At 46.6% G+C, this 276,837-nt stretch overlaps 4 protein-coding genes and 1 pseudogene across 7 annotated transcripts in view; 3 read left to right on the forward strand and 2 right to left on the reverse strand.

Moving 5' to 3' along the window:
* The window catches only part of LOC142578845 (lysosome membrane protein 2-like), a 68,141-nt gene extending 66,730 nt beyond the window's left edge, over window positions 1–1,411 (reverse strand). The window contains exon 1 of the mRNA XM_075688479.1: window positions 887–1,411. Within this exon, the coding sequence (XP_075544594.1) occupies window positions 887–1,009 (123 nt within the window). The 5' untranslated portion in view covers window positions 1,010–1,411. The remainder of the gene's footprint in view (window positions 1–886) is intronic.
* Window positions 1,412–46,915: 45,504 nt separating this feature from the next.
* On the forward strand, window positions 46,916–79,355 carry LOC142578848 (STAGA complex 65 subunit gamma-like). The gene is made up of 9 exons (XM_075688484.1): window positions 46,916–47,298; window positions 47,410–47,536; window positions 47,827–47,930; window positions 51,122–51,222; window positions 53,094–53,215; window positions 62,147–62,331; window positions 64,847–65,095; window positions 67,881–68,027; window positions 78,379–79,355. Exons 1-9 carry the CDS (start codon window positions 47,132–47,134, stop codon window positions 78,389–78,391), a joined length of 1,215 nt encoding a protein of 404 aa, XP_075544599.1. The 5' UTR covers window positions 46,916–47,131; the 3' UTR covers window positions 78,392–79,355.
* A 2,598-nt stretch (window positions 79,356–81,953) lies between these two features.
* Window positions 81,954–221,690, forward strand: Ndf (Nucleosome-destabilizing factor). 3 transcript variants are annotated; one of them, XR_012827325.1, is made up of 15 exons: window positions 81,954–82,031; window positions 82,136–82,172; window positions 82,668–82,750; window positions 83,604–83,733; window positions 101,200–101,298; window positions 105,634–105,777; window positions 110,713–110,940; window positions 116,657–116,830; window positions 177,307–177,417; window positions 178,981–179,082; window positions 182,952–183,114; window positions 190,709–190,888; window positions 195,485–195,609; window positions 217,009–217,284; window positions 220,926–221,690. XR_012827325.1 is itself a non-coding variant. In XM_075688482.1 (14 exons), exons 1-14 carry the CDS (start codon window positions 81,997–81,999, stop codon window positions 217,081–217,083), a joined length of 1,686 nt encoding a protein of 561 aa, XP_075544597.1. In that variant the 5' UTR covers window positions 81,954–81,996; the 3' UTR covers window positions 217,084–218,408. The 3 variants fall into 3 exon arrangements, 2 of the variants coding, with proteins under 2 accessions (XP_075544597.1, XP_075544598.1); XM_075688482.1 differs by lacking the exon at window positions 220,926–221,690 and having other exon boundaries at window positions 217,009–218,408; XM_075688483.1 differs by lacking the exons at window positions 101,200–101,298; window positions 220,926–221,690 and having other exon boundaries at window positions 217,009–218,408.
* Window positions 121,658–122,776, forward strand: LOC142578849 (uncharacterized; annotated as a pseudogene).
* Window positions 125,194–139,343, reverse strand: LOC142578846 (uncharacterized). Of its 2 annotated transcripts, XM_075688481.1 has the most exons (4): window positions 139,113–139,343; window positions 136,491–138,449; window positions 133,966–134,037; window positions 125,194–125,420 (listed from the first exon to the last, which is right to left on the reverse strand). In XM_075688481.1, exons 2-4 carry the CDS (start codon window positions 138,435–138,437, stop codon window positions 125,331–125,333), a joined length of 2,109 nt encoding a protein of 702 aa, XP_075544596.1. In that variant the 5' UTR covers window positions 138,438–138,449; window positions 139,113–139,343; the 3' UTR covers window positions 125,194–125,330. The 2 variants fall into 2 exon arrangements, with proteins under 2 accessions (XP_075544596.1, XP_075544595.1); XM_075688480.1 differs by lacking the exons at window positions 125,194–125,420; window positions 133,966–134,037 and adding an exon at window positions 134,885–136,336 and having other exon boundaries at window positions 139,113–139,341.
* Window positions 221,691–276,837: the final 55,147 nt, after the last annotated feature.

Genomic DNA, 276,837 nt, shown 5'->3' on the forward strand with positions numbered 1-276,837 from the left:
AATTAGATTAAATGTGTCATTGAGAAAATTGTAGAGCGACATAAAAAACTCCCGATACAGCTTTCTGTTGCTCAATACCTGCTACATAAAGTGTTTTTACGAGCGTGAAAGAAGCCCGCGAATACACGCAAAGTGCCTCGATCGGTCAGTCTCGAGGCAAGTTAGTTGGGACACCTTGTATACAAAATGACATTGGGCTGTTACCGTTAACAGACAAAGGAGGATGTCAAGTTTCTCATTATTTCTTTATTATTATTATTTTATTGATATTTTTGTCACGATGGAAACAATAACACAGTAGCTGACGCTTCTGGTGGAGCTACACAGGCCAAGAGCAAGACCAAGAGCCAATTCTCCCAGCCGCGGTACTAGCGATGAAAGGAACAATTCCTTCATGTAAAATAAATAGCGCTGTCTGTTTAATTAAGATGATGTCCGTTAACATTCGGTCAATAGCGCTAAAAGCTTTTCTACCATTTTATGAAGGACTGCATTACCTAGCCGTTGTTTCATTCGAACTTCTCATTAGAAGGACTTCGCTAAGATTGGCAATCTACTGAGAGAGACCCACGACCGTTGGGCGATCACTGTTCACGCCATTAGAAACCTTGAGGCCTTAATGCTGAGTAATTCATTCTTGCGGTTTCAATGCTGATCAAAGCAAATGAGATCACTTTACAGTTAGTGCAAACGCACATACCGTTGATGTCGAACTTTTCATCAAGTAAAACTGTTTTGCACCTTCTAGAAGGAGATTAATCCGTTGTAATTCGTACAATTTACTGAGGAAAATGCGAGCTGGTGATATACGTTAACATTGCCTGTTCCGTATCCAGTGCCAGTTCCCGTCACCCTCTTCGCACGCTTGCGCACGGGCGTTGCTCACCTGAGCGACCTTGCCCCGCATGATGGTGGGGAAGTAGATGTGTCCCAGCACTCCGACGAGCAGGACGACGCCGCAGATGGCCGAGAAGGTGGCCAGGCAGATCTTGTTCTTGGTCGACGACATGGCTGGCGCAGATCTTCCGCCGTTTCAGTCACCACCGATCGGCGCGGCGTCCCGGCACCGCTCACGCCTCGCACGCACACCACGCGTTGCCCGCTCGCACAGAAGAACCGCAGGCACTCGGCGGCACCGTTGCTGGCTCTCGCCGCGGCGTGGGTCCGGACGGGGAAAGCGGAGATCTGCTCCGAGACTTCTCTTCCGCCGGCGGCTCTGCACCAGGCCGGCGCTTCCAGCACGAGGAAGAAGACAGGCACGCGCGGTTGAGGCGATGACGCTGGATAGCGGTGTGCGGCGTCGTCGGGGGGTCTCGCCGCGGTCTGTGACGCGCCTTCCCTTCCCTCACCTGCGGTCGGCTACTGGCCCGCGCCCGGCTGCAGCAGCGGCTGATATGTCAAAAACGGCGCGGCTTCCCGCTCAAGGATGGCTTAAGTACGACAGCCTCCTCGCCACTCTCGGTAGCAGCCCTCCGTCGACGTGCCCTTTCCACGATTGCCCCTCTTCCGCCCTCGCTCTCCGCCACCTTCGAACGCGGCGACGACTCTCACCACCCCGCCGCAACAAGCAGCAGCAGCAGCAGCCCTTGCTGCTGGCTCTCACCCTTCTCCTCCTCGCCTGTTGTTTATGCATTGCCGTAGTCAGAACTGCATGCACGTTCGTCTCCAGCCGAAGACGGAAGATGCCCTGCTGCAAGAATTGATCACCTGTACTGTGGGTATACGTTCGCACCCTTTATGCAGTGCCCTACTTACGACGTTTGTGCACTGTTTCATCTTTTTCTTCTTTTGTATAGTAATATCAGCAGCTCCTGGCTTTAACCACTTTCGAGTGTGCAGAGCTCGCGCCTGTCATGTGTTGCGTGGCTTCTATTACGCTTCTTTATTCCTTGCTCCATATCTTTCCTTGGTTTGATGCGCTGGCCTTCACCCACTTTACGTGGCCATTATCGCGGGTCTATATACTCACTAGCGTCAGCGGCGCGCAACACGCAAGATCAGCGCATAATCATAAGCGCCAGCCACACTTTGTCTGGCCTTTTATTAGCTTGACATTTGGCGTGCTATAGGCGCGGGAGTAGAAGACCGATTCGCTTACATTCTCCTGATGTGACGAGGTACTTGGCGAAAGTCGCAGTCGCTTTTCCATTTTCCTCTCGATTGTCTCTTTGGAATGTTTGTGCGGTGAAGCGGTTCTTATGTGCCGCCAGCACAATCGCTCCACTAAACACCGGTCACTTCTGTTGAGAAATTTCTCGATGTGCTCACGTGTCATCTCTCGCGCCAAAAGCTGTATAGCAACACTACACGACAGAAGCGCTTGCGGTGCGCTCGGAAGAAGCGCGCTTATTCACAATACTGGGCACAAAGAAGAAAAAAAAGAAGGAAATAAATATAGAAATAAAGGAGGAGGAAGCGCAGCGGTGACTGCAAGTGTCATTACCTGAAGAAACATGAGGATGAAGTTTGACGTAGTAGTTCTGCGGAAACCCGCAAGGTGGAGAGAAGTAATGAATAAAGGGAAAATCAGACATCCACCCGTTCGTAGCAATTGCTATAAAGGAAACCCATACAGGTTCCTCGAAAGAAAAGCTTCATATAGTTGAAGAAAAATTCGTCCTGGTCCGGAACTCGGACCAGGACCAGGACGAATTTTTCTTCAACTATGAGGCTTTTCTTTCGAGGAACCCGTATGGGTTTCCTTTGTAGCAATTGATACGAACGGGTGGATGTCTGATTTTCCCTTTATTCATGAGGATGAAGCTTTTAGGCATCCTATAATTTTAGTGATTTACGAATATGTTTGCTTGGCCTACGCTTCCTGTTTTTATTCCCGACAGGTTGCGAGTTCCGATACGTAAACAAGGCATGACCCATTGCTCCCTCGAAGTTTAAATGTAAGCGGTTATCACACATCAGAGTTGCTAACGATCACTGTATTTTATCGCAGCGAATGTGTAAAAATGTGAATTCGCTCTGTCATCATGCTTGTCGCAACTAACGCGGTGGAGACAGCAGTACCAGACCATTACATGTTGGGTCGTGCGCCTTGATATACATGGAGCGATACTAAGTTTATATGAGGGCACAAAGTGGGGTACACCACAGTTCTCTATACAAACTAGTAATCCGGGATTTGCTACACCAGCGGATGTCTTCCGATAGACATCTTTTGGCGTTTGCTGTAGTGTGACTTCATGCTCAGATTCGTCTCGATGTCACGTGTATAACCAAGTCTAAGTCTAACGATTTATAGCATCTCACGGTGCCGATTAAATGAAGCTGGGCCAAGAAGCGGATAAGCAAGCCGAAATAAGTGCGGGGCTAGTCTAAATATCGATCAAGACAAGCAGAAACCAAACTTAGCACATGATGGAGTGCTCTAGCTGGTTGCCCATAACGAAAACTTGCTGTGCAGTGAAGAGACGGAATAAGAGACACAAAAGCGTGCTGTGGTGCGTCCTTTATTTCTCCGTGTTCTAAGAGCGATGAAGATTTTCTAAATTAAGCCTAAAGTTTCGTCGGAAAATGTGTTGTTGTTGTTGTCGTCGTCGTCGTCGTCGCTGTCGTCGTCGTCGTCGTTGTTGTTGTGCTTCTTTTTCAGAAAATTAAATGTGTAAATTAAATTTGTTACTTTTTAATTCTTCTTCTAATTGGTACCTGAGTTGCGCAGTAGTAACTCCGGAGCTGAAATGATTCTGCAATCATTCAACCTTTTCAAACACGCGGAATGGAATGGGAATGAAATTATGGCATCATTCTGGCAGATTATGGCATATTTTGGCTCTGAGCTTATTTACTGCGACAGCAGCATTTTCCTTGAAGATCACCACCTATAGATCTTGCTTACCTGCTTTTCTTCAAATAATTGCACTCACCTACTACGGACATGTGGTGTAAGATTGTTTTGTACTTGACATTACTTAAGTTAATAATAATTCGGAAGATTACAGGCAACCACGCCCTGAAAAGATAAAATATCACGCAACATACCTTATGTAATACCCTGATCTGAGGGCATTTAGGGCTATTGCTAAATAAATTTAAAAAAAATGAATTTTTTTACATTGTTCAGACTTCAAAATAAGCTTCTATATCTTTATTTATTTTGTTATATTTAATTATTTTTGTCGCTGGGCGCAAGTGGTATTAGGAAACACTTATAGAGAAAGTATTTCAGTTACTGGAATAGAAGGAATGGAATGAACCAGCTCAGCCACTCCAGGAATAGGAAGGGTCCAACTCTCACCATTCTGAGGAGTTGAGCGGAGTGGATTTACTGGGATTCCACTCTACAGAAGGAAATGGAAAAGGAAAAAAAAATTGTGAGCAGTAGGGATTTATTTATTTATTTGCAAGGTGGCTACTGGCTTTAGAATATAAAATCGAAGCCCCTTTCTTAAAGAAAGATGGTTGAAAGCGAAGCTTTCCCCCAATGCAAACTGAATCAAAGTTCAAATCCAACAACCACCCAAAGAACCCAAGAAATGCTGAGCGACCCGATGCTATGCATGTGTGATTTGATTGCTGGTTTAGGATTTCATTTTTTCAACGTTGAAGTTGAATGAATACACATTTCGTTAAGTTGCACAGCCTTTGTTTTAGGTCATGTAGCCGTTGCCGAAGCCCGGGATCGGCCTCACGGGCACGAGCGCGCTCGCGCCTACGTTCGCGCACGGCAGCCTCCTGTGCCGGGCGCTGCACCCGCGGCCTACCCGTGGTGACAGGCCGGGAATACATGGCGTGACGAGCGTAATGCAATGCAGATATATACAGCTCGTCTGGGTACCGTGGCGCTCAACCACCTTTTGAAGACGGGGGGGCTTTGATTTCTTTCTTCTTCCAGATCCTAAGACGAGCCCGTGTTCACGCGCACTTGCTGTCTTCGATAAGCAGGGAAGCTCAGTTAATCGCGACAGGGGTGGTGTCATCCCCAGCAGACGCAACTTTCGCTTCCAGTGAACTTTGTGCGCATGCGCTACTCTTGCTGTGCTCGTCTCTTCGCGCCATTGTCAGGCACTGACCGGCCGACCAGTCAACGCTGGCGCGGTATTGCGAATGTAAGCTGTGGTGTTCTATGCAGATGTTTAAGTTGGCTTTCCTGCAGTGCGTTTTCGGCGCTCACGGACAAGCTTCGCTTTAATAAAGGGCTCCAGTCTGCAACTATGAGTTGAAAGAAGCTTCCTTTAGTATTGCTATGCAGTTATATGGACACTCCAGGCCGCGCGCGCCCTATCCTGTAAGCGATCTGCTGTTGCTACAGAGTCTAGACGGGCCGTGGGATCGTAGCATCGTGGGCACTCTGTTCTCGCCGATTAGTTAGCGTTGAAGCGAGAAGCAGCACGAAGGTAAATTCGACCGCTGCTGCTACCGTTTTTTCTTCCACCGGCGTTTTGACAGCGAGTTTTGACAGCGTTTTGACACTGCCTCTTTCAATGAGTCCTATCCAGCCGTTCATGCGTTATCATCACTAAGAATTGGTTTTCTCAATTTTCTTCGGTAATCTCCCTCGTCTTATTGTCAAGACATCTGTGAGCAGCGACACTGAAATCTCGCTCGACGTGCGCCCTGTAGAGAAGGGATATGTTGTAACGTAGCGACACCTTGCTCACAAATAGAATCTGCTAATACACCAGCATGGATATATTTAAGATCAAAGCTTCGCTGTGGAGCTGCCACGCTTTTGTATCGACTGCGGTTGGGCGCAGCTTTTACCCAAGCTTATGCGTTCCGCATAGCGATGGCCGACGCCGCAACCTGTGACCACTACGACCATTGAAGAATCGATTGGTCATATTTTGTGCCACTGCCCGCAGTACAGTCCACAGAGGGAATCCCTTCGCCCCGAACTCCACCAGCTGGACGACCGACCACTATCGGAAGAACGAATTCTACACCATCGACAGGACCTAACGTCAAAGAAGAAGTTCCTGCAAGCGCTACTGCGCTTCTTGCAACCTACTGGACTTTGTGAACGTCTATAACTGGAACGCCCTTTGTGTGTGTGACTCTGTGTGTGCGTTTTTTCTTTCTTTTTTAACCCTTTCTTCTCTGTTTAATCCTTTCGCTCTTATCGCCTATGAAGGCAGCGCGCTTTTGAAGATGGAGAAAGAGATCTAATAGAGAAAAAAATCTCAGAGGTCAGACTTCCAGGAGAGGTGTGCAACTCTGCAAGCTTGTCATGTTTAGGTGGTCGAGGAGTTGCTGCAGGACGCTGATTGTGGGAACAAGGCAGCGCATGAACGCACATGTTTTCATCCCTTTGGACACTGAGCTCCAGCCAAATCTAACTGGTTACATATAATTAGTTACTGGAAAAATAATTGAATTACAGCGAACGTTACCGTGTTAACAAACTAATCGTTAAATTACAAGATTACCAATAAACGTAAATGATTACTAGTAAACAGTTGCATGTAATTCGTTCCGTCCAAGTCTGATATTTCGGAACATTCTTCTTGTTTTCTCTGGAAGGGGGCTGGGGGATGACAAACCCGTTGTTTAATTATTTCAGTGACCGTGTTTCAGAGCATTTAAAACGCATCCAAAACGTAAGCTGACGAAAGTGCTTGGCTCTCCCAGTCACAGCGTCAATGGACATGCTACAAGCGCTTTTAGAAGTGCGGTTAGTATTTCAGAATAGTACACTTTCACTGCCACAATTCCAACATGTTAAGAATGTCTAAAAGCAGAAAATGAGGGAAATCCTCTCAACCATAACCGAATAAAACTGATCAAAGGTGGTTCTTTTTCGCTGCCATCCAACAGCCATAACAGGATAAAAATGGTTATGAAAATATTCGTTGAAATATATGTGCTGAATGGAACAGTGAAATGCCTCGGGACGGTAAAAGAGGAAACTAAGCCTACGGCACAGAATCCTCGCCTTTCACAAATTAATTTTAGATCAATCCACTCAGCCATGACTACAAAGCCTTTCAAACTGGTGATTACGTACGTCAGAAAAGATAAGGGCAATACACAAAATCACGATGTTGGCTGCAAAATAACTAAATACATTTGGTATAAGACACTACCAAAGGGTCATATCTTGTAACTTGTTTGTTAACATGCCACATTATATCGCTGAGTCCCACACTATAGTTGTTTTAATTGTTCCTTATTTGTATTCGTCAAGAATTCCTGGATTTGGAACGGCATAAAAGGTTGACTTCTTCCGTATTATCGACTGCATAGAAATCCCTGACTTTTAGATTTTAAAGTGCAAAATGCGATATCCATAATTATAACGTTATGCATATATTACGTGCACCTGCCTCATAATAAAGCACGCAGAACTTATTCACATACGCACGAAAACATATTTCACGCTCCGACAGGCAGTAGTGACAATTTATACCACAACGACGTTTTAAGGACAAATAACATAAGTCAGGCAACAATCTGGGCGGTTCCTCTGCGAAATAAAAGTGTTCAACATATCTGTCTGCATATCTGTCGTCGTCGTCGTCGTCGTCGTCGTCGTCGTTGTTGTTGTTGTTGTTTTCGTCGTCGTTGATAACCAAAAAGGAGGGAAGGAAGGAAGGAAATCAACTTTATTCAGGTCCTGCAGGCCACGAGAGCTTCGGGCTCTCATGGAGTGGGCGTCTCCCACGACGGAACCGGGAGGTTGAGTTTCCTGGCGGCGTCGTGGACCTGCTGGACGGCCCAGAGTTGGGGAGCGAGTTCTTCGCTCCGGATTGCCTCTTCAAACTTGCGCTTGTCCTGTTCGTAGTTTACGTGAGCTTGCGAGCACGGCCAGAGTAAATGATAAACGTTAAGGGATGTATTGCAATTGGTGCAATAAGACTTGTCGTAGAGCTCAGGCATGTAATGGTGTAATCTGTTTTGAGTGGGGTATGTGTCTGTTTGTAGCATTCTGAGTGTAACTGCTTGAGCTCGAGTGAGCGTGCGGTGTGGCGTGCTATATTGTCTGCGTTGTAGGTAGTAGTGTTTAGTGACTTCGTTGTATGTAGTGGGCGCGTCCTTATTCTCCGAGTGGTCGGGTGAAGCCGCGCGGTCTGTAAGCGCGCGCGCAGCCTCGTGTGCCGCCTCGTTAAGGTTGGGGACGTCGCCGAGCTTTGGTCCTAAGTGTGCCGGGAACCAGTATATGAAGTGTTTCTTAATCTCTTTCTTTGAAACAATTTTGAGAGCCTGTGCGCAGACCGTGCCCTTCTGGAAAGCTCTGATAGCGGCTATGGAGTCGCTGTAGATATGGGAAAGATTGTCGTCGGTGAGCGCAACAGCGATCGCAACCTGTTCGGCCTGTTCAGGCTTCCTTGCAATTACCGTGGCTGCATATCTTGTGGATCCACGGCCGTCCACAACCGCCACTGCGAAAGCTTTGTTTCCCATGTATGCCGCCGCGTCCACAAAAGCTGAGCGTTCACGGTTCGCCAAGGCTTGGTTAAGAAGGAATTGTCCTCTCGCTTGTCGTCTGCCCCTGTTGTTTTCGGGGTGTACGTTTCTGGGTATAGGGCGGACCGTGATCCTGGCGCGTATGTCCCGTGGGAGGTCCGCAAAGTCTTTTTCTATGTGTCCTTGTGCAAAGCCTAGCTTCTCTAGGATCGTGCGCCCCGGAGGGGTCGTCGAAAGCCTAGCAAGCTGGGCGCGCTGCTGGGCTTCGGCAATTTCTTCCAGGGTGTTGTGCATGCCCAGGTGCCCCAGCTTCTCGTTGCTGGTGCTGGTTGGAATGCCGAGGGCTTGCTTGGTGACCTTTCTGATTTGGGCATTCAGTCTGTCTCTTTCGGATCGTGTCCAATTGAGCATTGCCGCAACGTATGCGAAGTGACAGGTGACGAACGCGTGTATGAGTTTGATGAGGTTATGTTCCTTGAGGCCCCTGTGTCTATTGGCAATTCTTCTGATGAGTCCAATAGCGTTGTTGGTTTTGGTGATGAGCTTCTGAACCGTAGAGGCATTGACGTCTTTAGTCTCTACGATCATACCCAGGACTCTGATTTTGTCGACGCACGGTATGGCGTGTCCCGAAGTGGTTCGTACGATAATTTCTTGATTATAGTCGAAGTCTGACGAGTATGGCCTGCGGCCTTTCTGCGTGGGTCTGCGTACGAGCAGCTCCGACTTGGTAGGCGAGCATCTGAGTCCTGTGGGAATGAGAAATTCTTCTATGGCGTTCACTGCTTCTTGCAAGATGTCTTGCACCATGCCCGGGGTTCCTTTGGACACCCACATGGTGATGTCATCTGCGTATATGGTATGCTCGAGCCCGTGGATCTGCCCTAGTTTCTCAGCAAGTCCCGCCATGGCAAGGTTGAAAAGCATAGGGGAGATGACCGAGCCTTGGGGGGTGCCCCTGCTCCCCAGCGAGAGTGTCTCCGTGGAGAGGTCGGCAAATCGGAGCGTAGCCGTCCTGTTATCCAAGAATGACTTGACGTACGAGTGGAACCTAGCTCCGAGGTTGAGTTCGGAAATGGTGTCCACAATGTATTGGTGAGAGAGGTTATCGAACGCTTTCTCTAGATCCAACCCAAGAATGGCCTTTAGCGTTTCTAATGGGGTCATCAATGATTTGGTGCTTGATTAAAATCATGGTGTCTTGAGTTGATAGACCGGGTCTAAATCCGATGAGGGTGTGTGGTAACAGCCCCTTGGTTTCGAGGAATCTGGAGATTCTGTTTTGAATGGCGTGTTCCGCCGCCTTACCCACGCACGACGTCAGTGATATGGGTCTGAGGTTCTCGACGCCCGAGGGCTTGTTGGGCTTTGGAATGAGAACCGTGGTGGCGTTCTTCCATTCCGGTGGGACCCTGCCGGAAGCCCAGACCTGATTGATTTGATCCGCTAGGAACTGGACGGAGTCTTCGTCCAAGTTACGAAGGGCCTTGTTACTAATACCGTCCGGACCTGGGGCCGATGTGCCATTCAAGTTTTGAAGGACGGTCCTGATTTCTTCCAGGGTGAAGGGTTCATCGAGGTCGGGGTTGTCCGCTCCCGTGTACGGGGAACCGGATGCCTCGGCCTCGTTTTCCTCGCTGCTCGAGAGTGGCATGTATCTTTCGGCAAGTCTTGCCATAAATTCCTGCTCGTTGGAGTTTTTGAGTTCATGTTTAGCTATCTTGTCAGCCGCCTTGGTCTGGGAGCTCCTGGTTTGACCTTTGTTAAGAAGGTGTTTGAGTAGGTTCCAAGTTTTTCCGTATGTCACGCTGCCATCGGCCCTTGCACATACTTCGTCCCATTGTTGGTTGGAGAGAACTACACAGTGGTGCTCAATGTCCTTGTTCTCCTCCGAAGGCATAAACAGTTTTTCTCTACTTCCACATATGATGGACGGGTGGATTTCGCAGCATTTCGGGGACTGCGGACAGAATTCGCACCACGCTGGTTGAGAACACAGTGAGTTTCACAGATCTCTTATTATTATAATTATTATTATTATTATTATTATTATTATTATTATTATTATTATTATTATTATTATTATTATTATTATTATTATTATTATTATTATTATTATTATTATTATTATTATTATTATTATTATTATTATTCAGTCGCACACTGCTGTCACCAGCAATGAAGTGCAGAAACGCTGCTTGTTAAATAGGCCGTTCTTAAGTTAAGTCTGGCGACAAGTATTTCGAATCCTACGGCCGACTATATTATAGGAGACGTTATTATATCTCTGCTTGAATTGCAGCTGTCCCTTTTCTTTTATTATTCCAATTACGTTTTTCTTCATTTAATCATGTACGCTAAATTCCGGTTATACGGTACATCCCACGGAGAAAGAAGCATAATTCTTGCTCCGTGGCATAACGCACCACGATCGCTCACTGGCTACGGCGTTCTCCTGCTAAGCACGTGGTCAAGGGTACGCACGCACGTACGGCGTGCGTAAGCGTGCGTGAGTGTGTGTTTGCGCTCGCGCTTCCGTGTATAACTGCTACGGAAATAATAAAAGAAGAAGCAACGAGGCCAACACAAAGAGGAAATGAAAAAGAGGACATCTGCTATGCAGAAACGCCCATGTACCTTGCATTGGGCGGACGTTAAAGGGGCCCAGGCGGTCAAAATTGATCCGGAGCCAGTCAAACCAGGTCAATTTAATCGTGGTTTTGGCACGTCAAATCCTAGAATTTAAAGCTTCTTTTTAATCTGCTAAATAAACAAATCGAAATCCGCTTACAGCGAGTTCGAAAGACGACCTCCTCTTGATGGTATCGGCAGACATGTCAGGCCACCATTTCACTTTCTCTCTTCAAAAGCGCTCTGGCGACACAGCCGAGACTCCAGGCCTGATCAAAACACGGCTCAGTTTACGCGAACACGCCCTTATCACAGCTATAGCTCGCGCCTCTGTGTTTGATAGCTTCAGCCTCGTTAGCTGGTGTCACCTTCTATGCCTCGCATATTTGCCCCCATATATCTCTGTCTATAAGAGGCTTCGCGTGGCTTCTTCAGAGCATCTCTCGAGCGCTGCTATGAGGTCCAAGTTAAGCTAAAACGATAGCAGTACAGTTTTAACTGTCGTCATCGCGCTTTTTTCCAGTGGAATAAGAAAATATTTTACTGCCATAAAAGCGTACGGCGATTCCGTGGCCGTTAAAACTCGATAACTAACAAAATACCTTTGACTGTTATACATTTCCGCGTCGTTGCATCACGGCGACATCTTATCCAGCTGCACCCAACTTGGACGTATGTACTCGCTTAGGCTTGTACAGCGGCAGCATCCGTGATCACCTCGTGCGCAGTATTCCTTCCACTTTTGGCAAGGCTGCGTGTGAGCGCGTCTCTTGCTCCCTTCCCTGCTTAACCGGCTTGCGAGGGCACAATTGCGCGTGCGCGAATGCTCAGCTGTGAGCGCGGGCCAGCGCTTCCAACATCCTGGCAAGCTATAGGCAAGCGGAGCGCTCAGCGACTCGACGAGAGGCCGAACGCGTGTTTAAGGAACGCAAAAAACCACAAGTGTTTGAGTAACAGTATTTTGGATCGAAAACTGATGAACATTTTGTGCATATCTACAGTAATCCTTTGTCCGTATCCACTAAAGCTCTGACGCTATAATTGCCCGTAAGAGAAAATTTCAGCTAGTCTTGGTGCTGGATATACTATTAACGAAGGCAGCAGGCCTTTGGCAAGAACAACTTACGAACGAAAGGCTTCGGGAATATAGGGCCCTGATTTTTACTATTGGGGCATGTCGTAGGCGATCCCATGCTAACGAAAGCGTAGCTAGGAATTAAGTTATTTCGGGGATTAGAAAGGGGGCCTCGCACTTGGCACCGGGGCAGAGTGTCAAGCAGGTGATATAGCACGTGTCGTTGTCTTTTTGTTGTTTATTTGTTTGCGATCTATCTAGGAATACAGAAATTTCTGAGAAGGGGGTGTTGAGAGGGGGAGAAAGCTTGCTCACTCACTCACTCACTCACTCACTCACTCACTCACTCACTCACTCACTCACTCACTCACTCACTCACTCACTCACTCACTCTTAGAGAGAGAGAGAGAGAGAGAAAGGGATGCATAAAAAGGCAGGGAGGTTAACCAGAGGCAGTTCCGGTTGGCTACCATGCACGCGGGGAAGAGTGAAAGGAGATAAAAAGAGTTCAAAAGGAAAGTCTAAAGGTCATAAAGGATATGTGTTAGATCATACAGTCGGACACTGCCTAGAATATGCTTCATGCTGCTCCGACCGCTCAGCTAGCACATATCTTCGACGCCCCTCCTCTGTGGCTGAACAGGTCGTGTCTTTACGTGTCCTCGAACACACAAGTGTCGTGACATGAGAGCGGCCTTTTACAGTACATTCCAGAGAGGCCCGCCTCTTCTTTCGCGCGTCTTTTTGCGGGGAGGAATTTACGTTAACTGTGTCCTCTGCCAGGCCACGAGGGCAGTGAGAATTGGCACAAGTACTAAGTGTAAACAACGTGTGATTATTTAATATACTTTGGCGACGCCTCCAGGACACCAAAGGGGCAACAGGGACGCCAAAGTTTGAACCCAGACTGTTACGTCGGAGGCCCAAACCTACGTACCGCGTGGGTTTCAGTTTTGGTACCCTCGCTGTCCTTTGGTGCCCTGGATATCCTGTGTCGCCCAATTTATACTAATCTCAGGTGCTCTTCTTATTATTTTTATTTTATCATGCTCAATCATTTTATAGGAACTAAGCACACAGTAAACGCAAATTCTTTCACGCATAAATAAGTGCGAAGGGAAAAGGAGACGCGCGCAGAGAGAAGGAGCCCCGTGCTACGCGCCGCTCTGCGTTCTATATATAGGAAACGTGAAGACGCGAGTGAGAGAACCTGAGCAGAGCGCAGAAAAAAAAAAAAGAAGTTCGGCTGAAAAATTGCATTATGACTTAGGTTACGTCCACTGATGTGCCCTACAACTTTCGCCGTATATTAGTGGTATCAAATGGCTTTAGGTAACATTGGTCTCATGTTTTCATTCACCACATGACCTAGGCCTTATTCAAGTTATTTCCAGCAGCATACTGTCGTGGCTCTGGCACGACATATCTTTGAGACCAAGAGCTAACGAGAAGGGAAGGTTGACAAAAGAAAGGAAGAAAGAAAAAAGGAGCACCAGTCGGTCCCTTTCTGTCCCGTCATGAGGGCACTTGAGCAACGCTGGTTACTATAACGCATACAATTGCCACCTGAAAGCATGTCGCAAGAAAAAAAAAAGATATCGCAAAGCCTTCCGAGTCATCGCGCTCAGTCAACGTCTTCCGAAATTTTCATTTTTTTCATCGGCGCAAAGAAGCCATACCGGCCATACTATGGGGCGTCACCATTTGGATCTAAACTAGGGCGGGAAACTTCGAAAAAGAAACGCCGGCTGCAACAACATCACTTACGAATGCAAGTCGGGCTATTTTCGCACTGTTTTGCTGTTTCAGCTCGCATGCACCAGGGGCGGCTTGCACGAACATTTAATAAAGAAAATAATAACGAATTTAAGGTCGCTTTCTAGTGGGGACTAGGAGTTGTCTAGAAAGCGTTTAAGAACGCGTTCTTAAATTCCTTATAATTTTCGTTATTAAATGTCCGTGCAGCCGACCCAGATTTTACTTTCGCTGTGAAACGGGCACGCACAGAGAAAATATTACACGTACAACAGCCGCGAACAATGAACCGTGCTGGATTCTTTGGCATGAAGGGATGTTTTCTCGGGGTATTTCATAGTTTGCGGAAAAGGGCGGTGCCTCGGGGATGGTAGATTACTCGGAATATTGCGTCATATAACTATTTAAACCAGCACAAGAAGACAGGGTGGATAATATCCCCTCTATCATAGTACCGTCATCGAAAGTGGTCATCCAAGGTTGGCACCGGTTAGCACATAGTACATATATACGTGCTGCGAGAAAGAAACCACTTACGTTTTCGGAAGGCGACATTCGTGCCCTCACGTTTACAGCAGCTTGCAGCTCTCCTCGAGACACCCTTGACAAACGCATCCGTGAAAAAACAAATATTAGTCCTCTCTCCGGAGGCACATTGACAACGACAAAAGACATAAATGGCGTCTAATTGGTGTTATATAAAAGTGATTCACTCTACCTCGCCTTAAGCAGAGAATGAATACGTATATACGAAATAGAGCAACGACCGAGAGAGAATTAAGAGGGGTTCGAAACGGTGCGCCCGGCAAAGAATTTTGACACACAATCACGGCAATCGCGCGCCTTTGACTTGCGAAACCCGTCGGGCACGCCCAACCACGCATTCAAGTTGGTTCTTTCGGTGGCGCGAGACCGCGTGCTCATTTGAGCGTCGTTATATACACACGCGCGCGCATGTAATTGGCCGGCGGCACTTTGCCCTGCGACGCGCGCGACGCTGATGGCATCGGCGCAACAAGTGGCGCGAGGTCGTCCAAGGCTGATCTTGTCTCGACGACGCCGAACGGGCTTCCGCCTTGTCCCCGGCGGAGGCTCGCGTTCAACGCCCCCTCTGCGTCACTAAAACCGCGCAGCACAGCGAAGGCTCCGGCGTGCGCTAGTGAACCTGAAAAGTGGTCGCATCAGTGTACTTCCGCGTGGTGCGTAAAAGGTGCTACCCGTCGTGGTTGCTTAGTAGCCATGGCGTTGGGCTGCTAAGCACGAGGTCGCGGGGTCGATTCCCGGCCACGGCAGCCGCATTCCGATGGAAGCCAAATGCGAAAACACCCGTGCACTTTGATTTAGGTGCACCTTAAAGAACCCCTGGTGCTCCAAATGATTCCACAGTCCCCACACTATGCTATGCCTCATAATCAAATCGTGGTTTTGGCACGTAAAACCCCATAATTTGATAAATAACGCCGTGGAAAGACAGACAGAAAGAAAGAAAGACAAAATAAAATATTTGATTTCACACCGTGATTTAGTTTCGTCGATAGAGCAAAACAAAGATAGCTTGCTCAGACCCGTGGACCCGCTGGTGTGAGCCTTCCTATTTGTTTTTATTACTTTCATTGTGTTGCAAAAGGGGATTGTAGGTGCTATATATGGTATTTACATGGTATGCTGTGTAGTACATATTCCTTATCAAAAAGTTCCTATCTAAATAGATGAAAAAGCAAAAATCGTTCTGCTGTGCATCCACTGCACCAAGTTTGATGAGGTTTGTTGCATTTAAAAAAATAAAGATGAAATGTACGGGCTGTACGAAGCAGATATGTAATTTAGCTATATATGCCATCAATCTCTCTTACAAAGATGCTTAATATCGTAAAACTGGAAAGAAAAATGAACCAACAAGTTCACAACATTGTAACTCCGCAATAAAAAAAAACGACCACAGTTTTGTAAACTGCGCCTCGGTGAGATTTATGTAAAGTGGACAAAAGTTCGGTATTTACACCGCTCTGCTATATGTATAACTATAGTTTGCGAGTAGGACTTTTTGCAGAGCCCTCGTAAACGTTGCAATAATTTCACTATCGCTGTAAAATCATAGATAGCAAGTTTAATTTCTTCATATGTTCTAATAGACACAGTTTACGGAACTGCGATATCTGTATTTAGCGCAAAGTTACGTATTTGTAAACTTCGCGCTTCAATTTTTTTTTTGAAACTTGCAAATCTCCGGCAATGTATGTAAAAAAAAAAAAAGAGGCCCTAAATTAAACTCTGCCTCATGCACTCGGTAGAATTACCCTATTTTTTCTATTAAATCTAGCAAGCCTCATTAAGATCGTATAAGCATTTGTCTAGTGAGGAAACTTCTGCGATTGCGGTAGGGCGTCCTCTTAAGTTTATGTAGAGAATAGTGCCTTGGGGGTGGCCACGCAAGTAGCGCGACACGGAGTAAATAGTTCACGCGGGTGGCATCCTGGCCTTTGTCGTTGCTTCGCGTTTACTCTGCTCAAATAAGGTGCTTTGACTAAGGACACGTGCGGCGTATACGGTTTACTGACTCATGGTATGTCACGCAATGCATAAGGAAGGTGCGCTGCTCGTCAACAGAAAAGTGGACTCGCAGCAGACGCGAACCCATATGTGTCTTGAGCCTGCTGCTACACAGAACGACTAATCGAGACACATGCGAGTAAGAGCTCACAACAGCTGGGCTATGTAAGAAAGATTCATCCGAAAGCGTGAAAACGTGGAATATCGCTAATGGGTACGTCATCGCTACGTTATCGACCCGCGCACGATCTCGGAGAAGCGGATGAGTCGACGATGTCGTCGAACGTGCGCCGCAGGTCCTGGCCTTATTGTAGGCAACGGCTTTTGGAAGGATTTCGAGTTGTTCTATAATGGCATCCCCTTTAACCCTCCTCCCTCTGCTGTCCTTTCGTTCCTTTCTTAAGATACCGTACGCTGAAATATCAGTATAACACAAAGCAAGGCCACCGTTCTCAACTCAATGAGTAAAGTCGTTGCTGTGCTGAAGTGTATTCAATTGTTGACACCCATTACACGCGTGAAACACATTTATATGCAATCATTTGACTTCCAGGACCGCAGTTACAAATTCTCTAGTAGTGGTTCTGCAACAATATCACTGCGGCTTTCATATAACGTGCACAAAGGGTGATTCATTTGTATTGTCTATGGGGTAGTATTCTTCACTCCGTCCCGTTTTCTGGTGAGCTGGATTTTTTTTCCTGCTGCTTTGTTCATCATCAGTATACACTGACTTGCTGTTCGTATTCGGGGCACGGCTTCACGTGCCAAGCACTTTGCCAGCAATACATTCGAGCGTCTTCTCTCGCCCTGACTCTACCATTTGTGGGGAATTTCCTGTGACATATACGTAGTGCCCGATGAGTGACGGGTCTAGCAAGACTGTCGGTTACGAAGAGATACCAATCTGACGCAAGGCTTCGTATAAACCCTAAAGGACCCCAAAAGACAAGAGACAGTTAGTAACACCCGCCTCTCTCTCTCTCTCTCTCTCTCTCTCTCTCTCTCTATATATATATATATATATATATATATATATATATATATATATATATATATATATAGAGAGAGAGAGAGAGAGAGAGAGAGGCGGGTGTTACTAACTGTCTCTGAGAGAGAGAGAGAGAGAGAGAGAGAGAGAGAGAGAGAGAGAGAGAGAGAGAGAGAGAGGGGGGGGGGGATAGACTACATCGAATTCTAGTGGAACAGTATTCTCTGCCTAGCAACTCTGGATACATTAGCCTGAGCCATAACGGCTCAAATACGGGCCCATACTTTGCAATCCGTGACACGGCACTAGATAATTCGGCGACAAATTCAAGAGAAAGTTTGGCGTTAATTTTCTGTAGTAATAAACCTTCTTACGCCAAATAAAAGAAAATAGAGTTTTGAAACAATACCTTGCCAAAATAGTACTCCTCTTCAGTGTTCTTTTAAATATGGCTAGAGGAAAAACCCAGCGCTAATGATGCTAGGAGCATTTGGAATCGGACCGAAATAAAACATGATGAGTGAGAGAAGGAGTGGCATCCAGTTTGTAGCAGTGCATTATTCCCGCGACTAATGAGGGGCTATCTAGAGATAGGCTCAGTTTTGGAGCTAACTTTACGAGGATCTTCATGCTCCCGCAGGCAGTCCCGCAAAAGTCGCTAGCTATTCTTTTAATATCTGCAACGTAGCATTCTCACAAAGTAAAGGTAGGAAGCTTTCCCGTATACTGCCAGCTGGCATTCTCTTACCGCTGCACCGTTCCGATATAGCGTCTGAGCTTAGTAAAGTCAGAAACTCAGCAGAAATTCAGTTGTAATATTCAACAGCTATACGTATAGCAAGACATGGTTAGAGACTTCGTTAAGCTACTGTTGAAGCAGCCTTTTGTTCCTGTCCAAGCATTTCCCTCTTTGCTTTGTAATGGCGAAGAAATGTGAAATAAAGTCATTTCAATCCCAAAATTGCTTAGTTGACTTCTGGTCACTTATGACGACTTTCACTGTTATACATAGCGAAAAATCGAACAACCAAGCAAAATATATATTCGATCACTGGAATTAGTTCTTCTTGTTAATTATGTTTTAAGGGACGCAGTGGCACAGATATGAACAAAACAGAACATAGTGACTATTTCAATGCTAAAATATACGGTTATCTAGAAACTGCGTATTCTGCTTGAAAAAAAAAAGAAATACACAGATGCCACGTACTCTGAGAATCGATGTCATGCGAAGTATCTTGCAGTTAGCTGGCTATCCGGAATCCCTTGGAGTTCCGCAGGCGTTACCAGGTGGCCCAACGTGTTTGTGTAATTAGAGCCCATATGTGTGACGCGAGCGTGTATATGACGACAACAGCAGGACGGCGATGACGGTGATGACGATCGTATGATGGCGACAGCTTGGTTTCTAGTTCGATCGTTGGACGCGAGTTTGCAATATGTCGACTGTTGGGTTCTGCGTAGGCACTGGACGTAAGCGAGAGAATCGCGGATTGTGACGTCATTTTATACTGTCGTACGTATGCTTATGTCCGTGTCGTGTGTCCATGTTAAAACTTCCGCTAGGCGGAAAGGACCGGGGAAATGTTGGAACATTTCCCTGCTTCATGCTGAGAAACATGCTGAGATTGGAGCGAGAAAAAAAAAAAGAACGGTGCAGTCCACACGCATCGCAATGCGATTTTCAACGCAGCGTATCACAGTGCCAGCTACGACGAGGGAAGAAACTGACACGTGACGCACGCGCCAGGCATCTCGTGGAGCTAGTTGGCCACGTGATACACGTGCCGCGCTTGTCTGTTTGCGACGACCAAACCTGGTGAGAGGACCTTTAAGATGTTTCGCATTAAAGCGACAAACAGACGACGCTGCAAGAGAATTGCCATCGGAGCGAAGTACCTTGTCGAATGTGAAATTACAGGCTGGGAAAATATCGCGTAAGCCACAGAGCGTACTAAAGCTCTGCTCTAAAGCTCGACACAACTGGCGAGAAAAGAAGCCGACGAGAACACCAAAGTAGAGTGGCGGTAAACCGTGGCGCTCTTCAGCGGCTGCTCCTCTCGTACCGCTGAACGGCTCTATAGCGCGCCCCGCGGCAGGCGCCCTCGGCCGTTGCCTTGCGCCCGTACTCGGCGTGTTTCCGTGTCGTGTTCGCGCCCGCCGACAGCCTCTGGCTCGCAGCGGGCGGTTTTGTTGTGCGCGTGAATCGCCGAGTACTTTGTGACCCTTGTTATGATCTTGGCTGTAACGGCGCAGCTCGACGCAGTCGGTTTCCGCTCACTGACGTTAGCGACGCGTAGACGTATAAAAGGGCTTGCGTCACAGACTCCTGCATTTAGTCAGTCTCTTGACCCGCTGACTTCCTGTCGATGCTGCTAATCGCTTCAGAACACGCGCGCGTGCTGTAATCTGAAGGAAACGGAAGCATCTATTAATTCGCGAGAGCGTCCCCATTATAATTTATTACGTTCTTCACGCCTCTCCCCCTCCTTCTCCTCCACTTGATCTTTTTTTCTTCTTTTTTGTCTATTTGCTTGTTCTACGAACGCCCCCCGAATAGAAAAAAAAAAGGAATTCCTGTCAATAACTTCCACGTGGGTACTTTGAATTTCGTGTTAAGCCCCAAGGTCTGGTGTAGCTCCTCTGCGGCTGTCGGCAGGCATGATGGGCGCCAACCAACGATAAAGAGGGTTTGTCGTATCGTCGACGGGCTGGTTGATTTACACTTTCTCGTGGCGTTTGTTTGTTTTCCATAATGTTTTGCGCCTTTCTAAATAGCAAGATGGCTGGTCAGTACTGCCCACCTCTATTGGGTGTTAAAGGGTCGTTCTCCAAGCCAGCCATAGCGCAAGCTTGCGCTATAATAGCTGGAAACAATCCGCGTCAGCATTTTGAATAGGGTTTGAATTTCTTTTTCCGGACTTCGGCTATAGGGTTAGAAAAAATTCGCGCTCGTGGAGGAAAACAGCACTAGAAAGAGCACCATACTAAAGCAAACAAGACACTGTGTTTGTTCATATTCTAGCCTTTTATCGCGATGTTTCTTATTCAAAAAGGTGACCCCTTCATTTTCTTCGTCTTCTAATTTGACAGCGCCGCTTCTATAAGTAACCAGTACGCTCGTGCAGGTCGACACCTGAACAGAGTTTAACTATCGCTGTTGGAAAGTTTTCCGATAACAATTTCCAGTCAGTTCCGCTGCGAAGGTTGGGTGAAAGAGCAGAAGACCCGAGCACCCCATCGCCTTTCTACCGGAAAAGCAACGAGGATTTTGGCTAGGGCTTTCTTTGAGACTTTCTTTCTCTCCTGAGGCAAGCTGAATGGCTCTGTCAACACGGATGGGGATGACGTTTTCCCCTCACGTTTTTAGCAGAACCACTTACCGTGGTTGGGAGCTGGACGCCATGCGCCGGGTTCGCCCGTCAAGGTCAACGGACGCCGAGACGCCGTGGCGCGCGGTCTCCCGAAGGGTAACTGGTCGGCACGTGACCAGGAAGGAGTGGTGACCTTCGCCCTGAGGCGAAAGGTCGGACTCCACGGGAGCGACCGAACCGGGCAAGGTGGCGCTTTCGTGGTCTTCTTCGTCCCCTCTTTTTCAAGAGTCGGGGGAGAGCAAGGAAGCACAAGAAGAAGGGTTCGAAAACCGACGACCGCTTTTCTTCCGAGATCGGTTCGGTGGTCGTCGGAATAGATAACGATCGGGTCGCGCAAAAGAAAGAAAGAAACAAAGAAAGAGTGACAAAGAGCTGAGCGCTGCTGTAAGGGTAAGAAGAGGAATCCAGCTGAGGCGAGCGGGCAGAAAGGTACAGAGAGCATTCTGAAGATATTGCTGCTAATATCATGCGGGTAGTTAAGTACAGTGGGGTGAGTAGGAAGTTCCTATTTGTGTTCGTATATGGAAAGGGAACGCGTCGTTATTCTGGAGAGAAGTTTGTTATGGATGAGTCTTTGGGGGCTTATGTCAACAAGAGAGGACTGATAAAGGGCAGCATGCCTCTCTTGAGAACCGTAGACATGACAAGCATCCATGCAAATTGCATCTTGTTCCTAATCGTGGGATGCCAAGTGGAGTGAGAGGTGCGTTCTGAGACCTGATGCAACACGAATCAACATGTATATGCCTGTATGCATAGCGTTTTCGAGTAATACAAGCTTGACATGAAAGAGCGCGATATCCGTTGATGCGGGCCCTGTGGGCTACCACTGCACTTCTGTCTGCATCGTCAGCGTATTACTTTGTTGTAACGTGTATGTAAATTTTGAAGAGCGTGGGTTAACTATTGGTGATAAATAAAAAAAAAACAGGACAAACCATCGTTTTCTGCCTGTTTAGAGGCAATATATAAAACGCTTACGAAGTTTCTTAGCAGCCTTGGGTTACCCAAAGCTAACAGCAGTTTTATATTTAGAGAGAAGCGGGAAATTCTCATGGGTAATGTAACTGCACGCTGGGGGACTATGCAATACTTTATTGAGGGTTCGGATGCTTGTTTTGAGCTTGTTCATTATTGAAACGTACGCTGTTCCGTATGTTGTAAATGTGATTTCAATGAATGCACGTATGCACTGGTCGGTTTTCTTTACTGAGCGCTTGTAGCCTCTGTCTTACGGGGGTAGGAGCCATTGCTGATGATGATAGAGGCTTGTCTTGAGGTTCTTCTTTATTGAAACGCACGCTGTTCTGTACGTTGTACGCGCGATTCCAATGAATGCATACACTGTTCGCTTCACTTTGCTGAGTACTTGTAGCCTCTTGCTTACGGGGGGGGGGGGGGGGGGGGATGAGACATCGCGTTTTTGCTTGCTTAGGGGGTATGAGTCATTGCTGATGATGATAATTTTTGCTCACGGGCAGGACACGAAAAATGCCGACCACCGAGAGGCAAGCAGCTTCTCTGCAATAATAAGGCATCCGTTGACCTAACGTGAACGAAAGTGGCGCCGCTTATTTAGTATAACCGCGTTTACATGAATACGATAACGAGGCAGTGCATCGCATTTCACGCATGTCACATACGTGCAAACGGCGGTAATGAGTTCGGAAGCGAATTAACACAGCGCTGACGCTGCTCTGCTTTGCGAACGGTATAGCTGTGGCATTGAGAGGAATTTTACCCAACTACGTTACATTCAAAGAAGGCTGGCTGATTTGTCTAGTTGATAGCCCTATTTCATTAACTTTATTGCAAAAGCGTATATACTGAGAACAATAAAACGAGGCGGCAACAGCCAAGGACGAAAGGCACGACATGTCAGGGATGGACGCACAAGTGTTCTAAATGGAGATAGCAACGTACGTCGACAAAGGCTTATGAGATATATAGGAAAGTCACCTCATCTCCTGCCTGCGAATCATGCCCCATTGTCTTTTTTTTTCCTTTCTTAAAAAGTGCAGAGAACAAAATTAAGAAGGGATCGCCAAACTCGTCTCAATTTATTGATTTTGCTAATATCTTTTTTTCTTAATGTATTAATAATACTTGGCAACGGTGATTTGTAGAAATCAGTTCGTCACACGATTTGCGAGCAGCACTTTATGCCATTGCAGGTTCCTGTGTCCGAGTTAGCTTGTTTAAATAGCATGTTTATTTCAAAGGGAGACAAATAGATACTATTGCTTTTGTTAATCATTTCTAAAAGACGAAAAATGTCTAATTTTGGGCTTCCAGAAAAAAAAAAACCCGAATTTTCTCCAGTTCTCGTGCCATACAAAGAAGAAAGGAAAAAGAACGGAAGAAAAGAAAAGAAACACGTTTTCTCCCCGGTTTCTCTCTTTAAATATAATACCTTATATATATATATATATATATATATATATATATATATATATATATATATATATATATATATATATATATATATATATATATATATACGGAGGAAAAAGTGCAATATGAAGATATTGGAGACCTTTTTTATACAGTTGGTTATTTATTTTCTATATCTTCTGCTGTATGGGTGCACGTTGTTGCTAAATATCCAAATAATTAATTCAAAGTGGCTTTGGTACTCAACAATCTAAACATTCTGGAGAAAGAAAGTTCTGAATTCGACAAAATTTTAGGTGGGCTTTATGTTCAGAGCTTAATTACACACTGAGGTGGTACATGCAAAAAATGCAGGACGTAATAAATTTCATAGAGGAACATCTAGAGCAACATCTAGAGGAACTGAAATACGGTATCTATTGTTTTGGACTTCTTAGAACTGAAGCAATGTGAGCCTGTTGCATGTAAAAACGCCGTTCTTCTGACAGTAGCGACGCAAAGCGTACGTCTCTGCGTATAAATAAAAAAGAAAGTCTTCATACTTGGAGGCCCCGGTATTCTTTTGATCAGTTTTAGTACGTTCTGACCCTGGCCTCTATATTATAAGGCTCTGTACAGATAGGTAAAGAGTGCATTATCTAATATCTCGTTATACAGCTTTTTCTTCTTGAATGCAAAAAGTTATTCAGGCGAGAATCGTACACTGATAAAACGTACATTTTGCACCACTTCCTTAAAATAACCTCTAACCCTCCAGGCATACTCTGCGTGCAAAGAATAAATTCTGGCAGCTGTCGTGCATGCCTTACATGACACACTGTTTGTAAGAAAGCGTCATTATTGCCCAAAGAAAACCTATTTACTAACTGTTTAACAGAAAAATGATCCAGTCCCAGTGCCTCCGTTCATTACTTGCAGGAATAAGTTGATGCGACTGCATCTCTCCCACCCTGACCCCCAAGCAAAAACTGCAAAAATCCTGTGCAATTTTTGCAAGCTTACTCTAATACGTACGTTGAATAATTTGCATCACATGCCGCGGCCTGGCAACGAAAAATGAATTGCGCCCGGTGGTCCTTGCAAATATGGATAGGTGATTAGAATTCCATGCGTCTGCTTTATGGCCCAAAAATTTTATTAGTTCTTGCCAGTAGTCGTCGCTTTGTTTGTACACTTCGAGGTGCGCACTTAAGCATTTTGAGGGTTTCGTGCTTCATTTTACATTGGTGAAGATGGCAGGCGCCGGTGGCCACACCCCCTGCTACATGCCGACACACATGCCCCAGCTTGCGTGGCTTACCGTGATATTACTAACTTCTTTAACCGCATGGACAGAATTTAAAACGCATTATTTGTCTATGCGACAAACGGCTACGTCGTCTGCGAACGCTAAGATCGAGTTTCACCTGCGACGATTGCAACGAAAATTCGCGAATGCACACGTTTCAATAATTGACCAACACAGCGTTTCTACATAAATACTAACTTACTGGTATTTAATAGCAATTTTTACCGGTAATTCTTACTGCGACACTCTCTCGGTTTTCCACATTCCGCATCCGGACACTGCGCATTATTGCCGCCATTACGAAGCCACCCCCGCAAGTGTCCTTTAGAATTGGGAATGCCTGTGTAACACACAGCCGGCAAACATTTTCACGGTGCGGTCCAACCTCGGCAGTCTGCTCAGGACTGCCTGTGAGCTATGCCCGGCTGCCACGTCGCCGTTGAGCCCTGTAAGCGAAGTTTGCACCACAATCTGCTCCCCTCGAGAGAACCACCGCTTCTGATGGGGAGCTGCACGGAAACCATGCTCGTTACAAGATCTCATGCTTCACCACGCGACAAGGACTTCTGCAGCAGCAACTTTTTACACCTGCGTTACCTAGGGGACAACATAGATGTACACACGTGTCGGGAAGCAACAACGGGAAAAGAGAAAGTAGGCGACAAAGAGAAAAGGGTGGAAGGGGAAAGGACAAAACTGCACGGTGGCTTATTCTTTTCACGGAACAAATCCGCAAGAACGTATCACAGTGGACCTGACCGCTTGGCGGAACAGGTCTGCGTGTACGCAGCCTTAAAGCAGCCTGCTTGTGTTGAATAAATGAATTGTGCCTGTAGCGATAAGGGCTTGTTGGTGTGGCACCTCTTATTTTGTTGCAGCGCAAGCAGAATGACAAGGACCTCAGAAAGACTCGTTTTACACACACGCAGCATCAACTGTGCCTTTCAGTTGTCCTTGTCGTTCAGCATGCGCAACAACAAAATGGGAGACGCCGTACCAACAAGCCCCTATGGCTACCCTCATCGACTTCATTCCCCGTTCAACGGGCTCTAAATAATAATAATAAATAAAAAATTCGCTGTGTGTCAAATGTGCATTTCTGTTGGCCCTGTCGTACAGCTTGCATGCGCTACAACAAAATAGGAGGTGCCTGTAACAGCCAGGTTGGTTAATATTGTGCTCTCTTGCTAAAGGTTTTGTATTTTCCTTCTAAGCGTTTGAAATAATCCGTACAAGATACTCTGAAATATATTTAAAAATACTCACCTTTAATAGTATTTCCAAGATGCTAATATACTCACAAAAGTAATTAAGATAGAATAACTTCAGTATATAAGATACGTACATCTGTCAAAATTGAGTGAGTTGTAAGCGCCTCCCCAGTGCAGTCGAAAAACGAATTCCAAGTTGCGTTCGTCTGCGCTGCGGTCTCTAGCAAGGAGGATGGGCTAACGTAGCCTGCCCCCCTCGAAGTGAGTGGGCTTCTTCGGTTATCCCTCCCTGACAGTCCCGGACTGCCCTAAGCAGTGCTTTCTGCCTATATGCAGCGTCTCGAGCAGTTCTGGACCCTCCGGGACGACAAATCGAAGAGGCCGACTGACGTCCTAAACTTCACGGCTACGACGTTACCTTTTCGTAGTAAAGTGCCCTGTGTACGTGTTGTTGTTCTTCGCCTGGTCCCTTGTGTTCTCTGGCGCTGTTTTACTATGGATATGAACCAACTAACCCAACACTACGCCTTGGCCAGTTACCTGTTCGCTTCAGGCGTGTACAGTATGGCAAAGCATGACCTTCGTGATCTATTTTTATTAATCGCTGGAGGTGTTATGAGGACACCTAAAACCCCGGTTACGCAGGTGCCGCTTTAGCAACCGCAGACCAATGAATAAAGACATGTTGTTACTGCCATTTTTTTTTCATTGTAATATATCATTTGAAGGTTACGCGAAAGGTCATGTTTGTGGTTGGGGGGAGCATATAGAGAGCGGGCCCTTGTGGAACGTATACTGTAAATAACCTTTTCGCGACAGCTTCCTCGAAGTAACTAAAGCCGATCTAGAATTCCATGCCTTAGAGTGTCATGCTTTTGCGTATGTATCATGTTTGTCATATATTGTCGTCGTAATGTCAGTATATAATTAAATTTGATAATGAACTTTTTATTTACTGCAGTTAGCGTGTATGTTTATATTGAAAACTCAGAGGCGGTGCCATTTGGTGACTATTCCATTTTGTACAATATTAGTAACGCGCCTGTGTCCCGAGATATGCACGTCTGAAATTTCAGACCAAGCCGTCTAATTACGCATGCTAGGCCCCTCCCTAGTGTGACGCAGCTGTTGCGTATGACGCTCCGTCTGACAACAATGTGGGGTGTGTTGCGTTTCGCCTGCAACGCGCGGTTTTGCCGGCGCGACTGCGGCGGGGCGGCAGACATTTTGGCCCGTTCGGCGTCGCCGCAACGCTCCCCGCCAGGCGTTTCCAGGCGTTTCCAGGCATGTTCCGATGCCACGTGTCTTCATGTGCGTGTGTGAGTGTATGTGCCATTGTGCCCGAACGGCGGCGATGCGACAGCAGGGGGTCACCCTCTCCTTCCAGTCATTGTGCCCGACCAGAGGCGCTCCGAGAGCCGAAGTTACCTTCTCCTCCCAGTCTTTGTGCCCGACCGGCGGCAGTGTGCGTCACCTTAGCCCATTGTACAATCACGTGCTCGTCTATTGAGGGGTTCCTTCTTGCCCTCAACTGCGAGAGTATAAAAACAGCTGCCCCCGGACGCCAAAGAGGAGGGCTCCGATTTCTTCTGTTGAGTAAAGTGCTCTCCCGTCTCTCTACTTCGGTCAACCTGACCGCCAACTCTTTGCAATGTTAAAATAAACAAGTTGTTTTGTTGTTACCAGTCGACTCATGCTTTGCCGGGACCTTCGGATGCTTCCAGTTGTACCCCAGGCCGCCAGGCCAACGCTACCCTTGGGGCTTGCGACCCAGGTACAACCACGGGCGTCAGCGCCGAGTTCCCAACAACCGATGCCATCGGTGGGAACCAAACATCTGGTTGCCAGCGGTGGGATCGCCTCCGACTCCAAATAACTGTCTGCCAGCGGTGAGATCGCGACAACGGAGGCGAGCAGCGAAGAGATGCAGTTGACGGTATGCTGAGCAGCTCAACGACGATCCGGGAGCAGTGCAACGAGCCCTGTGTGATGACTGGTTGCCTGCAGCGGAACGACTGCGCTGGACTCTTGGCTGCGAGGTTTGGTGAGTGCGGGACTTTCTTCTTCTGAGCTTTGCCAGGCTTTTGTTAGTGTTAGAAACAGAGCTGGTAATTGTGGTTGTCGTTGCTGCCGGGTTAGTTGCGGCAAGACAATAGTAAGCAGTAGAGAAAGCAGCATTCAGAGCAGCCATGGATTTGAAGTCGTTGCGCAAACCGAAATTGTTGGAGCTTGCAAGAGAGTTGGGTCTGGATGTCTCGGACAAACTCAGAAAACCAGAACTGCTAAAGGCTATTCTTGAGTTAGAGGCTGAGGATGACGAGCTGTCGGAATGCCTTGAGACTATTGAGGAGAGGTCAAAAAGACAGGAGCGCGAACTTAAAGAGCAAAAAGAGAAACAGGAGCGCGAACTTAAAGAGCAGAAAGAAAAAGAAGAGCGCGAACATGCTTTGGAAATGAAGCGTCTTGAGGTAGAGATGGAACGCGCTCGTAATGGAAGTCAGGCACACGGTGCAGGAGAACGCGTATTGTTCAAAATGACTGACCTGATGCGGCCGTTTAAGCTTGGAGAGGACATTGGTTTGTTCCTGGTTAACTTTGAGCGAACGTGCGAGAAGCAGGGGTTCTCTCGGGAAACGTGGCCACAGCGCTTGCTCACTTTGTTACCCGGCGAGGCGGCCGACGTAGTCGCTCGCTTGGATAGAGAGGAGGCAGAGGATTTCGACAAAGTGAAATCGAGTCTGCTAAAAAAGTACAGGCTGTCAGCGGAGGCGTTCCGTCGGAAGTTTCGGGAAAATGAGAAAGGCAAAAGTGAGTCATATACGGAGTTTGCGTACAGGCTTATGTCAAACATGCAGGAGTGGCTCAAAGAAGAGAAAGCGTTTGGTGACCACGATAAAGTTCTGCAGTGCTTCGGGCTAGAACAGTTTTATAGTCGGTTACCGGAGAACGTGCGACACTGGGTCTTGGATAGGCCAGACGTTTGTACGGTGGCTAAAGCCGCTGAGCTAGCCGAGGAGTTTGTGACGCGTCGGGCTCGCGGAGCTAAGGACGGTCAAAAGGGTGAATTTGGCTCGAAGTTTGAGAGGCCGAAGTTCACGCCCATGAGATTAAAGGGGGACACGCGTAGTGAGGATGCGAGTGAAAGCAGTCCGACCAAACGTAAAGAGACGGCGGCAGCCAAACGCAGAAAGCGGTTCGAGATGAGGCAAGCGCGCGTTTGTTATACGTGCCAGAAGCCGGGTCACTTTTCGGCGCAGTGTCCAAAAACAACACCAAAAGTTGTGTTTTTTTCAATAGGCAGCACTGACGAGAACATGAAGCTTCTCGAGCCTTACATGCGAGACCTCCTCGTGAACGGGAAAGAGTGCCGAGTGCTTCGAGATTCCGCAGCTACGATGGATGTAGTTCACCCGTCTTATGTAGAACCCCATATGTTCACGGGCGAGTGCGCATGGATCAAGCAAGCCGTGGAAGCTCATAGCGTGTGTCTGCCAGTAGCAAAGGTGCTTATTGAAGGACCTTTCGGAGCGCTTGAGACGGAGGCGGCAGTGTCATCTATGCTGCCCCCCCAGTACCCGTACCTATTTTCGAACAGGTCCGATCACCTCCTGCGCGAGAAGGGGCTTTTGTTTGGTGAAGCTAGTGTTCAGGCCTTAACCAGATCGAAGGTTCGGGAGCTCGCTGCAAAGGCGGTAGTTGCGGGGCCAACGTTATCAAACAACGAAAAAGGGTCAGAGGCGCAGCAAGCTGATATTCAGAGCACGCCCGAACTGAATAAACTTGAGTCTGTAACGTTAAAGGCACCAGATACCGGAGAGGAAAATCCCGATGCGGGAAAGTTAGAAGAGCTATCTACTGATTTGCTCATCGCGCCTACGTCAGACGGACTTAATAGGTTGCTAAAAGTCAGCCGGTCGGCTTTGATAGCCGAGCAAAAAAAGGATGGCAGCCTGGAAAACGTGCGCTGCAATGTCAAAGAAGGTATCGCCAGGAAAACTGCGCGTTTTGTGGAAAGAGGTGGAGTCCTGTACCGGAAGTATCTAGACCGCAGAGGAGTGGAGTTCGATCAGCTGATCGTGCCTCAATGCTATCGTCAGGATCTGTTGCGCTTGACGCATGGGGGTTCGTGGTCCGGACACCTAGGAGTTAAGAAAACTAAGGACCGTCTCTTGCAAGAGTACTATTGGCCAGGGTGTTTTCGGGACGCAGACCACTTCGTGAGGTCATGTGACACCTGTCAGCGGGTGGGCAAACCAGGGGACAAATCGAGGGCGCCGTTGAAATTGGTACCTATCATTACGGAGCCTTTTAGACGGCTCGTTATTGATACAGTGGGACCTCTGCCGGTAACAGCCACGGGGTACAGACACATTTTGACTGTGATCTGCCCAGCGACAAAGTTCCCTGAAGCAGTGCCGCTTAAAGAACTCAGCTCAGTTGAGATAGTCAATGCACTACTGTCCATATTTGCGCGAGTTGGTTTTCCTGCGGAAATCCAATCAGATCAGGGCACAGTGTTTACTAGCGCTTTGACGACAACTTTTCTCGAAAGGTGTGGGGTAAAGCTGCTACACAGCTCAGTGTACCACCCACAGTCGAATTCCGTTGAGAAGCTCCACTCCGTCATGAAGCGCGTGTTGAGAGCCTTGTGTTTTGAACATCAAACTGACTGGGAGCTGTGTCTGCCTGGGGTGATGTTTGCTTTAAGGACCGCGCCGCATGCGGCTACGGGGTTTTCGCCAGCTGAACTGGTGTACGGTCGCTCGCTTCGATCTCCGCTTCGCATGCTTCGAGAATCATGGGAAGGCAGGGGCGACGACCCAGTCGTGGTGGAGTACGTGCTTAAGCTCCTCGAACGCTTAAGAAGGGCACAGGAGTTGTCAGGTGAAGCAATGGCAAAGGCCCAGCAGAGGGCCAAGGTTTATTATGATCGGACAGCCAGGGCCCGTCGTTTTGAGGTGGGCGATGAGGTCATGATATTGCGCACATCGCTAAACAACAAACTAGACGTGCAGTGGGAGGGCCCAGCACGAATTGTTCAGAAACTGTCGGACGTTAACTACGTGGTAAGTCTGCCAGGAAAGCGGAAAGCACAGCAAGTTTACCACTGTAATCTGCTCAAACCTTATAGACAAAGGGAAGCAGTGGTGTGCATGATGGTAAACGTTCCTGAAGAGCTTCCGGTCGAGCTTCCGGGACTAGGCTCAGTGACGAACAGGGAAGACACCGGTCAAGTCATTAGTGACCTTATCAGTAAAGCACCGCTGTCGCCTGAGCAGAAAACCGAACTACACCAGCTACTACAAGAGTTTCAAGGTCTGTTCTCTGAGAGGCCTGGTAGGACTTCTGTCCTTACTCATGATATAGAACTTACCTCCCCAGAGCCAGTACGATCCAAGGCGTATCGGGTGTCACCCCGCCAGAGCGATATTATGGAGGCTGAGGTAAAGAAAATGCTACAGCTCGGTGTTATTGAGGCAGGTGAGAGTGATTGTACCTCCCCTTTGATTTTAGTTGAGGTACCGGGCAAGGAACCTCGTCCTTGCGTCGACTACCGCAGGCTTAATTCCATCACTAAGGATCAAATTTATCCGATCCCTAACATCGAGGAGCGCCTTGAGAAAGTTAGTAGCGCTCAGTTTATTTCCACCCTAGATCTTGTCAGGGGTTATTGGCAGGTTCCACTTACAGAAGAGGCTAGTAGGTATGCGGCGTTCATTTCACCAATGGGAACATTCCGTCCTAAAGTGTTGAGTTTTGGTTTGAAGAACGCGCCATACTGTTTTTCAAGCCTCATGGATAAAGTGTTGCGGGGACAGCAAGAATTCGCTTTACCGTATCTAGACGACGTAGCGATATTCTCCGCATCCTGGTCTGAGCATATGGCACACTTGCGGGCAGTGCTAACCCGCCTGCGCGAAGCGGGCTTGACAGTAAAGGCTCCTAAGTGCCAGTTAGCACAGGCCGAGGTTGTCTACCTCGGTCACGTGATTGGTCAGGGTCGTCGCCGCCCCTCTGAAATAAAAGTGGCCGCTGTGCGAGACTTTCCGCAACCGCGCACAAAGACCGATATTCGGTCGTTCTTAGGTGTCGCCGGCTACTATCAGAGGTACATCCCCAGGTACTCTGATATCGCGGCTCCCCTGACGGATGCTCTAAGAAAGTCAGAGCCTCAAACAGTCGTCTGGGACGAGACAAAGGAAAGAGCTTTCAGCGCCCTAAAGAGTGCCCTAACAAACCAGCCTGTGCTACGATCGCCAGACTATACAAAAGGGTTCATTGTTCAGTGCGATGCTAGTGAGCGAGGCATGGGCGTTGTACTGTGCCAACGGGAAAAGGGAGAAGTAGAACACCCCGTCCTGTATGCTAGTCGTAAGCTGACCAGTCGTGAGCAGGCGTATAGCGCCACCGAGAAAGAGTGTGCGTGTCTCGTGTGGGCCGTTCAGAAATTGTCATGCTATCTAGCCGGCTCGAGGTTTATCATTGAGACGGATCACTGCCCTCTCCAATGGCTGCAGACCATCTCTCCCAAAAATGGCCGCCTCCTGCGCTGGAGCCTCGCTTTACAACAATATTCCTTTGAGGTGCGTTACAAAAAGGGGAGTCTCAACGGTAACGCCGATGGCTTAAGTCGAAGCCCCTAACGTAGGAATCAGCCTCAAAATTGTTTGTTACTGATGTTTTTCTTCCTGAGGCAGGATTGTTTAACATATTGCTTTTGTTTAGTGTTTCAAAGTGATGATATGCTTTCTAGTGCAATTTTCCAATTTGTGGACGCGTTCTGAGTGATGCTAGACTACTGTAAGGAACTAGGCAGTGGTATAAAAAGGGGAAAGAGCCTGGCAGGGCTTAGTGAGGGTTGTGCCGTGCTTGCTGACTGAGCGGTTGAGTTTCAGCGTAGTTCTAACGCTTGCCGGGAACGAGAACAAAAATGTGAACTCTCCCGAAGTCACTTTGCAGTGTCCTGTGCGAACCTGAACGAGAGAACGAGGCCTTCTCTGTGCGCTGCGCTCAAGAAACGCCGAGGGACGCCCGACTTCGGTTATGAGCATCATCGAGCGACATCCCTCCGGACAGCGGATGCAGTCCCCTGTCCATCGGGATCTCCTTCCCCCGGCGGGGCGGTCTGTTGCGTTTCGCCTGCAACGCGCGGTTTTGCCGGCGCGACTGCGGCGGGGCGGCAGACATTTTGGCCCGTTCGGCGTCGCCGCAACGCTCCCCGCCAGGCGTTTCCAGGCGTTTCCAGGCATGTTCCGATGCCACGTGTCTTCATGTGCGTGTGTGAGTGTATGTGCCATTGTGCCCGAACGGCGGCGATGCGACAGCAGGGGGTCACCCTCTCCTTGCAGTCATTGTGCCCGACCAGAGGCGCTCCGAGAGCCGAAGTTACCTTCTCCTCCCAGTCTTTGTGCCCGACCGGCGGCAGTGTGCGTCACCTTAGCCCATTGTACAATCACGTGCTCGTCTATTGAGGGGTTCCTTCTTGCCCTCAACTGCGAGAGTATAAAAACAGCTGCCCCCGGACGCCAAAGAGGAGGGCTCCGATTTCTTCTGTTGAGTAAAGTGCTCTCCCGTCTCTCTACTTCGGTCAACCTGACCGCCAACTCTTTGCAATGTTAAAATAAACAAGTTGTTTTGTTGTTACCAGTCGACTCATGCTTTGCCGGGACCTTCGGATGCTTCCAGTTGTACCCCAGGCCGCCAGGCCAACGCTACCCTTGGGGCTTGCGACCCAGGTACAACCACGGGCGTCAGCGCCGAGTTCCCAGCAACCGATCGCACCAGCGGTGCGACCACAACAACTCGCGCCAGCGGTGCGATCCAAATAGGTGATAGGTGACGGTGATTACTTTTCGTTCTCGGCCAGCGTTTCCGTTCTTGGCCAGCGAAACCGAAGAGTGACTGTATAGGCGACGTGAGATGAGCCCTGTTTCTATGAGCAACTACTAGTAGAGTGGGTGGCAAGACGCCGTGCCGCTTAAGGCTTCTTATGCGCTTAGGTGCAGCGATACTGCTCTGCTTTTTTTTTTTTTACATATAATAATGGGAGCTTCGTTTGCGGCATGGTTGAAATTAATGCCATCTCACAACATAAAACGACAGCGTCAGCTGCCATACAGCACATTATTAACCACTAACGTATCCAAAGCGCCTTGCACATGCGTAAAGAGAACTTACGACCCTTCATTGTCAGCGCTTAGTAAACGCGGGTTAATGAACCGTATTCTATATGTCACCTTTTTAAAATTATAACGCATCTACCAATCCTCATGACAGAGCATGAAATTGTGTCCACGTAGTCAAATTCATATTTCTTTACTTACACACAGGTCCGATTCCGGCATTACTTCGAAAGTGGGAATAAAAGAACAAGAAAAAACAAGTACAGTGTAAATACATGGCCTACATACAATCAAAACATACAAAGATTCTAGAAATTAGCTTCAAATATAGCATTGCTTAAACAATATTAGTTTCGAGTGATATGAAATCTTACTCAGAATTATGACAAATTGTCAAGAAACCAACGGTTTGCTTGCCTTCCACCACAACACACCACATCAACCGCTCTCGCGTCGAGTCGACAACTCTGCGCAGCATTTCCGGGTCGATGCTTCTACACGCGGTAACAATTCTCATCTTCATATCGTTGACATCGGTGGGCTCAACTGCGTAAACGCGATCTTTCACGTGGCCCCACAAAAAGAAGTCCAGTGGAGAGAGATCAGGGGATCTCGGCGGCCAAAACTTCTCTCCTTCGTGTCCAATCCACTGCTGTGGAAAGTTACAGTTTAACCAGTTCTTTGCAGTGGAGGAGAAATGTAATGGGGCCCCGTCATGCTGGAACGAAACTTGCCGAAGTTTGTTGAGATGGAGACTCTAGGCAAATTTATCGACGACACCAGCAAGAATTTCGTGCGCATAATTATTTCCCCCGAGATTCCCTAGGCGTGCCAGCATGCGTTTTTCCCTAGGCGTGCCGGCATTGAGGAGTGGGGTCGAGTTTGTATACGCTAGCTGCCGACGTGGAGAAATAGGGGAAGCAGCCGGCACTGAAAGCTCCATTTGGCGACCGCTGTGTCGGAGTGACTGCCTCGCACCTGCGGCGCTCGTGCTAAGTCATGAAGTCATGTCGTATCAATGCTTTCTCGCGGCTTACGGCGATGCACCTTGGAAATAACGTCACAGATGTTTCCGTGGGAGCAGTAGGGACCGTAGCAGAGACCGGGCCGCATATATTGAAAATCTAGAAGTCAGAGCGCCTTAGCGACCGCGGTTGAGCGCAAGTGGCTGAAATGCCGCCGGTGACGCTGGGTGCCCCTGCAACCGCTATGAGAACACGGCACGCTACCCTGACGCCTCTTACGCCAACCTAACGTTAACCTAACCAAACGTGACCGAGACGAAAATACAATAACCCTCACGGCGTAACCGCTGTGAGAATACGCCGTGCCACCCCAACGCCTTTTACGCTAACAAAATCTAATCTTACCTAGTGTTAACCTAGCCTAACGTGGCCGAGACGCAAAGACAAAAATCCGCACGGCGTAACCACCACGCAACTCCAACGCCTTTCGCGCTAACCTAACCTAAGGCAACCTAAACCTAACCTAAACATAAGCTAACCTAACCTAACGTGGGCGAGGCGCAAAAATAATCCTCACGACATCACATCAGGCGATGGCGTTGAACCGTGATTGGTAAGGCCCTGTGCGTTTATTTCACTAAAAGGGGACCACTAAAAAATGCTCCTCAAAAGTCGCGGACAGCAGCGTACGAAAAGCCTACCAAGATCAAAGATATACTGCACCAGGAGAGCAGGCATGGCATCCACTATACGGCCTCTACTAGCTGTTAATTCCCCTCGGAAATATTAGTGATGTTTTTTTTTTTTTAAGGTAGAGCGCCGTAAGGGGTAAGAAGGGTTTAATTCGGCATGACTGACTCAGCACCAGTGCCACAGGCGCAAGAAAGTCTTTCCGACGTACCTTCAGCGACAGCGATCACCGAATGGGGCATCCGTGCCCACTGCTTCACCGCGCGGGCAGCCAGCGTCGGAGCGTAAACTAACTCGATCCCGTACCGCACTGCCGGCATGCCTAGGGGACAAACACGCGCTAAAGAAACCTCCTTCGTAGTGCCTAGGCAGAGTCATATGTTGAAGGAGCAAAAGTCCCCAGATTTTATCTCTCGTGCCCGCGCTTGCTCGCGGCTGCGCACAAATGTCGGGCGATCCCTCAAATTACCGTCTCGTGAAATCGCCCTACCTCACGCTCACCCAACGATGTCCGCCCTCCGTCACCCTCGCCCTCCCAGACATTCTGAACACGGTGTAAGAATATTATGATTTTCTTACACCGTGATTCCGAACCTATAAAAATTTTGGAGGACGCTTAAGCTTCGCCTTTTAGAGGAAGCTTTAGCTCGAGTGCTCCTATCTAAATAGATGTAAAAGGAGAATTCGTTTTTCTCAGCAACCACTGCACCAAATTTGACGAGTTTTGTTGCATTTAAGATAAAAACCTAAAATCGAGTGACTGTTAGTCTCAAATTTTTTATTTAGGTCGTGATTTTTTTACTAAAATTTGCAATGAAAAATTTTCAGAAAACAGGGGAAGAGGTGGCCATTGCCGACCCCGGGTGCCAAACGGTGTTGTGTGATTCGCGAAGTGCAGTGCGGAATTATGCCAAGGGCAAAGTGTGTGGTGAGGCTGTGCGCGTTCTGTGCTCGGCTCACCTGACACGAGAGAATAGGTATGTTAAAATCAAGTGGTTCCCGGCGCACGCGGGCAACGATGCGTCGGAGAAGCACGATAACCACAACGAGACGGAACACGCAGTGACGCGAGCGCTTACCAACCGCGCCGCTGCAACCGACCGTCCAATGTAGTGTAGTGCCAAGGACCGCATGACGACGTTCAACGAACTTACACAGTTTCACCGCCTGTGTCGAAGAACTTTCCCACCCACGCAACCGGGGCTGAGTCTAGCGGAGGCGGTGCTGTTCAGACAATTGCAAACTGGTTCCTTACCCACCTCAGTGTTAATGAATCATCTGTGTCCGAAAGTATACGTGAGTGATGTGTGCCACGTGTGCCAGCGGGAGAGGGCCACCCTGACGCACATCCTATGGTATTGCACCAAGTTCCCCGACGAAGCTTCGACAATTATCTCGCGGCTGCGGCGGAATGCTACGATCACGAAATCCAAACCTGGGCTATCCAGCAGGTCTCGGCGGCTCTTGGAAGACAAACTCCGAGCGAAACCGACGGAACGTTGTCCCTCAGGGCGACCGACCGCGGGAGTAACACGCGCTGGTGTTGAGTAGAGACCACCCGCTGAGAAGACGTCAGGGCCCGCGTCGCGGCGCCATTTAGTCATGGTGTCGTTCTGCAGGCGACTAAATAAAGTTCTCTCTCTCTCTCTCTCTCTCTCTCTCTCTCTCTCTCTCTCTCTCATAAAACGACACTATCAAGTTTACAACTCGGTAACTCAGCAATGAAAAATATTACAATTCTGTGAATTGCATCTCATAGTACATTTAAAGCGGACAAAAATTATGTTACACATTAATCTAAAAAAATGGTAATGTACTAATACAGCTTTTGCAGAACCCTTGTGCACAACGTGACAAATCCACGTAATATATAAATTGACATATCGAATTTATCCGCATTGAATGATCTAATGGATGCCGTTTACAGAACCGCGATATCTGTTCTTGGCGGAGAGCTATTAATTTGTAAACTTCCTGCTTCTTTTTTTTTTTTTTGGAGCTTTCGAATTTTTAAAATTCTTTCAACTAAATTCAGGTCCGATATTCCGCTTCCAATAGTCACTACAATGCGACTTTCTCTCTCAAATGCAACAAATTTTATTAAAATCAGTGCAGGGGTTATCTCAGAAAAGCGTTTCTGCGTTTTACATGTATTTGGCCGCATCGTAGTTGGGCCCGAGCTAAAGCTTCCTCTTAAAGGACCCCTGAGACGGTTCGGACAAATTTGTAGACGCGTAGGGTACAGCTTAAGTAGAACACTCGCACCACAATTTAAGTGAAGCATTACGTATTAATGGAGCTACAAGCGATTACAAGTTACCCTTCTCCCTAGCCATGCTTTTCCTCCTCAACTCGTTCACCGAGCCATCGAGGCTAACCTCCGCCTTCCCTGGTTCTGCGTCACAATGCGACGTCACATCGTCCCCTTCCGGTTGTTTTGGAGCCCGCCCCCGCCCGCGCGAAACCTCTCCGCTAGCCGCTTGGCCGTCGACCCTAGGCGAGAGCTATCGAAGCAGCGTGCGTTGCGAGCATTCTGTCGCAGAGCCGAACGTGTCTGGTATTCCGTTAACCACGCACTAGCGGAACGTTTCGACGGAACAATGGAAGCATAAACTCGAGCTGATGAAGGAACTGATGAAGCGTAGGCGTACGTGAGCTGCCTGATTTACCTCCACGGTCCAGCCACCCGTTGTAGCAGAGCTTAACCAGCCAAAGAAAGAGCTAATATTGCTCTGACCAAGTGTAAAACATTTTAAACATTTACAAAAACAACGTGTTAACGATTACACTCCTGCGAAAAATTTACACCAGCAACAAAGAATACATTTTGTTACTGCTATTGTGTCTGGTTGAGCGCTATGCCACCACGTGGCCGCATCGTGCAGACCATTCACATTTGCGCTTTTGTTCATCCTATGAAATGACACTCAAGGGGACACGGCCAGGCCCTGTCCCCTTTGCACTTGCGTTTACCGTAATATCGGACTAGCGAAACGCTATTGCGTTAGTAACCTTCCGGTGTAAAGTGACGGCCGCAATCGCGCAAGTCCAGGCGCCGATCGGATAATGGCAGTCCGATGCACTGCAGCCAGTTCGCTCGTTTACTGGCTTGCAGAGGGAAACGATGTCGCAGCTTGACATATTGCCGGTCGCTACGCTTGCAGTCCACAACGCAACAGAGTCGAATCATAGCGCTTGCGAAAAGACAGACCGACACAGACGGCGGAGCTCTCGTCAAAGACGGAGCACGTTGTGACACAAGCAGACGACACTTGCTGTGTGCCGGAAGTGCTTAAGGGTACTGCAGAATTGTTCTTGTGCATTCCCTTTATGTTACTTTCTTTTTATAAAAAAATTAACTAACATTCCAACTATTACGAACATCGTTTGGTTACCATAAAGTTGGAAAAATTAGCGATCACGCGCCCTGGTCAGCCAATCGGATAGCTCGCCCCACTGACGTCATATGGGGGATTTGCGTCATATGGGTAGGGGCGGCTTAAAATTCCGCCGCGCAGTGTGCTGCGATCGGCAGCGATGTGCATTTTTAAAACCTTATAGTAAGTTACACGCTTTACGCGGAGCACTTAGATGCGTCAATTAATGATCAGAAGGACCTACTCTAACGACTCAGTACGTTTGTAGAAAATCGTCAAAATCGTTTCAGGGTCCCTTTAAGAGTGGAACGCGATAGCATTCAAAAACCCTCGCTGCTTCTCACGCTTCCCAGCAACTGGAGCGTATGTATCATCATCATCATCATCATCATCATCAGCCTGGTTACGCCTACTGCAGGGCAAAGGCCTCTCCCATACTTCTCAAACAACCCCGGTCATGTACTAAATGTGGCCATGCAACTTCTTAATCTCATCCGCCCACCTAACTTTCTGCCGCCCCCTGCTACGCTTCCCTTCCCTTTGGATCCAGTCCGTAACCCTTAATGACCATCGGTTATCTTCCCTCCTCATTACATGTCCTGCCCATGCCCATTTCTTTTTCTTGATTTCAACTAAGATGTCATTAACTCGCGTTTGTTCCCTCACCCAATCTGCTCTTTTCTTATCCCTTAACGTTACACCTATCATTCTTCTTTCCATAGCTCGTTGCGTCGTCCTCAATTTGAGTAGAACCCTTTTCGTAAGCCTCCAGGTTTCTGCCCCGTAGGTGAGTACTGGTAAGACACAGCTATTATACACTTTTCTCTTGAGGGATAACGGCAACCTACTGTTCATGATCTGAAAATGCCTGCCAAACGCACCCCAGCCCATTCTTATTCTTCTGATTATTTCCGTCTCATGATCCGGATCCGCCGTCACTACCTGGCCTAAGTAGATGTATTCCCTTATGTCTACCGGTAAACGATGGGCGCGGACGCTATGGGCCTGACGGGCTGCTGCAGGCGGCGCTGCGGAAACGCTAATAGGAAACGCTTGTCAACAGAGCCCTCTATGCCGCGCTTTTAGGTTTCGGGTAGTACAAAACGCGATGGCCTGCTGGTGAATGCATGGCTCCGCGGTATATCTGGTCGTCTCAGCTGCGCCTAGGTGGGAATTTTGCAGAATTTCTTGGTGGGAGGCTTTGTAGCATGCCTTCCGTCGCCATGGAAGCAAAGCGCTGTGCCGAATGCGTGCACTGTGCACGAGAAGTCGCAGACGCCATTTCGGTGCACTGCCGCTTTCACGCGTCTGCTGATCAAGTCGCGCTATGCGAAGCTGCAATTGCAGACTGCTGCAATATGTGTCTATTCGCTTAAACCCGTGCACCAACTTAGAACCGTTGCCCAATAACAATAAATTAGTTATTTCATCATCATCATCACCCCCATCAGCCTATATTATATCCACTGCAGGACGAAGGCCTCTCCCTGCGAACTCCAATTACCCCTGTCCTGCGCCAACCGATTCCAACTAGCGCCCGCGAATTTCCTAGTTTCATCGCTCCACCTAGTCTTCTGCCGTCCTCGAGTGCGCTTCCCTTCTCTTGGTACCCATTCTGTAACGCCAATGGTCCAACAGTTATCTAACCGGCGCATTACATGACCTGCCCACCTCCATTTCTTTCTCTTAAGGTAAATTAAAATATCGGCTATACCCGTATGCTCTCTGATCCAAACCGCTCTCTTTCTGTCTCTTAACGTTATGCCTAGCAATCTTCCTTCCATCGCTCTTTGCGCGGTCCTTAACTTGTTCTGAAGCATCTTTGTCAGTCTCCAAGTCTCTGCCCCATATGTAAAATGCGCTGATCGGCACCTTCTTTTTCGATGATAATGGTAAGCTTCGAGTCAGGAGCTGACAATGTCTGCCGTATGCGATCCAACCCATTTTTATTCTTCTATGAATTTCCTTCTCATGATCAGGGTCCCCTGCAATTAATCAGCCCAGGTAAACGTACTCCTTCACAGACTCTATAGACGTTGACTGGCGATCTTGAACTCTTGTTCCCTTGCCTGGCTATTCATCATAATCTTGGTATTCAGCATATTAATCTTCAGCCCCACTCTTACACTCTCTCTGTTAAGGTCCTCAATCATTTGTCGTAACTCGTCGTGTAATTAGTTATCTAATGAAACTAATATAATAATCTGCTGGCTTTAGCACTGTAACTACGCTTGAGCGGCTCTGGTGTGTGTTGACGCTGAGATTGCCGGCACCATGCATGCTTATGCTGCAAAAGTGCATTTCCAGACATGGCAATGAGTAAATACTATGGTTGACTGACGCGCAGTAGCTCCTATTTTTTTTTTTTTTTTAGGAAGAAGAACGATGCCGCAGCAACAATTTCGTTTGTTGTCATTAATTTCTTTAAAGTAACATGTAATGTGACAACGGCTGTTTAAACACCACTTTTTACATACAGTTCCTATCTTATTGCGGCAACTGACTGTGCTACCTCAGTCGATCAATTTTATTTCGCTTGTTCTTTCAGCGACGCGTTTTGAACAGTTTCAACCGCTCTATATGAACTTTCGCCTAATTAGGTGGGCCGCTTCCTCATAGGACATTGCTATAGGTCCTGTAAGTTCCTGTGCGTGGCAGCTTTCTAATAAAAATAATTATCCGCATGCACCTTTAGAGACGACTGCATTTTTCATGGTTAAAGGGTCAAAGGCGACCTGGGCGTTTTGACGGTTGGCTGGAGGCATAAACTCCAGCTTATGAAGCAACTTTAGCGCAGACGTGCGTGAGCGGCCTGATCGGTCTTCACAGTCCAGCCACCTGTTGGCGCAGAGCTTAACCAGCCAAACAAAGCGCTAATACTGCTCTAACCAAGTGTAAAACAACGTATCAGCGATTTCACTCCTGCGAAAAATTTACACCAGCAGCAAAGAATACATTTCGTTACTGCTACTGTTCGTGGTTGAGCTCTGTGCCACCAGGTGGCTGCACCGTGCAGACCATTCACATTTGCGTTTCTGCTCATCCCGTGAAACGACACGGTCGAACGGCCAGGCCCTGTCCCCTTGCGCTTGCGTTTACCCTAATACCGGACTCGCGAAAGGCTATTGCGTTAGTAATCTTTCGGTGTAAAGTGACGGCCGCAAACGCGCAAATCCTGCCGCCGATCGGATAGCGGCAGTCCGATACGCCGCAGCCAGTCCGTTCGTCTGCTGTCTTTCAGAGGGACACGATGTCGCAGCTTGCCAGACGCTATGTTTGCAGTCCACAGCGCAACAACTCTGTAAAGTAGCGACACTCTCCTCCTCCGCCTTCACTCCTCCTCGTTTCTCCTCTCTTTCACGCTCCCTCCTCGACCGTGGCGCCGCCTGCACCGCTCGAACGTAGTAGACGAGCTTTCGCAGAGTGAATGCACGCATAGCAAGGCGGTGCGCTTTAGGCGTTCGCGTTAGCTTTCTAGCTCTGAGTAACTTCGTGTACAGCAAATAATTTCTGTACGGACGGTCATACAAATTCAGTGTCGGCAGCTTTTTTTTTTTCCTGTTTTGATAATTATTTTTTAAAGAAGTATCTGAACGAGAGCTAACGCTGTGCCATGACGACTCCGAATGTATTGCGTGCGCTACAATTAGGTACACAACATTTGTCCAGTGAGTGTCGCAAGATGCGGTTGCCAATGGTTGTAAATAAACTTGTGCGATCGAATGCAAACATCCTGACCTTCAGCAAGCCCTCATTAGCCTAAATAATCCACGCCGTCCTTACCATGTGAATTCGCGGCGCGTATCAGCTATGACGTACAAAGGCCCACAGAGGGCACGAACGATCGCTGCTCTGAAGGTTCGAAAGAGCATCACAAGCTGCAGTGCCACCAACGTGCGTGCTTGCCAATCTCCTAAGCACGAGCAAAGGCTCAGAGGTGGGCGATGGTGATATTATGTTTCTCGTGCCTCAAAGTCGACAGATATGCGCGCGGCCGATCATCGAGTGGGGATTCCGCGTATATAGAGAATTAAATCAGTTTTTTTAGTATTCGTTCGCGAAGCGGTAACAGTACTTCATTCAGGCTCAAACAAGTGCATTATTTTTTCAGGTTAGTGACTCATCATGAACATTTCATCCTGTTTTAGCTCGTCCGTTCCCGAAGTGACTCCCTTGTCGCGAACCGAGTTGCACTAAGGTGCATGCATTGAGGATGGTTGCGCTCACTCCGAAATAACATTTGCGAGATATGACTAGTGAAGTGGTGACCGCGCAAAGAATTGCCGCGCTATATGACGTGGCCGAAATTGCGGTATGTGAAATGATGCAGTAGTTCAATTGAGGCACCATATGTTGTCTCATTACGTGTGTCTCAAAGACATAGTGGTCGAATGAGCTAATATAGTTGAATGAACGGATAAGCGAACGACGACGACTAAACCAGCCAGTGAACGAGCGGGTGACCGCACGTTTTCTTTGCGAGTGCTCCACCGCCGCTTCTTAACCTACACACACTTTAAAGCTTACACGAATTAACCCGTACGTCTCAAAGACTTATGACGCTGTCGTTCGGCGATGAACGTGGTTTCGCGAGAGCACGCACACTTTTCCTTTGTATCGCAAATCCACCGGGCGACCGCCAATGACGAACACGAACAAAAGAGGCAAACAAAGCTATTCACTCTGAAGAAGGCTAGTTAGTAACCACAAAATGCAGCGGGTTGCTTTCCTAAGATGAGTTTTCACGCTCGAGCCTCAAATTTTGTCAAAAGGAATTCGCTGATTTCTAAAGGTTTCGTAATCACGTTTTCGCACGCAGCCTCGCGTCCCCGCGAATTAAAGCATGTTGGCGTACAATATGATTAAGCGCACCAAATACGGCCGTACTACTTATATAAACAAAGTACACGTCACGTAGGACAATACTATGAGAGACTCGCAACTACCTCGTATAGTCGTGCGGAGAATATTGGTCTGAAGTTATCCCTCTCAATTCGATAAATCCATGCATTTCTTCCTAACCCGTAGCGCTTACCGGACGGTATCGAGAAGAGCTTCTTGTCTTTGCTGAAACTATTTTGGCATACGAAGGCGCGGCAGGTTATGGTAATACAAATTGATGTGAAGCGACGTCGCACTTGCCACAAAAGTTCAAGGCGTTCGCAAACCAAAACAACACGGAACAGCAGCGGCGCCATCACGCGCTCCTTGCTACTCCGTAGACGCTTCTCAAGCGAAAATGGCGCAGAAGCGCGACTGTAAACGAACGAAGCCGGCGCGATGGGCCCACGTGATGTCATTAGGCCAACGGCGACGCGACGTCGGCCTCGATCAGAGCGCGCGAGGAGGAGGCAGCATTCTTCAAAGCGTGGCGCTACTTTACGAAGTTTAAGGGGTTTTATTCAAAATTCCAGCGCGTCAGCCCCATGCACGAACGCGGGCTTTCTGGTTGAAACTCGGCCTCTTGCTTAAAACATGTGGGTAACAGCGCAAACAGACGACCACAAGAACGGATACATATACACACAAGCGCTGACACGTACACACAGAGCTTGTGTGCACGTGTCTCCCTTCTTGTGGTCTTCTGTTTGCACTGTAACTCATATGTTTCAAGATTAACCAACTCGCCCAAACAGAAGTATTGATGAAGTTCAACTCTTGTTATGGCCGCGATGGATGGATGGGTGAATGTCGTGAGCGTCCCCTTTGGAACGGGGAGGTGGGATGTGCCACCAAGCTCTTGTCGTTTTATTGCCTAATGCCCTACCTATGTTAAAGAAGAAAAGAAGAAAGGAAAAAAGAACCCACGAAAGATTCCCATAACCAAAGTTTCTGAACCCCTGTTGTGAACTTTGTTTTTGTACACCTCCGTTGTTTGTCGTTTCCATACTTTTATTCCACGAATCTTCCAATCGCCTATGACTAGGCTCTATTGCGGACATGTTTACCTTCCTGCTGCTCTCGCTGAACCCAAGGGCTTCAAGAAGGCCAGTGATTCCTAAATCGACCGTTGGGCAGATATCTTCACATTCTAATAAAACATGCTCCACCGTTTGTCTTGTATCCTCAACAGTGGCGCGTAGCCACTATGGGGGATTGGCCGAGAAGCAGGAGGTTTTCCGTATGCTTAGAAGTAAAGCGAAACTATACTTGAATAGTGGAGCGTTGGACGATAGAACTGTAATTTAGAAGTGTAATAAAAATTGTTAAAAATTCTGATAAAATAAGTTAACGTAATGAAATGAAATAATAGAAATTCCCTAGCTTTACCGCAGCCAAGCACACGCTCCTTCGTTCCTATATATCGCTTTATAAGTGTATGTTCTAAGGCATCTTGATCTCGCTTCGAAAAGTAATGAGCTTCCCTTTGAGTTATCGTAAATTGTTTCTTTCCTGATTTTGTTTTTCACTCTTAAGTAGTTACTCATGGTAGGTTTTTCCTTTCCATTGCCGCCACCCATGAGATTATCTCAGCCTCTCTGACTTTCCGCTTGACGTTCTTTGTTGCCCTACAGGACTTGCTGGTAAGCTTCCTAGTTCTTTACCTCCACGATGCGGCGGAGACGAGCGCCAGCTGGAGGTATTGCAAAGAACCGGGCGCGCCACTCCGTGGCCTCCGAGATACCCACGAGCCGGCGTGCGCAAATGGCGAACGCCGCGGTCGGTCTGTGAATTGTGGAAACGCTGGAAAAGGGGTTTCCTTGAGCTTTCGCGTAACAGAATTATGTTTTCTCGTACAGCCAAATTACAATCCGAAAGATATCATTTCTGTATGTTGTGTGTATGTTGTAGTTTAAGATTTTCCCACGTATTTTAGCTTGAGAAATCTAATTAGTCTTCTAAATTTCTTGCGTTACGTGGATGGTCTGGGTATGGGTGGTTCGATGATGATGATGATGAAAAACTTTATTTATCCCTCTTTAAAGGGAAGGGGGCAATGGAATAGAGGGTGGGGGAGGAACTACTTGAAGTACCGAAGCGACGTCCGTCGGACGCCGATGCTGGTTCTGCTGCGGCATGGGTTCCTTAACGAAACTCGCGGACAACGTTGGAGGGAAAGCTACGGGCGTGTGACTGCTGCACATATGGTACGGCGCCAAGTAGCCCACAAGCGTTTGCCAGTGCTTTTGCTTGCTCGGAACAGACGCTGAATGGACACTGCTTCACGTGCGACAGTTTCGCGTTTGCCCAGTCGCGGAAGGGATAAGCCACAAAATAAGTATACTTTTAGATTCAGTGGTGTGTTTTAACTTCTTTAACTGTTGCTAATAAGGTGTTCAAGTTTTCTTTTCCTGAGCCTAAACTAAAGTGGATGAAAACTCGGGACTCCTATCAGAAGTGCTCTCACTTGTGCGCGCTTTGCCTCTGTAGCTTTCCCTTCACTGCCACGTACGATAGTCATATCGAATTTCTCTAGCAATGCCCCAGTCCTCACCTCACCTCACCTTTGTGAGAGTGAGGGCAGACGAGGTTTAGGTTGCCCTCCTGAATACTCGTGAGGGCATGATACAGAACGTGTAAGGTCGCATATAGGAGCGAGACCTAGTGAGGTTTTGACACTTGCTGAGACCTACTCGAAATTGGCTGTAAAAAAATAATAGTCTCTAAAACATGGTAGCTGTGACGTATTTTTGGCACATGCAATCGGCAAAAGCGTAGCCTTTAAGATTCTCTTCTTACTTTTTTAACTCAGAGTCAACCGTTGCCAGGGCGTGAATCTGCTGAATTCCCCCTGCAAAATTATTTAGGGGTGCTCAACTCGGACTTTCATTTATTGCAAAAATGAAAATTTAAAAATATTTTGTCAGCACGCTTTTAAAGAAAAACGAACATGGCGTCAAAAACACGTTCATGATTATTTTTTTATTATTTTTTCCCCGGCTCTGCAAACTCTGTTGGCGAATGCAGTCAGCAAAAGCATAGCCTTCGAGATTAATTTTTCTTACTCGAAGGAAGCCGTTGCTGGCATAGAGTTTATCACTATAGTGAGAAACTCTATGGTTGCTGGGGCGGGAATCTGGGCACAAAAAAAAGCACAGATTATTACCTTGATGAAAAACTATAAGAATTGAAATATAAATTAAACCAGCGTTGATTAAGCACGCAGCTATTTGGATGGTTTTGGTGCATTTGGCACCGCAGGTGCGAACACTGGTGTGTGGCGGAAGTGGCGGTCTGGTGAAACGGGTGAAACTCGGTACACTAAATACTCCGAACGCGTTGCTTTGGTTGTGCTGGTTGAGCTTATCGCGTTCTGAAGACCTCAAAGGCGGCATCTGATGATGCTTGACTCTTGCGCACAGCTGTTTGTTGTTTTTAGGCTTCACGTTTGACAGCTCGCTCTTCGCTATGGCGGCCGATGCGCAGCATAAACGATGGGGTGAGCTACCACCACTGATCACAGAAACAGAATCTGGAATTGCTGCCATTGAACGGGAGCAGATCACCAAACCCCGTCCAGTGCCAATTCAGGGAGCTGCACTATATCAGCCGGGAGCACGCAGCCTACATTACCAGTACGTGTTGTACGAGCTTGCCTTTGTATTCTGATAGCTTTGCTTCCGTTGACTTGATCCTGTAACTTTTGTCTCCTGATTTGACTCACGCTTTTCTTCTATTTCTTTCAGAGCCGAGCGGAGTGTCCAAGAGTACGGTGCCATTGACCCAATAACAGTGCACACCATCGCATTGATCCAACATGCGAAGAAAGTTCAGTCATGCATCACGAATCTTCAGCAGCAGGACAGAGACATCGTGAGTTCTGTTCTTTTTTTTTCCCCTCTACTTCTGAAGGCATTACTACATACCCCGAACTACGATACATAGTACGCGGAGCACGATCGTGCAAACAGACGGATGACAACGGGCAATTTCTGCGCGAGGTACTGAATTGAAAAAACGCTGCTCACTTTTGGTGGAAGTTCTATCTTTAACGAAAAAGGGGGAAAAAAAAGTTGCGCATTGTTTGCCAGTGCTGTGGCTAAAATTTGGTGACCATGTGTTGCGAGTGTTTTAATGCTTCTCTTTTTTCCTGCAAAACTCAGAAGCCGCTGGAAGCCGAGTACTTGCCACCTATACCAGAAGGACCTAGTATCCCAGGCCTGACAAGCCCAGGCAACAGCAATCGCCTCGAAATGAAGTCAGAGAAGTAAGTATTCCACTTTTGATGCTGACATTCAGGACATGATTTACATACAAGGTGCTTTCTTCTTTAAAACCCTTTGTTGAAAGATTTGTTCAGTGCCAGACACATTCCATAACTGTCATGCAAGGTGTTACAGGTCCCCTTTAACGTAGGTTCGTGTGACGGCGGAATCACTGATTCAGTGCATAGACAGTGTAACATGGCTCAATAGCACTACACTGTGAAAGAAGCAGCTTTCTGTGGTGCCCTTGCTCAAGGCATGACTGGTCGCTGTCAAGCCACATCATGCTTGGTTCATGGTTTGCATGGTTGATTTTGTTCAGCTTTTGAATCCACCTTTGGCAAACAGGGGGTGCAGCTTCAGCAATGCAAGCTGCACATTTGTGGCTCCATGCATATCCTACTGCTTAGCTAAGCAAAGCGGCAGGATATGCCAGTAGTGCTTTTCATGGAGTGCTGACACAGCGAATCAATAACATTTTGTATCTTACAGGGAGACCATAGAAGTCAGGGTACTCAATCGGAAACCTACACGCATACAAAAGCACTCATGTGCACCGCCGTGCACTGAGGGATGTCATGGTCTGGCCTTTCCACTCGTTGCAACGATGGCAGTGCCACATGTAAGCCAGACATTTCTTGTGTGGTAAAACACATAGAATACAGTGCGAACATCTATATAATATGAAGACTGTGATGTTAAGCATTAAGTATGGCTCACTTAGTGAGATCTGACTTATGTACAGTGATCTGCAGTAGTGTGTTGAGCATCTGTCCCTATAGTCGGATACCACTTAAAAAAACAGCAGCTGGCAACCAAGGCACAAGGACCATGCGGCATTGTGTTGCTCCCCTAGCCAATAACAGAAGCATTTTCAAAATGGTGGCGTACTTCATACCTCCGGAGCGTCTGCTGTTCTGAAGAGCCTTTTCATCGGTGGAAGCGATGAAGTGTGCAACAGATATGGACAAAGTGTGTGGAGTCTGAGCATTTCACTCTTCAAAAGTCCACGGTACATTTCATTTCACTGCTAAGTCCATTTTACTCATAAAACTTCAATGCCAACTGAAGTAAAACTTGACAGTAAATAGTTGCAGCAAAGCATGTGTTTTATTTCAATTCAATAAAGAATTAAGCTTTCACCGTTCCACTGTAATAGATGAGTGAAAACGTATACAAATACACAGTTATTATTTTTGTGGAAGTACGAACTATTTGCAGCCTCGCGGAGGAACAGTGGCTGGCGGTTATGAGGGCTTGGGCGGGGCTTCACCACAGACTTGAAACCGGACTGTGAGAGTGCTCTAGAGTGCCTCAGGCCGACCAGTCTAATGTACCATACGTTTAATTTTCTCATAGATAAACAAGTTGACTTAGTCCCCATTACTTTGCCTTGTCGGCAAGGGGATGATAAAGAGTTTGTCCTAAATGCATTTTGTAATGCAGTACATGTTACTACCAGTTCTTGGACAGTGCTCAGTGATTAAAACACGATCCTCTGAGTGCATGGCTGCTTGTACCTCTTAGGCCAACTCTGGCTGCTGGGGTCACCGAGCTGATGTGTCGTGGTATACGATAAAAGCGAGAGCCTTTGTTATGCATTGTGACTGCATTGGATCCCACAGAAATCACCCAGTGTTCACTAGTGGCACAAAAAAGCAGCCAAAGCCACGCTGTATGAGTATCATGTGTCATTTGCTGAACACTTTACATAATTCGTATGCTGCACTGATATCTGTGTTGCCTTTTTCACTCTAACGGTGCATGCACTTGGTAGGCCACATTTTAGCTGACATGCCTGGCTAGTGACCTTTACATTTTCAGGTTGTACACTCCTTTTATTGAGTTCTCTTGTATGACATATCATTGCAAATTTGTATTCGGTGGAGTGTTAAACGCAAGTTCGATGCCACCTTATATTTACTATATATATAATATTTATAATAATAGATATAATATATATTAATATATTTATTTAATTATATATTTAATATATATAATATATGTTAAGTAGTTGGCATCAAGTTCAAATCCCAGAAATTTTTGTTGAGCTGTGATGCTTTTTTTCTGGCGCATGCATTGTACCCTTTGTCTATCCCTGTTTTTCGCACTTCCCTTGCAGTATGTTGCCCAACAGGGCTGAATTTCCACCCTTTTTGGTTGCTCAGTGGTTATGGTGTTGGGCTGCTGAGCACGAGATCGCGGGATCGAATCCCGGCCACGGCGGCCGCATCTCTATGGGGGTGAAATGCGAAAACACTCGTGTACTTAGATTTAGGTGCACATTAAAGAACCCCAGGTGGTCAAAATTTCCAGAGTCCTCCACTACGGCGTGCCTCATAATCAGAAAGTGGTTTTGCCTTTTGCCACGTAAAACCCTTTTTTTTTTTCACCCTTTTCAAGTGTATTTCTTTCTGAGAAACCAGTATGGGTTTCCTTCTTAGCTTTGTGCTTCAGTGGGGGGGATAACAATTTTCCTTTTCACAAACTTTCCTCCATGTTGCAGGTTTCCACAGAACTGATTTCCTATATTCAGTAGCCCATTGCTTCAAGTTGTCTATTAATCCGCCCTCGCTCTGCAATGTGCTAGCCTCCTAGTTAGCTCAGATGTTAGAGCGACTGCCCCCGTAAGGTGTTGGTCCTGGGTTCGAATCCTAGACCAGGATGAATTTTTCTCCAACTGTAAACCTTCCTGTATGAAAAACCCATCACGGCTTCTATTGTAGCTTCATGCTACAGTAGGATAGATGACTATTTTTCCTTTTAATCTCTGCGTAGTATTTTTTTTATCTGAAACAAAACAAAAGGAGAGTATTGATGGCCTCTGCAAATGTAATACCTCAATCCCTGCACAGAATTCTTGCTTCCATTTCGAGATATCTTTTTTTTTGCATGTTTCACTTAGCAAGCCCTCATTTCCTTTATTTGCCTGAATGTCAAGGAATCAATGATAGTGCAGAGTTGGTGATCCTCGTGCTAGCAGTGGTTCTCTCCGTAGTCTCAGTGGCATATGATGGCCACTGAGTCTACGGACATCAGCCATTTATCTGCTTCTATGACGACTCGCATTACCACGTTCCAATGGTTTAATGTGATCCCTCACATTCACCGCTCGGGTTGGGTGCCCAAATGAAATCTTGCCTTCTTTGGTTGTGTCCTCCATTGTGCCTTGCGTGCTGTTCTCTTTGTGCAGAAAATGCTCCTGGAAACCACCACCTCAGCTAGGGGATCATGCAACCCGTGTTATTCTTCGCAGAGCAGTCACTGCCATCTGCGCACAAGCTGGGTTTGACAGTAAGCTCATGCTATTTGCTTGATTTAGTGTATGCAATGCTTCCATTGTGGGGGTGTCTTGTTTCTTTCTTTCTTTCTGCAATAAATAATTAACCATGAGGGAATGATTTTTGCAAAAATAATTCACCCCTCAAAGGGTTAATGGTGGTGATGCTCTTCAAGACTGCTCCCAAGACATATCTTTGTGTATTCATGCTGGTAAAGTCTCCAAGCTTTTAGAAGGTTCCTTGAGTTATGTTATAGTTCTGACTTGTATGTTGGCAATTTTCTTTAAGAAGCTTGCAACATCACTGCGATTTTGCAGCTCTTTTCGTGTCAATTATGGCTACACAGCATTCACTGAGTGATTACTGCAAGACAGTTGACACTGTGCATACTGTTGTACTGTCTGTTGAACAATCAATATGCTTGAATGATGCCTAATTTTTGTCGTTTCTTTATTTCAAGCCTTATTCAGAATAACTTGTGCCACTTCACTAGTGGTGATTTATGGTGAATTCCATTAGAGGGGGGCCGGTCATGAGAACCACTTGCATTCCCAAGAGATTGCTCAGTCTTTACAAATTCAAGTCTGTGGGAGGATAACAAAATGCTTCATGCCATATCGCAACCTAAAAATAGCTATCCACAGGTGAGCAAACAGCTCTGCTTTGACGGAAAATATAAAATCCACCTGTATACCCTCTTATAGGAGGTCGGGGAAGTGCACAGATATGCCAGCATTGGGGGGCAATGAAGATAAAAATTGCATGTGCATGAGCATGGTGCCGCTGAACAGTTCTTAAAGAGCAAATGAGTCGGACGCCTTTTCCTGGTACCACATCTTCACATATTGTTAGGATGAAAAGAACAGCACAATCATTGTTGCTGTTTGTTGGCGAAAGAGCTCTGGTGTAGTCAAGTGCCACAAGAATTCAACAACACTTCACAAGACTTAGTGTTGTTGTTAGAGACATCATTAACAAGTTCAGTGCCTACTACACTTTCGTTAATATAAAACAAGCACTCGCTTAAGTATCAAAAAAATATAGTTCAGGGCTGATACAGCGCTCATGTTCACAATGAAGAGCAAGGCAAGAGGGTTCGATTATTTATGTGCTAAGTGATGCAAAGTGCGAGTGTGTATCTCAGGGAGATAACTTTGTGTCCAGTTTATAGCGTGCGTTGGCGATTGAATCCACAACGACTGTAGGCCAAGATGGGAAGATGGCTGCTTTTCTCTTGTGATTATACCAACAGAATGTTAATCAATTAATGCAATGCTCTGCAGAGGTATTTGAGCTAGCTTGTCTTCCCTGGCATCATTCTTATTCTCTTCAGTACTTCTTCTAGTTTCCACTGTTGCCTAATGAGATTTTGTAGAACCTAAGACTACGTTTCCACACTCTCATGCTAAAAAATTTGCTGTCTTTGTAAATTGCAAGTAAATTAATATGGCTATTAAGGGTCAGCTTTCTAGTTTCTGCTCGAATGACCTGTCACTAAATTGCAGCGAATTGGCATTGTACAGTCTCGCCTTGTGTGGTGGAAATTTCTGTGCATGCTGATTTATATATACACCCACACTTTTTTTTTTTTTGCTTGTGGACAAAAAAAATGGTAGTAGTAATTGGGCTCAATTTTATTGCCATTGTGGTGAGGCAGTCTATTATATTTAATAACAGGTGAAATAATGCCCACTTAAGAGTTAACTATCATGAAAACATTGGTTCGTGTTGTGTGCCAGTGAAGAGAGAAACTTTGACAGGCAGGCATAAAGGCTGTCTCTGACTTGCTGATGCAAACTAAAGGAAAATTGGGATAAAGTGTCACAGGAGACAGATAGAAATAGAGTAAATTGATGATACATATTATGTTCTCATTTTTCCCAGCTACTTGGAACTCTGTGCTGGAGGTTCTGACAGACGTCTGCAGTGACATTTATCGTCGCATCTGCTGGCAGCTACGTACAGTCGTTGACCGAGAGGCACTTACTGGTCAGACCGGCTTTATGGTAAGAATGAACTACTCGCTACAGATGCTCTCTTTAGTTTTTCCCCCTCTTTAATTCCCCCCTCCTCCTTTTTGATATCTGTATTTCAGGTTTCTGCAGTATCTCTAAATTTCTACCCAGGTCCTTCCAAGCGAAAGTCGGCATTCACCTAAAAGTAGTTATTAAGGATACCAATTTTTCATCATCTAAAGTGCTTTTTTTATAAGTAATATACATGAACATTGTAGCTCTCTGTTACATTCGTGTGGATGTGGCATTTCTTTTCCATAAAACATCCTCCACCTTTTGGATTTTCATCGAACTCAATTGCTTATTCATTGTTTCTGCTCTTTGAGCTGTAAGGTAATTTGCGCTCACCCTGCCTACTGCTAACTTCCTTAAAGGGCCCATCACCAGGTCTGGCCATTTTGAACTGACAAGCGTAGAGCATACATTGCGTGATAACAATCGTGTCTGCAAAGTATTACATCGCTCCACGCCATGGAAAGATCTGAAATTTAAATCCTAATGCCATTTCCTTCTTCACTCGCGGCCGCCACGCTCCAAGCCGGACGGTGACGTAATTGTGCCCCTGCGCCTACGTAATCGTGTCCGCAGTGTGATGTCGCTCGTGGTGACATGTGACTTCGAGAATTATTCAAGACATCTGTTATCTGTGCAGTCTGTTGCTTGAATTGACAAATTGAAGTTTAGAGAAATAACAAAATGCACAAACGAAATGTCTGCGTGTTTTTTGTTTTACTTTGCACCGAAGCAAGAGAGATGTACTTCCGCTTCGTCTGCTTGTTCCCACGGTCGTGCGGTCATGTGTGCAGGTATCGAAACTAAGCCATTTCCTACCGTGTTCCAGCGCATGATCACGCTCTACGATCCACTTGTTCTGCCTCAGTATTTCTGTAGCACCGAATTATACCACTAGTCATGTTTCCTTGTGCACAGTGCGCAAAATCATGCACTACATGAACGAGATAACAGCTTGTGCGCCGCATGGTCAGCGGAAATGCGTAGCGGAAAAAAAAGAAGAACGAGCAGAAAAGAATGAAGGTGGTGCCTGTGATGCATGCGTCACGTGATCCTCGAGGTCTGGTAGGGGTGAACGCAGGGAACGAATTTCGCTTGTGAAGTCTAGACGAGGCGAGAGGAGAGAGCGTCTTGCTTGGCAGTGGAGCCCGCCTGCTGAAATCATGGGTTTGCGGCACTGAAATATGTCTATCTTGGCTATTATCTCGGCTGCATTGAAAAATTTTCGCGGCAGAACACTCCCTAGAGGGCACGTAACAACTTCCAGCGTATAACCAAAATTTGCTATGGGGCCTGGTGAGGGTCCATTAAAGCTGAGTAAAAGTGACTGCCCTGGAAATGTCATAGAGCCAGGTTTAATTCCCACACCTGGTAAATTTTTCTTTGACTAGGAAGCTTTCTTTCTGAGCAATTTGTATGTGTTTCCTATGTATCTTCATGCTACTTTCACATGGATGCTAATTGACCCTTGCATGAAACTTGCCCCATCCTGCAGGTACCTGCAGAGCTCGTGTGGTGCTTATCTGTGTTCTGTGTCATGCTTTGGATTAGCACATGCACTGCCTAATTTTGCGTGCACCTTCCCCTCATTTTTCATTAATATAGTTAATATAATTTGTCATGCATCAAAACACTCCATAATCCAAGGCAGCATTGATTGAAAGCCATTGGAGCACAGCTAATGCTGGTTGTACAGAGCAGTTTACTGTTAATGTAGACACATAAGTGCCTGATGCTAGTGAATTCCCTTGCGTTGCAAGCTTGGAAGCATCTGGCTCTGTAGCAGCATAATCGTTACTGGTGTCACTGGTAATGCACTGCATATCTTTACCGTGCATCAACACTGCTTCTGCCAGCAGTTGTATCTGTAGCCCTTCCAAAGGCAGTCCATGTGCTCACAGGCTTTCTTTAACAATGTACCATGTTGTACAGTCTCCTGAATCTTTAATAACATTGTGCAAGCATTGACTTCACAGCATGTCAGTGCTTTAAAACGGCAAGAAGTTGCAAGATTGGTGGCACAGTGAACTTCCATTAATTTGATCCTGACTAGAGGTCCCTGTTAGTGCCCCTCGATTCATAAAACTTGCTCCATCTTGTGCGTATCTGCAGGACTACTATGGAGCCTGAAATTTTTTGTTATTTCGATCATAAAATTGACCTTGGCGGTATGATTTGAAATGGACCAGTCAGCCCTAGGAAGATTTTCTTGCAACAATCAATGTCTAATTATGGTATTTATCCAGTTGTAACTTGCGGCTTATTTTCTTTTCTTTTTTTCCCAGGAAAAGTTAGTTGAAACTTGCCTGCACTGTGTAGTCGAATATGAAACAAAAACAGCCTTTGCAGCGCATATGCTTTACCGCATAATAGCAATGTACAGTGGCAAAGCTGACTTAAGGCAACTAGCTGCCATTGTGCAACTCTTGCCAAAAAGATGGGTGTTTTACAGCATTAGCTGTTATGGGCTCATTCCCATAGCCGTTTCAGTTGGCGATAGTGTCTGCCGCCGGTGTTCGTAGCAGCTATTGCCGGGAATGAGGAAAAAGAAGAACCCAGTTCGCGCCAGTATTTAACCCAGGTCCGTTGCATGGGAGTCAGCTACTCTACCACTTAGTCAAGCCAGCGCTTGCTAGCATGCAGCAGAAGAATGGCCTATAGATGCGTCCTAGCGCGCAAGGAGACATGCAATGTGACATGCATGCCGTGTAGTGTCGACACGTGCACATTTTGCATTTTGCAGTTGTATATTATTACACCACATAGAACGCCATGTAACAGATGCACTGGTAGTGGTACAAGGCAGTTAAAGAAGGTTTGAGGAAGGAAAAAAAAGTTTAAGGAGATGTATACAAGAATGCTAGAAAAAATATATATTGTGTACCTGATTAATCAAGCTGTCTAGGTGACCATGTCACCACCGTGCTTCAAGAAGAATGCCAATAAATCATGCTAATCATTAGCATCGTATTGTGCTACTTGCCTTGTGATGTGAGATGCGCTCTGCATGGCATCTATATGCGCACCCTTTGCATTGCAGTTGCATATTACACTAGGTGGCACACCATGTAGCAGTTGCATAGGTAGTGGTACAATTTGTATAGAGAAGTCTTGAGGAAGAAAAAGATTACGGAGATGTATAAATAATGATGTACTGAAAGACATGTATGGCATACCTGAATGATTCAAGCAGGCTAGGTGACTGTCACAGTCCCATTTCAAATGGAATGCGATTAAATCATTAAAACGGGTAGCTGTTGCTTGTAGCAGTTGCATGCTGCATCCAGCTGGACCTGATTAACTCAAGCAGGCTAGGTGACTATTTGTCACCACCCCGTTTCGAAGGGGATGCAAATGAACCATAAGTATCATCATCACCAACAGCAGCAACATACCGTGCCATGGGTCAAGGGATGTGACATGTGTGCCGCATAGTCTGGACGCCTGTGTTTACGCTTCAGTACACATTATGATGCCTCCTCGCAAGGTACGATTTGCGTAGAGCTATCCGCCCGGCTGCAACCAGGCAACATCGGGCTCAGCAGGCCACTGTGCAGAGGGCAACATAAGCTGCAGCACAAGCCACAACTCGCCATTCATGCCAGGCAGACATTTCTGATAGTTCTCATGAAAACAATACGAAGAGACTTCATTGCGAAGACCCTGTAGTGTGTAATGCCAAAAATGAAGCACCTATAGAGATGCTCCTCCAGTTTACGCTATGACTGTGCTGCGTGTGCCGCTCAGGCCTATGGGTATGTTTGTTGGGCATTTTTCTTGCTAAAAAGTTGTGTGCGTATTAGATTTGTACTTTGTTTAGCATCTTTAATATTATTTTACGCTAGTTTTTTTACTTTGGACACACAGAAAGTAGGCATGCATATGATTCGGGTTCGTGTTACATTCAGGCAAATAGTGCCAAATGAATCAGTGGTGTGTTTTGGTACTTTTTCTGCATCTTGTTTAGGTAATTTGACTTGCTGGATAACTTGATCAATTTCATTGGTCCTATGAGGAGCGAATCAACGGAAGTCAACTGTAGTACATACAAGTGCGTAAAGCACTTTACAGGGCAAGCGCTGTCTGCTAGACTGTTCCTTTCAGAAGGAAGCATGCCTAGCCAGTGCTATGTGCGCATTCCTGTTCACAAAGAACCGATGCAAGAACACGTGTACGACTGAAATGTGTGGTGTGCAATGTGTTTTTCATTTTTCTTTCGTATTACTGGACTGCGCATGCACCAGGAAATTAAGATTAAAATACAGTAATCCCTCGTTATAATAAAATTGCTTTACTTAAAATATTGCTTCACTTGAAATTTCTTCCGGTCCTGACCCAAACGGATGTATTTTAAGCCACATTACTCAAAGCGCATGAAGATCTTGACCCGCTTACAGCGGTAGCGAGCGGAAGGTGACCCTTCTGTGCCTGCAGTGTCAAATTAATACTGCCAACAAATTAGCCTCATGCAGGCACAGAACAGGCCACAAAAGTACCAAACCCATGACCGATGACCGCCTTGTAACGGATACCAAGCGAGTGCCGAGTGTTCCCAGCTGTTCACTGCGGAGCGCAAGGAAGCTGTTAAATTCTATGGTGCAGCGTGCCTGAACCGGGAATCTTGGTCGCACTTGCATCGCTGGTATTCTCCAGGATAGAATCCACACGAAAATAAAGTTTTCCTCCCGCTTTGCGATGCCAGGAAACCGCAGTCTCTTGAACGTCGAAAAGTGGCAGACTTGTGGGGGCAGACTTGCGCCATAGAATTCCATGGTGTGCGCTCGATGAGCAAAGCTTTACCACTCTAAAGAGCACTTCTGGCACTGAAACGTGACGAAAAGCATAAAGGAAGTGTCCCTCCGATTATAAGTGCCATGTTTGACCCGAAGAGCTACGTTAACAAATCGGGAAGACAATTTTGGGGAAACCGGTCTAGAAATTTGCTCACTGCTTGCCATAACCAGCCTGCATCGCAATAAAACACCGCCCCTAGCTTCGTTGCACTTTTGACAGTGCAAATCGACCGATAACTAACTTCCAAAAACAAGAAAAATCCAAGCGTTGCCGCCAGCGAGTCAGTCTGTCAACTTGGTGTTTCCCCGGCGATTTTTCATACTCGATTCACGCCATTTGACTTTAGACAAATGGTCTAAATGCGTGGCAGTGTCATTGAATTTTGTTCCTAGACATTTGTCAGTAGCGTGAACACCAACGCTCGAACCATAGAATCAGCACAGTGTTGTTGACAATGGTGCACCGAAAGCCTCGTTTTGCAAACTTCATGGCTGCACACCTCAGGAAAAAATTGACCAGTGATCATGCAAAGCCCCTACTGCCAAACCATTCAGTTTTCACGATCGCATTGCGTACCCACAATGAGCGGCTAATCATTTTTTGAGCACAACAAACACAACCTCAGGCTCGAGCGCTTTCCAGCACGTGGCACTTTCCAGCATGATACTTTCGTAGTCTTCCGTGACCTCTGCACCCCCCATGTAAAAGTGGCCACTGCCTTCCCCTCCTCATTTGCTCTCCAGCCTGCAAGCCATTTGGACGCCGGTCATTCCTCTCACTCACTTTCATGTCAACTCCTTGCCTCCTCGCTGTCAGTTTCAAAGTCGCTGCTTCTCCAAAGCTGCCTTCTTCTGTCCTCCCCAGCACAATCTTCGACCAATGGGTGCGCTTCCACAGTTGCTGCTTCTTTGTCTCCACAACTTTGATCACCTGTCTTCCGCTTGACGTGAATCCGACGCTAAGCCCACCATCGCAACCATCACCAGCGCGCACTGACGATGACTGGACTTGCAACAATCTGTACGAGGATGTTTATAACATTTCTGGCCAAGAGGTAGAAGGTGACTTCGAGACATTTGCGTTGGCTGATGCTGCTGCACCCGTGGTCACCACAATGACGGATGCGGAGATAATTGACACTGTTGGTGACCCCAACGACTACGAAGAGCAGGCGGACGAAGAGCCACGGGAAGTGCCAACTACGGTTCAGTTGGGGAGTACCAACGCCTGCTGCGAAATAAGGTTGAATGCATGGGCGGCAGGCAACCACGGCCTCATGCAACGCTAGGTCAAATTAGAGCAGGGGTTGCTCGCGCCCAGTAGAAACTTGAAACAGCCAAACTCACTGCCTTTTTTTGCACCCGAATAATGTTTTGCTTCACTGAATACATTGTATTTTGACTACCTCGCAGTTGTGGTGCAATTAAAGCTCGACTGCTTGAGCTTTTCTCGAGTGGTCACTTATATCGAATTACCGCTTAGAATGAATTGTTTTGCCATCCCGCTGACTTCATTATAATGAGGGGTTACTGTAAATAGTGAAGAAATTTATCAGCATGTGCAAAGTATTGTCATAATGAAAGGTTAAGCAATAATTGCAGATGCTTGTTGCTGCTTGGTGTGGCTATTTGTGGTGGTGCATGATGGGACCTCGCGGATAACAAAAGCAGTGTATGTGCACTCCAGAAGTCGTCAGCGTAGCAGATGGTGCTCGCAATGGAGACTGCTTCGTGTGCTTATCATAATATCGTCAATCTTGCCAGTTCTCACTGTTATCAGGCCTTGATATGCCGTGCGGTTGGTGCTTTCTTAACATTAATTAAAATTCGTAGCCTGTACCTGCTATTCTGTAGAAGCAGTAATGTCTTCTACATCACATAAACAGCAGTGTAAATGGAACCCCTTGTCCCTTTTTTCCTACAATCTTGTCGAAAACCTCGCTTAAATGTGTCAGCATTTGTATGGCAGTTAAGAATGTAACAACAAAAAGCCATTCATTATCTACTAACAACGAAGCTGAAGAGTGATCAGGAACAAATTTGTCATGGGTGTGGTCAGCTTCCTACTGAAAATTTTAAACCTGTTGCCAAACATTAGTAATATGTTTCATGTCACCATTAACAAAATAGTCATCTCCTCTCATGCCGGTGCATTGATGGCTGTTATTGTTGGACTGTGTGGACAAAATAGTGGATATACTAGCATGCAGTGGTGAGAGGTCACTAAGGTTCTTCCAAACTAAGGTAACTTGCTCCATTGAAATGCTGGCTTTTTATTTCTGTGAAGGAATTCAACAGGTTTGGTAGCTGTTTTATCTGTTTATTGAGAAAGAAAGAGAAAGAAATGGGTTTCACAAGAAGGGAGGCTTCAGTTTGCTGCCCTGTACTAGGGAAAGGGAATAATAGATGTGTGAAAGAGAAACAAATAAAGGGAAGACAGGGAGTTAACCAAAAAATTGTCTGATTTGTTACCCTGCATATGGAAAATGGGCAAATGGATTTAGAAAGGGAGAAAGATAAGTATCAAAATAAAAGTCGGTGCACAAAATTGAGGTGGCACACATCACCATCGCAGCGTATCTCACAGGCCCATAGACAGCAGGAAGTGAACTGGTGCTCTGGCTGCCTTTAGCACACATTTCTGTGGTCTCCACTGTCCATGTATCTTTGCTCTGACAGTGCCCAACTGTCAAACGTCTCTTAACGTGGTAGCATGCAGCATTACTGGGCAGAACAAAATGCATCTACAGAACAGAAAAACTCGCTGAACTGTTGCAGATGCAAACACTACTCACTTGTTAAAATGAATCACATTAGTACATGCACTTCCATCTGATTTGACAACTGGTGAGGCTAGTATTCTGTTCTTGAAACTTGTTGATCCATAATTGGCAACTCGTCAGCCAAAGTGTTTCGGAGCAGGGGCAACACAATATGACTTGCTTAAAAATTGATGTACACGAAAATGCAGGCCATCTCTTTGAACAGTCAGGTCAGTACATTTTCAAATGAAAAACAATATTTAAATATTCAAACACTGCTAGAATTTGCTTATTTTCAGAGTGCAGATATTAAAGGGCCCGAAACCACTTTTTAACGAAGTGTAGAAAGGCATTTGAAGTGAATACAGGCTATTTCAGAAATACTTTGCTGCAAGAAGTACTTCAATGCATTCAGCAGAAGCAGAGTTATTGGCAACCAAACACGGCCTCCGCTGTGCTCTCATTTTTTCTTCAATGCCTTGCATTGCGAAGGCTGTGGCGCAGTGAGGCGTGCCCACAACACTCCACCTTTTAAATGTCACCGTGGCATGCAGTTAAATTTCATTTTGGATGTTAACGTAGATGCCATGACTTCCGCCTTTGGTGCCTATAACGCGCTAAACATAAACCAAACGCGGTTGTCCTCAGTGAGCCGCAGTGCGCTTAGCCAGTGGACTTGTGGCAGCGCCCCACGGTGCTTGCGATATCTGCGCCATGTAGCCAAACACAGCTTGACGTCAGCTATCGGCCAATAGCAGCCGTCTAAGGGAATGACAAAAAAGTGCGTCTAGACAAAAGTGAGGACAGGGCTTTCTGTTGAAAAAAGACCATTTGAGGGAAAGGTGATTTCGCGATCCACTTGCAAACTCCACGCACTTCACACGACAGCAAAACATGGCTGAGATGTTCACAGCAGCATATGGTACCCACGGACTATGTTATTTAAGCAAGCCTGAGGGGTGATTCAGGGCTCCTTTAAAATACAGAGATGTTTCCTCTATAGGCATGTATGATGTTGGGTCCATTAAATAAGCTGAAATAACTATCCCTTGGGCATAGTTATTATGCTCATTATCAACAATTTCAAAGTATCCATGTTCACGCCTTTTGATTTTAGTGAAATGGCTGTGAAACGGAAAACACCCCTTGTGGTATCTGTGCTGGAAAAGTTCAGTTAAGGATTTTAAATTCCACTGGCTCAGAAATTCTAACTGGTGGAGCGATCGCACAAGTCGTCACTCAACCTTATACCTATTGCTCATCCGATTTCCCACTGAGATTGTTTCCCTATCTGATGCATGGGCAGTTTTTACTGTACATTAATTTGTGATGTCTATCTTCATGCAATACCACAGGATGCTATGGACCATGCCTTGCACGAGTCAGGCTTGGAAGGACTTCAGTCATTGGTGCAGTTCTTCGACGAACGCATTGTTGGCTACAATCGACACATGCTGAGGACCTGTCGCAAGTTACACCAAACCTACCATAAAGTCAAGCTACCACAAAGCTGTTCATCTGATGACACCAAAAATATCAAGTCAGTGCTGCATAGATATGCTGTTCCTACTGTAATGCGTTCAAAAGTTTAGCGAACGTAAATTTTAGATATTGGACCTTGTGTATGCATGTGTGCATGTGTGAATACAGTAGAACCTTGTTAATGTGATCCCGTTACGTACGGTTTTCCAGCGCCAACGTTCGCGATCGAGAACACACAAAAAAATGACCCAATAGAGTTACACAAATTTTTACCGGTTCATACATTACCCAGAAAACATGCTTTCTTTGGCACTAACATTCAGTACATCACCAAACTGCGATGGTATGGTACGTTTTCTGGCTGCTGGATCCCATGTAAACAAGGAAATGCACAAGGCGCATGCAATTGAGAACAGGGTGTCTCACATAACTTGAACTAAGGATTTTTAAAAAAGTGGTTAGCACCAGCTGAATGAAACCAACGGCACATGGTTTGCCACCATGGGGCAAACCATGTGCTTCATGGTTTTAGAGAATTTTACAGTGAAGCTGTTGAGGGCTACTTTCCCCACTATCATGCCTGCGTGTTCAAAAAAAATCCCGAAGATAGTGCAGTGCCAGGATGACCCGCGGCGGAAGTGGAGCAGGCGTTAAGCACTTCCCATACGTGGGCCAGTCCTAAAGATAGTGCAGTGCCGGCCCAGCCTGCAGCTGAGGTGCAGTTTGCCATTAAGGGGCCCACATACACAGCTTCGCTGGTCATCCTTTTTCACAGATTGGAAGGGCACTGAGCCAGTTTTTATATTCCGTTTAATTAGTTAATTAACTAAGATTAGATATGCAAAATTTTTTATTTTCGCTTTAGGGTCAAGTGCGTTTCGTTGCGTTGTCAAGGGGGTTCAGAAATGACCGATCCAATTTTTAATGGCAACGTACATGCTGCGTGGTGATTTATTTTGGCTAAAGAAAGCCCACGAAATTTGAAATAAAACCATGTGACTGTGCTTGTGCGCTATCGTATTGCAGCGCTCTCAACCATGTGTCGAGCCTATTGCTTATCAGAGATGAAGGCATTTCGTTTCCGTGTGCCACCGCCAAAGATGCTGATGCACTGTGAAGCTGATGTGTAGAGCCATGGCCACTCACCTCGCCATGGTCCACGTGCACGGTTGTTTTGCACGAAGTGTAGTTGAGAGCGCTGCAATAAAATAGCACATCAGTGCAGTCACGTGGTTTTATTTCATATTTCATGGACTTTCTTTAAACGCTGAAAAAAAATCGTCAGGCAGCATGTATGTTGTCACAAAAAATTGTATCGGTCATTTCTGTATCCCCTCTACACTGTATCGAAACACACTTGGCCATAAAGTGAATATTACAAATTTTGCATAATTCATCTTAATTAATTAAATAATTAAGTGGGATATAAAAAATACTCTAAGGAGCACCACATGATGGCAAACCATATGCTATTGGTTTCATTCAACTGTGGCTAACCACTTCTTTACATACTTGGTTCAAGTTACGTGAAACACCCTGTATAGCCGCCCAACCCTCTCACGTAAAAATGCTGGTGCACACTCAGTTGTTTACTCCGATACCAGAAAATCTTCTCCGGGGGTCATCGCATGCCGCATAAACAGCTATCACCACCAACCCTATTCGACAAGCATCTTTGTTTATGTGTTGTCACATTGTGTAGTCCCGTTAGAAGCGTACTGCATGCCTTTAATAGGCTATAACCAAGATGCACCATCATTTTCTGTTGTGGACTGAGATTGTATGCATTTTCTGGCTGCTATATTCTATGTAAACAAGAAAAGGCACGAGGCGTACGCAATTGAAAACAGTAGCCACCCACTGCATTTTTGCTCTTTTGTGTCACACATGTGCAATGCTCCGTGCTCACCAAGCTCAAAATATCTCTGAATTATCAAGAGTTTTATTGCATTAAATGATGCATACACCTGTTGGAACCAGAGGACAAGTCTGAATTGTCTGATTTCCCAAATTAATGAGGGTCAAATTAACTAGGTTTTACTGGACTACACTTCATTGGCATATTGAGAGTGCTAGATGATCAAAATTTCATAATCGATGCAGCCCACCACTAAGGCTTCTCTCATTGCTCCTATGTATCTTTGGGATGTTAAACAGCATCAGTCCATTTGAGTGCGTACAGGCATATGTGTTTCCACACTCTGTTTTTCTTTTCCTTTTTTCTGTGCACATCTGTGAGGTTTGTAGATAAACTACCATGGTGGGTTCATAACATTAGTGCTGATAGGCAGTTTGGCTGATGTAGCACCTTAATCAAGAACTTGGAAACTGGCAGCAGCGCAAAATTTGAGTTTTCTTCTGGTGCAACCTTGCAGTCTAGACTTCGGACCAATGCACTGCATTGGTAAAACATGCAACATTTGTTGCGCCACTCAATTTCAGGCTGCTTGCCTAGGCTGCAAAGCAAGAATGTTTTTGTGACACAGGCGCCCTCTATATGTTGACATGCGATGGCACATTAGCCACGATTGGGTTGGCTCCTGTTGAGGTTCTTATGATCTTTGCCTTTCCAGGGTGAAGGAGGAGCCGGTGAGTGAGATACACTTTCCGAACCTTGAGGAGGGCGACGAGAACATGGCAGAGGCGGAGGAGGTGCCTATGGATGAGCTTCATCGTGCTCTGCAGAACCTGGAAGGCGTGCCCTTGAAGGATGATGATGCATCCAGGTGGCTTGCACATCAGCAGCAACAGCAGCAGCAGCAGCAGCAGCAACAACAGCCACTTGCACACCATCGCAAAGGCTCGACTGCTTCCTCAGCAGGGTGTGTGCCTTTGACGTGGCACTCCGGGCCTCTAGCAGGAGTGCTGCTGGAAGTGCTTATTAAAGGGGCCCTAAAACACTTTTTGGACATAGTAAAAAAAACGCTGCCGATCTGCTAATGATGCTCCTGTGAACATGTGAGCCAAATATTGCTACACTGCAAGCAGCAGGGAATTTACAATCTCGTGTCTAGAGCAAAAAAAAAAAATGTTCGCTGTGTTTTTGCATTGTCGTCATGCAGCGTCATTTCAAGCAGCTGGATAGCTATTTGCTTATTAGCTGATTTCATGATCACAGGAACATTCTCAGTAATACAGTTATTGCTCATTTTAGTTAAATAAATGAAAACTATATATGTCTGCAACCTCGAAAAGACAGAGCAACTATTTCTTCCTACTCACTGCAGCTGCATGTTGTTGTCTCTTCTGCGCATGGCCTCTAAGATGGTATACTGCAGCCACCACAAGCCGTCTCGCCACCATAACTTTCAACTTTTGGTTGGGGCCAGCGGGGCATTGCTCCCTTGTGACCCCTTGCCATCTCCCCTGTTTGGCTTCCAGCTTGCTTATGTAGATGAAAAGAGCGAGAATAGCCACTCATCAGTCTGATAACATTGGTTGTGCTTGAAAGATTCGAAACATTTTTGTGGCAAATTCGTGAGGCAGTGTAATTTAATAGTGATGTCATTCAATAATTAGAAAAGTGCTTCAGGGCACCTTTAAAGTGTTTAGGAAATGATACACTTTCTGCGATTTAAATTTTAAATCATAGAGCAGAGATACATCTTAAGAAAAATTAATTCACTCCAATGGCCATAGCTACACTGAATATCAATGAATGAAAGCTGGAATATGAGAAACAAATTCTTAACACGAGAAATAGTGTGCTCATGAATCTTGAATCCGATCCTTTCATTACTCTAGTCTGAGTCAGTTTCAGTTCCTAAATTTCAAATAGTTTCAGCCGTTTGATTTACATGATCAATTTATCAATCAGTAATGTAGTAGCCACCTATCGATCGTCAGAAATTAGGATAGAAGAAATCTGATAGTTATCTACCATTAAATATCACCAAATTCGAGACTCCACTTCACCACTGTGCTACTGTGGAATAAGTTGTCGCGGTGAAGGGAAGCTGACTTGGAGATCTTAAATTGGTTTCATGACAGTTCAAAGCACAGTCACAGGTTGCTGTGCTGCTTAGTGCATCTCTTAAATAATGAAAACGCACATTCAAAGCGTCAACATTTGTGCCTTCATCACACCAGTTCTTTTTCGGTGACAGAGCAGCGGCATATCCTCACTTTTCTACATAGCCACGAAACCCCCTCAGGACAGCTTTCCTGCATACAAAACCGAAATTGATTAGGAACACCTTTTTCTTGGGCTATCTACTGGATAACATTATGTATCTGAGAAACAGTTTCAGTGTTCAGAAATCAATGATCGAAATTATCTATCACCTGTGATCAATTTAAGTAAGCTTTAAAGCCTGGCAAACAATTTGGTACATGCTATATATTGTCACACATTTTATTTTTTTCATATATTTAGGCCCGAATTTCGTGTGGGTGACCCATGCATGAGCAAAAATTAAATAAGCATCTACTTCAAAGGCCGACATCCTTGGTGCCATGTGTGACGACATTGGGAAGCCTTTATTTTAGCTTTGTTTCACACCCTGTTCATCATCGCTACTCGTAACCACAGAGCCAGAGCAGTTAGAATCTCATAAACAGTGAACGTGCATCACTAGATGAATCCGTCCTCGAACACCTGCTCAGACGTCACATTGCAGATATCATTGCATGGTGAAAAAGCTGTGGCAGTTCTCATGTAAAGCAATAGTGCCCATGTATTTTACCGCTGGCACAGGAGCTACAAAATCTGACTGCACAATAAGTACAGTATGTAAAAAGTGCAGAGCCCATGAGTAGCATGGCAAATAAACATTGTGCAAATATTCTTTAAAACTGATGGTAGTGCTAAAAAGGACGAACACACGGTGAAAAGACGACATGACGACGAGGAAACGAGTTGATATGCATGCGCAATGCTGCAGGATGCTATTCCATGCTACTCCATCATATACGAATTTTGCCGGTGCTTAGTCAATGACTGCAGAAACAATCAAAGAGGGGTGAAGATCAATGAAAGGTGAAGCTGATCGCAGCGAGCTTAAACAGGGCGCTGCGCGTAAGGCTCTGCGATGAAAAACTCCTGATGTTTTCATTCGAAATGTAAACTCGGAACGTCTGCATACTATTGAAATAGTGCTAGAGTGACAGCATAGGCATGAAGCGTTCCGTGCACTGTGTGAACACACAACGAAGCACAGTTGTCTTCGAAAGACGGTGTGTCCAGAAAGTGCAAAAGTGAATTTCATGAGGGCGCCCATAGTCGATTCGACGAGCTTTCTTTGAAAGTATTATCAACTACAATCGCAACGAAAGAGGATACTGATACGCATCTGCATACCATGTCAGTACTACACGGAGATATCACTGCACAGCTGCGGCTGACAAGGTCTATACATGCAGGAAAGGAGGCACACGAATAATTTCTTTTCTGGAATATTTAACCCTAAATTTAGGAGTTCGACTCTTACACAGGTATGGCCTTTGCAGAAGAATATAAGGCATTTCAGTCGATGCCCAGCCCTACTCCATAGAAATAGTGTACTGCTGTTCTTCATTGGCAAAAAGCTTTCTGTTTTGCCTTCATTAGATTGACATCAACCACACATGAAACAATATTTTCAGGCTTGTCTTCCTCTCATATTTCAGGCACCTGGATGCTGATGAAGAGATAGTGATCGTTAGCGATTCTCCACCGCTTTCTGCTGAAGTCAGCATAGGTTCCTTGGTTGACTCAGTTGAGTCTGGCTCCCTCGATGCTACAAGACTTGGCCGTCCACCACCATTCAAGAAGAAGTAAGTCTAGCCTACCTATCTCATTTCAACTTTCATGTTTAAAAGACAGTTGACAGCAAAGTTTTTGTTTTTTTACTTTTATGCTTTAGTGAGCTGGTGTGTGATAATCATGGAACGAAACCTCGAATGCTTTAACGTAGTGACTAATTAATGACAGCATCGTTAATTATGTTCAATTCTAGCATCACTTTGAAATGTGTGCCCAAAACTATAAGAAATGAGCACCTCACCTGACCTCACAACTGACCTCACACTCACAACTCACTCACAACTGACTGCACACGTGATCCTGTGTACTCAAAACCAGTGAAGTTCAGGACCGTGCTTGTTGAATTTTCAGTTGCAGAATTTGTTTCTTAGTCACCAACTTGTTACACCATGTTGTCAACATCCTAATCATGGTCGTTGACCTTGTTAAGTAAAGGCAACGATTTTGTGCAAGTCGGAATCGCTGCCGTAAGGGATGTAGCAAACTATTTTCTGTTCAGCCCCTGCAGAGCAGCGATGAAGATCAAAATGATTAAACACATTTAAATGATTTAAGAAGAAAAGGACGACGAAGTTTCCCTGCTAAGGTGGCTGCTCACCGCTCCTGTGAAAAATCTCGCCTTCCGCGTAAATACGTTCCATACATCAAGAGATTGGACCCCAAGACATCTGAGGACGCCCAGGACTCTCATGCGCAGTCTGGTTTTTTGACATTCAGCGAATGTCACTCCATCGGCCCTGCAGCTGAATTGTGCACTGGGACTAGGCCTAGTGCCTCCTGTGACGTGCTGGCGGCGGTAGATTCGCCGGCGCCGCTTGTCACGACGGCGTTACCGGCCGCACAATTGACACCTGAGCCTGGATCCCAGCTCCTGGTTCCTGCTCCAAGTCCTTCTGCTACAGCCCACCCATCGCCTTCCCAAAATGCACATCAGACCATGAGTGATCTGCCCTCAGGGCGGAGCCCCGCGATGGCTTCCCAGACACCGATCGGGAATGGGGCTCCAGTTATTGTGCAAGACGAAACGAGTACCCCTATGGACTTGTCTTCTGTGCTACCATCTGTGCCGTCGGCCCCCCGTGGTTCTCAGAAGCGTCCTTCGGAGCAATCTGCACCAGATTCGTGTTCGGCCAACAGCGGCTCCCAAAGCAGGCATTCCTGTCTAACGACTGACCACCCAGTTGTGTCGACACAGGGCTCGCTTTGCTATAAAGCAACCATTAAAGCTCTGGCCCCCACAAGCCTCACGGAGATTCCGAACAGGATTATTCAGGCGAACCTAGACGCTTGTCTTGGCACCACAGGCTTCCGCGGCTTCACGGCCCGGAAGAAGTCAAATACCATCGCTGTGTGGCTCCCGACATTGGCTGCTGTCAAGCATTTGCAAACGCCTCAACGTCTCTCAATAACGAGCGAGGCCACCATGCTGGTCCAGGTGTACCTGGTAGAGGGCTCGGATCTACAGCGCTGTTTTGTTTACAACGTTGACGTTGGCGAGGGCCAGACTGCTCTCCAGCGTGAGCTCTACTGTCCTACTCACCGTGTCATTCAAGCGCGTTACATGGGAAAGGGGCACTCTTGCATCGTCACCTTGCAGGGCCCACCAACTCCCCCAGCCCGCCTGTACTACTATGGCTGCATTCTACGACCTCGGCCATATAAACCCAGTGTCGTCTATTGTTACAACTGTTTCCGACCGGGCCACATGTGCCAATCCTGTCCATTTACAGCGCCAGATGAGGCTGTATTAGCTGGCGCAGTGTCTTATCGATGTGGACTCTGCAAGACCAACAACCACGAGATCACTTCTACAACTTGTCCCACAAAGTAAAAGGCCACTCAGAAGGTTCGTCACGGGATTCCTAAGCAATGGCCTCAGCATGCTGCAATACAACCAGTGCCGACATCAAACAGGTTTGCGGCGCTCCAGTGGGTTGACGACGACTGGCCAGAGCTTTCCGAGCCCGACCCACCTGCACCCCATTCCCAACAGACTTACAGTGACAAAGTTCGCAAAGACCGCCGTCGCCCGCTGGTTATACAGAAGCAGAGCGGGTCTGAACATCCACGTGATGATATGGCAGCAGTTTACAATCAAATTGCCCTCCTTTTAGCGGAGGTATCCAAGCTCCGACAGCACCATGAACTACTTGCGCGTCGGCGACGTGCAGTGGAATCTCACACCACTACAAGTATCGATTCCGCTGCATCATCGTCTCTGTCACGCCCTGCTGTATCGATCGCAGAGTCTACCAGATCTTCAGTTCCATTGCCGAATAACTCTACAACATCCCTTTTGCGGTTCATGGTCAGCCAGTTATCCAACCTGACATCTGTGATTTTGCAACGCCTGGACTCATAATCAAAATGCCGGGCACAGGTGTTTGTGGCGTGCTTCACTGGAACTGTAGAGGGCTCTCCACGAAAGTGGGGGAGCTTAAATCCCGTCTATGTATGAACAAGCTGCAGGTGTGGGCCCTGTTACTACAGGAGACCAACGCCTTGCCTGCCATTCCGGGCTTCAGTGGATACGTGTCTCCTTCGCTGAGTGACCGTCGCATGCACACAGCTGCCCCTCCAGGAAAGGCGGCAGTATATGTTGATACGCGCTATCCTCAGGTCTGCCTTTCTCTTGAAAACTGGTGTAACTCATATCAGGAGGTAGTGGCAGTAGCTGTGAAGTTACCCAAGGCAACTGTTGTGGTAGTGTCATACTACATAAGAGCAGCCGGCAGCTCTTCTTCAAGAATTAATCTGGGCTGGTTAGTGAATGTCCGTCGCCAATACCCAGCGTGTCCTATTTTAGTTGGTGGTGATTTCAACGCCCCTCACCCAGATTGGGGGTATTCTACTTCTAGCCCTCGAGGTAGGCGTGTGCGGGACGCCTTCGCGGATGCGTTGTTTGTACTACTGAACCATCCCGATTCAGCAACGCGAGCTGTGCCTCAAGCTCGACATACAACATACGCACCGGATCTTACGTGGTGGTCGGGTCCCGGCACTCCCACTTGGCACCTGGAGCTCGGCTACTGGGGTAGTGACCACCACCCTATCATCATCGGCCTTCATCTGTCGCAGGCCCGCCGATTGCGCCGCAAGTGCTCTGTGGTCAACTGGGACAAATTCCGCGCCGTTCTCCAAGATACCTCTGTGGACTCATCACCACTACTTGTTGACCGCATACAAAGCGCGCTCAATGAAGCTACAACCATCAGCTGGGTAGACGTCGATCGACCGGCACCGGATATCGGCCTGCTCAACTTGTGGGCTGCTCGCAGACAAGCTGAGCTGGCAGCATCCCGAGACCCCACTTCTGCACAAGCACGTACAAGACTGAATTTACTTACTGCTAAGGCCCGCAGATATGAACGCAACCTCTTGCGGAGGCACTGGCATACGTGGTGTGAGCGGTTTTCATCCAAGACATCGAATGCTTCTCTCTGGCGAACCTCCCGTTCCATGGAACACGGTGGCCGCCGTCCAGACACGGCAGCCACAGCCTGTTTTGCTGCTGGCTTGTCGCTGGATGATTTCGCCAGAGAAGCAGCCCAAAAGTTTTTCCCGCAGTACGACGTGTTGCCTCAAACAGCCAATGGTGCTTCCTTGGCAGGCATTCCGACACATATCGACAGGTTACCATCTACAGCAGACTCCGAGGGGATTGCAAGCTCTTTCACCATGCCTGAGTTGCTTGCAGCAATAGATGGTACCAGTCGCAAGACAGCACCAGGTCCAGACTGTATTACTTATGAGGCCTACAAGAACCTGAGTTCCGCTGTGCTGCCTCAACTCCTCGACAGCATTAACAAGGTATGGCTAGATGGCGTTGTCCCTCCAGGCTGGAAGTCAGCTATTGTGATCCCGGTTCCGAAACCAAGCAAGCCGCTGACTGACCTTGGCAACTTCCGACCCATTTCCCTAACGTCAACATTGTGCAAGCTTGCTGAGAAAATGCTAGCCACACGAATGTCATAGTGGCTAGTGCACCACGGTTTCTACCACCCTGCTCAAATTGGCTTCCGTCCATCCATAGGTACCGAAGATGGGCTGGCTGTCTTGGCATCCTCAGTTTTATCGTCAACTCGTAGCCACAGTGTCCTTACTGTGCTCACTATGGACGTCGAAAAGGCGTATGATAACATCAGTCATGCTGCCATATTGGCTTCAATTGACATGCTGCATTTTCCCCCCAGAGTACGGAATTTTGTCAAATCTTTCCTTGAAGACCGACGTTTTGCAATTCGCCTCAGTGGTGACGCCATCGGCTCATTTGTCCCTCTTCGTGGCGTACCCCAGGTATCTGTATTATCACCCACATTATTCAATATTGCTTTCATCCCGCTTGCATGGCGCTTACACGGTGTACCGACATAAAGTTCTTGTTGTACGCTGATGACATCACGGTATGGAGCACTCATCACGACCTGCAGACTCAAGCCGCTGCCCTTCAATCAGCTTTAGATATCACGGCGACTTACGCTTCTTCGGTCGGCCTTAGGCTTTCCGTCAGCAAATCTGCTTACATGTCAGTCGCCAATCGCTGGGGCCTGCGTAAACTCTCTGCAACACCCATTCGTCTTCATCTATCCGGAACCCCTCTTCAACAATGTTCAACAATAAAAATTCTGGGTCTGATGGTACACGAGTCGGGAACCGGAACTGCTTGGCTCTCCAGCGCTAAAAAGCAGGCAATTCAAACGTTGGGTCTGATTAGGCGCATTGCTCCTAAAATGGGCGGCGCCAGCTCATATGTTGCGCAACAGTAGGTGAAGGCGGTAGTGCAACCACGCCTTATTTATCAAGCCCAATTCCAGCATTTGACGAGGGCACAATGGGATCGCCTTGAGGCTGTTAATCGCGAGGCAATGAGGGTCATCACTTGCCTTCCCCACATCACCCCGATCGTGGCTCTCCAAGAAAATGCACAGCTCAACACACTAGATGAGCTGGTGCAGCAGCGACGTGATGCTCGCAGGCTTAAGGCCGCCAGCCTTTCACACACAACGTGTGCTCTCAGGGCTTACGCTTTCTCAAACTCGCTTCTACCACCACCATCGCCAGTTCTTCCTCCATGGAGTTTTGTACAGCTGAATGATAACAAGCCAACTGATATACATCGCCCGACATCAACTCACACGGCGGCAGCGCTTCATGACCGAATTGTAGCTCAAGATGCCCGCCTGCCGCTTGGCTCCATCGTCCTTTACGTTGATGCAAGCATTAAGGGCTGTGAAACAACCACTGCAATTTATTGCCCATGCGCACCTGCCCTTAATAAGACGACCCGGTTTCAAGTCCAAGAACCTCCTTCCTCCTTTTGTGCTGAGCTCCTTGCTGTCCAAGAAGCATCGTGCTCTGTGGCCGCCTTTCCGATGGTCCCCACGGCCCGCATTGTCATCCGCACTGATGCCCTCCAGGCGATGCGGCTTCTGCGACGCCTCAGTCGCAGCCCTGACATATGCCAACAGATCCATCTTCTGGCGGCACGCATCCCGCTGTCAATATCTGTCGAGTGGATCCCACGCGACCTTCTAAGCTTCCAAAGCCATGCGGATTCTGCGACCCGTCTAGCGACCTCTCCATCGTCACTGCCTCAACTCTTTCACCTAGATAATGCCACCCTCCTTTTAACAAGAAAGGAGCACCTCCGGCACCGCACACGTGCTCTCATACCTCCGTGTGCGGTAAACCTCCCCCGTGGTCTTACCCGTGCAGAGGAGGTTGCGCTTCGGAGGATCCAGGTCGGGGTAGCCCTCACTCCTGCCGTGACTAGGAAGTGGCCGCACTTTTGCCCGCTATATCCTCGTCCTGAGTGTCCACTCTGCAAGTCGCGAAATGTTGAAGCCGACATCCACCACCTGCTGTGGGTTTACCCTGCACTGAAACCGACGAGGCTCAGGCACCTCGCCGCAGCGGGACTCTCGCCGCATAATCTGAGTCATTACATTGCTTGGACGCAGGGACCGCATTATCGATCCCTCTTTGACTTCCTTAGGTCAGCAAATCTATTTTCATTCATTTAATCATCCTTATTCACCCCCATCCCATACCCTTGTATGCCCTGAGGCATTTATCCTCGCATTAAAAAAAAAAAAAGATCAAAATGTGTGTTGGCTGCCACAAATTGAAACGAGCAAATTCGGCTGCTTTTTCCTGGTGTCCATTCATTCCAACCATCGTTGCCAACAAAATTGACTGATGTTGACAGGGCTCTGCACGATGAAACAAATGAAATGATAGGGCCGTTGCGGTGCCAGCTGTTGCTTTGTTGGGCTCTGCTGCATTTCGCACTGATGCCCCATCATGCCTGTGTATTCAGACTACTTCTACCTACGGTAAGATGTCGCTTGCCATCCTTTGCAGGACGCATCTTCATTTTCACAAACATTTTCAATAAAAGAACATCACCGTGAGTGACAAACGGTCCACAATGGTGCATCATATCCATTGGCGCACGGCTCCGATTACAGCAGCCGATAGAGCCAGCATAGTTCTACTCTCTGGCCACTGCAGCCAACGGTGCTTGCGATCTGGCCTCGCCTCATCATGTAGAGTGCTTCTTTTTGTCAACATGATTAATGTTCCTACAACTATGTTGTGCTTTAATAAATCCAACGTGTTTTCTTGATGTGAAGAGCAAAAGTGTAAGCCAGATGAGCTGCCTGTTTAGACAATCATGTGGGCTGTTCATCTGTGAGGCGCTGCTTTGCAGAACAGGCGCACTTTCAGCACAACATTGTGTTAATAATGTAAAAACCGAAATTAGGTATAGATTAAGTGCTTTTGTATGCAGGAGAATTGAACAACAGAAGCATCTTGAGTTTGAAATTCGGTGTCACATGTCCTTTAAAAAGACATGGAAATTGGGAGCAGGTTCTTTTGTGTTTGTTTAATTCAACATAATGTGTATGTAATCATTATTTATATTTAGCAGCATGGAATCTGTTAATGTGGAATGAATGATTATTGACTAAAAAGGAAAATACCAATAATGTGAAAACATTGCTTCTTGAAGGGTGTGTTCTTGTCTAAAGCTATGATGTCTGATAAGCTTACCACAACACAATGAGGTTGAGCACTCAATTAAATATGTGCTTCTCAAAAAACGGGTTGAAAAAAGCTTGTTTGTACTTGCCACACTCCTGGTGACATAGTAACACAAGCTAATTCTAAACAATCACCTGGTGATGGCTATTAGTACACTGTCTGCTATCAGGACTGCTTGGTGCCTTTGATTTGACTCAGCTTCATTACATTTGTTTAGCTCGGTGAGATTGCCCCAAAATGAAGGTAAATGAGGAGATGCTTGCACACGAAGCACTCTACTTGTGACTATTTCCTGGAGCAGACTCTTTTTGAGGGCACATCTATCAATGCCGGGGCTCACTACATAGCTTCCCTGGATGTATCTTATAGTTTCCCCTTTGAAATGAGGTGGTGGCTGATGCCACCAAGCTCATTGGCCACCAAGGCACCAAGCTGTCAGCTTGTGCCGTTTCTCACTTGTGATGAAAATTCCTATGTTAACATAAAGTACAAATTTCCGTGATATGCACAGACCTTAAAAAAAAAATTTTAAATGGGCAGAAACAATGGGGGGGGGGGAGCGTGATTGTCCAAGTCAAGTTATAGCTTCATAGTGGAAATGTGCTGAGATGTTCAATTTTGTAGGAAGACGATGACGGCAACACTGGCATGATGTTTACGGAGATGACAACAGTGTGCAATTGCATGGCATTGGCATGATAACGAGCCTGGAAGTCGACGTCAATCATCAGTCAGTCATCATTCTCGACGAGACAATCATCCCTCGACATTGCATACTTCTAGGCAAAGCACCCTTTCTTCGGTGACTTCTCTTTGCTAGAAACCAATGCGGGACCACTTTTGCAAAATCAGAGGAAGTAGGCAAAGAATGTGATCACGTAAAAATCACTTGAGTTAACTTTTGTACAGCATCTAAAGCCATCATCTTTGTCAGAACTATTTCTGCCGGCCATGCATAATTTCTTTTCTGATGATGACTAGAGTTCTTTAGCAATAATCATCACTCTTTGAGATTTTTTTCACAAGGCAACCCACTGAAAAATGCAAGGGTGGTACAGCCGCACCAATTATGCCAAAGTTAGTACTACATTTGCTACTTGCTTTGTCAAGCTGCACCAAAACTGTAGAAATGTCACGATTTGTGCCGGAGCTGCTCCAAAACACTGGGCACGACCACAAAAGGTTCATGTTCAGGCCAGTTCATCCTCAGGATATCGAGAGCCACTGCAGTGATCAAGTCTCGTGCTATTCCAGCCTGCATTCTGCTGCATTTACGTGCGAGAATGCGATACCAGTTAGTGCACCCGCAAACTCTTATTCATGTTTTGTCGAGGATCTACGAGTTGCATTTCTTCATACATTTCCTGTGAGACACCAACACATGCATATTGATAGGCGCAGGATCATTCCTGCTAATGGGGCCGGTACACCAAACGAACTCTTCCGACTTTGTTGCCATCATCAGGAGACATCTTGGTTCTTTTTATTGACCTTTCATGTGGCAACTGTTGATACTCATTAAAATTATCGAATTTATTTATTTTATTGTGTGCATTTTTTCCCCCATTTACGGTAGTGCAGGTACATGCTCTAAAACATAAATGCGAGAGCTTCGAATGGGCTGCGCATCGTTTAAGGAGCACCATAGCAATGCACATGTTGCATTTAAGTCTAACAATATTTGCTTCAAAGTCGTTTTAAACACACATGTTGCAAGATTGTTATTACTTTTGTCAAATGCTGTCTGGCAGCCATGAGCAGTATCCTCCACAAATGAGAGTAGACCATAAAGTGGTTGAAATAAAGCATAGTTTTCACTAAAGGGAATCGCTTTTAAAGCTACACTGCAGTCCGCAAGTTACAAGTGCATTAACCATGCTTGAACTGCACTAGTAGAAGCCTCGCCACAGATGTTGCAGTGTATGGCTACGACATCTATGTCATAAGGCCATCAAAAATAAAATGGGCAAGGGGAAAGACAAAGGAGCGTACATGGACATAATTGTGCCAATCTAGTCAGATAGGCGCGAAAGAACTCGCACTAGAGTCTTGATTGGATTGATAACGTGCCATGTACCATGACCACGTCAGCCACGGTTACTATCATAGGCACCACTGGTGCTTATCGGAGTAGTATTCACCACAGCAACAAGCAGGCTGTCATTCACGGTGTGAATGCCAAGGCACTTCGTATCAGCTACTACATCCATGGGGGAATGACACGCTTGATTATTCACAGTCATTACTAATGGCTAAAAACATGTTGCTACAAAGCACTTTCAAAGAAATCATGCTTCAAATTATTAGGGCCTCTAGTGTGCAAGGCATCTATCTAGTCAAGCGCTAATGGAGCTGCAGTTTTGCTGCAATAGCAGCATCACATGGTCCCTGCCAATATGGGGTACACAAAATTCCTGCACAGGAATAGCCTGTGCATTGCATGGTAAAAGAAAAGGAAAAACAAAATAAAATAATACTGCACTCACTGTAGCATTTGATTTCCAAGATAAGCAGTAGGAGGGAACGCAAATTTTGCTTGAAATAACTGTCTCGTGCCTTTATGTGTTGGAATACTGCCAGTTTCTTTTTTCCTTTTTTTAAAATTTATTTTAGTGTCTTTCACCATGGTTGGGACCCAAATTCAGTTATTTTGAATTATGGCAGTTTTTATTATTGTCAGTTCACTAGCCATATCTGGTAAAAACTAGAAAGCAAAACACAGCACCTTCTGAAGTCAGTGCTGTGACAAATGTAGGCAGTTTTTAAAAATTGCCGTTAGTTCATTAAGCTGCTTCATATTTTTAAAATTTGCAGCCCTGAAAATTGGCTTTTTTCCCTCATTATACAAACTGGGATACATGGCGCAAGAATGACACAAGGACGAAGCAGGAACACGGGACGAGCGCTCATCCCGTGTCCCTGCTTCGTCCTTGTGTCATTCTTGCGCCATGTATCCCACCAACACGCCCAAACTTCCTCCCTGCTTCCCTCATTAAGCTCGAAAAATTTATCACCAAGCTGTTTCAACAGTCTCATTACTGGAAATGCCTAGTTCCCATAATATAAGTTCCACAATTTCAGAAGTTTACAATGCGACCTATCGTTTGTAATCTCTCATATTTCTTTTACAATGAGCGGGAAAAAATAATTTTGAGAAATTCATTGTCCCACTGGTACTGATTTTGATACAAACAATTGTCCCATTGCTAGCTGCAATATCGAAATTGTTCTTTTTGTATTAAATGAGGAGTAGTTTGTTTTGTTTGATGATAACCTTGTCTTCTCCTCCTTTTCTTTCTCTCTCTTTGAATATAGGAAGAAGACATGAAGCAAGACTGCAGCATTGCCCTATAATATATACAGGGTGTTTCACATAACTTGAACCAAGGATTTTAAGAAAGTGGCTTGCCGCAGCTGAATGAAACCGATGGCGTATGGTTTGCCGTCATGTGGCGCTCCTTGGAGTATTTGTATATACCGCCTAATTAGTTAAATAACTATGATGAATTATGCAAAATGTTTAATATTCACTTTAGGGCCAAGTGCGTTCCGTTGCGTTGTAGAGGGGATTCAGAAATGGCCAATGCAATATTTTGTGACGACGTACATGTTGCATGGCAATTTTTTTCGGCGTTTGAAGAAAGCTCGCGAAATATGAAATAAAACAATGTGACTCCACCCGTGCCCCATCATCATCATATCAATGAGCTTCGGGCGAGAGAACCGTGCATACAGATTCTGGTGAAGTGAGCGGCCGTGGCTCTAGGCATCCGCTTGACAGTGCGTCAGCGTCATTGGTGGTGGCCCATGGAAAGGAAGCGCCATCGTCCCTGATAAGCGATAGACTCAACGCGCAGTTCACAGCGCTCCAATACGATAGCGCACGAGCACAGTCACGTAGTTTTATTTCATATTCCGCAGGCTTTCTTTAAACACCGAAAAAAATTGCCATGCGGCATGTATGTTGCCATAAAAAATTGGATTGGTAGTTTCTGAACGCGCTCTACAACATAACAAAACATACTTGGCCCTAAAGTGAATATTAAATATTTTTAATGATTGATCTCAGTTATTGAACTAATTAGTCACAATATAAAATAATATATTGAGGAGTGCCACATGAAGGCTAATCACTTTTTTTAAATCCTTGGTTCAAGTTACGTGAAATACCCTCTGACATGTACTCTGTCCTGGAGGGTAACATAAACAAATAAATAAATGCACATATAGATAAGACACATAAGAAAAAACATTTTTTCCATAGATTGATAATAAAGTACAATGCAAACAAATGAGGTACAAAGGAGTCATCGTTTGTGTACTGCAGGATGCCTTTTTGTAGGCAGGGATGTGGAATAGGAAGAAACATGTAGGTGTATAACCTCCATCTCGCACCACCAACATTTGGCGTGGTCTTGCTGTGTAGACCAAATGCTAGTATCTTCCTTCAACAGTTGACCCATGTGCACATGGTAGCGTGTGCTGACATACCTCCCGACAGTGGGAAAATTTTATGAGCACAACTTGTTATAAACAACTAGTGTGATGACGTCAAGACAAAACAAACATGGGAGAAAGGCTGTTTCACAGAATAAGTAGATGGCTACCATAAGCGTAGCTCCTCTATAACAATATTGCAAATTAGTGCAATTGTCCTTTTCCTATGTCGACTTCTATATTGCAATGCTGGTAGTTTGTAATTGGAGCTAGAACAGTTATAAGTTTCAAGCCAAAATGAAAAAAAAAGGAAAGAAAAAGTATTCTTGAAAGTGCTACATGCTAGCGCATTTGTTATGTACATCCTTGCTAAAATATTCTGGTAGAGCCTATCTCACGATGACTGTTGACGTTAATGCAATCAGCATTCAATCAATGTAGCAACACACCATATTGCTCAAGAGACCTTTATTTAGACTCTGTAGTGGTCATTCTGAGATTCTTATTTCTTTGGCTATATGCGACATACATTATCTCTGGGAACGGTCCACTTTGCTATGACGCTCGCTTGCCAGAGTTGGCCATTGCCATAATGGCATGACAACTCTATGACAACAATGCGATAATGATGATGAAATGTCGTCTATAAGATGAGGAATGTGGTATAACAACAACAGAATGACAACAAGGGCGCAGGGACAATGGAATGACAATGATGGCGTGAAGATGAATGTTGACGACAACAATGGAATGACCACGACAGCATCACGACGACTGTATGACAATGGCGCAATAATGATTCCTAAATGATGACAGTGGTATAATGATGACAATGTGATGGCAATGGTGTGAGGACGTTGGATGACAAGTGTGTAACGACGGCGATGATAAGACTATAAATGTATGATTGTACGACAATGAGGGCATGACAGTGGTAGTACAGTGAACTTATTACACTTAGGCTAGAGTCTAGTACACTCTAACAACGGTGTCATAATTATGATTTTAGGATGACAGCATGAATATTATGTTCCATCAACATCATTCCTGCGATGACAGCATGACGAGAGTTCGATCACAAAGCTGGAATGATGATGCAATTACCACGATTGCATCACAGTCACAAGTACATACATAGTGGTCTAAGCTAGCAGGCAACTTGGGTAAATGGGTCAGGGAAAGTGGTTAGAGACAGGCACGGACATATATACATATGTAGATAGGTACTGGAAGGTGCATTAATACCCCAAGAATATTAAGCTCACTAAAATGCTCACTTCTGATCTTGTAAGGCTCTGTCAACTTAAGTGGGAAGATTCAAAATCTTAGACTTTTGAAAATCCTCAAGATTCTTTATTGGAACATGTGCACACCTTCGTGACCTGCTGTTTACTCTCATTGTTCCACATAATAATAGCACTGCCTTCAGAATCACTTTCCAGGGCTACAACAGTAACAAGACTAGCAGGAACATAAACTAACATGCTTGTACATATGTTGCAAGAAAATATGTGGTGCTATATTGGCAACTTCTGTTTGATGTTGGGCTAGTCACTTGATTCTCATCAAGGAGTGTCATGGTACTTGTGGAACAACAGTAGCTGTACTGCACTGTAGAGCTGCAGCCAAAAATGAAACGTCAATGTCTGCCGGTTATATGGGAAAGAATGAAGTGCTGGAGCTCACTACCATAGAGTTTGCAGCTACGGCAGATATTGTCCCGGGACTATTTTTTTTTTTATTAGCATGTGTGCATAAGTGACAAGAAAGACTGAATGTGAGCAGTGAACAAAAGACAAGGGAAATAGTCAACGCTGCCACGGCACACCTGACTTGCCTGCAATCTTATAAAACTCCATTGAATTCAGATCCCACACTAAGCTGGAGTGCTGCTAATTATGGAAAAACAAACTTGTTTACTGAAGTGAAGGAAATAAAAAATTGCTGCACAAGCAGCATTTTCTGCGTCTGGTCGTTCGGAAATCGTGCTATGACATTATAAGTCTGTACAGCTGGACCTAAGTACATTCAGTAGTGTGTACACTGCGGCGCAGTAACGCAGTGCACGACGTGAAAATTATTTTCTATTCGCTCATGGAATACCTTCAGAAACAGCTCTGGTGTGACGCATTGTCAACAAATTTGGAACTAAAAGTGACAAAGAGAACACAAGTAGCGTACTACAAAACGCTGAACGACCACTATTATTTTGGAGGTCGCGTTCGTTTAAAACTTCCGAACGTGGGCATTTTGAAAACCGAAACCATACCCAAATGTCTGCGAAGTAAAATACAAACAATTGCAATAAAATAACTACAAAAGTAATACACTTTTTGAGTGCCATATACGTTTACGTTGTATTATAAGCTTAATAGAGTACGTTCAGTTTCACTAATATTAGCAAAAGTAGTTACGAAACTGCGCATCTGTTTGTATATAAAAACCGCGCGCGTTTTGTTGCAATCCCGTCAGCCTCCACAACGCTCATCGTTCAGCATGGCGACGAAGTACAACATCGGAGACCCTGTGTGGTGAGACTTTTCGATTTGCATGTCTCTTGTAAGCTAAATGTTGGGCTTGATGACAGTTTTCATGATACCGTACAATGTGCTGATGTGATCTTCGCACACTGCAGGGCGAAAATGAAAGGCTTCTCTCCGTGGCCAGGAAAGGTAATGTGGCTTTGTTCATAGCGCTTCTTCAACGATCATTCAAATTCAAAATCAGTGTGCTCTGCGCCCTGTCAAATAGATCCATGTGAACTCGGAAGCAGTTGATTTGATTTGTGTGTGTTTTATGAACTTTTGGTGGTGTAATGCGTTTCTGGCTATGGTCATCGGGTGTGTTGCTCACCGCTGAAAACCGCGCCGTGTTGCTGTTTATGCTCTTTAGGCCTAGCGAATTCCGCCAAAACGAGCCGCATTGACTCCGGTGGGAGGTTAGTTTAGTTGCTATAATTTCTCGTTGTACGGGTTCATCTTCAGGCGGCGATGAAGTCGCGCCCCCTTGAAGATTCGTGCGTCTGTGTGGCGGCCATTGGCGCTTGTGTTGGCGTTGTATCTGACTTTCGGTTTGGAGTGGCGGGAGATTTTGTATGCACGCCGGCGAGCGCCATGTGTGCACCGAGCTGGCAGTTTCTGAGTGGCCGATCTTTGACTCGTTTACAGGTGGCCAATCCAACGAAGGAGGTGAAACGGCCGGCACTAAAGAAGCCAATGCATTGTATCTTCTTTTTTGGAACCAACAACTAGTGAGTTTCTCTTCCATGCTTCCTGCGTTTCTGCCCATGAACACACAAGCGACAACGCTCTCCGAGCGCCATCTGCACCATTGCGCCTAAGTTACTAAAATATGTTCCGATATGCCATACGTGGGAAGACAAGATCTTTAGTTGCCTAATGTCACAGTGCATAACTAATGTCATTAGTGAAAGTTGATTACATGAGCAGTAATTTGTTTTCTAATCCTTTGGAATATTGTGTATGCGATCAGTGTGAAAAGGTGGAAATGACCACAAGAGGTACATTGACAAACTGCATCTTCTGAGACCTGCTCTGTCCACCCTATCATCAGCACAAGTCGGCCACGGTGTGCAAGGGTCCCATGTGTCTAGTTTGTGACGATATCCAGTGCCTGCAGGTCTGTGTGCCTTCGGTGAGCACAGCATGGCAGCCATTTTTGTGGTTTCTGTGTGGAAACCGACCAGAAGTGGAAGCTATACACAAGAGCTTCCTCCAAGAAGAGCTTGTCAACTGAGCATTGTAATCACAAAGTTGTATCCTGGTGCCTCGCAGCTTGCCCTGTGGCACTTTACCCCTGTGCATACACACTTGTGCTGGGAATTAGATGGCTGATAACGAAATTCGCAGGTATTTTGTAGATGTATTGACGAGAAATGATAGGGGAACTTTAGGAGTAGCCTCTTGATTAGGTTGAGAAAAATAATGTGTGCATGTTGTCAAATGTGGCTTTTTCTTTTATGTGTTTATTCTTTTTCTACGAACTTCATCATCTTACTTTCCACAGTAAGTACACCATTGCACCTAATAAATGCTGTGTAATTTATTTAGCCTTACCAAGAGTCTGAAATACCTTTGTTGCAGTGCATGGATCCAGGAAGACCAGATCAAGCCATACGAAACCAGCAAGGAACAGTTTTCGAAGTCCAGCAAGACAGCCAGCTTTAAGGAAGCATTGGAGGCCATCGAGGATTACGTCAAGAACCTTCCAGAGGTGGGTACTTGTTTGGCTATCGTTGTCTCTCATCCTGGTATTGTGTCAAATGGGGATTTCCTGACATGATACACTGATACTGTTTGACAATGTATACACAGTAAAAAGGTATTCACAAAAATTAAGATTCCAACAAGACTTCATTCCACTGTATTCATCCATCTTAGTTTTGTCTTATTCTACATTCAAGGTGAAGCTCCTGCAACATGGGGTGACATTCTTGGAGAACAGTCTGTAGATTGGCCCAGTTATGGTTGAATGTCTGCTCAGTTCTCATCATTATATAATACTGTTGGCTTTTAACAATTCATTGGTTAATTTCTTAACCAGGATCATATTTTCTACTGGTTCGTCGTTCTTGTCAAAGGTGCATGTCCTGTTGCTCTGTACCTGTCCTTGATTTGCGCTGCTTGTTCTTCAACATTGGTCAGTTGAATGTTTCCTTTGATTGGACTGTGATCAATGATGTGAAAATGATCCGCTTTTTTAGCATTTGTTCCACACTGCATTTGGTGCATAGCAGCAAGGAAAAATGTTATACATCTGTTGAATTTGTGGTAGGTCTTAAAGTCTGAAGACCTCATTGCTCCTTCTTTGCTCTTATTCTACAAGCTTTCCTAAATTCTGCTGCACTTCATGTCCTGGTCAGAAAGTTCAGTGCCATGGCTCTTAATTCTACAGCATGTCACTAAAATATTTTTTTAAGTGTATGAAGGTCCCAGCAAGGAGCCAGTTCTGTGTGAGTTCTCAGCATTTCTGCACTTGTTGCTTTCGAGGCACAGGTCATGCAGGCACCTTTATGATCATAGATGTGGATTTCATGCACTTAAGTAAGCAGTGAGGCTTGTCCAAGAATGGCGCCAATCATGTTATTTTTGGTTTATGAGAAAAATGAAAAGGAAAGGATTCTGCTGGCTGTACCATACCTGTCTAGCCAACTGTTGACACCTGAACATTGCCCAGCTTCACGAAAAAAAGCTATTTGAGTGAAAATTGGAATAGCATACTTTCGCACATTATTTGGGAGATGACTGGGTTTAAAGCTCAGGAAGGGAAAATACAATTAGCCAAAATTCACTGCAGCATTGCCTCAAACCACAGAGACAAGATAGACAAGAATGCCAAGTCTCCTATCTTGCAATGCATTTGATGCGACCGACTAATGTCTTGCCAATAAAAGGCGTCCGGTATTGTACCATGCACTCTGCCTCTGCTCGCCTTCTCTATTTTTCGTTCCTTTCCAAGGCACTCTCTCCCTTTTCGTCCTTTCCTGGCTGTTGGCGCCATATGTGGGCATATTGAGAATGTGTTTAGAACTCTTTCAGCTATAAAAATATAAAGAGGTCTGAGAGCACACTGCTTTTGCTGTTGTCGTCACTTAAAGCGGAATATCGTTGCAGTGCGTTTTTCGATTGCGACTGCAACTGGTAAAAATATGATCATCCTATTTTCTAGAGCAACAAAGTCTTGTGTCGCCCAAGTTGCTCATCGCAGTTCTACTGGCAAAGATAAAGCGGAGTAGCAGCAGCATTTTGGTTCCTGACGGTGCTTGTGGGCACTAAGCTGTTTTCAGTAGAAAGCAATGTGAAATACTTTGTGCAAAGGTGCCAGTCTGGCTACTATATTCGTGACCATCACTTGAATACGCTGTTTTAAGCAGAACTCAAACATAAAAGTGTGTTGATATTCCTGTTAGTAACGTTAAAGCACTGCTGCTACGATTCACCGAATAAAGTAGTGTAGTGTGTGGTAAACAGACCTGAAAGGCATTTACCGTTGCATTAAAAAAAAAAGTTGTAATTGTAGATGGAGATGTTAGCCAGGTCACAGGCCTCGCATAATGTAGCATGCCACGATGCAGGCTGAAACATGCCCAAATTGCGGTTCATGAACGCAGACAAGTTACAAAAACATGTGTAAATAAGCAAAGCTATACATCAAGTTTTCTCTGGGATATACTTAATGCCTACAAACGTAAGGCGGTTGCTTACAGCTTTTTATTTCATTTTATTGTTACCTAGTGTAACTTCAGTGAAAACATGCTGACGTAAAAATTCAGCTTGGTTAATATCCTCTCCCATGGCACTTTCAGTTACTGTAGTAAATTTGCATGCATTCATGACCAACAAAATATTTCGTAAACTTCAGCAGGACATGCCAAGCGAAGACACGAAGTCATAAAGGCTGCATTTGCGATTTGCACGATTTGTAGTGCAAGTTTTGTTCCACATGGTTAGCGTTTGTTAAATTACATATTAAATACAGTCGAACCCACTTATAATGATACCAGTTTTAATATATCAGTTATAACAATGCGAAGCTGCTGCACCATCAACTTTTGTATGTTTTCCATGGTGAAATAACCGCTTACTACAATGCCCCGATGCAGCATTATCGGTTATAACAATGAAGTCTGGCTGCTGTGTGTCCAAGCTAAAAGGTAGTGAAATGCAAAATCCTTGAAAAGAAAACGAGAAATTTGAGCCACTGCACGATGGACCGCTGGTCCAACAGCCGCCACGTGCTCATTTTCCGGCCATCTCCGCACGGCTCTCGTCGCCCTTCCACACCTGCAAACATGAATGGGCTGCGCCCATAGCTCTATGCCACCCCACCCTCCCAAAACACGAATGGACCGCGTCAACTGTGCCGCAAGCAAATTGCTCGCATGTTGCTCGCTGGCTCCTCATTCAGCGCTGTTCTGGAAACAGCTTAATCACTCGCATTCGTCCTTGTTGGTTGCGTTGAAGTCATTCCTGGCCATGCGGTTTCTCAGCTCGGTCGCCGAAACGGAAGAAGGATGATCCGCTCGCTGATCGGAAAAGCACAACGTTGCTAGTGAAAAGAAAGCACACGGCTATAGATTTGGAAACTAAGTGCTTCTAACCGATGACGCAATCGTCGCAAACATGCTTACATCCAATAGCGATGGCAATGACGGCAGTGATGACACGGTAGGGCAGGCTGCCTCAACGTTGTCCTCATGGGAGGCCCGGAAGATAGTTCAATCCCTCCGGGGCTTCATTTTCGCGAGGAACCTTCTGCTGCACTACGTGGAGCACTTGAATGCTGTGGAGAAGGATGTCGGCAAGCTTCGCACATAGCATGCAAGGCTGACAGACACGCTTTTCCTGTGCAAGCCAGTAAGAAGAACCCGGCAAGATCAATCTCTGCTCAGCATTTCTTCTGGATTTCTCAGGCTGACACGCTGCCGTGGCAGCCTTCTCGCAATTCTTAAAAGGCCCCTTTTGGGGCCACTATGCCTCGGCAGTGCTCGCTTATCGCTTGCCATCTGTGACATTTCTTTGCAGTTGTTATAGCAGGGCCATTCTTTAACTCCGACAGCCGTGGCTTGTTACAACTGATTGGAGCACCCAGGAAGCAGTTAAACGAGTGAACACAATCAGCAGCCGGATGGAGGAAGGTGGTGGGGAGGGGCACTGGTCTCCCTGCCATTATAGTTCTCTCACATCAGCTCTGCCATCCCCCTATTTTGATTTTTCATGCAACCCGGTTATAACAATGGAATTTTCGTGGCACTTGAATATTGTTATAAGTAGGTTCAACTGTAGCAACATGATCCCGGGCAACTTTAAGCAGTTTCAAATGGCACCAACTCCACCCTCGATGTCTGTGCCAGACAATAATAATTGCAAAGAAATACGCTAAATGTGGTTATCACAGCGCGGTCGAAGTTTGTTATGTTGCCAGGGGATGAAGACTCGGTGAATGTATTGGCTGTACTTTCGTCTCTGTACCGACAGCATAAGAACAGTCGTAATAAGGGCCTTGATTTTGTAGCAATGCCTTCCGCTCAATTCTTTGTCACTCGTATCATCCGCCGTAGACAACTGGCTGATCCAGTTAATAACGCGGGTGAAGCGTCGCTCTGACCAGCTACTGATGAAGTGCAAAAGGGAATACATTTCATGCCCATTGTAGTGCATCCTCGTACAGCATGCTTTCAGATATCAGACCAATCTTCTCACTTAGTTTGATCTGCCTATATCTGCAATGAATTCCGCATTTAACTTAACTGGCTACAACAGACACAATTTTATGCAAATTCCGTCTAGACGGCTCATAAAATATGCTTTACTGCAGTGACGCGTGCGTGCAGCTTGCTGCATGCAACTATTTTTGGCTCCGTGTGGTACATGTGAAAATGCACTTTTTTTACTTAAGGAATGAACACACTAGCGACAAGCTTTGCATGTCGCTCGACTTCTTGCCAGCTAATGGAGAGTTTTAGGGATGACCATGCAGTTAAAAGGCTCGATGCTGCCCAATTGTCAGCTTGACGCCAAGCAAGGGCATAGTGGCCGAGGGTGCCAGCAGGGCTAAACCACTTGGCTTCACATTTCAAGGGCATAGTGGCCGAGGGTGCCAGCAGGGCTAAACCACTTGGCTTCACATTTGTAGCATCAAGAACAACTGTCAACGATCGTGAAATGCATCTTTTTGAGAACACTTCCTTTCTAATCTCGTCAATTCTCACAAAATGATGATGGGCTGCAGTGTACGGACTGTGAAGCATGTGACGCAGTCAAGTTATTTCGCATACAGTGTAGCAACGCTTTGACGTAGGGCCCCAGTTGAACTTGCTTTATATTTCAGTCGTTCTTCGTGCTACAGGTTTAACAGTAGTCGTCACTTTTATCTGTTTGTTTTACCGATCATTGTTTTGCATGAAAAGCAAACTAACCAATGTTTGTCAACGGTGACGTGCTCAGGCCAGGTGGCCGGGGCAGCGGTGAGCTGGACGCAATGGCAGAAATATCTCTTGAACCAATCTTTTTGCTAGCAGAAAAATATCGCCTTTGTGTTAGGTAGAGCTATTGCATTTGCTGTAGTGCAGGGAAGTTTCCAAATGTAGGCACCCAGAATCCTGCAAATGGTTGGCAGCAAGCACCATGCTATTAGGGCACATGGTATTACGATTAGCGTGTAAATCCATTTATTTAATTTAGATTTTTTATATCGTTTTTTTATCACCTCCACATTCCAGTAATTACACCAAACAGCGGTTTACGTGCCACCATTTCACAACACACCGCAGCACTAATATTGAATAGAACGAACTTTGGATATAACGGACCTTTTTTGCTGGATTATTGTGGTGCATATAACAAGCATCGACTGATACTATCATTTAAAAAAAACATCGCTACAAAACCACAGACTGCCTAGGCCAAAAGCAAGCATATGTGCACATAGCAACGTGTTGACAAACTTGGGCCATATTCTTGGGACTACCACTTTCATGATATTTTGAGTGATGAGCACCGGATGCATTGACGGGCGACAGCGTGCTTGGCAATGGCAGGAATGCTACTATTTGTAAACACCAATGTGTATTACACAAGTCACCATAAATTGAAGGTATCCATGAAATGTACGATCAAAGACTATGGCACACGTGTTTCGACCACTTATGGCATAAAATCGCTTATTTTCTTGCGAATGCGGTGTTTCAGACTTCCAGTTCTGACTTTTTGATGGTCGCCGTCAAGTCCAATTTATTGATCGGCGACCATAGCCTTCTTCGCTTCTTTCGACCGTTTTCGTGATCAGTGGTCGATCTTATCACCAATGCAAAAGGAGCATGCTCTCGCGCAACGAAGTGACCCAGTTGGAGAGCACATTTGTTGCCGAACGCCAACTAGCTCTTTGAGACACATGTGCTGTTGCGCCTGAGCATTGGGGCGTGTTTATTTGTGGGAACAATTGGGGGGCAGAACAGCCTTCATCTCCTCCCACCAGCCTCTCTGTCAGTTAATACTTTCATGCCTTTGAGGAAAATAGTCATTTTTCAACAGTCGTATTCTTTTCCCTTGTAACAGGTCGTGCTTTTTACTACATTGTATGGAATAAAGTCTAGGAAGAAATTTTCAACAGCAATCTGCTGTGGCCAATTACATACATCATCGCTTATAAGTGGTTTTAAAGGTGTCTCAATATAACGAACTACTGACACAATGACCACTTTTTCGCGAAATTGTTGCATTCATTGTAAGTGGCAGCACTTTGTGAAATGGTTCCCGAAATTGATCTACTTACTGCTACATATTCCTTTGTTGGTGCATTTTGACCCAACTGATGGGCTGTTTTCAAAATGAAGACGGTGATGGGTTGGTCGTACTGGAACAAAGATGAGGCATTCATTGATCCATCTGCAATGAACACACACACAGCTCGCAGCACATGTGTAGTAATGCAGTCGATAAGCAATTATTCTGACTTGGCGGGTGCTGGGGCTGCCCAACCGTGAATAGTCTGGAGTTCTAAAAGGAATTCACCAGAGAAAACATGCCTTTATTACTCAAGTAGCCAGGAAAGCTTGTCAGTGCATTGCTGGATGCACATACGCCTTCATGCAGACGTATGGGTTCATATTTCAGCCATTGTCATACTATTGCTGTTTAAAAATGAAATTATGGTTCGTGCTTGCACCGGGTACATATTTCCTGGCCAACTTTAAATTGATGTCAACGCCTCTTCACTAATTGAGTGACTGTTACTCCCCTCCCTCATTGTTACTGGTACAACCAAACCTTCATACGAACACGGATACAGTCAAACCTTGCTCTAACGAAGTCGTACTTGCAACAAAAGACTTCGGTAAATCATGAATAGTTTAGCAGGAAACATAATGTGACAAATTCTCAGAATATTACTTGTGGATAGTATCTTGCTAGTAAGCACTTATAAAGAAATTAATTGCACGGCCATAATTGTTCAATTATGAGTGCCGGCGCGTATCATGCAGTTCACGCTGAGAGCAATGCATCAATGTGGCTCACAGGGTCTGAGATCTGCGTGTGTTGCGTTGTGCGGCGTTGCACTTCATGGATGCCGTGGTTGAGCATGCTTAGTGCCAGGAACTGTATCAGATTGCACCAAAAAAATAAGACCAGCAGTGTAAAAAGATACGGATAAATAAAAACTTTAATTTGAACTCTGATATCTCTAAATATCGTTCAAGTTGAAATTTTTGTCTTGCCGTGGTTTCAACTCATGTTTTTCATTGCTTATCTCAAAAAGGCATACCTGCCAACCTTCCCGATTCGCCCGGGAGACTCCAAATATTTTACTGAACTTTCCGATTGTATGATCACTGTCTTATATCTCCCAGTAAGTGGTCTCTGTTCGCGCAATAATGGTTTTTGTGAAACTGGCAATGCGGAATCTACAGCCACATCATAATCATCAGCATCACCAACAATGGCCACGCTAGCACCATCGGTATCATCGTCTAAGCAGCCAACTACGGTGCCTAGTAAGCCGACCAAAGCCAGAACCAATGTATCACTTGCATATCATGCATGCCTTCGTGGTGCATGTTGTTGGCTGCTTGTGTGTATGATTAGTGTTGGCTAGGCCGTCTGTGTGCGGTGCACCATGTGAAGTTAGAATCCTCATGTGCTTGATGCCATGGCGCTAGCAAAGCCTAAGAAAAGGTATTTGCAGAAGTTTTCGCAATCTTATATTTCTGAATTTCTGTGCTTTTTGACATCAAGAAAAGGAGAACATTTTGCCTTTTGTACAACGTGCGGATGCGACGTCAGCGTGTCTCACGGTGGCAAAGGCAACTTGAAACTGCATGTTTCCACGGCGAAGCATCAAAGCTATGTTCACACCACTGAACAGCAAGGCAACATAGTGAACTTTCTCCGGAGCAATTGCGACGACAGTGTCGTATGTGTGGAGTGCCTGTTTACGGGTTTCCTCGTGGAACACAACCTACCCGTTAGTGTCAGCGACGCCGTTGGGCCTCTTCTACGAAAAATGTTTCCTAAATGCGACGAGCAGAAGCGTTATGGATGTGGACGCAACTCTGAAGAATGTGGAGGTTGCTAACCTGAAATTTATTTTACAGGCGTCGCTCTCGAGTCTTCATTTCTTTATTCAGAGTTTCCCTCGGCTGCTGCCCCGAGATTCCAATGAATCTGCTGAAGACGCTTTAGATGCTCTTGAAGCTGAGTTTGCCACACTACAGGCGTACAGTCTTCCAGAGGACATTCTGAATCAAGAAAGGTGGGGCGGGCAGCGGTCTGTTGGAAAAATGAAAAACCCTGATGGAAAACACGTTTCACCGAGTTGCTAAGGTGATGCTGGATTTACTCATGATACTGCATAGCAGCACAGTCCTGCATAACACAACCCTCCAACACCTGCTGCTAGTGAAGGACCGTCAGTCTGGCATGTTTTGAGCAAAGCTATATCAACAAATTTTTGAAGTGAGCGAAATCTGCTACTGCAAGGTCCCTGCAAAAGGACTCATCGAACACTGCCTAAAAGTTTAAACGACCTCCCCCGCCCCCCCTTATTAGCACGAATAATGTCTTCCGATTTTTATCTCGCCAGGTTGGCAGGTATGAAAAGGTTTAGCGCTGGACTGTGGATATCTCGACTTTCAAAATACCTAGAAAAAAAGCAATGGGGCTGCTTCGGCAGCGTTGCTTGCACTCACTTTTTACCTGGCCGCAGCTTGCAAGCCAAACCAGACACCATGTGAGGCTGACCCGCCGTGATTGCTCAGTGGCTATGGTGTTGGGCTGCTGAGCACGAGGTCGCGGGATCGAATCCCGGCCACGGCGGCCGCATTTCGATGGGGGCGAAATGCGAAAACACCCGTGTGCTTAGATTTAGGTGCACGTTAAAGAACCCCAGGTGGTCAAAATTTCCGGAGTCCTCCACTACGGCGTGCCTCATAATCAGAAAGTGGTTTTGGCACGTAAAACCCCAAATATTATTATTATTACCATGTGAGGCTGCACTTCCCATTTATCTTTTCCCCATTCTTTTTGGCCATCAGCGCTCACATGCCCTTGCTTGCCTCCTGGCTGCCACTTTGCTGTGGCCTCACGTGGCAGCAATGAGCTGGTAGTCAGGTCTTTTTAGGATGCCATCAGTGACGTATCAATGTGGTCACAATATAGTCAAATCTCAATATAACGAATCACACGGGACTGCCGAAAATCGTTCATTGTTTTGAAATATTGTTGTAATGAAAAACTTGTGGTTATAAGTAAGTGGACAAACCTAATGAAAATGACGTACCTTGGTAGTAGACGCATATGCAGACAGGCATACTCAAATAAAAATGTTTCACTCACTTCAAAGCTGCTTTATTTCAAGAAATCGGTGATTTTCTTATGGCGCTTGCAGCATGCACGACCGATTAGGAATGCATCTACATCTTCCACTTTGCGCGATACCTCATCAGGTGCGTCATTGCACCGATCAGTGAAAGTGCGGACTTTGTGTGCATTGAAACATCAATGTTCGACACAATCCCATCTTCTGTGTTTGGTGACCCTCAGTAGTTTTCCTTCGGCCATCATCATCACTGGAGATGTCGCGGACGCAGTTAACAATCTCTTTGGTTGTCAGGTCCGCCGCAGTTAGTGCTGCGCTGTCGCTCTCCACAAAGTCTTCGATGAAAGAGATTCAAGAAAGAGTAGCAGTTCCGCAACCTCGGTCCACAGGTCTCCTGGGTTGTTGTCAGTCACCTCCAGGTCATCTTGAAGCTGCACAGGTGCTTTGACAAGCCCTGCTGTTCGCCAGCAGTTGCTAATGGTGGGTGCCTTCAAGTTCCACCAAGCTCCTGGGAGCATTTCCATTGCCTGGCAAATATTGATTGCAGTCTGGTGCTTTAGGTGGAGTTGATAATCAACCGCTACACAAGGCGCTTATGAAATTCTGCTTTCACACTCTTTGTAATGCCCTGGTCTAGGGGTTGCAGCAAGGACGTGTTGTTTGACGGCAGAAACTCCAATTGAATGTGCGTCAAGCAAACATTCACAATCTGAGCAGAGCAGTTGTCGACAACCAGTAGAATTCTTCAGTAATCCAAGCTCGTTTGTTGGCGCAGCATTCATATGGTAATGACATGACGTTTGTCATAAAGTGAGGCTTTGTGTACTTGTCGATGACGGATGGTTTAATTTTCTTCGTGCCTGTTGCATTGCAGCAGAGCAGTACTGTCACGTGAAGATTCAACTTCTTCCCTCCTTTGCAATGCTGCCCTTTGAAGTGCATCATTCGCTCTGGCAGGAGCTGATGCAGTCTCTTCCGCATTGAAAATATTGTTACGTGTGGAAGAACACAGATGAAAGAGGCTATATACAGGGTATTTACACTGGAGCCAGACCACCAGGCCGACACTCGCCCGCGCCAAGGGCACAGACCCACTTCGTCATCGTTCTCGCGGCGGCTCGTCCCTTGACCATCGCTCCATGATATCGTAACACTATCGTCTTCAGAGAACAATTCAGCCACCTCTAGAAAGCAATCATTGCACCAGGAATCCGCGCCTTCTCTGTCGGCAGCCTTTTCCTCGCCCGAGACTACCTGCCAAGTTATTCCATTCCTTTGGGGGAGACGAAAAAGCCAACCCGCGCTGGCGCCGAACCGAGTTATTTCAAGTGCATCGGCAAATTCGTGGGCTTTTTCTTGGAGCATTGGGTCAGTCAAGGGAGCGTTTTGTAGTCTGGCATCATTGAACCACGTGAGAACAGCTTGATCCGCATTTTGAAAGTTTCCCAGTCACAGCCGTTTCCTCGTTGGAGCGACTTGCGATTCCCGCTGAAGCTTGACAGTCTTGTCTGTCTTTCAATGTGGTTGCGACAGTTGATGGGGCAATGCCACGCTGTCTGCACACATCGACTTGCTTTTTCCCTGCGTCGATTTCCTGCAATACGTCCAATTTGTCCTGCAGCAAAAACTGCTTTCACTTCTTCTTGACGCCGTCGCTAGCTTCATTCATCGTTGGAACATCGCCAAACCTTTGTCGGGAAGTTCTTGGTGAAGTTTGTAGTAAAGCAGTTGGCACTCGACATGGTGATGATGACCGCTACTGCTACATGGTCATGATGATAGCTACTGCACTTGCGGTTTCTGTTTCACGTGAGAGTTGCGGCGCTGTTACTTTTAGCCAAATTCGTAATACTGACTTCCTCAGTTGTAAAGGGGAAATATATGTGCGTTATTCTGAAATACGCACTGTATATAAAATTCGTAGTTCTGAAATATTTTTACATTGAAAATATAGGCAGTCTGGTGGGTATTTGTAAAATCTTCCTAAATTTGAGAAATTTGTTAATGTGGGGTTCTTGGTAATGAGATTTTACTGTATTTATCATGACCTTGGGCAAGATGATCTGCACTTTTGAGCACGTTCGATCAGCCCACACACTGCATCCAAAAGAAGCCAGCATGAGAGCCTACAGCGTATCAGTGAGATCTGAGGCTTGATAATGACGCTCACTTCATGCTTGCACAGCAGTGAGCTGTAAATGCCGTATCACTCGGGGGCTTATGCTAAAGGCATGACAATTGCACTGTTCCATAGTTTCGCCTTTTAATGTGAAATTGTTCGGAATTCATTATGACGCAGAAATTAGCAGTGTCAGCTTTTGGATATCTCAAAACGGTTATGCTTGGATGACAGGCTTCAGATAAATCAATGGGATCAATTGTCTTGACTCTGTGGCAAGCATGCTAGAGCTGTGCACGGGCCGCAATTCTGAGCCCGCGCCCGGCCCGGGCCCTATACTACCACAGGCGGCCCGGTCTGGCCCTACCTACAATAAGGTGACGCCGACACAAAAAGAAACAATATTGGGAAAATCAGTTTATTTAAATGACCTTATAATGTTGAACTCTTGCATTCCATATGACATATTTCGTGAATATATACAGATGCAGCGCGCGTACAGAATTGTTATTCTAAGCTATTGTGGAAAAAATTACCGACGATTACGTTACTTCCTAATGCGAAATTTGAGCGCAGCAAATAAGCTGTTTCACCTTTTCGATAGATTGAGGCAAACAAATCGAGCAACACATGTATGCGCTATCACAGAATTTTTTTTTTATTTTTCACACGTATTCCTTTAACAAAGACTCCACTAACAGTTCTTGACAGTCATGAAGGAAGCTTTGTGGTCGGAGAAATAGACTGATATATGTTCGACTTGGTACACCAATGCTTGATTCTCAAAGACGAGATCTATACAAGTGCCTCGCGAGGTTGTCACAGCCGTGGGACGCGTTACGAGCGAGAGGAACGGGATGTTCTCCCGCATAAGTGTTAGGAAATTGCTGTTTGTCTTTATGTCAAGCCGCCACCGATCTGGCTCTCTGATTGCCACCGAACAGGGCGAACGGCAGCGGCAATTTCGGCTCGGGCGGTGCACATATACAGATCCGCCGCCACCGATCTGGCTCTCTGATTGCCACCGCACAGGGGTTGCATTGGAGGAGGAGCGAAGAAAGGAATTAAGTTTGAGCCGGCGCTTTGACAACCGGAGACTCGCAGGAAGAGGGGGGAGGGGGGCGGCGTGTACACCCAGCGGCAAACGATGGGGGCAGAAGCGCGCGCAGCAAGCGGACAACACGATAAAGGGAGGAGGGAAGAGATAGCAGCGACTGACTGATGCCGCTGACGCCGATAGTGAGTCAACCCCAGCTGCGGAGTTGGTTTCAGGGACAATGCCGCCGATGCCGACACAAACAATATGATACCCTCGCTTCCGCAGCGCTAAGAACCAGGTCTAGCCGTGGGAAGGTGGTCACGTATTCGTCGACGTGCCGGGGCCTACGTGAAATAACCGGCGCGTCGGCAACTGAAGAGCACCCTATCCGCCACACAAGAACGGGGGGGGGGGGGGGACCCTTTCCTCCTCTTTCTGCATGGCGGCGACGGTGTTCTATGCAGTCACGTTATCTTGACTCTCTAGCGGCGTCAGCGGCATCCAGCGGTATCAGTCGGTCGCTGCTAGCGCTGGGGGGATGAAAGGGGGGCGGAGCTGGTTACGAGGCCGACGACAACGCCGACGACGACGCGAAACCCAGGAACGGACGCCAAAGAGCTGCGCTCTAAAACAACAAGTTGACCATTGATGAAGGGTTAAGGCAAGTGCGGCGCTCCTGCATTATGAATCCGGCAGCGCTGAAGTTTCGTTCACTGCTTGAACTGGGGGCCGGAATGGCTAATAGCCTTCTTACCAAGAGCAAGTTTTGGGTACGTGGCTTCCTATGCCCGGGCCCGCGCACAGCTCTAAAGCATGCTGTCTTCGCACAGTGTCAGTAACGCCATTCCCCGCAGATGCCAACCAGGTATCGAAGCAAAGTGACTGAAAATGTTACTCGCGGTATTTTGGAAAGGCTTCATGTAGTCTATGCACTGCCAGAGGGATTCTATTTTCTTCATTTCACTTATCTCGAAACTTCGCTCATCTAGAATTTTTTTCCAGTTTTTACAGCTTTGAGTTAATAAGGGCTTACTTTACCTGCATTTGTCCTCCTCAAAAAAAAAAAATTCAGTTTTGCTCAAAGGGTGAAGCATTGATAGTGCTAGCTAAGAGACAATAAACGAAGTAAGGTTCACAGTTTTATTGGCCGTATAACTTGCAGTAAACATTTGCTTACTAATAAAATTAACAAGCATGGTGCCTTGCACACATAGGCAAAAATAAACAGATCTCATTTGATGACCACAAACACACACTGTCACAATGCTGATGGAATGAAGAGCACCGACAACAGGGAGCAAAATCATTGTGCTGCCTCTCGCCTCACCTTGTGTGGGAAAGTTGAGATAACGTAACCTCGTACGCTAGGTGTGCAGGAATATACTAGTGTGCATCAAGGCACCAGCCACCTCTGCTCGGCCTTCGCACTTGCCGTAGCACCTCCAAGATACGGAGCGTAGCCCCGTGTATGTGCTCAGCCTCATGCACAGCTATACACTTCTGGCTTGATGGTGTGAAAGATCTTAATGCTGACGTGCTAAGGACACTTGGCACTTGTCGTGTCTTTGCCCACATCTGCTGTTTCAGCAAAAGAAATAGCAGATGCTTGCTTTGATGTTCCCTGCACAAAAATTGTGTTACACAATTTCTGCAAACAAGTCTACTCATTGCCCTATCCCTATCAGTCCATACGCTAGTCATCAATATGCAGCATGAACGCCACAAGCAACAAGAAAAAGAACACGCAGTGACAATGCAAGCAAAACGCTGATGCGTTCTGTTTACATGTTTGCGATGCTCTTGGCGTAGCAGTAGCGCTGCCTTGCTGAGGTTGCTCAGTCTATAGTTGCACATTTCCGGTATGGCTAAGGAATTGGGCCCCTGCTTTTTTGAATAATATGAAATGCTGTTGGTATTGTGTGATATGAGGTTCTTGGCATGCAGGAACTTTTTTCTTCGAATTGCAAAACCTATGACTTAAGAGATTACAGAAAAAGACACCATTCCCACATTTGAAGTATAATATTGATAGAAAATGTTGAATGAAATGAGTGGCAAGTTGCTTGCTGTGTGTTTATTCTAACACCACTAAGAGCCGGACTATAGCAGCATGTCACCAAATAGGCCTTCTATGCCTTGTTCAAGTTGTTATGAGCTGCTTCAAATGTGCTTATTAATAGCAGCTTCTTATAACTTGGCTGTGGGCTGCTAAGAATCTGATAAGGGCTGCATGCAGCCCTAGGCCGTATGTCTTGCAGCTCAGCTATAGATGGTACATTGCTTGGACAAATTTAAGCATCTATATAAAGCAGCTCACTGACCATTTCCTAAAGATTTCTTATTCAGAGTTGTATTCCTAGCTTGCTGTACAGCGTGAACAAGTGATTGGCATATATCCTGAAATGTCGGCACTCTTTTTTACATTGGTCGCAGTAACCTGATTTATATTGCTACCACTTAAATATAGAATGCCTAAACCTAATACTTTGGGGGATCTGGTGAACTGTAGAGTGGGGAAAACTGACATGTGGGTGCTAGATTTTCAGGACTTGACAAAATTGTTCAAAGAATGAGCCATATAAAAGAAAATAGTCAAGTGGATAATTCCTTAAATTGTTTTAATTGCATCAGATTTGCCTCAAAGTTGTATCCTGGATAAAATTTGCATAACAGGTCACATTTATAGCACAGACAGCAAGTGCAAGTAGGGAAACAGTAAGCAGGATTGCATAGCATTCCTGTAGTGCTAATTTGGAAATTTTGTTTATAGTATTAATTTGTAAATTTAATGTTACACCTCTGCATTGAGAATTTCTCAGTTTGCTACTTTTTGGTAATAAGAATTTTGCTTGGAAATGGGGAGAAACCTGGGAAAAGTGACAAAATTCAGAAGCAGTGATTTGTTAACACTGATTTAGCAACAATTACACTACCATCGGATCAACATAGCATATGAAAGGCAGCTGCACCAATTCGTGTGAATATGTGGTCTCATGGCTGTTTTAATGCCCCTATGGCATGATTATTTCTCATACCATAATGAGCAACCACCTTGTTGTTAAGTAACATCATTTGTCATTTAATGATGCTACTGTCCTTGGTGTGATTGTTCAGATGAGAGTGAGAACCAACCAGGTTTCTTAAACATACTTTATTGGTCTTGCTTGCATTATTCTGTTCCATGCTTGCTCATTATTCCATTATTCTGTTCCATTCAAGCTTTTCAGTTCTTGGTTCAGTTCTTCCTCTGCTTTTACATGTGCATTTGCATAATATGTAAAGATGCCAGCTAATAGATATAATGTAAACTGCAGTTATTTTGCATTGATTTGTTAGGCATTTATTTTCTTAAAGTGACACTAAAGGAAAATATTTAGTCCAGCTAAAGTGATAGATCAATGCTCGAGGACACCTAAGGTGTCAATCTTATCGTGATCAAAGCTTCAGTAATCGCCAAACTGAGGTAATTGCAGGACATTATTAGCGACTCACCAGGGTCAATCAAGTACTAGCTTGATGAAGGCACTCCTCTTTTTATTTTGTCACTACTACTCAACTTGTAATAAAAAGATAATTGCTTTGTGTTATAAGATGGAAGAAAATGCTGCCTGTCTAATAAGTGATTGACATTATCCTTGACAACGATGCAGACGGTTAAAAGCTTTCATTTTCGCTGCGTCTGCACCACCCGCGCCTTCGCATTTCAGTAGTTTCCTTAACATGTAGTGCTGCGCTGGTTTTGCTGGCTTGCGAAACTCCCACAAAATGCAAGTAGGAGAGATTTTCGCATCTATGTGATGTCGCAGGATGCCAGAATGGTCCACACCACTTAAGAAAAAGCAGCTGCAGCAGCGAATCTAACATACTCTTGGCTCGGTTTCCCCATGGCCACATGTTTGCGTTTTGCACAAAAACCATAGCGCCATCTGTCAGGCGGAGATAGCATATGCAACATCACCACTCTCCCGCTCGAAGGCAGGCGATTTGAATTTCGTTATCCGCACCCTTAGACACAATTTTCTCTTGAATGAACTTTCTTGGCGCGAAACAAAGGCTGTGAGATTTCTAGAATGGTATTTTAACACACCACGTGGACTTCGTATTTGCCTTTAGTGTCGCTTTAAGGTAAGTAAACATATATTTCTGTGTTTACATTCTATTTCATTTATGTTGGCTCTTAAAGAAGAAAAGGGAAAAAAAGCACTACTGCCTATACTTCTTTCATATTGAGAAAGATTCCTGCAATTTGTTTTTTCATATAGGCATGTAGTGATGTCATTACATTTTCCTCTGCGCTTTCTAACCCTTGGTCAACATCCCTTTACACTTGTTCTATTCCTGTAGGCGCAAGTGATGCCTATGAAGTGCCCTAAATGTATGATTTTCGATCATTCCCTTCAGCTATTTTTTATGTTTCTCTTCAAGGACAATTTCTGGCTGGCTTCAACGCATTGCCTCTGTTGTTCATATTATGATACATGAAAACCGTTCTTCGTCGAAATTTCATAGGATATCCTTGAGCATATTTTCATTTTAAAAAACTTCTTGGCGGGCCTACGACTCTCTTGACCTGGTTGCTGCCAAAGCTTGGCAACAAAATGTTCCGATTTTAAGGACTTCAAAAAATATATGTATATATTTATGTATTTCTCAGGTTTCTAGCAAAACACTTCATTAAGCTCTTTCATTGCTACTTTTCGTGAAATTTTGTCAATTCTACTCAGTCTCAGTATTGTACCTTGGTGAGTGATGGTTGTAGAAAAGGAGCTAAAACAATTTACTTGGAGAACCAGTCACTGGACTCCTCTAACGGTTCAGCAGCCTAGTGGTAATAAGTTTTGTATATGGGACGTTTTCTTTTTCAGTAGCCCTTGTACTGTGGGTAATCTTGGCCTGAATGAAGGTATTCTAAGCGGTACTGTTCACTCAGAAGGAACATATTGAAACAGCCCCAACAGCCTCGGGTATGCAGACACTGTAAACGTTTTTTTTTTTTTTTGGTCTATTGGGTAGTAACTGCCAGCTTACATGCACAATTTTCCTAATTGTAGTATTGTTGTTAAAAAGCAGATTTCTGTAACAACTGTACTTTATTTCTAAGATTGGGGCCCTTGAAACCTATAATGAACCAGAGCCTATAGCTTTTTTCTAGCAAAAGCGGCCTTCAAGGGGCTTACATTGGTTATGTTGTTTTGCACTGTTGCAGCAACCGGTCAGAAGCTCTGATCTGCCCAGCATTGATGAGGAGATTTCCACAATATTCCCTAATGGTTCTGTGAGCCCCATAGCGAACACACCAACCAAGGTGAATCGCCGGTCTAATCTTAACTTACCAGTTTGAAGATTTTTATGGGCGGAGATGGGTTTCAAAATTGCATGCAATTCTTATGTCCCTGCTACCTCATCTTGAATTTTGAGTATTCAGTGGAGCCGGCATGATTTTTCTAAGTTGTGCACAAGGAAACAAACCAGCTATGTTTTCTTTCTTTTGATGCCTCATTTCAGCTGTAAATCACCATAATTGTTTGCAGAGTAGTGTGTTATAGATAGTGCATTCGTGCTTCATGGTCCTTTTTCTGTAGAGCTGGACAAGCAGTCATTTGTTCTCTCCACTGCTTACTGCAGAAATTTCAGTGCACAGCTGTAAAGGTAGCATGCTTACCCTCAGGTTGTACCCAAGGCATGTGGGCAGCTTAAATGGTTTGCACAATGTCAATTTGACATTTGCATGGTTCTCGCTCTGTCTGCATTGTTTCCCACTGTCATCTACAGGCTCTCCCCACCCCCTCCTTTTTTCCCCTGTTCTCCATCTGTGATTTGATGTGTTGCGTTTCATAACACCTGATCAAATAAAGCAGCATTTGAGCCACTGACGTGGCTCGCTGTTTGTGTTAGTTGTGTTAGTTGTGTTAGGGTGTAAGGTTCGGTTAAACCATAGTGCCACTCATTGCAGTGTGCTTGTACAAACTTGATTATACTTCCCTATCTTTATCTATATCACTTGCACTTCACCCATGTATTCATATGAACTAATGCACAGCCACGTAATTACACTAAGAAAATTAGCGCGGCTTGGAGGGAGTGTTTCACTGCAGCACTGGAGGCAGTGCTGCTACATTGCATGCTCCCCCATTATGACCGTTACTGGAGAATTCTGCTCAGATTGACATACAGTATGATGTATAGCAGGGTTTCATCACAAATGCTGTTACATATGTAACATATGTTCTGTTTTGATTTGCTGTGTTAAATCAATCTCATTTGATTTACTGTGTACCCATTTTAAGTTCAGATAGACAAGTAAGTATGCCACCTGCTCCAAATTGTGAATTTTTGTTTCCAAGCTGCTTCAAGAGCATACTCAGGAGTGCTATATACACAGAGAAATATTTCATCCATCGTTAGTTTTCATTCTTGTTACGAAATGCAAGTTTGCTTTTAATATCTGGGGGAAAATATTGTTGTCTTGGTTGGTACCGGAATTTGCATTAGTAACTTTGTATTCAGAAAGGAAGGAAGAAGGGCTTGTATTAATGTGTTGGATATGCCTGCAGAGAGTAAGTAGGTCTGTTTCACTTCCAGCTGCACATTCCTTTTTTCCTGCTTGACTTTTTGAGCTCGGTACAGCATGGCATAAAACCTAAGTTCTTTATTTGCAAGTAACTGATGGCACTTAAATCGCTGCATCACTATTTTCACACATAATTACGCTGTAGCTGCTATGCCCATTATTCATGCTTTTGCACCCTGGTGTGTAAAGAATTTTCAAAGCTACTAGCAATGAACGTTAAAGTGTATGAAGTGTCTTTATGGAAGGGAAAGTTGGCATATACTTCAAAGTAGCATCCAGCTACAAAAGAAATGGGTACTGATTCCTCAGAAAAAAGGAAGCTTTCCAGTTGAAAAAGCTCATCCCACTCCAGCAATCAAACCCTGCACTATCTTTTCCAGGGCAGTCACTACGCCATCTGTACCAACTGGGGTACTTGGCAGTATCAGTTCAAATGAATGGTGGCTTGTTGATTTAAGTGGATGTCAATGTTGCCTTTCATGAATCTACATCGACAATGTGTGTTTCTGCAGAACTCATTTGCTTAATAAAGTGTCTTTGGTCAATTTTGCTAGCGCTGCTACTTCCATTTTATACTGCCAGACTGCTTAGTATGAAGCGTGATTTGTTAGAGCAAGAAATGCTCGTGAGACAGCTCAGCATACACAGACACTTTGCGTTTATTCTCGTCAACCTGGAGAAGGCAAAGAGCATGGCAGAGGTCACTCTACCATCTGGCGGCAGGTCTTTGGGAATGTGAGAGCATCTCGCGGTAATAACTGAAAAATGAAGCAGCTACTCACAGGTGTCATGAGAATCTGACTCACAATTCCCATCGGCCCCATCAAGCACATCTTTGTCTTTATGTACATTTTATGTCCATCCAGTCTGTTGGAGTTCAGTTCCCATGTTGTCTCTCTGTGACACAGTGCTACTTACAGTAAACTTCATTTCCTTTTCAATGACTTAATTAAGAATATGCAATATGTACAGTGTGTAAATTCAATGCAGTGCACTTTTGAAATTTCCTTAGCACTTTCTGTGTGCTTTATGGGCAAAACATCGAGGGAATAGCAAATTATTCAGGCCGGACTTTCCTTTGCATATTATGTTTCAATCGATAAAACGATGGCGTATCGTTAGTTGGCTGCAGAAAAAGGCTCGGTATGCAGGCATTCATGTCTTACCTGGGTTTCAGTACGTACTGGCATACCATTAAATGGTGTCTCTAGTTTTGGCCCATATTATTTGTGAAACATTGTGCAGAAGATTTACATCCTTATTATTGTAGACTGCTACCGGACTTATTGCTCTCTTTTACGTGTCTCGAAGGGTTTAATCTAAGGCTGCACTTCATTCACATCCATCCAGGGCTAAGGAATACACAGTAAACTCTCGTTAAATCGAAGTCTGTTGTTTCAAAAGACTGGTTAAGGCAAAATTCTTGTCTGACTTGGTGTCAACTCCATATATTTTCACCTCTTATCTCAAGATGTTTGTGCACCTCACTTCGAATATCTCAGAATCTCTACTGCAAAAATGTTGAGAAAAGGTTGCTGCCAGAGGCTTCTATATTTATGTGTTGCTACGATAACATCGCAAAGTGACAGAACCACAAATTTGTAGTGAATTCCACTTAATTCTACACCACTCTCATCATCTGCCGTTCACGACTGGCTGCGATCTCGTTGGTAATAGACTATTTTATTTGAGAGCTGCTTAGTTCCACTCCACTTGGATTTGACGCACTGAACCACTGCAGGGAATTGAGTAGTTTTTGTATTTGATAAGTGCTTCTTGCAGAGAGACAAGCGACGTGCTATCAGCTTGACTGCAAAACAAACCAGAAGCCAAGTAGACATTCTCTCATTTGTAACATCCTGGCTCTTTGCGAGGATTGCTTGCCTGTAGATGCCCGACATGTCGAGTGCCAAGTCTCGCAATATCTCGCAAAAGTGATCTACTGAAAATATCTCTGGGTTTATTGAGCTGTTGCAAGAAATTTAGCTGCTACTGGCGCTTATTTCAAAAGGCTGTATGTGGTCTATGCGTAGCCAGGGATTTATATTTTCGTGAGTTCACTTATCTAGAAAATTTTCCTGGATTTTACAACTTCCAGTTAACGAAGTTTGACTTCTATATATGCAGTTGCATTTAGTTGACATGCATTCAGGGCAAAGGAATATATACATATTCCTTTGCCCTGAATTGGCGAGCATTAAATGCACTTGTCTTAAATAGTAAATTATTGCAGTGATAATACTGTTGACATGAAAGTGCTTTAGTTACATTTAATATCCTACTATGAGCATACATGGTGATATTGGCCGAAAAAATTACAATTTGCGATCATGTCTATGCAAAAACATAACGCAATTGCAATACCTTCAACAGGGCAGTAAAAGGTATCCTCTGAATTTTTACTGCCCGTTAGCTACTTGTCGTCCTGATACTGGCATGGGAACAACAGTAACCTACGCACGCACTTTGCACCGTCACTAAAACACAGCCGTGCAATCAGTGTGATCTCATATTGGCTTGTCGGCTGCGATCCTAGCCAGCCAACCTGCAATTCAGAATGGGCCGTTTAAGCATGGAGAAAACAAGGTTACCCTTTTTTTTTTCTGCGCATTTGAAGTCGCACTTGCTGAGCAGTCAGTTTCATTATAGCAGAAAAATTTTTTTAGTATTATAGCACAAAAATGCACTAACCAAACTGTATGCTTACTTCATTTCTGTTTGTTAGATTAAGGTGCAGCTTTATCGGTAATAAATTATTGCAAGTAAATCAAATTTGGCACACGTACCACTTGCTGTTAGCTTTATGCAACAGCAACGACCAGCTCAAGCTGAGAAGATGGCAAGAGCCAGCCGAGCCCTGGACTAGGGGCCCTGACCATTAGCGACTCTTCTGATTGTTCTTTTAATAAACTTTAGCTATCTGTCTATCTGTCTATTTATGCAACAGCTGTAGTTTATATTAGAAGTATTTTGTTAGAGGTTACTAATTATCTGTGCCAATCACTGCTGCGTCTCATGGCAGAAAGTTTGGATGCTGACGACCACTTTCCCTTCTCTCATTTCATGAAGGGCCCGCCACCTGCAAGAGTGGCTGCCTCTGAAGATGAGGTTGAAGAGGCACCAGCAACCCCTACTGTGACACCAGTGAAGACGCCCAAGACACCAAAGGAGCCAGCTACAACTGACAAAGAGCCAAAGCGGAGAAAAAGAGAGGTGAAGAGCTACTTGATTTAAATTTTTTTTCTCCCAAGTTGGAGGCCATGCTGAAGTCTGAGATTGTTCCATCTTGCAGTGTAGGAGTATTCTGTAATAGTCCACCTAGTCGACTGTACATTTTGGTCACAGCTGAATGGCTGGAGCTGTATCAATGAAGAGAAGACAGGCATCCCCAGTTAGTCTCGTCTTCGCTGGTTCAGCTCCAGCCAGTCAGCAGCAACCGAAATGGATAGTTCACTAGGTAGACTTTTACAAAATTTTGGGTAAAGCCAAACATGGCACTAATTTCTGGCATCATGGTGCACTGATTTTTCAAATATGTCCTTAGTCTACAGCTGCCGCCTTGTGACCATTAAAGTTAGCTTCACTTTAGCTGCACATGTGTTAAGCCATTCACAAGCACATAGCACGCTGCAACACAGCGAGGCTTGCCCTCTAAATAAGATCTGCCATTTTTAAAACTCTAATTCGTCGGAACTCACTCGCGTAAAGTGAAGTAGAAAATAATCTTGCGTCGTGCTTCCCATGCATCCAGCTAAATTGTTCTGTCACTTTGAGGACCGACATAAAAGCGAAACACATTGATATGTTTTGCAGGGTGACCTTTTTTGTTTCACATCTACTAACATATTAACCTTTCAGGGATGCCTCTCTGACCTCCTGTTATTGTTTTGTGGGCTCTCAGCCGTGTGCCAAAAACATGGCACACATGCTGCATCATGTCAACTCTTGCAGAGTACAGCAGATTGTGACATCGTTTTTGGCCTCCATCCTTGTGTCCTAGGTCAAGCGTGCCCTTGTTAAAGCGAATCATATTTCTCGACAACTAAAAGTTGCTGCCTTTAAATTAACTTCATTCTTGTAGTGCAGAAAGTTCTCCGTGTCTTCAGAAGCGTAGAATGTGCAGAATAAAGTGTTTATAATTACCGCGCCAGAGGTAGTCACCTGTATGTAGATACTGAAAGAACCAGTAAAGGAAATACACCTCCACCACAACTGTTACGAAGAGTTGCGAAGAAATGATTTTATTTACAGGCGATGGATGATGATCGTCGCGTGATAGTAGCGCAGCTCGGCCTCTCCAACGCTTCGTCCTCTTCGTCTTCCCTTCTTTTCTCTTGTCCGTGCCTTTTGTATCTGTTACAATATTATCCAAGTCTAGTTTAGTCCAAATGGCAAATTTACCAGTTTGAGTGTCTCACTCAAAATCAACATTTATATTTCCAGGACTATGTGTCCGTTCCATTCCAACTATATTCTGAAATCTTTGGCTCCCATTCTATTTCCATTCCAGGTGTTTAAAAATGCAGAATTATTCTAGAATCAATCAACTCTCGAGTTTCCACTTTGCAACTCTGGTCTTGGGTAAAACATAATTAAATATGGAACACAGACTCCACAGCTCTGAATCACTGACTGACCAGCTTCAATGGCAGTAACCTCCTTGCATGAAGTGCGAATACCAGAAGCCAGAACCTCCTCATAGAAGGGGAAAGTGCTTGGACATTGCTCTTCCTAAGCGCATCCCACATGTAGTCTCATGCTGGTGCACATATTTTGCGACAGGCCCAAGCATAATCACGTGTAGCTGCTCGCTCTGCTTCACTTCGGGCGCTGGGGTCTCTGCCGCTGTTGAAAGGCACCAGCATGGTTCCGTGTAGTTATGCGACGAGACTCTGCCTTCTCAGACTCTGTAAAGTGGTGCGATGTCCCTAGCTGTTTGTCTGGGAACCTAGGCTTGAAAGGAGGCATACCTGTTATTTGTGTTTACTAGAAATGGCATTTACTCACCTCGAGGAATTAGCCAAGAAGCACACTTGAGCTCGGTAGTGTAAATATCGGGGCCAAGGATATGACCTATATTGGTTTTTGTTAAACCTGGTCATAGGACATATCGTAACAGCACTGTTGATAGTGTAGCCACATGACCAGTATAAGTTTAAAAATAAACAAAAAATATAGAGGGCCCCAAACCACCTCTGGTAATTCAGAAAACAATTGCGTGCTTCTCTCAGGCTTTTTCAGTCACTTCTTCACATATCGTGACACCGGCAAGGTTATGCACTTGATGTCACCAGGATAAAAGCTGCTAATTGGTCCACATATGAGGGGAATCGGTCGTGAATCACCAGTTAATACATACATTCCCATCCAAAGCTCTTCCTCGTCGTGTCACTTGTCGGCTATTTACAATCTACTGATTTCACGTTCATTGTGCATAACGTGTTTTGGACTGCACATGCAGTGGCAACATGTACCTGAAAAGTGCAGAACCCTGTGTGCAAGTCGATTGTTTTCAAACAAGAAAAGAGCGCCAACATAAGTTCAGTACTAATGTATTGTCTACATGCCTTCTAGAGAAGTACATGGCAAGTAGGAGAATGTGATGAGCAGGGTAGCAAAAATTAGAGAGAAAGCGCTCGCTCCTCTGTAAGCTCAGAAAGGCTTAAAGGCCGTTTGAAGGGGCCATAGTGGCCCGTTGGATGCACCCTTGGGTTTAGTAGTGTTGTACTACAAAGTTCGAGGGTGCAGGATCGAATCCTGGTCGTGGCAGCTGCATTTCGATGGGGGTGAAATTCAAAAACATCTGTGTATCATGCATTGGGTACTCATTAAGAATCCCAGGTGATGAAAATTAATCCGGAGTTTCTCACTACGGCATGCCTCAAAATCAAATTAGGGTTTTGGCACTTAAAACCCCAGAATTTGTGTTTTTGTTTTTGTTTTTTTTAACGTATTTCCATGTCATCCCCTAAGCTCAAAAGGGAATTTTCTACTGGCTTTTTAGTGGCCTTACACTGGCCTGCCACTCTTGATAGCCTGTCACCTTCCATCTGCATGCACTTTATTTGAGACTTGAACTCCATTGACTACTGTCAGGGAATGCAGTGGCGTCCAGCGAGTTTAGTGTTGTGACGCTTCTGGCTTCAATAGGTTAAACACAATGTTAAACAACAGTTAAACACAAAATTTTGCACACAAATGGCATCCTGAGGTGCACTCTTCAAAATGCAAACATTTTGAAGGCATAGCGACCCTAAATCGCATGCTCTGAGCTTGTCCAGCAGTAAACGGTCTATATGGAAATAGTCATGGGAATCCTCCCTCCATAGCCAGGAAGAACAAGCCCAAAAACTAGTCATCGGTCAAGCCAACTAATTCCGGTCGACGTCTAGGGGGGAGGTAGACGGTGAAAGGGGGAGCTGCGTCTCACCCCGATCACCCATACTTCCTGACGGGTGCAAATAAAGTGCTTTCTCTCTCTCTCTCTCTCTCTATCAGGCTTCGTGTCGCAAAATATCCGTTGTCGGTGAAGTCGTCAACGGGGCCCGATACCGATATCACGTTCCACTCTTAAAGGCAAAGCTTAAGCGCACTAGAAGTTTTTTCCGGTGCCGGATTTCCTCATGGCGGATCAGTGCACTTGAAATGCAAAACCAATGGAAAAAGTGCTTTGGAAATGGAAAAGTGCAAAAAGTTATTTTTTGATTGCGTTCTTCTACATATACGTTTGTCATCCGTCGACTGTGTTCGTGCCCGTACTGGAATGATTGTGCACTTTCTTGGACGAAAATGCTGCGAAATAAATGTGCTTTGCCAGCCTTCATAGAGCAATGGATGTATAAAATAAGAGGAAAATCAGTAGTTTGCTATTGCTACTGTGGGCAGCTTGTCAGTGCTCGAAACTTGCTGGGCTAGAATTGAATAAAAATTACTTTTTTTACGGGACCTGGTAGCCAAATTGCTGAGAATGCCCTGCCACAGTCAGCGTTGCACTGCTGAACATGTGGTCGCGGGTACGTTGGCCAGTCGCACTGGCCGGATTCCGATAAGGGTGGAAAGCAAACACTTGTGTTCCACGCTATGGGTGGACATTAAGGGACTCTGTGGGTAAATACTAATCTGGATCCCTTTACTGTGGCACCTCTCATTGTCCACTGTGCAGCTTCGAAACATTGAACCCCACAATTTTTTAGTACCCCCGTTTGCAAAAGTGGTACAATTTGTGCTCGTTACAACGAACCCACGTACAACAGGCTTTCGGATATAACAAACTATATTTCAACCTTAGTTTGCTCTATTTTATTAGTGCAACGAAATGTGCTTTTTAACGGACTGCGCTACAATGGACTATTGGCTACAGCGGACGAAAATAGCGGCGATTTTTGTCAAGATCGGTCGTATAGAAAGAACTTTTGCCATGCCGACACAGGCTGACAACTGACTTATGAGGGTAAGTTGACGATCACAGCTAAATATTGCGAGCACAAGGGAGGAAGGCAGCGTTCAAGCTCAGTCTTCTTTTACAAATGAGGCACAAGGGGTTCTACTCCGGTGGCTGTATGCGCTGTGCTTTCTACGTTGAGTTCGCGTTGAAGCAAGAGACAACGCGATGGTCAGTTCGCTCACTGCTGCTGACGCGCTTCCTCACTCCAACATTTTAACAGCGACTTTCCGCGGTGATCGAGCGAAACATGTTCATGTTTATCTCTGCACGTGTGACACCGTGCTTGTTAATTTAGCTAGTAAGCAAATATTTACAACTTTATACGGCCGATAAAACTACTATCCCTACTTCGCACCAGCTGTTTACTAACTACTCACTCTTTGCATTAACGTTGTTACAAATCACGACCAAAGTTTCGGAAGCGAGGCGTTGTGAATAATACGGACATATTTTGTCAGATTATCAGGGTCCGTTGTAACGAGAGTCGACTGTATCTGTGACATCGTATGCGCAGATTTTGTGTATGAAACAGTTGTCCAGCATCAAAAGTTGTGCTTGCCATATGCATGGGCTCTCTGAAGCATGTGATAGTACCATGCCAAAGTCCAGAAGTAGAACATTTAAATATTGTTAGGTTGCTGAACTTGTGAACATTGATAGCCCTTTTTGACAACATGTAATTTGGTGGCACCATGTTTTTACAGTCACAGGACCAGTCACATCGGGCATCCAAGCGAACCTCTTCTGAAAGCAGCAGCACAAGCTCGGCACCCACAAAAAGAAACAAAGCAGCAGCGGCTGAAAAGACTTCCTCAGTGGCAGCTGCAACACCAAATAACAATGCAGCTGGCCTCAACAGTGTGTCAAATGCCACTTCATCATCATCCAAGTCCAGCTCCAACCTTCTGAGGCAGTCTTACGTGACAAGGCCCGTAAGTGCAGCTTTTGGCTTCTGGCTTGACCAGTAGAGTGCTAGCCATGTGCCACGCATAAAGAGCAATGGCTGTGGTGTCTTATGACCGCTGTATTTGACTATTTTTTATCCTCACTTGCCCTTCTTGGCTACATGTTTGTAAATTGTACAAAAAATCGCCTTCACTGCACTAAACAAAGCTGCAGACGACATTCACGGAATCAATAACCGCCGCTACAGCGGACGCTTGACTCCAAAAATTTGGACTTGATGGACGTTCCAGACTTCATAAATGCACAGTTAGGGTTCCCATTTAGCTAATGCATTTTCTCGGCCGATTTTTCACATGAATTGAGGTCCCAAAGTTCGATTTACTGCACTTAAAAGGACTTGATCTGAGCATTTACCATGACTACAAGTGACGGGTGCCTTATGCAGTTTAATCACACGTTCCAAGCCACGCTACGAGTACTTGGAGGCTGCCACGTTGGGTTTTTCACTGGCTTGGCTTCCAGTGGCCCGCTCATAGACCGTTTTTTCGTAGGCGCCGCCATATTGTGAACGCAGTGGCGCCGCCTATGAGCAGCACCATACTGGCTTGGGCGAAAGCGGTCTTTTGCATGGCAGGTATACGCTCGGCGGTAGGTTCTGGCATTTGTTTTCGCGGTCGTGCGGTCTGTTTAGTATGACGTGCGTCTTCTACGTGGTAAACGGTTCTGTGAGACGTGCTGAAGTGGTTTAAGGCGTAATCGCCGGGACTTCTGCTGGCGTTGAGGTGGATGGAACACGCAGCGCGATGTGTGCACGCATATTTGAGCCTGCAATCAGCCTCGCAGATCATTTGTGTATTTCTGAATGTTCCAATCACTAAAGTGACCTTATTGTAGTATTATCCTCTATTTCTTAGCTGCGGTTTAGGAGCCATGAAACATACGCGATGATCGTAACAGCGTCTGCTACGATAGGAGCTGTGATGTTATACTTTTACAAGCATTCAAACTGTTCGCTGCAGGTTACATTGCGTGACTACTTGGTTCGATGGATGAGGTTTCCGCCCCTGAATAAAATAGTTTTGGCAAGTAATACCAGCATACCTTATAGTCTGAATTAAGCTTGTCCAGAAAAGAGACTGTTTACGAACTGCGCGAGCGTCCTAAGCAGTGGTAGGTGCTGGACTACATATATATTTGTTCTATATACCGCATGGTCCAAGCATACGGCATCAGCGGTTATATATTTATAAACGTTGTGCGGCGTGATTATGCGAGGTCCTATTGCGGCGTTAGCCCGTTTTATCTTGCTTTTTTGAGAAAGAGGATGATAACCGAATTTTTTTTCCGGTTGTGTTCGTTCCGTTCTCTACGACGCACTCACACGTATTACGGAAATTTTGTCCTCAAAAATAGGCATCGCATTCTTTTTATGCGATCCCTCTCATATATTATGGCTGTATGCAGGCCAAAAAGGCAATGCCGAAACGCACAGCTTACATATGTATCGTGCCGGTTCACCAACCGCAGTGATCGCTGTGTTGAGTAGAGCCATCGGCCTCATGCAGGAAAGATAGCGTAGACATATGGTAATTTGAAGGCTGCTTGACTTGAAATGCGTGAGAACGATGCCGGTGCATCACAAATATTTGATAGCGCCTGTCGCTTAGATGTTTCGTGGTTGCCTTAGGTTGGCCGTGCACGAGCATGCGCTCTTATGTTTTAGTCCCTATGCCAAGCGATCAGATAATGAGCAGATTTATCATTTCATGCTAGTAATACAGAGACGCCGTTTCTCTTCGTTTAATTAAAACCGTTAAATGCAAAAGACTTCACAACTCACAGACGCACCGCGGCTGACAATGCGCATCGCGTGTTTGCGCCCCCAAGAGATATTTCCGCATGCTGTAGTTACCGATGCACCGAAAGGCTTCCCCGACGACCTTATATGAACGGAAATGGCTTAAATTTCAGTAAGTACCATCTAAAACATCTCCAAATCATTCCGCAGCACGCGACAGCAATACTTTCAAGCAGCGCCGCGCCGGATCGCCCAAGCCAGAGAGGAGGAAAGGCCCCCCGCGCGCCCTATTCTCCTCGCCCGATGAAACGGTCTATAGCCTCAAAAATTGGGAATCGCACGCTATTCAATAGAGAGCGTTCAACATCCTCGAGTCTCGGAGGCCATGCCCACTCTTCTTTGGCTGACAAAACACTCCAGGGGACGGCGCTTTTTCTTCTCTTCTTTTTTTTTTTTTTTTTTTTTTCATCATCACCATGGTCATAATCACTTAATGTGTGATCTGTGTATGTTTTTAGACACTAAAGTTTCAGTTGCTATTCTGCACGTGGTGTGTCCATTTGGTACGTGTGCCTCGGGTGCATTTTCGCATCATTGTGTGTGTGTGTGTGTGTACGTGGCTTCACATTTGTGTGATTGATGCCACCTCCTGTGCGTTTGCAAGAGCCTAGTGGTGCGGAGCTCATTTCTTAGATCTCCATGGCAAACTCCGTTAGAAATCGCCAACGCAGTGACGCACTTGTCGAGTGTATACGGAGCTGCTGGATTGTCTTGACATGGCTTACTAAGCTGAGACCGGAACTGCTGTACTACGAACCAGGCAGAACTGATAATGATGAGTGGGGATTTGCCGTAGCGCCAATTCGTGGGGCAGCAAGGAGCATTCAAAACAAAAATGGCGTTCAGCAAGTCGAATCATGCACCGGTTAGAGTCTGTGCATGGTGCTCTCGATCGAGTTCACTCAAGGAGTGTCCGAACTTGCGGCAGTTGTTATACGTTATGGTCTACCTTATATTATACATTATGGAGAATGGCGGTGTCGCAAAGCCGACCAAATAATCGAGCATGTCCGAATTCTTGGAGTCCGAAAAATCAGTCGGCGACTTTATATGTACTGTTTATTCATGAATAACAACAATAAAAAAAGAAAATAAATTTATAAGAATTAAAAATTTGATGCATTGTTATACACATAAGGCTTAGAAAATGCGCACATGAGAATATTTCGCAAGTGTCGAATATTCCTGCTTTTAGATTAATATTTACGTCCATAGCGTAATTGAGCTATGTAGGTGAGCGCACTTAAGAAAACTGTGGTTGTGTGCCTGTCAGAAAAGCAAAACGTGTGACAAACTTCCGCTAATCTTCATCTTATCGCCAACGAGAGGCAATTAGTTTTCGCGAGTCTCCAAAAAAGAAAAGGGAACGCATGCACGGCGGCATCCTTCCTATACGCACCCTGTGAGCACTAAACGAGTGAGAAACAAACGGTCGTCCTTTGATCGATTAGTAACAAGATAGCCATCAGTTCTGCGAGCGCAACAAGCTGAAACCGCCTGCGGAACAACCCAAACTAACGCCCACACGCACGCATGCCAATGCGCTAACGGTAGTATGTAGACGCGCCGTAGCAAACTAGCTCTGAAAAGTTGAATTATACAAAATTCAAAGCACCGACCTACAACGCATGGCGCGGAGACAAACAGGTGCCCACGCCACTTCGCCGATGGTTGCAGACTGCCATTCATAGTGTTCAAAACGGCACGCGGGTTGTGGACCGATTCTCGCCGTAAACGCATCCGTGAAACGCACCACAACCTGCTGCGACATTGGTCTCCGTTGTACTCTATGGTTGCACTTTCTTAGCTGCACTGGCTGCACCCTGCTGAGTTCCACTGTACGTATGGGCGGCGGCCAAACACATACAGTAAAAGCTCGTTAATTCACAACTCATTAATCCAACATTTCGGATAAATCGAAGTAGCCGCCGCAGTCCGTCCAGCACTATTGAAAGCAATATGTAAGACACCCCGCTTATTCGCACTGAAATTCGTACCGCAACCGATAATTCGAACTCCACGCCCTCATGGATAGGGAGAGTGCTAATGCGCAGGAGCACATTGGCGACGCTGCCGTCGCTGCACGGCTTTGCTTTTTCCATCTCCGGTCCCTTGTTTAGGCTGGACTGGAGAGAGGCGCATTTGCGCTTGGCCAGGCATGGCCAACACCTCTGTTGCAGGTCACTTCTCTCCTGTGAGGTTCCGTACAAAGCTCAAGGGCAATAAAATCATTGCCATGCACCGTATGCTGTATGTGCGAGCTATATGCTGTATGAGTATGTGCGAGCTATGTGCCGGCGTACGCAGCTCATGCACACTTCACGAGCTTTTACTGTATCCCTGCGATGCTGAGATACATGTAATAGCCACGAATCTCAAAGGCTATGCTTTTTGGTACTGCAGGCGCCGATAAACTTCACAGCTGCCATGTTTCACACGTTACCTGGGGCCGCTTCTCGGCACAACACCTTTCAAACAAAGAGCATAGCCTCCAAAATGTAACGAAAAGATGTAAAGAAAAAAGAAACATGCAGCGTCGCAGCTGCGTTTTTATTTTGAAGTCTTCAGAGAGGGAGAGACCCGACCTGAAAAAGAGGCGTTGGCCATACCTGGCCAGGTGCATACACGTCTCTATAGTCGGGCCTAAACAAAGAGCCACAGATGAAAAGACAAAAGCTGCGCGGCCCATGTGACGCCGCCAGCGTCTCCAACATGCATTTACGCACTAGCACTCTCCCCATCCACGACGGCACGAAGTATGAATCATCGCAGCAGATTTCAGTGTGAATCAGCGGGATGCATTACATATTGCTTTTAACACATTGCTCGACGGACTGCGGTGGCTACTTCAAATTATCCGAAATTACGAATTAACGAGTTGTGAATTAGCAAGCCTTTGCTGTATAAGACAAGCCAACATCAATGTAACACGAAAGAAATAGTGCGCATGTGTCAATCTAGACATATCACATAAAATTATTGCTCAGGTTTACAATTCGGTGGATGTGCCAACAGAGCAGTGCAATCCACAAATTTCTTACAGTGCTCGTTGCTGAACCCAAGTGCGCACTAAACAAAATTTTTTTATGCTTGCATTCAGCAACAAAGGTTGTGCAAAACAAAAGGCTTCCAAAGCTCTCGCAGCGCACTCGGAGAGTGCTGCTAAACCAAGTCGTTGACAACAATATAAAAGCAGGGCAGGAAGTTGTGAACTTCTTAACTCGTACAGCAGCTTGTTGTAGCTGTATGTAATTACACTGCTCAACATGTACTGTACAGCACATGCATCACTGTATTTTATTCTGGCAGAGTACACAATTTGCTTCATAAGTGCAGTATTTTGTTTGCACAGAATGCTAAAGGCGGTAGAGTAATAATGCAGTGTGGCTATGACCGCTGTGACAGCAGCATGGCCGCTTTGGTGCGTTGCCAGGTAGCTGAAAGCGCTTGGGTCTTTTAAATTGTTGTATCAGACCAGTTACTTGCACCATCCTATGCAGCCAGATTCGAGCATGAAAAGTGCTCAGTGATCAATAAATCTTCATTCTGAACTAGGCTGCATCTTGTTTCTTGTAAAATTTCTCATTAAAATGAGTTTTGAAATTCATCTGTTCATATGGTAATCTCAAGATAAATCTGAATTATTTTGTTAGGTTGATTAATTCATTATGATCTGTTTCATTACAACCAGGACAGATGCAGTCTTGCTACACATGCAGTCTTGCTTCTTTATCTGCCTTGACCAATCACTTGCGCTCTCTACATTGTGCGAAAATGCAGTTTTTGTCGTTCTGGCAGTGTGCTGTGTATTGGGTATACATGACTTCTTTCATGTAGGAAGCTTATAACTGCAGTAACATGTTGTCTTTACACGTGGATGACAGGTGACGCCACCCCTGGATGTGGAGAGGATATCAGACGTCTTGCGGTCAAAACATGTCAGCCCATCGAACCTCAAGTTTGGGTTTCTGGGATTGGGCAACATGGGCCAGGGCATGGTCAAGAACCTCATCAATTCGGGTCACCACATCACTGTGTGGAACAGAACGCCTTCCAAGGTCTGGTGCACCTTTTACCTTCACCTGAGTTGATAACCTGGATTTGTCAGGGGCCCTTGCGAAACAGAAAAACAGTAGAGCATCCTGGACTGAAGGAGTGCATACTGGATGTGTTGAGGTATAGGTGCCGCAGAAAGTGAGAGAATGGGCTAGGCACTATGCCTTAGTTTAATGTGATTAGCATTCTTAGTATATAGACCCAAAGTTGATGAAGTAGACTATCTTCTAGCCTCTTTACGCCACTCTTCCCGCTAACCCAAGTTGTTTGGACGTGCTGTTAACGTAGACACAATGCACGGCTCAACCTCCAAAGGATATACAGTCGCCAACTGATAATGCAAACTTGGCGGTACTGTAAATGTTTCCAATATTGGACTTGGCAGGGAATGAGCGACTTATACCACCAGTGGCCGAAAAAGGTGTGTCGTATTCTCGGATGGTCACTTTCAGGGATGCCTTCTTTGCAAGATTTTGTGTTACCAATACCAGACGTCAGCGTCTGCGAGTGGTGGCGTTCTTGGCACAGCGCCAAGCGCGCTGTCTCATCACAGTACAGGATTGCGGTCACCCCTCAATGTGTCCAGTGCCACAAAACTGAAAGTATCTTCAAAAGTGATCTTCAGAGAATGCTCCCAAAGTTTATATATGTGTTGCAACACGCAGGTATGCTTACCTGTGTGGTCGGTCGATATCGCTATGAATGGACTAAAGTACAATCAATGCATGCACCGCATCCTCAACCCCTGGCAACATAAATGTCCATTGAGCTGCATTGAGCAAAAGTGTGGAGCTAGGCTGTCTGGCACGGTCAGTGTTTTTCTTTAAGATCACCAAAGCGGTAACATATAATGAGGGAACAAGGATGTATCAAAGGAGATTATAATACATAATTGTCTATGAGCCCTTTGCTGGGACCAGGCTTTAGCAATTTTATACCCAGGAAAACGTATGAACGATTCAGCTGGGTTATAGGGCATATGTTGGTTGCTGTTTTGTGGAGAAGACGTGGGCCACTGGGTATGTGCCCGAATAGACAATTTGCTGCCGGCTGCAGTCTGGCCCAGTAGGCAACTTGGCCCACTGGATATGTGCCCAGACAGACAATTTGAACTCCATAATTGCATCACATAAACATAATACTGTATTTACTCAAATCTACCGCTCACTTTTTTTTGCAATAAAACAGGCTAAAAATTGCGCACGCATTAGAATCAAGTATGATCCTAAATGTGATACCATCTCGCCGTCAGCATTTCAAGATGGCCACCTCGTGTGGGCATCGAGCTTAGCTGCTGTAGCTTGCTCCATGTGCTTTAATATGTGTGCTTAGGTTAGTCCACCGTCCGTCTTCCCATTTTCTGCATTTGCTCTATAAGCACGGAAGTACCAACTGTGAAGGCACAGAGGGTTCATCACGATGCCGCAATTAAAAGGAAGGTGATTACCTATGCAGAAACGGGCAGAAATCGAGCCACATAACAGGTGTTCGTAGTTCCCGAAACTTGCGTGCGGGACTCGCGCAAACAGGAGAGGCGTTTTACTCCAGCGGCTGCGGCGTAGACACGGCCACGCAGCCCCTATCTTGAAAGCAATCTGCGATGAAGACAGTCAATGCATCCAGCCACACCGCGTTGTGTTCTCGTCACTTAGTTCACGTTGAAGTGAGAGGTCGCACAAAGGTCCATTCGCTTGCCTCTGCTGCTACTGCTCTTTGTCACCCGAGCTTTCTGATAAAAAATTTCCGCGGTCATTGAGTGAGACGTGTTCACGTTTGCTTGTTCGCATGTGGCACCGTCCTTGTTAATTTAGTTACTAAGTGAGTGTTTAAAAGTTTATATGGCCGGTCAAACTACTATCCTTACTTTTCTTATAGCTGTCTACTAATTTGCTATCGCAATCAATGCTTCATCTTTCAATGCTTCAACAGCGACTTTTTTTATTTATCGCAGCTTTAGTGCATTGGGAGTAAATCTTTGTTTTTCCACATGACAGAAAGTTGTATTTCTGTATGAAATAATGAGGTGTGCAGTGCTGTAAAGGAGTTTTATTTTTTTAGGTCACAGAAACAGGTGCGTGTTAGAATCGAGTAAATACGGTAATAGTAAGCAGGGCTAGTTGGTACTGGTTAATGTTTTAAGGACAGCACTCTATGTAGTTGAAGCAAATGAAAGACACTTTTTTTTTTTCTTTTTTTTTTTTTCGTGTGGTTAGCGCTTGACGTACATAAACTTTTACCTGATAGAATCCGTCAGTTAAAAGGTGGCACTTTGTTCGTTGCTCTGTGTGTCATTCTTCCATATCAGCCACGGCGCAGCCCTTAAAGAGGTACATTGTAACGAAACATTGCCAATCGGTTAAAGAGGCTGTACCTGTGGGCCAAATGTTATTGCAGTGCATGCAGCAGGGAATTTATACTATTGTGTCAAAAACAGTTAAAGATCGCCTCGTAATGTCATCATCACAAGCAGCAAAGCCCACCAACAACTATTTGCTGATTTCATGATCACGAGAACATTCTCTGTAATACAGAATTGCTAATATTGAGTTACTGTATTTGCACGATTCTAATGTGCACCTTTTTTTGAATAAGAAGTGCGTTCAAATTTGCACACACATTACAATCGTAATTAATTCTACTCAAAATCAAAAAGAAAACCAATTCTTACTTTTAAAGAAAGCTCAATGCAAGGTAGCTAGCCACACTGCCATCGAACGGGCGTTGTTTGTCTATGTCTTGGTTTGCAGTCACCATTTTCCACTTTGCTGTGTATGCCTGTCATAGTGTTTCTGCTCAACCACCTTTTGTCAGGGCAGTCCTGTGGCAGGATGGAAGAAAAAAGACGTTTGTCTTTGTATGTTCCATAAAATCGCTCCTGAACGGTATGAGTCGACTCAAATTTCGCTACTTGATGTGTGCAGTAGAATTGGTACTAAGTTATATTTTTGGATATTTGGGCAGTAATATAACTGCGTATTGCAATCAGGGACGCGGTAGAATTGTGCAAATAAAGTAAATTATGTCTGTGATCGACTTGAATAGATGTCGCAGCCAGCACTGGGTGCCGCGACAACCCTGTCGCCAGTGAGACGCTCAACTTTTGGGCGGAGCCTTGCCCCTTGCCAATCTCCCCTGTGTAGCTTCCAGCACACTAGTGCAAAAGAAAGAAGAGAGGAAGCTGCTCATCGGTGCAATGACGTCTAACTGCTTATACTTGAAGGATTTGAGACATTTTTACTTCAGGAGATTCGTGAGGCGACATCCTTTAATAGTGAGGCCATTCTATGATTGCAGTGCAGCCCATTTATAATGATACCACATATAATGATACTATATCGGTTACAAAGATGAGTCGACTTCAGATATCAATTTATGCGTTAGGGCTATGAGAAAAAAAGCCATATATAACAATATGTTACCGCATATTGGATATAACAATCAAAATTGTGACTTCTGAGCAGCATTTTCCACGCAGAATAATCGTGATATTTGCGTTGCTAAGTGCCCCTTAACCGAGACAAGGCGAAAAGTTTACATGCACGAGTTCGTATCTGCCGCCATTATCGCACAGCACTTCCCGCCAGCGCGCTGATTCACTTTGAAGTTAAAAAGGCTATTTCAGAAATACTTTGCTGCAAAAAATACTTCAATGCGTTCAGCAGCAGTGGAGTTATTGGCAGTCAAACACCGCGTTCAGTGTTTCCGCTCCTTCTTCAGCACCTTGCACTGCAAAGGCTATGGTGTGAGATGCGCAGTTCAAATTCAGTTGGATGTTCATGCAAATGCCACTACCGATTTTGGCACATATGACGTGCCAAATGTAAACCAAAGGCAGTTCTTTTTTGAGCAAGCTACAGTGCACTCAGCCAGCAGACTCAGGGACCCTGTTATGGCCACGAAATCTGCACTGCGTATCAGACCGCAGGTACATGCAACTGTAGTACAGTCAAACCTCGATATATCAAATTATTGTTTATATCGAACACTTTCTATATCACGTGGAAAATCTCATGCATTTTTAATTTTTTATTTCAAACGGGGCCGTATGTAAAATGGGTATATCAAACTCCGCCGCCCCAGACCAAGTGCGCTCTGTTGACAGGAGGCGTGCTTTTCCGCAACACTCTCAAAGATAGCGGCGGCACGATGGGCGTTGCAGACTGCTGCGTACGACAGCTGCCCACATCGGTTGCACCGAGGGCGCCATTTGAACGTAGCGGCGTACACACGCCAGGCCAGGTTGACTAGATTAACAAAGTCAACGACATGTGCGTCTCGGTGCTGCCGCTTGTGCTATGCCAGTCGTTGTTAGTGTGTGTGTGTGTGTGTGTGGGTTAGGCCTCGTGGTTGGTGTGATGGCTGCAAACGCGAAGAAGCGGACGTCCCTGACATTTGCTGCGAAATTGGAAGTGATACAGCGCGTTGAAAATAGAGAAAAGAAGTCGAGTGTCGCCGAAGCTTTCAACATCCCGAGGAGTACTTTGAGCACTCTGCTGAAAAACAAGAGTGACATAAAGGCCAAGGCAGAACAGAACCAGCACTCAGGCGCGTGGCGGGTACGCAAAGCTGCCTTTGAAGATGTCGAGAAGGCGCTGTACAAATGGTTTATCGACATAAGGGCCCGGAATATTCCTTTATCGGGACCAATGCTACAGCAGAAGGCCAAGAACTTTGCGTTCATTCTCGGCGCTGAGAACTTTAACGCCAGCAGTGGTTGGCTGCAACGTTTTAAGGCCCGCTTTAACATTGTCGGGAAGGCAATCCCGGGGAAAAGTGAGGACGCCAGTGAAGGCGAGATCAAGAAGTGGCTTGATTCAAGAAGTGGCCTCTGATTCTCGCCAAGTATGAGCCCAATCAGATATTTAATGCTGATGAAACGGGCCTGTTCTGGCAAATGCTTCCACGACAAATGTTCGACACCCGCAGAGACAAGTGCCACGGCAGCAAGCAAGGCAAGGCACGTATCGCAGTTCTGTTGGCTGCTAATATGGACGGAAGCACGAAGCTGCGGCCGCTTGTCATAGGCAAGTTTCAAACCCAGAGGTGCATGCGCAACTGCCCCAGCGTTCCGGTTACATATACCTGGAACAAGAAATCGTAGATGACTCGGGATATATTCCAAAAATGATTGAAGGCATGGGACTCTGAGCTGGCGCATCAAGGCCGGAAGGTTTGCCTCATCATCGACAATTGCACAGCACACCACACAGATGTCCAGCTGAGCAGTATTAAAATTCATTTTTTGCCGCCAAACACGACGTTGAAGCTGCAGCCATTGGACCAGGGCATTATTCGCGCTTTCAAGTCCATTTATAAGCGTCATCTGATCGACATTTTGCTACTCAAGCCGCGGATGGGCCAAGAGCTAAAGATAGACCTTTTGGGTGCCATTCAAATGCTGAAAACCTCGTGGGGCAACGTCAAGCAGTCGACATAGTTCACTGCTTTCGGCGTGCGGGTTTCGTGAGCCGCATTGAAGAAGCTTCCGAGGAAGCAACCGAAGATTTGACGTTGGATGGCACAAAGGAAGAATGCCAGCTCGAAGAAACCTGGAGCCAGTTGGAGCGCTTTGTCGGTGCTGACCCACACAGCATGTGCATTGAGGACTTCATTGGCGGTGACGACATCACCGGAACAGTGGCAGAGTTAACAGACGTGGAGATCGCGGCAGAAGTGACTGCTGAGCGGCCAAACGAAGACGCTGCCGAGGCTAATCCAGCAAGCGCTGGTGTTGCCCCGCTCCCGACTGCAACTGAAGCTGTTCTGGCCGTTGTTCGCCGCTACTGCGGGGCAATGAAAGGCACTGGACTGTCTCTTGTGGACCGTTTGGACTATGTTGAGGATGCCGTGATCAAGCATGCGGTTGCCAATATGAAGCAGGCTACGCTGCATCAGTACTTTCAGCGAACGAAATAAATATTTTGTTTAAAGCTTCATGTGAATATCTATTGTGCCACGGTTGATTCATTGATTGATTTGTGCTAGTTTTTTACGTGTTTTCTACGTGACTTTATATATCGAATTCTGGCTATATAGAACTATCTTGCGATCACCGCGCTGTTCGATATATCGAGGTTCGACTGTATGTATGCACAGCGTTTGTATCGTGCACGACTGGGGTTGAGTGTGTGCTCACGCTCATATGCTCCAGCCTGGCCATGCTACATGGATGTGCAGACCAACTTTTCCCTGCACCAGCTTGACCGACGGATAGTAGCCACATCCAACTTATGCATTTTGAAGCGATATCAGTTGCTCAATATGAAGCGAAGTCTGCCGAGGCATCTAACCAGGAGCGGCTAGGAGTAAGTGCGCGCTGGCAAGCGTGCGTGTGGTCTGACCATAAATTTCACATGGTTTGAGGCTATTTGAACGTTCCAGACTAGCTGAATTTAGTGAGACTCGACAGCTATGACACCAATAAGGAGGGTCACTAAAGCTTATTTCCCTACACGGGCGGCTGCAGCCAAGCATGAACAGACAGTACTCTGCATCTTTTGAAAGTATGTAATCATTGAAATTCGAAAGTAGATTTTCACTTGCTTCGGCCTGTTAAACTTCATCATAGATATACACAGTAACAGCAGGTGTGATTTGTTAAGCTGATATAACTGAAATCAGTTTTGTGTTATCTATTATAGTTTTCGAGTTGGAACACTTGACATCCTCCAATGATCATCTGCATGTTTATTAAATACACACAAGTTCGCCAAGATTTTTACATCAGCATGTTCACATAGGCTCATTCTATGCAGTGAAGCTATTGGTTTATTTTTTAAATCCCAAAATAAGCATAAGATATTTTTTTTATCTCCTATATATATATTCTCTTACTGACGACTACTGTAAAAAACTTTATAAATGTTTTTATGAGGTGCAGATAAAGATGGACAGATTTATTGCGCTCGTCAATGTTTCAGAAAGTAAGTGCAAAAGACAATCTTGTCTTCATTCGTTTCGAAATGGCACTAGGATGACTGAAAGCAACAGCACCAAAGATGAAAGCTGAGAAAATGGAACTCAAATGTTTATTTGTCGTAAACATCTAAATATTTACTTTGAGGACCTAAAACCCACCTGGGATGTAGTCCTTTGCCTGTGAGGACATATTTTCTTTACATATTGTAGTTTTTCGCTTCTTTGCCACAGTTTCGTACAGCTTAGTTGCCTTTTGGTGCATCGTGCAGAGGTAGATTACTATGCACTCAAAATGTCCGCTCTTGTCTCTTCTTGTTGGGTAACCTTTTCATTAGTGAGAGTTGGAGTTGAAAACCATAGCTGAATATTTGATACGAAAACTGCTCTAGCTGATGTTGCGTTGCCGTCACGACCACACGGGGACGTGCCTTCACCATCGCATGCAAACGCGCTTTCCCGATCATCCACGTGTGTAAGTTGTGCCTCGTCAACGAGTTCGGCGCTTCTACAAGTAGTTTTTTCCCTCTGTGCCACGCCTTTCATGGTCTTCCGTACATGTTGGCCGTTCGGAGCTTGCTTACTTTGGGGGCTCATCACAGAACATGTGCGTTACGCTATCACAGTCGTCAATCACATTGATCAGAACGCTCTCACCGAGGGATCTACAGTGCGACAGCGCCTACCAAAGCCCTTTTTTTTTTTTCCCCCACAATTTTTTATGACAGCACTCTAGGAAAGTGCTGTTTTCTCGACTTCTGCTGCTCATTTTGTTATATTTCAACAGAAGGTAAATTAAGGTCCGAGCAGTGCGAAAAATAAATCGGGAAATCTAAAAATTTAGAAAAATTTGATCACTTCAATTGCTTAAGCAGCTGATTGAAGGACTGCATTTGCATTTTGTCACATGCGTTCCACATGTCCAGATTTGTTTCCTCGCATGTTAAATTGCGACAGTCTTTAGCCACATCTGTGACTGCTGTTATGAATTTTAGACAGCCGCAACCATCAGGTAGCTTCAAACTGTGCCAACTTCACCCTCAATGTTTCTGTTGAATAGGGCAGCGATTAAGTGGGTAAACTGCCAGGCAATGACTGTTGCGAAGAAACCTGTCATCATACGGCAATTGGATCATGGTCAGCCTCTGTTTAAGTTGCATGGGATGGAAATTTTCTGCATTTGGCGGCTGAATTTTGTTTGTCTGTAATGAAAGCCATGGCTGTGGTCAAACAACAGTGGCCAGGTCACATGCAAGCTTTCATGCAGTAATACAGTGGTCAGCTTTTCTGGACGCTTGTGAAATAAACACTTGTTTCTGGCGAGTTTGATATTTTGGACTCAATTCATTCTAGCTTTAAAGACAGCTTCCACTGATTTCAAATTGTTGGTCAGCGACTGTATTGCGTGCTCTGCCATGTGAATTGTCAAGCGCAATAATTAAAGTAAAGGGACTCTTCTCTGTTCGAACTCTGTTTTATTTGAATAATGTTCCAGTCTCCTTGGAGTTAAAATAAATGAGGTCCCACTGTAGTGTCTTCAGTGATGTTCGCAGGATATTACTACATTGCAGGATGTAGTGTAATACTTCACCAAACCATGAGCCACAGAGGGAATGCCACGTTTTGTTGTACTTGCTGCCAATGTGCGGAATGACATTCACTGACTGTCCTTTCTCTCTGGAAAGAAAAAATTATTGGTGCATTCTTGGGAAGCGCCTGCCAAGGTCTATGAAATTGTATGCGTTCTTGTTTCCTATGGATATTTAGTGCCACCTTTTTGGCACCCAGAGAACTCTGCGCTTACATTTTGCCCTCTTGTCCGTAGGCAGTAGCACATAGGTAAGCTGCCAGCAGGGTGTGCAAGTGCATAAGCACCATCAGGTTGAACTGTTTCTTCACCATTGCTGAGCATGATGTTCTCGCCTTGCACACATTTTTAATAGGAAAAATGGTGATGACTTTAGTAGCAAAGAGAATTTGTAATCCTCCATCAGAGTGAGCAATAACTTCAGCTTCAGTGGTGGTTTACCTGCAAGTGCCTTGGTCATACGAAATAGCCAAAAATGGTTACGTGTGCCCTTTGCTCGTCACATACAAAAGGCAATAGATGTACTCAAAAGTGGTAATGATCGGGGGGGGGGGGGGGATGGTTATTGAGCCGGTCTGGCAAAACTGTGTACTAAATCCATACAGGTTTCACGTAAAGAAAACATTGCTGTTGAAGAAAAATTTGCCATGGTTTGGAGATTGAACTAGGAAACGTCTTTTGGAGGTGGTTGCTTAACCAAATAAGCTAATCAGAAAGCCAGCAGGTAGCAGCGTGAGGCCTAATTAATTAAAAAATCAAAGTGCAGAAACATTGAGCGAGCAGGTAAGTTTTTTGGACATCTACAAGATGAAGCAAGTTTTTTTTAGGGGTAGAAGCTGTCATTCACCTGAAAGCAGTGCAGTGCTGCAGAGGAAACTCGTACAGGCCTTTCAGAAAGCTACACAGTTGAAAACAAATTATCTAACGCAGGACGACGTAATTGGCTTTAAATTCATTGCAAATTACTGCTTGTGCACAACTTAGTAAAATCTCACGAATTCAGATTTGAGGGTGCCAGAAATATGTCCTTATTATCTGAATATCAGATTGAGTTATGTAATGGACCAAGAAAACAATAGACACATATTTAGTGCATCAACATTTCATCATTGAGTAAAGGAATTCGTTACCCTCATTTTTTGTAGCAGCTGCAGTTATGGTTTTTTTTTTTTTTTTTTTTTTTTTTTTAATCTTGTGCAAGTGGTAAGTGCTCATAGCCTATTACGGGAACTCGCATGCAACTTCTGCACAATGGCAAGGGCCTTACCACTTCCTCCGCAGTGCATTGGCAGCATGCGCACCGATACATGCCCCTTTATTCTGATAGGTGAACTTTTCAGTGGTGAGTGTTGTGCAGCTGCCAACTAAACTTCCATAGTGGTGTAGTCGAGGAGTTTGATGCGAGCACGCAGCCCACAGTGAAGGGCCTTGCATCGTACATTTTCTGTTATATGTCATATTGCAAAGCCTTGCACTATTTCAGAACAGCACTGATTACCATAACTGCTGTCACCAACCATCACAGAAAAACCCATGGTAACACAGGTGTGCTTCCACTACCATGGTACAACACAAAACTTGAAAAGGGTAACAAAGCACAGCACATATCAACAAATATTTTTCTGCTCAGTTTCATGTGGTGATGCTTTCTTGCACAGGACACTAACACCACTTTTCCTTTGCACAATGCAATGTTTGTTACTTTTTGGGGATTGTCTGAATGAACCACAGTGGAGCCATGTAACTTGAAATTAATTAGCACTTGATGCCATTGAATAATGGATATGCTTGCCAGGACCAGATAGTCAGTCCTTACTATCAAATTTTCCAAGTTAGTGGAGATTGACTTGTACTTGATATACCTTGTTTATTCCACAAGTGCTGTTATGAAAAAGTTAAAAACCTGTGTAATGAACGACGCAGAATACTACTGCAGCATAACATAAATGAAGGTGGCGTAGTTTTTTAATTCAATCATACAAAGCCACTGAAGCTTTGAAAAATCTTGCCTAAGTATAAGTGGACATAGTGAGTTGAATACTTGTTTTTTCTTGCTTATAGAGATTTTGTAATTTGTGAGCATTAAATTTTTTAAAAGTTAAGAACAGGATTTGTATTTCTACACATGCAAAATTTTCATCACACCAAACTTTTTGTGTATTGCGGGTCATTCCGTTAAATGTAGTTGCTTACAGTAAACACTGAGGGGAAAAAAAGCTAGTTACTTTTCCATGCTCTCATGCATAGCAGGGAGAGCTAGTGTATAGCATCTACATCTGCAGAAAGTCTGATGATTGGCAGTTTTTCCACCAGAACATTAGAATTCTAAATTTATACAGCGAAGCCTTGGCTTTAGTATGTTCTCAGGTGGCATGATGTGCCAATTTTGTACAACTGATTAAATTGAAACATTAGTACAAAACATCAAAAACCCCAATTGAGCTGGTTTTCACCAATTGTTCATCCTGGGGTGATATTTTTTGCTAATGGCCTACATGATCTTGCCCAGTTTTCAACTTTGTTTCATACTTAATAGGCAGCTGAACCTAAGCAAGTAGTGCAGTCGTAGTAGTCTCGCTCTGCACATTTTTGCAGCAAGTTCGTTTTTCATATGTGACAATTTTTATGGAGGAATTACTCCATGTACTACACAACTTGTGGATTTAAATTTAATGTCGGATTACATATAATTTGTTCTACCTTTGCGCTTCCATTATACAACATAGAATGTTTTGGTGGCCAGCAGCGCACAATGGTCACAAAACCTTGTCACGCCGCTTGTTCAGTGCTAAATACACTGCAATCTTAATAAACGGAAATCGCTTAAACTGAAGCCCATATTCATGGTTGGTTTTGTGTTCAGCTTTGCCTCTCAGTAAATGAAACTACTGATAAACTGAACCAGTTTTCGTGGTTCCTTGATGTTTCGTTTAAAGAGTCCACTGTAGGTTAAGATCTACAACACCTTCTGTATAATAAATGTATCATATTTCGTTACATAATAATATGAGGCCTAATGTTGCATGTTGTTTTACAATGCATATATCTTTTGTTCATATGTGTTGCACAATTTCATGCTACAAGATAATAGAGGGGCGGGATTCCTGCGCTAATTGCGCCACGTTGTGCCAGAACTGCTTTGGCATGTGTGCTGCGGCAGTGAGCACAGACAGCAAGCGGATTCGTTCTCCGAAAAAGAATGCAGACGTTCACATTCTGCACACTGCACGAAGGCTCCTCCCACACAGTTTCTCGCAATTTTCACGCTTATTACACTGGACTTCTCGGTGCTTCCGGCAAGCAGCCGGCATGTGCATGGCCACTCCCATTGTCATCGCTGCTGTCAGAACAGCCAGGACGGCTGTATTTAGACTGTACTGGAATACTGTTGAGTGGGCCGAGCAGCGCAGCACTTCCTAGCTGAGGCGTGAAACAACGAAAAGTAGGCTGAGAGCACTTCGAGCAAACTAGAAGCTCATTTAGCCATTTTTCCCTCCCGTCCAGTGCTTCATTATCTTGTTGCCACTGTGGTCTCTGGTTTTGCTCTTGTACCGTTGACATGAATAGAAATGCGTACCATAACAAGCACCTCTTATGTGTAATTACAGTCAATGATTTTTTGGACATGCCCGATACTTTGTGTGCCTTTGCGGAACCACCACGTACTTAATAGAGTCAGTGTATAAGAAGGTCTGGAATTTCTGGCACAAAACTTTTCGCTGTCACTGAAGGTCTGAAACAGCATTATTCGAAGCCATTGCCATTCAGATTATATCACAGCTTCGAACTGGCGCTCTCGCACGCCGATTCGCTGGCAGCCACCACCGCAGGAATGTTGGGCCTACCTGCTTCAGATGGTCCGTGCCAAGCTTCTTGCTGTTCGGTGCCATCATTTTCTTTGAAAGAATTCGCTACTGTCATTTATGGCCACGTTTGTAATCCTGACCGATGACTTCAAAGTGCAGAAATCATGCCACGTTGTGTAATGCTGATTCCCGAAAGTCAGATTCGCGGCATTGCAGCAGTATTACATGATTGAAGCATACCCAGTGTATTGTGGTGAAGCATACCAAGAGTGTAAAGGGGCAACTGTGGCAAGACATGGTATGCATTCCTTAATTATACACTCGGGCACCCACAGTCTCCTGTTGAAGTACGGGCTACGATGTGCCCATTAAGTTTACTGGCAGGCCTTCAAAGCTATTTCAATTGTGCCTGTGCTTTGGGGCAGTAAACTGTGTGCGTTCATTTTTCTTATGTTTTTGCTGCCACTAAGGAGTCCGAAAGGTTGAACGTTGACTGGTAGCTAGTTTCTAAGCATAGAATATTGCCATGTGTATGTTTCAAATTCTGAATTAAGCCACTGTTACAAATGTTCTCAGTTTTACCTAAAGTGAAAACGAAATAATGTGTTCGACTTGTCTCGGAATGGTTTGTGTTTGAATTTATGCCGAATATGCCCTCATGTGATTATTTCCTGCGTGGTGTGAAACCACTTTATAAACCATACCTAGCAAAATAATGATAAGGTTATGTGGCTATATGGTAGTTTAACAAGTTGGGGCTAACTAGAATGCATTCTTTCCTATCTGTTTTTGCCAATATGTATTGTTGGCATAATTTTGGCTTCAAGCTTAGTGTGGAGCCCTACGCCACCTATGTCTACCTGTTAAGTACGAGCATGAGATTATGCTAGCGAGTTATTACTTGAGGAAGGTATTCTACTTTGTGATTTCTTATTCACATTTAATTTGTCTGTGAAGATACATGTGCTTACATACAAAGGAGTAGCAGCAATTGTGTTATGGAAATGAAGTGTCGGTCAAAGGTTTTCAGATTAAAGAGCCCCTCACCAGGCCCCATAGCAAATTTTGGTTATATTTACGTGCCCTCTGAGGAGCGTTCAACCGCAAGAATTTTTCCAATTGGTTCAATAATAGTTGAGATAGAAATATTTCGGTGCCACGAACCCATGATTCTAGAAGGCAAGCGATACTGCCAAGAGACACACTCTCTCCACTTGCCCCATCTAGCCTCCGCAGGTGAGATTCCTTCCCTGCGTTCTCTCATGCCGGACCTCGAGAATCACATGATGCATATGCCATAGGCCCTGTGGCCTGTGACGTATGCATCTCTTAACCTTAATTTGTCTATCAGTGCAACAAATTAGACAAATAACAGGTGTTGCCTTTAATAATTCGCAAAGTCGCGAGTCACTAAGGCTACGTTCACACTTGGTCTCGGAGCAGGCAGAAGCGGCAGAAACTTGACAGAATCCGCCCGCCTAGGCAGCGAAATGGGCGGGAAAGCAGGCGGGAAGCCGTTCCGCTTCACCGGAAGCTGCACTAGCATGTAAACATCCTGTTGTAAAATTTAACATCTTCAGTTGTTCATTTTCAAGAAAAACAACTAGCTGAAACTATTAAAAGTTCGACTACACACGCAGTTGCGCAAAATTATACCATTTAATAACTGATGGGTCAGTGAATGAACATACCACTCAAGATGGTGTGATGAACAGCGCCACCACGCAAACAAACATACACGGACTACATAGATGTGGGCATAAGCGGCAGTGGTTTCCACCAAAATGGCTAAACAAATGTGAACATCTTGGACATGTGCGGAAAAGATTTTCCGTTCGCTTGCCGATTCCAAAGTGTGAACATAGCCTCGGAGCGATGTGATAGCAAAGACACGTGCATAGGCACACTAGCACATATACGTCATCCCTCCCTCCAGCTTGGAGCACGGCGCCCGCGAGGAGGAGAAGGGCAAACAGCATTCCGTTTGGAATGTCAGCTCTCTCAGCGATGTAATACTTAGCACACACGAACGTTTGCGCGCATTCTATGCACGGCACTTGTCAGCTTAAAATGGCTAGACCTGGCTAGACCTGGTGGTAAAGCGTCGCCTAACACATTCCCTACCGTGGGAAAAATAGGCGTTTCGTGTAGATTATGCCAGTTTGTTTGTTTTCTGACGGAACTATTGCATTCAATATTTTGTGTAATATATCAACAAAAAGTAGAATGAATGCAGTTTTCATGCATATAAGTTTTATTAACGAGGTGTATGTAAAAAAATATATATATATCCAAAATGAAGATTGTGGGATAAAATTAAACAGTTTTTAAAGGCACACTTGTATCTACTAAGAAAAATAAGTAACAAGAATTATGAGATATGCAAAATGTATTGCCGTCTAATAGGCACTATCTCGTAAAAAAAAACTCAAAATTTTTCATCAAACAGGTATTTTACGGCAAAAATTTAAGTGCAGGCACTACAGTTTGGTGTGCCCGGCTGCGGCTGCCGATGGTCCGGGCTGGCTTGCATCACCGTCGCTCTCAGAATCAGTCCGACAAAAAGGGAGCGTCCTCAGACTCACTGCTACTCTATCTATCATAAAATCTGCCACAGACACAACGGAATCGCGAGATCTCTAATCTTTCAAAGCACCCGCGCTGCTCTTGGAGGTGGCCATTTTTGCTTTCTACTTTGACTATCGCGAAATTTTGGAGTGTGTTAAAAAATTAACGCCTAGCGGGGCAAAAGTGAGCTGCTTAGAAAACAAGAATATAGTTCTCCTTCACGCTCTATGGCACAGAGTGTGCGTGAACGGCACAGAAGGTCTAGAAAGTGGCATTTCATACCACCGATAGTGGGCGGCCATTTTTGCTTTCTACTTTGACACTATCGAAAACTTCAGAGCGCGTTCAAAAATCACCGCCTAGGGGGAAAAAAGCAAACTGCTTAGCAAACAAAAATGTAGTTTTCCTCCTTCATGTCCGATAGCGCAATGTATCTGTGAGCGGTGCGGAAGGTCTCAAAACCGGGGTTTCAAAACATCATTAGCAGGCTAATGATGCCAAATGGGTGCGGTACGGAAAGAGTTAAGACAGTTGCAGTACAGCGCTCATGTTGGTTTATTCTGTGTTCCATTATGGTTACGAAGTGCACTGCCATATTCCATTATTCCACCAAAATTCACACTGACCTGCTCCAATCTGTCTGCTTGAAAGCTGCTCCAAAATGACCTTGGGCAGTCCCACCCCTGGTGATAGCATAATACCCTGTGTGTTTGCAGCACAAGACATGCAGAAGCACCTTGGCTATTTGTTCTTGCCTGGCTACCAGCATTATTTTGTGCTTCACAAGCTAACGCCACAAACTAGTCCTTTAATGTAAAGAAACTAGGTGATCTGTGCACGGATATGCAAAACATGGTGTCATTTTTTGCACTTGGCTGATAATCATTGACCCCGGTGTACTTGCACAAGCGACTTTTGAGCACCCTCATGTCTTGCCCATGTTCCCCATGCAGATCTGTAGAGACTTCTGAAGCTTTCTGAGCTTGTATGAAAGTGTTGATTTTATTGAAGTTGCTTTTTGATGATGGCAGATTAGGTGGCATTGTGGGACTAGGACATTTTCAGGTATTAGGTGGAGTTGGCTGATGCAAGGTGGGCAATTAGGATAGCCAAAAGAGACTTCTGTCTTGCTGTTAGCATAACAAATGCACGAGACATAGTGCAGTTTTACATTTCTTTTCACAGCTTCTTTTGTGTAGTGAATGCTTCAGTTGAGGTACACCGCCTGTGCTCTTTGCTCCCTGTCGGACCAAGATTTGCACATTGAACCTCCACATAGTGAAAAATAATCTGAAGCCCTCTACTGCTGTGTCCTGATTGCCTTAAGTGTCTACTTGAAATGTTGAACCCCACCAATCATCAATTTGAGTTCTAATCTTTTTTGGTGTGTTATCCCTTCACACTCAGTTATATGTATATATTGTCGACATCCACATACTTGCAAACTTTTTTTTTTTACACATTTTCTTAATTCACTGCTTCAGGTACGACACTTTTGCTAAAAAATGGCAGGTGGTTTGTTTACGTAGTCCTGCATCACTTTTTGAACATTGTAACTTTCCTAGTCGCTAAATAATGCAGCGTGTTCTTCCTGTTCTCAGAGCAGGGAGCCTACATTTTTGTTCACCTGACTTTTCATTTAGTTTCTTGAAATTCCTGCCACTTCTCTCGTTTATCTTAAGTGACAAACGCAACAGCTACATGGTGGATTTCTTTGTATGGTAAGATTAATCGGTACCTGCAGCTAGTAGTGCAATTGTTGAATGTCACTTTGCCAATGCATGTAAAAAAAGACTTTGCATTTCTGGTTTTTGGCAATGGTCATCTACTCGGTTAAGCTGTCATTCTTGAAGTTCCCATGTTAGCCTTGCAAATTCTATGCAGGGTGCAGTGGTAACATCTCCATATAGACCGATTTATTCTCATTTTCATGTGTATTTCACTGAACTATGCTTGCTCATGCTCGAGTGTAACACAAAAAAAGGGGGAATGTGGTTCAGCAGCAGTTCTCTATATTAGCCTGTATTGGCCAATATAAGCCAACAACCGTGTGTAGAGTGCACATTGAAGAACCCCAGGTTGCCAGAATTAATTCGGAGTCCCTACCTACAGCGTGCTTTATGATCATATGGTTTTGGCATGTAATGCCCCAAGACTTAATTAATTTCATAAGGCAACAGCTGGGCACAGCAAAATCTTATCACCGATAAGGTCATGGCACCAAATGGCAGGCAGCAGTACCACTGTGCCAATATCAAACCTTTGCATGATGGCAGGTGCAGGGGTCTCGAACTCGGGTCAGGTTGTATATCGTTGGACAGCTCCTCGCATGCTGCATAAAGGAGTGTCCATAGTAGAGAGGGAAGTTTCTAAGTGGCTTAAAGCAAGCAGTTTGCTTCAAAAAGAAAGCTGCAAATGGGCTTCATTGGCTGTATGCACCCATGAAGCCTTTGTGTGCATTTGATTAATGGTGATCTAATAAGAGATGCTTCTTAAGCCGTAGTTCAACCACTGTCAGTCGTTTTGCTCTTCCTGTGAAGCAGTCTTTTGTACAATTTATGGAAGATTGAAGCATAGGCTCATAATCGCAGAAACGGTATATGGCAGGAGCAACATTTGATTTCCAATAACTCTGCTCATACAGGACGTATTTAGAAGGCTTTCATACCATAAGGTGAGGCCCTTTAATACAATAGACATATTCTATGCCTTCCTCAAATTGTTCTGCAGAACCTTATGCTTTAGGTTCAACTGGGTACCTTGAGGTGGTTTTAAAAAAATGCTTTGCGTAGTTTTTTCTACTTCATGTTGCAGAAAAGATACTGTGATGTTAGATGGTTGTTACGGACATATTCAGACAAGAATTTAGCTTTGCCATGCTGTGTTGTAAATGAGGTGATGTTCATGCAAACCTTTGTTTTTCAAATATGCTTCCTGTGAGCTCAGTTTTCGATAGACAGTACAGATTACACTCTGAATATTCAAATGCAGACTGGTATAGTATGCTCCTTCTTTAGGTAAATGATCCACTACAATGACTCCGATTTTTACATGCTGGGCCGGAAAGGAATATAGAGTACGCAAGAAATAAGTAGCATTGTGTTTTGTGCTTCTTGCACTTCTCGTGCCTTTCAAATATGGTGTCGTATTTTTCTGATAGACAAAACATTCTAATCAAAAAAGCAGGTACATAGTTTTATTTTTATAAAAGAAATATTTGTGAGAAAAAATTATCTCAACCATTCAAAGTTGCAAATAATAATACAATAACATAAACACGCACGAGAGCAATAATTACTATAAAAACTCACAGAAAAGTTTCTTGCACCATTGAATTCTTCTCAAGTCTACCTTTCAGGATATGGAAATCCTACCTGCTGAAAGCAGTACTCTATAATTTTCTTGATACAGGGGCACAAGGGAAGCATCTAAAAAGTGAAACTATAGCCTGGAATATTGAGGATGCCCACTGGTGGCACCAGTCTATCACAGAAACTTGGCTTCTTTAAACCTGAAATGTGGCAGCCATTTATTGAGGGGAAGGGTGCCTTCCAGAAGACGGACTATTCCATCTTTGCTTACATGTTCTTCAGCATGATATGTTCATAAGTTGTGCCAGTAAAAGCACTTCTGTTGCTACTGCTTTTCTAAGACACCAGTACGAAAATATGCAATGCACTTCACAACCTAATCAACAGTAAGCATGGTGCAGCCTACTGGGCAGGGTTTCAACTGTGAATGTCTCACTTCTACCAACAAATATGTCTGCATATCTGACCCTCCTTAAGCCTAGTTCACTATGCTGCACATATACTGCCAGCGCACATTTGAAACTGAACAAGTGTTCCTACATTGCCAGACTAGCTTGTCAGAGCTTGAGTGTTTGGGTTCCTTTACTGCGTAACATTAGGCTGGTTCTCTGGGAGTTACATCATTCCTGAGGCAAACCAAGCTGCACATGTCTCAAACTCTGCAAATGTTTTTACAAAGTTCAACTTAAGTACTGTTCTATCACTACTGTTCTATTCACATTCACTGCATCACACTGCAGTCTCATGGGATGCATTCTGTAACAGTGGCACTTCAGATGCAGCAACATCAAAGTTTGGGTCACAGTCTAGATGCACAGTCACATTTGTTCGTGGTAAATAGCTGGGACCTGGCTGATCTGGTGCCATTCCACACATGTCCGGCATGTGGATGGCTGGAAGCTCTGCAGCGAAGTCCGGGAAAGAGTCTAGGTTGGGAAAATTTGGCTGCAGAACCACTTCATCAGGTGACACCTGAGACAGTGTGTCTGGAGTGTAGTAAGCGGAAATCTGGCTCTCAGTGTCTTCATCCATGAACAGAGGAAAGATGGCCGGTGGCGGCAGTATTTCCAGAGGTGGAGGCTCCAGGCCAATCTCGGCAGGATCAAAGATGATGGAGTCAGTACGAGCACAGACACTCCGGCAGCTCTCGAGGTTGAGGTTCTCCAGTATCTTGTTAAGGTGCTGTTGCTGCAACTTGTAGTTTTCACGTAACTTGTACAGGTGATGGGCACTGAACTTCCGAATCCTGTTGCGCTGAAACACGTAGTTCTCGCGAAGCCTGTCGATTTGGCCAATGCCATAGTCCCGCACCCTCTGTACCTAGAGCAGGAACAAGCATCAGTTCAGCTCAAAAGTTGGCATGCATTATTTCTACAGATCTTATCCTACTAAGCATATTTCAGTGCCACTGCACGCTAGCCACTGGTACTTTGCATGTCAAAAATGAAGTAGCATAATTTAAAACATTTCTTACCTGTGAATAGTAGTTATCCCTCATGTTCGTGATTTGTGCAGTGCCATAGTCGCAGAAGTCCCTCAGTCGATCTGTCTGTCCGGTGTAACTTTCCCTGATCTTCTCCATCTGCTGGGTACAGTTCTCCTTGATCCTAAGCACTTGACAGGCATAGTTGTCTCGAAGCCGCTCCAGCTGCTGGCATCGGTATTGCTCAAGACTTTCGAGCATGCGATAAAGCTGTCGTGCGCGCGGCGACTCTCCTATCATGCAGCACGGACACTCCACCCCAAATCTCCGTAGTATGGCACTGACTACCATGACCACCATTGTGATAAGCACAAAACCAAATGCTGTAGCACACCCCACAAGCACACTCACTATTTTGACATTCACCAGAAAGTCATAGTCTAGGGTGAGTCGTATGGCAACCATCTGGTGGCCTAGCACATTGGTGGCTGTGCACCGGTAATGACCACTGTCACCACGTTGGACCTCACGCACAAACAAGTCACCATTCTGAAGGAGCACAAACTTCGGGCAGTCGCCCCTGTCCACCCGTCCATTGAGAGAAGAATTTCCAACAGATGCGCCATATTCCGCTGTCCAGTTGAAGCGGTGCTTGTGCGGTGTGGTCCAGGTTATTGAAGGAGCAGGGCTTCCATCAACGCGGCATGAGAGCACAGCTGATGTAAACAACCTAAAATGTGCTTGGGTTGTGTGCTCAATCACTGTAGCCTTGCGGCAGACCATGTGCTTGTCCACAGCATCAAGCACTGTGACGTCAGTAAGGTTTGATGGCTTGGCACAAAGAGTGTTTGACGGTGACAAGAGGTGGGCCCGCACATTGTCACGTAGCCACAGTAGCAGCCAGTAAAGGCGGCAGTCGCAGAACCATGGATTGCCATTGAGACGAACCCGTTCTATTTGTAGCAGCTGGTCAAACAATCCAGATGGAAGAGTGGTGAAGTTGTTGAAACGCAAGTCCAGCTTGCGAACAGCTTTCAGTGGCGAGAAAGCATCACTCTGCACTGTCTCTAGGGCAGGGCAGTTGTTCATAAACACTTCTTCTGCACTTTCTAAGTCTGTAAAGACTGCCTTTGACAAGTGAGAGAGATTGTATAGGTGAGATGCATGTAGTTTGCGAATGTTATGCCCATGCTTAAATGGTTCATGAAGGCTTGTGATAGGGTTGTAGCTCATGTCCAGTACGTCCAGATTTGGCGTTGGTCGCAGTGTGCCAGTTTGTATGGTCATAATGTTATTGTGGCTAACATTAAGATACCGGAGAGAGTCAAGACCCTTCAGGCTTAAGAGCCCCACAGAACTGATTCTGTTGTAATCCACACGCAAGTGGACCAGATGGTGGAGTGACCAGAACACTACATTATTCAATGCTTGGATCTTGTTGTGCGACAGGTCAAGCACAGTCAAGTTGGAAAGGCCTTGGAACCATTCATGTTTGAGTTGGTCCAGATGGTTTCCAGAAAGGTTTAACACAGTAAGAGCTTCAAGAGCATCAAAACTATTTACATGGATGGCATAAATTACATTGTCACTTACATCCAGCTCTTGGAGAGAGACTAGCGTTTGAAAGCTATTAACATTTATTTCTTGTATAAGATTCTGGTGCAGATTGAGGTGTCTCAGGTAACTTGCATGTGTATAGTTTACAGGACTCAGCTCGCTTGAGTTAATTCTTCTGATCTTGTTCCGTGAAAGATCGAGTGATGCAACTTGAGGTGGGAGGTCTTTCGGCACAGCTCTGCGCAGCTGTCCCACGCAGAGGACACGTTGCGCTCCTGAAGAATCTGTTGAGCGGCACTTGCACATTTCAGGACAGTCGAGCGCGCCATCTTGGCCGACGGTGCTGTCACCTGAGCCAGCATCCGCGTGCGCCAGTCCGCAAGCGAGCACCGAAAGGCAGACGTAGAGTGCAACGCCTCCCGGTGGAAGCCTTACTTGCATTGTTTTTCACACCTGTAATCGGGAATAACAAGTAATCATCAGTTTCGTGTGCTGCGCACAACTATTGAGCTGTTACCGACTCACTCCGGTGTTGCCAGCACGGAGGGCCGATGTTTCTCGAGTCTGGCGCGTATGCGTATGCAACGCGCGTACGCTTTCTGAACTGCAGTGAAGATTTTCTGAGGCCATATCCGCACTGAATCGTTTCATCGGTACATATGAAGCGCTTTAGCAGCAAGGCACGTTTGACGCCAGGTCGTCATGAGCATAATTGTCGCGAAAGCATGAATTAGCAAGTCAGATATTTCGTTTAGGCGGCTTCTCGCTTTGAATAGTGTGTACCAGCTGCGTTTTTATTGTAAAGATCGCCGACATGGCAGGCGGGTGGGCGCTAACAGGGAACACATTAGGCCTAATGTTGACCGCGCTCGTGAACGTACGCACTAGAACGCAGCATTGAAGTATTGTCGCGCGCGCACGGCTCCGATGTCGATCAAAACGTTGTAGGCCGCGGTTTCCCTTCCCATTGCCTGGGTATTTCGAGGCGCAAGATGCCACAGGGCGCCGCGCTCCCGAGCGAGCGCGCCCGCCTTTTCGTGCAAGGCCAGCGGCCTCGATTGATTGTCGGCGTAACGAGAGAGCGAGGTTGCCGAGTGGCTCGATCGGGATTCTTACCGTCACGGGGTCAACGAGGACTGCCGCTCCCTTTAGCCTGGGCCGCTTTCCTCGCACCGTCGACCGACTGCGGATCATCGTTAACTACTGGTGACGCGACTGTGCGCCAAGAGCATCGTTTCCAAACGCGCCGAAGCGGCCAGAGGTCCCGCGACCGCCCTCGGCTCTCACGCGCTTCGCCTGCACTGCGTGCGCGCGGAGCGCCAACATGTCCGTCCGATCTTGCGGCGCTAGGGGCGAGGAGGTTGCCCCGCTGCCTTTCTCTTTCTATTTCCCCCTCTCCTATTCCTCTTCGCCGCGTTCTGTGCTTGTGCGGCGACCGGCATTGTTGCACGCCTGGGGCATCTCAATCGTTGGTCGTGTGGTGGCGTGGAATCGGCTGTCTTTGGTCGTGCGCACAGCGTCTGCTTCGTTCTGTGCAGCTTGCTAGGCGATAAGTTACTGCTTTGCCCAGCGATACCGCATGCATCCCTTCGCTGGGCGCTGGCAACAAAGGTTTATACACAAGAACAAATAGGAACGTGCTTGTTATCTGCAGACTTCACTCTCTCCTGACATCAGGCCTTTCAATCTAGTTTTGTCTTAAAACCCTTCCGCTGTCTGACTAAGTACTGCCGGAAGAAACATGGCATCTTGGTTAATCATGCAACACGCTCGCCAGTGGGTGTTAAGGTAATCTTGGTTTCGCTAAAAACTTCTCTTCGTTCTATGTCATGCAAGCGTTTTCGTTGCCTTGCAGCTGCTCAGTTGTGTACAGCTTCTAAGGGCCCGTATTTAAAACGTTCCTCCGTTCGTAGGTGGTCACGGCCCACAAGCATTTCAAACGCAGTTCGGTTGCGGATTGAACACATTCCAACGCGCGCGAAGTTGATCGATTGAGACAGCTGGTGTGCGGGTTGCAATGGGTAGTTTTCATTCAGTGCTGCTCGAAGTGCAGCAGTTAACGTATTAGCTGCGGTTGGTGGCTACGTGCGCTCGTTGGTTGCAGCTGAGTTTATCTCTGCAGGCCATTGGGAGGGCCGCCGGTTTCCGAGAGAAGGAGAGGGAGACGTGACTGTCGTCGCGCCGCATCTGGCGAGGACGGATGAAATAACCGTTTGTCCTTTTGACTCCTCCGGGCGGTCCCTACCTCTCGCCCTCGTTGTATCGCCGTGGCATAACGTGGCAGCGCTGCTGTGCCCCGCGGGGAGTACACGATGAGCCAACGAAGGCACACTTTAGGAATTTCTGGCGCTGTTATGAGCATTCTGCGCGCGTTTTCTTTTGGGTGCGCTCATGGGCAAACGGTTTTGCAATGCTCGCTTAACCCGATCGAGTCGGCTGGAACGTATGCCGTGCTCGTGGTTTCGTTGCAGGCGCGGCCAGACGTCATCGCCCGCGGCAGTACTCGTACTGTTCGAGGAGCGCACTGCCGGGTGTTGACGTCATTGTAGGCGACGTGTTGGGTATTTTTACGTGTTTTAGCTTTGAGGACAATGAACTTTCTGTTTCATAGGACAGCGGTTCGCTGACACCCGGCTACGACTGAAGCGAAAACTGAGAGTCCGTTGTCAGTCTCTCCTGCATGGTATTTCTCAGGAATTATGGGCGATAAAAGGCTGCCGAGTCACGGCACTTGTCTTACATCTGCGCTTCCCGATTAGTCGTTATCTGATGTGAAGGGCCAAGAAGAAAAAAAATCACTGAGGCTCGCAGCGGCTGATCTACAGCTCACGTTATCGTGTAGCATGGCCGTCTTGGGCTTTTATTTTTTGTTATGTTTTCAGCAGTGCGCTTAAAGTGCTGTGCTTCTGCATTCGTGGAAAACGACATGGAAGGCCGTGTGTGGACGATGGTGTGATGTGGAACAGTAGTCGTCGCGGCTAGTACAAATGTTGCGGTGTGCTGTATACACTCTGAGCAATCTCGCGGCACATATGGAAAAGAAATGCGTAAAGAAATGAAAATGCGTGTGAAGAGGTTTGGGTCGGTTGTGCTTAACGTGCTAAAACACTATGAGAGACACCGTCGAGGGTGAGCTCCGGAATATTTTTGGCCAGGTGGCGTTACGACGCTTTTTTACCCGCCGTGGTTGCTCAGTGGCTATGGTGTTGGGCTGCTAAGCAGGTCGCGGGATCGAATCCCGGCCACGGCGGCCGCATTTCGATGGGGGCGAAATGCGAAAACACCCGTGTGCTTAGATTTAGGTGCACGTTAAAGAACCCCAGGTGGTCAAAATTTCCGGAGTCCTCCACTACGGCGTGCCTCATAATCAGAAAGTGGTTTTGGCACGTAAAACCCCAAATATTATTATTATTACGACGCTTTCATTTATCATCCCAGTGTCACCGGCCGCTAGGGATGCAAATAATATTAAAGAAAAGAACGTATGGGGTTTCACGTGCCAAAGCCACGTGTCTGATTATAAGGCACGTGCACTTAAATCTAAACGTACGGGTGTTTTCGCATTTCCCCCCGATCAAAATGCGACCGCCGTGGCCAGTTAAACCAACGACTCGGCCTTTGCCGTTTGCCGGAGCGCTCACGCCAAGCTTTGCTGCGCTGGACCTCCGGAATCTTCGCACTTCGATGGCAAGCATTCTGGCTTCTACGGAGCGTGCGCGCTTGGACGTTTTCACATTTAGTGCACTCTCGCCTCGGGATAAGCAATCGCCGATGTGACAGTGAAATGTTTGTCTCATCTCTCCCATTTTGCTTCCACCGCTAGCAGGGCTTCGTGTTCCGGCGCTTCTGACTGTACAAAGCTTCACCGCAAGGTGCCAATAGAGTTCTAAAGCGTTTAGGTTTCACTGGGAACTAACCGTTTTCGTGGGCCGATCTCGAAGATTGTGCAATCTGACACAGCGGTGAAAACAGCGCGGTAGTAAGGGTTCCTCGCATGCTTCCCTCGTGATAGCTTGCGTTTTGAGTCGAGTCCTCAAGTTTCTGACGCTGCACGGGGTTGCGAACTGGTCCTTCGGCAAGTGGCGCTAGAGACAGTGAACTCCCGCCTTCTGGGGGCTAGGCACGGTGGTACGGGGAGCGCCACCCATAACCCATAGGGCAACGTAGTGCCACAAGTAATCACCTTGATAGTAACTGTCGTTGGTTCCTCATAAGTTTTTTTAACGCGCACCCAACGCGCGGTACACGACCGCTCTTGCATTTTGCCCTCATTGAAGTGCAGCCCCGCCTTCGTAAACCGAACCCGCGACCTCGTGCTCAAAAGCAGAAGGCCATGGCCGCTGCCAGAGAATGCTCGTGCACTATGTTTAGCCGGTACGTCAGAGAACCCCAGTTAACACAGCTCATGTGACGCGAGCTGTGTTAATAGCAATCTCTTGTCGTGTGCTGCAGTTCGTGGTAGCTGCTCATGCTTTCACTGCTTCTGTTGATAGTCGCGCAAATATTTATTGACCGTTTGCGCGATAATAATTTAATTGCGAGTCGGTGCTTGTGTTGTCTGCGCTTCTGTTGTCATTGTTTGTGTGCGTGTGTGTGTTTTTAAGTTCCCATTGCCCTGAATACTTACCGAAAACTCGCTCAACCTTCCATCTTCCGTACTACAGCTGATTATGCGAGCAGTGTTCTTACACTGCTCGCATAATGCGATTCTCGCAGTCGCGCGCCCGTTCCTGCGGGGCAGTTTTCCGCTACCGAAGGAACGAGTCTAGTGGTGCCCTGTCGCTACGTTGGTTTCGCCAATATCACCTTGTGACCTATCGCCCGAGATGCAAGTGAGCAGGTCACGCAGGAAGTGAACGACGTCGTGAGCGGGGAGAGTCGTGCCGTTCAATCTTCGGGGTCGACTGATTGCACGGGCGGACGAGTGACAGCTCCGTCGGCCCGTCGCGAGCCTCACTTAGCCTCCGCGCACCTCTGACGGATGTGTTGTGCACTCATCAGCCGCCTTAGCGGGGACGTGAGGAGTCGCGCAGAGCCCATTAGCGACCGTATCTGCCGCTGCTGTTTGTGAGGCGTTGGCGCGCCATTTCTTTCACGGTGTTTACTGCGCCATGTGTGGTCTCTCTCGCATTGCAGCACCGTGCGCGTTTAAATTTCGACGTGAAACGACTTTACAGAGGCTCAAAAGGGGGGTCGCTTGCTGAAACCGATGTAACGGAAACATGCTATCGCATTATCGCTTATATTTTTGCAACCGCACTACCCCCGCATTTTCTTATTCTAGTGCCCAAGCGCACTCTCCAAGACAAGCGAACACTACGAATAGGGAGCGAGCACGATTTCAGGATTAGACCGTAAGACTCCCACTAACTGTAACAAAAGTTAGGCATGTAAGCTTTCTAATGCGTGAGTAAATGTGATTTGTGCATTTCGTAACGTCATTTCTCTACTCTAAGGTTCATGCATCATCGTTTGCAGCGCGCGCGCGAGGCGTTTCGCGCGCCGCACTACGGCTACGTCCTTGCCACAGCCTATCTTACTTCTTTCGTGCTGTCTTACGGCGTGGACACTCCCGGGGGAAAAATGATAAAGGAAATGGCAGTATTTGCGTCTGACGCTAATTTCGGCAGCGAAAAAAAGTTAAGCAGAACAAAATCGTAGTTCGCGTTTCCAGGAATCTTGAACAGGCGCGATTTTCGCACTGGGCGATTAGGGCGGATACTAGAGCGCTTCGATTGATCTACGGTGTACGTGCGCCTTCAATAAGGTGCCCTGTAGAAGGACTGTAGCGGGCTGACTTGCTCGTAACCCTTCGTGGCAGTGTAAGAGCAGCATATCCGGAACTCGCGAAGCATCGATACGCCAAGCAAGCAGGGAGAAAAAAAAAGTGGGAGAAGCGTAGCGGGTGACGGGGGCCAAGTGCATTAAGTAAAGTGCGAGCCCGCTATTGATCGGTGGGATGTGAGCACCCGAGTTGTTTGCGTGCGTGCGGTCTTTTTCCGCCGAGGTGCGTCTTACTTCGAGGGCGCACCTGCAGTTTGCGCTTTCTTGCGAGTGTGTGTGTGGTCGAGCCCACACGCCTCGTTCGCTTGGCTTCGCCGGCAAGAGCTGATCACGCTGTCTATAGGGAAGGGCCGCTGCGATGTCATGAAGGTGCCCAAGAAACGCGAAAGAGAATAGGCGCTGTTTTAGGAGCACTTTGCAGAGTGTTCGGCACAGTTATTGCTTATCACAGGATCCGCATCTTTCAAGGTGGTCGAAATGTCCGGAGTCCCCCACTACGGCGTGCCTCATAATCAGAAAGTGGTTTTGGCGCGTAAAACCGCATACTTGTCAGGGTAGCCACGTTATCGCTTTGGCGTCGGTTCTGAACCTAGTGTCTATAAATGTGGATCGATAAAAAAAAAGTGCAGCATGCGAAGCGTGGCAATCGTTCTCTCGAATCGACGTGTTTCGATCGGCGCCGTCTGCACATTGCATCAGAGGTAGCGGGTGCGCCCAGCATTGCACTGCTACCGAGAACAGCATCCCTGCGGATGCGGGAGGAATTAAAATGCGAGCTGTGTGGCGGCGCGCCCGCAGAGCTTGCCCCCTCTAACGCACCGCACCGACTGCAGCAACAACACGATTATACTGAATACCTAGCCATTACGTAGCTGAGTTCTAGTACTTCGTGGGAACATCTGGTTTTCGTTTCTCCCCGTTTACTGCTCGTTTGCTCGCGCTATCTTGATGTGGCCTTTTCGGTCTTGACCCGTAACGCCCGCCCTCTCGGCACGCGAGAAGACGGCGTGAGTGCGCGTGTCTGTCTCCGCCAAGCTTTAGTTTGCGTTTTAACGCGACAGCGTTAAGGGCCCCCCATGTTGCGGAAAATCCCGCGTCCAGCGTCGTGCGTCGTTTCGGCAAAAAGGAGTTTCGAACCACGCATACCCAGGGCCTCGATGTGATGCAAGGAAGTTACTGAAATGCAGTGTAATTTATCAAGTTAAAATACGTAGAAAAATGGTAAAGTACGATTTGCACACAACCTACAGACATGATAGCGTCGGAGTTTGTTTTGAATATGCCAGAAAACATAATTCTATTATGCGGAAACGCCAAACACAAACCCCTTTTCAGAGCGGTGCGGCCCGCTCAGTTCCCTGCAACAGCACCATCGCGCCCGCCTCCGCAAGAAAGCTGCAGTTGTCGGGAAGCGTGACAAGCAGACAGGGATCTTTGAAATCTATCGCGTTCCACTCTTAAAGGCGGAGCTTAAAGGGACTGACAACTGGTCAGAATGTGTTGAGACGTTGATGGAAATGTAATGACGATGATTTATAGTGATAGAATTCAGCACGCTGTTTGCGATTTAATTAGTAATTGTAATTTTAAATTGGCAAAGAAAGTCTGAAAAACCAGTAAGTGGCGAGGCCTGGCGGTGAAATCTTGATATTTCGGATGTATTCTATGAGATTGCTGTACGTAAGTCGACTGTCATTAAGTACATGATGATTGCTTAAAATTGCGGTTGATACATTTTACACTCGTGCATTATTTTATGCTTCGGAAGTAAAAAACGCACGTGTGGCTACAACACGCTTGAACTCCGTGTCACGTGTAAAATGGGTCGTTTCGTTTTCGACCCGATTGGTTTCATTTTGACTGGTTAAATACCAAAGCAGTCGGACAGGAAACCACGAAAACACGTAGCTGTTATCGCAAAAATCATTTAAGAAATTGGAAAACAATAGTCGCAGGAACGTCGACTTGATAAACAAAATCATAGTTTATTACAGCACGGCCACGCTTGTCGTCTGCCTCCCACTAATACCAGCGTATAATCGCTATCGCATTCACTTATCACCGTTTTCATCATGCTTCCAGTGAACGGCTACATCCTCACTGCAGATCGAAAAATTCTGATAAAAAATTTCTTCCACGGAGTTTTCCGCGTTAGCATGATTTCACGATTTGACACTCTGACCGGGAAGCTTTCCATTGCGCTAAAAAAAAAAAAGATACCATGCAAATTGGTTGTCAGCCCCTTTAAGCGTCCTCCAAAAAATTTTTTTTAATATCTTTCGTTATTGTACTGCTGAGCGCGACCCCCATGGCGGGTTCGATACTCTGTCGCGGCGGCCGCATTCCAGTGAGGGAGGAATTTGTCTCGTTCGTCGAGTTTGGGAAAGCGCCCAAGAAACTGCTGCCACCAATGCGCGCGCGGTGCGCCTTCGTCCTCGAGGAAAGCGACGGCGGCTGTGCGCATGGCAGCGCCCGGCGCGAATCGCTTTCGCGAGGCTTATTTCATCGTTGTTTTATACGATGCGTAGACGTACGAGCTTCCCGGTGGCATTTATGACTTTCCTGCTTGCGGTGTAACGCGCCAGCCGCGTACTGCGATTGCGTTGCATTTGTACAGTCATTCTTTTAAGCTCCTCGTGTGGCTGATCGATCGGAGAAACGCAGGTCTGGCGAATCATTCCCCTGTTTACGTCGTTCGGACGTTCTTTTCTACGCACCAGCCTACATGTAGTGACGCAGAAAGTAGCAGCGCAGCTTCGGTGTTCGCTCTGTGCTTTCGTGCCCTTTTAGTCTTTTTTTATGTGTATATATATATATATATATATAATTTTTTTTTTTTTTTCTTGTTCGTCCTTGTCGTACGTGAGCAGCTGTAGCCCGCATGGAGTGAAGCTGACCGCGAAACGCTGGAGGGCAGCCAAGTGGAACCTCGGCGAGCCGCAGCCTTGTCGTTCGTTCGTTTGGCGCGTTTGTTGACGTCGGCTGTGGGCGTGATGCACTTTCGATGCTACTGATGGACGACAGTGTAGTCGTGTCGTCGTTGGTGCTCCCGTTGCGTGACGGGATGCTTGGCGCGGCCTTGCCCGGACATGCGGGCCGAATCGTTGGTGCTCGTCGCGGAACGTGCCTCGTGGCGCGGCCGATTTCAGAAGCCGGGTAACATCATCATCAGCCTGGTTACGCCCACTGCAGGGCAAAGGCCTCTCCCATACTTCTCGAACTACCCCGGTCATGTACCAGTTGTGGCCATGTTATCCCTGCAAACTTCTTAATCTCATCCGCCCACCTAACTTTCTGCCGCCCCCTGCTACGCTTCCCTTCCCTTGGAATCCAATCCGTAACCCTTAATGACCATCGGTTATCTTCCCTCCTCATTAAATGTCCTGCCCATGCCCCCCATTTCTTTTTCTTGATTTCAACTAATATGTCATTAACTCGCGTTTGTTCCCTCACCCAATCTGCTCTTTTCTTTTCCCTTAACGTTACACCCATCATTCTTATTTCCATAGCTCGTTGCGTCGTCCTCAATTTAAGTAGAACCCTTTTCGTAAGCCTCCAGGTTTCTGCCCCGTAGGTGAGTACTGGTAAGACACAGCTATTATACACTTTTCTCTTGAGGGATAATGACAACCTGCTGTACATGATCTGAGGATGCCTGCCAAACGCACCCCAGCCCATTCTTATTCTTCTGATTATTTCCGTGATTATTTCCGGGTAACATACCGGATGTTGTTATGTGTACTGCTGAGCGCCCCGAAGCTTGCACTGCGGCCTATGAGGTGTGACGTTGAGGGCTCCGAATTTAGAGCGTTCGTTGAAATCTCGTTGTGCGCAAACGTGCTTACATTCGGGCCCAGTAGAAAGCGTGGAATGGTTTCGTGAATGTCTGCAACTATCTAATGCTGCACCGAACGAAACCTCTTTTTCTTCTTTCTTTCATTTTTTTCGAAAGTCACATTTTGCGTACCCCATTTAGCCCTGTTTTCCCATATTTATTTGGTCGCTTCGCACCTAGCGGACTGCTCGGAAAGCGTCGCTGACATATGGCGCGGACATGGACTTCAGTGCTTGTTGCCGTGTGTTTGCGGTGGTACATGCTCTGCACATTCGCAGCGCTTGTCGCTTGTTTTCACGTCCTCTCTCTCACTATGTCGCTCTCTCTGGAAACTTGTTCTACTTGTATTTCGCGGCAGTTCGGCTCTATTGCAACTAAACCAGCCTCGACGTTCGCGCAAGAATGGGCAGTTTTTACCTACCTGCGTGTACGCCCTTGCATCGTACACTGCGATTAAACAAGCGGCAAGAAACACCGTGACAAGAGCGGACAGTTCTGCCCACCATTGTCGCGCGGGGAGGTCAAGTTGAGTGCGGGTAGTCTTGAGAGCTCGCAGTGGCATTTCTCGGCCTTTGTTTTGGTTCGGCGCCGATTTGGCAAGTTGTCGGGACCGCGTGCCGCTGGGAGCTTGTGCGATTTGTACGGTGTGGCCTCAGCACCCACTCTCGCCTACACTTCATATTTGCAGCTAATCAAAGTAGCTTCTGCAACAGCGGTGGTTTAATACAAGAGTACTTATGTGCACGCCAGTTAATCCTGCGCAATCGGTCTAGGTTAACGGCGACATTACTCGCTGGCGCGTCCCCCTTCGCCCAGTTGCCCTTGGTATCGACCGGAGTAGGATATCGTGTATGGGCTATTGTTATAGAAGGTCGTATTTTATGTTTTGTTTTGTCTCCCTTCAAGGTTTCTATCGACGTTATGGGGATCTCGTTTGCGAAGTTTTGGATTTCGCGATAGGGCGCGAATGGTCAGGGACGTTAAAAATAGGCCGAAGAGCCGCTCTCCTTGAGGTATACGTCGTTTCCGAATGCCACCCATGCGCGGACGATTTCTCTTGGCTCTCACTTCGGCTTTTGATGTCTCTACATACGTGAATAGCTTCTTCCAAACACGGCGAAAATAAACATGAACCAGAAAAAGCTCATCTTGTTATCCATGTTTTTGTGCGCTGTCTTTGTAACAAAACGCCAAACAACATCGCAACCATTCCTGCAAACACTCCCGAACCTTTCGTAAGGTTCGCTTTACGATTTTACGAAAGTTGAAGTAAATAAGTAAACTGTTTGGTCCAAGGTTTCACTCGTTGTTCTCGAAACCTTCTGTTGGGAGTCTTCTGATGGCAAAAAGAGGCAAAAGCAAGTACCTCCCTTCGAGCTAGCTTTTACTGAAGTTCCTGAAGCAGGTGAAATCGGCAGCAGCAAAGTCGCCAAAAAAGACACTATGATCTCAAGACAAGGTGTTGCTCGTAAAGTGTCTATTTCAATTTTGTTGGGGCTTTTTGTGCTGCGTCTAAAGTTAAATCATCGGCAGTAAAGTGCCGTGGGCTGTGGCAGGCTATTAAGGAGTGCATGCTTACCCCTCCCTCATCGCTTGATGTCGTGTGCACAGAAATTTTGCGAATATTAAGGTTCACGGGTTGGCAGGTATGTCTTAATCAAGACTTAGAATTTTGAGGGTGTACAATTGTGCTGGAACTCACAGCGTTTGAGTTGGTTTCAGGCTGCGCATTAATGCGTATACTCTGCGCCCGGGTATGTTTTCTGCGTTTCTCACCGTCTAGGGCGTGATGGTGTGAAATAAAAAACTTCCCTACCACCGTTCAATTTTTAGAACGAACCTGTCTTTGTTTCTTCCGACCAATTTGTGGGTGCTGGATGCTGCTGCCTCACTGACTACTACTGCTTGTGCCGCCGTAAGTGAGTAAGTAAGTATCTGTAAGTGCATATGCCAACATTCGAGGCCGATCCTCCAGAATGGGTGCGTACCACTGGGTACATGTCCGAATAGACAAGTAGAACAAGAAGAGGCAAGATGCAAAGATGTCGACAACAGAAAATTGAGGAAGTCTGCAACAGTGAAGTGAAGACGTTAGCCACCGGAAGCAGCCGAGTGAGGAGAGAGAAGTGAACAAAATTGGCTTGTATTGAGCGAGGAGCATCCCGCTGTACTGAAGTGAACGAGTTTCAGTAAACATCAAGAAAAACTGCCCTTATCGCCAATCGGGCAGGATCTGCAGATTTCGCTTTTTTGCTAGCTTTAGGTTATGTATGCGAAGCACCGACTCCTTAAGTGATACTCGATGAGAGCCTATATGGCACTTGTGGGACAGCATTTCGCGGTGTTTGATTGTCTAGAAGGCTGCGTGTGTGCGCCCGCGGCTCTTACTACTTTTCCCACCTTTCCGTCTGCTTCGAGTCGCGTGCTCTCGGTCTGCGAGCAGCGTAGAAAAGCAAGATCGCTCGCTGCTCGCTGTTGTCGGGGCTGAGGAGGCAGCGCACGGCGGCCAGAGGGCGGCAGACATGAAACGGCCACCGAATGAACTCTCCTCGGGGGGAAAGCGTCGTCTTCGCGTCTTTCGCTCGCATCCACTTCCGACCGGCGTCGTGCGTTCTCGCCGCCCAAAAATACTCCTGCGCAAGCTAGTTTTGCCCGCTCCCCGACTCGTGCGTGTTCCTTTACTTGTTTATATTTTCTTTATCGTTTTCGTTTTTTTTTTTTTTTTTTTTTTTTTTTTCTGTGCGGCCTTGGCGAGTTCCGGGGCTGCAGCGATTCCAGCTTCGGAAGCAAGAAGCGGGGGCCCCGATTCCCCCGGATATCCGGGGTTCCGCGGACGTACCCGCGCGTTCCTCTCCGAATTTCGGAGTTTGCGCCGTTCGCGCCTGGCTTCGCTGTTTGAAGGAAGCACGTATCCTGTCGGTCTTTTTTTCTTCGAGGCTGGGGGAAGGGAGTCGGGGGGTGAGGGGGGGACTGCAACTGAACAAATTCCCTGTCGGTTTTAGATAGCCCTGAGCCATTAACTTGGTTCGTGCACTTGTGATAGCGGGCAGACAGCTGAAACGAAAGAAAACAAATGCACACGTGCTTGCCAATCTCTTTCGATTGGTACACTGCGCATAAAGAGAGTTAGAAGGAAAAAAAAACTCAGTGCCCTTCCACGTTGTGGAGGAGGATGAGCAGCGAAGCTGTGTATGTGGGCACCTTAATGGCGAACAGCACCTCCCCTCCGCCACGGGTCGGGTAGGCATTGCACTATCTTCAGGATCGGCCCACGTATAGGGAGTTTTTAGCTTACGCCGCCAACGACACGAAAATTTCCTTGAACGGTAGAAGTGTACAGCTTCGCTGTAAAAAAAAAAAAAAAAAAAAAAGAGAGAGAGAGAGAGAGAGAAATGCTGAAAGTTTAAAACACTCCGAGGTGACGCTTCTTGCTGTAGCTTGTACTTCGATGCCAGCATTGTCCTGCGAATGGCAGTGTGTGCCGTGTATCACGCTTCCATCGCCTGAACTTGCCTTGTGCGCTTTGTTTACGGTTGCTTTACTGTTCCGTTCTGCGTAATCGATTTCACTCCCCGGAAGGTGCCAGCACAAGCTAAGGCATCGGTTGCGCGCCCCCTTTTTTCCTCGTCGGTCGGTGCGCCTATTGGATCGCGCGGCCTCTTTAATGAAGGCTTTCGAGCGAGCGATGCCGCGCGCTGCTGTGGCGCCGTGGCCTTCACTCGCGCATTGCGTAGTCTGGAAAACACAGCTGCCGCCGACGTTGTCATTGGTGTCGCGTCGCGCCGGCGGTTTTTGCGGTCGGCCGGCCGGAACTGCCTGGCGAACGAAAGAGAGCAGCCAAGGGGCCACAACCAATGGCCTCGTTTATTTTCGCTTCGGCGTGGATGCGCGGGCTTATCGTTCGGTGTAACGTCTCTCCTTCCTGCTCCTCCCTGTCGGAGCGTTTCGATATCTGCCTTGAACACCTGTCACATATATTGTTTTCCACTTATTCCCCGTTGTACATGTACCAGGATAGTTTCTTTTTCTTAAATGCGTTTTTTTTTTCTCTCCCCCTTTCATTTTCTCTCTCCCTCGACAGTCGCGTACTACAGTGCGTACACGTTCAGCCGCGAAAGCGATGCCGTTTGTCGCTCACTCGCATCTCGTAGTGTCTGTCGGTGGTTTTCGGGAACCTCAATCACAGATTCTAATCGCATCTCCATCCCGCAAGGGCCGTGCGAAGGCTAAGTAAGCTTTGTCGCCGTGTCATTGAGAGTTTGGCTTTCTTCCGGCGTGTGTTAATCGCGTGGCAGTCGAGCGTGTCAAATCGACTTAGGTTAACTTTATTAGTAGTGCCTGCTTCCCGTCGCCAAATTTGTATTGTAGAGTTCGCTCTGCGTATGCGTGGTGAAATTAGCGTGCTTTTCACGTTTGAATCGGCGGAGGTGCGAAAACAAAATTGGCCTAGTTTGCAGTTTGTGCAGTCGGAGTTATTAATGCACTTAACGATAATTTGCAATCGTAGGCGCAGTGTTGTGTTTTACGTGCCTTGGTGCATGAGGTCGCCTACTTTGTACCACGTAAAATAATGCACAAAAGTAAGGGTGGACTTGAGTCGCAGGCTATTCGCATTACATTGCGCAGGGTTCGTGTGCTTCCTTGAAACCCTTGAAAACCCTTGCATTTGAAAAAAAGAAAAAAGGGTGCCTAAACTTGAAAACTCTAGATGCGGGCGACTTGTGAGCGTTCAAAGAAATAAACCTCGCATATGGGGCTATGCCATGGACAATATCAATAGGGAAACAATCCTAGAGAGTGTCTAAATGATTGTAATGTGGCGTGTCCTCAGCCACCAACGACAGGCTTGTTTTAAGTCACCGTTGCTATCGTGGAGCTAGACAAAGCCAGGTCAAGCGATCAAGACGTATTACAATTTTCTTTTGCTAGCTGGTTCGCATCGCAGCAATCGTGAATTAATTTTGGAGCCGTAGACTCAACAAATTCTTGCCGGAAACTGTTTCAGTCATTTAGCTTTATAGCACGAGTAGCTTTTGCTTATAATACGGACTCCACTAAGAATCGTGGCAAAATGTGATTGTGTCATCATTATAACCGGAAAATCCACTTAGAAGGGCGACCTAAAGAGCTTGAAGCGTGTGTCCAACTCAGCAACGGCTTAGCTGCGCTATACTTCAGTACTTTTCAGTCTATGTATGCGGATAAGGTTTGTTGCCCCAACCTTAAATTTTGGCCTTCGGCATACTTAAATGTTGAGGCAGATGTTCTGTACGAGCCCTCATCGCGGATTAGACTGAATTAAAGCGCGGTCACTGATTTGGTTTGCAGCCACCACTCTAGGTGTGTCCGCGGTTGCGTCTCATGCATGCATGCTGTCGCTCTTTATTAGCATCTTTGCGGTCGCAGACCAGCGATTCAATTGCAAAACTGTGTCGTTCTCCTCGGAGAAGCGACATAGTTTTCTGGCGCATCGCCCTACTCGTTTTTCTCGCGATAATTTGAATCCGAAATGAAGCAGTGGCAAGTTTCCTCCCGCCGTACGCTTTTTTTCCTTAACGTCCGGCCACTCGTGTCTGCTTCCAGTGCTCCTCCGTCGTTGCCTTTCAATTCGATTTTTTTTTTTTCTCCTCTTGCTAGAACCGTTCGGCTGATCTGAAGTAGTGCTCGAATATCGTTAGGTAATTTTGCTAACGTACGAAGCACCACCGAAATAGGGGAAATGGCCGAAGGGGTGGCGAACCGAACTTTCCCTCTGGCCAACACACACGACTGTCTTTGTGTTGTCGCTTGCTGCGTCGTTGGAACATGAAAGCCACCGTTGGCAGGTTTTCTGAATCGGAAGAGGCGATCGAAGGCACGAGCTGCACATAGAGAAGAAATGCTGGAGAGAAGAGCGGCCCAAAAATGTCGCTGGTGTGGCCGAGCGTCTACGGGCGTTGGGCGCACTGCTCCGGACACTGTCCAACCAACGCATGCTAGACGGCACAAGGCCTGCCGTAGCCTTCCTTCATTGCCGAGTTTCTAGTGATAGATGCGTCAACGCAGTAAGCACTGCTGCATTTTTTTTTCGGGGGGGGGGGGGGGGGGGGAGGTTACGTTACACTCACCCGTTGCGTGGGCGTAACGCTTTGAAGAAACAGTGCTTTTATTTGCAGTCACTTGCGTCCCCCCCCCTCCCACCCACCCTAACTATTGCAGTCTTCCGTCAGCAGCTAGAATTTGGTCAATATAACGGGTGTAGCTTTCAATATTTTGAATTTTCATACATCAGATCCCCGCTGTGGGTGTTCTTTCTTTAATAGTAAGTTTTGCCTTGTCCCGAAACGTATTAATGATTTCTTTTTTTTTTTTCGTAATACTTTTTTTCGTGCGGTTCATCTTTTGATTTGGTAGCCCATGATAGCTAGGTGTAGCTAGCAGGTCTTACTTTACATTGTTCAAACAACGCTCACCCCCCATCAGTCACTCTTCTGGCCCATATTTTGTTTCGGTCTTGTAACACTATAGGAGGAGGTCGCCCACACACAAAATTGAACGGGACGAAGCGTTTCTCGATTTTTTTTTTTTTTTTTCCCCCGTTCCTCCCGCTTGTGTGCCCCGTGGCGGTCTCCTCCCTGGGTTGTTGCCCGAGTGTGCCTGCCCAGAAATCGAAACGCTCCGCTGGCGATGTATCGACCTTGCTCGGCGCCCGTCTTGGCCACCGTGGAGCCGTCGTCCACCACTGCTACTGTAGCCGACGTGCGCCTCCGAGCGTGGGTGGAGAGAGAGAGAGGGGGGGGGGGGGGGAGCGTTACGGTGCGGCCGCCAAGGGCGTCCGATCGACCCTCTGGGCTCTGCTCCGGTGCCGTTTTCTTTCTTCGCCACCGCTTCGTTTCGTTTGCAGCCGCCATCGCCCGTCAGCTGTTTCGCACGCTTAGTATGCGCGCACCTTCGCGTGAGCTGTGGCGCCGCGGCGTCCGGGTCAGCCTGCCGCGGCCAGGTGACACACGTCAGCATGCGGCCGCAGCTGGTCGCGTGATCTGCTGTTGACGCCGACGCGAATGCCCGAAGTGCGCGCAGCTCTCTTGTTTTGCGAGGGGTGCCTTTCTTGATTGCGAGTCCGGCTGGCTTGGATTCCGAGGCCGGCTTCTGTCGTGACCTCTCATGAGCCTCTCTCTATTTATCCCCTTCGCTTCACTTTATCGATTGCGACATCATTACACAATAAAACGGTTAACTCGCGTACTCTTAAATTTCGCGGGGTGCCGTGTTGTAGAGCGTTGCGCTGCTTGAAAAGGCGGTCTTACGAATGTGCTTGGGAACAGTCTTTCGCGAATGGCTTTTACGAAAGCCATCGAAAAGAATTAGGTCTTCGCAGAAGTGCCGTACTATATACCGTGTGTTCCTGGTAACGTTAGCTAAGCTGTAGAAGAGAGAAAAATGAAAAAAAAAAAAAATGACGGGCAACATACATAATAGCCTACGGAGCCAAGTAGTTAATTCGTCGGCACGATTGATCCTGTACCAACGTGTAGAAGGAGGGGGAGGGGTCGGTAGGCATCGCAGTCAAGGGAACACGTTCTCCGTGCGGGATCATTGACTGCAGACGCGTCGTGTCATTTAGGGAAACAACGCGCAGAGTTCGAGTCTAGTGTCACTGATCTGTATTGCCCAAGACACAAAGGCGCCTCCGGCGTCCCCCCCACGAGCAAGCATCGATTCGATAATGTGCGCGGCGGCGCGGAGAGGTCGCAGCGTACTGTCTCCAGCCTCTGCGTGGGGCGATGTTTATTTGAGGGGCTTCCTGTGGTGAAAACGACACACTTTCAGATACAGTACGGGTGCAGCGGAAGCCTGACGCTCAAATGGTGGAAAGGGGGGCAAAGAACTCTCGGTATGGTGGCGAAGTTTCAAGAACGGCTGCTGGACGCGGAGCTGTCGAAACGGGGCCAATGGTTCTTGTTTCGTCAATCTCTCTCTCTTCTTTTTTCTCCAGAATTGTCCTCGGGCGTTTTATTGTGACGTTCGACCGGGGTAGCGGTGTGTGTGTGTGGTTTCATCATGTCGTGGGGAGTTCTTCATCGAAAAGAAATCGCAAGGACACATGGAGACACACGTTGTATACACAGACGGTGCTATGCATGTTCACTGCCTGCCTTACTATCTCTCTCTCTCTCTCTCTCTCTCTCTCTCTCTCTCTCTCTCTCTCTCTCTCTCTCTCTCTCTCTCTCTCTCTCTCTCTCTCTCTCTCTTCTGTGCGAAATGGCAGATACAATCTCTGATATCGCCTACCGTGGTGGCTCACTTGCTAGGGCGTTCTGCTGCTGAGCACGATGTCGTAAGTTTGCCTCCCGGCTGCGGCTCATTTTGATGGAGCAAAATGCAAGAACGCTCGTGCACTATGTAGATTTAAGTGCACGTCAAAGAACCCCAGGTGTTCGAAAATAACCCAGAGCCTTTCACTACGGCGCCCCTTGCAACTCACTGTGCAGTTTCAGGACGTCCTAGACCCCTCACTTCTTTTTTTTTTTAGTTAACTACGTGAGTTCATCGCCATGGTGGTTTTTTTTTTGTTTTGTTTCTTTTTTTTTTTTTTTTTTTATTGTAAGGAAAAAGTTTCAATGAGAGCGTGGCAGAGGATGCTATTCGACATCACTTTTCAAGCGTAAACTACAATGTCTTTGTTAATTAATCCGCTATTATTTTGTGCACTTGAACTTTGCCTCGTGTTGAATATTCAACCGGTGATGCGTGTAGACTGTCGTGAGCGCGTTTCCCAGGATGTGCTGTTTTTTTTTTTTTTTAATGACTTTGCGTGGTTTTTTTTTAACCGCCAATTTAGCTTGATTATTCAAAGGAGTTGACTTTGCTTGCGCGAGAAATAGAAATGCGTAATTGACTAATTAAAGATATCGCTAACTAACTCGTGAGTATTACTTTACGGCACACATTGCAATTTACAAATAGTGGCTGGTAAATTCGCAAGGCGCATTCACGTCAAACAAATTTAGTTTACGCCAATTTCGAGATATTAATTCTCAAAGTATGCGACGAAATATATGGGCGTTCCAGTTACCTTTGTGCTTCAGTGCATAAAACGCCAGTTTTTTTTTTTTTTTTTTTTTTAATGAAGAAGTGGAACGATAGTGCAATATTACTGAGTTTCACGGCGCATATCGTCCTTCCAGGTGGATATGTTTTGTGAACTCACCGGCTACAATTAAAATATAATTAAGTATTTTTGTTAATTAAGTGATTGTGCATTTCGATTTATCGTGCTAATGATGTCCGCCGCTTCAATAATCTAGCTGAAGAAATATAATTACGCTATCCGTCATAGGCGATTTTTAAAAATTGTGCGTAGTCTAACAGGAAACAACCCGTGTGCGGTGGCGTTAGCGTGCCTCTCCTACTTTGCCACCGGCGCCTTTCAGCCGACACGTTGAGTGGCAGCCGAACGCGAGGGTGTTCGTGGGAAACCCAGCGGCGCGTGACCTTTTATGGGCGTCTTACTCCTCTTCGACGTGTCTATAAAGATTGTAGCCGAGTTGTTTGTGCCAAATCCTCGACGTAAATGTCGGCCCTTGCTATGGCGGATTCTGAGCAGCGGCAGCTTCAGGTTCTCGCATTGGTTACGTGATTCAGGTACCGGCTCGTGGGCACTAGTTTCCCGTTTCTTAGCGGCGAGCAATTTCTTAAGTGTCTCTTTTTCTTACATAATAAAGAAAAAATCGTAGCAGCCGTTTTTAATGCTCCTGTGATTAGCATTCGGAAGATTTGAAGACTAGTTTGGCCAGCCCTGACCTCGCATTTGGAGGCGTTGCGAAGCGAGTAAGTTACTTTGATCAGAGCAGACTACCGGTTTCTGGCAAGACATTCTAACCTGGTGACAGCGCGTCCGTCGGCAAACCGTGGCGTGCGCCCTTCGGCTGTTTGATCGATCATACCGTGCCGGCGTATGACAGCGCGGCGAGTAGCGAGCCAACATTGTCGCGCGTGATCGCCGGCGGCGCGCATTGCTACAGCAGGCTGTCAACTCGGGTGCGAGAAGCCGGCGAGCTTGCTCCGCCATTCTAAAATGCCGTTGCCCCTTCGGCGCTGTCTGTGCGAGGGCAACGCCCTCGCAGAAACAGGCGCGCCGTGCGCGCCGACGCGTGCGAGCTCGGACAGCTGAGCGCGCGAATTCTCGAACGTGCCGGCGTTGGCATGTCTGTGTGCGAGGGGGAGGGGGCGCTCCTTGCTGGGTGTTGTCATCCGAATCAACGTGGCGCATCGACAAAGCACTGCGTTGGAGGTGGATTGCCGCGTTCCCGCATTGTTTGCGCTACACATTGTAGAATAGGATGGATTCGTTCAGAGGGGACCATCTATTGCGCGCTCAAGTACCGCACGGCCTCTTGTACCCCGTCTAGATTGCTTCGTGCGCGCATCCGCCCGCCTTTGAAAGGGCGTAAGGGCTCGCTGTCTGGCCGAGACTCTTGTCTGCGAGCACAGATGAAATTGGATGGAGAACGACGTTGGTTGACAATGTCGTAACGTGATTATTTTCCTCGTGCGATTAATTTAAGCTGGCTGGCTGTGTGTGCGCGTGTGTGCGCGCGCTGGGGGAGGGGCACACAATCCCTTACCCCACCCCTTCCGATTCGCGCAAGGAATTCATTGTTCGGTACTCATTGTTCTCCAGCAGTTCTAGTTCCGCCGCGCTTATACATAACAAAGCAAGCAGCAGCGCCTCGTAGGGGCGAAGCCGCGCATGCTCTGCGCGCCCGCTCAGCAAAAGCGATATAACCGGTCTTGACCGACGCGAGTCGACTGGCCCGTGCAAATAAATTACCACGGTCTGCTTTGATGCCAAGTGGCTGGTCCGCTTCTAGACGTTGAATCTCATATTTTGCCCAGATGCGAACTGCTCATAATTCGATCGGTGAGCACATGTATCGCTGCAGTTTCCATGTGACATGCACAGCGTTGCCAGCTCCGGGACGTCGTCCAAGTGAGCTGAAAGCGACACCGCAGATAAAGAGCGGCGACTCCGCAGCTCTTTTCGCCCCCCACTCCATGTGCCCGTAGCGTCGATTAGAATTTTTTGTTGCTTTTCGCAGGGCGCTCGCGATTTAGCGGCATGTGGTTGCCGCCAGAGATCTTATGACGGAAACCGGACACTGAAGGAAATGATATGTTACGGCACGTAGTCGACATGCGGGGCTCAGTCACTGCCGTCTGACACTGGCGATCCAAGCTGTTGTCATCATCATCATCATCAGCCAGGTTACGCTCACAGCAGGGCAAAGGCCTCTCCCATACTTCTCCAACAACCCCAGTCATGTACTAATTGTGGCCATGTTGTCCCTGCAAACTTCTTAATCTCATCCGCCCACCTTACTTTCTGCCGCCCCCTGCTACGCTTCCCTTCCCTTGGAATCCAGTCCGTAACCCTTAATGACCATCGGTTATCTTCCCTCCTCATTAAATGTCCTGCCCATGCCCCCCCCCCCATTTCTTTTTCTTGATTTCAACGAAGATGTCATTAACTCGCGTTTGTTCCCTCACCCAATCTGCTCTTTTCTTATTCCTTAACGTTACACCCATCATTCTTCTTTCCATAGCCCGTTGCGTCGTCCTCAATTTAAGTAGAACCCTTTTCATAAGCCTCCAGGTTTCTGCCCCGTACGTGAGTACTGGTAAGACACAGCTGGGGTTATACACTTTTCTCTTCAGGGATAGTGGCAGTCTGCTGTTCATGATCTGAGAATGCCTGCCAAACGCACCCCAGCCCATTCTTATTCTTCTGATTATTTCAGTCTCATGATCCGGATCCGTGGTCACTACCTGCCCTAAGTAGATGTATTCCCTTACCATTTCCAGTGCCTCGCTACCTATCGTAAACTGCTGTTCTCTTCCGAGACTGTTAAACATTACTTTAGTTTTCTTCAGATTAATTTTTAGACCCACCCTTCTGCTTTGCCTCTCCAGGTCAGTGAGCATGCATTGCAATTGGTCCCCTTAGTTACTAAGCAAGGCAATATCATCAGCGAATTGCAAATTAATTACTAAGTTATTCGCCATTAACTCTTATCCCCAATTCTTCCCACTCCAGGTCTCTGAATACCTCCTGTAAACACGCTGTGAATAGCATTGGAGAGATCGTGTCTCCCTGCCTGACGCCTTTCTTTATTGGGATTTTGTTGCTTTCTTTATGGAGGACTACGGTGGCTGTGGAGCCGCTATAGATATCTTTCAGTATTTTTACATATCGCTCGTCTACCCCCTGATTCCGTAATGCCTCCATGACTGCTGATGTTCCCGCCGTGGTTGCTCAGTGGCTATGGTGTTAGGCTGCTGACCACGAGGTCGCGGGATCGAATCCCGGCCACGGCGGCCACATTTCGATGGGGGCGAAATGCAAAAACACCCGTGTACTTAGATTTATGTGCACGCTAAAGAACCCCAGGTGGTCGAAATTTCCGGAGTCGTCCACTACAGCGTGCCTCATAATCAGAAAGTGGTTTTGGCACGTAAAACACTATAATTTAGGTTTCGACTGAATCAAACGCTTTTTCGTAATCAATGAAAGCTATATATAAAGATTGGTTATATTCCGCACATTTCTCTATCACCTGATTGATAGTGTGGATATGGTGTATTGTTGAGTAGCCTTTACGGAATCCTGCCTGGTCCTTTGGTTGACAGAAGTCTAAGGTGTTCCTGATTCTATTTGCGATTACCTTAGTAAGTACTTTGTAGGCAATGGACAGTAAGCTGATCGGTCTATAATTTTTCAAGTCTTTGGCATCGCCTTTCTTATGGATTAGAATTATGTTAGCGTTTTTCCAAGATTCCGGTACGCTCGAAGTCATGAGGCACTGCGTATACAGGGTGGCCAGTTTCTCTAGAACAACCTGCCCACCATCCTTCAAAAAATCTGCTGTTACCTGATCCTCCGTAGCTGCCTTCCCCCTTTGCATAGCTCTGAAGGCGTTCTTTACTTCTTCCGGCGTTACTTGTGGGATTTCAAATTCGTCTAGACTATTCTCTCTCACAGTACCTTTGTGGGTGCCACTGTTACTGTATAAATCTCTATAGAACTCCTCTGCCACTTGAACTATCTCATGCATATTAGTAATGATATTGCCGGCTTTGTCTCTTAACGCATACGTCTGATTCTTGCCTATTCCTAGCTTCTTCACTGCTTTTAGGCTTCCTCTGTTCCTGAGAGCATGTTCAATTCTATCCATATTATAGTTCCTTATGTCAGCTGTCTTACGCTTGTTGATTAACTTCGAAAGTTCTGCCAGTTCTATTCTAGCTGTAGGGTTAGATGCTTTCTTTCATACATTGGCGTTTCTTGATGAGGTCTTTCGTCTCCTGCGATAGCTTACTGGCATCCTGTCGAACGAAGTTACCACCGACTTCTTTGCACACTCCTTAATGATGCCGATAAGATTGTCGTTCATTGTTTCAACGCTAAGGTCCTCTTCCTGAGCTAAAGCCGAATACCTGTTCTGTAGCTTGATCCAGAATTCCTCTAGTTTCCCTCTTACCACTAACTTATTGATTGGCTTCTTGTGTACCAGTTTCTTCCGTTCCCTCCTCAAGTCTAGGCTAATTCGAGTTCTTACCATGCTATGGTGACTACAGCGCACCTTGCCGAGCACGTCCACATCTTGTATGATGCCAGGGTTAGCGCAGAATATTTCTTTTCGCGCAGAATTTCATTTCTAGTCAGGTCATTCGGGCTCCTCCACGTCCACTTTCGGCTATCCCGCTTGCGGAAGAAGGTATTCATTATCCGCATATTACTCTGTTCTGCAAAGTCTACCAATAACTCTCCGCTGCTATTCATAGTGCCTATGCCATATTCCCCCACTGCCTTGTCTCCAGCCTGCTTCTTGCCTACCTTGGCATTGAAGTCGCCCATGAGTACAGCGTATTTTGTTTTGACCTTACCCATCGCCGATTCCACGTCCACATAGAAGCTTTCGACTTCCTGGTCATCATGACTGGATGTAGGCGTAGACGTACAACCTTCATTTTGTACCTCTTATTAAGTTTCACAAGACCTGCCACTCTCTCGTTAATGCTATAGAATTCCTGGATGTTACCAGCTATATCCTTATTAATCAGGAATCCGGCTCCAGTTCTCGTCTCTCCGCTAAACCCCGGTAGCACAACACGTGCCCGCTTTTTGGCACTGTATATGCTTCTTTTGTCCTCCTAACTTCACTGAGCCCCATTATATCCCATTTACTACCCTGTAATTCCTCCAATAACACTGCTAGACTCGCCTCACTAGATAACGTTCTAACGTTAAACGTTGCCAGGTTCAGGTTCCCGTGGCGGCCTGTCCGGAGCCAGGGATTCTTGGCACCCTCTGCTGCGTCACAGGTCTGACCGCCGCCGTGGTCAGTTGCTTCGCAGCTGCTGGGGACTGAGGGCCGGGGTTTGATTGCTGTATTCATATAGGAGGTTGTGGCCAAGTACTGCACCAGGGTGGCCAATCCTGCTCTGGTGAGAGAGTGCGTTACCGGTTTTAGTCACCGGGATCAGGCCGCACTCCAGGCCTGTTTATGCCAATCTGAGCTCGGTCAAAGCGCACAGCTGTTGTAGATTTCTATAAGCATGCAAAAGGTGGGAGTCGGAAGGTGTCGGGAAAGAGGTGGTGTACAGCGTCTGTTAGGCCTTTGCCACGGCCTTTCAGGGAACCTTGTCAAGTGTTTCCAGCGCATATAATTTACTTTATGTACCGCGGTCTCGAAAACTTCGCTTGGTATGTGGAGCGCGCCCCCCTGGCCACAAGTAGCATAGCTGAGGAGCCGGATGGCACCTTCTGAGCGCCTTCTCTCGGTTTCAGTTTACAGGCAGGGTTTCTCTTGAAGTCACGAAGGACACTCCTCATTAGCGGTGTTCCGTTTGCACTTGACCGTATACGGCGACGCCCTGTCAGAGCGGCCGGTTTCCTGTTGTTGCCCTCGGCAAGTCGCCCTGCCTGCCAGCAGTGTTTGCGAAAGAGAACATGGGGAAAAAGTAGTGAAACGGCCGACGAGAACTGCTGGTGGTGCGTGCTTACGCATGCCGCGGTCCGTTCACCGCCTTCCAAACAAACAAATGGACGGACCAGTTGACGCTCGTGGCCTTACTTGCGCACGCGGAGAACCGCGCGCTCACTTAACCAATTAAGCTGACGGCGGTCCCCGAGGGACACTGAGGGCGCGGATGAAAGCGCCCCGCCTACGCCACAATTCCTTGGAGGCGAGGGCTGGATTCACAGCGAGGGGAAATGGTAATAGGGTCGTGTGCGGGGCAGCAGTGAGCGCCGGAGACGCCGGAGCGGCCGAAAAGTTGCGTCAGCGTGGGCGTCTCCCGGAGGGCGCCTTGCTGTTCCGATGCTTCCCGCGCAGGGTTGGCGGGAAGTGTCTGTTGGAAACACAACGTTCTTCCCTCGCGCTTTTCCGCGGAAGCGAGGTATCAGGGTTGGCGAGTTTAAATTCCCCGCTTTCGAGTGCTATAGTCGAGTTTATGACGGGGTCTCCGCAGCGGTGCGCAAAGTGACCACCACCGCGGGAATCTCCTCTCGCGAGAGGTGCACCGCTGGAGTTGCAAAAAAGCCGCAGTTATCTTTTCGCCACCTTTGCAGCTTCCGTCTCGTAGTTGCTGGCGCAGGTGGTTATCTGTCAGCTGACAAGTCGTTGACGGTGGGATACAGTGATAAGCTGCCGTCCTCTGCGTGTGAGCTCTCGTACGCCTAACCCTGCTACGGCTGTGTTTAGGTGCACAAGTCCGTGCGCGTGCGTGCTCGTAGGGTTCTTCCCGCCGCTTTGCTCGCTGTTCGTGAGCTGACGTCGATTGGTCGTGGACACGAGGAGTCCGGCTCACTGGGCCAGTAAGCTGTCATGGTTGACGCAACGTCAACTAAGTATGAGGAAAAAGAACAATCTCGTTGTAATTGCCATTGTAATTTCATCGTGCATATAGATCTTTTAAGCGTGGGTGCTCACGACCGTACACTGTAAACGAAAATAAACCCACCTGGGAGTTTTTAAGAGGTGATGTGCCCTAAAACCTCCCCTCTCAAATATTTACTCCGATGTATGGGAGCAAAACAGCGCCGTCCCCTCGTTTCACTCCGCTGGCTAGCTGCGGGAGTATTAAGACGACATGACGTGATTTTACTCCGCTTAAAAATCTTGTTCTCCCGTGAAACTCCGACAGGGAGTTTTAAAAAAACTCCCATCCGCCGATACAGGTTGGTCACGTGGCGCTTCCCATGAGGCTGTGCGCCTCGCCAGCGACCGGGCGCGTTCGGCGGAGCGGGCAGTGCTCATGGCTGACGGTTTGTTTACGTCTGTGAAGTGTCGTTCCGCGACAGCGTTTCGTCAATTTGTTTCCCGTATTTCCTTCCAGAAAGTGTTATTGGCATGCCTGAAGCTCACTGTATCTCAGCATCAAGTACATTAGCTGAGATCGCTTTGCTGACAACGATGATTGCAAGAACCACGTTTTCAAGTGCGGAAAAAGGCTTAGGTATACCTCGAAGCTGCTCACTGGCTCGTGATGTCGGCTCACGTTCTGGCTGTGTTTTCGTGCTGCGTCACCCTGTCTTGTGTTCTTCAGTACGTGAAATGCGACTTCTATGACCTTTTAGTACATGCTGACAACGTCCAGTGTAGTGTTTGAAAGGACCGCGTAGCAATGGCAACAGTAGCCACTGTTCGAGCGACGACATCCGTGCTAGTCGCGCATGAATGGCGTAACCCAAGTTCGTTGCGGTGCTGTGTTGCCAGTGAGAAAGACCGGAGTGCAAGCAACTGTTTTTATGTATCTGTGAACGGATATCCTCGCCCGAAGAAAAACGGTAGGACATAAGTATGCGTACTGAAAATAAAGCTTCTTATTGAGCGATGTGAATCGAATTGGTATCGCGCATATATGTTTTGGTCACGTCGTTGCTTCCTATATTGCATTAACATTACGCTCTATCCGAGACATTGATTTAGACGCATGCCTGCTGGCTCCGAGTTTAGGGATTCACTCGACAGATCAGCGATGTAGCTCCTTTTCGCAACCGAGACAGATTGCTCGGACGCAGAGCAAGTAGTGCGGTGTATAAAATGTATGACTGCGCATTTCTCGGTGTTAATTATGTCGGCTGCTGCGGGTCATGCTCAAACGTAATAATTTCTTGCTACGCTACCACTATATCGCAAAAATTTAATTTTGCTATGCAACACATGCACTTACATTTTTCTTGCTTACTGTAACTAACGCACTACTTTTTGGCCGCGAACGCCGGCAGTGTGCGAAGTCGCTTCAGCACTCACAGAATGGCATGATAATTTTGAAAAATTACGCCATTAACTTTTTCTCTCTCACTATTTTGAATTAACAGTTTTGTGTTGCTTAAGGTATTCTGTTAATTTCAGAGAGAGAGATCTCGTATGAACGAGCATGTGAGTCGTAATTCTGAAAACAGCACAGCTGCTCCCTAGGCGGTTTCGAGGCACACAATATCGTGGCTATATATACTGGCACCGTTGCTTCTTGAGTATCGCGTGTACGTGTGATGTCTTTCAAATTTCTGAATTTAGTTTCTGAAATGTTTATGTATGTCATGATATATGTGCTTTCATTGACTTGTTCCGTCGAATTCGACGCGGTCTCGTGTGCATATTTCGAAATTTGACCAGCAGCCTCTGCATGTAAACATGTTCGCGCAAACTCACGCGATGGCTCTTTTTATACTCCCATTGCACCTCGAAAGAACTCCGTCAATAGCAAAGCAAAAAATAAAGAAAAGACAGAAAAAAAACTCCCATAATTCCACGCGAAAATTCCGCTCGTACGGAGTAAAAATTCTACTCCGATCATACGGAGCAAAAAAAAACTCCGAACCGGGGGGTCGCTATAGGACAAGCAGTATACTCCCACCTCGGAGTTATTTCCGTTTACAGTGTAGTTTCCTACAGAAACTACTTGAGGGAACTCGGGCGCTGCGATCGTTCAGATACCATGGGAATAATCGCCAGTACATCTAATCCTCATCCTTGTGGCATCACAGGTTAAGCAGTTATATTTTTCTAAACGCACGAAAGGATAGTATGCGCACCTGCCGTGTCATTGCGAATTGTTGCATTTGTAACGCAATGTAAATCTCCGTTCTCTGTAAATTATCTGTTCGCATAGTCACAAAGCTGTTTGAAGTCAGAATAGCGAAGCTTAGTCTACTGCCCGTCAACCCTATGCGGTCTAGCTGCATGGACCGCCGTATACTTGCTCTTAGACACTAGCGCTATATAGAGCTCCCTCTGGTAAATTCGAATGTTTGTGACACATTCATTATGAAGTCCGTTAACTTTTTTACAGTGTTCAAAAACGTTGCAAAATCCCCTTTAGTCGTTTCTCGAGCTTGTCAAGGTCGTTAAACGGCCCGTTATTCGCTTCAGTGGGCATAATGGTGTTCTGCTGATGAACACGGAAGTCGCAGGTTCTATTATTCCCTACTGCAGCGGCGGTATTGTCAAGCGCAAAAAAAAAAAAAAATGTTATAGTCGGAAACGCTCCTGTAATTACATTCAGTTGCGTTTCAGGAACCCTGCGATGGTAGAAATTATTCCGGAGTCCTTCACTGCGGCGTCTCTCTTAACGCGGGTGTTTCTGTGGGACGTTAACCGCGTCAACCATTAAACAGTGAGTCAAACGGGTCGCCAGAGTAGTCGGCCTCGACCTCAGGTAAGCATTCCAGACCCGGAAAACACTGGGTGGCCTAACGCCGGCTCGTCCAGCGTCTGCTACGTTTTGCGTCGTTCGGAGTCCTGCGCACTGCGGCGCTTCTTTAACTGCGTGCATGCGCTTGGCTGCCGTTACCACGCGTCGACCGTTACGCCAAGCTCCGGGCCGTCGCGGCGCGCGAAATGCGCGTCGCTCCATTTAGTGTAGCCGAGTGGCGGGGATGATTCTCGCGCGTGAGTCAGTCGGGCCCAGGTGGAGCTCGGCCCGGCGACGTCGGAGTTGCCAAGTGCCGTTTCGCAAGAGGCTGCGCCCCGGGCTCGCCCAGCCGCACGTGGGGACTGCCAATGCGTTCCCGACGTCGGGATCCGTTTTCTTTGCCTACCGCGGGCTGCGCGCGTCGCCGACAGTGAGTCAGCATTCCCGCGCCCGGACTCTCCGAGGTCACTGCGCAATGCCTAGAGGTGATCAGGTGGTTGCTGAACGCCACGGGAGGGGGCGCGAGACAATGTAGTTGTACATCGTACTGCTACAAATGAAAGCCGCCCTTTACATTCTATTACTGTTCATTAGAAGCAAGCATGCACTTCTTTCGTAAAACATGCAGTTGAGTTTTCTTTCAATGGAGGGGCGGCATAGCGAAGGTGCGTTTGGCACCTCAATTCTGTCGCTGGTGCACGGTGCATGACAAACCGGTCTGGCAGATGTGCGGTATCCTCCACACACGTTTGAAGCATTCGTGAATTAAGCAACCAATCCGCTCTGACTCTTCATGCTCAGATGAAAAATGTCGGCGGTGTATTTCTGGCTGTTTCTTCTTTTGCAAGAAAAAATTATCGTGCAACGATCACGCCTTCTCATTGCACTCTAAACTCTGCCGCGCGCTGCAGTGTGTCTTGGTTAGATAGCGTCAAATGCTTCGAACCACGGTGCACTTCATCGATCTTTGTTCTTTACGTCTTTGGTCGAACTTAAGGCTACTTCCGACAAAGTGTCGCCCTTCCACTATAAGCGCTGTTCTCTGGACCAACATGCATTCTGAGAAACCTCCTTCGGCTGCACGTAGCAAGCGCGCAATATATCGCCATAGCGCGCTCTTTTTTCCTCCTTCGCCTGGTGCCCGTCACGCGCGCAGGTTCGGGCTTTTTTACCCCGAAGGAGCGCCGTTGCAGCGAAGGAAAACAGGCGCAAGAACAGAAGTGCGCTGTCGCGCAAAACGGAAAGAGTGCATCAGAAAGCAGCCACACTCAAGTCGACAGCGCTGTATGGCTCCAGAATTTCGACTACCTGGAACGCGCTCCGAAATATCGCGCCTGTGTTCTTGCATTTCGCTCCCCTCGAATGTGGCCACGGCAGCGGGTGAATTGATTGGAACCCGCGACGTCATAGCCGCTGAGCCTAGACACTGCGACTAGTCTGGATTTTAGCGATGCATGTAGTCCAGCCTGGCATTAAATGCTTTTAAAGCTCTTTCTTCGCCGGAGAAGGGTTGCTTATTAGCGCAGCAACTTTGAGAGCGAACAGCGGCAGCACCCGTAACGTTGTGGCGTAACACTGTATTTGCACTTGATTCCTTTTCGTGCTCAAATGTGTGTTCACCAATTTGGCCGAGTCTAGGATGTTTATATTCAAATTCAACGCGTATGTTTATTCATAATCAGTTAAGTGGCTTCGACCACACGTTGCTAAAATATACGCTGTCACGGGAAAGTAGTGGGAGAACTTAAAGGTAGCGTGATCGTCAGCCGTCATTCGTTTTTTCAGCCCTGTCTGGCATACGAAGGCGCAGCTCACGGTGAGACTGGCCTATTTGAAATTCCAGAAGCGTAAGCCTGCCAGGGTAGGCTTATCTCAATTTAGGTTATCGTCAACCACTGTGCGCATAAGTGAGCGTAATAAAAGCCGCGTTTTATTTGCGGCGCGTTCATTAGGCAGTGTTATTAGAAACGTCGTCACAGCGCTAACACAAACGAAACACAAGTCTACGCGAAGGGCACAGAGCGAGTGGTCCTGTAACATTTCAGTTCAATAATGCCAGCAGTGAACTCGCCCAATTTTCAGCAGTAGTGGAAAGTGTTACTCACTGGTGGGTATCCTTAATATAGATTAACTGGGCTTCCAATTGCGTCGTCATCTAAATCGAGCTCATCGGCGGTTTCGCTTTATCCCTTGCTACTTTATTATAAGTCACCTTGCTTAAAACTCTGGCACCCACGCGCGTATCATTTGCAGTAGGCACTGTACTTGCAGTGTTGGTAACATTTCCGACTTAGTCGCCAGGTCGTGGCCCAATACACTCCATCATCATAATCAATTTTCGCTAAAAATGACGGCCTGCTCGGAAACTTGTGTTTTAGAAGGATTAAGTGTTCCTAGACGTCTGCCTTATTATATTTTAATTGGGGCGTGCAAATATTCGAAACTTTAGAATAACGAATCGAATTGTGTCCTATTCGATTCGATCTTCGAATTGAATAATCACTATTCGTAAATGTGAATATTTTTCGAATACTTTTCGAATATTTCAAAACGCCAACTGCGCCCATTAAACATCAAACTACGACTGAAGTAAGGTAAATTTTCATCCCCGCTGCCATAATATTATAGGCATACATGACAACTTGCGCAATAGAGTGGAGCTAGATTGCTTAGGTAGCCGTACTTTACAGGCTATACAGCGATCATTCGCACTGTTTGAATCAGAGTCCTGTGCATGCGAAGAAACCTCCTAATGCTCCATTTGTACTTTTAATAAGCAACGCTTCATAACGTACTGTGTAGTGACAGAAACTTGCTTACTTAAAGAATACTAGGATGTGAACATCGTTTTATATTGTGAAAATGCCAGTTTATTATTAAAAAGTATTCGATTCTATTCGCTTCTGGCACTATTCGATTCGGTCACAAAAGCCCCTATTCGCACACCTCTACCTTTTAACTAATAATAACCTCGTGTTGTGGCGAGGTTAAACTGTAAACAACCCCCAATTTTTCATGACAATGTCAGGCCTCAATATTGTGATTTGCCTAGAAAAGCAGCTTTTATTCACCCTTGTGACTCTCTATATAATCTCTTTAATACATATTTAGAATTAGTTGCTAATGGAGGAGCATATGTCACCCTTCTGATAAAATCGGAGTGAGCTATTGAACTTGCGAAGAATTTTACCAGTGCATTTTATATTTACGCCACTGAAAAAGAAAAGGTCACTTAAAATTTGCTTAAACCTCAAAGAGGCAAGGTTTCTAAGTTAAATTTTTTTTTTTGCGATTTTCTGGCTCAGTTAGGGACACTGCTCTATATTGAGACGAATTTTCACGAATTTAACAGGCTTCCCTTGCGCGTATCCCGATAGCGCACTTCGAAGAAGCAGCTGCGTGAGCTGCGTACTTCGCTGGCGACAGTGTTCCCGAATGTTCTTGTCATCACAGCGGCATCCGTTGTTGGCTGGCCACCGTGTCCGTCGAGGCGCGTGACAGCGGAGATGCATTACGCCTCGTGTCCGCGCTTACTGCGCAGTGTTTGCTAACAGAGGCGCAGTGGTGAGCACGCACTGAGGCACTTGACAGGTGTTGCCTGCTCGCGACAGCAGGCACGCGTAAACACTGGTGACGTGGCTCCAGCAGAGGACACGCTTGGCGTCGTTGTAGGAAAAATGCTGTACATGGGCGGCGCGGCTTTCGGTCTCTCGGGGTCGCCGAGCGCGGATAAATTTACTCTAACGAAGATGTGGCGCCTATCGCAGTGGGTGGCGGAGAGAGAATCAACTTTATTATACGAAAGACTCCGTCGGGTTAATCTCGGGTGGAGCCCTTTTGCAAAGCCCCGCTGGCCGTAGCGGTCCAGGGTCGCCAGTTGGCTTCCCAGTGCCACCTCGGAAAGCCGTACCTCCCAAGACCACGTCGTGAGCGTTTGTGATGGAACCATCGCGGATAAACATTCTTCCCTGCTTTTGTGTCCCCTGATGGCAAGCTGCACCGAAGGCTGCGTGAGTGATAGGCGCAAACGGACATAAACAAACAGGACAAACGAGCGCTGTGTTTTAGTGAAGCTTATTTATTTCTGTCCGTGTATACATACTGCAGCGGTCAGTGCTGCGCGACGTCTCTGGCGTGAGCAGAGTGTTTGTATTGCACTCGCGTGAGCCGTGTAGGCATCCATTAAAGAATTAGTGCAGCGAAGAGCGGGGCGACGCCACGAACTACCGAACACACCCAGGGCCAGCGCTTTCCGGGAACGACGAGGTAGTGGTTACGTATTGACGTGTTTTCCTCGGGCGTAAGTCAGACACAGTGGACTGGTGGGGGACTGGTTCCGTGGGGCTGTTGCTTCTGTTGAATTCGAAATTGACTTCGGTAAGGTTCTTTATCTAACCTTGCGCGTTCACAGTGTCGAAGTAAGCTTCAAACTGGTTTAGTAAGCGCTTGCATTTTTATCATCGCAAACGCCAGACACGTTCCGTTGTACCGTAAGTGACCCCGTTCTATTCAGCCGACTGCGCTCTGGAAGAAAGGACGTGAAGCCCGACGGCAGGCTTCGGATAACAAAAAATGCGGGCTGCTCTCCATCGCCGCCTGCCCGGCGAGCCGCAGCGGCCCGTTTCGCAAACTCCAAATGAAATGCGTGACCTTCGGAGAAACCGGTGGCCACGAGCGTAGCTGCCGCGGCGGGAGAGTCTGTTGTGCAAGCCGCAGCTGCTGCTGGCGTCAGGATCCCACTCGTATCGGGAAAGCCACATGCAGGAAGGGTCATTGTTCTTTACAAGCAGCGGTCACGGACACTGTCCATATCTCGGCCGGTCGAAGTGATTGTGTTTGGGAAAATAAAAGGTTTCAAACTCTCTTGTTTGCCGGTGAAATTGCTGTTTTTGTTTGCGATCGACAAAAACCGTGTCGCAGTGCATCAGGGTGCAGTAGCCAGCCATTCTAACGAGGCGTTCTGTTATGCACCGCGCACTCGCCACTGTCGACCTCTTAACGGCCGTGGTGTTACGTTAGCAGGTCGCAGGCTTCACACCTGGCAGCGGCGGTTGCGTTCCGACGGGGTTGCAACGAGACAGCGCCTTGCGCTTGCTCTTTGGCGCATCCAAGGCGGTCAGTTGTCCTTCAAAGGTACACTAGAGAAAAAGAGAGATTTCATCTGTATATGTGAATTACCATTCAGTACCAAGAAAGCCCACGTTAATTTGAGGAGAGGCTTAGTTAGCCAGAAAAGGTGCAAAAACTACACTGGTGGCGACGTCGCCTTGAAGTTCCCGCACCAACCAGCTGTGACGTCATGAATTTTTACGGCGTCTGCTCGGCGCCTAGTTGGGTATTTATCGGTACAGATGGACTGCAGTGTATTCGAAGAGAGACAAAAACTCAACTTGGCAAGTTTCAAGATCATTTACGGCGCCAACACGACCAGAACAATACCTTGAAATCTGGGACGCCACAGCGACGTGCCGGATTTTATTTTTATACACGTGAGAAAGGGAGATTTCCAGCCGGAAACGTCAACAGTAAACCACTATTTTTCAACAAGTGCATCAACTTTTCAATTGTAGCCTTGCGGCAACTATATATATATATATATACGTAGTCAACCTTAAGGGTACACCATTGCTCGCCGAAATTCTTGAAGCCACACTTCTCGCACTTGCATGTTTTGTGTGAAGGTCAGCCTATCTCCGCGAGCTTTTGTGTTTGTGTTGCTGATACGGTTTTACACTGAGTACGCCCGGGCCGATTCGTTATCTGTCATTGCAGGGACGGCTCGCGAGGAATAAGTGCTTGAGGTCGCGATTGTGACCTTTTCCACCTCCAGATAAGATTGGTCGACTATTGTATGTGCTCCATATCTTGCCGCGAAACTACCTCAAAGCGCTTCCCTTATAAGCAGAAAGTGATTACGACGTGCAGTGGCCCTAAAGGCTGAGCAGCACAACTGGGCAGACTTTGCTGAAGGCAAGGGCGCGTTTATTTCTCTCTCTCTCTCTCTCTCCTCGACGAGGTTGCTAGTTCGGTACCCGGCAATGGCGATCGCATTTCAATAGAAGTTCACTGCGAAAACTCGGGTGTCTATTTCGGTACACATTGAAATAACCCTATGTGGTCGCAACCAGACTCAACGGCCGCAGCTAGAGCACGATGGTATTCTATAAAGACGGCTAAAAGCGAGCGAATTGGACTAAGGCATTAAAGGCATATATATATATACACACACACACACAGCGCTGTGTGCGTGTGTGTGCTGGCGTGTGCGCGCGCGGACGGGCGGGCGCCTTTTATGTTTGTCCAGCTTGCGCTAGCTGCTTTAGTCGTCTTTATGAAATTATTCCGGAGCCCTCCCCCACATCACTACGGCGCCTCTCATAGCTTATTTTGCTTTGGCACGTTAAACCCGATAATTTTATTTTTTTAACGATATACTGTAAGTATTTCTTGCAATTGCTTTTTTTCACGAGCCTTTGCTGTGAGATTTTGTTCCTGCAATCCAGTAAAGCTTTAGCTTCGTGATAGTACTTCCTTTGGTTTTTTTTTTTTTAATCATTTTTAACGTAGTGGTAGACGTTTGCCCTTTTTTTTTTCGTTTATTAGTACTCGGTCATTTAACTTTATTTTTTTTTTTTTTTCGAGTGTCTCGTACGAATATGTCCCCAATGGATCGCAGTCGTGAGTTTCCTGACCTTCTACAAGGATATGGTGCGTTGCCTGCTGGCGGAACGAGCCGTAAATTTATTCCACGAAGACGGGCTGTGATAAGCACTAGTCGCGGGTTATCGGTGTAGCGGCTAATGGTCTCCAGAGTCGCATATCGTTTGGTTCGGAGAAACGAGAGGCCTCTTAGCGCTCGCCCAGCGTCATATGCACGAGCTGGCGACTGCGGTATCTGGGGCAAGACCAACTCCTTCCGGACTGGCGAGTCCTGTGGCGCCACCTGTCAACATTGAGATGCACTGCGCTTTCGCGGCAACGATCGCCCTTTTGAGACTTTTATTGCAAGCGTTGTTCCCGAGCATGTTCTTTGATGTCCTGTCCATGGGGCGGAGCTCGTAGTAGGACGCGCATGATTGCATTGGATGCCTAACTTTCTGTTTCGCTGCGCAGCTTGTGTCCGTTTACGGCTCGCTCTAACTGGGACCTGCGACATGCTTGAAATAACGGTGTTCCGAAGAAAAGAAATCACGTCAGTGGAGGCTGCGAATGTCGTGCCGAAGACGTTAATTCGATTTTCAAGTGTTTGACCCTGCCAGGGCATGCAGGGATTGGCCATTTAATCGAGTTAACGGCTGCGTAGGTGTGCGGGGTTTTTTTTTTTTTTTTCATCTTCGTCGTGGTTCCTTTCTGCTCGGCAGTGACGTTTCATTTCACGAGAGCTGTCTTGCCTGACAGCAGCAACGCGGAAGCCTTGGCAGGTGACGCGACCTCAACAACGTGCGCATGGCTTGCGCTAGCTGCCCCTGCCGTCTGTTTGGAACGCGGCGAATGGGCCGTGTGCGTAGAATGGCCAACGTTGTTTGCCTCCAGCACTGCCTGCAACTTCTACTTTTAAAAGCACAGTATACAAGAACACAAGAAATGCTCAAACGAGCTCTCTTTGCGCGTTACAGTTCTGAAATAGTCGGTAGGTGACGCCTGGTTCGCTATCCAGAAAACACCATCGAAGTGAAAAAAACTTAGACGTGGGTGAAGCGGTGCAGCCTTCGATTTGTCGAAGCGTCCCGGTGTGTAGGCATTGCATCGCATCCGAAAATTTAAATAAAGGGTTCATCCCGCCTAGCAACATTGTTGTGCTTTTCGTAAAGGAAACCTGACTCGCAGCTTCATCAGCGCTGCTTTAAGGAAAATTTAGAAAGGTCACTCTGTCTCCTATTGAGTGGTGCGAAAACACGATTTGAGGCCACAGCAGCAGCAGCCTGGCTGCCGGAACTGACCATTCTGGCCGGTCATTTCAAGGTTTTCCTTTCGTATCACTGTGACACGAATGTTTCACAGCTCGGCCATGTAATAGTAACAGCCTTGTCGAATACAAAATCATCCACTCGGTAAAGACGTGCGACCCGTGCAGGCAAAGATCATACTGTGCTCTTTGAAGCAGAGCAGCAGCATATTGATTTCTACCTGGTGAGCACAACAACGCCGACCAGGAAGTGAGGTTTGTTACGAAAATACAGTCAATGCATTTCAAGGCGCATCACCCGGAGAGAGAGATAGAGAAGCGTTTATTGATCGAAAGACGTGTCCGGAACGAGGCCCGTATCACCCTGAGGTGGGAAGGCTCCTTAGCTCAGGAGCCCTCTTGGCCCTGGCGACGAGTTGTCGTTGGTCTTCCAGGTCCCCGAGGGCGAGCTTGGCCTCCCACGTTTCGAATGGATGGTCTTCGTTTGCTTGTTGTGCTTGTTTCGCATCAATTTCTGGTTGCATTTCGCTGCCTTCCTGCCCCGGGCATTTCAGGAGCAGGTCACAGAAGCGAAAGCTTTCTGCGCACGCAGGCCTGCTCTGCGTGCTGCGCTGCCGCTGGCGTTAGGCAAGTTTTTTTTCCAATGACTAACTGGGCACGTAGCGTAATCGTTTCGTTATCTGAAGTACGTTTTAGAGCTAAGGTGTGTGGAGTCCGCATTGCAGACGCAACAGCATTCGCTGACACGTTCATATTTCTATAGTCGATCCCGCTTGTGTTTTTCGTGATTCTTACGACGCAAGAAATGTGTTGAAACTATATTCTCAACCTTTAAGTGGGGCCCGAATGGAATATAATCGCGTTGGCATATGTTCCCGATCATCTACCACCCGCTTGCCTTACCCTGTTATTTATTCTTACTCTGTTATGTGAAGCAGGTTGCTGATGCCTGTCTCCGTACATACGAATTTCCAAATAAGAACGCCGGTGTGACTCCTACAACCATCCTGTTTTCTAAAGCTAGAATGGCAGCCGCGCTTCTATGCGGACACGTGGCGCCACCGCCCGTTTCTTCGCTTTAATAACGCGGCGACTACGGGCCCGATTGTCAATGCGCATGGCAAAAATATCCTGTCAGTGTGGAAGAAGCCCGCTATTGTACATTATAGACGGGCGCGTTACTTTAACAACTTAAAAAGATTCTGCACTTTCCGCTGCTTTATTTTCGCGCCAAGTTCGCATTTGTTTGGTCCGGAATGTTGAATTCAACGTTTGGCATGTTTTAGCTTGCTTTGTTGGTCGAAGAAAGGCGAGGCAAAAAAGAAGGAAAGAAAACGAGAAATCACCGTTGTATGCGCACCTTGTTATTGGAGAGGCGAGCTAGCTCGCTGCAGGTTCTCTGCCCTTCGGCAAACTGGGCAAACAGCGATATCAAGTTTTTATAAACGACGTGAACAGAAAAGTACTGTTTGGGAGGGCAGCATTGCGGAAAGCGCGAAATATTGTTTGAAGTTCTAATAAAAACCCGAGTTATTACACGAAATGAATCCCGAGGCGTCGACACGAAACTCGATGGTGCGAACAGTTCGATGATATGGTTAAGAGATCTTCGAGATTTTAGTTTACAACACTCTCCACTGGACACGCAGAAGTACTCGGAACTCTCCTGAAAAAGGTTTTCGAGGACCAGAGCCCACGTGGTCGCGTATTTTGGAGCGTGGCGCTTTCAGGCGTCGGCGCGCCCGTTTTACGCTGCGCGGTAACCACAACTAAATCCTAAAATTCGCCAGATGATGCATTTTGTGCGGTTCTTCTTCTCTTTAGGATCATCATGCTCGCTACAGGTACCGACGCTGTTAAGGGCCGGATCGAACGACTTGCTTAAGATTGAAGCGGGCGTTGTTGCCTAGGCCGGTGGCTGAGCCGCTTGCGTCGCACGCGCGCTCTGGACGTGGGCCAAGATTAATGGCGGTTGTGATGGTGGCGTCGCCCGCATCGAGCCTGTGGACGGCGTCACCCGGGCGAGGAGGTGGGGGAGAGCGCGGCGCCGACGTCGTTAGTGCCATCGTTGCCGACGCCGGTGGTGGTGCAACTCGAGATTCTCGGAGAGCCTTGCGGGAATCTCGCCGGGCGGACCGCGTTGCTCTCGTCCTTGCATCAGAAGTGGTGCGCCCAACATGTCACAGAAAAGGACCGCCGTTACGTGAAATAAGATCAAACAAAACGCTACCACTCGCCATATAACTTTGGGGGGCCCCGCTATCATATGCAGCATTATTCTGGTTCCGTCTATGCGCTAGGCTAAGCTGTTCAGTTGAACTATAGTAGAGCTGGTACGTTGGTTGCAAAGGCTGTCGTATGTGTCATTACCTTGCAAGTTTTGTTGTTGGTGGTGTAGGGAAGCTTTTAAGTTATTCATGAGGCTCTGGTTTGTGCAATGCTTCCTGGGGTTCGCACTGAGTATCGAGCCCATCCTGGGGTGTTGATACTAGGCAACTATAGCAGGTTTTTCATAACTGTATAAGACTGAGCATGTGAAGCTTGCAGATTTCTCCTAGTTTTATCTAAATATGCCAAAGTAGTAGTAATGTATGTGTACTTTTGATATGTTCTATGTTTTGGCTAAGGGAAATGTCACTAATATAATCTTACACTGAAGAATGCAAATGATAAAGTTTTCTTAAATACATTTTGATGGCTGTGACTTATGAACCAGCAAAACATACATGCCGCCAACAGAAACTGCCAGCAATCAGTTCATGATGAGTTGAACAGTCCTAAGAAAGGATGGCCTTAAAGCTTGCAGCAGTCGTATATTCAATTTCGTGCCAAATGCCGCTGACTACAGTGCCGTATTTACTCGCATAATGGTTGCACTTTTTCCATGGGAAGTTGATGAGAAGTTTCTGGGTGGGGCAACTATGCGGGGAGAATTTTTCCCGCATAATTAGAAGAAATAAAGAGTTTTTATTGCCATTGTGAGGGTATGAGTATTATGCAAGCATTCTGTATGTAAATAGGGAAGTCTATTTTGCTGTAGGCATCATGTTCACTGAAATGTTGTGCATTGGTTAAATACCTCTCGTTTCACTTTTCATGTGCAGTGCCGAGACTTCGTAAAGGCGGGTGCTTTCAAGGGTTTAACTCCTGCTGATGTCGTCGCAGCATCTGACATCACATTCTGCTGTGTCTCCAATTCTCATGCAGCCAAGGAAGTAAGCAAATTTTCTTTTGTATGTATGTATGTATGTATGCATGCATGCATGTACGTATGTACGCACGTCAGTTAATGTTAAAACTTGCACATTATATGTGCCACTTTGCAATATGAGCTTGTCAATAGCAAATTATGTTTGGTTTTAGAAATTTGGAGTGTAATGGGCACAATTTTGAACTGTTGTCTTAAATTGGGAGTTAAAGCGAGGGGTTGAAGGTGCTGTGAACCTCTTGTCAGCCTTCCGTATTATTCTATATGAGTCGCCTGCCCTTTCCCTCCAATCGATAAATACTTCTAACAACCTTGCATGATGATTACAGTTATCTCCCCTGTTCAGTGCAGCATGTATGATTGACTGTGGATATATGTGTGGTTTTTTTTTGGTTTCTTCTGTTGGTTGGAGCTGTTATATATTTTTAGTTCCAAGCAATAAACTTCAGTTGCAAGTCTGCGCTCGTCCTTGCCGTTTCTCCCCGCTTGTCCCCGTGAAAACTACACTGTTCCGTTTCAAATATGTCTCACCAACTTGCCCAAACGTCTGTTTTAACGAGCTGTCCACAGGTAAGCGCAAGTGGACTGAGCGAAGGCACAAGCGTAAATTTCTGCACGGTGCAGCTTCCTGGTGGCACAGAGCTAATATAGCAGTAACGAAGTGTATTCTACTTTGCTGCTGGTGTAAATTACTAGCAGGAGCGTCATCATGAGCATGTTCCTTTATAAATGTTTAAAATGTTTTCTACTTCGTTACGCCAATAGTAGCTCTGTATTTATCTGGTTAAGCTGATCACCACCAGGTGGCTGCACCGTGCAGGCACTCACATTTACGCTAAGCCCCTTAGTCACAGCAGTAGTAATATGGCAGGGCTTTAGTTTACGCCTCCACCCATCCGTCAAAACACCTAGCGCACCTGAGGTTGTCAAAATACCAGATGCACGTTGGCTCCAAGACAACCAGAAGTAAACAAAATGCTGTCACATCATGACGGAGAGCCAGTGAAGGTGACACATAGTCCCGATAACTCGGCAAATGTGTTGAGAAGAAAAGGCTTGGCTGGGGAGGAGAGTAACTTGTAATCATCCATAGCCTACTTAATATGAGCTGCTTCACTTACATTGTGGCGCTAATGTTTTACTGTAGCTGTACTGTACCCTACATGTCTACAAAATGCAACCTAGATATGTTATGCACTAAATTTTTGCTGCATTTTCTTGTTTTTCACATTTTTGTACCCACCCCCCTCTGTAATGTCTTTGGCTTTAAGGGTAAATAAAAAATAAATAAATGAAAATTTGTCCTAACTGTGTCAGGGACCCTTTAATACATTGACAACATGGAAATAACAAAGTGAACTGAACAGTATTGGTAAGGAAATGGGTCGCAAAAATACTGTTGTGTTTAAAATGCCTTCAAATTTATTCACGTATTGCTACAGTAAACGCAGTAAACTGAGCCAGTCTGGTCTACCATCACCTAAATTGAACAGCGGTTCAGAAGATGTTGAATTAGTGGCACACATTATAAGGAGTCTGACCATTGCAAACCTGTTCTATTGCTGCCTAGATGGTGTTCGGCAACTGTGGTGTTTTGCACGAGATAAAAGACAACAAGGGCTATGTAGAGATGACGTCCATAGACCCTGACACATCGCAGGACATATCAGAGGTGAGCACTGTCTGAATTCCAAATGTAGTAGTAAACACTACTTAAACCGGAGTGGGGGGATATCATCTGCTCGTACACATTTGTTTCATCAGTCTGTAACTTCTTAGTTATTTCCCATTTATGTAGTGTGCAACAGGCAACTGCACTGTTGCATCATTGTAATGTGCAATACCTTTTAGTTACCGAGATTTGTGGCCTTCACAGTGAAGTTTCTTTTTAAGTCTGTGTGCCAAATTCAGCTAAGTTGAGTGTGCGTGAAGATATCGGGCTACAAGTGGTGTGGCACTCACGCTCTCCCGTTGCACAGCTCGATGGGTTTTATAGGTCATCATGAAGTGCAGGTAATAGCACTCATGCAGCTTTGGCTCCACAAAACTGTCAGCATAGGCTGTGCAAAATCAGGTTGAAGGTTTATTGGCTTTATGTCGGTACAAAAATAAAGCTTACACCTTTTTTTTTTTTTTTTTTTTTTTTTCAGTAATCGCACACACGGACTTGGTAGTTGTTCCCAGTAGCTCAATTTAACATGTCGCTCTCTGTCCAGCCCATGCACATGTTCCCACACCCAATTGCTAATGTAATCTTGGGTACAAACATGTGAAGGGAGAACTTCCCACAACAGCTTGCCACCTACCGCGCCAACTTGTAAACATTTAATTAACTAAATTAACAAGCATGGTGTCACACATGCACAGGCAAACATAAACACATCTTGCTCGATGACTGCGGACACTTGCTGTCAGAATGCTCGTATCAGAAAGCATGGAGGCAGCAGTTAGCGAATTGACCTTTGTTCTGCGTTTCACTTCAACACAAACTAATTGGCAAGAACACAGTGCTAACAAAGCTATCAGCCCTCGGCACACCTAGACTCTGTGCTGATCACAGATCACTTTCAAGATAGGTCCTGCACAACTGCGCCATATGCAGTCTGTGACAGTTCGTCATATGACTGCACCATCTGCAGCCACTGCCAAAGTATAACTGTATTGGGTTTTTGTGTTCTTGATTGCGAGTGTATGCACCAGTAAATTGTATCTAATGAGAATGTATCAATCTGGTTCTAGTGTAGTGCCATCAGCATTTGTCTGCTTACTCATCATTTGGGTTCTTTACATCTGGAAATTGTAAGGCACATTTTCTTCTTTCCGTGTAGTCTGTCCAAAGGGCTGTGGGGAAAACTACGCAAGTCATGCTAGTTGGCGATGAAAAATGCAGAAGTGTAGTGAGTTAGGCTGGCTGGTACATACTTGAATAACATATTGCTCTAAAGCAGGACAAAGGTGAGCATTCAGGCAAGTCGGTACTGTGTTCGTTCATTTTCGTCTTTAATTTTTTCGCTGCTTATGAAAATTACACTGTGCCATATGAAACTGAAAAGGTTTCATTGGTGCATTGTGGTACATGTTTAAGGATTAATGTGGATATACTGTATTTACTCGCATAATGATCGCTCCCCTGAATTTTGTCGTCAAAATTTGCTCTTTCTTATTTCCCATGTAATGATCGCACCCCGAACTTGCCGCAGCAATATGTCGTGTGCCAAGTCTAGCTAATAATGATCGCGCTATCTGTCAAATGCTACACGAACGACTCTTCAAGACAAACCAAGCGGTCTGCACGCACCAACCATTCTCAAGCAGGTGCCCCATTTCATTTCTTTCACCACTTTCCGCACTTCCATGAAAAAAAAAAGAAAGAAAGAAGAAGGCTACAACCAAACTCGCCTTTATTATGTGTAGGCTTTATGATGGCTGTGGTCAACAACAACAAAAAAGGCGCCTTTCGATTCTTCTCTGCACTCGTGGGCATGCAACAAATTGCGAGCGGAAACGATGGCAGCCACGTTTACACTGATACATTAGAAGTGTACCCTATTCATACGCCGACGCTTGTAACACGGCTAAGATATTCGCCCACCCTTAGCGGAAACGTGCCATATTAGGTTAGTGAAGACAAATGCCGCAGTTTCCACAGCATGCCCGCCATGTGTTCCTATGTCACTGGCAGCTAAGCGCACCCATCTGTTTCTGTCCTCTCAAAGTGGACATGGCTGCGTCATTGCCGCAAACTTGCTGAGATTAACGATATTCATTACTGATACAGAAGAAACTGTTTCAATGCACGTAATATACTCACGAGAGAAAAAAAATCGCGTACGGCTTGCTCCGCCTGCCGCCGTCTTTGTTTTGGTGTCCCACACTACACACAGGGGCAGCCGCCTATTTGTTGACCTGTTCTCACCCCGCAGCAAATGCGATATATCTTTTTTTAATTTTTTAAATTTTTTGCTGGAAATTAAACTCGCGTATTAATCGCACCCCTGAATTTGCATCAACTTTTTTTTTTTTTTTCTTTTTACAGGAAAGTGCGATCGTTATGCCAGTAAATACGATAATGGCATTTGAATCAGCTTGGTTCTTGGGCCCCTAAGTTAAAAAGTAACGACAAAAAGTTTGCTTTGGCCATGATGTTTCAAACTAGTAATATATATACTATTGAAGTGATAATGGCAAGGGTGCAGAGCTGGTAACATTGTAGTTATCTTATTGGCAGCATTTGCATGGTGCCTTAGCAGGCAACGGGCACCTGGTGGTTGCCAAGAGTGCTGCCCAATCTCGGAGGTCCTCAGCATGCCAGGTTTCGAATCGTTTCAAGCAAACTGTAATGGCAGCATTCTCTTTCTCCCCAGTTTTGGTACCAAAGTCTGTTTTTGTGAGTTTTCCATGATTGTCATGGCTTGTCACCGGTTCACTGTTGGCACGAAGTCATTGGCGGGGTGTACTAGCTGGTTGGTCGTTCCGCGCTCAAGCGTACACAGTGAAGTGGTCAGAGTCTGGAGAAGGAGAAAAAAAGAAAGGTTATCAGTTACCCACCAGTTATCAATATAACAACCAATTAACAGTGGATATAAAAATGACCACCACACAAGAGTACACTTAACAATGGTCCACTAAAACAAAGTTTACGCATGGCTTGGCAGCAGCACCAAGTCCATAAACCACAAAGTCACCAGCAGAGCTTTCCCAAAGAACACTGACGAGGGAATCTTGTTTCGGTAGATGCGATTGCTGTGCTGGGTTTCCCGGGGGTCAAGAACTGACTACTTCCCTCGAGTAGGTTGAGCTAATTTGAGGGGAACTACCGTGAGCCTCATTGCAGATGTTCATTTGTTGTCTCTTACGGGGAATGAAAGATATTGGTGACAATCCAATCAAGTTCACCAAATTATGTCACGACTCCTTCCAAGGTCTTGGCTGTGTCCCTTTTAATCCGAGGCGAGGGAACAGGTGATCCCCCCCGCTGTTAGAGGTCGCGCATTTAGATTGCACCACACAGACACACACGCACACCCTTGAGTCCGTGATGGACCTCTATTGTCCATTGGCAAGCACAGAAGAAACAGTGGCAGCTGGCCCATATGGCGCCATACTCTCTGACAATACATGCACTGTTAGCAATTCATGGGCACAGTATTGCACAGAGACACCATATATTTCGGGGTATTCACAATGTTGTTGACCCCTGCCATCTTGGCAACCCTCTCTATGCACGCATGGGGCGGAGAATGCACAGGGGTTCTTACAAAAGACTCGGGACGTCAAGGTCATGCCAACAACAACAAAAAAAATCTCTAAACTTGCCTTAGCCATTTTCAGCCACTTGCCTGAATGGCCAGCAATACCTGTCATGCTCGGCAGTTCTCCAACTAAAAATAATGCAGTTATGTGACTGATGTATCCACTTGTATTTCAAGCATAAAATTTTACACAGAGGATACTCTGTATCTAGACTTTTAAACTCTTTGTGCGGTCGAAGATTTTATTGCAGTTGCCTTTTGAGTGATGAGAGTAAATGTTCAATTCTAGGCTATCATGCTCAGAGGTGGGCGGTACTTGGAAGCACCTGTGTCGGGCTCAAAAAAGCCTGCAGAGGATGGCACCCTAATCATCCTGGCTGCTGGTGACCGGGCACTCTTCAATGACTGTGCCAGCTGCTTCGAGGCTATTGGCAGGCATGCATTCTACTTGGGTGAGTGGATGTTTCAACAGAGTTCTGCGTAAACTGAGATCAGTTTATATTCACAACTTTTACAAGTGACCAGCAGTTTCTGAAAAATTATCTGTAGTATGAGCAACTTACATGACTAACTTTTGCTTTAGAGTGCTCTTCAAGTGGGTTGTCTTTCTTATAAAATTTAGTATTTCCAAGTGTTTTCTGTCGAAATGAAAATAAGTGCAGTGATGGTCGGACTGGAGCAGTAATGTTTAGTCCTTTTCACTTGGGGATAAAAAGATTACAAAATGCTTGAAAAATACTCGTCAACGAAAAAATGCAACTAAATAACAATCTACATGCACACAATGCTTTAACATGTGCTTGTTCATAATATTGATACATGCATATTGCGTGTTTCATGTGGCCGATGCATGTGGGCGCCCCGATATAGACTATGAACGCTCTCGAGCTGTCAGCAGAACTGGCCAGCACTGCAGTTACCCCTTGTGAATATACTTTGTAAATAGTCTGCAATCTCAATCCTTCGTTCGCGTAACATTTTGGTGGCCGTTCCCCGTCCTCGCCACAGAGCTCTGCAGCGGCCACACCGTCCTGCTTTCCGCCACGTTCCTGTTCTTTTTACAGTGCTGACCAATTATCCCCATGACCTAATCCTCGGACTCTACTTTCTTATGGTGCATTCAGCTTTGATCGACTGTTCTGCTGGTTCCCTTTGCCTAGAACTTACTCTATTCGCGCATATTCGTGCCGAACTGCCGAACAACTTTAGTACGTCCGCCTGCGGCCTAAAGCCTTGACTTTCGGCGATTTGCTATCATCTTTTTCTGTGCCCAATGGTGATTAGGTCGTCACACCTGTTCCTGATGTCCTTTTGATGCACAATATCACTGTGCCCCACTTCGTCGTCACCGTCGCCGATAACTAGACATGCCTCCCCGTCGTCAATTTTGGCCTGACAAAGGAAGTCCTACCCAAAGGCATATCGGTTGCAATGCTCCATGCTATCGGAGATGACCACGTCGCAACGTTTTCCATAGACGTTGTGGGGGTCTCTCACACCCGTACTCTTGGGACAAAGGAACGACAACACAGTAGTGCAAACAATCACAAGGGCATTTATTGCACCTTTCATAGATCAGTGCCTGCTAGCCGAGCTGCTATCCACAAAACATGCCGATGGGCGCGCGACAAATCTAGAAGCCTGACTCACCGCGACCGGAAGCGAGCGAATATGTTCGCCCCATGCTGGATCCCAACGCCTGGTCGTTCGCGTGTATGGTCACGCGAATCGTGGCGCGTTCGAGGGCGGCCACGCGAGGCGGTCTCGCAGAAGCATGGGTCGGCGTGCACGCGGGATACGTCCCCGCCGCGCGCCGACCCGCCGGGCAAGAGGGTCGCTGCACGTGCGGCACGGCCGTCCCGCTTCCTGTCTCGAACCCAACAGCCCGAGCGCCTTGTCTCCCGACGCCCGAGTAACCCCGCAGCGGCGCGGCGCTCGCGCCATCTCTCGCACCGCGCTTGTACCACCCGACCGCCGCGGGCGAAGCCGGCCTGCAGGAGACGAGCCATGCGGGAAAACTAGATCTCAGGGGAGGCGTGAGAGTCACGCATCCCCACAACGTCTGCTCAGATTCTTCACCATGTCCACAGGATGCTATTTGCCCTGACGCAACATTTCGTCCCGCCATTGCTGCAGACCTATTGCCTGAACAAGCAACAGCTCTGTGTCGCCTTTTTGTTTCCTACCACGACATCTTCGACATCTGCAATTGCCAATTGGACCAGATTTCAATTGTTCAGCATTACATGAATACTGGTGATGCCAGTCCTATTCATCACCAGCCATATCGAGTTTCTGCTTCAGAGTGTAAGGTTATTCAAGATGAAGTGAACAAGATGCTTGCCAAAGGCATTGTTGAATCTCCATCGAGCCCTTGGGTGTCGCCCGTGGTGCTTGTTAAAAAGAAAGATCACACATGGCGTTTCTGTGTAGATTATCATCATCAAATTCACATTACCAAGAAAGACGTCTACCCCATGCCTTGCATTGACGACACCCTCGATTGTCTCCACGGTGCCAACTACTTTTCATCAATAGACCTGCGGTCTCGTTATTAGCAGACTTCTGTGGATGAAAAAGACCAAGAGAAGACCGCGTTCGTCACTCCTCATGGTCTATATCAATTCAAAGTTATGCCATTCTGTCTATGCAACGCCCCAGCCACGTTCGAACGTATGATGGACTCTTTTCTGCAAGTGTTCAAATGGTCAACATGCCTCTGCTACCTAGACGACGTTCTCGTGTTTTCACCTACATTTGAGACACACCTTGAGCACTTATCAGCTGTTCTTCTGCAAGTCTTCAGCAAGGCTGGGCTTCAACTAAATTCCTCTAAGTGTCACTTCGCTCGTCGAGAGATTACAGTACTGGGCCACCTTGTCGACTCTTCCGGTATTCAACTAGACCCGGAAAAAATGTGTGCTGTCACGTCTTTTCCTGTCTCAGTCTGTTAAAGATGTCCGAAGTTTTGTAGGTCACTGCTCCTACTTCCAACGCTTCATTAAGGGCTTCGTAGCGATTGCCCGACCTCTTATTGATCTTCTGGAGAAGGACGTGCCATTTATGTGGGGCCCCGCTCAAACTGCCGCGTTTGCCCACCTCACCAACATTCTCAACACACCATCTATACTGGCCCACTTTGACCCGTCCTCTCCTCCAGAGGTCGTACCGATGCCAGTGGTCACGGTATTGAAGCCGTCTTAGACCCAGCTCTAACAGGGTCAAGATCGCGTTATCGCAAACGCTAGCCACCTCCGCACAGCAGCGGAGTGCAACTATTCGATTACAGATTGTGAATGCCTGGCTCTCGTCCGGGCGGTTTCCAAATTCCGCCTGTACTTATATGGCACGCACTTCTCTGTAATCACAGACCACCACGCGCTTTGCTGGCTTTCCTCACTCAAGCATCCTACCGGCCAGCTTGGTCGCTGGGCTCTGTGGCTGCAAAAATATTGCTAAGCAGTAGCGTGCATGTCGGGCCAATTACATCGACGCATGACTGTTTATCACGCTATCCAGTGGACGAACCACCCGCCGACCCTGACCCCAATACCGACACTTGTGTTTTCTCCGTTTCTCAGGTGCTACATGTTGCCGACGAGCAACGCCGTGATGCCACTCTGCACGCCATCATTGACAGCTTGGAATCTTTGCGTTCTTATTCGTCACTTCACCTGTTCGTTCTCTAGGATTTAGCAGGATGCGTTGTTACGCAAGTTGGTTCATTGTAATAGGAAACATTGGTTGCGCTTTCTAGACAATCACATGTAAGAAGACAGGACAGGCGCAAACCGCTGATACTTGGCATGATGAAGGGAGAACACAAAAGGAAGAGCCCGATGTAGAAGAAATGTTCTCTAGGATGGTGTATTATACCGCCACAATGTATGCCCCGACGGTCCTGCGCTACTCCTCGTCATTCCTAAACACCTCCGGTCAGTTGTTCACCAGGAACTTCACGATTTACCAATGGCAGGTCACCTTAGCGTCTCCCGCGCCTACGACTGGATTCGCCGACACTTTTATTGGCCAGGCCCTGCCCGCTCCGTCCAGAAATATCATATTTACACGATTGTGAGTTGATTTGAATGTAAGTCGACCCCTCCCCCTCCTCCATATCGCATGTGACAGGGAAAAAAGAAAGAGCATACCCGGGGACGCATACCATAACGTAAATTTATTAGTAGCTGGCATGGTCACTGGACTACCTCTCCTCACTAGTGCTGCCATCATCATTGCTGCTACAGTCCTGATGCACGTCACCGTCCAGTGAAATTCTGCATTTGCATACATAAGTGCATTTGCATACATACATAAGTCCACGCCGAAAGCACCCAACCACACAGAGCCATCAGGGAGGCTCTTTTGACATGTCCGGTTGGCGCAAGTTCATGGTCTTCTGCCGCCAGCCACTCGTACTCACGGAAGAGCAGGTCCTTAAAAGGCGAAGATCCAGGCTTGTCTCATGATCATGTCGCACGTCACTGGCAGGGACCTATCACACATTTCGGTGACGTACGCTGCAACCTTGGCCTTCAGCTCCGAAAAGCGTCCCGACTTCAGCCCGTGGAAACCTCTTCGCTTGCCGTCACAGGTAGAAATTTTGCTTCGCTGCCGTCGTCACTCTCACACCACCCATTAAGAAACATCAAACTTGCGGCCCGTTGTGCAGTTATTTGTTTCTTCACCGTAAAGGATGGCAGCCCTCTTCAACGCCGCTGTGAACAAGCGCCAAATGTTTAGTGGACTCTGAGCACTCATGATGACTGAGGAAGCACGAAAGTAGTACGTGGCTGGCATTCAAATCGAACACATAAAACTAAAGAGCTACAGGGAAAGAGAAACGCGAGCCACGAGCAGTGTCTGCTCTTCCATGAACTATCTATACTCCCTGCAAACACCGCTGTTCTGAGGGTGCCGCCGCAAATGGAACAGCGGCACTTCCATGAACTATTGACACGCCCGCATGAGTGCTGTGTATGCTGTAAAACTCTAAAAAAATTTTTAAAGCACCCTTCCGAAAAGCGAACAAACCCGTGGGATAGCGGAAAGCTACGGGTGGGGGGCCGTAAAGCAAGCATAAAATTGGAACTACATTGTAGCTCCTCTGATAGCTCTATGGTCTCGCTCGTTTTTTTTTTAGGGGGGGGGGGGTGCCATGTTTTGGTTTTAATTGTAAGTTGGGACACCCCCCGCCCCCCCACTTCAGATTTTCAAATTTTATGAGAAAGGTCGACTTACAATCGTGTAAATACAGTACATTGCGGTGTGTCAAAAACACCATTGACGCTCCCTGCCGAGTGCCTTCAACTGCTCGACATTCCTGTGGAGCCATTCTTTCGCATTGGCTTGGACTTGCTTGGCCCTTTCCCTCTATCCATGTCTGGCAACAAGTGGGTCGCTGTGGCAATAGGTTATGCGACGTGTTACGCCATCACCAGAGCGCTTCCAACAAGCTGCACTATAGATGTCGTCGATTTTCTTTTGCGCAATGTGATTCTTCAGCATGGTGCTCCACACAAACTGCTCACAGACCGTGGTCGGACAGGATATTTCTTTCTCAAGTCATCGCTGACATCCTGCAGTCCTGCTCCACAAAGCACAAGCTAACTACATCTTACCATCCACAGACTAATGGTCGCACTGATCGTCTGAATCGCTGCCTAACAGACATGCTTGCAAAGTACGTCTCGTCCAACCATACTGATCGGGACCTCTCCCTACCCTATGTCACTTTTGCATATAATTCATCGCACCACGACACTGCCGGTTATTCACCGTTCTTTCTGCTGTTCGGCAAAGAACCCACATTGCCACTGGATGCATCCCTTCCATCCGCCACAGCAGAAACCAGCGAGTATGCATTTGACGCCATCACCAGGGCAGCCCAGGCACACAAAATCGCCCACACTCGCCTCCTGACCTCTCGAGAGAAGCAACGGCGCTTGTACGATCACCAACACAGAGACGTCCACTTTTCGCCTGGATCTCTGGTACTCCTGTGGTCCCGACTCGTCACGTTGGCCTGTCAGAAAAAACTCCTGTCGTGGTACACAGGCCCATATCGAGTGCTGCGGGCCGTGGCTACAGCTACCTACGAAATCGCCCCAGTCAGTACCAGTTGCTCATCTGCCCCGAATTCCACTGACGTAGTGCATGCACGCCTCAAGCCATATTACTCTCCTGTTATCACCGATATTTACATGATCCGGGACGGTGCTTCTGCCGCTGGGGGTAATGATGCATGCATATTGCGTGTTTCTTGTGGCCGATGCATGAGAGCGCCCCGACGAAGACGTCGAACGCTCTCTGGCTCTCGCGTTGTCGGCTGAACTGGCCAGCGCTGCTGTTACCCCTTGTAAATATACTTTGTAAATAGTCTCCAGTCTGAATCCTTCGTTCGCGTAACAATAAAATATAAATATGGCACTTAAAAATAGACACCTACCTCAGGAAATAAGGAGGCCTTCATAAAGATAATGAAAGTCGAACCTCTGTATAAATAGGTCATACTTAAAGCAAGAAACTTAGATTGCGTGCTTTATTGAGACAAGGTTTCAGTATTTCTTCTGGTAACGGTTACAAGTTCCTATACGCGTAGCATCTTGTAAGTACCCATGTTTTTCATAAACACACAGGAAACTCTGCCAATGTTCTGGAGCGTGCAGCAGAGATTGCGTTGGGAGCATAGCTTTTGTTCAGGACACCATCTGCTACTAGCCACCATAATCACACGGTACCACGCGTATGTATATACAGGGTGGTGTCCCAGCTAACTTTAGCCAGAGATTTAAAATATGCAAATGCCACGTAGCTGTACAGAACAAAGGTAATGTTGTTTGCTGTCGCTTGGAGATACTTCGACAATTTTTTTCATTCCACTTAATTAGATAATTAGTATTAATTAATAGTCAACTTCTCACATATTATATTAGATGAAAAGTGTCAATGAGACGATTGTGACATGAAAAACTTCTAATACAGCTTTGTGTTGCTCAATACACGCTACATAAGTTTTTTCAAGCTTTGAAGAAGCCCCTCAAATACACTCAAAGTGCCTCAGGCGACCAGTCGCGCGGCAATTTTGCATGCATTTGCGGGCTTCTTTTACGTTCGTAAAAACACTTATGTGGCACATATTGAGCAACAGAAAGCTGTATTGGGAGTTCCAAACTTTGGCAATTGATTACACAGCATACCTCATAAGGTCTAAATGTCTGTGAAGAGGGGAAAAAAAAAGCAACGAATTCAATGCCAAGGAGCTTTGATTCTCAAGTTGGCCAGAAAATAGCCGAGTGTTGAGCAAGCCTTGGAAATTTATTTGTTACATAGCTACCCTTACGTGCAGAACCTCATAATGCTCTCAAGGATACAGTTGAATCCCACCACAACAAAATTGGCAATGGACATGAACATTTTTATTTTTGCAGGAATTTGTTGTGAAATTTGCAAATAAGCATCAAATGTGCAGTGGTGGTCCAACTGTGCCATTTTGGCTCAGTTTTATACTAGTGTGTTATGTGAGGTATATGTTACTCTTTCTTCTAAACTGCTGTTTTATCTTCACTCAAGTTTCTCAGAGGTACCATTTTGCAGTAATCCCACATTTGCCAGCATTATTTACCAAGTTTCATCCACAATGAATCTGAACTGGGTGTTTTCTATAGGTGTGCCACTCAAAAAGGTGGTGCCATATGTCACGGTCAAAATGGATGAACTATGTTCACAGTACCCATAACAGATGGTTCTAGCCTATGGTTGCAGTGATATTGACATGTTTGAATCTGTCTTGTGAACTAGCTGCATAATACTAAGGTCACAACAGTCTTCTTGCGGAAGCAGACATAAGCTTTTCGGAAAGCCATGACATCCCTTGTGTACAACAACGAATGTGGATGAGCAGAGGGTTCATTGTGGTGCGTGCTTGTCTGCGAGGTTGTTGCTGAAAGATGGTCACCATGGGACAGGGCTCAGGGTAGTAGTGGAAGCATACCATTCTGTCTGCAATTGAGCAGTGCCTTTTTTTTTTATGTTGCAACACTGCAGGGGAGGTGGGCAATGGCTCCAAGATGAGCCTTATCCTCAACATGCTGCTGGGGACGACATTAGCTGGTCTGGCAGAAGCAATGGCTCTTTGCGACCGAGCTGAGCTATCCCAGAAGGACCTACTCGAGATACTTGAACTGGGCGACCTCAACTCAGCAGTCATAAGTCAGAAAGGCCAAGGTGAGTTTGATGCTCCCTGTGGTACAAGTGCAAAAGTTCTGGCAGTATCCTTTAGTGTGTTTTTCTGTTCACAAACTTTCTATGAGGAAGCTTGACAGGCCACATATAGTATCTATGGCTTGGTGCCACATCGTTTAGAGGGAAGTTAGCCATTGGCCACAGAAGGCTAACTGTGTAACCTTTATTACTGCAGTGTTTCAGCAGAACACAAAAAAACAGTGCATGCATATGGATACCATTGACCGCACAATTCCTTAAATAAGTATAGAAGTTTACTGCTTCAATGAACTTGTAAATGGTAGAAGCACAATAATTGTATATACAGTAGAACCTCGTTGATATGTTCCCGTTACGTACATTTTCCTGGTGCCAACGTTCACAGTTGAGTGCTCAAAAAGGGACCCAATAGAGCTACGTTCATTTTTTACCCATTCATACGCTCCCGGAAAACACGATTTTCCAGCCCCAACATTCAGTACCGTATTTACTCGCATAATGATCGCACTATCTTGTAAAAAGAAATTGACAGATATTCAGGGGTGCAATCACTACGCGGGTTAAATTTCCCGCGAAAATATATTTTTTTTATCCTGTGTTTGCTGTGGGATGACAACAGGTCACCAAGCAGGTGGCTGCCGCTATAACAGTGCGGGACACCAAAACAAATACGGCGGCCGGTGGAGCAAGCGGAACGCGCCAAATGCGATTTTTTTTCTTCTCATGAGTATATTATGTGCATTGAAACAGTTCCTTCCGTATCAGTAATGAATAATATCGTTAATCGGCAAGTTTGCGACAATAACATAGCCATGTCCACTTTGAGGGGACAGAAACAGATGGGCACGCGTAGCTGCCAGTGACATAGAAACACATGGCGAACCTGCTGCAGAAACTACGGCATTTGTCTTCACTACTATCTTAATACTGCATGTTTCGACCAAGGGTGGGCAAATATCTTAGCTGTATTACAAGCGTTGGCGTATGAATAGGGTACACTTCTAACGTATCAGTGTAAAAGTGGCCACCATAGTTGCTGCTCGCAATTTGTTGCATGCCCACGAGTGCAGACGAGAAGAATCGAAAGGCGCCTTTTTTGTTGTTTTTGGCCAAAACCATTATGAAGCCTACAAGCAATAAAGCCAAAGCAAGTTTAATTGTAGCTTTTTCCCCCGCCCCCCAATGGGAGTGCGTAAAGTGATGAAAGGAAGGAAATGGGGCATCTGCTTAAGAATGTTTCGTGCATGCAGACCGCTTGGTACGTCTTCAAAAGTCGTTATTTGACAGCATTCAACTGATCGTAAGCGCAATCATCATTAGCTATACTTGGCACGCTACATATCGCTGCGATAAGTTTTGGGTGCGATCATTACAGGGGAAAGAAAAAAAATCAAATTTTGACAACAAAATTCGGAGGTGCGATCATTATGCGAGTAAATATGGTACGTCGCCAAACTGCGTTGGTATGATATGTTTTGCAGCCACTAGATCCCATGTGAACAAGAAAATGCACGAAGCGCGAGCGACCAAGAAGAGTATATAGCTGCCTGCCGCGGCAGCGTCACGGCAGCACTTGCCCACCCGTCTCGCATGAAAACACCTGCGCCCATTCAGTTTCTCATTCCGCTACCAGCAAATCTTCTGTAGGATCGTCGCCTGCGGCACTCAAAGCTATCACCGTCAATCCTGCTGTGATAAGCATCTTCGCCTATCTGTTTCACAGTGCGTAGTGCCGTCGGAAGTGGAAGCGTAGTCGCCCACAAGCCCAATTTCATTTCAGTTTCCCATTGCCTTCTAAAACAACGTGCAATAGGAAAACAATAAAACGCCTCACGGGCCACCGGAGCATCACCAGCTCAACCTCGTGTCTCGTGTCTCAAAAATCTGCGCGGTGCTTCGCATTACATAGATGTCAACAATAGTTGAGTCTGTCAAATTTTTTTTTTTTTATTCGTATCGTACATTTTCCCAGTTAATATGTTTTTCTCACAGTTTTTCCAAAACATATGAATGAGGCTCTACTGTATTTTATTAATGGTTATTAACTATTGCATTGCTGTTGTGTTGGGTAATGTTTTGCTGTCTGTGGTAATTACTTGCATTAAAATGCAGGTTACATTGTGCAAATGTTTGGTCACTGGAATAGTAATTGCCTGAAATCTTCACATTTACCCTATCTTCCTGTGTACGAGACTTTTGTATGGATATTTTCGTCGATGCTGTTTATTGTTTGCATAAGTCCATGTGCCACAGTATTGTGAAAGAAATCAAGTCTTGTTTTAAGGGTAGATCGACTATGGGAAGCGAAGGCTTGCCATGTAGACAGTGCAGGCCGCGGCTACCTCGGTAGAGGCCACCATCATGGCCACCGTGATATAGGTATTTCCGTCATTGGAGATCATGTGTACAAGCTTGCTGTTGTAGTTTTCTTGTCTTTTATTTTCCCTTCCTTTTTAAAGAACAGGTCAAATCAACAGGACTGACAGAATGAATAAGAAAAATTACCACATATATGAGTGTTACATTGGGGTGCGTGAAACATCCCCTATAAAGAAAAAGGCACCATCTTGGTTATTATCATCACCATCTGCTGCCATGTGAGAGCCGTGGCGCTTCCTGTTTTCAGTCATCAAGTGGGATGTGATTGTTGTTCAAGTGTTCGTCCCAAGCACACCACTCTGTAGAGGCAACGCCATACATCAAAATCTTTACAATGTCACAGCTGCTTTAGTTAGATGGCATAGGAAGCTACCCACAGAAGCTTCCTGACCTGTACAGATGTTATTCAGAGATTGACAACCGTAACCTAGCAATGCTGCTGGCCAAAGTGGTTGAACTTTTTGACAGTGTGTCTGAGGATGAGCCTTTCGATGACTTGGAATGAAGTGTGATAAATGCTCGTTTCCTGTTCAAGTTTTACGCAACTAAAATTCATAGCACGTGAATATTTTGTTTGTAAAAATTCAGTGTCCTAGAATGGGTGAGCACAACATTTAGTGATGAGCTGCGTAATCATGTTTGACCATGCCGGCATTTAAAATAGGTGCATCCAACACACAGGTGTGATTTATATGCCTTTTTTTTTTCTTTGAATGGCACGAAAAGTGAACAGCACATGTTATACGAAAGTACAAGTTATACACCGGAAAATATGGTAGTGTGCTTCTAGCAGTTCCTAATGTAAAGGATTGTGCGGGGAATTGTATTCACATAAATGTACCACTTCTTTTGTGTTCTCCTGCAACGCTGCTGTAATAAAGGTTACACAGCTCAGTGGAATACGTGTGCAAGTTAGCCTCTCACCACCAATGGCTAAGTGCCCTCTCAATGAAGATGCACCATATCACGGCTGCTTTGTATGAAAGCACTTTTGTTCCAGTCTGACAAGATGTTTGTTTCACAAACAGTGATTTCATGGCTACACGAAACCTCTTGTAGCCACATTTAGTCGAAATTAATGTACTGTAACTTACCTGGCCTGCTTGAAGTGCTCGTTTTCACGGTACTTATAAAATGAAACTAACTCTAATTCACATTAGAGTCGCGTAAAATATTGCCAAGCAAAGAGTATCCTTAAAAAGTGATCGTCCAAGAATACGTCCCAAGTTTGTCAACACAAGTTGATGTGCGCACATACGCTTGCCCTTAGCTTAGATTCGCTGCTCACTGTCTCGCGATTGTGCATGGCGACCATGCACTTTCTGAAGGCACGCTGCCAACACACGCAGAGTCGGAACGAAACTACTGTGTGCTGCAACTGCTGTGGACGAAACTGTGGTCACTATCAACTCGATCATTGACAGTAAATGTGCACAGAGTCAAAACGAAACCACTGTTTGCTGCAACCCTTGCGAACGAAACCGGGGTCGCTATTCAAGCGATTGTGGATGGTGAATAAGTCAGTTCCGAAGAAGCGCAGCCAACGTGGTGTTATGCGCTGCGGTAAATGCAAGAATAAAGGCTATAATGGCCCAAATAGGCATGAAGCACTTATTCCTGTACTTCCCATATGGTCTTCATTGGTGGCTATGGTGTTGACAACTCCGCCGCTTTGTTTTGGTTGGATGCTAGCTCCATTTTTTCTCTTCATGTAGCACATTTATGATGCTCCGTGCTCACCATGTTTCGAGGGTTCTCCGGATTAACCGGTGTGCAGCCAAATACGTCCAAATTAATGATAGTTTGATGCTAATAAATAATGCATATGTCTGCCAGGAGCAGAGGGCAAGTCTGAATTATCCAATTTCCTGAATTTACAAGGTTTTACTGTACTTTGTAGGTATGATCTAAATCATACCTACAAGCTTTTGTCTTGGTGCAATGCTCAAATGTGGTTAGGGGCCCTGCAACTATTTATGCAGGCCAAGAATGCGAGACACATTGTGGCAAATGGAAGTGCGTCATATAGGAATGGAAAGAAAGAAAAATGGAAGTGGTATTAAGGTGCAGTGGAGCAGCACCATCACTGAGACTTCAATATTAAGATAGCAGTTTGTGTGCACTTCCGCAAATTGGAGCACTTATGCAACCAACAAGTGTTGTCTGCGAAATACCTGTGCTCTGCAACCTGTTGACTGTATCTAATCCTTCTGCTTCCAGCCATTATTGAAGGCACTTTTGCAACCAACATGCCCCTGCAGCACCTTCAAAAGGACCTTTGCCTTGCCATTGGCATTGGTGACCAGTTGGAACAGCCTTTACCAGTCACAGCGGCAGCAAATGAGGTGAGTCTGTGCAATGTCGTGATAATTCTTTTGGAGGGAAAAGCAACGGGTGGTTTGGTTGATTTTGCAGTCATTAGCGAGGTACCTAGGCAAGGTTACACAACTAGATTTGGCATAGTGTAAAGGATTTTTAACGACTGTTGTTGCTGTAGGCCACAGGCAGAATAAAATTTAGCTTAGCAGCACTGATCCAGGCACGTTTTACACTGTGTTGGACAACCCCACGACCTATGCCTAACGAAGTGTGTCACCATTTTTAGTGGATAGCACTAGAGTGATTGTCCCCATAGCATTTCAGCAATTGCTTAAAGTGAGGCCAAAAGGTTGCCACATGCTAGGCCAAACACTATTATTTAACAGTAAAATTTTTGAAATTTTCTCTTGCTGCTTTGATGTTTTCACAGTGGCAAGACTGACATTCCAGATGAAAACAATTTTCTGCAGCATCAGATCAATAGTATTATGTAGTGAAATATCAAGTAAACAAAATTTGATTTTTCTTTTATTATTATTTTTCTTCCTCTTTTGACGAAGACAAGCCGGTTCTACACTAGCGAGCAGCCTGTGAGTTTCAATAGCATAGCCTGTGATGCGTAAAGCTTTCCCCTAAAGATATGCACTGTGAAGAGACGCACGTATGTGTGCCTCAAGTGCTGTAACCTTTAAAGTGCAGTGCATATGAAATGACTGCCACAGCAGATCAGATTATAGTGACAAGACACTATGCGTGGAAGTCTGCTGAACACAAAACTGGAACCTACTTTTGTGATGTGCTTGAATAGCTATGTGTGCTTCCTCTTCATAACATTTGGTGGAAGTGCGGGGTAATGACTCCGAACGGAGCTTCGCAGCGCCCGCTTCGGTTATTCCACAATGTCGCAGGAGATGGTGCCTAGTTCGGCAACATCTGCATTGACTGTCATGCTCGTGCATCTGCATGATCCAGGAACCTTCTGTGGCATCAGTGGCGCCATCATTGACAACTGGTTGGCAAGCCTCAATAACTGGTCGGAGATGTATGAGCGAATGAGCAGCCACAACAAATAGGATCCCAGAGTAAAGCTGACGAACATAATGTTTTACTTGGTAGGAACTGCGTGAGTGTAGTTTCAAAAACCACGAATATCTCCAAGGTTCAGGTACTTGCAAGCAGACGCTGCGAGATCTCTTCAGAAAACCGCTGGGTCGGAAGGTTGTCACCTAGGAAGAGTTGACGTCACAAGTTCATATGTCCGGCGAAGGCTATGTCACCTATATACAAGACATGCTGGCACTTTGCCGCAAGGCCAGCGCCGGAGTCTGAAAAGTCAGATCGCCGATGATAGGTTCAATTTTCTCATTTGTAAGAACTGTACTTCAGTTTATGACATTATCACGGAGTGCAAGTGTTTCAAGCAGGTGAAAAGGCATCGTATCTACCAGTCATTTGCACCGCTTCCCAATACAACTTGTGAAGACCGACAGGACTCTCCTTCACTGCAGCAGCAGCCTTCAGAGCAGCCAACGAAGATCATGAGTCAAAAGCCATGTGTCCTGTGGCTCCGTACCCCACACCTCCACCAAATATTACGAAGCGGAAGCCCAATGCATAAATGTGTGTACAGCTATTCTTATGGGAAAAGTTAGTGGTAATTGCACAGGCTGGTACAAAGGTCACAGCTCCAGAAGACAGTCTACCAGTTCCTCTTCGTCTCCCTCTTGCACACAAGGTCCGGTCTAAATGCACCGTAACAATATAATTTCCTGTAGTTTGGTACTGGCAACACTAATGTTATCCTTGGAAAGAAGCACTAAGGAGAACTGAGTGTAAGTAGTTTGAACCTGTGACCACTTCGCCAGTCTTGCAGTTGTTTGGGATCGGACTGCTGGTACGATCTGTTGGGAACTCGGCGCTGACGCCCGTGGTTGTACCTGGGTCGCAAGCCCCAAGGGTAGCGTTGGCCTGGCGGCCTGGGGTACAACTGGAAGCATCCGAAGGTCCCGGCAAAGCATGAGTCGACTGGTAACAACGAAACAACTTGTTTATTTTAACATCGCAAAGAGTTGGCGGTCAGGTTTGACCGTAGTAGAGAGACGGGAGAGCACTTCACTCAACAGAAGAAATCGGAGCCCTCCCTTTGGCGTCCGGGGGCAGCTGTTTTTATACTCTCGCAGTTGAGGGCAAGAAGGAACCCCTCAAAAGACGAGCACGTGAATGTACAATGGGCTAATGGTGACGCACACTGTCGTAGCGATGCCGTAGCACCATGTCGAGCACGATCTCGTAGCACCCTGTCGTGGCGCTGCCGGTCGGACACAATGACTGTAATGAGAGGATGGTCCCTGCTTTGGCATCGCCTGTTTCGGGCACAATGACTGGAACGAGATCCCTGCTTTGGCATCGCCTGTTTCGGGCCCAATAACTGGAATGAGATCCCTGCTTTGGCATCGCCTGTTTCGGGCACAATGACTGGAACGAGATCCCTGCTTTGGCATCGCCTGTTTCGGGCCCAATAACTGGAATGAGATCCCTGCTTTGGCATCGCCTGTTTCGGGCACAATGACTGGAATGCGAGGATGATCCCTAGGCGGTCGCATCGCCGCAGTCGCGCCTGGAAACACCTGGCGATGAGTGTTGCGGCGACGACGATCGGGCCAAAATGTCTGCCGCCCCGCCGCAGTCGCGCCGGCAAAACCACGTGTCGCAGGCGAAACGCAACAGACCGCCCCGCCGGGGGAAGGAGATCCCGATGGACAGGGGACTGCATCCGCTGTCCGGAGGGATGTCGCTCGATGATGCTCATAACCGAAGTCGGGCGTCCCTTGACGTTTCTTGAGCGCAGCGCACAGAGAAGGCCTCGTTCTCTCGTTCAGGTTCGCACGGGACACTGCAAAGTGACTTCGGGAGAGTTCACATTTTTGTTCTCGTTCCCGGCAAGCGTTAGAACTACGCTGAAACTCAACCGCTCAGTCAGCAAGCACGGCACAACCCTCACTAAGCCCTGCCAGGCTCTTTCCCCTTTTTATACCACTGCCTAGTTCCTTACAGTAGTCTAGCATCACTCAGAACGCGTCCACAAATTGAAAAATTGCACTAGAAAGCATATCATCACTTTGAAACACTAAACAAAAGCAATATGTTAAAAAAAAATCCTGCCTCAGGAAGAAAAACATCAGTAACAAACAATTTTGAGGCTGATTCCTACGTTAGGGGCTTCGACTTAAGCCATCGGCGTTACCGTTGAGACTCCCCTTTTTGTAACGCACCTCAAAGGAATATTGTTGTAAAGCGAGGCTCCAGCGCAGGAGGCGGCCATTTTTGGGAGAGATGGTCTGCAGCCATTGGAGAGGGCAGTGATCCGTCTCAATGATAAACCTCGAGCCGGCTAGATAGCATGACAATTTCTGAACGGCCCACACGAGACACGCACACTCTTTCTCGGTGGCGCTATACGCCTGCTCACGACTGGTCAGCTTACGACTAGCATACAGGACGGGGTGTTCTACTTCTCCATTTTCCCGTTGGCACAGTACAACGCCCATGCCTCGCTCACTAGCATCGCACTGAACAATGAACCCTTTTGTATAGTCTGGCGATCGTAGCACAGGCTGGCCTGTTAGGGCACTCTTTAGGGCGCTAAAAGCTCTTTCCTTTGTCTCGTCCCAGACGACTGTTTGAGGCTCTGTTTTTCTTAGAGCATCCGTCAGGGGAGCCGCGATATCAGAGTACCTAGGGATGTACCTCTGATAGTAGCCGGCGACACCTAAGAACGACCGAATATCGGTCTTGGTGCGCGGTTGCGGAAAGTCTCGCACAGCGGCCACTTTTATTTCAGAGGGGCGGCGACGACCCTGACCAATCACGTGACCGAGGTAGACAACCTCGGCCTGTGCTAACTGGCACTTAGGAGCCTTTACTGTCAAGCCCGCTTCGTGCAGGCGGGATAGCACTGCCCGCAAGTGTGTCATATGCTCAGACCAGGATGCGGAGAATATCGCTACGTCGTCTAGATACGGTAAAGCGAATTCTTGCTGTCCCCGCAACACTTTATCCATGAGACTTGAAAAACAGTATGGCGCGTTCTTCAAACCAAAACTCAACACTTTAGGACGGAATGTTCCCATTGGTGAAATGAACGCCGCATACCTACTAGCCTCTTCTGTAAGTGGAACCTGCCAATAACCCCTGACAAGATCTAGGGTGGAAATAAACTGAGCGCTACTAACTTTCTCAAGGCGCTCCTCGATGTTAGGGATCGGATAAATTTGATCCTTAGTGATGGAATTAAGCCTGCGGTAGTCGACGCAAGGACGAGGTTCCTTGCCCGGTACCTCAACTAAAATCAAAGGGGAGGTATAATCACTCTCACCTGCCTCAATAACACCGAGCTGTAGCATTTTCTTTACCTCAGCCTCCATAATATCGCTCTGGCGGGGTGACACCCGATACGCCTTGGATCGTACTGGCTCTGTGGAGGTAAGTTCTATATCATGAGTAAGTACAGAAGTCCTACCAGGCCTCTCAGAGAACAGACCTTGAAACTCTTGTAATAGCTGGTATAGTTCGGTTTTCTGCTCGGGCGACAGCGGTGCTTTACTGATAAGGTCACTAATGACTTGACCGGTGTCTTCCCTGTTCGTCACTGAGCCTAGTCCCGGAAGCTCGACCGGAAGCTCTTCAGGAACGTTTACCATCAGGCACACCACTGCTTCCCTTTGTCTATAAGGTTTGAGCAGATTACAGTGGTAAACTTGCTGTGCTTTCCGCTTTCCTGGCAGACTTACCACGTAGTTAACGTCCGACAGTTTCTGAACAATTCGCGCTGGGCCCTCCCACTGCACGTCTAGTTTGTTGTTTAGCGATGTGCGCAATATCATGACCTCATCGCCAACCTCAAAACGACGGGCCCTGGCTGTCCGATCATAATTAACCTTGGCCCTCTGCTGGGCCTTTGCCATTGCTTCACCTGACAACTCCTGTGCCCTTCTTAAGCGTTCGAGGAGCTTAAGTACGTACTCCACCACGACTGGGTCGTCGCCCCTACCTTCCCACGATTCTCGAAGCATGCGAAGCGGAGATCGAAGCGAGCGACCGTACACCAGTTCAGCTGGCGAAAACCCCGTAGCCGCATGCGGCGCGGTCCTTAAAGCAAACATCACCCCAGGCAGACACAGCTCCCAGTCAGTTCGATGTTCAAAACACAATGCTCTCAACACGCGCTTCATGACGGAGTGGAGCTTCTCAACGGAATTCGACTGTGGGTGGTACACTGAGCTGTGTAGCAGCTTTACCCCACACCTTTCGAGAAAAGTTGTCGTCAAAGCGCTAGTAAACACTGTGCCCTGATCTGATTGGATTTCCGCAGGAAAACCAACTCGCGCAAATATGGACAGTAGTGCATTGACTATCTCAACTGAGCTGAGTTCTTTAAGCGGCACTGCTTCAGGGAACTTTGTCGCTGGGCAGATCACAGTCAAAATGTGTCTGTACCCCGTGGCTGTTACCGGCAGAGGTCCCACAGTATCAATAACGAGCCGTCTAAAAGGCTCCGTAATGATAGGTACCAATTTCAACGGCGCCCTCGATTTGTCCCCTGGTTTGCCCACCCGCTGACAAGTGTCACATGTCCTCACGAAATGGTCTGCGTCCCGAAAACACCCTGGCCAATAGTACTCTTGCAAGAGACGGTCCTTAGTTTTCTTAACTCCTAGGTGTCCGGACCACGAACCCCCGTGTGACAAGCGCAACAGATCCTGACGATAGCATTGAGGCACGACCAGCTGATCGAACTCCACTCCTCTGCGGTCTAGATACTTCCGGTACAGGACTCCACCCCTTTCCACAAAACGCGCAGTTTTCCTGGCGATACCTTCTTTGACATTGCAGCGCACGTTTTCCAGGCTGCCATCCTTTTTTTGCTCGGCTATCAAAGCCGACCGGCTGACTTTTAGCAACCTATCAAGTCCGTCTGACGTAGGCGCGATGAGCAAATCAGTAGATAGCTCTTCTAACTTTCCCGTGTCGGGCATTTCCTCTCCAGTATCTGGCGCCTTTAACGTTACAGACTCAAGTTTATTCAGTTCGGGCGTGCTCGGAATATCAGCTTGCTGCGCCTCTGACCCTTTTTCGTTGTTTGATAACGTCGGCCCCGCAACTACCGCCTTTGCAGCGAGCTCCCGAACCTTCGATCTGGTTAAGGCCTGAACACTAGCTTCACCAAACAAAAGCCCCTTCTCGCGCAGGAGGTGATCGGACCTGTTTGAAAATAGGTACGGGTACTGGGGTGGCAGCATAGATGACACTGCCGCCTCTGTCTCAAGCGCTCCGAAAGGTCCTTCAATAAGCACTTTTGCTACCGGCAGACACACGCTATGAGCTTCCACGGCTTGCTTGATCCATGCGCACTCGCCCGTGAACATATGGGGTTCTACGTAAGACGGGTGAACTACATCCATCGTAGCTGCGGAATCGCGAAGCACTCGGCACTCTTTCCCGTTCACGAGGAGGTCTCGCATGTAAGGCTCGAGAAGCTTCATGTTCTCGTCAGTGCTGCCTAATGAAAAAAACACAACTTTTGGTGTTGTTTCCGGACACTGCGCCGAAAAGTGACCCGGCTTCTGGCACGTATAACAAACGCCCGCTCGCGTCATCTCGAACCGCTTTCTGCGTTCGGCTTCGGCTGCCGCCGTCTCCTTAGGTTCGGTCGCACTGCTTCCACTCGCATCCGCACTACGCGTGTTCCCCTTTGCTCTCATGGGTGTGAACTTCGGCCTCTCAAACTTCGAGCCAAATTCACCCTTTTGACCGTCCTTAGCTCCGCGAGCTCGACGCGTCACAAACTCCTCGGCTAGCTCAGCGGCTCTAGCCACCGTACTCACGTCTGGCCTATCCAAGACCCAGTATCGCACGTTCTCCGGTAACCGACTATAAAACTGTTCTAGCCCGAAACACTGCAGAACTTTATCGTGGTCACCAAACGCTTTCTCTTCTTTGAGCCACTCCTGCATGTTCGACATAAGCCTATACGCAAACTCTGTATATGACTCACTTCTGCCTTTCTCATTTTCCCGAAACTTCCGACGGAACGCCTCCGCAGACAGCCGGTACTTTTTTAGCAGACTCGATTTTACTTTGTCGAAATCCTCTGCTTCCTCTCTATCCAAGCGAGCGACTACGTCGGCCGCCTCGCCGGGTAACAAAGTGAGCAAGCGCTGTGGCCACGTTTCCCGAGAGAACCCCTGCTTCTCGCACGTTCGCTCAAAGTTAACCAGGAACAAACCAATGTCCTCTCCAAGCTTAAACGGCCGCATCAGGTCAGTCATTTTGAACAATACGCGTTCTCCTGCACCGTGTGCCTGACTTCCATTACGAGCGCGTTCCATCTCTACCTCAAGACGCTTCATTTCCAAAGCGTGTTCGCGCTCTTCTTTTTTCTCTTGTTGCTCTCGCTCTTTCTGTTCTTTACGTTCACGCTCTTCTTTTTCTTTCTGTTCTTTAAGTTCGCGCTCCTGTTTCTCTTTTTGCTCTTTAAGTTCGCGCTCCTGTCTTTTTGACCTCTCCTCAATAGTCTCAAGGCATTCCGACAGCTCGTCATCCTCAGCCTCTAACTCAAGAATAGCCTTTAGCAGTTCAGGTTTTCTTAGTTTGTCTGAGACATCCAGACCCAACTCTCTTGCAAGCTCCAACAATTTCGGTTTGCGCAACGACTTCAAATCCATGGCTGCTCTGAATGCTGCTTTCTCTACTGCTTATTATTGTCTTGCCGCAAACTAACCCGGCAGCAACGACAACCACAATTACCAGCTCTGTTTCTGACACTAACAAAAGCCTGGCAAAGCTCAGAAGAAGAAAGTCCCGCACTCACCAAACCTCGCAGGCAGGAATTCCGCGCAGTCGTTCCGCTGCAGGCAACCAGTCGTCACACAGGGCTCGTTGCACTGCTCCCGGATCGTCGTTGAGCTGCTCAGCATACAGTCAACTGCATCTCTTCGCTGCTGGCCTCCGTTGTCGCGATCTCACCGCTGGCAGACAGTTGTCTGAAGTCGGAGGCGATCTCACCGCTGCCAACCAGATGTTTGGGATCGCGACGATGGTGCGATCTGTTGGGAACTCGGCGCTGACGCCCGTGGTTGTACCTGGGTCGCAAGCCCCAAGGGTAGCGTTGGCCTGGCGGCCTGGGGTACAACTGGAAGCATCCGAAGGTCCCGGCAAAGCATGAGTCGACTGGTAACAACGAAACAACTTGTTTATTTTAACATCGCAAAGAGTTGGCGGTCAGGTTTGACCGTAGTAGAGAGACGGGAGAGCACTTCACTCAACAGAAGAAATCGGAGCCCTCCCTTTGGCGTCCGGGGGCAGCTGTTTTTATACTCTCGCAGTTGAGGGCAAGAAGGAACCCCTCAAAAGACGAGCACGTGAATGTACAATGGGCTAATGGTGACGCACACTGTCGTAGCGATGCCGTAGCACCATGTCGAGCACGATCTCGTAGCACCCTGTCGTGGCGCTGCCGGTCGGACACAATGACTGTAATGAGAGGATGGTCCCTGCTTTGGCATCGCCTGTTTCGGGCACAATGACTGGAACGAGATCCCTGCTTTGGCATCGCCTGTTTCGGGCCCAATAACTGGAATGAGATCCCTGCTTTGGCATCGCCTGTTTCGGGCACAATGACTGGAACGAGATCCCTGCTTTGGCATCGCCTGTTTCGGGCCCAATAACTGGAATGAGATCCCTGCTTTGGCATCGCCTGTTTCGGGCACAATGACTGGAATGCGAGGATGATCCCTAGGCGGTCGCATCGCCGCAGTCGCGCCTGGAAACACCTGGCGATGAGTGTTGCGGCGACGACGATCGGGCCAAAATGTCTGCCGCCCCGCCGCAGTCGCGCCGGCAAAACCACGTGTCGCAGGCGAAACGCAACACAGTCAATGAATGGTGGAAAAGTTTTTACTTTGTATCATTAATATTGTAGCACCACCTAGCATCACAAACAGCAGCCACAGCCATGTGCTCGGAAAGATTGAAGGTGGTGTGCTCATATATACGCTTTAAACTTCTGCTCGGCAGCTGTACATCCTATCTGTGCTCTCACCATGCTGCTGCACTATCTTCAGTCTTAGACTTGTGGGAAGTCCACCTACAAGATATTTCATGAAAGAAGACCATAGCGTGCATGAATGCTCCAGAACCTTGATTTGCACCATGATCAAATGCACTTATATGCAACTTGTAGAAGTGTTAGAAATTAGCCAATGATAAAATAGGGCTTGTAGCCTCGTTTAGCGAAACATGCCCAAACAATTATGCCGAAGTGAGGCCTGGCCATAAAGATCATCACCAACGTGCACAATGTGTAGTCAGTCTACACTCATGTCTTCCCTCTCTTACCCTTTTTATCTGCACAAATGGTCAGGATGTGAAGGTAACGCGAAGAGAATACAAATTTCACCCAATCGTCATCAATGTGCATTAATTTGCATGCACTAATGTGTGATGGTCAAACTTTTCCAATTCGTTTTACACTGAAATCAGTGCTAATCCTTTGGGACATTTGTTATCCTTGTGAGGGCTCTCTGTTATGCTCAATGATGCACTGTCTAACTTGCTACACAAGCCTTCAAGAAACTCTTGTACATGGTTTTTAGCATGAGCTGCTCACTCCCTGTGATGTAATAAATATGTGCGAGAAATTATATTACAGATGTATGGGGGCAAGATAAGCATGGACGAATCCACAAAGACCGCCACTTCTGATATTCTGTCTCTACTGTTCTTACTGAAACGATTGAAATAGGAAGTTCTAATTCTAATGAAATTGGCAAGCATCCTTTAGAGCTTTGTGCTTTCACAGACTTTTTTTCATCTAAATATGAAGTAAAGTTCTTCATGTTATGGTTGCTTAGAATTCAATGTTTATTTCTTTTATGCATTTAATGAAATCTCAAATTTTACTTTTCACTTTTGCATTTCCTTGGGGAATGAGGTGGATTGTCTCAAGTTAGTTTTCACATTGGACTAGCACAAGCTGGAGGTCTTGAAATTAAGGACGTCAGTGATTAATGCTGTAATTGAAATGGATTGCACATGATGCAACTGTATTGTGGATAACACCACCAGTTTCTTCTGCCACGTATATCCAAATATACAATAAGACCTCGTTATAACAAGTGGAGAAGACAGCACGACGATGCTATATAAGTGATGAGTAGACAAAAGCAAATGTGCCATAGTAGCTGTGACAAATGCATCCTTCTCATTTTTATTGCATGAAAACGAAATGTCAAATTAATCTGCCGCTAGTTCCTGCTCGCACGAGCAGCAGCCAATTGTTCGATGCAGTCATTTCCATTGTGGAGTACAGTTTCATTGGTATTCCCGAGTCTGTACCATTGTTGGTATCTCCCAAGGCTCTTCATCTGTTGTCTTTTAGTCGTTGTCAGGAGTACCATCACATCTGCAATCTTTGAGTTTGGGGAGGGTCAAGAAAGGAGTCATGTGTTGATGAACATGAGCGAATCAATAATTTTCTGTCTCCTTGCCAATTATTTTATGCACAGATCATTGAGCACTTTCTAGGGTGTCTAGGCAAAGCCATCACGTGCACAAAGAACCAACCATAAATATACAAATAGACCACCCAGAGATGTCATAGGGCACACACTTACCACCCAGCATGAGGTACTCACTGAAGTGGGCAAAGCTAAACTAAGGAAGCATTAAATTTCAAGACATGGGCAGCTCAGCAGTGTTGACAAAATACATTGCAGTTTGTGGAGCTTCCGAAAAGCTGCCAGTTTTCCCGAGCTGTCCACTGCCATGTCTCTACACATAGCCTGTCATTCGCTCGTTTGTTCAGGCTACACACTTACATTGACAGTCATCGTCAATGGCTTCTACAAAATAATTGTTAAACCATCTGCTACATATTTGAAGCGAAGTGGGCTAGGCCACGGGCTAGGCCACACTTGGACTATAGCGGCACCTTGAGCCTCAGGCTGATGTCGGTGGATGGTAGTGAGCAGCTTGTGTAGTCATCCAGAAAATTCACCATCACAGCCGACATGGTGGACACAACTTCGTGCAACATGCTGCGGCGCAAAGCTTCCTGCTTGTGTGTTTGTTCCTTATTTCAGCGTTTTCCATAAGTTGCTGGAAAAAGTTTCATGCAGTGAGCTGTACATGCATGCCTATTCTAGACAAATTTTTGTCTGCTGAAGCTGATAGCTTGTAAAAGTTAGGTCTGTTAGAAGCGAAATTTGTTGCAGGAATAGTATAGGAAGACTAGACTTAGTGAGAATACGGTTGGTTTGTTTGAAAGTTTTTGGTGTGCGGGCCCACTGGCAATGTGCAGAAACATTATTTTGTTTTTCCACATCTCTTCTACGTCTTTCCACATAAGCAGTTCTATGTATGGTCTCGCCCATACATAGCACTGCTGGAAGTATGAAAACCAGAAGACGATTGTCAGAGCTATGGTGGTTTCTGAAAAATGCTTGTTAGTTCAATGACATGTAGTAAGCCATGCAATAATAGCCATAAAAGCCATAATAGCTGTGTCTTACCAGTACTCACCTACGGGGCAGAAACCTGGAGTCTTACGAAAAGGGTTCTACTCAAATTGAGGACGACGCAACGAGCTATGGAAAGAAGAATGATAGGTGTAACGTTGAGGGATAAGAAAAGAGCAGATTGGGTGAGGGAACAAACGCAAGTTAATGACATTTTAGTTGAAATCAAGAGAAAGAAATGGGCATGGGCAGGACATGTAATGAGGAGGGAAGATAACCGATGGTCATTAAGGGTAACGGACTGGATCCCAAGGGAAGGGAAGCGTAGCAGGGGGCGGCAGAAAGTTAGGTGGGTGGATGAGGTTAAGAAGTTTGCAGGCATGGCATGGCCACAATTAGTACATGACCGGGGTTGTTGGAGAAGTATGGGAGAGGCCTTTGCCCTGCAGTGGGCGTAACCAGGCTGATGATGATGATGATGATGATGATGATGCAAGAACAGGACTAAGACGGTATAAAACCTATCATGTCCCTTTCTCTTGTGCTGTTTACCATATTATGTTGTATCTCTGGGCAACACAGGTGGCACTGACTTTTTTGCGTGGCTGAGGCTGCGCACTTGCTCAGTGTGCAACATTGGCTGCAGCACTTCAGGGTCTGCCAGACTAGTTTCTAGTTTAAAAGAGCAGCTTTATCTTGCACAGCTATAAAATGTGCTCCTGCAAGTGTGATTGCATATCACAAGAGCATGAGGCTTTTGTGGGCCATCTCTTGTTAGTGCCATGCTGAACATTATGCAACTAGGAGCACCAGGTATATGCATCTGTTCCAGCTTGCTTGCTTGCTTGCTTGTCAAATTTCACACAGAAGGGGCATCTCAGTCTGCATGTAATTGTAATACATTATTGTGCACTATTAGTCTGTCATCCAAAAGAGGAAGTTCTATCTTCTGCAGTAACACCAGAACTGAAACCTGCCGGGGTTGCTCAGTGGCTATGGTGTTGGGCTGCTGAGTACGAGGTCACGGGATCGAATCCCGGTCACGATGGTCACATTTCGATGGAGGCGAAATGCGAAAACGCCCGTGCACTTAGATTTAGGTGCACGTTAAAGAACCCCAGGTGGTTGAAGTTTCCCGAGTCCTCTACTACGGCGTGCCTCATGATCAGAAAGTGGTTTGGGCACGTAAAGCCCTATAATTTAAAACACCAGACTGAAATGTATCGATTCATTGTAGCTGAAGAATGATGCCCATTGGTCATTATAATAAAGCAGGGCAAGCATCTCATTCTGACGGTATTGTTAGGTGGTGCCATTGATGGTATTTTTCGGCATTGTCATAGGTGCTGCATACTTTGAATTTATTCTGGGCAGGGCATACAAGTAATGCATAAGAAAATGCAATCCCTCTACGAAATTGCAGTGCAAGCAATAAAGCCAGGAAGGTTACATATAAAGTAGAAGCTTGTTGATACATTCCCATTACGTACGTTTTCCCAGTGCCAACGTTCGCAATCGAGAACAAAAAAGAAATGGCCCGACAGAGTTATGCTGATTTTTTTACGGCTCATACATTCCCGGAAAACGCAATTCTTTAGTACCAACGCTCAGTACGTCGCCGAACTGCGATCGTAGGATATGATTTCCAGCCGCTATATCCCTGTAAACGAGAAAATGCACGAGGCACATGCAATCGAGAACAGTATATACAGTTAAACCTCTATATAACGATGGGGGTAAAATCGGCAATTTGCTTCGTTATATTGAAATTTCATTGTATTGAAATTTTACCTTTTATACAATTAAGTACAGTCACTGATTGATTTTTCTTGCATGGAAGGAGGCCGCAGAATTTTTCGAATTATCTTGCAATCCCTGGATGCACTTCATAGCATTACCGCAAGCTCACTTCCCTCCTCCTCTTTCCTTTTGCTCGAGCAGGAAGGTGGCACTCGTGAAGCCACCATCTTTCTTGTCTTACCATCCCACACTGTCACTTGCACCTAAAGCACAAAGTGCACGGGGCAGGATAGGATCTTATCGCACTTGAACTTTATACAAACATGATGCAACTTCACTTCGGTGGTCGCTCTTGTCGCGCCGCATGCGATCTGAGAAGTGCGTTTGCAAGCAGCCACTTATAAATAAATCATTTGGCCATCTGCATCCGCAGAAGTTTCCATTTATTGCCTCGGCCTTCCTTTGTGGTGGAAGCAAAATCTCGTTACATTGATATTCTAAATACATGATGTTCTATGGACAGAAGGTTATGAAAAGTTAAATACTTTGTTACAGTCAACGACTGAATTTTCGGACATGCTTGATATTTCGGACGTCTTTGCGGCACCGTCACGAGCCCCATAGAATCAATGTATAAGGACATCTGAAGTTTCGGACGCTCGAACCTCCCGCCGTCCAATTTTCCGGACTTTTTGACGCTACGGAAGGTCCTTTGGCTCCTTGCGCAGCGCCCTTGCAAAGGAAATCGACTTGCAGCCGAAGCATATCACCGCTTTGAACCGCAACTAGCCGAATCTAGCCGTCACACACCGATTTGGTCTGGCCACGCTGGCTATGTTATCGCCGCACTTCCGCCTCCGGCAGAGTTTCCAAAGCTGCGCCATTTCGTTTGTTTGCGCAGGCCATGTTTTGGATGTTTTGGCTAGCGTGGTGTGTGGTTGTGCTGTTGTGTCAAGTGTGTCCTGCGACGCTAAGCCTAGGTGCTTCGACGCTCGTCAGCGAACTCCACTGTTCGCAACCTCAGGATTTCGCTTGCCTTCGATGGCCCCCACTCCGTCTTCGTCGTCCTCGCCGATGGCATCGAAGCGCGGAAAGCAGTACCGTCGGTTAACGATGGAAAAGAAAGCTGCCGTTATTAAGCAAGTCGTGAGCGGCCGATCGCAGGCTGACGTGAGCAAGGATTTCTGCATCTGCTCCGCTCTGCTGGTGTTTCCACACCCGCGGAAATAACTTTTGAACAATTTGTTGACGCTGACAATGAGCTCGACTTCTGCGCAGAACTGACTGACGAGGAAATAGTCCGTCAGGTTGTGGGGGATTCAGAAGACTCCGATGTAGAAAATGAGGAGCCAATGCCTGCGCCGCCCGCAAGCGCCGAGTTGATGCGAGCACTATTGACTCTTTCATTGGTGTACAGTGCTGACATGACCCTTGCTCAGATCGAGGCGAATATGATCGCATGCAACCGGAACGCCGTCCAAACAACAATCAACAAGTTCTTCAAGCCACTGCAGCAATAACACCGGCTGCCCGACGATGCACATGTACATAATAAACCGGCAGTCGGCTACATACAGTTTTTGAATGCCTCTTTTTATAGCCATTTCACTGATGCTTTGGCAGGGTTTCGGAATCCTGGTACTTCGCCCTTTACCTCTAGATCCGAGAAAAAAAAGAAAAAAAGTGCGTTTTTTGCATGCATTCATTTTTTCGGACTGCCAGAATTTTCGGACGTTTTTACGTTCCCTAGAGGGTCCGAAAAATCGGTCGTTGACTGTATATAGAGAATTTCTTTATATTGAAGTTCGTTATATCAAGGTTTAAAGGGACACTAAAGGTTACCAGAAAGTCAAGTTAAAGTGGTAGAGCAATGCCCTAGAACGTCTAAGGCGTCAATATAATCGCGAACAGAGCTTTAGTAACCGAGAAATTGAGGTAAATGCATGACACGGTTTGAGACCCCCAGCGACATTCCGGTACTAGCCCGATGACGAAAGCACTCCTCATCATAATTTATGTCACTATACTCAAATACTCGTATTAAAAAGATCGTCATCATTAGATTATAAGACGGAAGAAAATGCTACTTGTCTACTTCTATTCGATTCGAAGAAAAAATAACATTTTGATGTTACCCTTGAGTAGTATGGGTGATCGAAAGGTTTCGTTTTCGCTCGACTCTGCGCGCTCGACTTCGTGCCGCGCGCGCTTTGGAGTTTCAGTTGTTTCTTTATCACGTCGTGCTGCGGTGGTCCTGCTGGCTCGCGAAACTTGCATTTGGAACAAGCAGCGAGAATGCCACGTCCACGTGATGTCGTGGGATGCGCGAACGGTCCGCGGAACTTGGCCAAGGGCAGTTGCAGCGGCGAATCCAACGTTACTTATCACTGTGTGCCAACGAGTGAACCTCTCCGTTCGAAGTGGTTAAGTGGCGCACCTCTGCCACAGCGCGCTGGCAAAGAGCCGAAAAATCGCGTAGTGTGCTCGCTGCACTTTCGTCCAGAGGATTACGAGTTCAACGCCGACTTACTGAAGTCGCATGAAGTGCCTTTCAAAGCAGGCCGTCGTCGTAGTAGTACGCAATGACGCCGGCAGCGCGAGCCCTCAACAGCAGGTCACGTTCATCAGTGCTTAAATCGCTGAACTCGAGCCCAGCATCGCAAGCTAATGTGTCGTTGTCAGGGTCATCCATTGCAACGAGCGTCAAAGTTGCCGTTGTTGCAAATGGGTCGCAAGCCCCAAGGGTAGCGTTGGCCTGGCGGCCTGGGGCACAGCTGGAAGCATCCGAAGGTCCTGGCAAAGCATGAGTCGACTGCTAACAGAACAACTTGTTTATTCTAGCATCGCAAAAGAGCGTCCGGTCAGGTCGACCGAAGTCGAGAGACGGGAGAGCACGTTACTCGACGGAAGAAATCGGAGCCTCTCTATTGGCGTCCGGGGGCAGCTGCTTTTATACTCTCGGAGCTGAGGGCAAGAAGGAACGGCTCTGGATGGGGCGCACGTGACGGCGGGGCACGGACACGCTGAGAGACACGTTGAGACAAGAAGTGACGCATCCGCCGGGCCGGCGCCGGTCAGACCTCCTCGCTTCACAGTTGGGGAGCTCCTCTCCCCGGCTGCCGCGCTTTGACAAGCGTGGGCACCAACATGCACACACACACACACACACACACACACACACACACACACACACACACACACACACGAAGACACGTGGCATTGAAACATGCCTGGACGCGCTTGGCAGGAAGCGTTACGGCAGCGCTGAACGGGCCAAAATGTCCGCCGCTTTGAATGAAGCCCCGGCGTCCGTTGCATCCGCGCCGGCTATACCGCGCGTCGTAGGCGAAACGTAACAGCGTCCTAAAATAAAGAACCAGCTTATCGTCGTGCGCTTTCCCTTCCGCCAGCCACCATAGTTCCGCTTTCACGCTGCTTTCAGCTCTGTCTTGGCTCTTTCTGGCCGCGCGTTTACGTTTTGTGCAGAAAAGCCGTAGCGCCATCTGCGGGAGCCGCTTTACTCACTGACGGCGCAACGTCACTATGAGACCATGACGTCAATACTCCTCGATCAGAGGGTGGGTGATTTGAACTGCGCTAGAGGTACACGGATGCTTCAGAATGCATTTTCTCTTAAAATAAGTCTCTTCTTCGCACGAAACAAGCGTTTCGAGGCTTCTGGGATGGTATTTCAACAGTCCACGTTTTATTCAAATTTATTTATTCAAAATACCCCCAAAGGCCCTCATTACGAGGGTATTACATGGGGGGGGGGGGGGGGTCAATCACAAGCACTGGTTGTAGTTTGTACATACTAAAAACAAGAGAGGTTAACAGAAGTAATAATACAGTGAAACATAGTTAACATACAAGATAATTAGGTCACAATTATTACAGAGAAAACATTAGTACATATTAGGAGAACATAAGGCAACTGCACTAAAAACACCAACAAATATCGAAAAACACTGTAAAAGTCCCAAAAAAGAATAATAATACGATTAGTCGACAAGTCGTGAGCGAATTAAATGTTGAAACTTAGTCAAGTCTGGTTCCGTGGCAATGACTGATGGTAAGGCGTTCCATTCAGTTATTGTGCGTGGTAAGAACGAAGATGCATAATGGGATGACTGGCAGTTAATGCGTTTGACTTTGTATGGATGGTCACGGCGTGGAAAAATAACTGTTGGTGACTGAATGAAATCATCGTGAAGTGATGGATGGTGATAAAGCTTATGGAAAAGTGTTAGGCGAGAAATTTTACGGCGAAGTGATAAGTTGTCCAAGTCAGCTTTATTCTTTAACGCGGTGACGCTGGTGTAACGTGAATAATCTGAAAATATAAATCGCGCAGCACGGTTCTGCAAGGCTTCGATGTTACTTATGATATACGTTTGTTCGGGATCCCAGATGGCAGACGCGTATTCTAGTTTAGGACGGATTAATGTTGTGTATGCTAGTTTTTTAACATGCATTGGGGCTTCTTTTAAGTTATGTTTAATAAGTCCGAGAGTACGATTTGAAGAGGCAAGGGTAAGGTTAATATGATTATTCCATGATAAGTTTGATTGAAGATTTATGCCAAGGTACTTGTAAGTAGTTGCGAGTTCCACAGGGTTGTTATCAAGGGAGTAGGTGGTTAGAATTCGTGGCCTATTGGTGAAAGACATGAGTTTAGTTTTGGAAATATTTAATGGCATTAACCAATTAGAACACCATGCACTTATTGCGTCCAGGTCAGTTTGTAGTAAGTGGCTATCGGTGTTACTTGTTACACATCGGTAAACTACACAATTGTCTGCAAATAGTCTGATTTTAGATGAAACGCAACTGGGTAAATCATTAATATAAATTAGAAAGAGTAAAGGACCAAGTACGCTGCCTTGTGGAACTCCAGACGTAACATCAGCATAACATGAGTTAGAATTGTTAACTGATGTAAACTGAATTCTAGATGAGAGAAAATCGGTGATCCATGCAATTATAGTAGGGTGAATGTTAAGCTGTGAAAGTTTAAGTACCAACCTATGGTGTGGAACACAGTCAAATGCCTTAGAAAAATCTAAAAATATTGCGTCAACTTGGAACCCGGCGTCTATTAGTGCGTGTATGTCGTTAATAAATCCGGCAAGTTGTGTGTCACATGAGTAGCCCTTGCGAAAACCGTGCTGATGCTTAAAAATAATGTTATGGTCTTCAAGGAAGTTGATTACTTGACTGTGTATGATATGTTCGAGTAAGTTACAAATAGTGCTGGTTAAGGAGATGGGACGATAATTAAGGGGAGAAGCGCGATCACCTGATTTGAAAATGGGTATTATTTTAGCAATGCGCCAGTCATTAGGAATACCACCAGTTGATAGTGACTGGGAAAATAGAGCTGTTAACAGAGGACAAATACTATGCGATGTATTCTTTAAAATTTTATTGTTGAAACCTAGATGGTCGGCACTAGATGACATTTTAAGATTGGTTAGTAGAGATAAAACACCAGCCTCACTGATGTCTACCTCATGCATTGTGATTCCCACTAATGTCTTTAAAGTTGGCAATGAGTTAATGTTTTCATGAGTGAAAATTGTTACAAACGTATCATTAAGAAGTTGAGCGCAATCTGAATCGCTGATGGAAACACCAAAAGAATCAGTAAGAATGATGTCAGTGCGAATTGCAGGGTTCACCACACGCCAAAAGTGACGAGTATTAGTTTTTAGCATGGATGGTAAATCATGAGAAAAAAGTTTTTGCGAGTGGATTTTAGTAATGCCTTATAAGCCTTTTCACATGCTTTGTGTTTATCATGAGCACTCGCTACACCAGTCAGCTTAGCCTGCCTGTAAAGTCTTTTCTTTTTGTTATTAAGCCGCCGAAGCTTGTTAGTAAACCATGGAGAACTGCTTTTGTAGGAAATGGATAACACAGGAATGTAGGTGTCAATGAGTGAACTGAGGGTGGCCTTAAACAGGACCCAGTTCTGTTCAATGGAACGGGAATGAAAATCATGCAGAAATTGACCTGAAAATGTGGTTAATTCATTGTTAATTGCGTCGAAATTGGCTTTACCGTAACACCTTATTTTCTTTTTGGTAATTATTCTTTTGCTCACGCAAAGGTTAATGCATCCAGTTATGACATCATGGTCAGCGATGCCTGCTTCATGAGTTATGTCAGATAATATATCCGGATTATTAGTTAAGATTAAGTTGACCTTTAGTGTCCCTTTAACTGTATCTGCCCGCTGCGGCAGCTTCGCCGCAATACTTGTCCACCCGTCTCACGTGAAAAAGCCGGTGTGCACCCAGTTTCTCATTTTGGTAAGAGCAAATCTTTTCCAGAGTCATCGCATGTGGCATTCACAGCTATCACCACCAAACCTATTGTGATAAGCATCTTCGCCTATCTATATTACAGAGCGTGGTGCATAGTGTCATTGGTAGCATATTGCACACTTTTAGTAAGTGATAATCGAAACATACCACTGTTCCCTGCTGCAGGCGGTGGAATACAGTCGAACCCGGCTATATCGAACTCGCAAAAAAACGCCTATCAGTTCGATATAGAGCATAATTCGATATAAGCCTGCTAAATAATTGGATGTCATATAAGCACATACCATTTATAAACTAGCTTAGTTTCGCACGAAATAGTCCTGCATTTTCTTCTGCTTGGGCAATTTCGCTGCGTGCGAGGCACGCACTTCCCCACGTTGTCTAAGGAGTCTGAGCAGCTGAGGCCGCAACATTCCGCATTCGCGCAAAGCACCGGACTAGTGCGAGCGCACCAATCACTTCGGAGGATGTGGGCCAAAGACGGTCGTTGCTTTCCTCGTAGTGCCCATTTTCACTTGTGCTCGGCACGATGTCGGCAAGGTAGTCTTAGTTTCCGGGCTCTCCCGTGGTCGCGACACCATCATTTGCGCTCACAAACTCGTCCACCGTTGATTCGTCAACAGCTTCCGGAAATTCTGACAGCTCGCTCCAAACTTCGGCAACAACAACGGCTTCGTCGCATTAATCAGAATTTACAGTCATCACCGAGCACGCGGAAGTTGGTACGGCTGAAGCTATTTTGGATGAACCACTCGCACACGGCCGTGCGTACACCTCGGGCACTACGGGCACCGGGTCGCGAGTTAGGCCGCTTTAGCCCTAATTTCCCCCTTCAAGATCGTGCCGAGAGTGCACCTCGGAATCTTGTACGTTGCGGGGACATCCTACTTGTCACCGCGTTCGACCCGGTTTATGATTTCGAGCTTCACGACGAAAGGCAAATTCTGCGGCTTCATCACGGCAACACTGCGGGAGAAGGCGCCCACAATGAATCAGATACGCAGCGAGACAACTCGCACTTACGCCATCTTGCACGACGAGGGCACAAGAGCTTCTGATTGGCTGTCTGAGCAAGCGCTGCGAGCGGGCGGGCCAGGATCATTTTTTGTAGGGGGGTGTCGGCGGCTCCGAGGTAGCGCGGTCACGTAGGGAGAGCGGTTGGATGGAGCCGCGCTTCCGGCTCCGGATGGAGCCGCGCTTCCGGAAGTGCCCCAACTTCCGGGGGCACTTTTCCCGTCACCGCGAGAGAAAGCCAACTTCCGGGGGCACTTTCCGCCGCTTGACGTTCGATATATCGGGAGTCGCTACTAGTTTTGTTCGATGTATGCGTAATTTTTGCTATATATACTCATTGTAACTATATCGTGTCCAGAAATTGTTCGATATATGGCATAATTCGATGTAAACGGGTTCGATATAGTCGGGTTCGACTGTATGGGCATCACATTTCACTTTGGCAACATCCGGTGTCGCCCACCAGCTCAATTTCTTTTCGCTTTCCTGGCACCCACTTAAAACGCCACACAATGTGAAAACAAAATGCGTCTCGTGCCACCGGAGCACCACTAGCTCGATGTGCCTCAGTGTCTGATGCCACAATGATCCACGCAATGCTTCATATTACGTAGGTGTCAACAATAGTTGAGTCTAATTTTTTTAGTTACTTCGAATTGTACGTTTCCCAGTTAACACGTTTTTCTCACATTTCTTTTTTCTTTCTTTTCTTTTTCTCCTCAGAATTTATGAACGAGGTTCTGCTGTATTACTTAGTGCTTCTGCATAATCAAAACTGGTTATTTATCTCATGCTAGCAGTACATTGTTACTCCTCTCTCCGACAGGTATTCAAGCATGCCAAAAAGCACGGCTACGCGGAACATGATGCCTCGGCAGTGTACATCCGAACTCGACTCTGAAGCCACCGGGAGGCTGCCAACTGAGGAGAGAGACAAGGGCGGGGAGTGCAAGACGCACACACAGCTGCATGTTCTACCAGAGCAAAAGCCCTGAGCCGCAATTCATAACATGTGGTGGGGGATGCAGGGTCATCCCATTTTCCGGCTCTTCCGGCCCACAAAATGGGGGCTGGCATCTGCAATGTGCTGGACCCAGTGCTGGTTAGGAAGTGGTGCCTTTTTATCAGCGGCCGTTTGTGCTTGCAGTTATTTTGCGTTGTTAAAGCTGGGATGCTTAGTTGACTGTTGAGCTTCACTACAGTGTTTTTAGGCGGGAGTATGAGGCAGTGAACTACCCCATGGGGCACAAGCATGAGTAATTGGTTGCAGAAAGTGGAACTCTCATTGTTTTAAGGGCATTTGCAGCCTTGGTGAGCAGAGCCCCTGTGTTGTAATTTGCCCATCTCGTGGAGCATTGTGTGCATGTGCTTCCATTTCAGGCTAGGCTAGTTGATCTAGCAGGGTCCTTCTTGATTTGCGACTCGCGAATTTTATTCTTATATGTTGTGGAACTTCAATTTAGCTAATGAATTGATGCGCTTCAAAGACCCCCACCTTTTTTTTTTTCCTTTTATCATTGCTCTTGTTTTTCTTCAGGTGCTGGCTGCAACATTTTAACAGTGCTCTGCAGTAATCAGTCCCGAGTACTCATTGGCTTCGTGCTAAAGTCTCGGTGCAGCATGACCCTGCACTTAGGATCTTTAGTATTTGTGTGGCAACTGTTGGATTTCTTGTTCCCGTGTTAGGTAGCCTGTGTTTAAGGAAAAATGTTTCGAGGTGATAGTTATACTAAAACCATGGTGCTTACCCTGACTTCTATTTCCTTTTTTCCCTAAGCAAGAGCAACAGAATGACGCGTTACAAGGGTATCCTTTATATGTAGCAAGGCACAAGCAGAGGGCAGTGTCGTGATTGGATGTGCTGCGGCTGTGGCCAGTACATTGCATGTCTGTCCCTGCTAAAGAGTACAAGATCTCCCTCATCCCTCTCTTTCTCATTGCATTACAAAGGAAAGTCAGAAACTGTCGGTAAGCTGTTAGTGGGGACTGCACTGTTTAGCGTGCAAGAAATCTGTCCCACAGGTTGGGACGGCGGGCCAGACCCAGCCTCATATGCAAAGTCAGCATGGCCCACCTTTCGCGCTCTGGGCTGCACTGTGTGCCGAGTTGTCCTCCTCCTGCTGTTGTTATACACATTAACTACAACATCCCCATTCCATTGGAAAGTGTCACCATGTCACATACACAGAAGAATAAAACTATCATCTTCACTTTATTTTAACCTGATGCACTTCTTGTTGTGTCTGTGTGTGACCTGTTCACTGCTTTTATTCTTGTGGGTGACATGAGTGTTGTCTTGTATTCTTGATTTAACTGAGAAGGAGAAAGCAGCTGGGGTAAATGAACTGAAGTCACTTTTCAATGTATGGTCTGTTCCAGCATTCACACACTTAGCCCAGTTATGGAAAAAAAAATGTTCGGACAGCGAGAAAAGTGCATACCGGTTATTTAAGATGTTTACCCTTGGGAAACGGACAGTACATGTCCGGTGGGTGGCACAGGTTCTTATTATAGAGTACTGTCTAGAGCAGAAAATCCACAGGAGTAAAAGGAACCACCACTCTGACATTGCTAATTAAGAAACACATCCTTCAGCAGATACTCATTTTTAACAGTATTGCAGTGGTGCTAATAATGATTTTTTTTTTTTCTGCTTAATATGTAGATTGGTGGGCAACATTCTTTTCTAATTTGAACTAACTTCAGCAATGGTTTGTCTCGTGCTGGAAGAGACCAACACTATCTTGGCAGGAATTTGGAGGTTTATTCTCATTGCTATAAAAGTTTACACTGTGGGTCATAACCTTGGCTTTGTGAACAGTCGAGGACTGGCTGAAACAGTCCACGGTATTGTGCGAAGCAAATTAAGCCTGTTCCCGATCCTAAAGCGGTATCTACATTTTTTTATTATATAGGCGCAGTCTTAGGACTGATCCTTGAAAAGACTTTGTGCAGGGGCATTGTTTAGATTGGAATAGGGTGTGAGAATGCAGGTGCTGTATTGTAAATAAATACATATCGAGTGACAAATCGAATATTTCCCCGTTTGGTTCAACCTTGAATCGTTAATTGCGAATTGGGGTGTTCATAGGACTTTGGCAGCCCTACTAGCCCCAGGACCAACTTCAAACCATTCGATCACACCTTAATGGAGGCAGTATTTTTGCTGTGTTGTTGGTTAGGAGATAGTCTACTGATGCAGCAGTTACATGTTAAGCAGTGTGTACTAATTCTAGGCCTTGCTGGGTCAAGTATTCAGTAACGGCAAGGTTGTTTGTTCCTTTATTATAGCTCACCTGCTTAGGTCAGCAAATACAATGAGCTGCCACAATTAATCCATTTGATAGTCATAAATCGTATTTTGAATTGCTGGCACTACAGGGTGCCTGCCTGTTTGCGTTGTGTGTCATACTTTATACTGAACCAAGAATTTGCAGGACAGCCCTCATCAATAATGCTTAAGGCCCGAACTGGTGTGTTGAAAATTTAGGCAATGCATTTCTTGCACCATCAGCACCATAAAAGGTGGACTGCAGTAAAACATAGAAAATGCATAATTTTCCAATGACTTTCACTGCCCTGCAACTGTAAGCTCTGCACCTGAACTCTGAAGATTTTTCCAAGTACACAAGCAAAATCCGTTGCATTGCATCTGCTTACTTCTAAAACGACGAGGCACATGTTAAACTTGGTAGTAGCTCCCAGTAATAAATTATATATATGCCAGAACCGACAACCCTAATGACTGACGTCTAATTTACAGCCCATTTTCCTACCGCAGTCCCTTTATATTAGCCGAATCTACAGAACAGGTATTCTTATTACTGATACCCTAAAGGCCCAAATGGGCACTGCATAGGGGCGCAACAATAAATCAGTGGTGAACACTACATATTCAAACATAATGCTTGTTAGAATAAAACAAGACCACATGTTTAAGGTCTAATGCAAGATCTATCAAATGTGTGGGATACATTTTAAACATCTGTGACGAAGGCAGAAGCCATTGTTCTGCCCAATGGGCAAAATGCATACATAAATGTTTGCACATAGTCAACATGGGAGTGCCATGCTGCACTTGTGCAATTCTTGTCCAAACTGTTTTGGAAATTTGGGATAGTTTCCTGCTGAATCGTGTCTTTATAATATGAATAGTAGGTGTTGAATATTGAATAGTCAAAGACAGATGCATATATACAAAGCAGGGATATTTATTTCTGCATAATTAGGTACCATACCTGCCCCGACGTGCAAAGAATGACGGCTAACTATTGGGTAGAAATGATCCGTTTTAAACACAAGATCACTGATTGTCAATAAGAGTACTGGTGGAATAGCCTTTCAATAGCTTTAGAGCCTGTTTTCAAAGAAGCTTTTCAAGATATGACTGCTACATGACATGCATTCCAAAAACGCTAATTAAATGGTTGCCCTAAAAAAGCTTTAAAAAAATATCATTTGGGGGGCTGGGAGGGAGGGAGGCAAGTCAACAGCGGTTGACATTGAAGAAATAGGAGGTATTCCGAGGTGCACAAGTCTACCATGCGGTTTGTTGTTTCACATTATTCTATGTTTGTTAATTGTGAGGAGAGAAAGGCTTCCTCTGTAGACCTTGTTTTTATTCAATGTCCACTGCTGTTAAGTCCCATAACTTCGTCTACAGCACCTTACCTTGCTTTAGTATCATCTTACTGTCACATAAACCCCTTTCTTTAACCTTTACTTCACTTTCTTTCTTTTTAGACTGCACTATCTCCGAGGCTGGTCTACATTTTTCGCCGAGTAAAGCCACACTTTCATTCGCCATGGTGTTGTGGCGCTACCAAGCCTGAGGGTGCCGGATTGAATCCCATGTGCGGTGGCCACATTTCGATGGGAGTGAATTGTAGAAACTCCTGCGTATCGTGCATTGGATGCACATCAAAGAACCCCAGGTGGTCAAAATTAATGCAAAGTTTCGCACTACGGCATGCCTAATTCAAATTGTGGTTTTTCACACGTAAAACCTCAGAATTAAATTTTTTAATCTATACTTCTGGTTCTGGCTTGAGGCGCGCACAGTCTCAACAAGTGCATCTGTGTTTTATTTGAGTCTTTCGTGATTGTTGCACATCATTAGTGCCCAGTGCATAGTTCTGTGCTAACTTTTTGTGTCATTCTTTTTACAAGTTCCATTTTCATGACTTATTGTTGTCCTGTGTGCACCACAGGCCCAAATTTTTCTAATTTCAGAGATGAAAGTGGCCACATGCCCAGATCCCAGGAACTCTACATTAGTATGAACTTGGTAAAGAAGACATATCCTTAAAAAGCTGCTGGACAATGTGTGCCGTAAACATACATAAAAACGACAATTGCATGAGAGACATCATTCGTTGTAGCGTAAAAGGTAAAACTGCTACTAAAGCACTAAATGATGTACTATGAGCAAGTTGACATGTAGGCTTTTGTTGTGAAACAGTAAACAAAGCTTGCAATGCCCATTTTGCTTCTGCATTACATTGCAGACTTTTTCATTCTCTCACTGCTGGTAATTTGTGATACTTTGTTTAGCAGATGGAGGAAACAAGAACAATTGCAGGTTGTTTAAAAATATTTTGTAAGTCTCAAATATTTGAAAATATTGAATAGTTCCTTTTCGAATACAAATAATTAGTATAATATTCAATTTGTATTTGAAACTGAACATTTACCCACCTCTACTATATACCTTGCCTGACATGTTGGCTGTAAGAGTGATAACTTGTTGAATTCTCATTTAGTCTAAAGTACCTCAATTTAAGTTCCTGTATTTGCAGTTTTGTGTTTAGCTAACAGAAGACTAGTTTTGTAGCACTTTGCGTTATATCATAATTAGCATTAAATAGGTTGCATATAATGAAATCAAGAACAGTGTGGCATAAGTTTGGAGCAGAGTTATCATAACGTTCACCGTCCCAGAAATGGCCATTGTATTTAACCAATAAAACACTAGTGTAAGTAGAACTACTCAACTGGGGCTATAGCGTTAGATAAGTTATGTGTTGGTTTCGTTTTGATTTCAGTATATGCAGACAGCTCTCCTGGGGCATTGACTTACCATTAACTTAGCATTAACATTTTTGCGTTAAGAGATCACGTAGAAAACATTTGTGCCCTTCTGCTACAAGTAATCGTGCATTACCACCACTAATTACAAGTTCTACTCTGCTAGGTCGTGTTTTTTACTTCCCGTCGGAGTGCTCAGGTGCATGTCCCGGAGCACTCCATATTCATTGCGAATGCCCCTGCCAGACAGTGTAGTTGCAACAAGTAACTGCTTGACCCTTCTGCATATTGCCTGCAAAACGCATTTTAGGAGCCCGTGTCACCGGTAGCTGCGATCCGTTCTAGTTATACGACTGCTTCTGAACATATCGTACTATATCGCTTGAACCTCGGCGATGTGCCGGGATGGAATGATGCAACGATATCCATCGCACCGTTTGGATGCCGCTGGCGATAGCGGCGACACTCGAGCGAGAGATGAAAAGAACCGCATAGATGGAATCGAAAATTATCCCAATCCTGCCTTGCCTGCCGGGCGCAGGTTACGTGACGCTACAAACTACTCGTGCTGTATGAACCGTTGCAAAGCGTTGAAGCGCGTTCCCTTGTGTTCCCCCCCCCCTTTTTTTTTTCTCTCTCTCAAATGGGGGTGGGGGGGAACTAGCCTGCTTTAGTCGATCTCTGGTGTCCGCTTTCTACCGGAAGAATTGCAGCGGTTCTTCGGCGAGTGCGCGATACTGGCACGGTATATCGCCGCGTCTCGTCCAGACTGCAACCACCGATGTCGCGTGGAAGCAATCGATGCGGGTCGTGTCTCGACCCCGGGCGTGATGATCTCGGTACCGGGCGCGTCTTTGTGCGAAGCAACGGTTACGGTCGCGTTGATCGTTCTTTTGCGGCATCGCGTGGAGCCTGGGCCATCGATTTCAGAGTCTGGGGTGTGGGCAGTGGGGTGCGCAAATTGAGGTCGCACAGCGAAGAGACGCCGCGCGCGGCGACGCGTCCTTGCCCCACTTCTTTTATTTTTATTTTTTAAGTAAGTCGCCGCTTCAGCTGGCGGCGCACACGCTTTCGCTAAACGGAATGAATGTGCGAACGTCGGTTATCGAACGAGCGTCCACACGTGTATACCCTTGGTTGAGCTTCCTTCCTTTTTTTCTCTCTCTCCTCTTTTTCTTTAATGGTGGGGGGGGTGGCGAACGGGTTGGTAAAGTTAGTATCTCACTCAAATGTAAAAGGAGCTGTGGCGTTTGTTTTAACAATTTCTCACGCACGCACACAAAAAAAACTGGCATGCGATTATTTGCTTAATTCCATAATATAGGCGGCATTTACATGAATGCGTTAAGAAGGCGGATCGCATTTTTGAGACAGGATAGGCTACTTCGAGACTGGTTAAATCATCCCGCGCGGTGCATGTAAGCGAGAGAGGCTGCTGCCACCGTGTGCCCTGATCCAATCACTGGTGGAACGCAAATAGCTTGTCCCGGACGAAAAACAATGCACCGCTTGTAAACGCTGTCGCATAGTAGTTGCCGTGATGCCCTAAAGATTGCAACACGCTACCCTCGTAAACGCAGCTGTAGATGCGCTCGGTTCGGCGCTATCCAAAAAAAAATCGCGGTTTCGCCATACGGGCGTAGCAGTGAATGATAACGTGTTAGAGTATTACACGATGTGTAAGACTCGTGTAACTGTAGTGCCAGTGCAAAATTAAGTAAACGTAAACTAAGTGAAAATGAGCTGTTCGGTTAGGGCTTCCATTTGAATCATGCCATCAGACAATTTCATGTATGTTACCAATAAATGTCAACGTCTCAGCGAATTTGCGACCACTTTTCTGTATCGGGTTGGTTCAAAGATCTCGTGGGCCGAAACCGGATATAGTGCGCAGACGCGCCAATGAAATTTCATCATTTTAAAGTTTGAACTCGGTTAAAGGTGAAAGGCATGCGCTGTCGGTGGTTTGTTTCATGAAATTAGCTTGTGGGCTGACATACTCAAAATTCTGAGGAATATCAAGAATAAGACCTGGTATAAGCAACTTTGTGATAGAATGAATGGTGCGGCAATATAACCCCACACATACTACATGTCGTAGCAGGGCGTGGCATACATATACCTAAATATATACGGAACGTCACGGCGACGGCACACGTCCGCTTGTAGTGTCCATATAATTGTCGCAGTGAGAGGATCTATCTGCAGACGGTGGAGGGAGTGTCGGGGCATCTGCAGTGGGCATGGTGGCTCGTCGGCGCGCATCTATATGCGAGACCGACAGCCGGCGGGATGGCTGCATGGCGGCTCGGCGTGCGAGGAGCAGCGCTCTCTAGAGAGTTTTCACTGGCTCTAGGCAAAATTAGCTCCGCCCGCGGTGATTCCATAACTTTGCGTTTCGTCCAGCGTCTTTGCAGCGAAGCTGTGTACCTCTACCGTCCAAAGAAATTTTCGTGTCGTAAGCAAAGAACGTGGGCCGATCCCGGAGATAGTGCAATGCCAGGCGGAGGTGAAGTAAGAGTTGGAGGACAGTCCCATCGCTAGTAACCTGTTGTAAAGTTTAGACGTTGAAGGGAGGGAGTTTCCAGCGCTGGCTACCTGTTGTACGGGTTGTAATCGGGCATGAAATATGTGGTAGTTGGCCCACGCCGTCCAACTCGCCCACGCCTGGGACGTGGAACTTGCTCTCATAGGGAACTAGGAGTACGGGATTTATTTACAGTATTTGCATCACGATAGAAGATACATTTCAACAGTCTAGCATGACTCCCAAATGGTGCACAAAAGACTAAGCACCAAGCTGCTGCTTAAAAACCATCTGTCCTCCCTGGATCCCTAGGGGAGGAAAAACTGCCGTTGAACGTCACCGTAGTCGGTCCGCCTTTGAGGGGAGGGTTCACACACTCTTCCGCACTTTGGTTACCTGCCCTTCCCGGCCTGCTACCACCTTCCAGCACTGGCAAGCCTGTTTGAATATGTGTAAACAAACGGGCTCCTTGACCGCCACTAGACTTCGGCCTCCCATGGGCCTCTGCCTCGCTCGCCGGCCATCGCCCCTGGATGATGCTGCCTGACTTCCCCTCATCTTTCATTCCCCACCCCATCCCCAATACGCTGCGCCGTGCTCCCAATGGGCTGCATAATCAAGCGCACTTTCCCAAATCACGAAGAAGAGAACACACGGAGGTGAGCGGATCCTCACACACATGGGTTGCCATGCTTGACCCCAGTGGGCGCCTCTTGATTCCAGAGCTGACTTCTCAGGTAGCCGCCGCGACTGTCAGCAGAATGTGACGAATTCTAGGGCCCGCGAAAACGCACCGCAAAACCCCCTTTTCCAGGAGTCCTCTTGCTCCAAGTAGACCGTGAAGGCGACAGCGAATCAAGTAGCAATACTAGGTCCGCCGTACGTGGCTAGCCTTGCTGACGTCGCCGAATCTCCGAAGAGGCGCATTGTTGGCTCTGCAAAACGACTCGTCGCAGCGGGCCAGGAAGGGTTCGAAGGTCGCTACCCCCGCAGGACGATCGAAACAACTGCAGCGGGCCGTTGAAGGTTTGTAGGTCACAGTACCCCTGCAAGCCGATCGTAACAGCTCCTCCATGTCCCGGAAAATCTCGACTGGCCAGTGCTGATAACCGCTGGGCAGGAAGAGAATGGCTCGCGAGCAAGAATATGGCTTTGCTCCCTGCAACCACTACGCACTTGAAATTTCAACGTAACCTGCTCAACTAGGAACCCAATATTTTGATCCCAAAATTTTGTGCCGCCAAAGCGAGCGCTCACGTCCCCCCCCCCCCCCCCCGAGTTTAACCAGACCTGACCGACGCGCTGCACAAGAGCAAAGATTTACTCAGAATTAACCCGAGGCTCTCAACCACCAATACCCGAACATAACTTATGCAGCCTAACTTCACGAGCAGCCTGTTACCCTATCGCAGTGGCGTACTTATCGCACGTACTGGTATCACTCAACAGTCTGGGCAACTCCACAGGTACGTAACCACAATCACGCTAGCTTTGTGGTCCCTATTCAGAACGCTTACTTCCGTCGTACGCAAGCGTTTCATCACGCTTACTCGCTTTTATTCCTCTAGTCCATACAAGACACGTACCTTAATCTAGCAACTAAACTTGCGTAAACTACGCACTCCGCAGAACGCTTTAAAAAAGCGTTGTAAGAGTTGGAGGACAATCCCATCGCTGGCAACCAGTTGTAAGGTTTAGACGTTGAAGGGAGGCAGTTCCGACCCCTGGCTACCTGTTTTATGGGTTGTAGTCGGGCATGGAATATGTGGTAGCTGCCCCATGCCGTCGTCCAACTCGCCTACGCTTGGGACGTGGTTGTAGGGAGGAACTTGCTCTCTTCGGGAAGTAGGAGTACGGGGTTTATTTGCATTATTTTACATTACGACAGGAGATACATTTCAACAGTCTAGTATGACTCCCAAGTGGAGCACGAAAGACGATGCACGAAGCACACGAGCACCAAGCTGCTGCTTAAAAAACTCTGTTTTCCCTAGGTGGGGGAAAACTGCATAATCAAGCGCACTTTCGCAAATCTAAAATTGTAACGTAGCAACACGCAAAGGCTACTGCAGCATTGTACCTGCCGCAAATGCAGCCATCTATCGCATAAACCATGAACTAACGAAAGCAACCACCGCCGCCCCTGCCGAGGCGCTGTTGAATTGGCTGTTCCGTGTATGGGTGCGCAGCCTCGTCAAAGTAAAGCTAGGGATGTGAACGCCGTGAAGGGGCAGCGCAAGAAGACGAAAGGCAGGAAACACAGGACAACGCTTAACTCGGAACTAACCTTACTAGAAGGCACGCAAAATTATGTACTACAACGCATACTCGAGTGCTCTCCCATCGATGGCGTCATTATCAGTGCGCAGGCAAAAATGCGTGTTTGTTTCCTGCCTTTTGTCTTCGTCGTCTTGCGCTGCCCCTGCAAGATTAAACCAACACCAACTCGCCCTAGTGTCCATTCTTCTAGGGATGTGACCATAGTGCATAGATGTTTTAACGCGATAGCCTTAGAGCGCACGCTCGAAGAATAACCCGTTTGTGTCAAAATTAGAAATCGCTTTTTTTATTCATTTCAGGAAAAACTTCGTTGTATCGAGCTCGGCCAAGTTTGTTTCGTTTGGTTGGGTTGATAACATTGAACCTTATGGGTACCTGCCGGTGAATGTAAATTTGTTCATTAGATCGTGAACTTCGTAAAATGTGGTTTCGTTTGATTTAGCTTTAACTGTATATTTAGCTAGTTGCTTTACTGACGAGACAAGCTGTAATAGGCGACACAGGTTCGAGCCCTTGAATTTGGCGAGAACCACCGCGGAAACCTCGCGGTCGTCTGACGCAAATGCGCATGTCCATACAGGCAAACTTTTTCATCTGAATGCTAACCGAAATGGTGACCGACAACGTGAACCCGCGCTACCACTCAGTAGCGAGAGCCACTCTGGAAATTGATAAAAAAAAAAAAATCGCCTACGGAGGATTTTCGTTGCCCGTACCGGGAGCGCCTTCGCCGAGCCCCAGCAACAGTGGAAAGAGCAGTGATTCAGAGTGGACCACACCCGAGCAATGCGGCATTGAGCAACCTGAATCTTGCGTGCGCATGGTGTTCGTACGTTACGGCACTGCCCTTCTCTCTAGCGATTCTGTATATGTGAATGACATTCAAATAGATTACAAATTATGTAGTCTTTGTAGTTGCGAGCGATAAGTACAGCTCGGCTTAATTAAATTGTCTAAGTGGGCGGACGAGAACGGATGACCGAGGAAAATTTTGAAAAGCGGCTGTTAGGGAAGATTAACGACGTGCGAATTTCACTGCACAGAACGCACTGAAAGAACCAGGCCTGCTCGTTCTGTTTAGTCTTTGCGCAATGTCAGTAAACGTTGGGAGGAAAGTAACGTAAAAGTAATCGGTTACTTGGTAGTTGCTCAATTTCATGGAGCAGTAATTGATCACCGTAATCAATAACGTTTATTTAATAAAGTAATTGTAATCGGTTACCTATACCCCTGTCAAACGGGCAAGTTAAGTGCACTTTCCCAAATCTAAACGTCGCAAGCGGAGTGTACTCGCTGAAGAGTGCCCTCCGGTCGGAGTGCATTCACGGAGTGAACTTTGCTGGCCAACTGCGTAGCCTCGCCGCCAGCGGTTTCAACGATACAGAATGTAATGCATAGGTAAAGGACACAGAAGTTAATTTTATTGTTGAACAGCTTTTAACAATATCAGAACAGAACTCGCTGATATTCTGTTCTACCAGGATCAAATGCCGCCTCATCGCACGCCACTATCTCGTTCTAAATTGGCCAGGCATTCGTCTTCGCCGGCATTGACTTACAACAATCTTATAATAAAAAATTAAATTTTTTGTTAAGATTGTTTATTTATTTATGATACTACTAAACCAACCACATTTTAGAAGGTTTTCTTTTTTATTTTAATCTGAAGATCTTCAAAAAAACACGATTTTAGTTTGTCTTTCTTTTTTTCTTCTCTCGCTCTTTTTCTCTCGAGTGCACTTTGCTTTTCGTTTAGCACCGCATAGCCTTAAGTGTCACTCAAGGACTCGAAGTGCACTCCCCGTAAGTGCACTTAACTTGCCCGCTTGAAAGGGGCATTATTTCCTGTTGCGTGTGCAAGTCGGATTCTAACACACTGGAAAGTCCCGGCAAGAAACCTTGAATCTATTGCTTTGGAAGAAAAGCTCGTTCTGACGCGAAAGCATGCCGCTGCTGTTAATTCGAACTCCGTCGGCGCTGCCTCATACGTGCAGTGGTTGGCAAAAAGCATGAAAAACAAATATTTTGGTAAGTTTTTTGTCAGAGCCGACGACAGTTTTTTTTTTTTTTTTATTAATAGTACTTCCGCTGAAACATGTAATGCGAATACGTATGTTTCGAACTCTTGGGTCGTACGCCGACGACGCGCCTATACTTCGGATGCACCCAATATAGCCAGGAGCATATAACAGCTAACCTTTCGCAGTAAGACGCTGTCCGCAGCTAAAGCGTATACACTTAGTGAGAGACAACAGAAGATGTTTCTGGGTTCAGTTAATTATGGCCGGCAAGTTGGCATCTTGGGGAAGTATGCAAACTTTTTGTGTTATCCTTGGCGGCCAGTGATAGCCAAGGATGCCACAACGTGTTTTCTCATCAGTTTTATTTTAGTATGTACTAATTCTCGGTGACGGAAGCCATTGTGCGTTGACGCTGTAATCGCAGCAGCTGTGGAAAGTTCTCTTTGCCTCGAAAACATCGCAGCTTTCGTTATCATTACGTCGTCGTCCGTATAGCGAAAATTACTGACTGGGCCACATTCGCCGGTATATTTTATTCCCCCGTCTAATTAGATCGTAAAAGAGGGCATCCCCCAAGTTAATAGCTTCGAAAAATTTGCGTAATTCCTGTTTGTTTAAGCTTGCCTTCACGAGTGAACGGGATGGACTCGTATAATCCGCACTGCCACGCGAGTCTGATTGCTCATTACTTATTCACTTCGCGCGTGTGCGTCACGCAGCAACTGGCCGCACGCCAGGAGTCGGTGTGCGAGAACCTTGCGCATGTGCAAAATGGAGCGGGAAAAGCGAGTGGCACGCAATACTGCGCAATATATATACCTGTCGCCCGTGGTCGCACCTGTGTGGGTTCGACCGTTCGTTAACTCGTCGACGGGGGCGAAAGTTAGTTTAAGCCGAACGCGTGACCTTTAAACTGGACGCACGTTGCCCTGCTCTGGACACGCAATCCGGATGTGAACAATGGATCCATTATTAACGACACGGTTACGCAATCAGCAAGGTTCCTTTCTATCACTTTTCTTTTTTATGTATACATGATGTACCAATATCTAGCATTTTATCTTGTTCAACATGTTGAGAGGAAGGACCCGCTTGCAAAGCTTTAGGCGTTACGCCAATTTAGCTCTATATTGTTACACAGATGTGCGTACGTGGTATTAACTGTGACGCAACTGTACGTGCAAGCCGGCGAACCGAATGTGTGGCGCTCTTCGGCGTTTTCTCGGCGCCGTACGTCTTTTTCGGCGGGTTTCCGTTCAGTCACCGTCGGGCCAGCGTTGCGCCATAACGTCGCCCCCGTCGCAAGCTGGCGCGAGCGCCGCCTTGCTCGTTATTTTGCGGGGGCCTTGCAGTGGTGGCCTGACGCAATCGCATGTTGGCTAGATGGAGCGGCACCGTCTTGGATGAGACAGCGCACGGCGAATGCGCCGTGCGGGCTGTCGAAAAGGTTCAAGGTCTTGATCAAGACATGCGCCCTTTACAGCGGCAGCTGTGTAATATATATATATATATATATATATATATATATATATATATATATATATATATATATATATATATATATATATATATATATATATCCGTTCATGATGACTTACAGCCGTGTGATAACAGACTCCAAACTGTTCATGCTGAAAGAGTAGGGGTGCTTGCCTGGTTCACAGGAGTGAAATCGAAAACCACAAGGTTTTTAAACGAATAATGCTAAAGAGAGAAACAAACCGCAACTGTTGCATGGCGTAAAGCTAAACGGGTAGAGCACTTTTGTTTTTGTCTTACTTTTTATTTTTTCAGATTTGCACGAATTTTCTTGGACAGCTGCCTGTGAAACACAGCGTAACTCAGGTCCCTTTGCAACTCGTTTATATGATAACGCGCGCATAACTTGTACAACGAGTAGCAATGACGATGTTTCCAGCCCGATGCGCGTCTCGGTAGTCGCGCTTAAAAGTGTAATTCAAGTAATCGATTTGCCCGTTCTAAAAGAGTGGAGCGGGCCTCGATGTCCTTCATCAACTTATCTTTCTTTTTTTTTTTTTCCTCTCGCTCGCGAACTAGCTGTGCATGCTTATTCCTAGCCGGCCTTCAAATAAAGCGCGGTTATTAGCTCTCTCTCTCTCTCTCTCTCTCTCTCTCTCTCTCTCTCTCTCTCTCTCTCTCTCTCTCTCTCTCCTGGCAGTACAGGGCATTGCGCCGACGAATCTCTCGATACAAATGAGAATTTCAGAGGTAATTTTTCTGAATATATCTGCTCCACTTCTTAAATGAAAAGCGACGTACAGAACAAGAAGCAGCGAACAAAAACATGTTTCAAAACGCTAAAGTGCCAAGTCGAATTTGGGCCTCACACGGTAGCCGTGTCTGTTATTTACGGTGTGTAAAACAAGACCTTAAACGAGGTGAAAACAAGTCAAAATATGTTTCTGTACCTCGGTCCTTCCCATTGAATAGGTGCTGCAAACTGAGCAGTTTGAATTTCCCGCTCGTGTCCTCACTACAGTGGTCTCGCCGGCCAACACCGTCACTGGTCTTCTGTGACGTGAACGCCGAATCAAACGCTGTTGGCTGGACGAAACTCTGGCCGATACAGGTACGGTGAGCTTGTGCGTGGTACCTGCGTTGCAGGTAAATTTACTGTTCACTCATCACATCGTAAAAAAGCGCACAGTGAGGGCCGTGACATTAGCCTGTGACGTGCAGACATTTACGTGTTATATAAAATAAATGTAACAGATTGCAATTGCTTCATTAAAGATGTAATTGACTCACAGTGACCAATTACTGGTCCGCGAAAGTAATTGAGCAACTATCACAACACCTAGCTACACCGAAAACTCGCTCGACGTGCGCGCTGGAGGGAAGGGCGGTACTGTGACGCACGAACACCGGACGGGAAAAATTAGCGAACAAAGGTCGGGAACTACGTGCAATGAAAGAACGGCAAAAGCGAAAGTTAAACGCGCTGAACACGAGCGTTATGACCTGGTGGCGCTCGTGCCTCGTAGAAACTAACGCCCTTACGGAAACCCGAAACCATGGCGGGATGCAGAATGCGATGAGGCTGCGTGACCTGCCGCGTCTGCCTGTCTGAACAAGTGCGTCCACGAGGCTTCCGCGTGACACGGTTGCGGGCATTCTGTGCCTGCAGTTTCCGCCAAATCGGAGTTCTCAAAGCTGCGTCGCCTGTAGCCGCTTTCGTCTCGTCAAATAAGTAAGTGGTGACATAAAATTGGTTACCGAAGAAATTGAATTACAGGGAACGTTACCCCCGAGTAAAGTAATGTCATTAATTACAAGCAGTTTTGGTGACCTGTAATTTGTCACGTACAAGTACGTATTGACCCGTCGTTATATATATATATATATATATATATATATATATATATATATATATATATATATATATATATATATATATATATATATATATATATTACGTTACTATTACTATTCGTTACTATTACAACTTCCGATATTGATGAGTTCACTTCCCGTAGAGCTAATGAAATCGCCAGAAACACAGCTAAATATACTGGTATGTAATGATGAAATCTTAAAAAGAACTACCAGTCAAAAGCGGAAAATTCCAATTCCCGATTTTTCTTCTGTTTGCGAAGCATCTGTCGTTATCACGGCGTTTATTTTTAGATCTAGCAATAAGTAATTTTTAATAGCCAATTTAATACATTGAAATAAAGGTGTTTCGCGTTGTTTGGATGTATATCGTTAAATATAATCTGGAGATTCTCTCTCACGCTTCCAGTAGGAAGGATCTCACATGATTGTACATCTAAGGGATCAACAAGTGTATGTACAAAGACGACGTGAGGAGTGTGGAACCGAGGCAAGCAAGATTTTAAAAAATAGTACAGGCTCAGAAACAAAAATTCTTTGTAATTTTATAGGAAAATCATACATATTTAAGAATGTTTGGGCCGTTAATAGTCGAAATCACACAAAAGAGACGGTAAACTTACTTCTAGGTATAGTACATTTTTGGCAACGAACCTTGGTAAATCAAGGCACAGGCGTTAAATCTTGCCGTTCCAGAAGTACAAGAAAATGTAATTTGATTGCCGGCGCACGTGGGTATAGAACACATCCAAACTTCAATATTGGCCGCATGTACATTTCATAAATCATCACAAGAAAGTCTCTCCGCACAACCGATCGACTGTTGCAAAGCCGTAGCATTCCAACCGCCGCATTCCGTTTATATATATATTTTTTAAATCGTAGTCTTCTTCTCTTTCTACCCCAGTCTACTAAAGTACTGTCTGTCTCACGCACGCACACGCGCGCGCGCACGCGCACGCACACGTCTCCGAGGCCTTAAAAAATCGCCAGCCTGTAACTGTCCACGTATACCAAGTCTTGTTGCTAATCGCGCCGTGGTAGTGGCGACAGCGACACAGCACTGCTCAATAGAGCGTTTTAGTTTAGGGGACGCAAGCGGCTCGCGTCCCCTAAACTAAAACTCTCTGATATCACAATGTAGTTTTCATTCGTTGCACACTGGTGTAGGTTAGACGAAGCATCGACCGATGAATGACGACATCGACGGGATTGCCCCGTCTCCGGGGGATAGGTGCACTGAGGGTCGATGCGATAAACAGGGATGTGCTGACGATCCGCGTCCTTCCACGAACCAACTTGCTTTCGCCATCCGATATGCGAGACTAGCGCCCTGATGTCCTCACGGGAAGACGGGATCTGTTTCATTTTGCATAGAATGGGGGGGCCTCCTTGGCATTGGCGTCTGACGACGTGCAGGGTGACCACTGCGCTTCGCTCGTCGCTCGCGTATGTGCATACATAGAGCAATCGATAGCACTTGATTTATTTAATAGAGTAATTGACAGTGCTGATTTGAGCTTCCTTTAACGATGTCATAAGATCGAGCGCGGGTCTGTGAAACGTAGGACCTTTTAGGTTTAGTACATGTCGTATAATCCGCGCGGCACGGTTATGTGAGATGTGCCTCAATCAGATATGATGGCCGTTCCTAGTGAGATATGGCTCGTCCTGTCGGTTTTCTACATTCATTTTAGTTTTCATTTGATAACGTTGCTGTGCTTTGAACTGCACAACTACTGTTCCAATGCCTATACCCCCATGTGTTTTTATGTCTCGGTGCAGACAGATAAGCATTTGGCCGCGTGTGGGCTATCGGGCTATATAAAGCCTAGAAAAGGCGTTACACCGCCGTTACGCAAATTAATAATGGCGTTTCCCAGTAATAGGTGTGCGCTTGCGCACAGCCTCTTCTTTCAACAATAAACCAAACGTGTTGGTCACGGTGTACGCTGTGTGAAGGCTCGGCACTCTGAATCAGGCCGCTCATGCAAAAAAAAAAACATACAAATATCTGGCTACGTCACTGCCTTCTCCGGAAGAACGCGCTGTCTCAATGGGCGCGCAGCCTCGTTCGCGTACTCGCACGCGTAGTTGGCTCACACTACACCACGCACACACGTCTCCTCCTCTCACCCAGCGCGCCGGCAGTCGCCCCTTTGTTTCTCCGACAGCGGTGCGTACACCCTGTGCATTCAAGAGAGAGAGCCCATTGTCGCACTGGGCGCCGAAGAGCGGCGGCGCAGCGAACGGCGTGTGGTTCCGTTCGGCCGGCAGCTCCGGCGGTCGACGCACGAAGCCACCCACCTCCTCGCTCCGTGTTTTTGCTTGGCGGCGCAGCGTAATTATGTTTGCAGTTGTCTCAACAAACACGGTCGCGCGCCGGCGGCGCCCGCCTCTTATCTACAGGCTACCGGATGCCTGCTAAGTCGAGAGAAGAGCACGCAACCGTGGGAAAGTGGCGCCGATCGAAAGGGGTCTAGAGCTGAAGCTGGAGCTCCCGGAGACCCGCGCTTTTTTGTTGGAACGCTTTCTCTCCCTGTGGGGAATCAGCGATGGGGAAACGACTTTGACGATCGGAATGCGGACGTGAATGTTCTGGCTTGAAAAGAAAAAAAAAAAGAACTACAAGGAAAACAGTACCCTCGCAACTCTGTCCAATGATGTGAAATCAACATCGAGCCTATAGAGCTGCATCAAATAACCTGTTATCTGCGCCCTTTTGAACCCTTCCTTACCTGCGTTTTGTATCGGCCGTTAATATGTAAGACTGACTGTGTTAAATTACAAAATGACTTGAACAGGATTGAAAGATGGTGCTCAGACTGGCAAATGTGCTTAAATACCTCAAAAACTAAACTTATGAAATTTACTGCTTGCAGTGAAATTACGAAGCACACACACTTCCTTTATAGTGAATCTCTAGAAACTGCAGAATCATATAAATATCTAGGTGTTCATCTTTCTCCGACTTTGTCTTGGCACAATCACGTGGGTTGTATTGTTTCCACTGCATGTGTCTCTTGGCTTCATTCGTCGTACGCTTCGTCAGGCTAATAGTGATACCAAGCTTCTTGCATATGCCACAGTACTTCGTTCAAAGCTTGAGTATGCCTAATTTATATGGAACCCGCACCAAACGCATCTTATTACCAAATTAGAATCTTTTCAGGACAACGCAGCGCGATTTATTGCAGGTAACTATACACAATATTCAAGCATCACCAAAATAAAACGTCAACTAGGACTGATCCCATTGCAGACTAGAAGAAAGATATATCGGTTAACTTTCTTCCATCTTCTCTGAGGTACACATCTTACCAGCCAAGAGGAAATTCCCACGAATTGATCACGAATTCAAGGTCGAACAACCATTTGCACGTACTAAACTATTGTAGTTTTCACGTCTGCACTTAGCCATTTCGGTATGGAATCATCTCCCATGTAATATAGCCGAAATAACTAACCATATTATATTCAGACACTTAATGAAACATCCGGAAATTAGAAACATTAACATTTCTTCTTCCATTTCTTCAGATGTCAGAGGATGCAAGATTATTGTTTGCATAATGTAAGAATTATTGGCGTATGATGTTGTCGAATGAGAAGAGATATAAAGGTTGCATAGCATGTACGACTTCATATAAGGATATTCGACTTACATGCATGTTGCCTTATACCTTTGTATATCAGTCGTTATTCTCCCCCCTATGTAATGCCCAAGCTGGGCCTTTAGTGTAAATAAATAAATGAAAAAAAATTTCGTTTTTAATTTGGAAGCTCCGTGGAATGGATATGAGGCCTTTTCTGCCACTGTGGGCACGTCCGCGCGCTGCTGCTCTTAATTTCGGATGCGCTCTGTGGCACTGTAACATAACGAAGCGTATTACGAAAGGGGTCGCAGACCTACGCTCCAGCTGGACAGATCTCGTTATCCAGCTGGATAGTTCACGGGTTGACAGGGCGTTGTATACGTCCCTGTTTTGTCTCTTCTCAAGAATGACAAGCAGTAGATATGACGGCGGTAATGAGATCGCAAGACCTCACCAGGGTCTGGTCACTTGCGGAACAAACCAGGAACCTAACCGCTGGCCGAACTCTTGTACTATATATTTTGACTTTCGGCAGCTGTGCTCTCGTACATCAATGGGTAATTTGCACAGTGCTTGGAGGTTTAGCTTAAAGTTAACATATGTCGCTACGTTAGTCACGCTGTTCCTACAGGAATAAATTGTGTTGGTGTTCTCTCGTTTGCGATTGCTAAAGGCATGACATTACGGTACTTTTACAGGATATCTAGTCGCGTTGTCTTAATCAGACGATCAAAGATGGCGGCTAACTGCTCAGGGCGAAAAATGCACGCTCGATACAGCGCGCATTCGATGTGCGCCTTGTTTTTAAAGCCAGCGATGGGTACCCTCCGCGACAGTGTGTCCGATCACTTTGGCTTATAGCGTTCGGTAACGCAATGTCGCTGTGTCTGCACGCTCCAATCTATCTGTATCGCCGGTCCACATACCTTTATCTATTCATAGAGCCGATGACACGCGCGCCGCATATGTAGGCAGCTGTCGGAGCCTGTCTCGCTCTCTTGCTGTGATTATTTTACCTGTTCCTCATTAAGTGGGACTCCCACTCAGTGAGGCGGAGAGCAGCCCAAGCGTTGTTAAGCAAACAACCGCTTTGCGCGCTATGTGGAACGTCTCCTGCCTCTCGCCACGTGCGGACACATAAACACACTTTGTACATCGCACAAATAGAAAGCTCGCCCAGAAAAATAAAGCGCGCTGCACGCTTGTTATGATTAGCGGAGTCAGCTGTGGCGTGTAGTGTACTGTGCATACAGGTGCTGGCAGCTGCTGTCGAGAGAGAGAGAGAGAGAGAGAGTCGGTGTTCATCAGACACTGGGCAACGCTGACACTTCGCTTTGTCTCACTAAATATGTGCGACATCTGGAGCTGGCAGCGACCGAGAGATACAGGATTAAAGAAGTCACTGGCGCGCAAGAACTGCTCGGGATTGGTTGGCGCACGTTAACTGGCCAATCACGCCGACCAACGCCGCGAAAATCAAGCGCTGGCAATTGCTGGAATTTTCTCGCTTCAGCTTCGTCAAATCGTTCTTTGGCTGTATGACGTCAAGCTTTTCTGGGTTCCTGCAGCAAGCGGCGCGGTCTTATAGTGGAACGTTCCGCGCTCGACTTGTAGTGTTTCTATTTTCGCTCTGGAAAAAAAGAAAAAGAAACCGCTGCCGATGCGTCCGAAAGATTGTCTGGCACGTGTACGAAAAATGCGCAAGTGTGCGCGCCCGCGTGCAGCAGTGACCGCGGCTGACACGGGGAGACAAACTCGAGTGGTTCGAGATAAACGGCGAGCCAGATCGGCTGCCGCTGAGGCGGCGCCGACGACATACATAGACACGCAGCTCTTAAGGAAGGACAAAAAGGTACAGCCTCAGCCGAACTCCATATTGTGACTTAGTGGCAACTAGCGAGTTCGACGTATTTGTTGCTGGGTCGGCAGGAAGAAACGTGGCCAGGACCTCTTGATAGTTTCGTTCCGCTTGATTCTATACTCCGTTTCACAAATCAGGTGCAACGCTGTGGAGGCTAGAGATACTTTTTGCAGTGGCCCCGTTCGCGCTTAGATATAGTTCGGTGTCTTTTGACCGCTTTTTGTGAAAATGTTCTTTATATAAAGTCAGTTCTGAATGAAAATAAGAATTTACCCTTAGAAGCAGACAAACCACGCGCTTATTTGGCTGCTAACGCGTTGCTTTATATCAATTTACTTTTCGTTGATTTTTATTTGCATCCCGTCGCGGCAGCCTCACGTGCATGCTCGCGCGAGCAAACGCCTCTGGCGCCTATCGAAGCATAGACGGAACGCGCGGAGTGATAAAATTTGGAGGCCGCACTACTTGCGTAGCTTCCACAGTGTTGCACCTGATGTATGAAACGGAGTATAGTCGGCTCCAAAACCACCATCATTACGTTCGAGGAGTTCAAGGGAGCGCTGTCGCGTATTCGCAAAAGTAATCGAATATACTTATAAGGACATGTCGTCACTGATCGGCACTCGAGCGTCCTCCACTCACAGTAGTGATCCTGGCGTTAACGAGGCCTCGATCGCTGCTGTGATGGCCGACCGCGGACGTGTGGGATAATTTTTGTGAATACGGGTCCATTCTGGACGCCCTGCAGGTTCCGCCATGTTGTCGTAAGTTCGCCATCTTGTCAACAATGATTGGCTCATATGGCGGCTGCGCCCTCGATCCTATACTAACACGGTACTATGCCCGGCAGTACTGCAGTACTTTAACCCTGCTTTCTCTGGGGAGTGCCCACTGTGTGGTTACGCGTTCTCGGACGTTTTCCACATGGTGTGGGCTTGCCCCTCTAACCCGACTTACCCTTCCCCTTCCCCCCACCTACCTGAGAGAGCTGGGAGGCTGCCCTGCTCGGCTGCTCTACCTTAGAGAGCCAAAGAGCTCTCGTGGCTAGAGCCCGAGCCGCCGCGGAGGCCACAGGAGTCCCGGACTAGGGACCCCTCCTGGATTTTGTAAGAGGCCGGCCCTTAAGGTCGTCCTCAACTCTCTCTTTAAATAAGTGAAATAAATGTTTACCACCACCACCACCACCACCACCACCACCACCACCACCACCACCCTCGATTCCTGATTGCCGAGATCGCGGAATTTGACACAATAGCACTCCTGGTCTTCAGTTCGGCTTTCCCCAAGCCACTTTTCTAAGTGATTCTGCAAGTGGATATTACATTTTATTCCCACTTGAAAATACTGCCGTCATGGCAACTGTGATTTCCCCGTCGAGGGAGGAGAAGCTTCGCATAAGCGCTCCGGCCCTCATTTTGTTACCTGCTTGGTCCGTAATTTAGATACGCTGTTGGCATCTGCCATCCGTGGTCCGCGCCCACACGTACAGTGTAAATGATTACGCTCGCGAGACGTAAGGATAATGATCGCGATTTACATGGCACGAGAAGTATTCTTCTTTGCTTTTTTTACGTAACTGAAGCCGTCGCCGCTCATGGTTTGTCAGCTTACGCTTTCGAGAGCTCGCGAAATTGACTAAGCATTGCGGCAGGTTGAGGCGTGACCGTGTAGGCGAATGAGTGTATTACATGCGTGCAGGTCCTTTTGCAAATTGAGTGCGGCCACTTATGCAATCTACGCTAGTCGATGCCGCTGAGGGGAAGGCTAAAATCTCGTTCATCCTCGATTCGGTCGCTCCGGTGGAGAGCACGCTCGGCCATCTGGCTTGCTGCCAAATGCGTAGAGTTTCCTACAATTACTGGAGGGAACTCTGGCGCTGCGATCTCTCAGCCACCATGGGAATGACGGGTAGTTCATGGATTTGTCTGATTTTCGGGCGTGGGGCTTCAGACGTTCCTACGTGGCTTCGTTTATTACGCTTTATCTGGGCTTAAGTTTGCATGAAGTTCAAAGTAATTTATACTTGTTTTTTTTTAATGCTGGAGGTAATAAGACCGACTCTGCAAGCACGCATAATCGCTGCTAATGGAAGTGGTTCCACTTCTCCATGCGTCCGTGGCGTATTGGTTGCAGTACTGGGCTTCTGTGCTAAAGGTCTTGTGTTTGAATCCTACCGTCAGACAATTTGACAGTTTATTTAATTTTTGATAGCCCAGTGCGCTCTTAAAAATGATCACCTTTCAATGTCGCAAAGCCATTTAAAGCCAGAAGGACGAAGTTTAGGCAAATCCATGTGCTATCCCCATCATTCTCATGCTGGAACTAGCACTGCAATTCCCTCCAGTAACTGTATGAAGCTCTATAGGCCAAATGTGAACGCTTTGCAACCTATCGCGCTTTTCAGTTACGCTAGGAAAAAGAGATACCCTCGGAGACACTGCAGCAGAAATGAAAAGTTGGTGCTTTAGACACCTCATTACTTATGCATGGTGCCGAACATCAGGAAATGCATTAGAGGTGCTGATTATCAAATAAATTAACCCTGATGCGTTGATGGCTTTTTATTCCTCTTTAATATGCGCCGGTGGTCACGCCGCCTACCGATTTAACTAAATGAAAGGGCACAGGCCTGGCACTCTACCAGGAACTTAGAAAATTGGTTCGTAGTTTGATGACGCTCCTAATTAGCTGCTTCAGGGTACGTGTCGCAACTGTGCTCGAAGCATGTCCATGTAACACCGTATCTTCAGAGAGCATAATTTTCGCATATTATTGTTCCCAAACTGCTGAGGACTGGTTTAGGCCAGTTTAAGCCGCACAAATTTTAAGACTGATATACAGCTGTTTCACGTAACTTGAACCAAGAATTTAGAAAGTTAGGTTAACCGCGCAGCTGGATGAAACCAGCGGCATATGGTTTGCCGTCATGTGGCGCTCCTCAAAATACCTTTTTTAATATTCCGCTTAATTAGTTGATTAACTGAGATCAATTATTCAGAAGTTTAATATTCACGTTTCGTTACGTTGTAGAGGATTTCAGAAACGACCGATACTTTATTTTTTCTTTTTTTGTGTGACAACGTGTTGGGTTGTGATGTTTTTCGGCATTTAGAGAAAGGTCCATGCGACTGCGCTCATGCGCTATCGTATCTTGCAGCCCTCTCAACCGTTCTTCCGGCATATAGTTTATCAGGGACGACGGCGCTTCCTTTCCGTGTGCCTCCGTCAAAGATGCTGCCGCGCTGTGAAGCCGGTGCCTAGAGCCGCCGCCGTTCACTTCGCCACGATCCGCGCGCACGGTTCTTTCGCTCGAAGCACGACTGAGAGTGGTGCAATACGGTAGCGCATGAGTGCATGGTCACGTGTCTTTATTTCGCGGGCTTTCTTTACACGTCGAAAAAAAATCAGCACGCAGCATGTACGTTTCCACACACACACACACAAAAAAAAAAAAATGGGTCGCTCGTTTCTGAATTCCCTCTACAACGTAACGAAACGCACTTGGCCCATAAATGAATATTAAAGATATTGCATAATTGATCTTAGTTCACTAATTAATTAACCGGAATATAAAAAAGACTCTAAGGAGCGCCGCACGGCGCCTAACCATGTCTTTGTTAGTTTCCTTCAGCTGTGGTTAATCACGTTTTTTTTTAATCCTTGGTTAAAGTTATGTGAAACACCCTGCATGTTAAGGCTTGTAACACTTCGAGGATGCTAAGACAGAATTATTATTATTGTTGTTGTTGTTGTTGTTGTTGTTGTTGTTGTTGTTGTGGTATATTTCCTTTCTCTTCGCTGTAGCATTTACAGCCATGTACGGGGTGATCACTTTTAAGTTTTATGCAGTTCTTTTTTTTTCTTTTATATCGCCTGTTGCACGTACCGTAGTTCTAGTCCTTGAGCTGGATTGTTCAGAGAGGCGAACATTATTTGCACGAATAACCGGAACACATATTCAGCTACCTAACAAAAATTCATGAATTACCTTTGTAATTATTCAGGTTACGGGACATATTGCAAGTTACGAATTCAAGCCACTGAGTTTTCAAGAAGCATCCACTTAAAATGAATTGCTAAGATTACACCAGTTTCGAGATAATATTTTCCGAAGTGTGAAACGAAATACATGGGCGTTCCAGTTACTTTTGTCCTTCAATGCGTAAAAGAGCGTTGGCAAAGAAGTAAGTGGACCAACAGTGCATTTTTACGGCGAGTTGGACGACACATGTCTGAAAACTGTCATTCTGGAAATTGATCCCAAATGAGCACGTCTGACAATCTCACCGGCTACATACGGTAAACTGCGATATGTACCGTAAACTGCAATACGTACCGTAATCTAATTAATTAGAAATGTAATTAGTGAATTTTTGAATATGGGTTTAGATTGCGAGTGCCAGTAATGTCCGCCTCTTCGAATAATCCAGCTCAACGACAAGAATTATGCTATCTGCCACAGACCTTTTCTTTTTCTTTTTTTTTTTTTTTTTTTTTAGATTCCGTAAAACTTAAAGATGATCCCCCTGCATAAGAAAGAAAAGAGGACGCGGGAGCTTCACGAAGGGCACTCGGTCTTGATGGTGGCCGTCTTCTCTTTCTTTCTTTTTTTTTTTTTTTTGCGTCTTGTTCGTTGCGACGTGCGATCCAACCGAGTCATGCCGCGGCGTGCATTATACCATGCTCGAGCAATGGTCGTGCCTTGAAAAGCGATCGTCGCGAGCGCTCGCAACGAAGCGAGCGCGCGCGTATACTGTACAGGCGTGCAGACACGGACACAAGTGGACAACACGAACTGTACTCACGTGAACTGAGCTCACGTGACCGCGGAGAGCGTCGCACCCGCCTGGGCCCCGTGGACTCTCGCGCGAACGTGGCGCTATGGGATTCGAAGGACTGCTTCGAGGCGTGGGCGGCCGGCGGCGCATCGTACGGAGTGTGTCCGTCGCAGCAACTCGAATGCCAAACACGGGTCCTCGAGGAGTCGTCGCCGAGCTTTGCGGATGGAGACGCCGCGCAAGAGCTCACCGGGAAGCTTAACGACCGCCAGTTCTCCGTACGCACGCATTCGCGTAACGATGCGGCTCGACACCTCTGTGGTATATAGAGAACGCGTGCAAAGTGCACGTTGGCATTGACAGCTCCGTCAAACACGGTTACTGCTACTTTTGCGGCAATGAATAACTCGTGTTGCTTCATTTTTGTCGAAAATGCGTCTGATAGCTTGCGGTATCAGGATTTACGCACCGGATAAATGCCACTTGGACGAGTGGGAGACGAAGAAATGTTACGCAGACATAATGTGTTGCATGCAGTGACGGAGAGAAAATTCCCGCGCCACGAGTATAGGTTTACCAGCCGGTATGTCGAATTCTGGGGTTTTACGTGCTAAAACCACGATCTTATTATGACGCACGCCGTAGTGGGTGCCACTCCGGATTAATTTTGACCACCAGGGCATCTATAACGTGCCGCAATGCACGGGACATGGTCGTTTCTTTTCTCTTTTTTTTTTTTTAAATTTCACCCCCATCGAAATGCGGCCGCCGCGGCCGGCATTTGATGCCGCGACCTCGTGCTTTGCGGCGCAACACCAATAGCCGCTAAGCCATCGCGGCAGGTATACAACCCGTCGTCGCCTCATCAAAAAAAACTTCTATAGGCTCGAGTCACGTCGCGTTCTTGAGGTATAGCAATATGAGCTGCGAATAATGACATTTAGTTACACTGTTGCCTAATTTGTTTTCGGAATCAGCAGCTATTCGGCGCACAATAAGCAAGCAAGAAAAAAGAAGAAAAAACGGCGGGCTCTGTCAGCGCAAGTCATCGTCGTAAGTATATACACGTGCGATAAACCTGAGTCCTTGGCCTTCCTATCGTCGAATGCCGTAAAACGCACGAATGGCGGCGAATTCCAATTTTTCTTATGTGCGTTTGGGGCGGCTTTGTGAATCCTGCAGCCCGTATTGTCTGACGCCGGACGGCTGGCTGTATAGATTCCGCAGCGCTGCTAGTTGCTGGTTTGGTATTGCTTTACTTTTCTTTCTTTTTTTTTTTTTTGATCGTAGGTAGAATGTGAAAAAGCCACGCTTAGAGCCTTTCTCGAAAGAACGCGCGTGATCGAGGAACATACACTTTTCTTATTCTGTCGGCACGTGTGTCGACGTGATTGTCTTCTTCCGGAAGAATTAAGAGACCCATATTTTCTCAAGGATGTTCTTTGATCAAATTTATTCGTTCATTCTATTTCGACAGATCAACCACTCTATCGATTATTTGATTGCTTGCTCCGTAAATCTTCTTGACAGTAGAAAGAACGCAAAGAACAGAAAGGTGCTGCTGCTGAACTCCTCCCCCCCCCCCCCTTCTTTGTTTTTTCGCCACCTCCTGCGATCGCTTTCGCCATTATGAACGAAATTGGTTCTCGAAAGCATTTTCTCCTAGCTTGAGGGAAATCTCGCGAGGAGACGTGATCGAGGCCGTATAGTATCGGTTTCCGCGTTTCCGGCAACAGAGTAAATTGCCTTGCTCGATCGGGCTCAATCAGCAAAGAAATGAAACACGTCTTTTCTGTAGCGCAGACTAACGCAAGGTCGCGCGGTTTCCATCCGGGCCGACGATTGGCGTATAGCGTAGCGCGATGTCGCGGGATCAAATCCAGGCCGCGGCGGCCACATTTCGATGGGGGAGCTCGAAATGCAAAAACGGCCGTGTACGGTGCATTGGACTCACGTTAAAGGACCTCAGGCGGTCGAAATTAATCCGAAGTCCCCCACTACCGTGTGCCTCATAATTAAATCGTAGTTCTGGCACGTAGAACTCCTGAAGTAATAATTATTATTATTTGTGCACTCGCCATTCAACTATACTGCAGTTTCGTGGAGTGAACAGAGTCGCGCAGCGGCGCAGTGATGAATCGAGCGCATGGTGAGGGTTAAACGAACGGAACTTGTTCTAACCGTCATATCCGTAACTATCTTCGTTGTAGAACGAAAAAAAAAAATTGGCCGACGATTACGCTTAAAGACATGTCTTTTGCCGCAATTGAACACTGACTTTCTGTGTCTTCCCTTTGTCAGTGTTCAGTTGCGGCAAAAAATGTCTTTTAGCAAGCACCAACTAGGCCAACAAGCAGTTCTGTTGCAACGATTACGCTTCTTGGTAATACGATCTTTGAGCGCAGCTGCTGCCTTATTTCAACAACGGGCAATCGCATATAGAACACGCAGTACCGAACGGTGGCGGTTCTGCGTTTCGGATTGGGCAGCCCACACCGCGATCCGCCGCTGTCGAGCCGGCGCTCCGGCGACGCACCCTGTCGCCATTTTATAGTGGGTCACCGCCTCAGAGAGAAGGGAGGGATTAGCATTTATTATTTAATGTTTCTGCTGAGGTGGGATGAGGAAACGGGTGGAGAACAGGGGTAATGAGTAGAGGTCACACACTCATTCGCTCACAGACAGGCCTCAATGGCCGCACAAGCTTGGCTTGGGAAGTAGAAGTAAGGGGACGAAACGCTATAACTGTCTTTCGAGTCACCTCAAGAGCACTGCGCCAGGTAAGGGGAGGTATGGGGCACGAGTGGAGGCGTGAGAAGGACAGCCAGGCGCAAGCACAACCAGAGGCGACAAATGCCACTGAGGAACGCGCCCCGCAAACGGGGAAGCGAGAGATATGGTTGAGAGCCGTACAACCACGCGACGCGGAGACGGAGGAGCGGAGAGTCGTGGATCACGCGCGAGGCACCAAGGAACGGCCGCCGCCGGCAGTGCCGCGACAGCGGGAGAAGGGACGGCGAGGGCGGAGTGGACGGTAGCGGCGAGAGTCGCCGCAACGGCGCTGCGCGGAGGAAGGGGGCGAGGGAATAGGCGAGAACACGTGATCCGGCTTTGGAGGGCAAGGGTCATAGAGTTTCCTACAGCTATTGTATGAAACTCTATGACAAAGGGAGAGCAAGACTCGCGCCGCGCGCGAGATATGACAGCAGGAGAGCGCGCAGCTAGAGCAGCGCGCGGATGACGACCTTGGTTACGACGAGGCACGACGGCGGCGCGAAACGCAGGAACTGGCGCCAAAGAGCTGCGCTCTAAAAAAAAAAATCACGGCGCATATATCCACGGCTCATTCGCTAACCTTTTCAAAACAGCTTTTCCAAAACTTAAACCATTCCGTGTAAGCATTACTATAATAGGTCAACATTGCATATGTTGTTGTGGCATAGTGAGGCTCCTCCGCGTGGTTGTACTGTCAGTGGTTATAATGAATACAAGAGGGAACGAACATCCTTCAAATGATTGCAGCTTGAAATGCTCGCCACGCAGCGTTGACGAGCTTCATGGCGGTGTCTTTCCGGCTCCGTTATTGGTCGACCTTCGCCACATGGTGTGACAATAAACCTGGTGGAGGAAAACTGCATGACGTGTTCTAAGTATACAGCTTCTGCAGATGTAAATATGTTATACGTTTCACTAGAGTATACGCCGACAAATATCCGTTCAAATTAGGCCCGTATAGTTTCTCAACTGCAAGGAAAACCTTGTGAAAATGAGAGCGGCCTCGTTTGACGTTATAATAAACAATTTTTGAAGCATATCTTTTCGTGGAATCCTGTCTGGTGTTGCGATCGGATGTTGGTTGTGAGCTGAAAGGAGTGCGCCTCGTTACCGGCGCACCGACAACCACCCAGAAGGTGTCTCGATATATTCGCAGAAACCAAAATATCGCGGTTTGTAGTTATAGATTCGAACATGCTGTTCGCTGTTTAAGAAGGAAATTTAAAATTGTCATGGAATGTCGCGAGGAACGGTATATGTCGCGACGCTTTGCGGTGGACGGCACGTGGTACGGACTAGGATTGGACTATTACCACCTGACTGCACATTACTGTGCGTAAGTCGACTAACGCAGATCAGGTACTGTATAAAATAGAATTATTGATACTTTATATTCGTTTGCGATTTATTATATGTGTATTACGCTTACAAGCCGAGGCGCAGCCTACGCGGCAGTGAGGGGCACGGCAAAGCCTTGTCGTCACTTATTGCTTAGTATAGCGTGCATTAATCTATTCACTTCCACACGCTAGTTTGTATGAACGTAAGTTCTGATCGCGCATTGGCGCTGAAATTCCTTCATCCAGCTCGCTCAGGTTTTCAAGAGATTTCGTGTTTCCGAACGGCAACACGTTGAACTGCACATCCCGTGTCAAAGTACAGTTCACTGCAGGAAAGAAATAAACGAGGAGGAACCATTACGTCAACGCAACAGGCCGCCTTAGCAACATAGCTTTCTAAAAAAAAAAGAAAGAAAGAAAAAACGTTGAGGACCATGTTGGACACTCGAACTCTCCGTGAAGCCATTCCCTTCGCGCTTTTATTCTCGCCGTGACGGCCGAACGCACAAACTCTGAGAATCAGTGTATCGGTAGAGAATGTTTGGTTCCCGGTTATTTTTTAAGCGATGCACTTGTTCGACTGCCCTGCCGTAGCTCTGCCTGCAGAGCGTGAGCCCTGACACCTGCCGCGCGCTCTGGCGTGACGCACGTCACAGATCCAACGCGCACGGAGCCAAATCACCCGACATGCCAACATTCTAGAATCGCAGTGCCTTCTCACGCACGCATTTCCCTGCCTCAAGATATACAAAGTGTCTCGAATTTCCCCTCTCTGACTTTGTCTTTCCGCTACCCAAAACATTGCGCTGCCCCAGCACTGCCTTGCATGCCTCGGTATGTGCGCACTGCCGGTCGTCGAAAAAGACGCTTTATGCTCTCTCAGGCGATCATTGACACATCGGCCAGTTTAGCCGACGTGCATCTTCTAACGGAATACAATAAATCACTTGTGTCAAACAAGACGCATGTTTGACAGCGCGGTTCATATCACACGAGCTTCTTCTTTGCTTCTGCTGGCCGGTGCACCTGCACAAGCTAGCCAGCTTCCGAAGAGCTGAGAAGACCGCGCGTACGTCAAATCTGTTGGCCATTCTCTTAATGTTGTGCGACAGCCTATGCATATGCGGTATCACTCCAAGTTTTCGGTTTCACACAGTGACGGCGCTTTAACAAATACAAGAGAGACGGACCGAGAGTTCAAAGGCGACGCGCTTCTGTAGCTACTCCGTATTAAAATTAAATTGTGTGGTTTTACGTGCCATACCGACGATAAGGTTATAAGCACCTCCTCGGTATGACTTACGCAGTTTACTCTGCCAGCTTATTGTGAAAGAAAGAACAATAACAAGGGCATCACTAGTTGAGGGCGCACGGAGGTAGTGCATCAAGTTCACACATGAAGCAGGGCAAATGCGCCGAAAATATCGTTTACTTGTTTAGCATACATTGCATACACATTCGGGGCGCGCGATACACTGCAACGTTGTCTTCTACGCTGCACAGAGTTTCCTACAAAAATCACTAGAGGACACTCCAACGCTGATATTGTTCAGCAACAATCGGAATGACGGTTATACTGTCGCGCTAAACATGGGCTACGACGCGGAAGCTCGCGTGGCCCAAGGGAGTTCGAGGCCGTGTGGCGGCTCCAATACACGATAAATCGGTGAACTAGGCATCACTAATTAGAACGGCGTTTAGTTCACCTTTTTTTTTTTTTTTTGTATGTCGGCGTCATCGTGCTTGTGGCTTCGGACGTTCTCCCCTCGAATGTCTGTTGAAAGGCCATTGAATACCAGGCTTTATTTCTCTAAAAGTTGTGACGTTCTTTACTACGCCTTATCGTTCGAAATTTCTAAGCAATCATATATTTAGTTTTCTAAACTCAGCAAGACAACAAGCATTAAGCAAAATTAAGTTAAGGATTTTTCGTTCCAAAATCACGATCTGATTATAAGGCGAGCCGTAGAGGGGGATTCCGGAAATATGGACCACCTGGGTTTCCCTAACGTGCTCCTAAACCTACGTACAAGGGCGTTTTCGCATTTCGCCCCCATCGAAATGCGGCCTCCGTGGCCAGCATTCGATCCCGTGACCTCGTGCTTAGCAGCCCGACACCGTAGCCTCTAAGCAACCACGGCGGGTGACAACAAGTCTCTGCGCACATCAAAGTCGTTGCGAATTTCTGCGTCGATGAGGTGACGTTTTGTTGAAAGTTATCAATTTGCGAGGTCTCAAAGCCAGTTTGAATAAAAAAAACACAAAAAAACAACCACTGCACTGATTTTGATGAGGTTTTTTGCACTTAGAAGAAAAGGTTAGTGTAGTGATTGTCGGCAGCTATGTTCAATTTATCGTATCGATTTTTTTTTTCGAAAAAAATATTGAAATTGCAAGAGCTAAAAAAAAAAGACAGCAACCTCAAGTGTCAAGTTTAAAGCTCTTTAATTTATAATGAAAAACCATATCATAATTCTGTAAACTGAACCTGTTAAGATACACAAAGCGGACAATGCTTATGTATCATGCACCACTGTAATATACCAGTGATATGCGAGTATATGACTTTTGCAAAACCATTCGTAAATACTGTAAAAATTTTGCATGTCTTGCAATATATATTTGAAAAATGTTCGAGTAGTAAAAATCTAAATAGAATAGACAGCGTCGACCGTAGTCTATTCGCGCAACGGAATAGGTCGTAAGCGAAGGGAACGGCATGCAGTCGAAGGCGCGCGTGAGAGTTGGATCGAGTCATGAGGCGCGGAAGATGGAAAGCACGGGAAGGTTTCGGCTGACAGAGCCGAGTGAGGCCTTCGCCCGACGCCGTTCACTCAAAGTACAGTGCTGCTAGTACGGCGTGTAATCACGCGCGTGGTCGCTCGGCCTCCAGCGACTGGGGCGCCGCGTTTCTCGGGCACCGATTATGTAACTATCCATACCAGTCACTTGCTGAGCCAGTTGGTACAGTATAAGTGTATTATATTTATTACTATTATTATTGTATTAATCTGTCATTTGGAAGGAGAAGTGGTTTGAAGCGCGGCGAAAGCTGACAAAACTATACGTGAAGGTGTATCATTTCCAAAGATTTACTTCAATGATAACATGACCAAAGTTAACCGTGATCTTTTCTGGAAAGCCAGAACGAAGGCAAAGAAGGAAGGTTATCGGTTTTGTTGGACGAAAGGAGGCAAGATCTTCGTGAAAAAGAATGAAACAGCGTCTCTTGTTCGAATCAGTAAACAAGCAGACCTGGAAAACATTGCTTAGCCAACATGCCTTTTCCTTTCAGCGAAACACTGGACTTCAGTGCATTTAAAACAGAATTTCGATGCAGTTCTGATAATGACTTCACCGTTGTTAGCGTTAATATTCGAAGTCTGCGTAAATACTGGGACGAATTTAAATTTCTGTCTGAATTGGCAGCTGGCTTCGTAGACATTTTTTGTAATAACAGAAATCAATGTTTCCCAGGCTTGCCTTGATACGTTTACCTTGCAAGGCTTTTCCGCACATTTTGTTACACGAAGCGGGCGTCGCGGCGGAGGTTTTGCTCTCTTTGCAAACGACAACTGTGAAGTTTCTTCTGCTGATGCATCTTTTATTCATGCCGAATCTATGATGGCCAAAGTTTGTAAGAGGTCATTTTCTGTGCATATCTCATCGATTTATCGACCACCATCATGCAGCCTTTCATGGTTTCTTGTAGAGCTCGATGAAACTCTGCGTCAGTGGAGCTCAGTGGACCAATTCTGCTTGATCGGAGACTTCAATATCAACATTTTATGCCCTGAAAAAGTGACCGTTTGTGATTATTTATCTGCGTTGTCCGCTTATGGTCTGGAATGTACAATTGGAGCTCCTATTAGAGCGGGATTAGTTAATAATAGCCTAGTGCGACCTTGTTTAGATCACATCGCGGTCAGAGCTCCCAGCTGTTCATTTAGGTCATGTACTATTCTACAAAGCTTAACTGACCACTACTTTGTAGCATGCCGTCTTGTATTACCGGACGCGTATGGAGCGCCATCGGTGGAAACTGCATCTGGGCAGCGCAAATGCCTTGTCCCTACTGTTAATCAATCCAAGCTTGATAAGCTTATCGTTTCGTTTGACTGGGCATCCTTAACCAAAGAAGATTCGTCGGGCAAAGTGTATGAAAGGTTCTGTACGCAACCGCAAAAAATTTGAATTACATTGCACACGGCTGATAGCTAAGCCAATAAGAAAGGGTCACTGCTGGATAAACACGGAAATTCTTGCTTCTACTTCTTATCGAGACAGGTTGTGAAAACGCTCCAGAAGAAATCCCAGAAACTAAGCACTGCGATTAGAATACAAGTCGGCAATAAATAGAGTTGTTGTTCTTCTGCGTAGCGCCAAACGCTGTTACTTCTTTTATAAATTCCAATAATCTTCAAATAATGTAAGCAAAACTTGGCCTTTGGTAAATCATCTCAAGGGAGTGAGTTCCAGTAAACGGTCGGTTTTCGGTGCTTTTCAGAAACCTCCTGCAGAAGTGGCTGATGCTTTCAACAGGCACTCTGTTAAAGTGTCCCAAAGCGCTGTCTCTCCATTCAGAAACACTCAGTCGTTAGGACAATCCGTATCTGTGTCAGCTTTTCTTCCGAGAATTTTGAGGGGTGATCCGGAAGAAATTATTTTCAGTTTCCGTCCTAACAAGCCCACTAGATATGATGGAATATCTTTACACATCATCAGAAGGAATTGCAATGCACTTTCAGATATTATCCTGCATATACTAAATGCTTTTTTGCAAGGTGACGAAATTCCAGAATGCCTAAAAACTGCAGTTGTCTTACCACTACACAAATCAGGGAAGAAAGATAGTATTGAAAACTATCGGCCAATTTCTATATCGCTGGTTATTGCTCAAGTCTTAGAAGAATTTCTTGCCCACACTAAGTCTTCTTTACTTAACAAATTTTATATCCTGACTGATCGACAGTTCGGCTTTGTTTCAGGGCTTGGTACTGTGGCACTGCTTGAGGAATTTTCAGATGAACTGTTCTCGGCATTCGAGCAGAATCTTTTCACGTGTGCGCTGTTCTTAGATGTGGCGAAAGCGTTTGACACCCTGAATCATCAAATCTTGTTAAGTAAACTGTATTTTTGGGGATTTCGTGGGCCTTTTTACAACATTCTCGAAAATTACTTGAGCAACAGATTTCAGGTGGTCGCTACCGATGATAAAGGCGTTTTTAGTTCTAAGCTGTCACTGAAAGCTGGAGCTCCACGGGGGTCCATTTTATCGCCACTGTTGTTTAATATCTTCGTTAACGACTTTCCTTTGGCAATTTCCAAATGTTCCGTGTTCCAGTACGCTGACGACACTGTGTTACTGGCGAAACATATTTCTTACAAAATGTCCACTGAAATATTGCAAAATGACGTGTACAAGGCAATGCCTTGGTTCACTAATAATGGAATTGTTGTTAATGCCCCCAAAACACAACTTGTTTGTTTTCGCTCTCCACTCAAGACTACTGTAATTAACATGCCTCTCTACTTACATGAGTCGGACTGTGTTTCTTGTAAATGTGCGCCTATTACATACGTGGATTGTGTGAAATATCTCGGAATCTCTTTCGATAGTAACTTATCGTGGCAACATCACTTATCACTTATTTGTTCTAAAGTGAGGTCAGTAGCTTGGCTGTTGTTTAATATCAAAAGTTTCGCACCCCTGTCTGTAAAGAAGATTATAGTACATGCAATGGGTTAAAGTGTTTTTAAATACGGCATTACAGTCTACGCCTTCTGTTCGGATCGTTGGAGATGCAGGGTAGACAGAATTATAAAAAAATATTCTTAAAAATGTTGCCTACAATACCCCAATAGTAACAGCTGCAAATATCTTCTGTGAACTTTGTCTATCGAAATTTCACTCTTTGCTTATAGAACCAGTTGTCGTTAAACATTTTTGGAATTGCCCTTTCAAACAAAAAAGTGCCGCCACAAGGGAACTTAGAAAACACGTCCGTTACGTAGTTCCTCGTTCAGCCACAAGGTATGGTGCGGCCAGACGCTGTGCATATGTGCCGGACATCTTTAACAAATTGCCTAACGAAATCTTTAACGCGACATCGAAAAGCGCGCTGAAAGAATTATTAAAGCAGATATGTTGATATTAACCTCCAGAACATTTTTCCATCACAATATTTCCTTCTTCAACCTCTTTTGTTAAGTGGATACACCAAATGATATCTTGTTCTATTCAATTTCATTGTCATTTGTTTTATTTCTTTATTCTACATGTCTCATCAATTTATGCATTTTCTTTTCTTGCCATGTCTATCATATTCCTAGGCACGGTCCTACAAGCCAACTGAGGTTTAGATCTGCCTGTTTGTGTTGTTTTGCGTTTTTGTTTGCAATAAACGTTATTATTATTATTATTATTATTATTATTATTATTATTATTATTATTATTATTATTATTATTATTATTATTATTATTATTATTATTATTATTATTATTATTATTATTATTATTATTATTGACCGGGTCCAGAAAGAAGTTTCTTAGCATATATCTCGCCACTTTGGTAACACGGACATTGGACGTTGTTCTGGCACTGCTAGATTATTGTCATTGCCCTTACTTTGCCCTGCCCATTGCCCCGAACTCCGAAGGTGTATCATGTTTCGTATCCGGTGCAAGATCACCAGAGAACATACACCTTTCCAAGTTCCTGCCTGTCATCACCAACACTGAACCGTCCACAGAATACTGAGCCCTTATAACGCTTATTTTCATGGCCCTGATATTTTTCACAACGCGCTGTCATCAATATTTTCCGTGCTTTGTCTTGTGTGATAGTTTCACGCATTCTTCAACTGCCTTGCTCCTCCTCCTTTTACAGCGAAGCTGTTCGCCTCTCGGTGGCCGGCATTTTTCGTGTCCGTCTGTGAGCAGAAATTGTTATCATCAGCAATGGCTCGTACCCTCCTAAGCAAGCAAAGATGCTATGGCTCACCCTCCTCGTAGTGCCGAGGCTGCAAGCACTCAGCAAAGTGAAGCGAACATCCATCGTACATACATCCATCGTAACCACACATGCAACGTACTGAACGGCTAGCGTACGTCTCAATAAAAAACAACCTCAAAGCAAGCATCTATCATCAGCAACAATGGCTCATACACCCGTAAGCAAGAAAAAAATACAATGGCTTATACCCCCCAATAAGCAAGCAAAAAATGTATTGACTCTTACCCCCGTAAGGTAGATGCCACAAGAGCTCAGCAAGGTGAAGCGAACAGGGCATAAAGCACACACAACAGCATACGTTTCCATAATAAGGAACAACTTCAAGATAAGCATCCGAACCATCAATAAAGCATTGCATACCCCCCTCAGCAGTTGCGGTGGTTTTGCAATAGCTTCGCTGGACATCGACTTTCGTAGGGCCAGGATGGCGAGTCAGATTTTTTTGTTGTAAGCGGCTAAATCTCTGTAACTTAACTCAGGACCGTAATGTCTAGTACACGAGCTCATGCTTTTGCACTTACCTTGCGCCTGGTTGCAGGTACACTCTTATTTTCGCAATTGTTCTGTTTATTCATTGTGTGTGTGTTTTAAAGTTATATTCCCCTGCAGTATTGTTGTTTTTGGTTGTTCCTGTATACATGAGCCAGCACTCAAACCTTAGGGTTGTCCCTGGGCGCGTTAAACATAATTAATTAATTGATCGGTTAATTATATAAGTAATTAAACAATTGGTTGATTTATTGATTGTATTCCGTGCTTTTTGTCTCAAATCTGGTAGCATTGATGCCTTCAGGTGGCGTGCGTAGGTTTATTGAGTGTATTGGAAACTTGGAGGACGCTTAAGCTTCGCCTTTAAGAGTGGAATGCAATAGCATTCAAGGATCCCCTGACTGCTTCTCACGCTTCCCGATAACTGCAGCTTATGTAACTTTAATGCTTACCGGGAAACCCTGGCGTCGAACGCTATGCACGAAGGCGAGCTTTTTGGTAGAAACGCGGCTTCTTGCGTGGGCCCATCCTGGAGGTAGTGCGCAGCCACGCCAAGAAAATCACATCATTTTCAGGTTTCCGTTATTGTTTCGCACTTTGAATATTTCAGTCTGAGAAGGTCTAACATAAAAGGCATGCGCTGTCGGTGTTTTGTTTCATGACATTTGTTTGTGAACTGTCATTCTCAACATGCCGAGGAACAGTTTTGTTAAGAATGTAAGACAAGGTATATGAGCAACTTTAGCGACAGAATGGTGTCGCAATATAACCCGCATATACCGCATGCCATATAGCAAGGCGTGGCGTATACATATAGCTAAATATATACGGGAATTTTCGCTCACGGGGATGCTGAAACCAGATTTTCTTCGACACGGAGCCCTTCACGCTGTCGCGTTAATAACCCATAAAAGTGGATGGAAAAAAGGCCCTGCGGTAGCTTGTTACGGCTTGACCGTACCAAACTACCGCAGTATATATTTATATAACAAGCCACCGCGCTGTAACAGGGCGTCGTGTTTCAGGTTCGTTCAGATAGGAACAAACAAATATTTCTAACTCTAAATAATTAATCGAACACCTCCGATTCAATTAGGGTTGGACTCCAGTTTTGAAGTGCTCACTTTTTTTTACTGTCTACCCACTGGCCCGTCGGTAGCTTCGCACGCCTAATGGGCAGACGTGGGTTCGTGGGTTCGTATCCCACCTGCGGCCGGCTGTTTTTTCATCCACGTTTATTCCTTTAAGTGAATATATATATATAAAATTTTGCTATAATGCGCCGCGCCACTGTAGCTAAATGGGCATACATGCCGGCTTAACGACCATACTGACACAAACGCTATAGCGTGATATATCCCACTAGTATCATTGGGAGTGTTTGTCGATAACTTAGTAAACACTTGTTGAAGTTCAACTGCGCATCCTGTCTGGTACTTATTAGAGACGGCAGGCATATGTAGTTTCGTCTCAGATCAGGCATCCCGTAAACCGGTCCAAAGACGCAAGTGACGATCTTCAAGCGACTTGGAAACCAAACCTTTTAATAACGCGAAAGTGAGTCGCTTTAGCCGCGAACAAAAGGGGTGTTCCCTTGTTCTGTGCACATTTGGGAACGCGCTTTCTCGCGTTCGCATCGACAGAGCCCGCAACCAGTCGCTGGTTGCGTCCAAGTTTCACTTTCTGCGACCCTGACTTGAAGAGCGTGCATGCCTCGCGCGCTAGCGGTGGACATCACACGTAGGTTCAACGACCGGCTTTTTATCGTTCGCCTGAACTGGTTAGGAATGTTGTCGTCAGAGCCATGCGGAGCTAAATATAGTCGACCACACTCAGTCTCGGCCGACATCTTCCTCCTCGGTACGTGTCCTACAGGCAGCTCCACTGCCCGCGCTTTTATTTCCCGCTTCGTTTTCTTTTGATTTTCGGCTCCCAGCGGATGTCTTTACGAAGGACGACTGGCGGCGAACCGATATCGTGCGGCCTCGACGCCCTATCTGTCGCTGTATCTCGAAACGAATCGAAATGTCCGCAAAACAAGTCGAGCGACTGAAAGGCCTCGACGCCCCGTCTGCAAGCAAAAATTAATAATCTCGTTTTCTTCTTCTTTTATTTCCTTTTTATTAGAAGGAAGGCGACAAGTGAAACGACAAATTTATCTTAGCTTCTTCCGAAACTCGTTCTACAGGCACTTGTTGCAATGGCGGCGTTACGCTTTCAACTTCGCATCTTTGCTGTTTACAGCCATACACCTGCACACACCTTGCGCATCATTTGTCGCTGGCGTTCTTGTCTGCCTCAGTTCGAAGCATGAAGATACAAACGACTTTTTTTTTATTTGGAAATGCTTTAGATTGGGAGGCTGTTTACCATGCATGACCCTCAACACTGCGCAGCGCGTTCGCGTGAGTCAGGCAGCAGCTGAGAGGAAGAGAATTAGTGTAAACAGAGACGTGCGGGCATCAGCGTCTTTGGCTTCGCTTCTGATTCACGAGGATGAAGTCGCGCACCGTCGTGGTGGGTCATGCACGCGCTGCGGCGCAGAACAGAAACGGAGCCTCCACCTTCCCTTCCTTCTCGCCCCGACCGCTGCGCCGGTGCCCGAGCGGGACAGATTTCTTCGCCGGCGGGAACCAGTTTCTCGGAGCAGACCTCTCCGTTCCCTCCCTCCGTCTACCCATTTCGCTCGCGCAGGCGGCTGCTTTCGCGATTATTCTACAGGCAGCTTTTTGTATTTTGTGCCGTTATCTCGGCACGGGATCTTCTTGATTTTTTTTTTTTTTTCGCCCGGGAAATCCCTGAAACGAGCTTGTTTTTGCTGCTGCGCTCCGCCTTACCCCTCCTCCCCACGGCTCTGCCCCCGCCCCACTTACCCCTCCCCACAACTGGCGCGGCCGGGCACCGGGCGAGGCATATATATTGCGCCGTGCTCGCTGGACCCGAGACGCAGACGACGCGGCAGCGGCGCTGTTAGGAGACGGCGGCGGCGTGGAGCCGAGAAAGAGACGGATTTGTGCTGACCCGACGCCTCGCATGGGGCGCGCGTTCCTCCGCTCCTGTTTTCCAGGACCATTAGGGCGAAGACGATGTCGCTTCCGGATGCCGCTATTTAGGATGCTCTACGGAAGCATGGCGTTCATAACGTTCTTTCCCCCCATCAGCACAGCTATTTTGTCTGCTTTTTCCCCCCGCAGGGAAGGTTTACCTTCTTTCTGTTTGGCTCCGCTGCTGTGCTGTACCGGTCGTGTCCCTGCTTTTTGTTATTGGCGTGCGTGCTCGCGCCGTGCCGTTGTTGAAGGGTCGTGAACTGGCGGAAAACCGCGCCTCTTCCTTTTGCGATTCCTGGAGAACAGCGAGACTTCCGTCGCATAACTTGACGCGCTCTGTCAGCCACATTCCGGCACGCAGTTCGCTGTGGCCGCAAAAGTGCTTGAGAAGAATTTCTTTTTAAGCTTAGACGGAGGCCGACAAAAACGAAAGTGATATGAAGCTGGTCGTCAGAGGGCGTCGTGTTTCAGGTGTGTTCGGATAGGAGTAAGCGAATATTTCTAACTTTGAATAATTAATCCAGCACCTCCGATTCAATTAGGATTGGACTCGTGATCTCAAGTGCTCATGTTCTTTTACTGTCTACCCACTGGCCCTTGAAGTATTCGGCGTTAAGCGGTGCTATATACCAAATATACTTCGCTACTTCGGCAATGCAAGTTTCGAGTGAAAGGATACACCTGGAGTGAAAAGTTATGCAGTTCGATTTGATTCTCAGCAACTTATATGCATTAATGTTTCGGTCTCTTTATTCATCTAAATTTATTCGATTTGTGAGGTTTTGCTTCCTTGTCGAAACTTAACGGCTTGAACCATCGCTGTAGTGTACGTGATATGCGACTGTAGTTGGGTCCTCATCTGAAAAAAATGGGAAGGCTCTTCGTATTAAGGATGGCCGAACTGGTTAACGTTCACCTGTACGCACTGCTCGAGGCCGACTTGGCAGGCGGGAAGAACACGGGACTCCGTTGTAGCCTATGTTCTTAGCACCGTCATTTTCTGTTTCGCGTCATTTGTGAAGATTTATTCACATTTTAGTTTCATGTGTGACCAGTGTGATCCTTTACATGCAGTCTAGTCGCATCATGTCCTTTACGTTTGTTCCGTTATTGTAATTGTAATAATTACAATCATACCAACTATGATGAGCTTTCAGTTTTCGCTCATGTGCGCGCAATTCTTATTTGACGAGGCGCTTGCAAGCATGGTTGCGTACAATGAAGAGTGTAAACCTGCCCCCTTATTTCCCTTTTTCTTTCCAGCTATTTTTAGGGCTGATTGGATAGCGAAATTATCGAATAGGATACGACTATTCGAGAACGACGACCTTCGACTATCGAATATTCCAAATTTAAAAAGAAAGAAGAAGGGAGGGAATTGGAAAGTTCCATGGTGTCTGCTCGGCAACAAAAGTCTCGTTTACATAATTTGATACATGTGACGCCGTTAAGAATGTCAAGTAATTTGAGAAGCTTGAAAATGCGAAGCAAACGCGAGTATGATCATATCTGGTGCACGATGACAGTAACAGTAATTAACGAAAAGCACAGTACATCCCAGATGTGTGCGGTAGAGTGTGTAGTGCTCGCTGAAGGAGCTGAGCGCATTAGTGTACGACTCCTTGCATCGCTTTGAAGAAAGCTAAACGTGGTGAGGTATTCGCCAAATAATAAATTACTCGGTTTAAATAGAGAAAGCTAATCCGCAGGCTGCCTAAGACTAGACACGCTCAATCAACGATTGGTCATTAATGAGCATAAGGGACCTCCTCCGTGTGCATATTCAGGAATTGAATCAGGAGAGGGCGTCTGCACAACAATCGCGGTTCTCCTGCACCAATATAATTCAGATGAGCCTTCGTCTGCACCAGACTTCCTCCTTTTATATAGAGTGCGAGAACTATTGTGGTACCTTATAGTATTGGAACTAAACGAATATTCGACCACTTCGAATATCGAATTCTCGAACCGAATACGAATCGAATAGCGGAGACCATTCGGTTCGTATTTTGAATTCCGAATACTCGCACACCCCTGCTGTTGTTTTTTCTACAATCTGGTCAAAAAAAAAAAAAAAAAAGGAAAGTCAAGAAGGCAAGGGAGTTATGTGTTTGATTTTGTTTATACTCTGCCAGGCAACCCAAAAGTCGGTGACAACCTCAGAATGGAGTGGCAACTACACCTCTGTCCAAGTCAAACAGAAGTTGTTTTAGATAATCCGGCCAATTAGGTTCGCTCGATTCCGTCACCTCACGGTGGGGACTAACTTCTTTGAATATCTAGCTCTCTTGGGAACTACGTTTTGGAGCGCGGAAGTAGAGAAGCCAGCTAGGTGCTCTATGGTTCTGCGGGCATAGTGCTTGTACTCAACTCTTAGGTTGTCGCCAACGAGTAAGTTCTAAATGTAGAAGCCTTTCCGAGGATGCCCCCCTCCCACTCAATCCATCCATCCATCTTTCAGTAGTATACCGCCCACATGTAAAGTGTCGCACGGGAGCAGGAAATGAATGCTGTGACACCATTGGTTACGAGCCTGACTCGCGTCATCTGTCCTACGCACAGGCGAAGCAGGAAGCCTAGAGGCTTCCTGGTTTTACAACATTTCAGTTTATTTCAGCACTACGAGACGAGTGGAACGTTTTTCTAATTAATCTCCCTCCCTTCTATTTACTACTTCTTTCTCTTTTTCTCCTTTAAAACGGCGTAATAAATTGTTCTGATTAATTCCACACACGTTGGTATACATTCAGGGGAAGGCCGGTACCTTATTTACATCAACTCTTTGCGTGCACTGGCGGTAAGCATAGTACTCAGCTATTGAAAAAAAAAAAAAGAGTACGAAAAGCACGTCGTTTGACGTCGGTTCTCAATGTAATCGAAGTAATTCCTTCGTACTTGCGTGTTATGTACTGATTATATTGTACTTATTGTATCAGAAATTGAACATATTCAATTTGTAAAGCGACAAATTAACCTTCCACTTGTGCGATTGTTGTAGGCAACGGTGCGTGGATTAAGCAAGCGCGTTCACGACTCTACCCAGGTGCCCGGCATTCGCAGATATGTTGCTACACTTACTGTGACGCCATGTGAAGACTTCAAGAAAAAAAAGAAGTTACTTCTGCGAACGTTTTCGCCATACATTAGCGCGTATTATGGGATTTAATTATTTATTACCATGAACCCAAAGGAAAGGTTATGAGGTCAATTTCTGAGCATCGTATGCAGCCTCTTCCACGCTATGCTCTACGAACAATGCTTTTCGCTATTACTGGATTCGTCTTCAACGGTCTAACATTCTTTTTCGTCAAATGCCGCCGTTTTGGATGCACTGCACGCATTTTTTATTTGTTACTACGACCGTTTCTATCAATGTGGGATGTAGTGGCACGCCCGCTTTAACGCATGTGGGAAAACCTTAGTGGATGCGCGTATATGTGCGCCCGCTGGTTGCAAAATGGGCGTAACAGTTACACACTGTATCTTTATCATTGTGGGCACATGCTTTCTCTTCTTGCTACTTTGGCTGCCTCAAAATGTCCGCATAGTCTGCCACCACAAAGCACAGCGCGTGATGACGGTCTCCTACATCTGCTACCAGAATCTGCTACCAGAATCTGCTACCATACCTGTCCAGCGCAGTACCCCACCGCATATAGTTTGCCGGTGCCGACCAGGCAACCGTCCTTAGTAACGTACACCTGCTGTAAATGCATTACAAATACGACATACATATGGATGGAGCAAGGGGATCGAGGGTCGACCTTATCGCCGACGTCCTTGTTGTATGCCACGGGTATACATATTACATACTGCATTCACACGGCCATAGCTCGACGCAAACACTCGTCGGTGCTCTGAAGTTATAGCGGCTGTTAACCGCGAGAGGTAACGCGTTGGGTTGACGCGTTGGACAGAGATGTCTTCAGTGAGGAAATCCACCTTGCAGTTTGGCCAGATAGAGCTTGGATGCGGTGTGTTCTTCGCTGCTCCTCGAGGTCAGCGAGCCCGACGGTGACACTGCGAAACAATTCTTTATTTTATAATGCTGACTCACGTCAAGACACCTCAGCGCATTTAAGGCCTCACGTATGCAGACTTAGCCTGCAAATCGCTGACGAAATAGGTATCTCTTCAATTAGGCCGGTGCTTTCACGAATACCTTTGGTAATGAGAGTACAAATGTTTCTGCGAGCGAGATGCGCGGACCTTAGACGAGACATTTGCAACAAAATGCAAACATTCTTCTGATTTTATAGTGGAGAGCGACCTTAGTGGGCTAGTGATGATTATTGCCTCAAAGAGCAGCACAAGGCCCGGCTGTGACCGCGACGATGAGTTGAACCTACAGAACCTGTTGTGAAAGACAATAAAGTGAATTGACCCCTCTTACATGGGGAAATAATTACGGCTTGCCCCACAGTCCACTTTGGAGGTATATTTTACTCCCGGATAAAGCAAACTCTACTAGTGCCCAGTCCGAGTGAAGGGCGTCATAACTTCCGAAATGGGAGTCAAACTGAATACCTATTTGTTCTTACACTGTATAAAGGTACAAAGCAGACTTCTATATGCTATAAAGACTGAAAACTTCCTTGTGTGTTGAACGTAAGTGGTTGTTGGGGTGTACTGTTACTAGCCATATAGAAGGATTTGCGCGTTGTAATCTGTAGACTGCAGTGGAACTTTTATTACCTCTTATTTGGTCGTTTTTTACTCTTGGATATAGAATAAAGTGGTGTTCGACGGGCTTGTTATTTCGACACCTCCTGAACATATGTAAAGAAGAGGCACTTCCTCTACATGTGCTCGAATCTATGCTTCGTATACCACACAACTTCAACGACCAACTCTCCTCTGTTCCTGTTTTCGACACAGCGTTTCGGAAAAAGGAGGTTCGACTACTGTCAGGCAAACACGGTATCCACCTTGAAGCATATCGCGCTGACGATCCCAAGAATATTCGGGCAGCGGCCGGTTTCCGATGAGGACACAAAATCGAGCTGTGCCCCGCATACTCACACTGTCCTCAGTACTGATGACCTCGGATTTAGTGCGCTGATTCGGACCTGCTGGCTGGCCTCTGTAGCGGCTTCGATAAGAATTAAGGGGTGAAAGGCAAATCACCAGTCTTGTGTCTGTCTGTCTACTTCTTAACGCAAGGACGCGCATTTGCACCCAGCGATGCGGCAGATGATAGAGAAGCCTATCTTGATTAACCGCTCAGTCGGTATTTGAGCCCACGTTGAGTGGCTCAGAGCCATAGCGGGGGAAGAGGTTTAGTTAAGTATATAGAGGCGATAGGAGCGACAAGAATCGTTCACTTGGAGATCGATATTTCCTTAAGGTTCCTGAATGCGGCGCAAGTCTTCAGTAGCATCACATGACACTCCGAAGGGTTAGATTTCTTTATGGTGCACTATGTATGGGTAGAACGTCGTCTTCCTTTTTTTTTCGATTATTGTTATCAACTGTATCCAAGGGGATGCGGATGGAGGTTAGACGGCACCGACTACTGCTGTTCTCTTAATTCGTAGATGTGCTCGAAAAATGCATTAAACAGAGAATGTAGAAAGAAACTATAGTGACAGCAGTTTTAAAGATCACATACGCACAACAAAAACTTGTATGTGTGAAAGTGTTGAAAGAAATGAATCGCTTCGACAAAAACAGTGGTTCTTCGGAAGCAGAGCTCATCCTTCTCGAATAATTCATTTCGTCCCCCCCCCCCCCTCTCTCTCTCTCTCTCTCTCTCTCTCTCTCTCTCTCTCTCTCTATATATATATATATATATATATATATATATATATATATATATATATATATATATATATATATATATATATATATATATATATATATATGTGTGTGTGTGTGTGTGTGTGTGTGTGTGTGTGTGTGTGTGTGTGTGTGTGTGTGTGTGTGTGTGTGTGTGTGTGGCGGCAGTGGTGGTGGTGGTATGTTGTATAGTTACAGGCTGGCTTAGCCTGGCAGTGGTAGTGATGATGACTATGATCGTTTTTACTGGCATCCCATTTGAAACGTGGTGGCACAAATGGTGACCCAGGCCGCGAATAGTTCACGAAAACACGCACACACACCGCGACAGATGTTGCGCGGCGCATGTTTATGTAACCAAGAGAAATGTCCGCATACTGTAGTTACCGCTGCTCCGTAAGGCTACACAGTGGTTCTTCGACCTCGTGTAAACCTGCATCACACACGTTTCATGGAAAACGAGCTAAAACATCTCCAAATTGTTTCGCAGTGCGCGACGGCAATACATTCAAGCAGCGCCGCGCCGGCTGGCACGAGCCACAATGCAGGGTGTTGCGTTTCGCCTGCGACACGTGGTTTTGCCGGCGCGACTGCGGCGGGGCGGCAGACATTTTGGCCCGATCGTCGTCGCCGCAACACTCATCGCCAGGTGTTTCCAGGCGCGTCTGCGGCGATGCGACCACCTAGGGATCCTCCTCGCATTCCAGTCATTGTGCCCGAAACAGGCGATGCCAAAGCAGGGATCTCATTCCAGTTATTGGGCCCGAAACAGGCGATGCCAAAGCAGGGATCTCGTTCCAGTCATTGTGCCCGAAACAGGCGATGCCAAAGCAGGGATCTCATTCCAGTTATTGGGCCCGAAACAGGCGATGCCAAAGCAGGGATCTCGTTCCAGTCATTATGCCCGAAACAGGCGATGCCAAAGCAGGGACCATCTTCTCATTACAGTCTTTGTGTCCGACCGGCAGCGCCACGACAGGGTGCTACGAGATCGTGCTCGACATGGTGCTACGGCATCGCTACGACAGTGTGCGTCACCATTAGCCCATTGTACATTCACGTGCTCGTCTTTTGAGGGGTTCCTTCTTGCCCTCAACTGCGAGAGTATAAAAACAGCTGCCCCCGGACGCCAAAAGGAGGGCTCCGATTTCTTCTGTTGAGTGAAGTGCTCTCCCGTCTCTCTACTACGGTCAAACCTGACCGCCAACTCTTTGCGATGTTAAAATAAACAAGTTGTTTCGTTGTTACCAGTCGACTCATGCTTTGCCGGGACCTTCGGATGCTTCGAGTTGTACCCCAGGCCGCCAGGCCAACGCTACCCTTGGGGCTTGCGACCCAGGTACAACCACGGGCGTCAGCGCCGAGTTCCCAACAGATCGTACCAGCAGTCAGATCCAAACATCTGGTTGCCAGCGGTGGGATCGCCTACGACTTCAAACATCTGGTTGGCAGCGGTGAGATCGCCTACGACTTCAAACAACGGTCTGCCAGCGGCGAGATCGCGACAACGGAGGCCAGCAGCAAAGAGATGCAGTTGACAGTATGCTGAGCAGCTCAACGACGATCCGGGAGCAGTGCAACGAGCCCTGTGTGACGACTGGTTGCCTGCAGCGGAACGACTGCGCGGAATTCCTGCCTGCGAGGTTTGGTGAGTGCGGGACTTTCTTCTTCTGAGCTTTGCCAGGTTTTTGTTAGTGTCAGAAACAGAGCTGGTAATTGTGGTTGTCGTTGCTGCCGGGTTAGTTTGCGGCAAGACAATAGTAAGCAGTAGAGAAAGCAGCATTCAGAGCAGCCATGGATTTGAAGTCGTTGCGCAAACCGAAATTGTTGGAGCTTGCAAGAGAGTTGGGTCTGGATGTCTCAGACAAACTCAGAAAACCAGAACTGCTAAAGGCTATTCTTGAGTTAGAGGCTGAGGATGACGAGCTGTCGGAATGCCTTGAGACTATTGAAGAGAGGGAGACTGCAAAAGAAAAAGAAGAGCGTGAACGTAAAGAACAGAAAGAGCGAGAGCAACAAGAGCGTGACCGTCAACACGCTTTGGAAATGAAGCGTCTTGAGGTAGAAATGGAACGCGCTCGTAATGGAAGTCAGGCACACGGTGCAGGAGAACGCGTATTGTTCAAAATGACGGACCTGATGCGGCCGTTTAAGCTTGGAGAGGACATTGGTTTGTTCCTGGTTAACTTTGAGCGAACGTGCGAGAAGCAGGGGTTCTCTCGGGAAACGTGGCCACAGCGCTTGCTCACTTTGTTACCCGGCGAGGCGGCCGACGTAGTCGCTCGCTTGGATAGAGAGGAAGCAGAGGATTTCGACAAAGTAAAATCGAGTCTGCTAAAAAAGTACCGGCTGTCTGCGGAGGCGTTCCGTCGGAAGTTTCGGGAAAATGAGAAAGGCAAAAGTGAGTCATATACAGAGTTTGCGTATAGGCTTATGTCGAACATGCAGGAGTGGCTCAAAGAAGAGAAAGCGTTTGGTGACCACGATAAAGTTCTGCAGTGCTTCGGGCTAGAACAGTTTTATAGTCGGTTACCGGAGAACGTGCGATACTGGGTCTTGGATAGGCCAGACGTGAGTACGGTGGCTAGAGCCGCTGAGCTAGCCGAGGAGTTTGTGACGCGTCGAGCTCGCGGAGCTAAGGACGGTCAAAAGGGTGAATTTGGCTCCAAGTCTGAGAGGCCAAGGTTCACGCCCATGAGATTTAAGGGGGACACGCGTAGTGAGGATGCGAGTGAAAGCAATCCGACCAAACGTAAAGAGACGGCAGCCGAAGCCGAACGCAGAAAGCGGTTCGAGATGAGGCGAGCGGGCGTTTGTTATACGTGCCAGAAGCCGGGTCACTTTTCGGCGCAGTGTCCGGAAACAACACCAAAAGTTGTGTTTTTTTCAATAGGCAGCACGGACGAGAACATGAAGCTTCTCGAGCCTTACATGCGAGACCTCCTCGTGAACGGGAAAGAGTGCCGAGTGCTTCGCGATTCCGCAGCTACGATGGATGTAGTTCACCCATCTTACGTAGAACCCCATATGTTCACGGGCGAGTGCGCATGGATCAAGCAAGCCGTGGAAGCTCATAGCGTGTGTCTGCCCGTAGCAAAGGTGCTTATTGAAGGACCTTTCGGAGCGCTTGAGACAGAGGCGGCAGTGTCATCTATGCTGCCACCCCAGTACCCGTACTTATTTTCAAACAGGTCCGATCACCTCCTGCGCGAGAAGGGGCTTTTGTTTGGTGAAGCTAGTGTTCAGGCCTTAACCAGATCGAAGGTTCGGGAGCTCGCTGCAAAGGCGGTAGTTGCGGGGCCGACGTTATCAAACAACGAAAAAGGGTCAGAGGCGCAGCAAGCTGATATTCCGAGCACGCCCGAACTGAATAAACTTGAGTCTGTAACGTTAATGGCGCCAGATACTGGAGAGGAAATGCCCGACACGGGAAAGTTAGAAGAGCTATCTACTGATTTGCTCATCGCGCCTACGTCAGACGGACTTGATAGGTTGCTAAAAGTCAGCCGGTCGGCTTTGATAGCCGAGCAAAAAAAGGATGGCAGCCTGGAAAACATACGCTGGAATGTCAAAGAAGGTATCGCCAGGAAAACTGCGCGTTTTGTGGAAAGAGGTGGAGTCCTGTACCGAAAGTATCTAGACCACAGAGGTGTGGAGTTCGATCAGCTGGTCGTGCCTCAATGCTATCGTCAGGATCTGTTGCGCTTGTCACATGGGGGTTCGTGGTCCGGACACCTAGGAGTTAAGAAAACTAAGGACCGTCTCTTGCAAGAGTACTATTGGCCAGGGTGTTTTCGGGACGCAGACCATTTCGTGAGGACATGTGATACTTGTCAGCGGGTGGGCAAACCAGGGGACAAATCAAGGGCGCCGTTGAAATTGGTACCTATCATAACGGAGCCTTTTAGACGGCTCGTTATTGATACAGTGGGACCTCTGCCGGTAACAGCCACGGGGTACAGACACATTTTGACTGTGATCTGCCCAGCGACAAAGTTCCCTGAAGCAGTGCCGCTTAAAGAACTCAGCTCAGTTGAGATAGTTAATGCACTACTGTCCATATTTGCGCGAGTTGGTTTTCCTGCGGAAATCCAATCAGATCAGGGCACAGTGTTTACTAGCGCTTTGACGACAACTTTTCTCGAAAGGTGTGGGGTAAAGCTGTTACACAGCTCAGTGTACCACCCACAGTCGAATTCCGTTGAGAAGCTCCACTCCGTCATGAAGCGCGTGTTGAGAGCGTTGTGTTTTGAACATCGAACTGACTGGGAGCTGTGTCTGCCTGGGGTGATGTTTGCTTTAAGGACCGCGCCGCATGCGGCTACGGGGTTTTCGCCAGCTGAACTGGTGTACGGTCGCTCGCTTCGATCTCCGCTTCGCATGCTTCGAGAATCGTGGGAAGGTAGGGGCGACGACCCAGTCGTGGTGGAGTACGTGCTTAAGCTCCTCGAACGCTTAAGAAGGGCACAGGAGTTGTCAGGTGAAGCAATGACAAAGGCCCAGCAGAGGGCCAAGGTTTATTATGATCGGACAGCCAGGGCCCGTCGTTTTGAGGTTGGCGATGAGGTCATGATATTGCGCACATCGCTAAACAACAAACTAGACGTGCAGTGGGAGGGCCCAGCACGAATTGTTCAGAAACTGTCGGACGTTAACTACGTGGTAAGTCTGCCAGGAAAGCGGAAAGCACAGCAAGTTTACCACTGTAATCTGCTCAAACCTTATAGACAACGGGAAGCAGTGGTGTGCATGATGATAAACGTTCCTGAAGAGCTTCCAGTCGAGCTTCCGGGACTAGGCTCAGTGACGAACAGGGAAGACACCGGTCAAGTCATTAGTGACCTTATCAGTAAAGCACCGCTGTCGCCCGAGCAGAAAACCAAACTACACCAGCTATTACAAGAGTTTCAAGGTCTGTTCTCTGAGAGGCCTGGTAGGACTTCTGTACTTACTCATGATATAGAACTTACCTCCACAGAGCCAGTACGATCCAAGGCGTATCGGGTGTCACCCCGCCAGAGCGATATTATGGAGGCGGAGGTAAAGAAAATGCTACGGCTCGGTGTTATTGAGGCAGGTGAGAGCGATTATACCTCCCCTTTGATTTTAGTTGAGGTACCGGGCAAGGAACCTCGTCCTTGCGTCGACTACCGCAGGCTTAATTCCATCACTAAGGATCAAATTTATCCGATCCCTAACATCGAGGAGCGCCTTGAGAAAGTTAGTAGCGCTCAGTTTATTTCCACCCTAGATCTTGTCAGGGGTTATTGGCAGGTTCCACTTACAGAAGAGGCTAGTAGGTATGCGGCGTTCATTTCACCAATGGGAACATTCCGTCCTAAAGTGTTGAGTTTTGGTTTGAAGAACGCGCCATACTGTTTTTCAAGCCTCATGGATAAAGTGTTGCGGGGACAGCAAGAATTCGCTTTACCGTATCTAGACGACGTAGCGATATTCTCCGCATCCTGGTCTGAGCATATGACACACTTGCGGGCAGTGCTAACCCGCCTGCGCGAAGCGGGCTTGACAGTCAAGGCTCCTAAGTGCCAGTTAGCACAGGCCGAGGTTGTCTACCTCGGTCACATGATTGGTCAGGGTCGTCGCCGCCCCTCTGAAATAAAAGTGGCCGCTGTGCGAGACTTTCCGCAACCGCGCACCAAGACCGATATTCGGTCGTTCTTGGGTGTCGCCGGCTACTATCAGAGGTACATCCCTAGGTACTCTGATATCGCGGCTCCCCTGACGGATGCTCTAAGAAAAACAGAGCCTCAAACAGTCGTCTGGGACGAGACAAAGGAAAGAGCTTTTAGCGCCCTAAAGAGTGCCCTAACAAGCCAGCCTGTGCTACGATCGCCAGACTATACAAAAGGGTTCATTGTTCAGTGCGATGCTAGTGAGCGAGGCATGGGCGTTGTACTGTGCCAACGGGAAAATGGAGAAGTAGAACACCCCGTCCTGTATGCTAGTCGTAAGCTGACCAGTCGTGAGCAGGCGTATAGCGCCACCGAGAAAGAGTGTGCGTGTCTCGTGTGGGCCGTTCAGAAATTGTCATGCTATCTAGCCGGCTCGAGGTTTATCATTGAGACGGATCACTGCCCTCTCCAATGGCTGCAGACCATCTCTCCCAAAAATGGCCGCCTCCTGCGCTGGAGCCTCGCTTTACAACAATATTCCTTTGAGGTGCGTTACAAAAAGGGGAGTCTCAACGGTAACGCCGATGGCTTAAGTCGAAGCCCCTAACGTAGGAATCAGCCTCAAAATTGTTTGTTACTGATGTTTTTCTTCCTGAGGCAGGATTTTTTTTAACATATTGCTTTTGTTTAGTGTTTCAAAGTGATGATATGCTTTCTAGTGCAATTTTTCAATTTGTGGACGCGTTCTGAGTGATGCTAGACTACTGTAAGGAACTAGGCAGTGGTATAAAAAGGGGAAAGAGCCTGGCAGGGCTTAGTGAGGGTTGTGCCGTGCTTGCTGACTGAGCGGTTGAGTTTTCAGCGTAGTTCTAACGCTTGCCGGGAACGAGAACAAAAATGTGAACTCTCCCGAAGTCACTTTGCAGTGTCCCGTGCGAACCTGAACGAGAGAACGAGGCCTTCTCTGTGCGCTGCGCTCAAGAAACGTCAAGGGACGCCCGACTTCGGTTATGAGCATCACCGAGCGACATCCCTCCGGACAGCGGATGCAGTCCCCTGTCCATCGGGATCTCCTTCCCCCGGCGGGGCGGTCTGTTGCGTTTCGCCTGCGACACGTGGTTTTGCCGGCGCGACTGCGGCGGGGCGGCAGACATTTTGGCCCGATCGTCGTCGCCGCAACACTCATCGCCAGGTGTTTCCAGGCGCGTCTGCGGCGATGCGACCACCTAGGGATCCTCCTCGCATTCCAGTCATTGTGCCCGAAACAGGCGATGCCAAAGCAGGGATCTCATTCCAGTTATTGGGCCCGAAACAGGCGATGCCAAAGCAGGGATCTCGTTCCAGTCATTGTGCCCGAAACAGGCGATGCCAAAGCAGGGATCTCATTCCAGTTATTGGGCCCGAAACAGGCGATGCCAAAGCAGGGATCTCGTTCCAGTCATTGTGTCCGACCGGCAGCGCCACGACAGGGTGCTACGAGATCGTGCGCAGCGCCACGACAGGGTGCTACGAGATCGTGCGCAGCGCCACGACAGGGTGCTACGAGATCGTGCTCGACATGGTGCTACGGCATCGCTACGACAGTGTGCGTCACCATTAGCCCATTGTACATTCACGTGCTCGTCTTTTGAGGGGTTCCTTCTTGCCCTCAACTGCGAGAGTATAAAAACAGCTGCCCCCGGACGCCAAAAGGAGGGCTCCGATTTCTTCAGTTGAGTGAAGTGCTCTCCCGTCTCTCTACTTCGGTCAAACCTGACCGCCAACTCTTTGCGATGTTAAAATAAACAAGTTGTTTCGTTGTTACCAGTCGACTCATGCTTTGCCGGGACCTTCGGATGCTTCGAGTTGTACCCCAGGCCGCCAGGCCAACGCTACCCTTGGGGCTTGCGACCCAGGTACAACCACGGGCGTCAGCGCCGAGTTCCCAACAGATCGTACCAGCAGTCAGATCCAAACATCTGGTTGCCAGCGGTGGGATCGCCTACGACTTCAAACAAGGGGAAAGGCTCGCCTCGCGCCCTTTCCTCCTCGCCCGATGAATCGGTCTACAGTAATGCGTCGCACGCTTGAGGTGCACCCACTCACGTGTCGAAAACTGTGCTTTTGACATTGTCGACAAGCGCAGCAGGAGAATCGACAATGCTTTTCGAGGAAACCGTGTCAAGGTATATCACGAATATGGCTCATATTCAGGCACGATGGCTTGCAGTCCTCTTTGGCCTTTAAGCGCGGGCTAAGGATCAGCACAGTCAGTTGTGAACGAGACGTTTGTTGCTTTGTTGTTTGAGCACTTCCTTTCCGTTCAGTGGAATAAAGATAAAAAAGTTTCTTGAACTAACCCTGTGTACGTATGTTGACAGAAAGAATGCTATATAGGGTATGCTGCGTGCATGGTGCTTTAACTGCGTTTTGCACGATGAGGAAACAGCGAGATGTCCTCGGTGAATGTCTTACAGCGCAAAAAAAAAAAATACCGAAGCATGAGAGATCAAGGCGACATTCCTAACTACACTTGTTTTCGCAAGTGCAATATACCAATTTCTTTTTCTTTAATTTCTCTCTTTCTTTAGTTTGAACAGATCTTTTTAAAGAATCCCTGACCGATAGCGTCGTTGCTCCTATTCAGAAGCATTTGTGGAAGAGACGTGAATCACCTGCAGCTAGTGTTGCGTTTCGCCTGCGACACGTGGTTTTGCCGGCGCGACTGCGGCGGGGCGGCAGACATTTTGGCCCGATCGTCGTCGCCGCAACACTCATCGCCAGGTGTTTCCAGGCGCGACTGCGGCGATGCGACCGCCTAGGGATCATCCTCGCATTCCAGTCATTGTGCCCGAAACAGGCGATGCCAAAGCAGGGATCTCATTCCAGTTATTGGGCCCGAAACAGGCGATGCCAAAGCAGGGATCTCGTTCCAGTCATTGTGCCCGAAACAGGCGATGCCAAAGCAGGGATCTCATTCCAGTTATTGGGCCCGAAACAGGCGATGCCAAAGCAGGGATCTCGTTCCAGTCATTATGCCCGAAACAGGCGATGCCAAAGCAGGGACCATCTTCTCATTACAGTCTTTGTGTCCGACCGGCAGCGCCACGACAGGGTGCTACGAGATCGTGCTCGACATGGTGCTACGGCATCGCTACGACAGTGTGCGTCACCATTAGCCCATTGTACATTCACGTGCTCGTCTTTTGAGGGGTTCCTTCTTGCCCTCAACTGCGAGAGTATAAAAACAGCTGCCCCCGGACGCCAAAAGGAGGGCTCCGATTTCTTCTGTTGAGTGAAGTGCTCTCCCGTCTCTCTACTACGGTCAAACCTGACCGCCAACTCTTTGCGATGTTAAAATAAACAAGTTGTTTCGTTGTTACCAGTCGACTCATGCTTTGCCGGGACCTTCGGATGCTTCCAGTTGTACCCCAGGCCGCCAGGCCAACGCTACCCTTGGGGCTTGCGACCCAGGTACAACCACGGGCGTCAGCGCCGAGTTCCCAACAGATCGTACCAGCAAGTCCGATCCAAACATCTGGTTGGCAGCGGTGAGATCGCCTACGACTTCAAACAACGGTCTGCCAGCGGCGAGATCGCGACAACGGAGGCCAGCAGCGAAGAGATGCAGTTGACTGTATGCTGAGCAGCTCAACGACGATCCGGGAGCAGTGCAACGAGCCCTGTGTGACGACTGGTTGCCTGCAGCGGAACGACTGCGCGGAATTCCTGCCTGCGAGGTTTGGTGAGTGCGGGACTTTCTTCTTCTGAGCTTTGCCAGGCTTTTTGTTAGTGTTAGAAACAGAGCTGGTAATTGTGGTTGTCGTTGCTGCCGGGTTAGTTTGCGGCAAGACAATAGTAAGCAGTAGAGAAAGCAGCATTCAGAGCAGCCATGGATTTGAAGTCGTTGCGCAAACCGAAATTGTTGGAGCTTGCAAGAGAGTTGGGTCTGGATGTCTCAGACAAACTAAGAAAACCGTAACTGATAAAGGCTATTCTTGAGTTAGAGGCTGAGGATGACGAGCTGTCGGAATGCCTTGAGACTATTGAAGAGAGAGAGACTGCAAAAAGACAGGAGCGCGAACTTAAAGAACAGAAAGAAAAAGAAGAGCGTGACCATCAACACGCTTTGGAAATGAAGCGTCTCGAGATAGAGATGGAACGCGCTCGTAATGGAAGTCAGGCACACGGTGCAGGAGAACGCGTATTGTTCAAAATGACTGACCTGATGCGGCCGTTTAAGCTTGGAGAGGACATTGGTTTGTTCCTGGTTAACTTTGAGCGAACGTGCGAGAAGCAGGGGTTCTCTCGGGAAACGTGGCCACAGCGCTTGCTCACTTTGTTACCCGGCGAGGCGGCCGACGTAGTCGCTCGCTTGGATAGAGAGGAAGCAGAGGATTTCGACAAAGTAAATTCGAGTCTGCTAAAAAAGTACCGGCTGTCTGCGGAGGCGTTCCGTCGGAAGTTTCGGGAAAATGAGAAAGGCAGAAGTGAGTCATATACAGAGTTTGCGTATAGGCTTATGTCGAACATGCAGGAGTGGCTCAAAGAAGAGAAAGCGTTTGGTGACCACGATAAAGTTCTGCAGTGCTTCGGGCTAGAACAGTTTTATAGTCGGTTACCGGAGAACGTGCGATACTGGGTCTTGGATAGGCCAGACGTGAGTACGGTGGCTAGAGCCGCTGAGCTAGCCGAGGAGTTTGTGACGCGTCGAGCTCGCGGAGCTAAGGACGGTCAAAAGGGTGAATTTGGCTCGAAGTTTGAGAGGCCGAAGTTCACGCCCATGAGATTAAAGGGGGACACGCGTAGTGCGGATGCGAGCGAAAGCAGTCCGACCAAACGTAAAGAGACGGCGGCAGCCAAACGCAGAAAGCGGTTCGAGATGAGGCGAGCGCGCTTGTGTTATACGTGCCAGAAGCCGGGTCACTTTTCGGCGCAGTGTCCGGAAACAACACCAAAAGTTGTGTTTTTTTCAATAGGCAGCACTGACGAGAACATGAAGCTTCTCGAGCCTTACATGCGAGACCTCCTCGTAAACGGGAAAGAGTGCCGAGTGCTTCGCGATTCCGCAGCTGCGATGGATGTAGTTCACCCGTCTTACGTAGAACCCCATATGTTCACGGGCGAGTGCGCGTGGATCAAGCAAGCCGTGGAAGCTCATAGCGTGTGTCTGCCAGTAGCAAAGGTGCTTATTGAAGGACCTTTCGGAGCGCTTGAGACGGAGGCGGCAGTGTCATCTATGCTGCCACCCCAGTACCCGTACCTATTTTCAAACAGGTCCGATCACCTCCTGCGCGAGAAGGGGCTTTTGTTTGGTGAAGCTAGTGTTCAGGCCTTAACCAGATCGAAGGTTCGGGAGCTCGCTGCAAAGGCGGTAGTTGCGGGGCCGACGTTATCAAACAACGAAAAAGGGTCAGAGGCGCAGCAAGCTGATATTCAGAGCACGCCCGAACTGAATAAAATTGAGTCTGTAGCGTTGAAGGCGCCAGATACTGGAGAGGAAAATCCCGATTCGGGAAAGTTAGAAGAGCTATCTACTGATTTGCTCATCGCGCCTACGTCAGACGGACTTGATAGGTTGCTAAAAGTCAGCCGGTCGGCTTTGATAGCCGAGCAAAAAAAGGATGGCAGCCTGGAAAACGTGCGCTGCAATGTCAAAGAAGGTATCGCCAGGAAAACTGCGCGTTTTGTGGAAAGAGGTGGAGTCCTGTACCGGAAGTATCTAGACCGAAGAGGAGTGGAGTTCGATCAGCTGATCGTGCCTCAATGCTATCGCCAGGATCTGTTGCGCTTGTCGCATGGGGGTTCGTGGTCCGGACACCTAGGAGTTAAGAAAACTAAGGACCGTCTCTTGCAAGAGTACTATTGGCCAGGGTGTTTTCGGGACGCAGACCATTTCGTGAGGACATGTGACACTTGTCAGCGGGTGGGCAAACCAGGGGACAAATCGAGGGCGCCGTTGAAATTGGTACCTATCATTACGGAGCCTTTTAGACGGCTCGTTATTGATACTGTGGGACCTCTGCCGGTAACAGCCACGGGGTACAGACACATTTTGACTGTGATCTGCCCAGCGACAAAGTTCCCTGAAGCAGTGCCGCTTAAAGAACTCAGCTCAGTTGAGATAGTTAATGCACTACTGTCCATATTTGCGCGAGTTGGTTTTCCTGCAGAAATTCAATCAGATCAGGGCACAGTGTTTACTAGCGCTTTGACGACAACTTTTCTCGAAAGGTGTGGGGTAAAGCTGTTACACAGCTCAGTGTACCACCCACAGTCGAATTCCGTTGAGAAGCTCCACTCCGTCATGAAGCGCGTGTTGAGAGCCTTGTGTTTTGAACATCAAACTGACTGGGAGCTGTGTTTGCCTGGGGTGATGTTTGCTTTAAGGACCGCGCCGCATGCGGCTACGGGGTTTTCGCCAGCTGAACTGGTGTACGGTCGCTCGCTTCGATCTCCGCTTCGCATGCTTCGAGAATCATGGGAAGGTAGGGGCGACGACCCAGTCGTGGTGGAGTACGTGCTTAAGCTCCTCGAACGCTTAAGAAGGGCACAGGAGTTGTCAGGTGAAGCAATGACAAAGGCCCAGCAGAGGGCCAAGGTTTATTATGATCGGACAGCCAGGGCCCGTCGTTTTGAGGTTGGCGATGAGGTCATGATATTGCGCACATCGCTAAACAACAAACTAGACGTGCAGTGGGAGGGCCCAGCACGAATTGTTCAGAAACTGTCGGACGTTAACTACGTGGTAAGTCTGCCAGGAAAGCGGAAAGCACAGCAAGTTTACCACTGTAATCTGCTCAAACCTTATAGACAAAGGGAAGCAGTGGTGTGCATGATGGTAAACGTTCCTGAAGAGCTTCCGGTCGAGCTTCCAGGACTAGGCTCAGTGACGAACAGGGAAGACACCGGTCAAGTCATTAGTGACCTTATCAGTAAAGCACCGCTGTCGCCCGAGCAGAAAACCGAACTACACCAGCTATTACAAGAGTTTCAAGGTCTGTTCTCTGAGAGGCCTGGTAGGACTTCTGTACTTACTCATGATATAGAACTTACCTCCACAGAGCCAGTACGATCCAAGGCGTATCGGGTGTCACCCCGCCAGAGCGATATTATGGAGGCTGAGGTAAAGAAAATGCTACAGCTCGGTGTTATTGAGGCAGGTGAGAGTGATTATACCTCCCCTTTGATTTTAGTTGAGGTACCGGGCAAGGAACCTCGTCCTTGCGTCGACTACCGCAGGCTTAATTCCATCACTAAGGATCAAATTTATCCGATCCCTAACATCGAGGAGCGCCTTGAGAAAGTTAGTAGCGCTCAGTTTATTTCCACCCTAGATCTTGTCATGGGTTATTGGCAGGTTCCACTTACAGAAGAGGCTAGTAGGTATGCGGCGTTCATTTCACCAATGGGAACATTCCGTCCTAAAGTGTTGAGTTTTGGTTTGAAGAACGCGCCATACTGTTTTTCAAGCCTCATGGATAAAGTGTTACGGGGACAGCAAGAATTCGCTTTACCGTATCTAGACGACGTAGCGATATTCTCCGCATCCTGGTCTGAGCATATGGCACACTTGCGGGCAGTGCTAACCCGCCTGCGCGAAGCGGGCTTGGCAGTCAAGGCTCCTAAGTGCCAGATAGCACAGGCCGAGGTTGTCTACCTCGGTCACGTGATTGGTCAGGGTCGTCGCCGCCCCTCTGAAATAAAAGTGGCCGCTGTGCGAGACTTTCCGCAACCGCGCACAAAGACCGATATTCGGTCGTTCTTAGGTGTCGCCGGCTACTATCGGAGGTACATCCCTAGGTACTCTGATATCGCGGCTCCCTTGACGGATGCTCTAAGAAAAACAGAGCCTCAAACAGTCGTCTGGGACGAGACAAAGGAAAGAGCTTTTAGCGCCCTGAAGAGTGCCCTAACAAGCCAGCCTGTGCTACGATCGCCAGACTATACAAAAGGGTTCATTGTTCAGTGCGATGCTAGTGAGCGAGGCATGGGCGTTGTACTGTGCCAACGGGAAAATGGAGAAGTAGAACACCCCGTCCTGTATGCTAGTCGTAAGCTGACCAGTCGTGAGCAGGCGTATAGCGCCACCGAGAAAGAGTGTGCATGTCTTGTGTGGGCCGTTCAGAAATTGTCATGCTATCTAGCCGGCTC

The sequence above is a fragment of the Dermacentor variabilis genome, chromosome 4 (genome assembly GCF_050947875.1).
Source record: "Dermacentor variabilis isolate Ectoservices chromosome 4, ASM5094787v1, whole genome shotgun sequence".
In the NCBI taxonomy this organism is placed as follows: domain Eukaryota; kingdom Metazoa; phylum Arthropoda; class Arachnida; order Ixodida; family Ixodidae; genus Dermacentor; species Dermacentor variabilis.

Excerpts from the sequence above, each read along its gene's own strand:
- LOC142578846 (XM_075688480.1), bottom strand. The coding sequence starts at position 138,437 with ATGCAAGTAAGGCTTCCACCGGGAGGCGTTGCACTCTACGTCTGCCTT. Across the intron at positions 136,337-136,490 it reads GGGATAACTACTATTCACAG|GTACAGAGGGTGCGGGACTA; the intron begins GTAAGAAATGTT and ends TTCCTGCTCTAG.
- LOC142578848 (XM_075688484.1), top strand. The coding sequence starts at position 47,132 with ATGGCGGCCGATGCGCAGCATAAACGATGGGGTGAGCTACCACCACTG. Across the intron at positions 47,931-51,121 it reads CTCGAAATGAAGTCAGAGAA|AAAATGCTCCTGGAAACCAC; the intron begins GTAAGTATTCCA and ends CTCTTTGTGCAG. Across the intron at positions 53,216-62,146 it reads CTGGTCAGACCGGCTTTATG|GATGCTATGGACCATGCCTT; the intron begins GTAAGAATGAAC and ends GCAATACCACAG.
- Ndf (XM_075688482.1), top strand. The coding sequence starts at position 81,997 with ATGGCGACGAAGTACAACATCGGAGACCCTGTGTG. Across the intron at positions 82,751-83,603 it reads TTTTTTGGAACCAACAACTA|TGCATGGATCCAGGAAGACC; the intron begins GTGAGTTTCTCT and ends CCTTTGTTGCAG. Across the intron at positions 101,299-105,633 it reads TAGCGAACACACCAACCAAG|GGCCCGCCACCTGCAAGAGT; the intron begins GTGAATCGCCGG and ends CATTTCATGAAG.